The sequence below is a fragment of the Quercus robur genome, chromosome 3 (assembly GCF_932294415.1).
Source record: "Quercus robur chromosome 3, dhQueRobu3.1, whole genome shotgun sequence".
NCBI classification, from domain to species: domain Eukaryota; kingdom Viridiplantae; phylum Streptophyta; class Magnoliopsida; order Fagales; family Fagaceae; genus Quercus; species Quercus robur.
The window spans coordinates 26,047,304-26,327,867 of NC_065536.1; the positions used below are offsets into that span (position 1 = coordinate 26,047,304).

At 35.1% G+C, this 280,564-nt stretch overlaps 3 protein-coding genes, 1 long non-coding RNA gene and 1 pseudogene across 7 annotated transcripts; 1 reads left to right on the forward strand and 4 right to left on the reverse strand.

Annotated features, from left to right (window-relative positions):
• Positions 1-34,435: 34,435 nt before the first annotated feature.
• LOC126717618 (uncharacterized) lies at positions 34,436-174,318 on the reverse strand. 2 transcript variants are annotated; one of them, XM_050419450.1, is made up of 7 exons: positions 174,248-174,318; positions 171,397-174,157; positions 92,749-93,438; positions 78,231-78,929; positions 52,699-53,502; positions 35,409-35,657; positions 34,436-35,313 (listed from the first exon to the last, which is right to left on the reverse strand). In XM_050419450.1, the coding sequence occupies exons 2-7, from the start codon at positions 174,136-174,138 to the stop codon at positions 34,582-34,584; spliced, it is 5,916 nt and encodes a 1,971-aa protein (XP_050275407.1). In that variant the 5' UTR covers positions 174,139-174,157; positions 174,248-174,318; the 3' UTR covers positions 34,436-34,581. The 2 variants fall into 2 exon arrangements, with proteins under 2 accessions (XP_050275407.1, XP_050275408.1); XM_050419451.1 differs by having other exon boundaries at positions 35,168-35,313; positions 35,441-35,657.
• LOC126717621 (uncharacterized) lies at positions 106,750-127,030 on the reverse strand. 3 transcript variants are annotated; one of them, XR_007652673.1, is made up of 5 exons: positions 126,214-127,030; positions 125,920-125,990; positions 123,028-123,210; positions 122,742-122,819; positions 106,750-106,896 (listed from the first exon to the last, which is right to left on the reverse strand). It is a non-coding gene; the product is annotated as an uncharacterized LOC126717621 (long non-coding RNA). The 3 variants fall into 3 exon arrangements; XR_007652675.1 differs by lacking the exon at positions 106,750-106,896 and adding an exon at positions 120,440-120,601 and having other exon boundaries at positions 122,742-122,808; XR_007652674.1 differs by lacking the exon at positions 106,750-106,896 and adding an exon at positions 120,449-120,601.
• LOC126716477 (ammonium transporter 1 member 1-like) lies at positions 144,090-149,242 on the forward strand (annotated as a pseudogene).
• LOC126717620 (uncharacterized) lies at positions 153,778-155,814 on the reverse strand. The gene is made up of 2 exons (XM_050419452.1): positions 155,165-155,814; positions 153,778-154,033 (listed from the first exon to the last, which is right to left on the reverse strand). Exons 1-2 carry the CDS (start codon positions 155,780-155,782, stop codon positions 153,932-153,934), a joined length of 720 nt encoding a protein of 239 aa, XP_050275409.1. The 5' UTR covers positions 155,783-155,814; the 3' UTR covers positions 153,778-153,931.
• Positions 174,319-250,540: 76,222 nt separating the features above from the next.
• Positions 250,541-257,950, reverse strand: LOC126717622 (uncharacterized). Its single transcript, XM_050419454.1, has 7 exons — positions 257,277-257,950; positions 257,012-257,098; positions 256,616-256,882; positions 255,300-255,467; positions 254,942-254,995; positions 251,982-252,128; positions 250,541-251,259 (listed from the first exon to the last, which is right to left on the reverse strand). Exons 1-7 carry the CDS (start codon positions 257,466-257,468, stop codon positions 250,882-250,884), a joined length of 1,293 nt encoding a protein of 430 aa, XP_050275411.1. The 5' UTR covers positions 257,469-257,950; the 3' UTR covers positions 250,541-250,881.
• Between the last annotated feature and the right edge of the window lie 22,614 nt (positions 257,951-280,564).

Sequence of the window (280,564 nt, forward strand, 5' to 3'; positions counted from 1 at the left end):
AAAAGGCCAAAGGCCTGTTCTTCAAAAGAGAAATGTTACATATCCCTCTCACAATGAGAGATGATTGTCTCAAAAAGATCAAAAAGATCAAAAGTCATGATTGATAGTGGAGTCAAATGAAAAGCTCCAAGTTATGTTATCAAGTCATGTGGGAGGTCATATATTCATATTTCTATAATTGAGATTGGTCACATGATCTAGTGCTAATTGTGTATGCCTTGGTTGAATTGATCATTGAAGCTTCACATTAGACAAAGGACTATTTTATTGTTGATATCCACACACAACACACAAGTTTATGTTCGATAAATGCCATATTCATTTGTGTGTTTGTACTTGATAAAATGTGTTTTCACATGCTCAATCTTTGTTAAGTTAAGCACAAAAAGATTTTTGAGTGTTTTAGGTGTTTTTGGAAAGTGTTTTGCTGGAAAAATCTGAAAATTTCAAAAATACATTTTGCCCTGTTTTGGCGGCTCAGTCGCGAGTATGTCAAGTCGCGAGCCTCAGTCGCACCTTCGCTGGTCAGTTTTGGCGACTTGTTCGCGAGTGGAAGGTCCAGTCGCGAGATTCACTCAGAGATTTTCGCGGCTCAGCTCGCGACTCACTCGCGGGTAGACCTTCCAGTCGCGAAAAACACTTAGAAAAATTTTTCAAAATTTTCCTCTTGAGGGTTTTGGCGGCTTGAGCTGGCGACTGTATGGCGACTTGAACCAGTCGCGAAAATCGCGTGTTTTGCAGAAACAGGAGCAGTTTTTAAACTTTTTCAGTTTTTCCCTCGAATTTTTGTGACTGTTCATCTTCTCTCTAAACACTCTTCCTCCCAAACACTCCGTGCTCCCTTTTCCAATCTCTTGTGTTGCACTCTTGCAGCTCAAAATCGTCAAGTTACAAGTATGGGTTTTCTGATTTTCACTCTTTTCTACTTGATTTTGTGCTTTTACCCTTGATTTCTCGCATTTGATTGTGTTTTTGAAATGGGTTTGTGTTTCGGTCTCTGCTCCTTGTTCTTGCTTAGCGTGTGATTTCTGTTGCTATAGTATGTGTTAAATGATTGCCATATGCTTATTGCTCTTCATCTTGTGCTTAGCTAAGTGTTTATTTTATTTCAATCTGATCTTTGAGCTGTTGAGTGATTTCTATTGGTTTGTTCTGAGGTTGTGAGTTTTACTGTGCTAGATTTGCATGTTCTAGTGTGTCTTTCTGTGGGTAGCTTTTGTTTGGATCAATATATTGTTTGAGTGTCATATCATTTTTCCATTATCTGCCTCTATGTCATTTATCTGTCTTCAGGATAGTTTCACCATGTTGTTCATGTGTTTCCTATCCTAGGCTTGGTTTATCCATATGTTTGAACTAAATAGCTTGCTTTAAGTTTTTGAAGTTCATTTGTTTGGTTGATATCTCTCTCTGTTTACTACATGGTTCTGACTGGTTCTGCACATATATTGCTATATGTTGTTGTGGCTTTTTCTGATTGTTCACAGATGACACCTTCACCTCAGAAGAAGAAATCTACTGCGAAGAAGGCTGACAAAAGACTTAAGATGGATTCTAGATTGTTTAGGTCAGTCCACCACTTTGAGAGATACAAGGATAACTTCTTGAATGCAGGAATCATTCAAGAGAGATTTGTGGATTTGGAGGATTTAAGGCAAACTTTTATTCCCAGTTGTTTTGAAGGAAGAGGATGGGAAAAGCTTTTGGGTGGTTTCCCTGTTGTGTGTGAACCCTTAATTAGGGAATTCTACTCAAATGCTGTGATAAAGGACAATGAATTGAGTTGCTGGGTGAGGGGTAAAGAGTTTGTCTTAGATGCTCATGTCATAGATGATGCTTTAGGGCTTGAAGGATTAGATGATGAAGAATTCATCAATTACAAGGATAGGAGTGTGTCTATTGAAACAATTCAACAAAGGATAGGTGGGCAGAGAGAAGGGAAATGTTTGAATACCACTGCCTTTCCAGTGGACATGAGGTGCCTTACCATAATCATGATGTTTAACCTCTATCCCATTAGGAAATTGACTACAATCAACTGTGCTAGAGCAGTCTTTCTGATGGATCTCAAGGAAAAGAACTTCATAGACATAAGTTCCCACATTTATGACACCATTGTGGATGAGACCAGAACAACCTCTAGGCCTAAATTGATCTTTCCAAGTTTGCTTATGAGGATTTTTAGGAGTAAAGGAGTTCCAATCCCTCAAGACATCAGTCCCATGTCTACACCCTCTGCAATCAACAAGCTTACCTGCAAAAGGATAAGTGTTAGGCTTCCAGGAGAAGAAGATGAAGGTGATGAAGGAGAGGCTGCTCCAATGGAGACTGAAGCAGAAGCAGCTGGACTTGCATCAACTTCAACACCTAGGAGAAGTGGCAAAAGACACAGAGCTTCAACCTCTGCAGACACACCTCCAGATGCTTTCCAGATCATTCTGGAATGGCTTGATGGGATCAGGGCAGTCCAGACTGAGCATTCTGACAGGATGAGAGCCATGCAAGACCAGATTGATGTCTTGGCTGCTACACTTGACAGCTTCACAACTCAGCATGACAAGTGACCCTTTGGCCATTCCATGTCAAAAAGGGGGAGAAGTTCATTGATAATTGAGAAGCAGAAAAGTAGCTCTTAAGGGGGAGTAATTTGTTGAGGGGGAGTAATTAGTGTTTTTATGGTTTTTATGGTTTTAATAAACTGGGTTTTGGTGTATAATTGTTTCTAACTCTTTTCATATACTCTTGGTTTAATCTTTAATATATGTTGATGATGTTATTCAGGTATTTGATGGTTTGTACCCATATGCTTATGTAAGCTTTTAGGGTTATTGTTTTATGCATAGTTTGTAGGCCTTGTGGTATGTACCATGCTTAAGTGCAGCCTTTATGCTATGTTGAAATCAGTACTTAATCTAAATGTTCTGCATTTTGGTCTATGTACTGTCACTCTTGTGCCCTTGTAGGATTGTTCCTAGATGCATATGCCATGTGTGCTATGCATTGGTTGAGTGTTGAGCATACAAGTGTCTAGCCTTGTGCTTGTTAACTTGTATGTCCTTGTGTTCATTCCAAGTGTGAATGAACACTGTGATCACTACCTTGTGGTGTTCACTTGGTTGATCAAGCCATGGTTTGTTTATTAACTCCATCTTTGCTTGATCTCATATTGCCTGTTTCATATGCATTTATAATTTTCTGCTTACAATGATCATGGTGTATTGTTGTGTTTCAGGAGTTTATGTTCATATGATTCAAGTGCTTCACAGCTTCTAGAGTTAGGTGTGAGTGAGTTTTGATCAACTGTTCCCAACTCACATGTTAAGTCTAGAGTCTGTTTTAGGGTTTTGTCACGGAATAGCCAAAGGGGGAGATTGTAAGGTTGAATTTATTCAACCATCTAATTGGCTTTATTCCGTGCCAAATTTGCTTGTAATTCAGCATTTAGTAACCCTGTATTTAGGTGGGATTGTTGTAAGGGTAGTGAGTGAGATAGTGTGAAGATTGCTCAAGAGTGTGCAAGAAAACAGAGTGTCGCGGCTGGGACTCGCGGGTGGACTCGCGGCTTCAACCCGCCAGAAGATGCACACGTGCCAAGCATGCTGGAAGATGAACAGTCATGCTAGCTGGAGCATTACAGGACAAAACAGGACAACTGGCCATACGGTTAACTCGCGACTGGAACTCGCGACTTAGTCAAGCCGCGAGGTCAAGCCGTGAGCCACCCCTGTTTTGGAAAAACCTGACGTTTCGCATTCCTCTTCACTCCAGTATAAATACCCTTTTAACCCACGATTGAAAGAGAGCTTCCAGAGAGAATTTTAAGAGAGAAACCCTAAAGAAAAACCAGATTGTTTCACCCACAATCTCTACCTTAGAATCTCATCAAAATCCCTCACTCTCTTCCTCTCCATTGTCAAATCCTTGAGAGGCCTTATACCAAACCTGGTTCTCACCATTATCATCTCTGTGAGACAGACGTTTGGAGTTCTGGGAAGCAGTTAGGAAGGAGCCAATCTTCATTGGTTGATGCTACGGTGTAGTAGCGGAATCCGGAAAGCTAGAAAAGAAAAAGGTTCGGAGCAACCTCGTTGGAGCAAGAAGCTTGGAGGGCTTAGGTGCATTGGGTAGATTAGGCTTGGAGGGTCTATTGCTGTCCTTGTATCCCAACTGTATTTTCTAGTGGATTGATTACCGCTTGGAGGGCGGCGGAGAGGTTTTTCGCCGAGGTCTTCGATTTCCTCTTCGATAACATATCTGGTGTTATCGCTGTGTTTGCATCTTCCTTCCTCTCTATCTCTGCCTTTACATTATCTGCTGTGGTTTATTTTGTTGTGGCTTAGATAGTTGTTTAATCAATTCCTTATTATAGCATATGTTAAGTTTCCGCACACTAGTTGTTTAACATATTGCGTGTGTTGATTAAATTGGTTTTTGGGGGTCTAAACGTTCAAAAGTGTTTTTGTACACGTTTTTTGAACTTTCACCTTTACATCCCCCCTCAAACTGAGGGGAGGAACACCCATCAGTTTGGAAGCAAGATCAAGAAACCGGGGAGAGGAAAGAGCCTTGGTAAAAATATCAGCCAGCTGATCAAGAGTAGAAATGAAATTAAGCTTCAACTCCTTAGCAAGAACTTTCTCACGAATGTAATGGTAATCCACTTCAATATGCTTGGTACGAGCATGAAAGATGGGATTGGATGCCAAGGCCAAAGCAGAGACATTGTCACACCAAAGCATAGGAGGAAGGGACAAGAAGACACCCAAATCCTTAAGAATCATCCTAAGCCAACTCAACTCAGCAGCAGTAGTAGCTATAGCCCTGTATTCGGCCTCAGTAGAGGACCTAGCCACAGTCAGCTGCTTCTTAGCAGACCAAGTGATAGGGGAGTTACCCAAAAACACCACCAAACCAGTAATGGACTTCCGATCAAGGGGATCACCAGCCCAATCAGCATCACAGTAAGCTGAAAGGGCTAAAGGACCAGGCTGAAAATGAATACCATGATGTAAAGTACCCTTGATATACCTAAGAATCCTCTTGGCTGCCACAAGATGATGCTGAGTAGGCTTGCTCATAAATTGACACACTTGCTGGACAGAAAATGCCAAATCTGGCCTGGTGAAGGTCAAGTATTGCAGCCCACCAACCATACTTCTAAAAACAGTAGGATCATGAAGCAAAGGGCTGGACTGAGAGTTGACATGAACTGTGGGAGAGCAGGGAGTAACACAAGGCTTGCAGTCCAACATTTTAAACTTGGTCAGTAAATCCAATGCATACTTGGATTGATGCACAAACAACCCTTGAGAAGTAGGCTCAATTTGAAGACCAAGAAAATAAGTAAGAGGACCTAGATCTTTCAAGTCAAAAACTTTGGCAAGCCTTGAAACCAAATGATCAATAAAAGGAGGACTATTCCCAGTAACAATAATATCATCCACATATAGAAGTAGGTAGACCACAAAAGAATCATGATGCAAGATGAACAAATTGGAGTCTGCAGATGAGGAATGGAAACCAAGATGAAAAAGCTCAGAGGTAAAGCTATCAAACCAGGCCCTAGGAGCCTGTTTAAGACCATAAATTGCTTTGTGAAGCTTGCATACATAGTCAGGATGAACAGGATCCACATAACCTTGAGGCTGTGACATGAAAACCTCCTCTTGAAGCACACCATGCAGGAAGGCATTAGAAACATCTAGCTGCTTCAAGGACCAATGATTCTGAACTGCCAAAGCTAAGACAATCCTGACAGTTGCAGGCTTAACAACTGGACTAAAGGTTTCATCATAGTCCAAGCCATATTGTTGTAAGAATCCCTTAGCAACCAACCTTGCTTTATACCTAGCAATGGACCCATCACTGCCCCTTTTAATTTTGTACACCCACTTACAATGAACCACATTCTTATCAGTAGGAAGAGGAACTAAGGACCAAGTATTTTGCTTCAATAGGGAATTGTATTCAGAATCCATAGCTTCAATCCAGTGTGGAAATCTAGAAGCAATATGAAAGGTAGGAGGTTCCTCTTGAACATAATTTCTCACAACAGCAAAAGCTTTGGGCTTGAATATGTCATGTTTGGATCTGGTAAGCATAGGATGAGTATTGGGAAGGGAATGAGGAGCAGATGGGACAGCTGATGTAGAGGGCACCATAGAAGTGGAAATATCAGAAGAGGAAGACTCAATAGGACCCGAGGAAGGCATAATATCAGCAGGTGATGAAGTAACATTGGTAGGAGCAACAGTAGGTACAGTACAGCCCTCATTAGACTCAGATAAAGGTGAAAAGACAGTAGGTAAAGTGGCAAAAACAGCAGACAAGGGAGAAATAGAGGAACCGGGTAAAAGTGTAGATATCCAAAGGTCCAAAGAAGGCTTGACAGAAGAGATATGGACAGAAGAATCCGATGGAGATGTGGGGAGAATAGGAAAATCAGACTCATGGAAAAGGACATGTGGAGTGATATAGACCTTTTGAGTGTTGGGATCAAAACAAATATACCCTTTGGATAATGGAGGATACCCTAAGAAAATACATTTAGAAGACCTAGGCTGAAGTTTATGGGCAGTATAGGGTGTCAAAAGGGAAAAGCAAGCACAACCAAAAGTTTTGAGATTAGTTAAAGAAGGAGGAGAGTGAAATAACAGTTCCCAAGGAGACTTAAAGTCTAATATAGAGGAAGGAAGTCTATTTAACAGATAAATGGCAGTGCTAAAAGCATAACACCAATAGGAGGAAGGAAGATTGGACTGATACAGCATGGACAAACCACTTTCTACTATGTGTCTATGCTTCCTTTCAGCAACTCCATTTTGCTGAGGAGTATAAGGACAAGAAAGCTGATGGTGAATGCCATGATCTAAGCAAAAGGATTTAAAAGAATTATTAACATATTCACCCCCACCATCAGTCCTAAGAGTTTTGATTTTAACCCCAAATTGATTCTCCACAAGAGTTTTAAAATGCAAGAAAACAGTAAACACCTCAGACTTTTGTTTAAGAAGAAACATCCGGGTATATCTACTAAAGTCATCAACAAAAATGACATAGTATTTATATCCAAGAATAGAAGGAACAGGAGCAGGGCCCCAAACATCACTGTGTACAAGTTGTAAAGGACAAGAACTAGACTTAACATGCTTTGGAAAAGGAAGTTTGTGCATCTTAGCACTTATACAAGACTTACATTGAGAGCAAATATCACTATGAACAGAAATTGCAACATTATTATTGAAAGAAGATAAAGCAGAATGAAGAAGCTTGGAGCAAGGGTGACCAAGTCTTTTATGCCACAACATTGCCTCATTGGAAACAGGAGCATGGACAGATGACTTGAAAGCAAGGGATGAAGAAAAGGCTGAATCAACAGAGAGGTGTGAAGGAAAAGGAATGGGATATACACCATCCTTACTCAGGCCTTGATAAAGAACCTTCCCCGTAGCCAAATCCACAATTAAGAACTGGTTGGCATCAAAATAACAAAAGGCATTGTTTTGTAAACACAGTTTGTGAACAGATAAAAGATTGGAAGCCAAATCAGGAACCCTAAGAATATTGTCTAAACGAAAACAATGAGAAGAGGTTTGAAGCTTACCATTTCCAACATGAGTCACAGGCAATTCTTGCCCATTTCCAACAGTAACAGATTCTTGACCATTGGTAGCTTGTGATGTCAGAGAGAGCTGAGAAAGGTCAGGGGTAACATGATCAGAACACCCTGTATCAGTAAGCCAGCTTGAGGAATGTGATGAAGCAGAGTTAGCTGTTGCTGTCATAGCACTAGCAGCCATAGATGCCAATTTGGATGGAGCATGTCTGCCTTGATAGGCAAAATTCATGCGATGGTAACAATCCAAGGCAGTGTGACCATTCTTGCCACAAATTTGACAAGTAGGTCTTGAAGACTGAGATGAGCCTTGAGACTGAAAAGAGGGAAAACCAGAACCATTCTTGTGTTGGAAAGTAGGAAGTTGAAGAATACCATTTGCATTACCAGAGGACTTACCATGATTAAACCCAAAATTAGGGCCAAAATTATTAAATCCTCTGCCACGACCCCTCTGATTTCCATTTCTACCTCTTCCTCTAGTGGTATTCTGATTAAAACCACTCTGAAGAAACATAGCCATAGGTGTATTCCTAGTCTCAGACTTCTTCTTAATGGCTCTCTCTTCTGCATTCAACAATGTATTCAACTCTTCTATAGTAACTATATCATTACGGGTCCTTATAGCAGAACAAAATGCACTATATTCATTTGGTAAAGCTTCTAAAACCAAATGTATAAGCTCTTCCTCATCAACCAACACAGCAACAGAACTCAATCTATCCCTAGCTTCTTTGATTCTTTGAAAGAAATTATCCATACTTTCAGGACCTTTCTTAATGCTCAGTAATTCATTCCTTAAGCTTAAAACATGAGAACGAGATACAGAAGCAAACCTCTTTTCAAGCACAGTCCAGACTGCCTTCGCAGATCTCTGACCCACTGTGAAAGCTAGAACTGATGGAGATAACGTAGAATTGATAAAGGTGAAAAGTGCTTGCTCTCTGCTTCTCCAACTGATATACTCTGGATTAGATTCTCCAGTAAAATTTCCAGAGCTGTCCTTCAAGAAAGAATCAGGAGCTACACATGAACCGTCAAGAAAACCGATCATCGCATAGGCTTCAAGAATCACACCGATCTGATGCTTCCAGACGATATAATTGGTGAAATCGAGTTTTACGGTCATCATGCTCGACATACTTGATAAGAGAAGCAGCGAAGGATTTACCAAAGAACTTGTGGCTGAAGCGGTTGAAGAAGTTGTTGAAGGAGTAGTTGCAGAATTGGAGCTTGGAGCAGAAGCCATTAATGGTGGCTCTGATACCATGAAAAGCACAGCAAAGTAATATAGGAAATGAAGAAGAAAATAGAAGAAGTTTAGAGAAGAGAAATGATTCTAAAGGAAAATGAGAAATTCTGTTATTGCAATACTGATCTGATACAATGCCCAAATATTTATACCCTAACTGAATCCGTATAATGTGGAATGGAATAACAAATTCTAATCAACCCATTCTAGATCACTGACACGTGTACAGCCACTTTCCCTTCCTGAGCTAATCTTATGCTACCTGTAGTTCAGCCTATTATAACTATACTACAGGTCGTTTACCAGTTGCTTTATCATCTGCTTCAGTAGCTTCAGCCTTGCTGTCTTGTGCGTGAACCTTTTCCTCAACTTGTGTAAGTGCCTTTACACGTATCAGTTCTGAATCACTGTTTGGTCTTAGTTAAGGGGTTAACTCAAACTAAGATGATGTGGCAATAAATCTTGATGTGGTTCCCAGTGCTGCATGCTTCCATCACAAGAACACTACCACCAGTAGGTCGTTATCTCCTTATATTCAACTCGCTGCTATTACCGAAGGTCTCACTCGCCCTTACACGCTGCTCAATGATTGCATTGGATCTCTCACGTGCCTTTAGCCACCAAGCAAGCGACAGACGCCGGCACATTATAACAGGACACATGTCACACTTAAATACGTCACATCAGAGGCCGCGCCAATAACAAATGTCTGCCCAGTACGTGCTATAGCACTGCAATGTAAGTCCTAAGACTTTTGACGGCGGCGACAGTGGCAGCTAGGCCAGAGAATGTGAATGCAGTAAAAGAATACAATAGAAGACATGACTGCTCTTCAATACTGGAAGGTTAGAGCTATGGCTTTCAGCTATGGCTATGATACTAAAAATTATGAAAGAATTCCTTTTGTATTGATTTGTATAAAATTATATAACAGATTGCATTTATATAGATAGACATAAGAATGGGTTACCATGTGAGTGCGCAATACAAGTAACGTACAATGGGTTTGTACCCGTTGGGCTTGTACATTAACATCAAGAAATAAGCATTTATTTGTCACGGTGTCGCACAATGTCTAGTCAATCAAACTGCTCATTTATTACTCCTGTCCTCCTTTCTTCTTTTACTTACCTCCCTGCTCCGTTAGCTTTTCATCTGATGGTTTTAATTTTAGAATCTAATTTAGTAAAAATTTCCATCTTTATCTTCGTGGTTTTATTTCCGGTCATATCATATATATAAAGATATACTGACTCAAACTATGTATGATAATTGCAGGTCACGTTCCCTTTATTGGAGACACTAAACATCAACAAAATCGATCGCTTGAAGATGATCTGGCACGATCAACTCAGTTCCTTTTGCAAACTAAAAGAATTGTACATTACAGAGTGTCAAAGTCTAGAAAAAATTTGGAGTTTGGATCGCAGAGCAAATTTTACATTTAAATATCTATATGAAGTTAAAGTTGGCGATTGTTGTGGTCTGAAAAGTCTATTTCCAGCCTCCGTGGTGAATGACCTTGAGCAACTTACCCTGTTAGAAATATACCGGTGTGGAGTGGAGGAAGTTGTTGAGAACGAAAAATTAGAGATATCAGAGTCCAATTTTGAATTCCCACAGTTAACTTTCCTAAGACTTGAACAACTACCTGAACTAAGGAGTTTCTACCGAGGAAAATGCAAGTTAAGGTGTCCGCTGCTGAAAGAGTTGAAGATTTGTAATTGTGACAAATTGAAGAGTTTTAGTTCGGAAGACACAAGTCAACAAACCAGTTCGGAAGACACAAGTCAACAAACCCCCTTTTTCATTGATAAGGTAAGAGCTACTAATACTCTCTATCTTTGTTACTGTGGATGTTATAGCAGAGCATACTTATTTTAAAAAGAACAAAATTTTCCTTCAAATTATATTGGAGGAATCTCCTCCAACTAAAGGTAGCAGTTTATAATCATTTAAGTGCACAAAATCATGTAAATAGGTCACATATGATTAAGTAGTGTGATTAAAACTACACTTATATTAATTTTTTCCAATAAATAAAAAATTACACCTATATAGTTTGAATTGTCACGTAGTGAATGTAGTGAATGGGAAGAACATTTGATTTAGAAGAAAATTATGTCTTTAAAAAAAATACTATATTTTAGTATGTTATAATATAAGTTAAGTTCTTCATATTATGGTTTACACCAAATGGATGTATTTTTTTCCCTTCTGAAGGTCACACACACAATCCTGTTGTTCATTTGTTTTATTACACTTATGACTTTTTATCCCGACCAATAAATGAGTCCTCACTATAAGTACATAAAATTACTAAGCTAGTTCACACATATGTTGTTTTCAACAGAGACATTCATGGATCAAATCACCCTTCCCTAATTATTGAAATTATCAACAAATATATATATATATATATATATATATATATATATGAAGCCATTGATATTCTAAATGAAATTCTATTGACAATGGTAAATAAAAATTAAATCATTTTTTTGATTAAAATTCAAATACTGTAAGTTTGAAACAATTTAACACAATTAAGACTTTTAATCTAGACTAAAAATACCGTCATCACTGAAACTCTATTACCAGTGTTTTCTTTTATGAAAGTTCAAATAGTGTAAAAACAACCTTGAACGTTTAGACCTCCAATTTACAAATTAACCAATTTAAGCTTTATGTCAAATAACTAGTGTGCGGAAAATGAACAAAAACTATAAAACAGAATTGGTAAACAATCTAAGCCAAATTAAAATCACAACACACAGCAGATAATAAAAGGCAAAGATAAAAGGGAAGGAAGATGCAAACACAAAGACAACACGCGATGTGTTATCGAAGAGGAAACCGAAGCCCTCGGCGTAAAACCTCTTCGCCGCCCTCCAAGCGGTAAACAATCTACTAGAAAATATAGTTAGGATACATGGACAGCAATAGACCCTCCAAGCCTAATCTACCCAGTGCACCTAAGCCCTCCAAGCTTCTTGCTCCAACGAGGTTGCGCCGAACCTATTTCTTTTCTAGCTTCCCGGATTCCGCTACTTGACCATAGCATCAACCAATGTAAATTGGTTCCTGCCTAACTGTTTCCCAGACCACAAAATAGCCCTCTCACAGTAATGGAAATGGTAAGGAAAAGGTTGTGGTAAAAATGCCTCTAAAGGATTTGACAATGGAGTAGAAGAGAGTTGAGGAATTTGAAGAGACTCTTATGTCAAGATTGTAGATGAATCAATCTTGTTTTACTCTAGAGTTTCTCTCTTAAAATTCTCTCTGGAAGCTCTCTTTCATTTGTGGGTATGAAGGGTATTTATACTGGGGTGAGAAGAGAATGTGAAATGTCAGGTTTTACAAAACAGGGGTGGCTCGCGGCTTGGCCTCGCGTCTTCACTGAGTCGCGAGATCCAGTCGCGAGATAACCGTGTGGCCAGTTATCCTATTTTGTTCTGTAGTACTCCAGCTAGCATGACTGTTCATCTTTTGGCATGCTTGGCATGTGTGCTGCATCTGGCGGCTTGCAGCCGTGAGTCACCCACGAGATCCAGCCGCAAGTCTCTGTTTTCTTGCACACTCTTGAGCATTCAACACTTTATCTCACTCACTACCCTTACAACAAACCCACCTAAATACAGGGTTACTAAATGCTGAAATACAAGCAAATTTGGCATGGAATAAAGCCAACAAAATGGTTGATTAAATTCAACCTTACATTTTACTTTTAATAATTAAAAAAAAAAATTCAATTTTGGTCATATTTGTGAACTCTTTTCATTGCCTTATGTTAGAATGGCTTGAATTGTCAAACTTAGTGGCTTGTCAAGCCATTAAATGTTAGCATACCCATTTTACAAAAAGTTTGGCTTGATATTCAACCAAGCCAAGGAGTGCAATCCAACAAATATCATGCATGAATAGATACAACACTTGCATTAAAGGTTGCATGGATCCATGGCTGAATTTTTTGTCAATAAAAGTCTTGCATTATTTTCGTGTGCTGGAACTATTAATAATTCAGCTTCACCTTTAGCTATAAATAGAGGTGGAGCAAGAGAGTTCCTATGAGAGATAGCAAAGAGCTTCTTTTGTGTGTGCACACCAAAGATAGGAAGCTAGAGTGTCCTGTAACTTTTGTCTATATATAATAAAGTGTTCTCTATTTATTTGTGAGAAAACCAAGGGTGTATTTGGAGTTTGAGTTTGTGTGAGAGTGTTTTCAAGCTATTGTTGTAATCTCCAAAGTTATAGTGAAACTTTATTCTATCGTCTCCTATGAACGTAGGAATATTACCGAACCACGTAAATTCCTTATGTCATATTTTATCTTCTCTCTTCTTTAACCTTACGTAAATAGAGCACAACTAGTATCAAAGCTCCAGATTGATATATTCAATGGAGATCAACGATTCTATTGCTAAGGTAGACATAGTTAAGGTCGATGGAACTGGTAACTTCGGTTATGACAAAGAAGGGTGAAAGATTTGTTGGTACAACAAGGCTTGGTGAAGGCTTTATACGGGAAAGGAAAGAAGCTAGAGACGATGATAGATGACGAATTGCAAGAACTCAGTATGAAGGAGGTCAGTACAATTCGACTATGTCTGATAGACGAGCTTATGTATGATGTCATGGATGACATGTCAACTGCAGCTGTATGGTTGAAGCTAAAAAGTAAGTATATGTCTAAGTCCCTCACAAATAAACTAAATCTTAAGCGAAAACTATACAAGCTTAAGATGGTAGAGGGTGCAGATTTGGCTTAGCACATCCACACATTCAATCAAATTATCAGTGACTTGTTGCTGATTGATATAAAATTTGATGATGAAAACAAGGTGATGATGCTTCTGCCTCCCTTTCGGCTTCCTACGAACACTTGGTTATAACCTTGAATTGGGGGAAAGAGATTCTGGAATTTGAAAGAGATCTCAGGAGCCCTGATGGATCACTACCACGGAAACATAATTCAGGTGAAGGTTCTAGTGAAGGGCTTATGGTAAAGGATAATCAAGATCATGGAAGGAAGAAAGACAGAGATCATAGTGCTGCCAGTGGACATAGTAGATCCAAATCCAAAAGCAATATAGTGAAGTGCTATAAATGCCAAAAGAAGGGGCCATATTAAGCGAGACTGTCCAGAGTGGAAAAGAGGCAAGGACATAGACAAGGGTCCTCAAGATCTGCCAACATTGTGGTAGCAGATTCAGATTCAGACAGAGATATGCTTTCTATTTCATCCAATGCCAACTGGCTTATCGATTCTTGAATTTTGGATTCAACCTATTCTTTCCACGTGACTCCTCACAAAGATTGGTTCAACACTTACAAGTCGGTTAATTATGGTTCTGTTCTAATGGGCAACAATGATGCATGCAAAGTTGTTGGAATAGGAACGATTAAGATAAAGATGTTTGATAAAGTGGTGAGGATATTAGGAGTGGTACAACATGTTCCAGACATGAAAAAGAATTTAATATCATTGGAAACCCTAGACTCTAATGGCTATTGCTATAAGTCTGAGAATGGTTTAATGAATGTGTCAAGGGACGCTATGGTCGTGATGAAGGGGCAAAAAGTAGAAAGTAATATCTACAAGTTGTTCGGCAATACCATTGTAGGTGGAGCTGCTGCAGTAACTGAATTTGAGTAGGATGATACACTCCTGTGGCATATGTGACTAGGGCATATGAGTGAGCATGGTATGAGGGAATTGCAAAAAAGAAATCTATTGGCTGGAGCTAAGTCATGTAAGTTAGATTTCTGCTAATACTGTGTTATGGGAAAGCAATGTAGGATGTGATTCAAAATAGCCACATGCACAAGGCAGGGGGTATATTGGATTATACACTTTGATATCTGGGGACCAGTGAAAGTGGTCTCTAAGGGTGGAGCTCAGTATTTTATGAGTTTCATCGATGATTATTCCAGAAAGGTTTGGGTTTACTTCTTGAAGAACAAGTATGAGGCATTTGCAAAATTCAAAAAGTGGAAAGTTGAAGTGGAAAACCAGACTAGAAGGAAGATCAAGTGCCTAAGATCTAATAATGGCACTGCATTTAAGGATGGGGAATTCTTGAAGTTTTGTGAAGAGCATGGTATCAAGAGGCATTTTACAGTACGAAGAACACCTCAATAGAATGGGTTGGCTGAGAGACTTAATTGGACAATCAGTGAGATAGCTAGATGCATAAGTCTGAACGCTGGGCTTCCTAAAGTCCTCTAGGCTGAAGCAGTGAACAGGATTCATTCTTAACCGATCGCCTAGAACTGTGCTTGATGGGAAAGTTGTTGAAGAGGTATGGATTGGAAAAGAAGTTGATTACTCATTTATAAGGATATTCGGGTGTCCAGCCTATGTTCATATTCCCATCAAAGAAAGGTCAAAGCTTGATTCAAATCCAAGAAGTGTATTTTTATTGGGTTCGTGAAAGGAGTAAAAGGGTACAAGTTTTGGGATCCAGTGGCACAAAAGGTGGTGATTAGCAGGGATGTGGTGTTTGACAAGAAGCCCATGATAAAAGTGTTCAAAGAGGAAGAAGAGTCTCAAGAAAAGGGAAGTAGTAATGACAACAATAGATCAGTGGTGCAAGTGGAGCTAAATGAATTAGAGTCCTAGCTAGAGAAGGAAATTCACAATAGTGATAAAAAAAATCACAACATGATATCAGAATAGCCTAATCGCAACAAAAGACCATCGGTAAGGTATAGTTTCGAGGATCTTGCTTCTTATTGCTTAGTAATTAGTAGCAGGGATCCTTCCACTTTTCATGAAGCAATTAATAGCTCTAAAAGAGACAAGTGGATGGAATCTATGGTAGAGGAGATGGAGTCCATGAATAAGAACAAGACTTGGGAGTTGTGAGAACTTCCTAAGGGAAAGAAATTGATAGGTTTGCAAGTGGGTGTTCAGAAAGAAGGAAGCAGTATTAGAAAAGGAAGAAGAACAGTTCAAAGCAAGATTGGTAGCAAAGGGATATTCACCAAGACATGGGAATGACTACGATGAGGTTTTCTCACCTGTGGTCAGGCATACTTCTATCAGGGTAGTGTTGGTCTTGGTAGCACATTAGGATCTGGAATTGGAACAATTGGATGTGAAGACGATATTCCTTCATGGGAATTTGGAGGAAGGAATCTTCATGGAACAACCAAAGGGGTGCAAGAAACCTAGTACAGAGAGTCTTTTCTGTAGATTAAAGAAGTCACTTTATGGGCTTAAACAATCTCTCAGGTAATGGATTTCTATGATTTAGATTGGTTACGCCCGTTGTGAGTATGCTTGTTGCGTATATGTTAAGATGCTTGATGATGGTTCTTATATTTTTCTGCTACTGTATGTTGATGATATGTTAATTGCTGCTAAGAGCATGCCTGAGGTTGACAAGCTAAAGTCTTGTTACGCAAAGAGTTTGACATGAAAGACTTGGTTACTAAAAGCTCAAATATGTGTATAAACACCCTTGAACGTTTAGACCCCCAAATTACAACTTAACCAATTCAAGCAATATGTCAAACAACTAGTGTGCGGAAACTTAACATAAGCTATAAACAGAATTGGAAATCAATCTAAGCCAATTATAAAATACATCCACAGCAGAAAATAAGGCAAAGATAAAAGGGAAGGAAAATGCAAACACAAAGACAACACGCGATGTGTTATCGAAGAAGAAACCGAAGCCCTCGGCGTAAAACCTCTCCGCCGCCCTCCAAGCGGTAAACAATCCACTAGAAAATATAGTTGGGATACATGGACAGCAATAGACCCTCCAAACCTAATCTACCCAGTGCACCTAAGCCCTCCAAGCTTCTTGCTCCAACGAGGTTGCGCCGAACCTTTTTCTTTTCTAACTTCCCGGATTCCGCTACTAGACGGTAGCATCAACCAATAAAGATTGGTTCCTTCCTAACTGCTTCCCAGTAATCCAAACAGCTCTCTCACAGTAATGAAAATTGTGAGAACAAGGTTTGGTAAAATGCCTCTCAAGGATTTGACAATGGAGAGGAAGAGAGTTGAGGAATTTGAAGAGACTCTAATGTATAGATTGTTGGTGAATCAATCTTGTTTTTCTTTAGGGTTTCTCTCTTAAAATTCTCTCTGGAAGCTCTCTTACAATCGTGGGTAAAAGGGGTATTTATACTGGAGTGTGAAAGGAATGTGAAACGTTAAGTTTTACAAAACAGGGGTCGCTCGCGGCTTGACCTCGCGAGATAACCGTATGGTCAGTTGTCCTGTTTTGTCCTGTAGTGCTCCAGCTGGCATGACTGTTCACCTTCCGGCATGCGTGGCACGTGTGCTTCGTTTGGCGGCTTGCAGCCGCGAGTCACCCGCAAGGCCAAGCCACAAGTCTCTGTTTTCTTGCACACTCTTGAGCAAACTTCACTCTATTTCATTCACTACCCTTACAACAAGCCCACCTAAATACAGGGTTACTAAATGCTGAAATACAAGCAAATTTGGCACGGAATAAAGTCAATTAGATGGTTGAATAAATTCAACCTTACAATCTCCCCCTTTGGCTATTCCGTGACAAAACCCTAAAACAGACTCTAGACTTAACATGTGAGTTGGGAACAGTTGAACAAAACTTACTCACACCTAACTCTAGAAGCTGTAAAGCACTTGAATCATAAGAACATGAAACTCCTGAAACACAACAATACACCATGATCATTGTATGCAGAAAAACATGAAATGCATATGAAGCAAGCTTAAGGTGATCAAGCAAAGATGGAGTTAAGAAACAAACCATGGCTTGATTAACCAAGTGAACACCACAAGGTAGTGATCACAGTGCTCATTCACACTTGGAATGAACACATCAACATACAACTTAACAAGAACAAGGCAAGATACTTGTATACTCAACACTCAACCAATGCATAATACACTAAGTATATGCATTTAGGAACAATCCTACAAGAGCACAAGAGTGACAGTACATAAATCAAAATGCAATACATTTAGATATAGGTACTGATTTCAACATAGCATAAAAGGCTGCATTAAGCAAGGTACAAACCATAAAGCCTACATAATATGCATAAAAACATTAATCCTAAAAGCTTACAAAAGCACATGGGTACAAAACACAATATATCCTAAAAAACATCAACAATATATATAAAAGATTAAACCAAGATTGTAAGTTATGAGTTAGAAACAAGAATACACCAAAACCACAGTGTATCAAACCCATATAAACATTAAATACCCAAAACATAAGCATATATAAACCATGTCTCTGATTTTGACAACTCCCCCTCAACACATTACTCCCCCTTAAGAGCTGCTTTTCTGCTTCTCATCAATCAACAGAAAGAACATATCTCCCCCTTTTTTACCGGAATGGCCAAAGGGTCACTGTCCATGCTGAGTGGTGAAGCTGTCAAGTTTGGCAGACAAAATATCAATCTAGTCCTGCATGGCTCTCATCCTGTCTAAGTGCTCAGTCTGGACTCCTCTGATCCCATCAAGTCGATCCAGAATGATTTGAAAAGTATCTGGAGGTGTATCTGAAGAAGTTGATGCTCTAGTTCTTTTGCCACTCCTCCTGGGTGTTGAGGTTGATGCATGCCCTGCTGCCTCTGCCTCAGTCTCCATTGGGACACCCTCTCCTTCATCACCTTCATCTTCTTCACCTGGAATCCGAACACTTATCCTTTTGCAGGTAAGCTTGTTAATTGCAGAGGGTGTGGACATGAGACTGATGTCTTGAAGGATTGGAACACCCTTCTTTCTAAAGATCCTCATTAGCAAACTAGGAAAGATTAGTTTTGGCCTAGAAGTTGTTCTAGTCTCATCCACAATAGTGTCATATATGTGGGAACTGATGTCAATGAATGCCTTTTCTTTGAAATCCATCAGAAAGATTGCTCTTGCACAGTTGATTGTAGTCAACTTCTTTATGGGATATAGATTAAACATCATGATTATTGTTAGACACCTCATGTCCACTGGAAAAGCTGTGGTATTCAGACATTTCCCTTCTCTCTGTCCACCTATCCTTTGTTGAACAGTTTCAATGGATACAATCCTATCTTTGTAATTGACAAACTCCTGATCGTCTAATCCTTCAAGCCCTAGCACATCATCAATGACATGTGCATCCAAAATGAATTCTTTACCTCTAACCCAGCAACTTAAATCATTCTCCCTTATCACAGCATTTGAGTAAAACTCCCTAATCAGGGGTTCACACACTACTGGGAGATCACTCAGAAACTTTTCCCATCCTCTCCCTTCAAAACAGCTGGGGATAAAGGAGTTTCTTAAATCCTCCAAATCTACAAATCTTTCTTGAATAATTCCTACTTTCAAGAAGACGTCCTTGTATCTCTCAAAGTGTTGAACTGACCTAAACAGATTAGAATCCATTTTCAATCGTTTGTCAGCCTTCTTTGCAGGAGTTTTCTTCTTCGGAGGTGAGGGAGCCATCTGTGAACAATCAGAAGAGGCCACAACAGCATATAACAATACATGTGTAGAACTAGTTAGTACCATGTAATTAACAAAGAAATTTGCAGCCACACACAGATGAACTTGAACACTAAAACATTATGTTGCTCAAATTAACCACATGGATAAACAAGCCTAAAAGAGGAAACATAAGAACAACAGGGAGAATGCAGGGGATAAACAGCAGAGATATAAGACATCCTAAAGACAAATATATGTCAATGAGACATACAATGGAATGAAAATGACATGACTCATAATCAGCATAGGGAAACACATAAACGCTCCCAAAAGATTCACACAATAGAACACGCACATTCAGCACAGTAAACTACACATCCGTAAAAGGAACATTTTGAATCAACTCATCAGCACAAGATAAGATAAAATGAGTAACCAAAAAAAATTTAGCTAAGCACATGAAGTTGACCAAAAACAACAGCAAAAATAATTTCAAACTCAAGCAACAACATCCACAAACTAAGCATGAACAAAGAGCAATAGCCGAAACACAAACCCATCTCAAAAACATAAACAAATGCGAATAATCAAGGGAGAAAAACCCAAAATCAAGTAGAAAGTAGTTCAAGAATGAAAACTCATACCTGTTACTTGAAGATTTTGAGCAGAAAATACTCAACAATGGAGTTTGGAAATGGGAGCACGGAGTGTTTGGGAAGGAGACAGTTGAGAAAGAAGATGAACAGTCACAAAAGTTCGAGGGAAAACTGAAAAAGATTTAAAAACTGCCCCTATAATTGCCAAACACGCGTTTTTCGCGACTGAAGTGAGTCGCCACAGAGTCGCCAGTTCAAGCTGCCAAAACACTCAAAGACAAAAAAAATTGAAAATTTTTCTAAGTGTTTTTCGCGACTGGAAGGTCTACCCGCGAGAGAGTCGCGAGCTGAGCCGCCAAAATCTCTAAAGTAACCCTCGCAACTGGACCTTCTACCTGCGAACAAGTCGCCAAAAATGACCCGCGAAGACGCAACTGAGTCTCGCGACTTGACTTACCCGCGACTGAGTCGCCAAAACAGGGTAAAACTGGGTTTTTGAAAAATTTCAGATTTTTAACAAAATACTTTCCAAAAACACCTAAAACACTCAAAAATATTTTTGTGCTTGAATTAACAAAGATTGAGCATGTGAAAACACATTTCATCAAGTACAATCACACAAATGAATATGGCATTTATTGAACATAAACTTGTGTGTTGTGTGTGGATATCAACAATGAGATAGTCCTTAGACTAATGTGAAGTTTCAATGATCAATTCAACCAAGGCATACACAATTAACACTAGATCAAGTGATCCATCTCAATTATAGAAATATGTATATATGACCTCCCACAAAGACTTGATAACATATCTTAGAGTTTTACATTTTACTCTACTTTCAATCATAACATTTGATCTTTTGAGACAATCACCTCTCATTGTGAGAGTGATATTTTATATTTCACTTCAATGAATTAGCCTTTGGCTTTTTGAATAAACATTCACTTTAATATAAGGTCGCTTACCCTTTTTCCTAGTCGAATACTAGAATGTGCGACAGGCTTTTGCAGCTCTATATCTCTTTTCATTTAGAGATTTACATTTGGTGAGCTCTTTTTAGTAAAAACAAAAATAAAGAGTGGGAAGATATATAGACACAAGTCTATGCATGTCTCAAGATCATCATAACCATTCACTAATCATTCATGACAAGTTTGAAGATCTATTTACAACAATCACATAGATTTCAAGATTTCTCCCACAGTGATATGAGTGCAAAGGAACAAGTAATGCTCGAAAATGCACAAAGTCATTAGCACAAAGGTACAAGGCAAAACAGGTTTTGAGACAAAAGCTCAACCATGTCAATCAAACTTTTTGATTTTCTAATTTTTATGTGATTTTTGGATTTTTGACACTAGAAATTAAAGATTGATCAAAAACAAAAAATAAAAAATATGCACAAGTAGACAAGCAAACAACCATTGGCAAAAACAACAAGCAAACAAACAAACATCGTCGCAAAGCATAGGAAGTATTAATGCATGGACATGTTGTAATGCTTATGCATGAGTACCCTTTTTCACCCACACGTCACTTGCGTTTGGGGTGATTTCCTTAGAGGATTGGGTACGGGAGTTAGGGCTTTCAAACCTTCGTGAGAAGCTTTCCAAGCAGTTGGTGAAGACACCAATCATCTTCATCACGTTCATCATTCCGGGATCACCATTTTAATCTCTAGATTGTTCACCTGCCCAATTTCTTCTATCATTTCTAGGTCCTTGTGACCTTTGAGGAGTTGCACTATTCTTTGCTCTCAGCTTTTGACAATTTGGTCGAGTATGCCCTTGAAGTCCGCAATAATGACACACATAAGTTATTCTAGGACCTCTTTGTGGTCGTGGACGAGACTTGGCACGAGATTCAGATCTGCCCACATACTGATTGCGAGGATTCAATAACTGTTGGTTCTCCACATTCTTCTTCTCCTCCATCTTGAGCTTCTCAGCAGTAAGGTCAACTACAACTGGATCTTTAGCCTTTACAAACTTCACTTCTTTAGTGACATTTCTAGATGAGCTACTTCCTCCGGTATATCCCAACTCGGATTTGTCTAAAAAACTCTTTTGAGATGAAATAACATCATCTAGCTTCTTGGTGGTGACCCTCTCAATTTTAGCATTTGCTTGCACAATCTCTTGCTCAAGAAATCTCACTTTTGTGTAAGCTTCTGACAGCTCACCATTCAGTGTTTCTATCTCACATTTGGCCTCCCTATATCGGATTAGGAGACTTTTATAGTCCTCCTCTGCTTTCTTCATCTTTCTCACAACAGCCTTGGCCACCCTTGTGTACTCACCCGACTTCTCCAGAAGTGAGTTATAATTTTCTTGAAGATTGGTTGTGCTTTCATCTTCTTCAGCATCTGATTCTTCAACAATTCCCAGTGATTCTTCATCACTATGTTCTCCAAGGTCACGTACAAGCAGATTCAACTCGTCTGAAGACTCAACATGAGCAATAGTCATAAAAGCTGAGTAGTTCCCCTCTCCATCACAGCTTTCTTCAGATTCTGAGTCGGATGAATCTGAGTCACTCAATGTTGTGGCATACACTTTGCCTTTCGATTTCAAATAATTCGGACATTCCTTCTTAAAGTGTCCATACTCGTTACATTCGAAATAAGTGACACCTTGTGTAGGTTGGGATTCTTTTCCATCTTTCTTATTGAATTCCCTTTTCTCCCTTCCTGAACTTTGGAATTTTCTTTTATCCCCAAACTTGCCATTATTTTTGAATTTCAAGAACTTTCTGAAATTTTTAACAAGGTATGCAACATCTTTGTCAACCACATCTTCTCCCGATGAGTCTTGATCTTCCACCTTCTCATTAATGGTCTTAAGAGCAAGAGATTTACTCTTCCGTTGATTGGGCAGCGACATCTCATAAGTCTGAAGAGAACCAACCAGCTCCTGGACTTTGATGTCATCAAGGTCCTTGCTCTCTTCAATCGCTGTCACTTTAGCACGAAAACTTTCCGGCAAAGATCGAAGGATCTTCCTTACAATTTTAGAGTCCTCCGTTTTCTCTCCCAAATTGAACTTGCTGACAACCACCTCATTTAGCTTCCCATAGAAAGAGTCAAAGGACTCATTCTCACTCATTTTTAGCTCCTTAAACCGAGTGGTCAGCATTTGCAACTTGGTGTCTTTCACTTTCTTCGTGCCTTCGTAGGTGGTTTCCAATATCTCCCATGCTTCTTTGGCAATGGTAATGTGAGAGATCCTGTGAAATTCATCTGGAGACACACCACAGAAAATAGCATTGAGTGCTTTACTGTTAGCATTAGATGCAGCAAGTGCTACCTTATCCCATGTGGATTTGGCTGCCTCAGGTCTGGTCCAACCAATCTCAATAGCATTCCAAACAGATTCATCAATAGAACACAGAAAAGTTCTCATGCGAACCTTCCAAAAAGCATAATTACTACCATCAAAATATGGAGGTGCATTTAGGGATTGAGACCGATCCATCTCAATAGGGAGTCAAGGATCACACAATGGTATTGAAACCAATAAAAGTGTACCCGCTCGGATACCAAATGAAAGTTCAAATATGTGTATAAACACCTTTGAACGTTTAGACCCCCAAATTACAACTTAACCAATTCAAGCAATATGTCAAACAACTAGTGTGCGGAAACTTAACATAAACTATAAACAGAATTGGAAATCAATCTAAGCCAATTATAAAATACATCCACAGCAGAAAATAAGGCAAAGATAAAAGGGAAGGAAGATGCAAACACAAAGACAACACGCGATGTGTTATCGAAGAGGAAACCGAAGCCCTCGGCGTAAAACCTCTCCGCCGCCCTCCAAGCGGTAAACAATCCACTAGAAAATATAGTTGGGATACATGGACAGCAATAGACCCTCCAAGCCTAATCTACCCAGTGCACCTAAGCCCTCCAAGCTTCTTGCTCCAACGAGGTTGTGCCGAACTTTTTTCTTTTCTAACTTCCCAGATTCCGCTACTAGACCGTAGCATCAACCAATAAAGATTAGTTCCTTCCTAACTGCTTCCCAGTAATCCAAATAGCTCTCTCACAGTAATGAAAATGGTGAGAACAAGGTTTGGTAAAATGCCTCTCAAGGATTTGACAATGGAGAGGAAGAGAGTTGAGGAATTTGAAGAGACTCTAATGTATAGATTGTTGGTGAATCAATCTTGTTTTTCTTTATGGTTTCTCTTAAAATTCTCTCTGGAAGCTCTCTTACAATCGTGGGTAAAAGGGGTATTTATACTGAAGTGTGAGAGGAATGTGAAACGTCAGGTTTTACAAAACAGGGGTCGCTCGCGGCTTGACCTCGCGACTTGACTGAGTCGCGAGATTCAGTCGCGAGATGACCGTATGGCCAGTTGTCCTGTTTTGTCCTGTAGTGCTCCAGCTGGCATGACTGTTCACCTTCCGGCATGCGTGGCACGTGTGCTTCGTTTGGCGGCTTGCAGCCGCGAGTCTCTGTTTTCTTGCACACTCTTGAGCAAACTTCACTCTATCTCACTCACTACCCTTACAACAAGCCCACCTAAATACAGGATTACTAAATGCTGAAATACAAGCAAATTTGACACGGAATAAAGCCAATTAGATGGTTGAATAAATTCAACCTTACAATGTTAAGAAAATTCAACATGCAAGATGCTAAGCCAGTAAGCACCTCATTGGCTAATCACTTTAAATTATCTAGTAGTCAGTGCCCAAAGAATGGAAAAGAAATTGAAGACATGTCAAGGTTACATATGCAAGCGCAGTTAGGTGTTTAATGTACGCGATGTTTTGCATCTAGCGGGATTTGGCTCATGCAGTGAATACTATCAGTAAGTACATCGCAAACCCAAGTAGAGAGTATTGGTATGTAGTGAAGTGGATATTTAGATACCTAAATGGAACCGCAAGATATGGGATCTTGTTTGCGAGGCAACATGGGATAATTCAGTGGTAGGATATGTGGATTCAAACTATGCGGGCAATATAGATGACAAAAGGTCTACAACAGGTTATGTGTTCATTTTGTCAGAAGAGCCCATATTTTGGAGATCCACACTACAATCCCTAGTAGTCATGTCTACTACAGAAGCTGAGTACATGTCGGTAGCTGAAGCTGCAAAGGAATCACCATGGTTTAAGGGGCTAGTCAAAGAGCTTGGTTGGAACCAAGGAGGAGTTTAGTTGCATTGTGACAGTCAGAGTGCCATTTTCTTGGCAAAGCATCAGGTTATCATGCTATGAAAAAGCATATTGTTGTAAGATTCCACAAGATAAGGGAGTTGATTGTCACTGGAGAAATTGTTCTTGAGAAGATTAACACTTAAGAAAGTACAGCTGATATGTTGATGAAGCTGGTACCTACAAGCAAGTTCAAGCACTGCTTGGACTTGATCAATATTGTTGGCTTGTGATAGCTGGTAAGGGCTAAGGTGGAGGCAATCAAAGAGTTTCATTTGTGAAGCTTGATACAATTCAAGCCAAGGTGGAGATTTGTTGGAATGACTTGAATTGTCAAACTTAGTGGCTTGTCAAACAAGCTATTAAATGTTAGCATGCCTATCTGACAAAAAGTATGGCTTGATATTCAACCAAGCCAAAGTGTGCATTCCAACAAATATCATGTGAATAGGTACAACACTTGCATTAAATGTTGCATGGAGTTATGGCCGAATTTGTTGACTTCTTTTTCAATAGAAGTCCTACATTATTTTCATGTGCTGGAACTATTAATAATTTGGCTAGATGTGGAGCAAGAGAGCTCGTATGAGAGATAGCAAAGAGCTTCTTCTATGTGTGTGCACAAGAAATAAGAAGTTAAGAGTGTCCTCCAACTTTTGTCTAAATACAATAAGGTGTTCTCTATTTATTTGTGAGAAAACTAATGATGTGTTTGGGATTTGGGTTTGTGTGAAAGTGTTTTCAAGCTATTGTTGTAATCTCCAAAGTTATAGTGAAACTTTGTTTTGTCATCTTCCGTGGACATAGACATATTGCCTAATCACATAAATTCCTTATGTCATATTTTCTCTTTTCTCTTCTTTAATCTTACGTAAAGGGATTTGAACCTTGTACAACCCCATTGAAGCCCCATCAAGAGTCCGTTGAGCTATAAGGTTCTTGGCTCATTAATCATGTGTACAAACTTATCTACTTTTAGGAAAATATATCTCAAATACATTTTGATTTAATGAGCTATGAACGATATAAAAGTAATAGTGGGAAAAAACTGATGCATTAGTAATTTATGTGAATATGATGCAAATTAAAATTTAAAAAAAAAAAAAAAAAAAATCTAGGGTGTCAATAGTTATATTTCTATATATAATTTTATTTAATTTTTAATTTATATGTAGGATGTAAAATTTTAAACTACATTTTAGGGTCATAATCAATTTGGTCTCTACATTAAATATGCATATGATTAAGCTCATTTTGACATTGCTTAAAATTGTAGGAAACAACTGTACACTCTTGGCACAATTGTCACTCTACAATTATAAATACTAGTGGGGTGTGAGAGGCAAAGACTAAGGTTCAAGTCTCCAAGGAGAAACTTTACATACATATATACTTAAATTAGACTAGAGTAGAATAATAATAGTTGTAGGAATATTCTTATTAAAAGAAAAAATTGTAGTAATATTTTACTTTCTTTTGTTTAATACTTCATGTTTTCCAGCATACATTCCCAAAATTGGAGGAATTAACATTAAACGGTGCTCCTTTTGAAGAAATATGTCCAAATTGTAGTGAGGAAGAACAACATTCTGCGACATTCGAACATTTAGCAAAATTAAAGCTGCGTAAAATGCCCAGGCTTAAGCATATTTGGAAGGATAACTCCCAACCATTTATTAAACTCCAAAAGCTGGTAGTATCAGAATGTGACAGATTAGAGACTTTTGTGCCATCATCAACTTTCTTCGAAAATTTAAAAAAATTGAAAGTATCAAAATGTCAACAATTGATCAGTTTATTAACGCCCTCAACTGCCAAAAGTCTGTTGCAACTGAAAAAAATGGTAATATTCGAGTGCAAAAGAATGAAAGAAGTAGTTGCGAATGAGGGAAGTGAAAGAGACGAGATTACTTTCAGCCAATTGAAATCTTTGGAGCTCCGTTGTTTACACGATCTCACAAACTTCCATTCGGGGAATTGTAAAATAATATTCCCTTCCTTGGAAAAGTTAACTGTGATTGGATGCCCGCAATTGAAGATTTTCTCAGAAGAAGTAAGCGCACCAAAGCTAAGGGGAGTTAAGATGGCCAAGTGAAGATAAACATTTAGTGGGCTACCTTTTTCCCGACGCAACAGCGAGATGGTTTCGGGAGGACAATTCTGATACATGTGCAACACTCATTTACTAAAAAGGTATGATCGGTGATTCCACACATTCGTTTATTTTTTATTCTTTTATATATATATATATATATATATATATTCTTAAAAGCATTATCTAATGTTTATATAGTCTATCTATAAAATATTATTAAACGGAAGATATTTGTCCAGTAGTTGTCTTTTTAATATTGTACCACATAAGAGCAATTGCACTGCATCTAAAATACAAAAAGTGATAGAATTTACACAATTTGGCATGAAAAGCACTTATATCAGCCTGTCTACAGTAATCATGTAAACATATATGGTTACTGTAGCTTTGTCTCTATATGTTAAGAAGATTTAAGAAGTTATGATTTCAAAAAATGTAAAAAATACTCCTAATCTAATTAGATAATTCTTATTCCTAAAAAATAAAAAATAAAGGTTAAAATTGTAATTCAACAAAATTTAAAAACAAAAAACTACCAGAAAAACTTTTTCCTTAAAAATTAGTACAAACTCTATTTAAATATATTCTACATATGTTTAATACATTTTTTTTCTTTTAAAAACTAGCATACACTAAACCTAGCAGGTTATTCCTTTTCAAAATCCTAAATTTAAGCTTCTTAAAAATCCCTTCATGGATAATCTCACTAACAATAGACAAATTCAAATTGAAAAATTATATTAAACTCAAAATAAAAAAAGAGACTCGTCACACATGCGGAGCGCGTGTTATGAGGCTAGTATCAATTATTTTATTAATTTCCTTTCTTCTATCTCTTCTTATCATAGTCCTATCTCTTGCTCTCTTTCTTCTTCTCTCTCTACATACCAAACACCACCTCTTCTCTTGGGTTTCTTTAATTTTTTTTTTCTCTCTTCACACAAGATTCCTCTTCTCCTTTGATCTTTTTTCCCCCTCAATCTTCATTTTCCCTTCCTTGTTTCTTCATCTTCTCCTTCATTGCAAACCACCACCCTAAACCAACCACAAACCCACTACCTGACCTAGCCTTTTTTAGCGCCTGACTCAGCCAAAAAAAACACAAACAAATGGGTCACGTAGTTGATCAAGGGTGGGTTGATGATGGGTGTGGGGTTGAGGCATTGATGATGGCTAGTTGCTTGATGATGGTTGGTTACTTGATGATGGGTGGGCTAATTGTGGGTTGATGATGGTGGTTGATTTGTTAATGGGGCTGGCCTGTTGATGGTGGGTTGATGATGGTGGTTGATTTGTTAATGGGGCTGGCCTGTTGATGGTGGGTTGATGATGGTGGTTGATCCATTAGTGCGTTTGATTCGTTGATGGTGGCTAGGTGGGTTGATGGTGGTTGGTTGTTGGTGATTTTGGGTTGTGTTGGGTTTTGAGAGAGAGAGGGAGTGGGAGGGAATGAGACGGTTCTAGAGAGGAGAGAATGTGAATGAAATAATAAAAAATGTAGTAGAATGAATATTTTATTGAAATAAATGTTTAGCATAGATAAACTAACGTGGCTGCTTTGAAAAAGTGATTATATAAAATAGAAAAACTATGTTCTTTTTGTAAAATAGTCAAAAAAAAATTTAGAAGAGCTAATGTGAATGTTCTATTTTAGAATCTTCACAATTTTCTACATTAGAATTATTATTTATTAATTGGAAAAATTACAACTTACCCACTTGTGGTTTGGCTGAAATTTAAATTGCCTACCTGTGGTTTGAAATTTGACACTTTATCCACTTGAAGTTAGCTTAGTTATATTTTCGTAATCTACCTTTGTTAAAAATAGGGCTAAATATGTAATTTTGCTCTATTTTTATGTCTCTCTTCCAAAAATAAAAAATATATAAAAGTACAAGATCAAATAAAATAAAAAAGAATCCAATAGAACACTTGCATCATGAGATTTCAAATCACCAGTAGGCAACTTAAATTTCAGTCAAATCTGTGGAGATGGCAGAGGCCTTGGCAGCAAAGAGAGCAGTGGGTTTTGCTAAGGAATTGAGTCTATCCAATGTGCTTGTTGAGGGTGATTGTCTTCGGGTTGTGCAAGCTTTAGCTGGTTCGGGTCGCTGCAATACTTTATTTGGTCAAGTGATTGAAGATTCTAGAAGGCTTGGAGTCTTTGCGGCATTGTCAGTTCTTGCATGTTTCCCAGGATGGCAATAGGTTGGCTCATGCCTTAACTAGGAGAGCAGCTTCAACTACAGATATTGATGTATGGGTGGAAGAACTACCTAGTAATTTGGATGTTATATTCCAGTTTGAGTTTCCTTTATATTAATAAAATAACTTACCTTTTTATCAAAAAAAAATTTTGGTCAAATCTCTAGTGGATAAAGTATCAAAATTTAAACCACAGATAGGCAATTTAAATTTCAAAGTGAGTAAGTTGTAATTTGCCCTTATTAATTTATTTAAGTTTTACTTTTTTTTTTTTTTTTTTAATAAAAATAACCCAACTCTTTTATAGGATCTCTCCCGCTTTCAACAATCTGCCTCTCCCCCTTTCATTCTCTCATAGATCAAACGTGGAGCCCTTCACCTCCCACCTCTCTTGTCCAACCATTAGACTCTTTAAAACCAGTAAGACTTTTTCTGTCAGGCTTCTCCTCTCTGCAGTACACTCCAGCAGTGTTTCATCTCATGGTTCGATTTGCTCTTTACTACCACTTCATCTTCATAATCTATCTCCACAATTTTATTTTATCTTTTGTGTTTTGGGCTGCAGAGTTGGGTTTGGTGGCCCCAATTGAATCCTTCATGGAATTTAATTTAGAGGAAATGTGTAGACTTGGGTTGCAATTATGAGTAATGAGTTTTCTTTTATTCTTGAATTTGATTGGGTTTTCAAGGTTCATCATTCATGTTCTTGGATATGCTTGAGTCTCTTCCACTCATTGAATGCATCAACCTGAGGTTTGTTACGTTTTTTTTCGATTTTCTTTATTTTTTTGTGAATATATGATGGCCTGTGGGTGATCTACTTTTGGTGGTTGCATTTGGGAGTTTTGAACAGCATTTGATGATTTGTTCTAAAATTGCACACCATGTGTTTGATATTTTGTTCTAAGGCTTTGTAGAAGCCCAGTGGAGCTAGCGTGTCCACCTTATGCAATTTTAACTTACTAATTTACTTAATCATGGAGTAAAAGATTGATAAATTCTCATTTAAAACTTGATGCAAATAATAGATAGTAGATTGATAATGTTATTAGAATAATGTCTGGCTAAAGTAGTATAGCATCTTTCTTTCCCTTTTTCTCTCCTGCTCAAAGCTTACATTTAATATAAAGCTAAATCATTTTGCAGGAGTTGAATGGAGAATTGGCTCTTATTCCTGCAGTTTGTTCCAATTATTTGTGACTCTATCCGAAAATTGTTGTGGAATATGCAAGTTCATACATTGGTTTTTTTTTTTTTTTTTTCCCTCCCCTCGAAATTGCTGCAGTTAAAACAGTGGTTTGGAACTATTCTATAAGCAGTTTCTTCCTATGAGAAATTGTTTTTAGAAGCTACTGTATAATATTCTATATTGTGAAAACTCTAAAATGTAGCTCTTGATTATGAAAAAAAAAATGGAAGAATTGTTGTTTAAGCTAATGTTGAATATGGACGAAAGCTATAGATGAAAAAATTGTGGAATCAAAATTAAAATGGGAGAAAGTGATTTACCATTAAGTTTTTGTTAAATTTCTAGAAATCAGAAAGCGAACACCAATGTGATGCTTAATTGTAGTATGCTTCTGCAACCATTTTCAATGCCAGGTAATTTTGGGTTTGCAATACTAAGTGCTTATGATCTATTAATCTTCTTTGAATGGTTCCAATTTTAATGAATGTAAAGGGCTAGAGTTTTTGATGTGTTAGACCTAGGACTGCAGTAACAGCTTTAGTTCTCAAAACAAGCCACTCCATCTTAAGTAGTAGGGTTTGTGAAAAAGATCAAGCTACCTCTCAATATAACATGATTTATAATGTGCCATAAAGAAGGGAAAGTTTTACGTTTAATCCATGGGGGAAGGGATGGGAGGGTGTGAAGGAAACCCCGTAGTCAACTATTAAATTTGATGAGCATTTTTTAAAAAAGAGATTTGATGGTTAACTATTGTAAAGTTGTGATTTACAATTATGTTTATGCTGGCTTTATTTCATGACAAAAAGTGTTGTAATTGCTCTAATTTTGTTCCTTGTATTTTGTGGGATTTTATTATATTGAGTTTAGTATTAAGTTGGTGAAGACTCAAACTTAAATGAAGAATCAGTGGATTTCGCGAGAAGCTCGCGAGAAGCTAAGCCGCGAAAGAGCATGTGAGGAGCACATGACTGGAAGCTGAAGAGTCGTGCCAGACTGTCGTTTTCGCTAGTGTCTCGCGGGTGAGGCCTTCCCGCAAGACAGTAGTGAAACATTTTGCCTGAAGGATTTTTATGTGTAAATTCCTTACCCTTCACCTATACTATATATACCCTCATTACCCACAAATATAAGTGAGGCCATTCAGAGAGAAAACCTCTAGATAGGTTTTCTACAACACACACCCATCTTTTTGAGAGAGAGCTACTCATCCTTAGTAAGAATTAATTGTAGCATCTTCTCCTTCCCACTCCCATTATCATACCTTGAGAGGAGATTTGTACCCAAACACAATCCACACTTTTTCAGAGTGTAGTGTTTTTTGTGTTACTGGGAAGTATTGGAAGATGCCAAGGTTGGTGGATGCAACATGAAGCTTGTTGCGGGATCCGGAGAGCTAGATAAGATATGGTTCCGAGAAGCCTTGTTAGAGTAAGAGCTTGGAGGGTTTAGGTACAGAGAGTAGATTAGGCTTAGAGGGTCTCTTACTTACCCATGTATCCCAACTGATTATCTAGTGGATCAATTACCGCTTGGAGGGCGGGCGGAGAGGTTTTTCGCCGAGTTCTTCGATTTCCTCTTCGATAACACGTTTCGGTGTTATCTATGTTTGCATATCTCTTCTCTACTCTTGTTCATTTCATTTTACTGCTGTGTTGCTTTAAATATGGATTAGAGTGGCTCTCGTGTTTGTATGCTTGTGTTTACACTATTCCGCACTTAGTATTAAGTTAATGTATAATCAACCAAGTCGTAATTTGAATTGAGGGTCTAAATATGCTCTTGTGTTTTCACACATTTCGAGCTTTCAACTATTAAATTTGATAAATTTTTTTTTTTAATGAATTTTTTAAAGTGATTTGATTGTTGATTAACTGACTTTTATAAGGATTCTGAATTATTCAACACATACCGCATATCCAAAAACCAAAATTATTCCATGGGTTAATGACTAGCCTATAAATACTATAAAACTAAGAGTTCAAATCTTATGTTTCATTTTTTCTGCTCCATTCTATACTCCACTAATAAACACGTCACATGTCCACCTATTTTCTTAAATATGACTTTTCTTATTTTAATTACCTAAAATAAAATAACCCAACACCTCCCACTAGTCACCACCACCCCACCATCAACCTTCGTCGACACCGTCTTCCATCCTACTACCACGGTCTGCCCATCGTCGAACTCCAACGTCATTAGCATCGCCAGTCATTGCCAACCACCTATTTAATTAAATCCAACTCCATCCCCACTGCACGGGTTAGTGACTAGTCTATAAATACTTTAAAACTGAAGTCTTTGACTATTTGTTAAACTAATGAGAGTTTGTCATGTAATTTTATTTATTTATTTATTTATTTTAAAGAATAAACGGCAGAAGTTTGCCACGGAAACTTTGAAATAAAGAAATTAAGGCAATAAGAGAGAAATTTATCCAAATTAAACACAGAATCACAGCATCAACAAAGTCTTGACCAAGTAACAATTATGAGCAAACGTGGGTGGGTTTTTAAAGGAAAAGGATAAATAGTTGGAAATGATGAATGTGGGTGGGTATTTTAAGAAAAATTAGCTAATGTGGCAATTAATAACTCTATATTAATGACATGTTAAGTGATATATTTTTTACCCTTAGATCTTATGAAAACCAATAGCAATAGAAAGTTGTAATGTTTTTGAAACTACACCAAGCTTACAATAGCTACTGAATTACAAAACCTGACTTTCTATATATAAGAACTAAACATGGGAAAACGGACAAGTCAAGTCAGGTTCGGGTTGGGTCAATTAGGTTGCAGCTCAAAAATGGTTCATTTTAAGCAAATTAAAAACATATTTGGGTTAATCGGGTTGTGAGTCGGGTCGACCCGTATTTTCACATGAATTTTTTTTAAATAAAGAAAACAATATGTATTTTTGCCATTTGGAAAGTCATACAACAAATTACTTGATGTAAAATGCATTACTTTGAATTCACCATTTATATCAAGAATGAACTTAACTAAACTTATTAATATTTATTCAATAATTTTAAAATTATACAAATCCTAACATTGCTATCTATAACAAAATAACAAAAAAATAAGTTAAACAAATACACAAGTTTTATTTCTTTACAATATCAACATCCCAAAATATGAAACAAAATTACAAATGACTTATTGGATAACTCATTTGATAAAAAATAAAAACATATAAGAAATTTACAATCTTGAAAATTAAATTTATAATCTATTATCAATTGTGATTAGCAATCTATTTCAATTTGAGATATACATTAAATTTTGATTGTTTACTTATTTATATATGGTCTCTTTTATGAATATCATATCATTGTTAAACAACACAGTCTAAGAAATATCATAATTTATTATGAAAAAAGCTATTTATTTTGGACATAAATTGTTAAAAAAAAGATCTAAGCATTTATAATTTATGCTAATTTGATACTTTGACTTCACTATTTTCACACTTGTGAATGTTTCTCACACATATCTATAATTTTAAATCTATGTTTTTAACTTTACTATAATTAGATTATCTTGGTATGTACTTTGCTATTTAATATCTAAAAATCTTTTCTCATTACAGAATGCTTAATCATTCATTTTTCAATTAATTTGCATGTAAATGTCTCAATTGTTTCCTTAAAACTCACAACAAACAATTAAAACAATAGTCTTAATTTTATCATTTTTTTTACCCAAAAAAATTTTAAAAAAATGGTTCCAGTTCGAGTCGGGTCGCAGTTGGGTCGAGTTGACTTGAAAAAAACATGGGTCGGATCACAAGTCAACCTATTTTGTTTCGGGTCAAAAAAATCGGGTTCTGGTTGAGTATTTTTCGGGCCAGATTAGAAAATTCTGACCTGTTTTACCATGTTAAGAACCAACTTTCCTTCAATGAAATCGAAATGCACAAAGTAAACATTTTACAAAAATAGACTAGCAACGCAGTAAATGACTAAACAGCAAGGCCAGGATATCCACGATCCTAATCCCAGCAAGGCAAAGACAGCAAGAAAAGCTCAGAACAGTTCATGAGTCACAAGCTCATTATGCATTATGGTTTCAGGAACAGTGGCCCACAATTGCTCCGTTTCAGACTTCAATGCTGAAAGTTTTGCCCCTACTTTAGCAATTCTTTCGTCAAAAGATGCTAATTGAGCCTTCAACTCACGGGTAAACCAAATCTTTCCAATGTATCGCAGATATGTCAAAAGAAACTCAACAGGAAGACCAGCATGTGTCAACTCTTTCACCGCGTTCTTCCACTCAAACAATTTCCTCTCACTCAGCGAGTCTAGATGAGTATTATGCATTTCCATCACAATGGCAGCCAAAAGTCTCAATAGAAAATTTCCAATGCCAGCCCCAAGCTTGAATCTCGTTATGAAGTCTTCGTACTTTGCTAAAAGTCGTTCAAGCAATGGTATGCTATCAGAAGGAACAGAAAATCGAAGCCAATCAGCATTCGCCCCAGAGAAGATCCAGAAATGGGAAGCTGTATGTTCATTAGTCCCATCTTCATCAAATCTAGCCAAAAAGGCGTCAAGTCTCTCTTGAATAACTGTTGGAGCACCAAGCCCAAGAAGAGACGTAGATGCACCCTGCTGAATGTTGCTTGTAATGACAGGTTGATCAGCAGCCGGGCACACATTTACATTTTCTTTCATATCTGGCCCATCCTCATGAGTATCTTCTTCAACAATAATTTTGGGCAATTCAGAAGTATCAAGCTGACAGGAACTAATATTGTCCTGCACTCACCCAAAAAAAAAAAAAAAAACCCTCTTTTTACTACCTTGACATTTGTAAATATAGCAACATAGAAATGACTCATATTTATGCTTACCTCCATGCTAGTCTTTTCTGCTACCAAATTACCTGCCAGAGGAAGAGAAGCCAGGGGAATTGTTTTTTCCAGTGAGGTTCCATGTGCAGCAGACATCTCATTAACTGAGGATGGTATCCGATCTGAGAAATCCTCGGGAAATGAAGTGTTGTCTTGGCTTACTAAATCCTCCACGTCATCAAAATCATTATCTTCCATGGCTTCGGGGATGTACACTTTTTCCTCCGATACAGAAGGTATGAAAGGGACCTAACATGAAGAAGAACCAATCATGTAAGAAAAATGAGAAAAATAAATTTTAGACACCCTATTGCAAGTGGAAGAGCATTAATGTTGATACATAATTCTCATAGAAGTTTTCTGCAGACCTCGATTAGCAATAATTACAAGGATGGTGTCTGCCTTCATAAGAAGTCCAAACATAAAAGTTGGAAAGCAGGAAATCAAATATTTGATTGATTTCCATTTAATTATTTCCCTTATTAGTCTTTTAGTTGACTTAGGAGTCTTATTTGTAATGAATTTGAATTAGGATCTTTAGTTTATTTTTCTTGGAAAATGCAAATGGATGCCTTTCGGACAATGGTTAATAATTCATTTAAAGAAAGTTTTCATTAAAAAATAAAAAAAATAAAAACAATTAATGTTTTGACAGCTTTTTCCATTTCCCATAAAAGTGGTGTCAAAACTTTCCTAAAATAGATTATTAACCATTGTCCTAAGGTCACCCACTAGCATAACCCTATTTTCTTTCCTTGTTTATCATAACTATCATTATTATTATTCTTAGTTTTCATGTCTATGGTAGGTGAACTTGTGCTATGAAAGGTGGTAACGAGATTTTGGGAAAGATAGTTCATGTACTATCCAATCTATATCTAGATCAATATATATCTAAAAGCTGAGACGTAGTATTTAATATTGCTATGCTTCTGTTGAACCACCTCATCAACCACATCATACTCTTTTTCTTTTTAAATCCTTTTTTTCTTTATGATCTTTTAACTTTTTTTATATAAAATAATTAAATACAAATCATGGACAAACATTATTATTCATTAGATACAAATATTTGACTATTCAAATACCTAAATTGATTTGAACTTTTCATTTTCTTCTTTCTAATTTCAAGTAATTTTTAAAATTGAATAATTCATTATCTTTTTAATAGATAAAATTAACATTTCAAATGTCCCTTCATTTATCTACCGTTATAGTGTTTCCTCTTCCAAAATTTCAGTTTTTCACAACCTTATCTCTCTCTCACTTATACATTGATTATTTTTTTAAGTTTTATAATGTTATATATACCAATACACATTTTAGATACAATCACCCATCATCTACAACAAAAAATTTAGCACAATACTAATTATTTTCCATATTTTTCAATCAAGCTTTAGTTTTCACCATTTTGAGAAGACATCAATTATATTTGTTCAAAACTTCCAAAGTTAAGGTAACAATAGGAAGACCATTGAGGTAAACAATACTCAGAATAAAAAATGATCTCTTTTTCTTTTCTTTTTTTTCCATTTTCCTTTCTTTTTTGTATTCTTGCATTTTCTGAAGTGATTCTATTGTTTTCCTTTTCAAATTTTTCAATGATATTGACTTTTGTTATTTTTAATTGACTTAGAATTGTTAATGTAGTTTTATTTGGCCTATCATGTCGTGGAAATTCCTAATGTTGATATGAAACATATTGAAAATGAAAATTTTTTGTATTTATTTGTAGATCGTCAAAAAGTATTCAGTGTAGTAATTTTGTTATTGTTGCATCCCATGTGTTTGTTAAAATTTCTTTTAGAAATCTTATGCATCTTTCTCAAATCTGTTTGTGATTTTTATTTTGTTCATTCTACTACAAATAATAGGCATCTCCACCATTAAATTTTTAGCTAATTTAAGCTTTCTTGGTAAGCTTTTACTTTGTTTAGTTGATCAACTTTAAAGAAAAAGCCAAAAAGAGAATAAGACAAAATATAATTTACTCTAGAGCATCATTATGCTATTAATGTTTTTATGTATAGATACTTAAGGAACTTGATTAATTCTTTCTTAGAATTCCTATTATCCTTACGTCTAGCCTCTTAGATTAATTTTTAGGGGTTCAAGTAATAGCCTAGCAACATTTTTTATGGTGTCCCCTATTTGTGGTTCAAACCCCACCATCCCCCCTCCACCACCATCTACATATGTCTCTCTCTCTCTCTCTCTCTCTCTCTCTCTATATATATATATATATATATATATATAATCGGTTATTCAAATTAAGAATTCTCATGTGTTACTCTTTAATGATTTTATTAGATGTATAGATGACACTTTTGGTTTATGAAACATGATCAACAAAACGTGATTTTTATATAATTATATCTAGACTATACTACAATGTCATGATGGATGGATCAGTCTTATTTTACTATAAAATCCAAGTAATCATGTGGTTTATGAATTTGAAGAGTTATATATTGCAAGATTTGTTCATATGTTCATAAAGTCTGCTCTTTGCATTTTATTTTATTTTATTTTTCCATTTTATGATGTGATTTATTAAATATGATCTATTGCATAGTTATCTTTATATACTTTTTCACTTAATTAGAAATTGTATGTAAGAAAGAGACGTGGATCTGTGTTTTGGAGAAAAATATACCTATAAGTGTTGAATCGCATACATCTGTATAGTAATAAACAAAGTATATATGGTTAGAACTTAGTCTAATAGTTCTCACATTGTGATTTTTTTTTTTTTACATAAAAAAATTATTGCATTGTATTTTCATATGTATCTCACATATTGACTTTTAAAGATATACAATCTAATATATTAATTCTGAAATTATCCAATAAAACATATTCGTATCAAATTTTCCCGCGCATCGCGAGGGTCTGTGACTAGTAGGCCTGTTCGTTGATCTACCGGCACCGACTGAAACCGGTCTGACCGCACCGATCCGCCCCTCTCAGGGGTCCGTCGAAGGTTTCTGGCACGGTGGTCGGCGGCATTTCGTCAGGACCGATGTCGGACCGGTACGGCCATCGGCGCAGAGACGTGCACACCGCCGAGAACAGAACCGCACCAAGTATGTTTAATACCTATATAATTTTGTTTTTTAAATATATGGCGTGTTGAGCAGTGAGCACGCCGTGCTCTCAGTTTCTCAGTTTAAACAGAGCACGCTGGGCTATGTTCTATCAGTTTTTTTTTTTTTTTTTTTTTTTTTTTTTATGAGTACTCTTTAGTTTCTCACCTGCGTGCGAAGTAAAAAAAATTAATGTTAGTGTGCCTATCGTCAATAAATAAAAAGTGTTAGCGTTTGTCAGTCCTAAAGTCTGAATAGTTGTCTTGTCTAAATTGTCTAGCATTTAAAAAAAGAAAAACAATGCCATTTGGTTAGTGTTAAAGACTTAAAAGTCGCTGAGTGTAAGAATTTTTTTTTTTCTTATTTACTCTCAGCCATACACGTACCCGGTACCCTGAGACTGAGTTATCTAACTTGTCTCTTATTCTCTTTTTTAGACTCTTGCTCTCATACTCAACTCACTCAGTCACTTAGCTCAATCACATACTCACCTTCATTTTCTTCCAAACCCTAATCCCGCCAAACAAATATTAAAGTTTCCCTCTCAATCTCAGATTCTCAGGCTCCCACCTAACCATTTTTCTCTAATCTTTTGCCCTCAGTTAGTCTCCTTCCCATCTCCGTTCTCCACCGTGGCTCTGCCACTATGTAGTTGTCTTTGGTAACCCTAACCCCTAATTTTTTTGGTTTTATTTTGAGTTCACTGAATGTTTCTTGTTGATTCTAATTTTTGTTTTTTTGGGGTTATTTTCTTGTAATTTCAGGGGTAATTTAAGAGATTCAGTTTCAGCCTAGTAAAGGACTAAATCTCAAAGGCTTAAAGAGTTCCTGGGTATTTTCTCATACTATTTATAATATTTTTTTTGAGTTCACTAATGTTTGATTTTTTTTTTTCTATGCTGTTTGATTTTGTTTTAAGGGTTATTTTCTCTTGTTATGGTTGAGACTTGATACTTTATAATTGTGTGTTTGATTTGGAATGTTGTGAGAGGTTTAGATTTATTAATATGTGTTAATGTGTTTAATAAACACATGTTTAATTTGACAGGTTGAGAGTTAAGTCATATTATAGTTGAGACTATACTCTATAATTGTGTATTTGATTTGGAATGTTGTGAGTCTTGTGATAGGTTGAGATTTTGTGTTATTGTGGTTGAAACTTGATAAAGAAAGGCTCAGTTAAAAAGAAGTAAAAATGGGCTCAAAATGCTATTTTTTAAAGGCCCAAAACTTAGAATAGTAATTTTTAAAAGTCCAGCCCATATAACCGAACGAATCGCACCGAGCTGCTAAGATTAACCGCACCTTATGTAGGTCAGTTCTTACCTTCCAAAAGTGAGGTGTAGTCAAGTATAGGGTGAAACCGCACCCTATAGGTGTGGTGCAAAAAACCTCTCTAAAACCGATCGAACCGAACTGTGTACACCCCTATTGTGACAGGTTGAGATTTTGTGTTCTTGTGGTTGAAACTTGATAAAGAAAGGCTCAGTTAAAAAGAAGTAAAAATGGGCTCAAAATGCTATTTTTTAAAGGCCCAAAACTAAGAATAGTAATTTTAAAAAGTCCAGCCCATATAACCGAACGAACCTCACCGAGCCGGTAAGATTAACCGCACCTTGTGTAGGTCGGTTCTTACCTTCCAAAAGTGAGGTGCGGTCAAGCATAGGGTGAAACCGCACCCTATAGGTGTGGTGTAAAAAACCTCTCTAAAACCGATTGAACCAAACCGTGTACACCCCTAGTGACTAGTTGATTATAATAATGAAACCTATATGCTTTCATCAAGAGTTGTTGTAGCACTCTTCCATTCTGTAAGTGTCATATTTTTATGTAATTAGCACATCTGATGACAAAACGCACTCTACTTGCAGTTGGGTAGTTTCTAAGTGGTTTCAACATCAAAATAACAAGTAGTACTTTGAAGACATGAAGATTACTTAAGCTATAGTGTAGAAACGGAAAAACAGAAGATCTCGACACCTAGCTCGGCAGAAACTAGTTTTTATTCATTCTCAAAACCATTTTCAAAATATTTTGTTCTTTAGTTGTGGTGACCTAAGTTCTATTTTGTTCTTTAATTATCTTTGTTTTCTCAATATAATCTTTGTATTCTAGGAACTTCGGTAAAATAAGCTTTAATCAAAACTTTGTTTTCTCAATCCAATCTCTATGTTTTCTCAATCTAATATCTGTGTTGTAGGCACTATGTTCTAATTTGACCATGAGTTTATTTTAATAAGTTCTTATTGTACGTTTGTTGTTATTTCAATTCCTATATAGGACTGACATTTTTATTTATTCGATGTTAGTTTAGAATACTATTTGCATTGTTTAATGGTTTTTTTTTTTTAATTATTTATTTATGATAATGTTTTATTTTATTTTCTTTACGTTACTTCAGTATTTAGTTTCTCAAAAAAAATTGTTAGTTTAGTATTTAGGATTTCTAACATGCTTCTTTAATTTGTGTTAAAATCTTTGATTAATCAAATCTGAACATGTAAAATATCAAACTCTTTGCTAGAATGCGTACACATCATTGAGGCTGCATGCACAAGATTTCGATATGCATATACAAGGTCTAGTATGTGTACGCACCTTGAACATAGAATGTGCAGTAAACCATGTTTTGATTTAACTGATTATTTTCCATATGTTCTGTGATCTATTTGGCTTCGAACTCGTTGGATTAGAATATTTTCTTAATTTCCATGTTTTCCCCTTTAGTTATTTTGTATTTAATGTTATTTGAATATGTTTAGAATAAGATATTTTCTTATTAGTAATTGCTTATTTGGTTTTATTTAATTATTTGACTTCCCATGCATAATAACATTTGTTTGATTTGGTTTTAGTATGTTTCTTTTTCTTTATTATGTGATCTTTGACCTGTTGTATGTACTATTTTTAATTAAATACGCGGTGTTTAGACTTAGGATTAGGGATCTTTTAATAATATCTTTATTTAAACATTGTCTATCAACACATAATGGTGGTTTGACCATATTCCCAGCAGGTTTGGGAGCCTAGCACCTTTTCATTCCTACACCCTAACTCCGAACCCAACATATAACGCGTTGACCTTTGTAAAAGGTTCAAGAGAACCAATTTAGTTCCTAGACCTAAACCAAATGGCAACTCTAATCCCTTTGCCTCCAGTCCATTCGCTAAGGTGTAGTTTTAAGATGCAAAACTGTGTGTCCTACCATAAAATAGTGCGCTCACAACTACATGGGTGGCTAAAAAAATTCTCTCCGTTCTCCCACCAGTACCCACTCTCCCTCTTCTTTACCCTGACCTGATATTTCCTACACTCCCCACCTCTATCCTCACCATTCTCATCTGCTGCTCACCCACCTTACATCCGTCCCCTCACCACTACTCACCTACCCTCTCCACTATCCACACCACTGCTTTACTGCACCGTTCAACCCAAACATGGAGGTCTCTGACCTTGTAACCATAACTGAGAAGATAATCTGCCAAGGGCACAGACTAGAGCTCCCTCCAAGCCAAGATCCCAAAACACACCCTGCGCTCATCATACTTGCAAAGCTTATCACATACAAGCAGATAGGGCTCACGTATGTTAAAGATGTTGCTCTCAAAGCTTGAAAACCAGTCTTCCTGAAGGAGGTCAAGAGATTGGATAAAAACATTATCTTGTTCTCATTTCAACACGAAGTCGACTCACACAAAGCTTACATCAGAAGGCCTTGGTCATGCAAAGGAGGACACCTCATTCTAAAAAGATGGGAGTCCAGACCCAACTGGCAGGAAGTTGATTTCACCACATCCACTTTTTGGGTTCAAATCCATGAGATACCAGCGTTATGGAATACGAAGAGCAATATAAGGAAATAGGGGCACATATAGGTAATGTTCTCGAAATCGATCTAGTCGGAGAACCCGAGGGTAGTTGGCAAAAATTCATTCGAATTCGAGTGGACATCCCAATAGAGAAGCCCCTCAACCTTCCATCCCTGACCAAACAAAAGCGACTTTTGGATTGGGTTTAAATACGAGAAGCTCACAGATTGCTGCTACAGATAAGGAATCATAGGACACGAAGAAAAGTCTTGCGAGCTAAATCTGCTCCAACTCTGCAATCCAGGAGGAATTCAGTTTAAGGCTGCTGGACCTTGGCTCAGTCTCGGAAATGATGACTATCTACTGGATGTGTACGTTAGCAATGAAGATCCACTCAACACCACATGCAGCGTTGGTCCTCTGCCAGCTCAAAATCCAGTGACAGCAAAAAATCCATTACTCACAACCCCGCCTGGAATACACACCACATCGTACTGCACCACGCTAAAGGACAGTACCACGCAACTTCCCACTTAGGAACCGTGGCAACCTGGTGACAGCCCCATTACATCTGAGCCACCTGCAAAGGTACAACACTGAACGAGCCTATCCATGATGACCTAGAAATATATCCGGAGTCCGTAGGCCCCCCTCAAGCTAAGCCCATTGAGACAGACATACACGAGGGCTCCTCAGCAAGCACTCAAAACATGGGCCTTTGAAATCTCATTTGCCTAACTCCAGTGTAAGTAGGCCTAAAGCCCAAGTTCAATGCAAAATCCAGGAGATCAACCCGATACATGTCGAGCCCAGGCTACACTACTAAATCACCTAAAGCATATATTCCAAACCACTTCATAGATAACCTAAGCTCTCCATCGCCCCCAATCTCTTCATCTTAAAACGCCGCATCCTACCTGACAACAAACAACTGCTCAGACAAATTAGAGCTCAAGGAAGAACAACCCACTCAACCATCTACACTATCCCCCTCATCCAACTCCCTAAAGAGAAAAATCACGGACAAGGAACTCAAAGTCTTCTCCAAACGACTCAGAAAAGCAGTAAGCGGTCCAGAACCAGTCTTCTTTGATTCTGACACAATCACGCTCATTCCACAGTTAAGGTTGGAATTCTTCATCCTTAATGAAAGGCAAAAAGTTGAAGATGAGGAATACACCCGTAAGTTTTTCTCCTGGATTTACTCTTCCCATAGCAATACCAATTCTGACAACCCAGATACACCTACTTCTATGGCCGAGAAGGCGGGCCTTATCATGCTCCACCATCTCCATGAAGCTCCTCGGTTGGAATTGTCGAGGCATATGCAATGCCTTGACAGTTCGAGCCTTAAAGGCTCAAATAAAAAAGGCAAGGCTTGATTTATTTTTTTTGTCTAAAACCAAAGCTCTCACTAGTAGGATGGATTTTGTAAAAAGTTCTATTAATTACAATAACTTGTTAGTTGTTGAAGTAAGTGGAAAAGCAGGTGATCTTTGTGTTTTGTGGAAGAGTGGTATTTTGGTTAGAGAAGTGGAATTCAACAAAAATCTCATTACAGTTATGGTTTCCAATTCTGTATGTGAGTGGCTCATAGTTAGGTTCTACGAACCTCCTTATTTCTCAAAGAAGAAAAAGGCTTCGGAAAATCTCATGGCTCTTCTTGAGTCCCATTAAAGCCCGTGGATGTGTATTGGTGACTTCAACTTTGTTCTCAACGAGGATGAAATATCAGGGGAAAAAAGGCTTCTCATCAACCACCAATTACCTCACTGAGCTAACGTTTGAGTTTGGCGCTATCAATCTAGGGTACACGAGAAGTAAATATACCTGGGCCAAGGGCAGATGGGGAAAAGCCTCAATCAAAAGACGGTTGGACAGAGACATAGCAAATATATCATAGAGGTTAGCTTACCCAAGGGCTTTTGTCTCCCATTTAGGTGCCATCAGCTCATATCACACACCAATACTCCTTGATACCAATCAACAAACTAATTTTGCCGATTGCCCTTTTAGATTCGAAATATTTGGCTTAGGGATGATCGATGTTTCGCAGTCATTGAAGCCATGTGGAATAAGCATGTCAGAGGATCAGAGTTCATAAAATTAAGCAAGTAACAAGCCTCAACCAGGGATGCACTCCGGAAGTGGAACAAAGAAGTTTTCGGCAATTGTCAAAATGAGATAAACACTCTTCTCCAATCTATTAATGCAATCCAACAAGAGCCCCCATCTGAAAATACTGAAGCACTTAAGGCAGCTCTTCAAACTAAACTCTCGGAATGGCTTTTAAGGAACGAAACCCTATGGCGCCAAAAATCCAAAGAGCTCTGGCTCAAGCTCGGAGATAGAAACATCAAGTTCTTTCATTTATCCACGATTATTAGGCGCAAAAGAAACAATATCGAAGCAATCCGCGACGATAATGGATCCTGGATAATGGAAACCAACTCCATTAGAAAATTATTCTTGGATAGTTACAAGAACCTGTTCAAGCAAGAGGAAGTTAACTTCCTTCCCCATCTTAATCAACTTATTCTACCATGCATCACTGAAGATGAAAACTCTGAGCTTTGCAGGATCCCCACTCTAGATGAAATCAAGTCTACCCTTTACAAGCAGCTCTGGCCCACCATAGGAGATGATGTCATCAAGACAGTCACTTCTTTCTTCACCATTGGGTCCATGCCTAGGGTGGTAAATTGCTCTCTCATTGTGCTCATTCCTAAAATTGCTAATCCTTCCTCTACTCATCATTTCAGGCCCATAAGCCTTTGCAACATAGTGTACGAATCATCTCAAAACTTCGCAATCATCATTCATTCCCAACAGATAGATTGCAGAAAACCAAGTCATAGTCCAGGAGATTCTTCACAGTTTCAAGAGCAGCAAAACTAAACCAAGGTTAATGGCAATCAAGCTTGAGCTCCAAAAGGCTTACAATAGAGTCAGTTGGGAGTTTATATACGCTGTACTCCTCCACCTAGGGTTCAACGGGGTTTTCTCTAATTGGATCCTTTCCTGCATCTCTTTGGTCAATTTCCAAATCCTAGTATATGGTGGCAAATCCGAGAGTCTTAAGCCTAGTAGGGGCCTTAGATAGGGAGATCCACTCTCCTTGTATCTCTTCATTCTGGGGCAAGAAATTCTCTCAAGACTTCTAGACCAGGAGCTTAGGCAGAAGAATATTAACGGCATCAAGACGAGCAGAAGTGGACCAAGAGTCATTCATGTGATGTATGCCAATGACACCATCCTTTTCTCAAAAGCCACCAAAAAAGATACAAGAAATATTTCTCAGATCCTAGATAAATACACTCTCTGGTCTGGTCAGCTCATCAACAAAATTAAGTCCAAAATTTTGTTCTCAAGTTGTGTTTTCTGCAAACAAGAGATCGAAACTCTAAGTCATCTCTTTTTCAGATGCCTCGCCTTCTAAGCTATCTGGTTTTTAGCTTGTTGGGGCCTCAGAACTGAGTAGCTAGTGTTATCTCAACATGAAGACATTGTTAAACTTGTGTTGGATCCCCCTAGTGGCTTCGAAGCTACTCAACAACAATGGCAGACCTCTCTGCTTATGGCCTTAACAATTGAAGAAATTTGGAAGTCAAGGAACAATGCTCTCCAGCATAACTTATCCTGGGACGTGACCGCTTCCATTCAACACATACACCTCAGGTTCTATGAATTCTCCCTTGTCTCTCCTCACACTAACCCACCATAGTCTCTGCCAACTCCACAACATTGGTTCCCCCACCCAGCCCCCCCCCCCCCCCCCCCTCCCTGAGAACTGGATTAAGCTCAATAGGGATGCTGCCTTATCATAATATCACTCAGCTATAGCAATTATCGCTAGGGACCACCTCAGGGTGCCACTCAAAATCTGGGCAAGAGTCATCAAAAAAACTTCGTTGCTTCAAGCTGAAACTGAAGCTCTACTCTGGGCTGTCCAATTGGCCAAATCCGAGAATTGGCGTAACGTGATCCTCGAAGGAGATGCCAAAATCTGTTTTGACGCCATCAACAACCCTGACCTCCCCTACCCTTGGATTCTGCTCATGCCCTGCTGTAACATTCTCGCACTGGTGGAATGGTTTTCATCTTGTTCTTTTGTTTGGGTTAAGAGGTCCTGCAATGGTGTTGCTCACCAAGCAGCTAGATATGCTGTAATTTCTTGCTTATCTTTTTTCTTCCATAAAGATAATCTGCCACCTGCCTTGTCAGCTTGCTGTAAGGCAGATTATCCCAGTTGTACTTCGTTTCTCTAGTAATGAAATCGCAGATTATATAAAAAAATAGTGCGCTCACGACTATAATCGATCTTTCTCACTAGTCAGCTAGTCCTATGGTGACTTTAATAGCATTGTAAACGCGTGACTTTAATAGCAATATAAACGCTAAGGGAATCCCAACGCAAGTATAAAGACTTTGTGAGGAAAAATGCAAGCCGTCACATTCTTGCATATCCTCATACTTGCACTTCCAAGTTCCAACAGATTCAGCAAATATTATAGCAGGTGACCTAGTATATATTGGATCCACGGGTAGTGAATTTATTATTTCACTAATATGGGGAGCTCATATGTAAGGGAAGTCCCACATTATATAAAAATGACAATGGTGAGCGGTTAATGTAACATAGTTGGACCCAAACATATTGACTTAATTCTCTCGGATTAAATGGTGTCTTTATATATTATATTAATTACTCAATTGGAGGCTTCCTAATGTGTTATCTTCCCAAAAAATGGTATTAGAGCTCAGGGTGGCATGTGGTGAAGTGTTCAGGGTTCCTACCTTAGCAGGGACAGAGCAAGCCTAAAAGGGCCATATAAACGATTCTAAAAAAAATTGCCAAATAGAGTGTTGCCAATGGTACAAGATCACAGTATAGTGCATGGTCCCAATGGACGGGAATATGCGGTCCAATTCCAATGGATGAGCACATAGGATTGTCATGGATGATGTGCTAGTGATGGAAAAAGCCCAAAAGGCAAAGAGGAGCAAATAGGACTTGGTCAAAACCCATAAAGACAATGGCAGCTCTAGGATTTTTTTTAAGGATGGTCACCTAAGAAATTTGTTAGGACATATGTGATTCACTTATTAGAAACATATGTCACTATGTTATGTAATTGGCTAATCTTTTGACAAAACGCACTTTACTTATATTTGGGTAGATCTAGGATGTGTTTAATACTTCAAGAAATTTTGTTTCAAGATCAAGTGTTAAAGTCATGCAAGTCTGTCCAAGATTCAAATCTAAAAAGTTCCTGTCATTAAAGCTTGATAGCTGCTTGACAAATATGAAAAACAGAATTTCAGTTCTATTTTGACTTTAATTTGTGATTATGTATTTGAGTCTTTTCTCACAACCCTAGACATATAAAATGATTATTTTAAGGGCCGTCAAAGTGGACACAAGTTGCATAAGTGTTGAGCAAAGTTTGTTCAAGCAAATTGTGACCAGAGACAAAGTTTTGCCCTAGTTCATCTTTCTTGTGAAGAAATTGTTGTGTTTGTGCACCGTAGGGTTTTGTGACCAAGCATCTTCTGGATTTTCATCGTGTGATGAACTGAAGAACTTTGTAACTAACAATCTTCTCTAGTTGGTGATTGAAGTCGCGTATTGGGATCCGCGCAATTGGTTAATCATGTACTGGAGTTGTGCATTACAAGGAGAGATTGTCACTACAAAACAAGTCCAATTGGGTATTGGGATAAGGGTTCAATTGTAGGTTGGTATAAAGTATTGTGATTCCTTTACTTGTAACCGCTTGTTGTGATAATAGTAAATTCTCGGTAGTGGTGACCTTAAAATCACTCGGTGGGGTTTTTGCCGTGTTGGTTTTCCCCATTTGTAAACAAATTACCGTGTTAATTTATTTTCTGCTGCATACTTAGTTTAATTGGTGATTTGTTTGTGCTACCACGCGTTTGCATATTAATTTGATTAATTAATTAAACTTGGCTAATTAATTAATTAATTCAACACAATGAGTCAATACGTTTTTGGCCTATCAAGTGGTATTAGAGCGGGCACACTCTGATTAGGGTTAATCTTTGTTGTGTTAATCCATTGATCCCTGTTTGTCATGGATAGAGGACAGTTGTTAATTATACCTCCTTTACAGAGGTCTTATAAATAGGTTTCAGCGTGATCCGATCCTTATTTCCTCAATCTCTCTTGATCTGTCTGCACCTATTTACCTCCCAAACATTCTTTTCTCTCTCAAAACCTTCAACCCATGTGATTTTCGGCCTTTCCTTGCTTCAAATCACTTGGTATGATCTCTTTTTCTCACATTATCCATGCATTTCATGCATTTAGACCTAGGTTTTGGGGTTTTTGAAAAATTTTGAGGTTTTTCAAAATTGTTGAGTTTTTGTGAAATTTTTGGGATGGGTTTTGAAGAGTTGATCTTAAAAACTTTATGCATTGCATTCCATGTGCATTATAACTATATTTTCGTGCATTATAGATGTGTGTTATATATGTTAAACTGATTGTGTATTGGTAGGTTTGGATTTGGTTGAGCCCATGATGTTTTTTACTTTGCACATCACATGCTCATGCATTTTCATGCATATGTACCTTACATTCAATATATTTTTGTATATTTGAACTGTTTGGAACTTTTCTGAGTGTCTCTCTTCCCCCCTTCTTTATCTAGTTTACGTTAGTGCGTCAATGGCACCAAAACGTAAATTTGCTCCGTCCCGAAACCCTCTTCGTTCCAGGGCATCGTCTTCTTCTAATCCTACCCCCTCCTCTATTCGGTTCTGTGATGAGGAAGCCCGAAAGGACTTCTTGGAGAACTTTTCTTGACGAGGTGTTTATTCAGAACGCCGAGTTATTTTGTCAAACTTCTTCGATATTGACCTACCTATTGTCATTCACAGTCAAGGTTGGGAGTCACTGGGTGACGTCTCGGTCATATGTCCTTCTGTGCTGATCCAGGAGTTTTACTCCAACATGCATGGAATTGATTCTTTAGTACCTCTTTGCGAGCATCCCTAGGATTGGGGCGATTGTTAGTTTACACCATGTTCGACCTTTGCTAAAGGTCCTAAATTCATAAACATTGTGATGACTTTTGTTTTGCACTCATTATCTCACTATAACTCTATCATAGAGCCTCGTGCTCGATTTTTGCTTTCTCTTCTTGAGCATCTCATTATAGATTTTCCATCACATTTTATTCTTTCTATTATAGATGTGTATAGGGATACGGCTACCCATGATAAGCTCATTTTCCCTTCGGCTATCACGCGGATTTTATCGCGCAGATTTTATGCCATTTTTCTGTTCCTTTTCCCTTTTCCGACCACTTCCCTGTCATGTGTGCCATTGACTACGCTACCGTTAAACAAAGCGAGGCACAGTTTCAATCGAGGCGGTCCGGTACAGCAACTCCTCCCACTCCTTTAGCTCCATCCACATCTACTCCCTCCTCTTCTACGGGTGATGTGACTCTTGGAGACATCATGACGCAACTTCAACGCATGAATACTCGCCTTGATACACTCTCTACTGAGTTGTATCGGGTGAACATTTGTGTCAGCCATATAGCATAATGGCAGGCAGTCATGGGTGGCTTCATTCCTGAGACTTCTCCTCCACCTACTCCAGCAGCTTCTGAGGATGAGGATGATGGTGATGATGATGCTACTGCTTTTAAGGATAATGATGATGCAAATTGTAGCTCTTCTGGTATAGATGAGATGTCTACTTGAGACTCTTACCCTTTGTCACTGGTGATAAAAAGGGGAAGTAGTTTTGGTATATGAGAGTAGTCATTCTTAGGGAGAAAGTTAGTATAGGACCATTTTGTTAGGGGAAGTGTTGATATTTTGAGGGATATAGTGAGGATTATTTGTATCTTTTTCTTTTCTTTTTATTTGAGATACATTTATCTTGTACATGGGTCTTATGACCATTATTGACATACTTTCTACTTATTTTCTTTATATGTTGATGTATGTTTCTTTCACCTATCTTTATATGTGTTGTTTCTTTTCTCTTTTTATGCACATGCTTCTTATACTTGTATGCAATCTATTATTTCTGTTTCACACAAAGATGCCTTGATGAGTTTTGTTTAAAGTGTTTTAGAAATACAGATTGTCAAAGTCTTTTTTGCCATAGACTCTCTTCTTGCAAAGTTTTTCAAGAATTTGTGTTAGGATAGATTTTATTATATTCAACAAGTGAATATAAGTTGAGTGATTTATGACTTCTTTCATATGTTCATTTGTTTGTTGTGATTTTGTCACGGATTGTCAAAGGGGGAGATTGTTAGGACATATGTGATTCTTAGGACATATGTGATTTACTTGTTAGGAATATATGTCACTATTTTATGTAATTGGCTAATCCTTTGACACAACGCACTTTACTTGTATTTAGGTAGATCTAGGATGTGTTTAATACTTCAAGAAATTTTGTTTCAATATTAAGTGTTGAACCTATGCAAGTCTGTCCAAGATTCAAATCTGAAAAGTGCTTGTCATTAAAACTCGACAGCTAAGCCATCTATCGAGCTTTAAGAGCTGTTCCAATCCCGTGGCTCGACAACTACTCGACAGATGGCTATCTATCGAGGTTTATGAAAAACATAAACTTTAGTTCTGTTTTGAATCTAATCTGTGATTATGTGTTTGGGCTTTTTTTTCTCACAACCCTAGACATATAAAAAGATTATTTTAAGGGCTGTCAAAGTGGACACAAGTTGTACAAGTGTTGAGCAAAATTTGTTCAAGCAAATTGTGACCGGAGATAGAGTTTTGCCCTAATTCATCTTTCTTGCGATGAAGTTGTTGTGTTTGTGCACCGTAGGGTTTTGTGACCAAGCATCTTCTGGATCTTCGTCGTGTGAGGAACTGAAGAACTTTGTAGCCAACAACTTTCTCTAGTTGGTGATTGAAGTCGTGTTCTAGGATCTACACAATTTGTTAGTCACGTACTGGGAGCTGTGCATTACAAGGAGAGATTTTCACTACAAAACAAGTCCAATTGTGTATTGGGGTAAGGGTTCAACTGTAGGTTAATATAGGGTACTGTGATTCCTTTACTTATAATCGCTTGTTGTGATAATAGTGAATTCTCAAGAATGGTGACCTTAAAATCACCCGGTGGGGTTTTTGCCGTGTTAGTTTTCCTCATTTGTAAACAAATCACCGTGTCAATTTATTTTCCGCTGCATACTTAGTTTAACTAGTGCTTTGTTTGTGCTACCACGCATTTGCATGTTAATTTGATTAATTAATTAAATTTGGCTAATTAATCAATTAATTCAACACAAATGGTCAATATGTTTTTGGCCTATCAAAATTTAAATTATACAAAATCTAAGAAAGCGATAACTTTAATATTTAATAAAGCGATAACTTGAATATTTGCAACAATTGCGAGTTGAGTCGCTAAGGAGAGCAAAATTGTTGCGACTGCAGAGTCAAAAAGAGTATAACTGTTGTTACCATCAAGGAGAACTCATAATCACAATATTTTTCTTAGTACTATTTTTTAAGGAAAAATGAAACTAGAGATTATTTTTATTAAATAGGTTGAACGAGCTACAGATTTGAATGATAAGCAATTTTTATCTTTTTGTTTTGTATTAGGTTTTTTGTTGAATAATTTGTTCACTTGTTGTTTGGTCTTGTTTTGTTTTTGTTTGATTTATATTTGCTGTTATTTGGGCTAATAATTATTGTTTTCATTTTTGATATATTTTTTAAAAAATTTATAAAATGAATTAAGGATTATGTTTGGAGAACAAAATTAATTTTAGAGTAATGTTACATCCACAATATTTTTACTATAAATCTTAGGTAAAAAGCTATTATTATTGGATAAAAAAATAATATTAGTATTGAGTCCAAATTATAATCAGTAAAAACTTACCACATTGGATTTGTTGTGATATTATTGTGAAAATGTTATTAATGAAGCATTATTCTTATTTTTGTTAAACCCAAATTTTTGTAATTCTCAAGTCAGGATATTCAACCTTTTTATTAAGATAGTCACAATAGATTAGTTTAGCATATAACATTTTTTTGGCAAGTGTATATATACATTTTTTCGCAAGTCAAGGTGGTCTTGTGACCACCCTGGCTTGCATGGCTTGCACAAAGAGAGTAAACTAACATATGAAGAGGAAATTGTTGGGAACTCAAGTGTGAGTGAAATCTTATATTGAATAAGAATGACAATGATGAGTGGTTAATATAACATAATTGTGCTCAAACACATGGGCTTAAATCTTTTCATAGTGTCCCTATATGTTATGTTATATTAACTATTAAATTTGAGGATCTTCAAGGTGTTATCTCCCCAACATTTAGACCTATGAAAATGCTACAAGATAGAAAGCATGGGAACATACCTTTTCAGCGAATTTTTGCTGCTTGTGCATATCAAAGTTATCTTCCCAAAACCGATTGATGGTGCTAATAAGATCGCCGTCCCATAATTCTTTTGTTTGGGCAATATGGTTGCCCAACGCGGGTTCATCTTTTTCTGCTTGCTTAAGCTCTTTCCAATTTGGTATGCTAGAAGTCGAAAATTCTGGGCATTCAATAGTAATTAATTCTTTCAAAGATGGGAATTTAATGGTGCAATTCCCCGAATGGAAGCTTTCGAGACTCTGTAAAGAGAGAAGTACCAAAGATTTCAAGTCCTTGAAAATGATATCACCTCCTGCTTCACCGCCTTCTTTTGCAACTATTTCTTTCATTATTTTGCATTCATATATAACCATTTTGGTGAGTCGCACAAGACTTTTGGCTGTCCACGAAGTCACTAAACAATGCAAACCATGACATCTTGATACTACCAATTTTTGTAAATTTGGGAAAGACATTGAGGACGGCACCAAGTTCACTAATCGGTCACATTCTAGTTTCTGAAGAGCCATGCGTAGTTGGGAGTTTTCCTTCCCCAAGTGCTTAAGGTTGGGCATGTTAGACAGTTTTAACACTGTCAAACGTTCGAGTGTTCCTGCATGTTGTTCTTCTAGTGTCCCCGCATGTTCTTCTTCACTGGTAAGTCCACATAGTTCTTCAAAAGGAGCACCACTTAACTTGATAACTTTTAGTTTGGAAAAGAACTGTGCTGGAAATCGACATTTTGTCTGATTCATGGTCTCCTTCCAATCCAATTTCAATTGTTCCAAAGTAGGAAATGTATCCTGGGTAAGATTAAATTTGTTAAACAAAAGAAAGGAAATGCATCAAAGCCATCTACCCGTGTGATGAGGAAACCATGTGCACCAATGATCCAGATCCCTTACAATTCCAGTAGTAATTGCAAGGGATATGGTTCCCAACAGGATCATCAAGGCACAAAAGTATTAGAGCTTATATAAACAAGTTATTACTGATTTTATATTTAACAAAAAAAAAAAAAAAAAAAAAAAGGGTTCATTTTAGCTAGAGTTGGTCACCTTCCATTTACAGGTGAGACAGAAATCAAATGTTGAATTAGAAAAATGTAATACTTACAAGCAGAAATAAAATAATAAAATATGACTCGAGCATTATAAAAGATACAAAAAGGTTATTTTCCTCACTATAGAAGACAATGCATCATGGATCAACAACCATACCATAAATTCCTAACATGCCTTTTTCTTTTCCGGCCAAAATCCACATTACACCCTTTAATCTAGATGAATTGTTATTTTCATCTCAAAGTTTTATATTTTTTGTCACTTGAATACTTAAATTTTAAAACTTCTATAAACTTAGTCCGTTAGTTTATTGCCAAGTATAAAACTATCATGTCCAATAGAACGATGTCAATTCCCATATGTGAATACTGTCAATTTTTTATATAGTTGATGGAATGACCAACTTGAAAAAAAATAATAAAATTTAAGTATTAAAATGACTAAAAAATATTTTTGATATTCACTCAACTTAAATGATATAACAACAACAACAACAACAACAACAACAACAAATGGGGAAGAAAATTTCAAACCTGCCGATGGGGAGATTAGGCAGAGCCACTAAACCAAAATACTCATCCTATTTAATTTAGATTATAAACGCCCAAAATGAACTTGCAGAAATTAAATGACATCATTGTGTAAGGACTAAATTCATGAGAGTGATCATGATTAGTAATTGAAGGTCATTTCTAATGAGTTGTTATCATTTGCTATTGTAAAGTTGTGATTTATAACTATTTTGTGTTGGCTTTAATTCCATGCCAAATCTGATTGTAATTTTATTCAATCGTTTTTCCTTGTATTTATGTGGTTTTAATTGTAGGGGATGAGTATGAGAGACTATGAAGACTCAAGTGATGGCCCAAAAACTTACCACACTCAATTTGAGTGTCAAGTGAGGTTTTGGTGCTGCTGAGAAGTATTGGAAAGAGTCATTCATTGGTGGATGCAATCGGGCTGAATTGCGGGATGTAAGAAAGCTAGAGAAGACAAGGTTCCGAGAAGTCAGTTGATAGCAGGAGCTTAGAGGGCTCAAGTACATTAGGTAGACTAGGCTTGAAAGGTCTTTTGTTATTTGTGTACTCCAACTTTATTCTTTAGTAGATCAATTACCGCTTGGAGGACGGCAGAGAGGTTTTTTGTCGAGTTCTTCGGTTTTCTCTTCGATAACACATCTCGATGTTATCTTGTGTTTGCATCTCTCTTCTCTACTCTTAAGCTTTACTTTAAATTGTTGATAATTGATGAATATGGTTTAGGGTAGTGTTATCGGTTGTTTGCGCTCATTTACTCTTATTCCGCACTTAGTCTAAGTTAGAGTAAAAACAATCTAGCCGTAATTTTAATTTGGGGGTCTAACCAAGCTCTTGTGTTTTCACACAAATTCGAGCTTTCAGCTATAAGATAATTAGACCCACTTGTTAAACAGGTATGACAACAAAAAGCATACAAGCTTTGCTCTAATAATTATGGATATATTTGTCAAGAGTTTGTGACCTAAAATCCTATTTTATGACATGTTTTATATAATTAAAGTGTTTAGTTATATGGGATTATATATAAATGGACTAATTGTACATTATCGTATATTAGTTAAGGTGCATTGTATGTGATTTATATGATTTAGCTACAGAATATATAAATCATAAGTTACTTGTAAACTCAAAATCCTAGTTTGTATGAAATAGGGCTTTTCATTTGTAAAGACTATATAACGTGTGAACTAAGATGGTTTGTCTTAAGTATGTAAGATACATTGAACTGGCTGTAAATCGCACCCTCTAAGTTTGATTGAAATTCATTTCAATTCTCTAACTTTACTTTCGTTCAATTGAGTCCTCTAAATTTTCAATTTATTCAATTCAGGTTTTTCGTCCATTTCAGTTAAAAAAATTGCACTTTAAGTATGAAATTAAATAATAAAAAATATATTTTGAAAAATAATTCTCACATAAAAATCTATAAAATACTTTTATTAATTTTATAGATATTTTTTCATGTGAGAATATATTTATTTTAGTGGCAATTTTTTAAGAAATTGGAAGGAAGACCTAAATTGAATAAATTTGAAATAGAAGACTCAATTAAACAAAAATAAAGTTTAAGGATCAAAATTAATTTCAGTCCAACTTAGAGGATGCAATTTGCATTTTAGTGAAAAATTTAAAACTTGATTTTTCAATAAATTTAAACCATCAATATTAGAGTATGTGTATATTTTTTATGAAACATTTTTAGCAAAAAAAGTGTCCGTTTGAGAAATGCTTTTTTTAAAAAAACTTTTTAACTTAGCCTTTTACATAAAATTTTGTAACATTTGACATAAATTTACATTCAAAATCACCATTCAATGATAAAAATGAAAAGAGAAAATTAAGCACTAATTATCTTTATTGTTCACATCACTCTAAAATTGTACCAGCATTTACCTTGCTAATGTGATGTTATAAAAGTGGAAATGTAAAAAATGGAGCATTTTTCTATACATAAATTGTCTCACTCAGTTGAGTGTGATCAGTTTAGAAAGAGAAATATTTTTTAAAAAACTTAAAGACTTGATTGAATGACTAGTAATAAGAGGGGGGGAGTGGGTGACACCTTGACAGTCAGTGAAGCTACTGTTTCAATATGCGACTTCTATTTTGTGACTTCTACCACTACCATGATAAAAAAAATTTTACTAGCATATAAAGGAGAAAAAAAAAAAAAAAAAGAAGTGAGAGTTGTTAAGAATGTAAAGATAGAGATTGGGAGAAGAGAATAATTTGAATATTAATTTGTATATTCTATATATTGTGTGTGTATAAAATTGTACAATAAAGAGCCTTTATATAAGTACAGTATGTGTGAAGTACAATTAATATGAGTGTACTGCAAGTACACTACCCTAGGCCCAAGGCAATTGGGCTAGATCAACTAAAATATATACTAACATCCCCTCTCAAACTCAAGTTGGCATGGTCAAAACCAACTAGAGTTTGGATATAAGATCCCAAAGATGACCAATCGGGTGAGTTTGGTGAAGATATTAGCAAGTTGGTCGACAAAGGAGATGGAGTACAGCCAAATATTTCCTTTCTTGCGATGATGACGAGTGATTTGACAATCGATTTAAATGTGCTTCATGCGTTCGTGGCAGACATTGTTATGAGCAATGTGAATAGCATTGCAATTATCACAATAAAGAAGAGTGCTAGTGGGCTGTGGAGCATCCAAGTCAACCAAGAGCCATTGAAGCCATGCAAGATTGGTAGTGGTGTCAACAAGTGCGTGATACTTGGCCATGGTACTGTAACAAGAAAATACATCTTGCTTCTTGCTAAGCCATGAGACAAGAGAAGTACCAAACAAGAAATAAAAATAAGTGATGGAGCAATAGTCAATAGGATCACCTGCCCAATCAACATCTGAATAGGCATGAAGCTTGAGAAAAATTGGGAATAGTAGTGAGGAGCATAAAAAAATGAGCACTTGATGTATCAAAGAATTCAAAGAACGATGCCATAATGAACAAAGCGAGGGGCATCCATGAAGTTACTGACAATACTCATGGCATAAGTAATATCAGGGCAAGTGATTACGAGATAAATCAAATTGCCAACCAACTAACGATAGCGAATAACATTCGATAGAGGTTCACTCTACAAGAGAGCGAGCTTAGTGTTAACTTCCAAGGAAGGGGAGACGATCCTGTCATCTATGAGACCAGCCTTAGAAAGAATATCAGAAGCATATTTAGCTTGGGAAAGATAGTATCTAACGAAGGAGGAAGTAACCTTAAACCCATGAAAATAATTTAGAGTGTCAAGATTTTTCATCTCAAAATGCTGACTAAGAAAGTATTGAAGAGTGCAGATATCTCTAAAGTCATCTCTACTAATAATCATGTCATCAACATAAAGGAGGATAAGAGTGATACCAACATAGGATTCATGAATGAATAAAGCAGTGTCGTAAGGATTTGAGGTGAAATGTTGAGCAACAACTGAGCAAAACTATGCAAACCAAGCCCAAGGAGCTTGTTTTATGCCATAAAAAGCATGGTGAAGGCGACAAAATTGATGACCCGAGTGAGCATAGCTAAAGGATAGTTGCATGTAGACTTCTCCCTAAATGTCTTCATTTAGGAAGGCATTCTTCACGTCCATTTGATAGAGAGACCAATAGTGAATAGTGGCCACAACAATAAGACATTTGATAGAGGTAAGGCAAGCAACATGAGCAAATGTTTACTCATAATCGATGTCATATTCTTGAGTAAAACCTTTGGCAAATAAGCAAGTCTTGTATCGTTCAATAGATCTATCAACCTTGATCTTGATCTTATAGATACTGTTAGGTCCTAAATATTTAGGATTAAATGTTTAGATTCTTATTTTGTGTATGTTAGCAAACTGAGAACAAAAACATGTCTAGATTTGGTGTTGGACATTGCTTAAGATTGTACAAATCCTGATTCAAGAACATTCAAGCTGTAGAAAAGAGAGTTCAAGTTCTTTGAAGCTCGACCGATTGAAAATTAGACTCGACAAATCGAAAATCACTGAAAAATTATTTCTGCAGATTTTAAACCAGGCCCAAGCCTGCAAAAATGTTTAGGGTTTCAATCCAACACTTCTAAGTATAAAAGGAAAACCCTAACTACGTTTTGAAATCTCTTGGAAGACTTGTGAGTTACTTCTATGAGATCTGTGAGGTTTTAGTAACCTTCTAACTCTACAAGTGTCTACCGGAACAAGATCTACAATCAAGTGCTGGTGGAATCAAGTTGCTGCTACAAGATCAACAATGACTGGTGATCTAAACCTTTGAGTGCGATCTCAAAGTCATAAGTGTGGGAGCTTGTATTCAAAAAATCCAAGAGAGAAGAGTTTGTGGAGTTGGAACTACACATGGTCATGTTAGTAAGTTCTATTGGAGGTAGCATTAAATTTAGGAGTTAAATCTTTTGTAAACTTCAATTCTTTCTAGTGGATTTGTTTACCTTGAGGATAGTTAGGTCAAATTCTTCTCAGGTTTTTACCTTGAAACGTTTAATTTCATTGGTTTTCTTTCTTGGGTAATCATATCATTGTGTCTTTTACTTTTCAGCTGTGCATGATATGGTATACTATTGTTTAACCTAGATCTCATAATTAACCTAAGTAACTACTTAGCTAATTCACCAGGTGTAAAAAACCTATTTCAAAGGGGTCTAAACAAACATACAGATACACTTACAACCTATTGTAGACTGGCAAGGAAACAAATCAAATATAACCCAATTGTGGTTTTTGTGAAACACATCAAGTTCATTGAACATAACTTTCTTACAAAGATGGCCAGTGTGAGCCCCATGATAGGTGAAAGGCTTATGGAGAGTGAAAAGAGCAAAATAAGAGTAATAATCAATTAGATAAGGAGGAGTGCTTACTCGAGTAGAGCAATGAAAATCAAGACCAATAGAAGGATTAAGAGATGGTGGTACAAAGGGATCCAAGAAATGTAGGCTATATGTTGGAGACAAAACCAGAGATGAATCGTTTGGAAAGGCAGTAGTTATTGAAGAATCCTCCACAAGATCAAGGTAATGAGTAATGGAAGGATCAGTGAAAATGGGAGACACTGAGGAAGAGGAGGTAGAGAACTACCAAAGACTTGTGAAATGTCAATGTTGCTAGAACTCATCATTATAGGAGACATGAAGGCAACAAGTTATGGGATCATGGTAGCGGAAGCCCTTTTGTAATACACCATAACCAAGGAAACAACAACGATAAGCGTAAAGCTAAACCTTCATCCATTCATGAAAAGGAAGAGAGACAAAATAACCACAACAAAAAACCATAAGAGAATAGTAGTCAGGGGTTTAACCATGAAGTAGCTCGAAGGGTGATTTATTTTATTTGTTTAGTGAGGGAATATAATTAATAGTATAAACAGTAGTGAGTACAACCTCACCCTAGAAATGCTTAGGATTAAAGGTAGAAATGAGAAAGGTGTGAACAACATCAAGAATGTGATGATGTTTTCGCCTTGTGCGACTTCTTTGTTGAGAGGTGTAGGAACTAGACTGGTGAGAGAGGATACCATTGCTATCTAAAAATGAAAGGAATGCTTTATCATTATATTCTTTAGAATTATCTGACTAGAAGATCTTAATGGTACGATCGAACTGTGTTTCAATCATTTTGTGAAATTTTTGATTAATTAACACAAGTTTAGACCTGTGGTGGAAAAAAAAAATCCATTTATATCTATAAAAATCATCCAAAAATATAACAAAAATAACGAGATCTCCCTTTTTGGGAACCGGTGCAAGACCCCAAATATCATTATGTATAAAATCAAAAGGTGCAAAAAAAGAAAAAGAAAAAAAAATCACTATTATTGAAGGACAATTTTGTTTGTATGCCAAAATGACAAGAACTATAATAAAAAAACTTTGGAAATTAAACTAAACTAAACTTAAATGATCCCAAGAAGATAATAATTGAAGGCATGATAAGCATGCAAGACCTAGACGAAAATGCAACAAATCAGGCAAAAGGGTGGCAGTAGTAATAGCAATAAAAACAACTTGTGAAGGAATCTTTAAGTCATGCACCTTAAACATATATTCAACATTACAGCTTGTCCAAGGTACTTGACCCATCTGGGGATTCTATACATCCACAACATAATTAGTAAATAGAACATCTACTCCTAATTTACAAAGCTGAGCAACAGAAACCAAATTGAAGGAAAACTTTGGAATATGATTGTCAATAAGGGACAAACTAGGGGAAGAGATTGTTTATTTATGACTAACAGGCATAAGAGTAACATCAATTGTATAAATAGGAATGGGATGTGCTAAAAGTGCTTTATCAGAGAATTGAAATTCATCAGAGATCATGTGGTTACAACATGCAGTGTCAAAGAGTCAAGAATGATTACTTGAAGTGATAGAAATGGCAATGGAAGTTTGCGATAAAAATTGTTGAATTATTGCTTTAATATCAACTATAGTAAGTGAGGAAGTTAAAGATTGTAGAACATATGGATTTGAGGGGAAGACAGCTGCTACATGAGGAAGATGACATTTTTCCTGATCTTGCATGAATTTCTAAAGTTTAAAGCAAACAAAAATATAATTACCATTTGCATGGCAGAACTCACAGCAAGAATCCTTTGAAGACTAAGGTAAAGCACCTAGAGTTTGCCCATGGAGTAGTAGTGAATGGAGTAATAAGATGTTGTGAAGGAGTAGAGGATGTAGCCAATACACAGTCAAAGGATAACATGTGATAAGTAGGCCAGCGGTTCTCCTAGGAGATGAGCTCCTTAACTGAAGCATCAAGTGAATGAGTTGGAGAGCGATTGAGCTAGGACACCCTAGTGGGATCAAAGTCATCACGAAGACCCATCATAAAGTGTTGGGTGCAAGCACCGTGTGGGTCAAGCCCAAATGCTTGGGTCAAAGCTCATTAAATGAGCTTGCTTCCTCAAGCTTCCAAAGTCAGTATGCCATTCCTTGGGCAGTGACTGAAGCGTGTGGTACACGCTGAAACTGAAAAAGAAGAAAAGAAAGAAAACAGAGGCCATTCGGCCTTGAGTGAAGAGCTGAAGCAAAGAAAGCCATTCGGCCATTGTGAGAAAAATACAAGTGACAGCTTCAGGAGGTGCAGTCCTAAGAGATAGAGAGAAACACAGTGAGTGTGAGAGAGTGAAAAAGAAAAAGGAGACATTTTTTTTTTTTGCTCAAGTTACACACAAGAAAGATAAATTGGTGGAGTTCTCATGGAGTTTTTGAGTGCTACAATCATGGAGAGTTGGAGTATTCAGAGGAAGATTTTGCTACTGATTTTGTGCTGAGATTGTATTTGCTCCTTGAGATTTATTTGTTGTATATCCAATTTATTATAGACTTAAATTTAGTTCAAACTTGATAGTTGTAATCTCTATTTTATAGTGGATATTTTTCGGAGCTGCCTCGTGGCTTTTCCTTATATACCGGAGGGTTTTTCATGTAAGGTTTGGTGTTCTTGTATGGTTGTGTTAATGTGGTACTTACTGAAATTTTTGTTTCCATAATATTGCTATTGCTTGGTAGTTATATATTTTAATTCACACACATAGACATTGAAGGGATTAGGATTTTCCCCAACATAAAGTGCATAAACTGGTGTCAATCACGATACTGGACAAACAATTAACTGTCCTCAGTATAATTGAGAGGTGGAGCTACAATAGATAATTGTTCCCACATAGTAAAAGTTTGAGAGTGATAATCGGAAATGGTCGGACCTAATTCGTGGTGTATTTGATAAAGTTTAGATTCAAGTTGGAACTCAAGAGCAGAGTCATCAAAGCAACTATAGCGATTCGCCAAGAAATCTCAAGCAACTTTAGTTGTGCCCAAACTAGGAAAAACAGAGTTGAAGGGATGAAAGGGTTGATAAACCATGACAATATCTTGTTCTAAGCGCTCTCCCATTCTTCAAGCCGAGAATCAAATTCATCCTCAATTTTAGAATCAGAATCCATGGGTGGTTGAAGTTTGGGATGCTTGCCAGTAACGTATTTCCAAATTTTTTCTCTCTTTGAGATAGACTAACCGTTCTTGGACCAAGCATGATAAGTAGTGGGATCATCCAACAGGACCAACACAAGATTGATAGGATGAGTGACCTTGTGAAATCATGGAAGCTAAGAAAAGTTAAGACATGTAGGTGCCTTTTTTTTTTTTTTTTTTAACAAAAGAAAAACTCAAATGAAAATACGAACTGCAAAAATTAAATCAGAACGCTGAAAATTAGCTATGAATGACCTGAATGAAAAAAGTCAAGTCCAAAAGAGTAACAAATGTCGTCAAAGTCAACGGGCAAGGTTAAAGGCAGTGCAGTCCAAGTCAACGCGCTAACATGGCATGATGCGGTAATGCTGACATTAGATTAGGAATGATATGGCTAAGCCTTAGGATTACACATGGCAGTCGGAGAAGTGATGAACACGTGGCACGTGGCACAAGTGAAAGCCCATGGCGGCAGCTGGCTGGAGCATGACGGGGCGTGAGATTTGCAGCCGATGCATGGTGGCAAGTGAGGCACGAGGCTGACGCTAAAGGCTTCTCATGGCTCATGAAGGCGCGGATCTCCTTTGTTCTTGCGTGTATCAACCGATCTTTTTTCAGGTAACTGATCTGTGGGGTCAGTTTTGCGTAAACTACGATGGGTGATGTGAAGGCATGATGGAGAACCGTCTTAGCTACAGCTAGTGGTGCGCAGAAGTGAGTGGTGGTGGATCTAACTATGGAGGGCCATAAAAACATGGCTATGATAGCAAGTGAAGGGCATTCGCATCTGGATGGTTAAAAAAGTTCTATTTTACACTTTAAAAACCTACTTTATTTATTATACCAACTCATTTTACAACTTACCTTACATCCTAATTTTTATTATTACATACAACATAATAAAATAATATGTACTTAATAAAATAATATATAAAAAAACTAATTTCTCTCTTCTTCCATCTCACTCTTTCCTCTCTCCAGCAACCATCAAAAAGATTAGCTTAGCTACCCACCACCACACACACCCTACAGCAAACACCAACCAAAAAAAAAACCAACCCCTGTCCCCACCACCGATAAACACCACCACTGATACACACACTACCACTAGGGGTGTGTGTAGTTTGGTCGGCTTGGTTTTTTTCCAAATTTATTACCGAACTGATAGTGTTCAGTTTTCTCATAATTGGAACCAACGCACACCGCCTACGATCAGTTTTCTGAACTATAGCGGTGCGGTTTTTAGCGGTGCGGTTTATTCGGTTTGGTCAGTTTAATATTTTTCAACTTAATAGAGAGGCAGAAACACAAAACCAGAATGTAATGCAAGTAAAATTTATATTGATTTCTATGTAAAAAACAAACAAAGAAATTTTTTGACAAAGAAATGCTTTACAATGAATTTATCCCACAACAAATAAACAAAAGCCAATGCTTAATAGGTACTACGGTAGTACCACAGTAGATCTAAAGCCTTTACTAACTTAGTAGCTTAAAATCCCCAAGTCAAAAAACATAAAAATAAAAATACAAATACAAAAATCTAAAAATATACTAGGCAATATTTGGAATCATTAGTTATTGATTAGTGATTAGTGATTACCTCTTTCTCGGTGAATGATTCAAGAGTAAGAACTGTCTCAGTCTCCCTCAAAATCTCTTTGTTGGAAAAAAAAAAAAAAAAAAGGTTTCAGTACTTGTGGACTATGAAACAAACATTGAAACTTACCGACAGTGTTGCGGCGGATTGGTAGAGGAGTGACTCACTTGGAGATGGAGTGAGCAGCTTTAGGCAAGAGAGTTCTGAATTTAGAGTTTAGAAAAGAAGAATTTATACGGTTACTCAATTTTGTAACCCTAGCCTTCCATGACGTCATTTTACTTTTTTTTTTTTCCCCTTAAACAACCCAGTGAAACGGGCCATTTCACTTAGTTTTCGGGTAAAACTGTAATTTAAGTATATTAAAATATTATATATATATATACACACACATACATACATATAACGTATTGGTTTGGTTAGGATATTTTCGGTTTTTGGAAATCAATTCCGACTACATCACTGCACCGACGTCAAAAAAACCCATGACCTCTGATCACCAATCTCGGCTCTAACGGTTCGGCCCCAGGCGCAGTGCAGTTCCTCTGCTCCGGTCAATTGCAGCGGTTAATCAACACTGCTGCTCACCCCTAACCACCACCTCTAACACACAAAAACCCACGGCCGTCGATCTACCCAAAGCATACTCAGCCCCCGATCTACACAAAGCAAGGTCAGACCTCCACCACGCCGATCCACAAACTCAGACCCCCACCACATTGATCCACAAACCCAGACCTCCACCACGTCGATCCAAAAACCCACGTGCTCTACCTCACCACCACAGCAACACCCCACAACCACAACCACAACAACAACAACCCACCTCACCACCACAGCAACACCCCACCACCATGACAACACCATATGCACAGAAACCCACAAAAAAAATCAAAGGAAAATCCACACAAAACACACAAGCACCGAGCAAGCAGAGAGTTGAGAGGAGAGTTTCAGAGAGAAAAGAGTTAAAGAAAGTTGAGAGGGTCAGAGAAAAAGTGAGAGAGAGAGAGAGAGAGAGAAATGAATAAATTAATATTATTTCGGTATACAAACTCGTGAACAGTAGGTTCTAAATATAAGTACCTACTGTTCATGGGTTCTAAAATTTTTCGAATTTGCATACCGGGTTGGAGCATGTTTTTAGGTTCTCAATGGCTAAAATAGCAACTGAGGGTGCCTTAGAGCATCCGCAGCCGGAAATCTCATCCTATCCTATTTTACCATTCCAAAAAATAACTTTATCAATTATACCATACAATTTTATAACATACCCAACATCCCAACTTTTATTTTCCTATTCTACTCTTTAAAATAATATATCTACCCAATAAAATAATATATCCCAAATCCATATCTATTCTCTCCTTTCTCTCTCCTCTCTCTGATTTTTAACTCTCTTCCTCTGTCTCTCTTCCACTGAAACCACCACCACCTCCACCGTCCTACAAAACTCAAACAAACTACCCCTGCTTCACTGCCCATCACCCCACCACCGCCAAAACAAAACTCACAAATGACCAACAAAAACCCAGCAAAATCAGACCCATAAATGAACAATTCGCACCATAAATGAACAAAACCCATAAACCGATCTCTGCGCCGATCTCCACACCCAATACCCAATAGAATAATGGTGTCCAAGATCTGCAAGAGGACCCCACCAACAAAGTGCATCAAAGACTGCCAGATCCTTCCCCGGCGGCACCGCCGGAAAACCCCTGAGAATAAGAACGTAGCGGCGGCGTCTGCCACGGTTTTAGCATCCATCAACAAGTCCATATTCACGTGTCAGCGCCGCCTCATCAGGCTCTTCTCCAAGTTAGCCCGCATCGGCACCCCGAATCGCCACAAGGGCTTCAAGATCCTCAAGAAAATCCCACAAGACGAATCCGAATTCGAACCAGAAACCGAAAACACAGTCCAAAGAACCCTCATTTTCGACAGCAGCAACAACAGGAAAAACAGCATTCTCCCACCGATGATCTTGCCTAAGAGAACGGTGTTTCTTGATTTAGACGAGACATTGATCCATTCCAAGGCGGACCCACCACCGGAACGTTTCGATTTCGTGGTGAGGCCGAGTATTGAGGGAGAATTCATGAATTTCTACGTGCTGAAACGGCCGAGTATTCAGCTCTGGAGAGCTGAATGAGAGAGAAGGAAGATAGAGAAAAGAAAAGGAAATAATGAGAGAGAGAGAGGAGAGAGACAATTAAAAAATAATTTTTAGAAATAAGATTGTGCTACAGTAGCATCTTATTAGTAAGATACTACTATAGCACAATTGTAAAAATTTTTACAATTCTGAATGTTTACAAGTTCAAATGCTGGGTGTTTTTGGGGCTTTTATGCTAAACCCATCTTACATTTGGCATATCCATATCTAGCTGCGGATGCTCTTATACCCCCGGATGCAAATGCTCTAAGAATGTAAAGACAAAAAGACTGAGAGAAGAGAATCATTTGTATATTCTATATACTATGTGTATAACATTGTACAAGAAAGAGTCTTTATAACATTGTACAATACACTGGGCTCAAGTGTAGTGGGTTAGACTAACTAACATGTATACTAAAAAGAGCTTATTTATAGCCAAACCTAAGAAAGACCCAAATCATAATAAATTTCAAGCTGCTGTAGAGAATTTAAATGGAGAGAATTGCAAAGTTTCTAGTAATGAGTATAAAAAATCTAAGGTTTAAGATAGATTTGTTGGGGTCTTTTGATTTTAGTTTTTTGTTAAGACGTTGAGAAACAAAGAGGGATTTTTTTGTTTGTATAAGGGAAACTATGAGCACAGCTTACGAAGAGATTATTTTATATTTTTTCAATTAAAAAAAAAAAATTTACATTAATTAATATTTGGAGCTTAAGTATTACTCTTACACATAGAGAGATATCCTTATTGGTTCAAATTTAGGGGACTTGATCCACTTAAGGGCCTTAGCTAATTGCCTACCTGGCCAATAGGGTTGAGTTGGCCTTGTTGTTGAAGTAACACCAATTATATTCATTTTCACATTAGTTTGTAAATTTGTAATAATAAAATTTGTACTAGTTTTAACATTTTCCAAAAAGATTAGATATAAACAACTGTAAATTTTTTTTTAAAAAAATAGAAATAAAAACTAATTTTACCCTCCCTGCTATTAAAAGCATAGAGTCATAAAGGTTATATAATAACATATTAGTTAAATTTATTACTCACTTTTTTACAACAAGGTGTAGAGTCTTTGATCCCCAGTTTTTGTGCAATAGGAGGTTTAGACTTATTTCATCCACGGCTCTTCATAATATTCAAAATCGGCTATAATTCTTATTTTATTTACTTGATTCTGATTATTAACAAATTGATTGCACTTTTAGATTTGTTTGTTTGTTTAGACCCCTTTTTAAAACAAATTAGTTTATCTTAATAAATTAGCCAAGTAGTTACTTAGGTTAATTATGATATCTAGGTTAAATACATGCAACCATATTACTTAATGTGGAAAAGTAAAGAAGGCAAGCAATATAACGATAACCCGGTAAAACCAATGAAACCAACTATTTCAAAGTAAAATACCTGGGAGAATTTAACCTAGTTATCCTCAAAGTAAACAAATTCACTATAATAAAATGGAAGTTTACAATAGATTTTTCCTTAAATCTAAAACTACCTCAAGTAGAACTTATTAACACGATTTCGTGCAGCTTCAAATCCACAGACTCTTCTATCTTGAATCTGTTGCACACAAACACACTCGTTTGTTACTTTGAGATCCCACTCAAAGTTTTCAGATCACCATCAGTAGTTGATCTTTATGCAGTAACTTGTTTCCACTAGCTCTTGATTTTAGATCTCATTTCGGTAGATGCTTGTTGAGTTAGAAGGCTACAAAAACCTCCCAAATCTCATAAGAGTAACTCACAAGACTTCCAAGAACTTCTGAAATGTATTTAGGGTTTTCCTTTTATACCTAGTAATGTTGGACTAAAACCCTAAACGTTTTTGTGGGCTTTGTGCCTGATTTAAAATCTGCAGAATACGACTTTTGATCGATCGAACCTATCTTTCAATCGGTTGAGCTTCACAGAACCTAACTTCTTCTATCTGCAGCTTACATGTTCTTGAATCTTGACTTGTACAATCTTAACCAATGTCTAACACTTAATCTAGACATGTTTTTGTTCTCGATTTGCCAAAATACACAAATTTAGAATCTAAACATTTGATCCTAAATATTTAAAACCTAACAAGATTGTAAAGAACCACACAACCTATCTATTAGTTTGTGAATTTTGTTTTGCTGGTAATTTGTCACTGAAAGATAAAAGTGAGCATATTTTTTTGATAGTCTGAGTTACCAATTTGAATAATTTGGGATTTTTATATTCACTTTTGAATGGGCTTTTTTGTTGAATATTTTGTTCATTTATTATTGTTTGGGTTATTTTTGTTATTTGAGCTAATTTCTATTGTTATTATTTGAGGTTTTATTTTTTGTTTAAGGGGTTTTGAATTATGTTTGGGTGCCAAGATTATTTTTTTGAGTAATGTTAAAAGCACAACACAATATCTTAACATTCTAAATTAGCATATCACAAAATTTAAACTAGAGATTGTTGTTGGCCCATTTGTGAGTTGACATGCTAATTTAGGAATATATATATATATATATATATATATATATATATATATAAGCAAAGCTTAGAGAATGTTCCAATTTTGTGCCATGTGTCAAAATTCAATTATGTGGAGACCACACCATAATTATTCACTTAAGTTTGTGCCATGCGTTCCCTTAAGTTTTTTAACAATTGTGCCAAGTGAGTTAATAGGTGCAAAATACTAAGAATCTAATATTAATAAACTATAAAATAAATAAATAAATAAAAACCAATTACATATACTCAATAAAATCACCACACAACAAAGATCACCACACGTTCTATCTTATTATGAATTAGAAAAAAAAATGATCATAAGTAGTATTAAATTTATGTAAGAATTTTAATATGTGACTAATTACATTTACTTAAAAAAAAAATTTTGACTAATTATTTATATTTTTATAATAAAAATTGTGTTTAATTTTAAATACATCCATGCATGGGTTACGTGCTAGTGTTATATAACTATTATGCCTTTAGCATTATTCTTATTTTTGTTAAATCTGAAAAATTGGGATTCTCAAATCAGAGTGTTCACTTTTTATTATTATTTAAGAATAGACAACATAGGTTAATTTAAAAATACCATATATATATATATATATATATTTGCAAATATAAACTTTTTTTTTCTTTGGCAAGTCAAGGCGTTCATATGAACACCCTCACTACTATGTAGAATCGCCATTGTCCTTGGTGGATGCTAAGGTCCAAGCCATTTGTGAAGCTTGGCTAATGCACTAAAGGCAGAGAAGCTGAGGAAAGCCAAGTTAGTGGTGACAGAGCATTTGAAGAAGGGCAAGATGGTGTGGGTCGAGGGGTTCAGAGAATTTTTTAAGGTGGAGACATCCTTGCCACTGGTTATGACTGAGAGTGACGGGCCAATAGGGTCGTCATGTTTGTCAAATCTTACGTTCCTAGACTCCAAATCTCCAATGAGCCAGAGTAGGATATTGCTTTAAATAATTTGAAATTTCACGTTGATAAGTACCTTTCTGAGATTGAGCAAACAAATTTTTTGGTTGTAAGAAGTCTATTTTTTTTTTGTTGGTTTTATTTAGTGACAAATTTGTATGTATTTTGTTTTCCATTTTAATGTATTTTTCCGGGACATAACTGCAATTTGGGGTAGATTTACTTGAACCTCAACTTCTTCTTTAATTTGGAACAATGGCGGAGCCACGTTATGGCCCAAGGGGGACCACGGCCCCTCCAAATTTTTTTTTGAATTTTCAAGAATGTAACTTACGAGCTCTACAGTTTCTTGTCTCAAATCTGTGTTCTAGGAAAATATTAGGAGTAGGAAGCTATTTCTTCGTTTCTCTAACTTGTTTTCTAAAGCCTTTAAGTGCTTCATGGATTTCTAAGTCCATATTTGTTCTAATCCGTAGCTGCAATGGCTGGTGCTCTCGTGTCTTTGTGCACGTAGAAGCCGTTTTGTCTTGCAGCCCTTGCAAGAGTTAGTGTGACCTTCCGTGGGTGAGGTCGGGGTGGACGGTTGGATTTGGAAGGCAGGAACATCCTCTGGGGTGGTTAACTTAGTAGAAAGCGTAACAAAATGGCTGAAGAGTTGGAAGCAATGTGGAGTAAGTTATCTTTTACGGAGGAAGAGGGCGAAGGTATTGAGCTGAGCAGTGACAGTACTAGAGCTGCAAAGGAGGTTGGTAAAAATTGTGCTATTATGAAGATTATGACCCTTAGATGCATAAGCTTAGATTCTTTGAGAAAGAACCTGAGAATGTTATGGAAAACAAATAAATGGGTTAACATCTCTGAATTAGAAGCTGAGTTATTTCTGGTGGAGTTTGGAGATGAAAAAGACAAAAAGAAAGTTCTTGATATGAGCCCTTGGAGCTTTGAAAAACAATTGGTGATTATTCAAGAGTTTGAAGGTGAGCAAACTCCAAAGGAGATGGAGGTTAAATGGTCGCCGTTTTGGATTCAGATTTTTAATTTACCTCTGCTGAGTAGAACAAAAGAAACGGGCTGGGTGATTAGGTCCTCTTTGGGGGATGTCATGGAGGTTGATGTCCCTGATTCAGGAGTGCACTGGGGTAAGTGTCTTAGGGTGCGTGTCCGGATTGATGCTACAAGAAAACTCATCCGTGGCAAAAGAATCACCATTGAAGGAAGTGAGTCCAGGTGGGTCCAGTTCAAGTATGAACGACTCCCCAATTTTTGCTACCGCTGTGGTTTGCTAAACCATGCACTTAAAGACTACCCTGCATCTTCTGGTGTTGGCCGAATGGTGGAGGAAGGCCTTCAATATGGGGCATGGTTACGTGGTGATCCATATGGGAGGACGCAAAAAGAAGCAGTGAAATACGGTGGAGATGTAAAACAGGGAAGTAAGGGCAGGATTGCCGGCGTGAGGCTGGAACGGACACCAACTCAGTCCAATGTACCTGGGGAGAAGGTAGTGGAGAGTGGAAATCACGTGCCTATGTCTCTCTCCTTGGGTAGCAGTAGCTTGTCATGGGATGATGCTAGTCTGGAGGCGCAAAGACATTTGATAGTGACACCACATGAAGGAAAAGGTGAAGATACAGGAGTGAAGTCAGAAAATAGAATCTCCTCAAAACTTAATAACTTCTCTGTCACGAGCAACTCTCAGTCCGAAATTGCAGAGGAGATACAGTGGGAGAAAGTGCTTCATCAGGCTTTGAAGAAGACGCCTTTGGAGGTAAACCCCATATCCACACCTTTTCCTATCTCTTCTCCATCCGTATCTGATTTTTCAGGATTTGAGGAAGATATTCCTCCGGTTTTTGGGGGTCAACACATGGGGGAATCTGTTGTGACTAAAGTTGTTGATAAGTTTGAGGAGTTAAAAGGAAATTGCGAATGTGTGGACAAAAAAAAACCTGAAATATTTTCCTTCCCTTCTAAGAAGCCAACCGGGCCTTCTCTTGATGCAAAAGGGGCCAACCCCTTAATGGGCTCTACCGAATTGGGCCAAAATCAAGAAAAATTCTTGAATGTAAAATCTCACGTGACTCATGGCCTTCAACTTACTGATATCTCAAATCATCCAGTTATAAAACACTCTTCTCATACTTTGGGTCCAAAGTGGACTCATGTTCTCCATTCTTCACCAGGAAACAATGAAGTTCTACTTGCTCATGTTGGACAAAAAAGAGGTTCTATAGTGGACTCGGATTAGCTTGAATTACCAAAGAAGAAATTTCGGGTTTCTCAAGAGGATAAGGAAAATTCAGTTTTTATGGCGGAGGCTGGTTCCCAGCCCTGCCAAGGATTATGAGTATCATGTGCTGGAACTGTCGCGGGCTTGGGAACCGGCAGACAGTTCATAAGCTCGGGAGTTTAGTCCGGGCACAAGATCCCTCAGTGGTGTTTTTAGCCGAAACATGACTGGATGAAACAAGGCTATTAGTTATTCGAGATACTTTGAAGTTTGGTCATCACCATGGAGTGTCAAAAATTACTCATGGTGGTGGTCTGGCTTTATTTTGGAAGAAGGATTTCGACGTGAAAGTCGAATCATCATCCTTAAATCATATCGATGTTATAATCAATGGTGGTAAAGAAAATGCGTGGAGGTTTACAGGATTTTACGGAGCACCTGAAACTCAGCTTCGAATTGATTCTTGGAATTTATTGAGGAACTTAAATGGGCAGTCTTCACTTCCTTGGTTATGTGCAGGCGATTTTAATGAAATCCTCAAGTCTCATGAGAAATTGGGTGGCCATCTTCGACCCTATGGGCAAATGCAGCTTTTCCGTGAAGCCTTGGATGAATGTGGGCTATATGATCTCAGCTTCATTGGAAAAAAATTCACATGGTTCAAGCATTATCCGAATGGAGGGTCTATTTGGGAAAGATTGGACAGGGCAGTGTGCTCAGCGGTGTGGCTGTCTCTTTTTCCAGCAACAAAGGTCCGAACTCTTTCTTGTGTCTCTTCGGATCATAGTCCTATTTCTATTCTCCCTGATGGTATTGTTCCTAAGAGTCAAAAGCCTTGGAGATTTGAGCAATTATGGCTTGAGAATGAGGGCTGTCATGATACTGTTGCAGCAGCTTGGAATGAGGTCTCTTGGGGTCCACCCATGGTAGAAGTGGGGTCCACCCATGGTAGAAGTGATGAAAAAGATTGAGAATTGTCAAAACCAACTACGCAGATGGAGTAAAAATTCTGTTTGCAATATTTCAAGAACTTTGTTGGAGAAGAAAAAGTCCTTAGAATTGGCTGAAGCAGCAGCAGTGAGGGGGGGAAGTATGGATGTTTTCCTAAATTTAAAATCTGAAGTTAATGAACTCCTCAGAATGGAAGAGAAATTATGGCAGCAAAGAGCTCATGACCATTGGATTGTTTCGAGGGACAAAAATACAAGTTATTTCCACAACAGGGCTTCCCAAAAATTTAGGCGAAATACTATCACAGAGCTCAAAGGTCAAAATGGGGAGATGGTTTCGGGTGAAGATGAGATTGCAACACTGGTCGTAGGGTACTATAAAAATTTGTTTTCTTCTTCAACACCTGACAATATTGAAGATGTAGTGCAGCACACTCAGCAGGTTGTCAGTAAGGAGATGAACTCTGATTTGATTGCCAAATTTTCCAAGACCGAGGTGGAGACAGCTTTGAAACAGATGGCTCCTCCAAAGGCTTCGGGCCCGGATGGGATGCCTCCAATTTTTTTCCAACATTATTGGTCCAGTATTGGTGATGACGTGGTCAAGGCAGTTCTTTCTTGCCTCAACTCTAACCATATCTCTTCGGGTCTAAATCATACTTTCATTGCTCTCATTCCTAAGGTAAAGAGTCCTGAATCTATTACTGAATTCCGGCCTATTGCTTTATGTAATATTTTATATAAGCTGGTTTCTAAAGTCCTAGCTAATAGATTAAAAAGAATTTTGCCTCAGATTATTTCTGAATCACAAAGTGCTTTTCAATCTGACAAAGCAATTTCGGATAATATCTTGGTTGCTTTTGAGACTCTCCATCACATGAAGACTACGAAGTTTGGAAAAGTGGGTCACATGGCGCTGAAATTAGACATGAGCAAGGCCTATGACAGATTGGAGTGGATTTTTTTGCAAAGGATCATGGAAAAAATGGGATTTCACAGTATATGGATTGGTTGGATTCTAGAGTGTATAAAATCTGTTACTTATTCTGTCCTGGTGAATGGGGAAGCAAAGGGACACATTATTCCAACAAGAGGTATTCGCCAAGGTGACCCCTCTCCCCTTACCTTTTTCTCCTTTGCTCAGAAGGCCTTAATGGACTAATCCAACATGTAGTGGATATAGGGGAGGTTGAAGGTGTCTCTCTCTATCGCAATGGCCCAAAAATATCTCATTTGTTTTTTGCAGATGACAGTCTTCTTTTTTGTCGAGCTCGAACTGAGGATATCAATACCATCCAAGAAATTTTGAGAAAGTATGAAAGGGCTTCGGGACAAAAGATAAATTCAGAGAAGACAAATCTTTTTTTCAGCAAGGGTTTACCCGAATCCTCCAAAGATCTGATCAAAAATTTGCTTGGAGTTCCGGAGATCAAAGAATATGAAAAATACCTCGGGTTACCTGCAATGGTTGGTAGAAGGAAAAAGGCAAGTCTAAACTATATAAAAGATAGGGTGTGGAACAAATTGCAAGGTTGGAAGGAAAAATTATTGTCTCAGGCTGGAAAGGAAGTTCTTTTGAAGGCAGTGGTACAAGCCATCCCTACTTTTGCTATGAGTTGTTTCAGATTGCCTATAGGCCTTTGTCAAGACATTGAGATGCTCATTCGGAAATTTTGGTGGGGTCAAAGGGGTGATAGACGCAAGATTCACTGGAAGAAATGGGAAGATTTGTGTCAACCAAAGCCGGAGGGGGGTTTGGGCCTTAAGGACTTATGTAAGTTCAACGAAGCAATGTTGGCCAAACAAGTGTGGCGACTAATCCATGATACAGATTCCCTATTTTATAAAGTTTTTAAAGCTAAATATTTTCCCCACACTTCGATCTTTGAAGCAAAGCTAGCATCGGGATCCTTTGCCTGGAAAAGTATTTTGTTTGCCAGAAATCTTGTGGAGAGGGAAGCTCGGTGGAAGGTTGGAGATGGAAAATCTATAAGAATTTTTCATGATCCATGGTTACTAAATGCACCAGATGGTAAAGTGGTTTCCTCTCAAATTTCTTCAGCACCTGATTCCACAGTGGATACTCTTATTGATGCCCAAACAGGTTGGTGGAATACTCACCTCATTGATCTTTGTTTTTATCCGCTTGAAGCTACACTTATCAAGTCTCTTCCTCTATGTACCGTTCCTCAACCCGACATCCTCATCTGGCCTAAAGAAAACTCTGGTATGTATTCCGTGAAATCGGGGTACAAATGTCTCATGAAAATTGCTACCCTTGATACTATTAGACCAACAGTTTCTGCCCTCAGAAGTCTTTTTGGAAGAATATTTGGAAACTGAATATACCGGGGAAAATCAAGCACTTCTTATGGAGATCATGCACAAACTCTCTACCCTCAAAAGAAAATCTGAAGAAAAGAGCCATTCCTATCGATCCCATCTGCCATCTTTGCTCAAGGGAGAATGAATCTATTTTACATGCTTTGTGGGGCTGTACGAAGGTGCAAATGGTTTGGGCAACAGATTTTGGCTTGGTTGACAAAAACAAAGCTGACTCGGGTTCTTTCTCTAATCTTGTGCAGTTGATTCAGGAAAAACCTCACACAGTTCCATTGTTTAGCATCATAGCATGGTCTATATGGCACCACAGAAATAAATCTCGCCTCCAGGAACCTTCTTTGCCGCTGGCTAGAATTGCGGGTTTCGCACGGGAATATCTTTGTAGCTTCAAGACTCAGGGAGCTCATGCAAGTCTTTCTACGTGCAGTAGACTCCCCTCTCAAAAGCATTGGCGTCCCCCACCCCCAGATTGTTTCAAGACCAATTATGACGGGGCTATGTTTGATGAATCAGATGAAGCCGGCCTTGGTGTTGTCATCCGAAATTCTAAAGGTCAAGTTATGGTTGCCTTGTCTGAAAAAATCAAGAAACCACCATCAATTGTGGCTTTGGAGCCACTGGCAGCAAGAAGAGCAGCAGTCTTGGTTTCTGAAACAGGTTTCCAACAATCTTGTTTTGAGGGTGATTCGGAGGTTGTAGTAAAGTCTCTATGTGGTAGTGGTATGGAAAAATTTGCTGTTGGTCATATTTTAAAAGACACTTTGTCTTATGTTAGTTTGTTAAAAAGCTATTCTTTCTCTCATGTCAATAGGCAAGGCAATGCAGTCACACATGCCTTAGTTCAGAGAGCGAGACTTTCCTTTCCTGTACAAGTCTGGATGGAGTCTGTTCCACCAGATTTAGATGTTGTTATCTTGGCTGACTTTAAGCCCCCTGATTAATATTATGAATAGCTATTTCCTTCTCAAAAAAAAAAAAAATAATTGTTCTAATCCAAGAGGAGCACACGTGTATGGTTTTGAAACCATACACTTCAAAAGGAAAAGGTGATCTCAGTTACTCGCAGGTAGGTACGTGGCTTATTGGCTTTCGTTCTCTTGTTCTATTATTCTTAAAATGTTTTTTTTTTTTTGGGAAGTGCTACGTCACAATATTTTTATAATAAATTATAGTTAATAAGTTGATATTAGTTCTAATTTAAATTCATAATTGAAATTAATTTTTTGCTCACCAATAACAACCAATAATAACCCATCATTTAAGATTTATGGTGAAAATGTTGTGAAAATATTATAAACATAGCATTTTTTTTTAAATTAAAATGGTGAATGATAAATATACTATATTATATAGCATATAAATATAATATATTATTATAAATTTGACAAAAATATATGATTGGTTATTCACTTATTTGATTATATGTTTTTTTTTATGCATTCAATGACATAGAATTTTATTTATAATTCTATTTTAGATTATTGTACATAGAAAAATGTCATGTCCACAAAATTTTAACATAAATTTTAGGTAGTGGATTGTTATTTGTTGTTATTGGTGGGTAAAAAAAATAATTTTAGTGGTCTCATATTAAAATCAGTAATAACCTGCCACCTAAAATTTATGGTAAATATAGTACTTTTCATTGTACACAATATAAATCTATGTGACTTAAAGGTGACCAAGCTATCTCATGAGACACGTGGCATGATGTCTGAATCAGAGTGTTGACTGGGCAAGTCGCAACCACCTCGTAACCCCAAGGCGTGACAAGGTCGTGAATTGCACAATCTTTGTACTCTACTTCCCGGACATGTCTTGGCCAGTGTAACTCTACTAGCGCGCACACACACACAAAGGCTTTTGGTAAGGGTTTTAACAAACCCTAGAAAAATAGAGTGAACATACAAAGGAGGCCACATTCATTGTAAGAAAACAGTGAAATTTTATTTGGAGAAAAACAAATTCCATCATCTCTTCTCCATCTCTTTCAATCTTTGATTGTGATTTTGTATTCTTTTACCTCACCCATACACATAGACTTTGTGAGGGCGTGAAGGTTCATGAAAACTTGAGAAGCCACATTCAAATCCAATCTCTATTGGTGGTGTTTCCATTGGTGCTTCAATGGAGGTTCTTTGCTAAGCTAGATGAAGAAAAGACTTGGGGAAGTTGGTTGCTAGCTGGAGCTTAAGGGCTCAAGTATACAAAGAGATATAAGCTTGGAGGATTGATAGTCATCAATGTATTTAACTATTCATACTAGTGGAAATTTTTGACGGATGGTTGAGGGAGAGGTTTTTATGCCCAGTGCTCGGGTTTTCCTCTTCCTAAACATGTTTGGTTTTTAGTGTGATTCGCTTGCTTTTCTCTTTATTTCCTTGCACTGTTTTATTGCTATGCTTTGTTTAGTTTAGCTTGTGTGCCTGAAATTTGGTTAAATCACTTACACTTGAACTAATATCTTTAGTTTAGATTAAAAGTGATTAAGCTGTAAGAAGCTTGCTTTAGGGTTCCAAATACTTGCTAGGGTTAATATAGCATCTTTCATATTGGATTTAGTGAATATGTGTATTTGGTTGGGTTGAATGGGTTTTTTGGCTGTGTTTTATTTAAGTATGTGTATTTGGTTGAATTAAATTTGTATACAAAATTTTTGTAGTGATAAAAATTTTTAGTTGAATTTTTGTACTTGATATTGGAACAATCTGTATAGAATTTAAGTTGGAAATTATTTTTGGTTAAATTCTCAGTTCTCAACAAATTTTGCATTGATACAAATTTAAGGTTAAATCCTCAGTTCTTAGCAAATCTATACAAAATTTTGGTATACAGCAATTTTTTTTTCATAGTGTCGGATTTTTTTTTTTTTTAAATCTCGTCTTTTCTTCTTCTTCTTTTTTCCCTTTACTTTGGAAAAGAAAAAACCAGTCTCTATCTTTTTAAATTTTTCCTGAATTTTATTTTATTTTATTTTATTTTTTTAATTAAATTTTTTTTTAAAGTCGTTTTTGTGGCACTTAATGCAATCCCCTAGCGGGGTGGCCATTGAAATTAAAAAACTGAATTAAATTAAATTAAAATTACAAAATGGAATCAAATTTTAGTCAAAGTTAGAGAGTTCAATTTGTAATTTAGCCTACTTATAACATGTTGTGATGCAGGTAAAAAAATATTTGTGAAAAAAAAATGCTGTCTTAATAATGAAAAATAAAGTATTATAGAGCTCTTACCTTTTCAAGGAAAAAGACGGGAAAGAGGTGTTTTTTATTTTGATTCCACGGCGCATCCGAGCCAATACTCTTCAACCTGTCACAATTACTTATATTCAAATCTTTCAGCAACGGCCACTGAGATTTGTATTCCCCTCCATAGAAGCTCTTGAGCTGTGGTAGTCGTTTAAGTATTAGAGATCTCAATTGTGGGAATATAAACGTTGCCATTGTCTTTAATTCTTTTTCCATCCCAACAACTTCCTCCAACCCACAATCGCATATTTCTAGCAAGCCGAGTTGTGAAAGGTGTTTGGCCACGGAGACTGGGAAAAGACTTATCAAACTTTCACAATTAGAAACTCTAACTTCATGTAGATTTTTGAATGTAAATATTTCTTCCGGATCTAATCTCCATACGTGCAGCAGTCCTCGAAGATTGTATAAACACAAATATCTCAATTGAAAAGAAATTTCTTCAACATTTACCCCTTGGGATACATATACTCCTTTCGTGGAATCACAATTAAATATCTGCAACTCTTCTAGATTTTGGAGTCCTCTGAGCATATGCGGGGGAAAGATAATGGAGTCCTCACACCGTTCAACAATCAATGTTTTTAATTTGCTAAAAGAATTTGCAACAAGTTCTTTAGGCCAAATCATCTTCAAGTGATCCTTTCCGTGGATGCTCATTCTCCTCAGGTTAGGAAATCGAACCTGCATTTCTCAATAAATTTTTTTGAATATATTATAATTGACATAAAGTCGAACATTCCAAAAGAATCTAGATTCTGAAAGGCTAAAACCAAGCTAATGGAACAAGAAGAGAGTAAATAACAAGACAGATGACAGGAGAGTAACGTACTCACCTTTTCAGTACACAGATTTTTTTTTTTTTTAAACAAATGCACCAACATAAGGGAGAGTCGGGCCTATAGTAAAAGCAAAAGATGCGGTTGTCGAAAGCTCCTAAGTAGGAAAAAAACCCTAAAATTTTAACCAATAAGGTTATTTCTTTCATTATAATAGTATTAATTAAGTTTAAATATTAGCTAATAAATAAAATAATTTTTTTATTAAATAAAAAACAATAAGAGAAAAATATTACGTCCACAACAATTTTCGTAATAAATCTTAAGTGGTAGATTGTTACTGACTGTTACTGGTGTACAAAAAAAGTAATTTAAGTAATGGGTTTAAATTAGTAGTAACAATTTAGCACTTAGAATTTGTTGTGAAAATATTGCTAATATAGCATTTCTCCAAAAAAAAAAAAAAAAAACAATACACAAAATTTCACTACAGTTGAGTTGGCAAACTTTTACTAGTTTTCATCTAGGTTCACCACTAACATCACATTTTTACTTACCACTATCAATCTGCCATATCAATAAGTGTAAAAAATTCTGTCAAATTGTTTGTGTCTAGAGACTTTGTCAAACAAAATTTCTACAGGTTAATTAGTAATTTTGTATCTAAAACAAGATAATAGAGTTTTAAGTGATATTTAAATTTAAAAAAAAAAAAAATCATCTTTAAACATATAAAAGATCTATTTAGATTTCGCCTAAAATTCCCAAATGCATCAAGCCACCCCTTGAAGGAGAGAATGAGGTTTTAACACAAACAACTACCACAGATTTTTACCAGTAGTGTGAAAGTTTTTCTTTTCTTTTTTGGTAATTCACTTTTAAACTTTAAAGTTTTGCACATGTTTTCAACCTTAATCTTTCAAAACAGAGAATAGTGAATATATATATATATATATATATATATATATATATATATATTGTGAGAGTATTTTTGAGCCAACGTTATCTCCTATTTTGTAGTGAAACTTTCTCTATATCACTAGTCTATTCAATGGAGATAAACACTTCTATTACCAAGTTATATGTAATTAAGTTCAACAAAACTGGTAACTTAGAGTAATGAAAGAGGAGTGAAAAGTTTGTTGGTACAATCAAGTTTAGTAAAGGCCTTGTACAAGAAAACAAACAAACCCAGGGAAGTTGACGAATGACAAAAAGGAGGAACTTAATATGAAGGTGGTGAGTACAATTCGAATATGTCTTGCGGACAAGGTTATGTGTTATGTCATGAATGATGAGCCAACTGCAAATACATGGTTCAAACTAGAGAGCCTATACATGTCCAAATTTCTCACAAATAAATTAAGTCTTAAGAAGCAACTATATGGACTTAAGATGGCAGAGGGTGCAGATTTGACTCAGCACGTCAATACATTTAACTAGATTATTAGTGACCTATTGTATATCTACAATAAAACTTCTGGTAATAGTGCAATAAAACTAATAAAATAGAACAATAATTGAAAGGAAATTAATGTTGGAAATTATAAGAAATGTTGACTGGTTTGAGGGCTTGCCGTCCAAGAAATGTAGAGAAGGAAAACATAGAAGTAAAGGAACCAAACCAAGGGAAGCAATTTCATATCGTAATGTGCCTACGCTAGTACAAAAATGCTCTTACTTCGTGTCGATTTATATAACAGCTGTACTAGAGGCATTTCAATCATACCAGGATAAATCCGTTGATTTGAGATGCCATGTTTGCATGTTTAGATCTAGCCTTTTGCATCTTCAAGCATGCTTCCTATGCTATTTATGCCTTTATATGTTTGGCTACGCCTTTTGTGCTTTCTTTAGCATGTTTGTTTTCACCTTAAGTGTCTTTCTTATCTATGTTTGGTTGCATCCTTTTCTATGTTGCCTGTATGGGTGTAACCACATGTTAGAGTCATATGATGATGATATTGGCATGCTTGTACACACCTATTGCAAGATGCTGCCAGATTTCCATCTTAGAAATTTGGCAGTAATTCCAATGTTCTAGCAAAGCGTTGATAAAAGCCACACACCTTTTCCAAATCAAACCTCAAAAGCCCAAATTCTGTAAAGCCCCGAAAGCTTCTGCCAATAGCTTGATTTTATTTGCCAACGACCAAAATTTAAGATTTAACCAAAACAAATGACTGTCTCATGATAGGTGTTGTGGGGTGCCTAACACTTGCACCACACATAACTAAACTTTTGAATCCAAGAATCAATACTTTTTATCATCCATTTAGATTAGGGAAAAACCAACTTTTTATTAACCTAAGATTGGTAACAAAATCAAAATAGAGTTAGGTGATCAATCACGCTTAGAAAAACTCAATGATTAGTGGCAACCCCGGCACCTTAATTAAAATGACTCACTGTCATAGTTTACACCTACCGTGCACATCTTAAAAAGGGACTAGAAGGGGGACATGCATCCATCCTTTTCCCCCTATCCACACTAGTGGAGTGCACACGTCAACGTTTAGGGTGGTCATACCTGCAAGTCATTGACAGACTGGCGATTGCACATTACATTGCATGTCATCATCATCACTACATGTCTCCAAGGTAAGACTATAATTCTGGTTGTTTGATCTCTAAATACTTTTCATAAAGCAAATCTTGGGGTAATAATGATCAAAAAAAATAGTTCATGGGTCTCAGTCGGACAACCAGCTTATTTTTTGAGCCCAAAACGATAGATATTTTATTTCAAAATCAAGTGTACAGGGTAAAACTAGACCAAAACATCTAGCCTTTGGGTGGACCATCATCAAACAGCATAGACAAGTTGCGATGTCCCACAAGAGGTAATCTATACATTCTATCCATACTGGAAATAGAGAACCTGCACTAAGTCCTAATACCCGTTTTGCACCATTTAGACGTTGATATTCCTCAAGCCATTTCAGTGCACTCTCAAAAATGACCTTCGGATGGATCTGGACCCTCTCAAAGTAGACTTTATTTCGAGCCTGCCAAATCATTCACGCTGTGGTTGCCCACTTCTCCAGCTCCCCGAGACTGAGCTTCTACTGCATCATCTAGAAGAGGAGGAAATCAATAGGCTCGTTGCTGCATTTCTGGATACTACCTTTTAATAACGCCCATACGTTCCGCACCAATGGACACTCCCACAACACATGGCTGACTGTCTCAGTCTGGTGATCACACAATTCTCAGTGTTCTTCGATTCTGACTCATTTCTTGCGCAAGTTCTGCCTTGTTGGTAAACATCCTGAGCATGCCCTCCAAAGAAAAGTACGGATTTTAGGGGGCACATTCAACTTCCATATTCTCTTCCATATGTGACATTGACCTTGCACTAATGAATGTTCGGCACGATTTGGCTGCTGTAGGCGTAGAGCAACCTGCAACGCTATTCGAACCGTGAAGGTGTGAGCTTTATTCTCCATCCATACCAATCTGTCCTGTGTGGTTTGGTGATTAAGAGGCATGTTGAGTATGGTCTCGCAGGTGTGTCTATCAAATGTAGCAAAGAGCTTCCCCTTATCCCATTGCTTAGACTCCTCATTCATCAAGTCATGAACTGTCATATTCACTGGTGGTGCATTGATAAATACCGAGGGGTGAGGTAGATGTGGCCACATGTATTTTCCTACCGTCCCCAATCTCCCATTGAGAGCCAGCATATATGATATCTCTAGCAGCCAGTAGAGAGCGCCATACAAAAGATGGGTTATTCCCCAGCTCGGCATCCAAAAAGGCAGTGCTTGGAAAATACCTTGCCTTGTAAACTCTGTAAAATAGGGACCCGTTGTTGTGAATTAGGCGCCATGCTTATTTGGCTAGCATAGCAAGATTGAAAGCATGAATGTCCTTAAACCCCATACCTCCTCTCTTTTTTGGTGTACATAACTTGTTCCAACTTATCCAACTGATTTTCCTTTCCGCCCTAATTTGGCCCCACCAATATCTAGCCAAAAGAGAATTGATGTTGTCACAAATGGATTTAGGGAGCTTGAATAAACCCATGGAATAGGTTGGGATGGCTTGAGCCACCATTTTGATGAGGATTTCCCGACCTGCTTTTGAGATAAACTTTTCCTTCCATCCCATTATCCTCTTTGTGATCCTTTCTTGTAATTCTTTGAACGTTCCCACCTTTGACTTCCCATTAGGCATTGGAAGGCCCAAATACTTTTCACATTCCGTCATGACTCGTGCACCCAATTGCTGCTGAATTTCATTTCTCACCCCTTGCCTCGTATTTTTGCTAAAGAAGGATGTCTTTTGTCTGTTAATTGCTTGTCTAGATGCACCTTCATATTTGCCCAATAATTCCAGCAATCTATGGCATTCATCAATTGTTGGTTGGCAAAACAATATACTATCATCAGCAAACAAAAAGTGTGAAATGCGTACCCCATGTTTGCTAGACAAAACTCCCTTGAGAGATCGGTTTTCTTCAGCTCTTCTCAATAAAGCTGAAAGCCCTTCAGCACATAATAGGAGCAAATATGGCGAAAGCAGGTCCCCTTGTTTTATTCCCCTTGAAGGAGAGATAAAACCCTTAGGTTCCCTATTGATAATAATGGAATAAGAAGTTGTGGTGATCGTTTCCATTGCTAGATTCACCCATCTGCGATCAAAGCCCAATTTTAGCATTATGTTTCTTAAGAAACCCTACTCAACCCAATCATAAGCTTTTGCTAATGTCAAGTTTCACCGCCATTTGGCCCATCTTGCCCTTTCTCTTATTTCACATCTTGTGCAACAGTTCATATGCCACTGTGGTATAGTCAATGATCAAACGGTTTGGAACAAAGGCGCTTTGAGCCTCAGATATTATGGTGGGTAGGATAGTCTTCAACCTTTCGCCAAGACTTTAAAGAGAATTCTAGAGATCACACTACCCAAACTAATGGGCCTGTAATCAGACATCTGCTTAGGATCATTCTTTTTGATCAGTACAATGTGAGTATAATTCATTTTATGCAACATATGACCAGAATTTAAAACTGACAGAATAGCTTCAGTTACATCAGATCCAACTCTATTCCAATATTTTTGAAAGAAAAAAGGTGACATCCATCCGGTTCAGGAGATTTTGAAGGATGCATTTGAAATAGGGCCTGTCTAACCTCATCCGGTGTATACCTTTGTAATAATGCATTGTTCATGTTTGGGGTGACATGTCTATCCAGTGCATCCAGTACACTTCCCATATTCATGGGGTTCGCCGTGGTAAAGTGCTCTTTGAAGTATTGCTCAGCTATGTGGGCAATCTACTCATCCAATGTATGCCAACCTCCATCCATATCCTGAACACCCGATATATGGTTTTTCCAACACCATTGACTAGCCTGTTGGTGGAAAATTTTTGTATTCTTGTCACCCGTAGATAGCCAAATGGATCAAGACCTTTGTCTCCAAAATAGCTCATCATGGGGTAGGATTGTGTTTATCTCCGATTTCAAGGTGCTGATGCATTGGGCATTGTTGGCATTATTTTGAAATGAAAGATCTTCAAGTTCTACTTGCATCACTTCTAGTTTGGTTTTAGAATTCCCAAAGGTGGCTTTGCTCCACTCCACTAATGCAACCTAGCACTGTTTGATTTTCTCAAAAAGCTTAAACATTGGACTCCCATTTTGCGTATCTCTTCCCCAAACTTCACGAATCAAACCTTCATAATCTAGATGTGTGGACCATTTTTCTTCAAAATGCCTTCGCTGCCTCTTTCTTCTCCTAAGGCCGATGGGTGGCATGTAGATATAAGAATAGGCACATAGTCTGAATAAGTTGCCTGGAGATGAGTGACTTTCACATGTGGAAATAGGGCCCTCCACTCAATAGTTCCACAAGCCCTATCTAATCTTTCTTGGACAAAACCTTCGCCTACTCGTCCATTGCTCCAAGTGAATATGTTGCCCTGAAATCCCAAATTCACTAACCCACAATGTAAAAGTGCTTCTCTAAATTCTTGCATTGGTCTTAGAGGTTGTGTGAGTCCTCCTTGCTTTTCCTCCATTGTTAAAATCTCATTGAAGTCTCCACAGCATAGCCACCGTGCCATACTCCTGGAATGAAGATGTTTGAGTAAAGTCCATGACTTATTTTTCCTTTGCTTCTCAAGCCACCGCCCATAGAAGCCAGTGAATCTCCAAAATGAATTTTTAGACTTTATCAAGGAATCAATATGGTTGGGTGAGTAGGTTTGGACATGCAACTCCACCTCTTCCATCCATAAAAGAGCCAACCCACCACTTCTACGCACACTCGGGACATGTAACTCCACCTCTTCCTGTACTTTCCACATTTCAACTACTGATAGTTTTGTCTCCATCAGAAACAAAACTTTAGGAGCTTTCTCCCTCACTAAATGAGAGAGGACTTCAACTACAGTATGGTTCCCAAGCCCACAGCAGTTCTAGCTTAGGAGATTCATTGCGCTTGGTGGGGCTGCTCATCAGCCTCAGCCGTTTGGATAACGTTTACATTGTCTGCCACCACAAATCTTCCACGCTTCCCACCCCTACTCTGTCCGTTCACCTATTCCTCCTCAAGATCTGTTTCAAACCCTTAGAATTGCTGCTTTGAAACCACTGAGGTACGCGCCTCAGTTTGTGAATGTGTAGTAGGGTTTTGAGTACGTATTATTTTTTTCCATGTTTTGGCTATGTTGGGTATTAGTGACTCATGTGCCCTCCCACGTGATGGTTTAAGTGGTGTGTCTCGGTCCATTTCCTCAACAACGTAATTTACTGGGACATTAATCAAATGATCAATTGCATTCTGGTAATCCATTATCATCCCATTCGTTACATGGTTAATCGGTTTCATGCTCACAGCCAGCTCATCATGGATTAATTTAATTTCCGTGTGAGGAAGGATTGTGTACAAATTGAGGAGCATTGATTCCGTGTTTATTGTATCCATAAGTGCAGAGCTGGCATCATGATTTGCGACTTCCGTTACATTCGTACTCGGACTTTCCGTAACGTATGGCTATTTGGATCCGATGCCAGCTGAATTTCCATCACCCTTCCCTGCCGACGGAGTCTTGGTGGACGACGATCCATTCATGCACTGCTGCCCCCCAATATCTGGTCCTATGTTTCTTCCACTTACCTTGGACGTTGACCCTTCCAACCCGCCCTTAGCCATTCACCGTAGGGAAGCTCGCCGTGGTCATGTGTTCTTGGACCAGGGCATTCCTTTACTTCATGTCCGATTATACCGCACTGATAGCAGAAGCCCACCAATCTTTCATATTTGAACCCCACCCGAACCTTGTCTCCCTCCGGGTTGACTACTACGCCACTCTGACATAACGGTTTACTGAGAGGTATCTCGACTCAGACTCGGATGAAACAGGCTTGCTCAGATGAGAATACCTTATTGTCAATCTCCACCACTTTCCCCAATCCTCCACCAATGTCCTTGCTTGCTTCCTCGGATATGAGATCGAAAGGTAGTCCCCATATTTGCACCCATAATGGGATATGTTTGAATTCCACTATTCTAGCTATCATACCCCTCACCCACCTTCGAAGGGCCAAAGGGTAATTTTCAAAGCTCCATGGACCATTATTGAGAACCCAATTCAGCTAGCTTTCAAGTGTGAACTTGAATTGGAACAAACCTTCTCCCACATCCACAATCCTCAGATCAAAGCCCATCTTCCATATTGACCTTATAAGTGATTTCGCAGCTGTTTGGTTGTAATGGCAGGATGTGAGAAAACGACCCAGTAAACTGAGTGAGCATTCTTCAAGAGTTTTGTTCTTGTGTGTTGCTCCTACCTTGATCTCTTCCCCTTCTTCTTTTGTCAGAGCAATGTTGAATGTTCAATTAGTGTGTAAACACCTATGAAAGTTTAGACCCCCAAATTACAAATTATCAATTCAAGCTTATTATCAAACAATGTATGTGTGGAATATGAAGATAAGCTAAAATAGAATTGATAAAACAATCTAAACCATAATTAATCACAACCACAGTAGTAATTAAATGGCAAAAATTAAGGGAAGAGAGATGCAAACACAAAGACAACACAACGATGTGTTATCAAAGAGGAAACCGAAGTTCTAGGCGTAAAACCTTTCCACCACCCTCCAAGCGGTCAATAATCCACTAGAGAATAAAGTTGGGATACATGAACAGCAAAAGACCCTCTAAGCCTAATTTACCCAGTGTACCTAAGCCCTCCAAGCTTCTTGCTCCAACGAGGTTACACCGAACCTTTGTCTTTTCTAGCTTACTGGATCCCGCAATTAGCCCATTGCATCAACCAATATCAATTGGTCCCTTCCTAACTACTTCCCAAGCACCAAATAACCTTCTCACAGATATGGGTATGGTGAGATAAGGATTTGGCTAATGTACCTCTCAAGGATGTATCAATGGAGAAGGTGAGAGTAGAGAAATTTGAAGAATCAAAGGATGAAGATTGTGGATGAGTCAATCTTGTTTTTCTCTAGGATTTCTCTCTCAAAATTTTCTCTAGAAGCTCTCTACAATACGTAGGTATAAGAGTATTTTTACTAGTGTGTGTTTGGAATGCGAAAGATCAGGTTTGTAACAAATAGAGCTATTTGGAGACTCGGGCTCACGACTGGAATGAGTCGCGAGTTTGAGTTGCGAGCTAACTACTTGGCCAAGCTTGAAGTTTTGTCCTAAAATGCTCCAGCTGACGTGACTCTTCAGCTCCCTTACATGCTTCACACGTGTGCCTCTTTTGGCGACTCGCCAGTCACGAGGCCCTACTTGAGTGAACACTCTTGAACTTTTCTTCACTCTCTTATACACTACCCTTACATGATTCCCACCTAAATACAGGATTTTTAAATGCTAAATTACAAGCAAATTTGGCACGGAATAAAGCCAACTAAATGGTTGATTAAATTCAACCTTACAATAATGTTTTGTACCCTTTCTATGAAGTCTAAGTCCATGCTTCCCGACTTAGGAGATTGAATAATACAACATAAAGCAACAGCGTAATAACAGCACCAAGATTGTTATGAAAATGAGAAAAGAGAAAAAACAAGTCTCACCTAAAGTGAGAAGTAGTGACCTCACCGGAAACGTGAGAGAAAGAGCTCACCCTACGAGAGAGAGAGAGAGAGAGACCACGAAGAAATTTTGCCATGACAACCAGCTTATAAGATATCAAGAAAACAAGTTGTAACACGTCCACATCTATGAATTAAGTCCCGACCACGTGATTATGAACTCTTAATTCTAATTGGTCTACTTCTAGTCCAAATTAGATGAAGTGATGTGTCTCAATACTATTGGTTGAGAATATAGTTTATAGTAGGGTTCCATGCACATGATTTAATCCAAAGATAGCATTTATTGATTCCATGCAAAATTGGTAAGAATTGATTAATTAAATAATTTATTTATATTAAATTTGGAATTGATGCTGAGCTTAAGGACCAAGGAAGTCTAAAAAATAAGTCAAAATTCAGAAGTAATCAAATCTCAATTAAATCGAGAAAGGATAGAATCATAAAGAAGAGATTTGGAGATCTCCAGACCAAGTGCCGATTGGCACTTGGACCAAAATCCCCAAAAAGCTTCCCTTTTCAGCCCTTCTTTCTCCCCACTCAATTTGACCTTGCACCCAACGTTTTTCCTTCTGAAAATCTAAATTTCCTGAGTACCACATTGACTAGAGACTTAACCCTAGCCTCCCACTCCTAGTATAAATACTTCCCCTCACTAGGAAACACCCCAAAATCTCAGAGCTTCTAAGCGAACTGAGAATTCTCTCTATCCCTCTTGAGGTGCTGCCTTGCTTGGAGTGCTTGGAATGATGTGCATGTAGGTAAGGTTTCTAAACCTCCTCTTTATTTTTATGACCAAGAATTTAGATTCAAGCATGTTTAGTTTCTAGGTTTTTCACATGTTCTTGTCTATTAGCATGTTAGATCTACGATGTTTATAACCTTGCATGTATTAAAATTTTCAATTTTAATAACATTTTCACATGCTCTTAGAATTATAGTTTTTCAATTTCAATAACACATTCACATGCTCTAGGAATTAGGGTTTTTCAATTTCAATAATATGTTCACATACTCAAGAAATTAGTGTTTTTCGATTTCAATAACATGTTCACATGCTCTTAGAATTAGGTTTTTTCAATCTAAATAACATGTCCATATGCTCTTAGATTATGGTTTGTCACACATCACACAAATATTCAACATGCTTATCAATGTTTGTTTCAATCTTTGCAACCAATTGTTCTTGGATGATAAACTACTTGAATGATGTGATATGATATTGGCCATCAAAATCTAGAAGACCGATTTCACTAGGCAAGGTGGGTGTCAATCAATAATAGGATCCTCTCCATTTCTCTTGAGAAGTAATAACTCAACCCCACCCCATTCACGTGGGCCAAGTGCAAAAACCCTAATTCTTTTAGGTTTGAGCTAGGGGCGCGGTTTCTCACATTATGCTGACCATCCATTCACTTATGCTCCGACTTCCACCTCTGGCATTAAGGCCACGCTAGTAGCCCTTCTGGATGAGATGCATCTCATGCGAGGTGACCTTAGTCAGGTTAGGGATATGCAAGCCACGCATTAGTCAAGATTGGTGAATATTACTTATGAGTTTTACCAGATTAACACTCATGTTAGTTGTTTTGCCTACTGCCAAAGTCATCTTGGTGGGTTTTTCTCTTCATCACTCGAGCCACTTGCTGATGGATTCATATTCTTTAGAATTCTTAAGGTTCTCTACCAAATAAATTCCTTTAAATCTTAACCATTCTTTTATGATTTAAGGATCTAGATTCTGCCATGTCAGCTTCCACTAACAATACTCTTCATTGTTTTGTTTGCAACTTTATTTTATTATTTTAACAGCATTGTTATTGGAATGCTGACCTGATAGAAGCTAAACCCTTAAATCATAAAAGAGTGGTTAGGATTTAAAGAAATCTATTGGTAGCATACCTTAGAAAATCTAGAAAATTTGAATTCCCTGTCAATGATGATGGTGATGATGATGACTCTACCGCTGAAGAGTCTTTTGTTTCTAATTGATGATGATGGTGACGATGATGACTCTACCGCTGAAGAGTCTTTTGTTTCTAATTGATGATGATGGTGACGATGATGACTAACGATGATGACTACCGCTAAAGAGAATCTTCTCTTTCTAATTGATGTACCCTTTGACCATCGTGACAAAAAAGGAAGCAGTAGATAGATAGGCTAATTGTCAAGGGGAGAGTTGTTTTGAGAGTTCTTGCAGTAAGGATATCTTGTACTTTGTTGGTTTTTGTAACCATTTTGATACACTCTGCTTTATTGATATGTATTCATTTGTATTGTTTATCAATATACTTCTTTACTCTTCTTTATATCTTATGCATATGTTGATTTCATTAACTTGTCTTATTTTACACAAGATGCCTTGATGCACCTTATTTAGTGAATTTCAATGAAAGATGGGTTGCTAAGCTAGATCAAGACTAGAGCTATATTTTTGCAAAGTTCTTCAAGAGTTCAAGTTTTTAGATTAGGCTACTTTTGAGATAATATGAGTATAATATATTTTAGGATATTCAATGTATTCTTGTAGTTTTGGCCTAGATAGCCAAAAAGGGAAATTGTTAGGGTTGTATTTTTGTATATTGGCAAAAACATTTCAAAATAAACTTTATATTTACTTGAGTCTTAGTTAAGTATTTTCATGTTATTACAAAAGTGGTATATATTGAAACGACAAGAAACGACTCGAGAAAAGCTACTAGAAATAGGACTTTGACACCTCCTGATATTTGTTTATCTTTTGAGATTTAATGAAGTTTGATACCTAGTTTGACACTTCTTAATCTATCGAGCTGCAGGAAAAATTAACAATAATTTATGTTTTAGCCCACAATAACTTGGCCAATCTTGGAATTCATGCACTAGGGTTCGAAAACATATAAAAGCCATTTTTCAAAGCCTACATCATACAAAGAGAAACAAATGCATACTGTGAAGCTACTACGAGCGTACGACATTTGTGCTCCTAGGGTTCTATACCGAGGTACTATCAGTTCATCTAAGCTTGTTAGAAGGACTTTGCACCCAACTTCAACAATCAACGATTGTTGTGAATTTATTCACGAAAGGTGATTTGTGTAAAAAAGAAGTTTATTGTAAGAAGTAGTCCAATTGGATTGGAGTTCTACTTTCTTATAGACCAATCGGAACTATTTCAGGATAAGGTTAGATTCCTTATACTTGTAATCTCTATTCTTGTTAGTAGACTATTTGAGAGTGATGACGTAAATAATCACCCGGTGGGATGATTGCCTACAAGGGTTTGCTCCATTGTGATCAAATCACCGAGTCAAATTTATTTTCCATTGCACATAACTTTAAATTGGTGATTTGATTGTGTCTTAATTAATTTTGCATGTAATTAAACTAATTAATCAATTTAAGTAGCTGATTAATAAACTCGACCCTACAAAACCCATTTTGTAAATAAGACTTGATAGATGTTGGATGGGTTTAAGGGCCCAATCATTTTTTTTTTTTTTTTTGTTAAGATGATTAAAAATTATATATTTCAAGAAAAGAGAAAATTGACATTATAGTAGACACGGATCTCAATCCCCATAAAAAAGTTGAAGAATTTGCATAAACAATTTTTTTTTTTTTTAAACCTCTAAAAAAATAAGCTTAAGCAATTATGCAAAAAAATTTATAAATAACTCAAAAACAAGATATATTGTAGAAAGAAAACTCAAACAGAAAAGTTAAATAAAAAAACTAAAATTCTTAAATGAGTAAGCATGAACTTATTAACTCCTCAATTTCATAATTATTTTCTAACGAATAAAATTAACAGCACCTCTATGCCAAACACAAAAATAAAATCCTAATTATTTTATTTAAAAAAATCGTTTTATCAATTAAGAATTCTTATTTTATCAATTGAAGGGCGTTTCGAGACCCCCATGATTTCCTATTTCGGTCGAAATTCACATATAATTAATCTATCTGAGTGAGAGAATTCTTAAACAACTTAGTATCAATTGCAGCTTGAATGCAACGAATGGGGCAAGCCCACATCCTACACACCCATACATAATCCAGTATATATATTTGTATTAACAAATTACTGATTGTCTAAAAAGTTTAAACTATTAGGATATGATATATTTAATCATTTAACCACATACTTCTAACATTCACCCTCACGTATGGCCCCAAACTACCTTAAATAGGTGAGGTTTAATACGTGGGATTTTAAATGGGAGTTAAAGTGGCGGAGACAAAAATCAAACTCAGGATCATAACTCCAATACCATGTTAAATTACCAATCATCTCAAGAGTTTAATCTTTTGGGACAATCGGTAATTTAACATAGTAGCAGAGCAAGAAGTCCTAAATTTGATCCATTTCTCCGCCACTTTACCTCCTATTTAATATCTCATGTGTAGGGCCTCACCTTTTAGAATGTATTTTTGGTCCACAAGTGAGCGGTAGTGTTAGAATTGTGTATGGTTAAATAATTAAATTTACCATATTCCAATAGTTTAGGCTTTTGGAAGAATCTATAATTTAACAATATAATCCATTGAGTGTATGTGTGTGTGTATATATTATATAATTTTAATAATTTTATTATTTGAGATATATTAAGATAATTAAACCTAGGTACAAGAAATGCAAAAAGGGGAAGTTCTAAGAGCTTTTACCTCTGTTTCGGGGACGCTTAGCTCACTGGAACCAAAAATCTTCAGTTTGTCACATTGACGAATGTTCAAGTGTTTTAATGACGGCAACTCTATAACATGCTTTCCTGGATAAAAACTCTTGAGTTCGAGCAAATTTTGAAGTGTTAGAGTGGATAATTGTGGTAATACAAAGAGAACAGTGGTCGTTTCTATTACTTCTTCTTTTGCTACAATTTCTTCCACAGCACAATCCTCTATCGATAGCTCCTGAAGCTGCATAAGAGCCTTCGCCACAGATATTGGAAAAACACTTTTGAGACTAGAACAACCAAATATTCTGACAGTACGTAATTTCCCAAAGATAATTATTCCTTGAGGATCCATACTCCAAACGTGCTTCATTTTTTCCAGATTCCTTAATTCTAAAGATCTAAGTTCAGTGACTGCTATATCACATGTTTCATCAACATTATTTGTCCCTTGGATTTCAAACACCTCTTCTATGGAGCCACAACGAGATATCTTCAATTCCTTTAGATTTTGGAGCATTCTCAACATATTGGGCGGAACAATATTTGTAAGATTTGTACAACATGAAACAGTCATTGTTTCTAGTTTGCCAAAAAAATCTGAAATGCGTTGGTTGGGCCAAATCATCTTCATGCTATCCATGCCATATATATTCATTTTCTCCAAGTTAGGAAAGACGACCTACAATTCTCAGGTACACATTGTGTCAATAAACGAAAACTTCATTAAATAACAAAAACTTTATTAAATTACATTCTTAAGACCGCAATTAACAAAGAGGAAACTAACATAAGAAATGAGGAGGAAGACGGGCAATAATTTCTTTTCATTTAAGGGGTATTGTGTGGCAATACATAGTTTGATTTCTTCAGCCTTTTTCTCAATGGTCATGTCCATACTAAAAGAATTGGAGATGACATTTAGACAAGGATGAAAATTCAATTTAGTCAAAGTCACCTCAAAAAGAAAAAGCTAAACATTCAATTTAATATACACAATACAAGATATCGAATATATATATATATATATATATAGAGAGAGAGAGAGAGAGATAGGTTCAAATTACACTCAATGTAACTCTATAGAAGTTGAATTATTTTTAAATCGTTAATCTCTAAAAGATCTAATGGTTAAAAAACCATGGTTAACTATTTATTGCTTTCCAACTTACCTAATTGATAACAATTTTTTTCACTCTCCTTAATTTTTTCCTTGCTTTCCATTTCTTCTTTCTTCTTTTCATAGAACAACTCTACTGAATTAGAAGCAAGTTCACACTTTACCGTGTAAAAAACCAAAGATAGTCCAGTAATATTTTTGAACAAGCGAACAGCCTAAACTATCCCAAAAAAAAAAAAAAAAAAAATGGAAAGATCAGTTTATATCAAGGTTCTAAAGATAAGAAGGGAAAGAAGGATCAGAGCAGAAAGAAAGAAGATCAGAAGAGCTGTGAAGAAAACAAGCTAAACGACAAACAGAGTTTGTAAAACGACAGAGTTCAATTAGTTGCTGGTTATGCTACAAGTAGTTTAAGTAGTGTATTTTATTCCCACATGTAAATACACACGTGGCTTATCACCCGTGCTGTAACTAACTTAGCTTATAGTTTGGGGAGTTAGTTTGTAGTTAGTTTCTCTTCTAATTCTGGTATATATTCTCAGTCCTTGTACAGAATCATTCATTCAATTACAATAAAGAGAAAATTTTCCAAAAACTCTCTCCAGCTTTCTCTAGCTTTCTTTTCTTTCAGCTAAAATTTTACAATTTATGCCAGTGCAAATAATCAAGTTCATGAATAAATATCAGTAGACATTGTTGCCAAAGAGCAAATTAAAAAAATTGATCCATAATGCAATTGGGAGTGAGTGAACAACCATTGGTATCTCCTTGTTAGGAAAATGACATTGGTACCTATTAAATGCCACGGATTACTGAAGATGACATCTCTACAATGTTTTTTTTTTGCTAAGAAATAGTCAATAAGCAAACCTTTCAGTCATGGTCAGTACTTTAAAATTCAGAATATGGCGGGGTGACCTACAGAGCTGAAATTGGATTTGGAGGTTTTGGCTATGGCTGGCGGGTGACCTTTAAGGCTTGAAAATGGCAGAATGACATTGAATGAGGTGGAAAACAATAGTTTCCCCAAAAAAAAAAAAAAAAAAAAAGATGGAAAGTAATTAATAAGGAGAGAAAAAAGAATGTTATTAATTAGGTAAATGAGTTAGTAAGGAATTAATATTTAATAATGTTTTTTAAACTATTAGATCTCTTAGAGATCTATAATGTAAAAATGGTGTTACTTTTTTAAATATATATATATAAAAAAGTGTAACTTGAACACATATATATATATATATATATATAAATAAAAGGCCTACTTTCTTTTTTCTTGGTTGTCCAAGACTTATCAACATTAAAAAAGTAAAATTTAAAATTAAATCTTAGACATACCTTCCCGTTGAATAGTACAAGAGAATCAACAACAGAGAGGAAGCCCTTTAACTTGAATAAATTATTTAATTTCAGAGAATGGAGATTTGCAAACATAATGCTGTGGTCCCTATTGACCTCAATTTCTTCTCTTTCTATCGCAACTATTGCACTTATTATCTCGCAATCTTCTATATTCATTTCTTGCAGGTGTGAAAAGCATCCAACCATAGATGAGGAGAAGACAAATTCCAACTTACAACAGTTCCTCACTGTTACTACTCTCAAGTTACAAAAAATCTTTGTTGGAAGTCGCGTGTTGCATATCCGTTCCAAATTGTTCACATTCAATAGAGTAATTGACTCCAAACTAGGAAAGACAGAATCAAGAACCCCCATAGACTTGATAATATACTGAATCTCATCATTGCGTCGGACTATGAGATGCTTCAAACTTTGAAAACCTTCTGAATCTAATTCGTAAAGAGTATTTTTGACATCCTTCATTTCACCCAAAATGAGAGTTTCACATTTCCTCAATAATACTTTATACCCATAGTTCGATTGAAAGCTTATTTTGAGCTTTAAAATTCGTGAAGTTTCCGAAGTTCGATCCCAGTGCCAAGCACTGCCTATGGCTATTCTATAGCTTTCCAACCTTTCAAAAACCATGGCGTTTGGTAGAATCTTTGCATTCTCAATACATATATGTAACTTGGTCAAGTGAGACAAATGGTCCAACTCTGAGACCACTGCATTAATTCTTTCTGTGCTTTGTGCTTCAACCTCCCATTCAACATCATCTGGCAAATATAATTCTTCTAACCTCTTCAGATTAGATAACACATTGGGTGGAATAGATTTAAGTGCGGAACATTTTCCCAAATCTAGTAACTGAAGGTGAGTCAGCTGCCCTATCTCTTTTGGTAACCGTTTAGTACTATAGGACAACGAAAGGCTAAGAGCTTTCAAATTCTTCAGTTCTCCAATTATGAATGCATTCTGTACGTCACCGTCTAAACACAATGTTTGGAGGTTTTCAAGGGACGAAAGTGATGAAGGAAGCACTCCAGACCAGCTTCTAGATAACTTCAACACTTTGAGTTCCTTTAACCCTTCAAAAAATGAATCTGGAATACGGAAATCAACTTTTTGATTGAACAACAAAAGTAACTTGAGCTTTGAACATTCAAACTGATTAGGAAGCTCTAAATAATCATTAATGTAAGGCAATGAAATTACAGTTGAATTTTTCGATTTTGATCGTTCTTGCAACTCAACAGAACTTCTTATACTAAACATATGCCTTTCTTCAGCTGCAATATCAATGGCAACATCACGAATTATGTCATGCATTTTCACTGTCCCATTGTCATCTCCATCCAACAACAAGCTACAATCTTTGAGTTCCTTAACGAATGTGCGCACCCTACATCTTACTTGTTCTATTTTACCAAGGTCACGAAACAACTTCCAACCCACACAGAATCTTATCAAGTCTTCTACTTTTATGTCATAATCCTCTCCTTGTAGACTACAAAGCAACCATAATGATTTTGCTTCATTACTTTTCAAAAACTCGTAACTCCACTTTATACTCTTGTACACCTTTTCATCCATACCATCGATCTTTCTTGGGTTAGAAATTTTGAATCGGTCAAGTGCATCCATCCAAACACATATATCTTCCTCATTTTTCAAAGCATTTGCGACTGTTGTAATGGCAACTGGTAATCCAGAACATTCTTCGACAATTTGAAGCATAGTATGTTGAATTTCAGGGATTCTAGCTGGATGGCCAATTATATTCTCAAACAAGTTTCTCGCTTCATTTTCTGGTAAAATTCCAACTGGGAACTGCTTTTGGGTATACATATCCTTATATAGTACTTTATCAAATCTGGACGTTAACAATAATTTGCACCCCTTCTGATTATTATCAAAAGTATATCCAACTTCCTCCAACTTTAGGGGCGTCCAAATGTCATCCATAACTAAAAGGATTTTCCCTTGTTGCAATCGCTTGCGAAGTAGATCTGGTCTTCCAAACTCATCCTCCTTATCAAGATCTAGACGTAATTGCTTCGCCATTTTAGTTTGAATATCCATCAGGTCTGGTTCTTTTGATACTACTACAAAAACATAATTGTCGAACAATTTGTCTTTCTCAGCTTGATTTACAACTTCTTTGACTAGCAAGGTTTTCCCAACACCTCCCATACCGTGAACCCCAATCCTATTGATATTAGGATCTTTAAGTGCCTCTAGAACTCCAGTTATTGTAGATTTTCTTGATTCGAAGTCCTCATACCCGCTATTTAATTTCACAGTCCCTACCAATTGTGTAGGCTCACGATAGCCAACGCTGTCGAACTTGCACTTATTGCTTTCCTCGATTTCCAATCCCATCTTGTATGATCTCCTGCTCACTTGGTAACGGCACTTCAAGTTAGGACACCACCCATTGCAGCACGTCATATTTGCTCGTCCATTATCTTCAATGGTTTTGTATGCCTTTTTAATAACCCCTTCAGAATCGGTCAGCCATGTCACAACATCAGGTCTAAGTGTCATTACATTATTTAAAGCGTCGTCAACATCACGTTGCACTCCATCTCTGGCCACTTCCAGCTCCTTAACTTGGGTATTGAGCTTATCAACGTAACTTCTGTAGTTAGTCAGATAACCCAACTGACGTTGAAGTACTGCAAATACGCAATGGAAAATTTTCTCACCGATTTTGTCTAGACAATTCATTCTCACAACTGGCGGTTGTCTAGGAAGGCAAAGAAAAACCCAATAAGAAAATAATGATAACAAAAATAGTGCTATAAAATTGAAGGATATAAGAAATCAATAACGTACCTCTCTTCGGGTTTTCTACTACTGTCTTCACGTCACGTGGATGGTGAACCGTGATGCAATATGAGAAACCTGTAAAGGCAAAATTTTAAAATTTTAAAAAATATAATATATATATATAAAAAAAAAAAACTAATTTTATTTAAATCTATGATTCGTGTTTTATTTTATTTTATTTTAGCAATTCTTCTTGAATTTAAGGAAAACTACGAAACAATGGATTATTGATTATATCTATTACCTATATAAAAAGTGTGATTGAGCCTGTGAACATTGCTTTTATTGAGCACCTTGCTTGGTTATTTCGTGTTTAACAAATTTTTAGCCATGCAACAGACAAAGGAGAGCTCGGTTGGTTTGTTTGTTCTGTGTAGATGGTTTACACTTCTATCTTTAAAATTTTTTAATTTGAACAGTTAAAAAGAGCGTAGGTCTTTTTCCCCTATTTTATTTGATCTTATCTCTTTGTTAGCTTTTTTGGACAGCCAACTACTCTGTTGATGGACACGAACATAGGACAGTCGTTTGAGGGAGTAGAAGAACGCTGGAGAGGAGGACTCTGCTTTACCAACCACTCCACTGATTCTCAGAAAAAAAAAAAAAAAAAAAAAAAAAAAAAAAAAAAAGGAAAGAAACAAAGAAGAAGAAGAAGAAACTACTCCACTAATTGACAGAGAGCAGCTAATGAGTAAATCATAAAACAAATACGAGAGAGAAACAATTTATAATTTGAATAGTTAGAGTTATCTCTGTTGATAAACACAAACATAGGATCCAAGGGATTAAGATAAGGTTAGAGATAAGGTTAGAGAAAAAAAAAAAAAAAAAAAAAAAAAAAAAAAAAAAAAGCCCGGAGAGAAAGGTGCATGATGCTTAGGGCCCGTTTGGTACATGTGTTTAAAAACTGAAAATTGTTGTTTGAAAACATTTGTAGAAATACGTGTGGGTGAAAAAGTGCGTGAAGATGCGTGAAATGCTGTTTAAAAACTAAAAATGGTTGTTTGGGGTCCGTTTGGATACAACTGAAAACTGAAACTGAAAACTGAAAAACACTGTAGCGAAATAATTTTTAAATGTGTGAATAGTATCGTGGGACCCATTTTTAATGAAAAAGTTGCTGAAAAGTGAAATTTGTGGGTCCGTAAACAGTACACGATGTGCTGTGATTGGTCCAAAAAAATTTGAAAAGTCAAAGTTTGCGGCTACTGTTCATTGAACAGTGCATGAACAGTAGCCGCAACACCCAAAACGCGTGAAAAAAAAAAAAAAAAAAAAAAAAAACAGACAAAACGCAAACGCAGTTTTTTTCAGCCGAATCCAAACGCGCTCTTGGAAACACAAACCAAACACCCCCTTACCCATGTAAATGCATTTCATAAACTCTTTCATCTTTCATTTTTTCTTTCTTTGATTCCAAAACAAAAATCTTGTCTCTTTCTTAACAGTTCGTTGGATGCGTTACTCTTCAGATCATATCTTATGTTGTTTTATATATTCTGTCATTTATTTCTGAATTTTTGTGTAATAAAATATTTGAATTGAATTTTAAATGGGAGTGGCAATCCATCATGCATTGCAATATTCAAACACACTACAGAAGAAATTATGGATGTTCTTTGAAAATGAACTCATAGGCCATTTGGATTCATTGCTTCACAACCATGGTTTTGAAACCCAGACCGGACTATACGATTCAACCGGAAAAACCGTGAACCTCTCAGTTTTGTGGTTTTTTAACTTCAAGAATTGCTATATGAGAAAAAAGTAGGGACCCATGCGAACCGTGGTCGGACCGTACAATTCTGAGAACCGTGATCAATTTTTGAGGTTCGGACGACTTCTTTTTGTTTTAGCTTTTCCGGTGAATTTTGGCCAGTACACCGGTATGAAGTTACGATCAGATCTAGAAGAAATAAAAAAGAAATGAAAGAACACAAAGAAGAACGAAGATTGGAAGGAGATCTGATAATTTTTGGAGGTGCTTAAGCTTCACAGATTCAAATCTGCTGTAGAGAGAGACAGAGAGCTCAACATCGGACCATTTTGGCCCATTTCGGCCATTCCAGACTAAAAATGTATTTCGGTCCGAAATGGTTTCTTCTGCAATTTTTTCATTTAAACCAAAAAATAAAAAAACAAACAAACAAACCATGAACACTAGAGGTTAACAGAGGCGTGGTGGTGGACCTGAAGCTTTAGTTGGGCTGAGCGGAACTGAAGCTTGGTTGGATAGATAGTCATTTTATGGAAGAAAGAGAGAACAGTTGAAAAAGTGGAGAAAGAGATGAGGAGAAAAAGTAACAAAAAGAAAAAAACAATAAAAAATAAGAAATGGTTGAAAGTTAAAAGGTGTGGCTGAGGGATAAGGATTAAGGAGTAGAGTTATTGTCCATACAAACTCTCTTATATTTCCAAGGCAATCACGTGGGTTTTAAAATTTTCAATTTTTAAATTTTACTTTCAAAATTTTTTTGAAACTTTTTACTTTTTTCGTACTTATATTTAATTTATTTTATTTTTTTTAAGTCTTAGATAGATAATGTTAGACTGATATGATATATTGGACTTGGGCCATTTTTGTTGGGTATGTTGAGCTAAACATATAACTTGGATATAAATTTAATAACTATATACCCACTTTTAACTCAATGCATATATGGTATATATGTATTAGTAGTAATCTCGAAACGGTATATCAATATAAACTGGTATCAAAATATTTCATTTTTTTGAATAAATTGAAATACCTTCCAGTATGGTATTGACTCCCTTGGTAGTAGGTCGTGTAGTTAGGAGAATTTATTGGAGTTGCCACGTTTTGCTTTGCTAGTGGTTGAAGTTTTTAACTTTTTATATTTTGCTTTTTATTTTAAAGAAAATAATTGATTCTTATATTCCTAGTGGGCCACGTTGTAGACAACATATCATCCGTTCGTCACTTTAAAAAAATAATAATGCAATCATAATTTTATAAGTGCCACGTTGCAGACATGCAACACAATTACACAAATACCATTATATATATAAATAAATAAATAAATAAATAAATATATATATATATATATATATATTTATTCTAATTATTATATTATTAGATATTATCACAAGTTTAACTAATCAACATAAAAAATACTAGGATTCAATATTTCTTAAAGTTATGATATAGAAAAAACATTAGAAAGATAGATCTCTTTGTTTCTATAGAGGAATAATAGATCTCTATATTTGATTGCACTATTTTATTTAATTTTTTTAATGTTTGTACTAATTTAATATAATTATTTATATTTTAAATAATTATTAAATTAATTATGACATCATCACGGTTCGACTCCGTTCAACTTTGGTTCGACCTCAAAAATCTTGATCCTTTCCCTTTTATGATTCAATGAACTATTCGGGTTTCAAATATTTATCGGGTGGCGCACCTTTTCACGTGAGAATTTGTTATTGCCACGCTACCTACTTTTACATGTGAATTGTTCCTATTATGGACATACTCAAAGTTGTCAAAATGATTATCATACTCATAGGTTTATTTCAACCTGACACTTCGCTTGTCCCATGTTTGAGCCTCGCTCGAGCGAGATTGTCAAACTCTGTTTTCTTGTTCCTATTCGAACCAGGAATTCTACTGGGTCTTTTGCCCTATTTTTAAGCCTATGGAAATCATGGTTTGCACAATTTTTGCTCAAGGAAAAGGCTGCCACACCTTATGCAATTGTGTGAATACGTTACGCATTTTTTCCTTGTGCTCAAAAACTGAAAAACTTTTTTCTTTGTCCAATCATCTTATTAAACCAAAAAAACTTTTGTTAGGTTCATATTTGTTGAGGGAAATAATGAATATATTTTTTAGTCTTATTGTGTCTATGATGCGTATTTTAAAGTCCAAGATGAAGACCCAATATTAGTTGAAGAAATGAAAGTTTCTAGAATCTCGACACCAAAGTCGACACTCCCTCAATCGATTGAGACAAGCTCGATTGAAATCGATTGATTGAGAATCTAGAAATCAATTTGTGTTGTGATGCATTTTATTTTAAGTTGGTTATAAAAGTGCCTTTTTGTAACCCTAATTTGAGAGCCTATATAAGGGCTCACTATGCATGCATTTTCATAAGATTGTAGAGCAAATACCATAACGTTTTAGAGAGAAAACCCTAACTTCCACCTATCTAACCTGTGAGTTCAAAAGTAAATAGACAATCATCATCCATGGTGTTGTTATTGTTATAGTAAAGATTAAGATTGAAGTCATAGAACCATTTCAATTTTTTAGCGAAGATCAAACTTTCAAGGTTGTCCTTAGAGTTCGAAGCGGGAAGTTCATGAGAATGAATTCAGAATAGAAGAGTCTATTATAATTTAACATGGTATTAGTGCCAACGGGGAGATAAAGAGTTTTTTTTAGCACACAGTATGTCAAACTCTTCAAACTTCTCCTAGACCATGTCAAACTCTTCCAGCTCTTCTCAATTCTATCCAAATCAATGAATATCCTTACCCAGTGACCCAAAATGTTACTAATTTTGTGTCAATCCATTTGTCATCCACAAATTTCCTTCTTCAGAAAACACAAATGCTCAACATTCTTGAGAGATATGATCTTTAGGGATTCATTAATGGTGAAACGAAACCCCCACCTCAACTCATCACTAACAATGAGTCTGAATCTTAACCAAACCCTTTGTTCGTGAAGTAGTGTAGGTCTGATTGCCTTGTAAAAGGATGGATTACGACCACTCTTTCAGAAGAATTTCTTGGCATTGTTGCAGGCCTAAATACTACAGCCGAGACCTGGAATGCATTGGTACATGCTTTTACCCGAGTCTTTTCAATCGGAGTCTTGCACTCAAGCGACGACTCACCTCCATCACTCGAGGAACTGATACCTTTAGATTCAAAACTACTTGTGATGAGCTTGCAGCCATAGGCAAGTCAATACCACACCACAAGAAGGCATGGTAGCTTCTTAATGGTCTCAGCAAGGAATATGAGGTCTTCACTACCATTACTCTTAGACCTCCAGTTCCACCATATTCTAAGGTAGTCACACTCCTAGAAAGCTATGCTGAATGGCATAAACTTGACACTCAATAAGATCCTCCAATGGTGTTCTATGGTCGAAAAACCAACAAGCCTAAAAAGAATCAAAGGAATCAAACATCCTTCAATTCCAAAGGTCATGGTTTTGTCCAAGAAAATCTATCTTGAACTAAAGCTTCCACCCTTCCATCACGAAGTCAGCATGCAAATCCTCATTCTTCTTGTTATAAAAATGCCAATAAATATGAGGTCATCATCTGTCAGATTTGTAACAAAAGGAATCATACTGCCATAATTTTTTTTTTTTAAATCTTTTTAATCATTCATTCACTGCGGATAATATACCACAAGCATTACTTTGTAGCCATGACCATCGCTAACCCCAAGACCCGGCCTAGCACCCAAGCACTAGAGCCACAAACTATATGACTGGTAATCAGGTAATCTTCACTCTTTGGCTTCTTGTCTTGGCATTGATGGTGTAATGGTGAGAAATGGTGAAACTTTGATAATTACACATATTGGTCAAACGACAATTGGTACAGGTGATTCTTCTATCAAACTCAATGATTTCTTATTAGTTCTAGATATTAAAAAAGCCCTTCTCTCTATTTGCAAGTTAACCACTGATTACCCTCTCACTGTTGAGTTTGATGGCCTTGGTTTTGTGATAAAAGATAGGATCACACATTAGAGAGTGGCGAGAGGAAGGGAACGGAAAAAGGGTCTATATAATTTTGATGAAAAGATCAACAAGCGCTGCATTTGATGGAGATCCAACAACTTTTTTCTCAAATCAATTTTGACAAGTCAAAAAAGATTGTTGGCATCAGCGTTTAGGTCATCCACATCATCAAATCCTTAAATCTTTTGCACTCTAAAAAATTTACCTCTTTTCATTCTCATTTTAAATCTTTTGAAGTTAATTTGTACAAGTTGTCAAATGGAAAAAGTCAGATGGTCACTCCACAAATATAAGTGCTTGTGGGATATGAGGGGTAAGGGTCGGGGTTCAAGTCTCCAAGAAGGAGCTTTACACACATATACATTTATATTAGACTAGAATAGAATTTCTATCTTATATAATATATATATATATATATATATATATATATAATTATCCCTTTTTATAAGATTCATTGCAATTTATGGGTACCAACCTTAATCACATCTAGAGAAAAATTTTGGTATTATGCAATTTTTGTTGATGACTTCACCAACTTTACATGGTTCTTTCCAATGCAAAACAAGTCAGATCTACTTGTTTGCTTTGATCAATTTCACAAATATGTTAGTTTTTAATTCGTGTTTCAAAGTTATGAAGGGTATGAATTTGCAGCTCGAGAATTCATTGAATATTTGGAAAACAAAGGAATCCATCATCAATCTATTTGCCCTATGAAACCAGAACAGAATGGAAAAGCTGAAAGAAAACACTGAAGCATCACTGAATTGGGGTTAACCATGATGTTCCATACCAGACTACCACCATGTTTTTGGGTGGATTATTTTTCCACAACTGTCTTTTTGTTGAACCAGTGAGACAAGGGTCGAAATTAGGATTTTCTGCTTTGATATTACGCTAAAATGTTGAAAATCTCACATGTTGAGCCTCACTTATTAAAAGGAATTTTAGGCTCACACATGAGGGGGAGTATTAGAATTATTCACAATTTTCTAACAGCTTAAAATTTTAGGATAATCGGTAATTTAACAGAGTCCAACTATGTTAGAGCTACGTAGGGTCACATGACTCACATGACTAAGACACTACTAGATAGGGCTGTCCAACCCACCTGGCCACCAGCCCAACCCGCCCGTACCCGACCAGCGTTCACTCAATCTGATTGCTGCAGCGGTCGGCCGCGGGTCCCGAGCTCCAAAACCCGACCCCGGCAGGTCGGTTTCGAGTCCCCTCGTTCAAAACTCATGAAACCCGACCCGCCTGAAGACATCAAATTCTGACGAATTCTCCAACGATTCCAACGAGTTTTCAGCTTGATTTGGCAGATTTTGGCAACCAAAACAATCAGATCCGGCATAGATACACCAGATCCGGCGATTCTTGGCATGATTTGGGGGAAAAATCATCGGATTGGATGAAATCCTTACCGGATCTTAGCCGAATCGAGCGAGATCTCGCCGATTTCGGCCGTTTTTCTGTGTTTTCCGTCGGGTTTTGGCCTCACCCGAAACTAATGCCACCCACCGGCAAACCGATCCGTGAAACCCGACCCACTTAACGGGTCGGTGGCGGGTTGAGAATCTGCCCACCTGATCTCTTACGGGTTGTTTGCTGGTTGGGCACAAACCCAACCCGCCAGACCCATGGACAACCCTACTACTAGATATAGAAATTTGGAACATACTGATGTTTCAATTGTAAGCAAATTTGTTCTTTTGGTTTAAGATCCTCCAAGTAGTTTTCTCTTAGATTTTTTTCCTTGATTTTTTCACTTTGTCATCATATTGTTGTGTTCTTTATTTACTGCTTTAATTGTAGAATTATAAATTTTGTGGTAATAAAATGGTAAAAATTTAATTATATAGTTGGTTAAATTGATTAATTCTATTATAAAATCAACATTGGAATAAAAATTTTCTAAGACTTCCAAGTGAGGTTCACTACCGAAAAATTTTCAAGAAGGTTTCTTGGAGTGCCTAAGGTTTTGATTCATGTGGACGAAGAGTTAATGGAAAAAATCTGATTAGAGAGATTCGAGAGGTTTTGGGGCTATTGTAGTAAGAATGCTAGGGGGAAATTTGTAGAAACTATAGCAAAGAATCTAGTTGTTCAAAGATTTTGTTAAGTACTACTGTAACTACTTGTATTGTATTGATTTTTTTTCTATGGGATTGGGTCCTTGTATTGAGTTTTGCATGGAAGAAATTCTTCTTGTTGTCCACTTTCATACCACATCTTGTGTCTTTGGTTGTTTGCATTTAATATGTTGCTTTTAGAATTGGTCTTTGATTACTGTAATTGGTTTTTTTATCTGTATTGATTACTTTAAAACCAACGTAATTGATCAATAAATCTATAAGTCCACAATATTTTCACATTAATTTCACCAAAATCATAGGTAGTAAGCTACTATTGATAGATAAAAAAGTGATATCTAGGTTGTGGGTAATCATTTCAGAGTCTCTATCAATAAGCTAAGCTCATAAATTTTTTTTTTTTTTTTTTTTGGGATATTGCTGGAAAAGAAATGCCAGTTATTTGAGAGATATTTCTAGATAATTTTATAATGATCAAATTTAGATTCAATTTTGGTTCTATTATGAAAAATGTGTGATGATAATAATGAGATCTAATGGATTGGTCAAATCTGGATGACTATTGCTGGTAAAAGGAAGATACATAAGATGGAGTTCTAGGCACTTGGGAGGATAACACATTGATTTAGCAAAAAAAGAAAAAGAAAAAAAAAAGAGGATAACACAAATTGGATGAGGAAGGTCTAGTTACGAGGGCAAAAGGAAGATACATAAGATGGAGTTCTAGGCACTTGGGAGGATAACACATTGATTTGGCAAAAAAAGAAAAAAAAAAAAAAAAAAAAAAAAGAGAGGATAACACACATTGGATGAGGAAGGTCTAGTTACTAGGGCAAAAGTTGGTGGGTTGAGGAATATTTTCTTTTAGAAAATATTGTCTTTTACCCTACATTTTGCACCTATATAAACCATGCTTTGCACGATTTTCCTTCAAGAAAAAGGCTACCAGGCTCTATGCCATTTTGAGAATACCTAGCGCTTAAACTGAAAACCTTATTCTTTGTTCGTCTCGTGCTTAAACTGATATTTATAGAGTTTTGGCAATAATAAATAAAATTTTAAGTCTTGTTGAGTCTATGCTGTGTATTTTCAAGTCCAAGAAGAATACTCAATATCTGTTGATGAAATGGAAGTTTCTAGAATCTCAACAACAAACTCAACACTCCTCAATGAATCATGATAGGTTCAACAGAAGTCAATCGATAGAGAATCTAGAAATTAGTTTTTGCTATGACATAATTTTAAGGTGCCTTTTAGTAACCCTAATTTGAGAGCCCATATAAAAGTCTATTATGCATGAATCTTCATAAGATTGTAGAGGTAAGTACCCTAAAGCTTCAGTGATAAAACCCTAGCCTCTGCCTATCTAACTTGTGAGTTCAAAAGTAAATAGAGAATCGTCTTCCATTGTTTTGTTATTGTTACCATACAAATCAAGGTTGAAGTCATAGAGTCATCCCAATGTTACTGCTAGATCAAAATTTCAAGGTAATTTATTGGAGTCAAGAACGGGAAGTTCGTGAGAAGGAATTCAAAATAGAAGAGACCAACTGAATTTAATCTACGTATGGTCACATGAGTAAGTCACTAATAGAGGTAGCAATTTGGAACGTGTGTAGGTTTCAATTGTAAGAATTTTGATTCTATTAGTGAATTTGTTCTTGTGGTTTAGGAACCCGGTAGTGGTCTTCTGTTGGACTGTTTTTCCTTCAGTTTTTCACTTTGTCACCATACTGTTGCATTCTTTATTAACCACTCTACTACTTTAATTGGCAACTCATAAATTTATGGTAAGTAAATGGTAATAATTGAATTATGTAATTGGTTAAATTGTCAAGCTGATTAATCATGTTGTAAAATCAATAATGGGATCTAAATTTTCTAACACTTCCAAAGTGAGATTCACTATAGAAAAATTTTCAAGAAGGTTCCTTTGAATGCCGAAGTGTCTGATTCTTTTGAATGGAGAGTTCATGGAGAAAATTCAATTAGAGAGGTTTTGGGGCTATTGTGGTAAGAATGCAAGCGGGAAATTTATAGATATTATAGCAGAAAGTCTAGTTGCACAAAGATTTAGTAAGTATAATATTGTAACTAATTTTCCTATAGTATTTTTTCTACGGGATTGGGTCCTTGAAGGCTTGAAGTGAGTTTTCCATTGAAGAAATTCTTCTTAGGTTGTCCACTTTGTTACCAAATCTTGTGTCTTGGGTTGTTTTCTTTTAGTATATTGCTTTTAGATTAAGTACTTGAGTACTATGGTTGGTTTGTTTATTTGTATTGAATACTAGTACTTTAAAACCAGTTTGATTGATCAACAAATCTATAAATTCTAATGTAAAAACATAAGAGCATCAACAAGTTTTTTTAGTAGTATTAGCGCATGGGTACACTCTATAAGGGTTTAGTTTCTTGAGTTTGATCCTTGATCCCCGTTGGCATGAATATCCTTATGTTTTTACAAGAGTAGTCCTTAATTATTCCAATGCCTGTTGGAGGGTTTGTATAAGAGTATTCCTTAATTATCAAAATAATGAGAATATGGCATTTGTTGCAATGAAATATAGAGAATTTCTCAAAGTTAGGAAGGTTAAGTAGAAGAACAAACCCCTAGACCTACTAGACAACCCAATAATGAAGCAATTGTAGACACCTCATTTGGCACTAGCTAATAATCTTTAGTCGCCAGCCCCAATGAGGAGCTTGACATATGTCAACTAAGGATAATTAAAGTATTCAAAATAGTCCATAGGTAATCACAACAAACAAGAATGATGCTAAAAAGGACTTTTCCTCACACTTTTACCAATATTTGTTGCCCCAAAGCAAAATTTTTTAATGAGGACTTTCCCATTAGAAATTATACATTCAGGACTTCAAAATGAACACAAATGTTGCATAATTTGGATTTACAATGAGTAAGTATTGGCCGTTTCAAGTTGTGCAGATGTACTATTAGGATATTAGGGTTCTAGGTGAAGCTAAATATGTAAGCTCAAAGTTACGTATGCAAGATCAGAGCTGCGTTTGCAGCTACACCTCAGCAGTCTTAGAGTTCCATATATAGGCCCTAAAATGCTTAAATCTTGGTGGGGGTGCTCCCAAACCTCTAGGGAGCTCTACAACCCTTTAAATGGTCTTTAAAATCCTAGTTTTCACATATAAATATCCACCTTATGCCTTAATTACAAATCACTTAAATAGAGAATTTATTTTTGCAATCATAAACTAAAATTTTGTTGTATGCACTCAGATGTCAGTTAAAATCTTCAAATTAGATCCATAAGCAAGGTAATTTTCTATTTTGTGATTTTCTACTTTGCTAGGAACAATCTAAATGATTCAAATTTTGATGTTAGATTAAGTATTCTTATTTGATTTGGTTGATGTCATGATCTTAGTTTCCTAATGTTAATTTGACCATGATCTAGTTTTTGTTTATTTTTTAGTGTTATATTCATATTCTTTATGAAATTATGTATTTAAATTTTGGGGTGAGATAAATCTAGAAATCTAAAATTCTAGTTTTTGTGTAAGGATGCATAGGTATCATTAAGACTACGTACACAAGATTTCAATCCCAACACACAAGATCGAGTATGCGTACACAACTCAAATCCAAATTAGGTAGAATTTATAATAAAAAAAATTAGTTCAAAATTTTTTAAAAGCTTTTTCATTTTCCACTGTTTTATTAGGAAACAAACATAAAAATATGCACACTAAAACCTAGAAATTCAAACCCGCAAAAAGCAAAACAACAAAATTAAGAAAATTTCAATGGCCTGAATAAAATTACAAAACCTATTTGTTTGCCTTTTGTGCAAATGAGTTGGGCTTGAAATGAGTAGCAGTAGCTATTTGAGCAAATAAACGTTAGTTTATTACTTGCGTTAGTACTAGATAAACTCTCTCTAAGCCACAAAGATCAGCACAAGCAAGCATGTCACATAAACTCTCTCTCTCTCTCTCTCTCTCTCTCTCTCTCTCTTGGTAATTTTGCTTATGTTTGAGAAAATGGGAGGGGTATTGGTTTGTCTTTTCTGTAAGTATTTTGACCCGATCTTCATCAATGATTTATTCTCTCTCTCTCTCTCTCTCTCTCTCTCTCTCAGTTTGTCTTTTCTGTAAGTATTTTGACCTGATCTTCATCAATGATTTATTCTCTCTCTCTCTCTCTCTCTCTCAAACAATTCTACCAATTTGGGTTTTTTGTGTGTGTTTTTTTTCCAAGAAAATTTATAGGCTTCAAGGTTAAGGTTTGTTTTGCTAGAGATTGGTTTTGCAGGAGATCCAAGTTTGAGAAGTCGTAGCTGCAAGTGCAACCTCACCCATCTAGGTTTGAAACATTTTGCATGTTTTTGCTATTTATTTTTGCATGTTTGTTTTCCAAAAAAAAAAAGAATGAAACCGAAAAAAATATACTGATTTATAATTTTCAAGCCAACCAAACATCTTCTTTAGGCTTCATTGAGAGTTAAGGGAATGGAATGTATTTAAGTAAAGGAAACAAATGGAATGGAATGTATTTAATTTTATATAATTAGATTTTAATGTTTTTTTTTTCAAATGTTTTCTGACATCGCTTTTTTTTATTATTAAAATGTTGACATGGATTTTTTTGTTCTGCCAAATAATTTTATAATATTATTTTAATTGACATGTCAGTTTCATGCCTGCCAGTAGTGCAATTCCATTATCACGTAAACTATTTCTGTTTGTAAGATGACGGTAAGGACTAAATTGAAAACGATTTTGAATTTTAGGATAATAGGGACTCAAAAATTGTGGAGATCAATATGGAAAATTATCCAAAATATAGGAACCAAAAAATATATATATTTTTCCCTTAATTATAATATATTTCTTTTGTCAACATTGCTATGGTAGGGTTAGATTTAATTTATTTTTTGAATAAAATCTTATATATATATATATATAAAAGATAGAAATTTCACTCTAGTCTAATCTAAGTGTATATGTGTGTAAAACTTCTTTCTGTAAACTTGAACCTCAAGTGCGCGGTGGTCTAAAATCTTTCTTTTAATGTGCAACTTGATTTTGGCAATTCTATATTTAATGATTGATTTGAATTCATTCTATTTTTCTTTTATGAGTTTAAAGATAATTCTCTTTTTCATGATGTGTTGTTAATATGTTTACTTATGTGTTTTGTTTCGTGCAATACGTGTGATACTGTGATTAGGGTTAGTAATTATGGCTCTTATAATAATATTCTTAATTAAATATGGCCTATCATCACGATAAGTGTAGGCTGGCACATGGGCCAAGCGGTCTTAAGTGCCGAATATCTTCTCAAGTCGCATTCTAAATCCTGACCCAATTTTTGGAGCATATACCAATACAAAAGGGGCCCAATTTGGTTTCTGAAACTAAACCAAGTGATTATACTCAACCCTCTGCTTCTTAGGTCCACTCGACTTAGGGTTTACTCCTAAGGAAAAATTGTGGTCTTAGGATGGTGCACTCGCAGCAACGATAAAAGTTAGACTACGACGTGTTGTTATGCCATAATAAAATAGGTACTTTATAAACGGAGCCCAACCCATTTTATTTTCTTTTTCACACTAACATATTTTATACCCCATGTAATCTTGGATGGAGGTGAGTGAGTGACCTTAAACTCCACTAGAGCTTTAACTTTTTGTAACTCACCCCCACCAATTCACAACATGTGCCATTGCTCGTAATGGATTCTAAGTACGACAACGAGTTGACCTTTCAATCTGTTAAGAGTCCATTTAGGCTTAGGTTGGAGAATGAGCTCCCTAGTTGTGAATAACCATTTCAAGAAGGAAGAAAATGAGACTCAATTAGGTGTTAACCTTACCCACACGTCAATATGCTTAGAACCTACACATGTAGGACTAAATCAATTGTATGTCAGTTTGCATTTTTGCATTATTTGTTGGGCCCACAAGATAAGTCAACCTCTAAAAAATTCTTTTTAAGTTTCCAAATTTTTCCCAAAAAAAGAATAATTTTCCAAAATATTTTTTTTCTAATTTTTTTTTAAGTTTTCAAAATCTTAATTTTTCAAATAAAAATTTCAAAGAAGTTTTGAAAAAGGAAAAAAAAAAGTGTAGCTTTCAAAAAAATTTTAACCTTTGGCAAGGTTTTCAATTAAAAAATTTCAAGTCTTTTGAATAAATTCTCAAGAGTTTTTGAAACAGAAGAGAGAAAATAATGAGTATTTCTGCAAATAACTATTTCTAAAAATTCAAATAGAGTTTTTTCAAAAAAAGTCTCGTCCAAAATAAAATTACAAAGAAGATTTCCAAGTGGAATTTTCAAAAAGGAAAAAAAAAAAAAAAAAAAAAAAAAACTTTGAAGTTTTTTAATAAGTTATAAAGAATTTCTAGGGGTTGACTAATTCTATTGATCCAATTTGTTTGATGTTTTTAAGCATTTCCATTGTTGTGTCCTGGAGCCTTAGGCCCACCATTAGCTTGTCTAAGGGCATTATGTCCATCATTATCTTAGGGCCTTAGGCCCATAATTGTTCTCTAATCTCTATTTGAACATAAGACCCATCTTAGTCTGGTCTAAAGGCCTTCGGTTTATCATTATTGTTTGTTCTAGGGGAATTAATGCCTAATCCTTGTCTACCTAGGCCTATCCTTGTTCTCTGTTTGGGCCTTGGGCTCATCCTTAGCATTGTCTTGGGGAAGTAAGTTCATCCTTAACTTATCTAGGCTTTAAGCTTTCCTTGTTATTTGTTTGGGGCCTTAGACCCATGTCCATGTATTCTTGGGTTGTTAATTTGTCATGTTCTTTGTCTACACCCTAGGACCACTCTAGCTTGTCTAAGGGCATGAGGCCCGTATCTCTGCTAAGGTGTATTCATTATATTTCTATCTTATTAGAGGCATTTAGCCCAATTTCATCCTTCATGTATAAGTTGTAAACTTCTTCCTTCTTGGGTCTTAGGTCCATAGTATCTCTACTTAGAATTTAAGCCCACCAATTGTGGTGTCATCCAGTTTCATCCTTTAGGACCTCATCTTTCTTGAGTCTTGGCTAAACCGTGAATTCTCATTCTAGGGGACGTGGTTAAATGGGAACTAAATTTGAATTTATTGTTTATAATATAATGAATTGGCTCCCATAAGGATAAATTTCTCTTGTTCGTAACCCACCATCAAACCTAAAAATGCTATTTCACGACCCACTTGGTCCTGAACCTTAAATATTCTTAATGAACTTAATATACTTAGAGCGCGTTTGGATTCGGCTGAAAAAAACTGTGTTTGCGTTTTGTCTGTTTTTTTTTTTTTTTTTTTTTTCACGCGTTTTGGAGCGTTTTGGGTGTTGCGGCTACTGTTCATGCACTGTTCAATGAACAGTAGCCGCAAACTTTGACTTTTCAAATTTTTTTGGACCAATCACAGCACATCGTGTACTGTTCACAGACCCACAAATTTCACTTTTCAGCAACTTTTTCATTAAAAATGGGTCTCACGATACTATTCACACATTTAAAAATTATTTCGCTACAGTGTTTTTCAGTTTCAGTTTTCAGTTTTCAGCTGTATCCAAACGGACCCTTAAAAGAAACTCCTCTTTATTTTTCAAAACCCACCACATATCATATGCTTTCTCTAGATCAATGAAAATCATACGAAGGTCTTTGACCTCTATATTTTTCCATTTTGCTTCTAAGCAATCATTTAGGCTTACTATTTGATCCATAAACTTATTTTTATGCATAAGTTTAAACTAAAAAAACATCAATTTTAAATATTTGATTGATGAAAAACCTATTGAGTTTTGATCTTTTGGAAATTTTGCTAGCATGGATGATATAAAAAGAAAATATAATCTAATAGTGAACTAATCAAATTTACATCAAATAAAAAGATATTATGTAAAGTTCTAACCAAACTGTCATTTTTTTTAAAATCCCCCCCCCCTCGGGCGCCAATCCCTATAAATGACAAATCCAATGGTTCCAAAAGGTAGTTGTCCAAAAGTTTGCTCAAAAAAATTTTAACAATAACAGATTTTCCCAAGGTTTTTTTTTTTTTTTTTTTTTTTTTTTATCAAATTAGCATGATTTCGCCAAGAATTTTGTTATCTAGCAGGAAAACCAAACATAATAGTTTTGCAACATCTCAAGTTTCAAATACTTGATTTTGATCATTGAACTCAAACCATAAGGTTTTGAGAGAGAAAACCCAAATCTCCACCTATCTACTTGTAGTTTTGAAATAGAAGAAACAAATTTTGTCTCTAAGGATTACATACCAAGAATTGTCTCTAACATCAAATCTACATCAATCAAGTTGTTGTAGTATTAGACACAGATTGAGTATACATGCATTAAAGAGATTCACGAGTAGAAGATTCTAATTGGCTTTAAGTTGCGTGTGAGAGCTTCCACTGTGGATAGCAATACTAAGATTGAGTATATTCTTGTATTGTAATAACTTCCATTTTTTTTTTTTTTAATAAGTAATAAGGATTCGTTGAAAACGAAAAGAGAGAGACACCCAAGTACAAAAGAAGTATACAGGGGAGTACAAATCAATTACATAGATTACATAAAACAAGAAAATCCAAAAAAGAAGAAAAATAACGGTTTCTCCAAACTGAGAACCATTCCAGTAAGGTTCTGAAAACAAGAAGCTTAAGATCAGGCATAGAACGCTCATTGTCTTCAAAACACTTACTATTTCTTTCCTTCCAAATACACCACATCAAACAATAAGGGACAACCATCCATAAATCTCCATTGCGATGGCGACCAAAACAACCTTGCCAGCAAGCAAAAAGCTCAACAACAGACAAGGGCATAACCCAACAAACTCCCAATAAACCAAAAACCATATCCCACAACTCCAAAGCAACCGGACAATGAAGGAATAAATGGTCGATGGTTTCACTGTTACACTTGCACATATAACACCAATCCAAAATGCAAACCTTTCTTTTCCTTAAATTGTCAATTGTTAGACATTTCCCCAAGGCAGTGATCCAAACAAAGAAAGTCACTCTAGAGGGAATCTTCTGCTTCCAAATGCTTTTCCAAGGGAAAAATTGATCATTGTGGCTAACTAGGAGATGGTAGTACGCACTAACTAAAAACCCCTTACTCTTACAAGGAAGCCAACATCCCTCGTCCTCCCCAGTCCCCCTTACGGGAGTGCTATAAATGGTAATAATGAAGCTCCAGAAGGCTTCCAATTCCCGATTATGAACATCCCTACAAAAAAGAATCTCCCAATGAAGGACTCCATTGGAGTACCTCATTAGATCAGCCACACTCGAATCTTTGTTGCAACAAATCCTATATAAATCAGGATAGCAGTCAGCAAGAGGGGATGATCCACACCATCTATCTAGCCAAAACCGCACTTTTGATCCATCTCTAATTTCATACAGAAAAAACCGAGATAAAGAGGGCCACCCTCTTCTAATATTTTTCCACAAACTAACTTCATGAGGACCAGAGAAAGGGCTAGAACACCAACCACCCCAATCACAACCATACTTTGCCTCTATCGCTTGACGCCATAGAGCATCACTTTCTTGCCCAAATCTCCATAACCACTTCCCTAATAAAGCTACATTGAAGGTTCTCAGGTTCCTAATCCCCAGACCACCTGAGGAGAGAGGAGTACAAACTGTAGACCAATTAACAAGATGAAATTTGGGCTATCTCCTAGGCCTCCCCATAGAAAGTCCCTCTAAAGTCTTGCAATTCAGTTGGCCACTGAAGCAGGAATAGGGAATAAAGAAAGAAAATAAGTAGGAAGGTTAGAGAGAGTGCTTTTAATTAAAGTAACTCTATCTCCCTTGGATAAATATAACTTTTTCCAACTTGCTAATTTTCTTTCCATCTTCTCAAGAATTGGATTTCAAATTGTCTTGTCCTTGTATTTTGCCCCCAGAGGAAGACCCAAATATTTCATTGGAAGAGACCCTTGCTTACAGCCTAAAACAACCACCAAAAGATCAAAGTTTTGAACTGCCCCTACAGCCACCAATTCAGACTTACCCAAATTTACCTTCAAGCCGAACACAGTCTCAAACGAAATAAGCACCATACAGAGAATCAACAGTTGGTCAATATTAGCATCACAAAAAACTAGAGTATCTTCAGCGAAAAGGAGATGGGAAATCACTAAAGATCTTCCGGCAGAATCACCTACATGAAAACCTAACAAACGACCTTCATGGACGGCCTTATCCAACATTCTGCCAATGGCTTCCATAACCAACACAAATAACAAAGGTGACAAAGGATCACCTTGCCGCAACCTCCTTGAACTCCCAAAAAACCCATGGGGAGAAACATTAATAAGGATAGAATAACGAACCGTTGATAAACAAAATGAAATCCATCGCCTCCACTTATCCTAAAAACCACAACGTTCAAGCAAGAGGGAAAGAAACCCCCAATTCACATGATCAAATGCTTTCTCTATGTCCAATTTACATAACAACCCTGGATGACCAGATTTCAATCTATTATCAAGACATTCATTAGCAATAAGGACGAAATCAAGGATTTGACTATTTAGAACAAAGGCATTCTGAGGAGCTGAAATGATGTCTTCTAAAACCATACGAAGCCGCATAGCCAAAACTTTAGCAAGAATTTTATAAACCCCCCCAACAAGGCTGATAGGCCAAAAGTCCTTTACTTCCACTGAAGCGGATTTTTTAGGGATGAGAGCAATGAAAGTTGCATTCAAGCTTTTTTCAAACTAGCCTGTAACATGGAAATGGTGGAACATAGCCATGATATCTGATTTGAGAATCCCCCAGCAAGCTTGAAAGAAAGCTATCGGGAAACCATCTGGGCCAAGAGATTTATCCCCATTAAACTCCTTGATGACTTCATAAATCTCAACTTCCTCAAAAGGTCTCTCTAACCATTCCACATTATCATCGGAAATCCTTAGGAAATCCAACACATCGGGGAAAGGCCGCTGCTCTGAATATAAATTCATGTAGAATTGTTCAATATGGTCAGCAATCCTATCTTGGTTGGAAGACAAAGCCCCATCAATCATAAGATTTTCAATAGAATTATTTCTTCTATTAGAATTGGCCATCCTATGAAAAAACCTCGTATTGGAGTCTCCCTCCTTTAAGAACAACACTCTGGACTTTTGCCTCCAGCTAATCTCCTCTAACAAGGCTGACTTCTCAAGATCAGCACGAAGGGATGCTTTTTCCAATTTTTCCTCCTCAAAAAGAGGTTGATTGTCCTCTTTAACATCCAAAGCATTCAACTTACTCCATAAATGCTGCTTCTTGGCTGAGATGTTGCCAAAATCAGATTCCTTCCATTGCTTTAGATCCAAATTTAGAGCAGTCAACTTCTTAGCAAGAATGAAACTAGGAGTCCCTTGGAAGTGGTAATTCTCCCACCAAGACTTCACTTTGTCTAAAAACCCCTCCGCCTTCAACCACATATTCTCAAAACGAAAAGGAATGCGCCCTCTTCGATGACTCCCACTCTCCAAAAGAATTGGAAAGTGATCAGATAACACTCTAGTTTCTGGGAGAAATGTGTGAAATATTCTACCAAAAACCGGAGAGAAGAGAAATCGATCTAATCTAGAAGCTGAGGTAGAGTTAGACCATGTGTAAAGACCTCCCTCCAAAGGATTATCCATTAGCCCATGAAGAGAAATAAAATCTGAGAAATCATACATGCAACGAGTAAATCTCCCCGCTCCTAACCTCCCCGAAGGGAAGCGGATAACATTAAAATCACCTCCCAAACACCAAGGAAAATTCCACCAACTGTTCAAGCCTGCCAATTCCTTCCACATAAATTGACGCTTGCTGTTCAAATTTGGGTCATCGATACCTGTGAAAGCCCACTCAAATTGGTCACTGACATTTTTGAACCTACAAGAAATTGAAAAATGCCCCACTGCTTCCTTTGTCTTTTCAACCACTCTTCTGTCCCACATGAGCAGAATTCCACCAGAAGCACCCTCTAAATCCAAATATAACTAATCTATATAAGGACAACTACATATACTTCTAACAAGTCCTCTTGTAACCCATTCCAGTTTTGTCTCTTGCAAACAAACAATATCAGCCCTCCAGGTACGTAATAAATTACGAATCTCGAGCCATTTTCCCTTATCATTCAAATCTCTAACATTCCAGGATAAAATCTTCAAATTCATTGGGAAATAATAAAAGCACTTTCCTTACCATTACCAATGCGCCTTGTTGAAGTCGAACCATAATTGACAGAGCTAAATAAACCCCTCAATTCCCTTATTCCTTTCCTCGCTGAGCTCTTTACGGTTTGTTCAATTTTTTCCTTAAAAGCCCTCTGCTGTAACTCAGATTCAACAGCCAACAAAAAATTGGTTGCTGGCTCTTCCAAACCTTTGAGGGATGTCCCAAGAAAGTCACCGAACCCACTAAATTTTTCCTGAAACCATTCTGAGTAATTGTCCTTACCCAGCAAATTCTTCGCAACCGGAGTCACTTGCCCATCACCATTAACCATAGGCAAAGAGTAGGCCAGTGGTTCAACAGTTAAAGGAAGCGAAGGAACAGTACACTGAAAAGCATCCTCGGAGCAGATATCTGAAACCCAGTCCTCCACAACCACATCATCCCCATTTTCCTGTTCTGATATTATCTCCTTAGAATCCAATGACACCCCCGGTACCATTGCCAGCTGATTCGAAACATCCACTCCGCCAACTACCTCTCCCGATGGCAAAGAAATTTGAAACGGGACTTCCAACCTCCTCTCGACCCGTAGCTCAAGAACCCACTGCTCAGAATTCCCCCATTTCTTGATGACATTGTCTGAATGCTCATGGATGATCCGTTGGATGTCACGTTGCAAGGCCACATCACCTTCAAAACAAAGAGACTCATCCACGGAAGCATCGGAGCACAAAGACCCAGCCATGGAAGCATCAGAGACGTTGACCACTGAGAGAAGCTTCTCGGTGCATGTCGGAACCAAGTGTGCCGAAGTTAATTCAACCTCGGACTTATCGCTACCCATCAGAGAAGCACTTGTAGATGCCGAAGTGATTGGGTGAGAGGGAGGAACTTGCGAGGAATGCTTGGAATGAGGGTGGGTCAGATTATAATTGTTGAGAAGAATAGTAGGCTGGGAAGGTTTGGGCTGCCACTTAAAAAGAGATTTATGATTGGGGTTCTTAATGTTTGTTGGGCTTAGGGGGTGGGTTTGGAACCTGGCCTAATTCCTCCTCAAAAGCCTTGGGCCAGCTAATCCCCCCCTTACCTTTAGGCCCACTCTCTTTTCGGCCCTTTTCATTAACCTCAGACCACACAATATCCCAACTCCCATATTGCCTACGCTCTAAACGCATAAAAATATCCAAAGTCAACTCAGATGTTACATCGTTGCTTTCAATACCATTTTATAGTTGACAAAATCATCGCCTCTGGTTGCTCCCTCTGTCCCGGGATACAATCCTTGCAGGTATCACGGTTATTAAGGCTGCGATTTGACAAGAGCCTATCCTTGCAGGTATCACGATTTTTGAGGTTGAAATCTCTTGGTTTTGAATTTTGAACTAAGACAGATTTATTTTTTCCTACATCTCCTCCGCCTCCACTGTATTTCCGATTCCCCGCCACCGCCGACGCAAAGGATTTTGAGGCATCTCTACTGGAAAGACCTAAGATTGCTTGCTTGGGAGCTAGTGACTCCGGGTCAATCGCCTTTCTCAGGTGAAGAGCAAAACCTCTCCAGCCACTCCCCGACTTCCCTTCTGGCACCACAATAGAACCCTTGCGGCGACCATGAATGAGTTCAGAAATTACAAAGAAAGAGCCGTAAGAGTTGGAACCCAATTGAAGAATAAAACATTTGTCACCCTCACGGAAGGATTTCGCAAACTGACCATGAGAATATCCAGCGATCAGATCTTCCACAATGAACAGCAATCTCTTTGCACATCCTTTTCCCATAAAAATTGATTTTAAAGAATCTCTACCTCTCTCATAAATACGAAGCTGGTAAAACATACCACCTTCCTCAACTGAAAACTCAAAGGTTTTTGATTCAACAAAGAAGAACACAGAGCCTCCCATATTGAAAAAGAAAACAACAGAGGAAGCACACAAAAAAAACACACAAGAAAAAGAGAACAGAAGAAAAAAATTTATGGCTAATTCGAGGTAGCCAGGCCTCAAACCCTCTGATCTTCCGAGCTAAGAATCACTCAGTTTTTTGTCACAAAAACAGAGCATAACAGATACAAGGCAAAAGTCCACAATGCATGCAACATCAGTCTACCCAGCTAATGGTGAATTATATGATTTACAGTTAGATCTGTATGATTCAGTAGACGGCTTGAATACAAACCAAATAAGAGCAAGTGAGTTCACATAAAATGAGGATGGGGAGGATGAAAAAAAAAAAAATTCCTCACCACTGAAGTGCTCTCACTCTTTCTTGATTGCTCACTGCCACCAATAAATCCAGAAGCCCGCCTAGAATAATAATAATAATAATAATAATACTGTAATATAAAATTTTATTAAAAAAAAAGGACGGACCAGAAAATTGGTAATATACAACTATTATTCCAACTCCAGCCTGTTGCTTGGTATAAATATTTCAGTTATCATCTGATATTTTCTGCCTTCAAATAAAGAATTAGGCTACACAATGGCACAAGCGTCTAATAACTTCCATTCTACTCTGTCAATTCTTCAATTTGGTGGTGACCTATAAAAAAAACTCATGAGGTTTTTCCTGTCAAGGTTTGCCCCTCGTAACCAAATCCTTATTTCTAACTTTATTTTCCACTATAATTTATTTTTGTAATATGATTTTTATCATCACATGTTATATTGGATTATTGCATAACTCGATAAATAAACAATTTGAGTAATTGGTTAAAATCAACTGGGTTCTAAATTTATCAAAATTATCAATATATATATACACGCACAATTTGAATTTCTCTTGATTGTCATATTAATATCCTAAACCAGCCCTCCAAATGAAAATTCTCAATGGTGTCCCTTGTCATACAAATCGATTAAATCAAATTGTTGTAAGATCAAGACACTCAACAAAGCCCCACATACATTGGTGAAGTTGATGAATAAAATGAAGACGCTCTTCATAGTGGGTGGAGAGAAGAAAGCTCGAGGATTCCATACAGCTAGGGATGGCAAAACTTGGTTGACAATATGTACATAGTCTAACCTGACCCGAAGGGTACAAATTTTACCCAACCAATTAGGGAATTCGGGGATCAAGACAGGTTTTTCTTATGCCTCAAGCCTAATGAATAGGGAACAGGAATTACCTGAAGTTGATCTATATGCTTTTCTTTTTAAACAATTTTTCCCAAAAAAATATAAACGAAAAACCAAAAAACTTAGAAACTTAATTTATGTTTTGCTTGACTCTATCTCTCTTTCTCTCTCTCTTTTCCATAACATTGCCATGAAGCATGTCATCATCGCTGTCCACTACAACACTAAAATTCGTGAAGCCTAACGAATGTTTAACACTAAAAACACTACTCTTTGAGATTCACTCACTCTCACACCATTGGTTTACTACTCAATCTCAATCTAAAGGTATGATCTCTCAATCTCTCTGTTCGTTTTATTGCATTAAGATTTAACATTATCTTATAATTGAATGAAAAAAAAAAAATCACATAGATTGGGAGCTATTTGATGTGAAATATTGGGTTAAACAAGTGATCTAATTAAGAGAGAGAGAGAGAGAGAGAGAGAGAGAAGTGAATATAGGTTGGTTTAGTTGTTGTGTTACCTTTTTGGGTTTTTGGAATATGTGAGGTTTTTTTTTGTGAAGTGGGTTTGCTTCAATTCTCTCAAATTAAAAAAAAAAAAAAAAAAAAAATTAAACTAGAACGTGTCGGATCCGGGTACTCGCTGGGGCAGATTCAGTAGAAAGTCGAGTTGGGTGGTAGGAGAGGTAAGGAGTGGGTATCGGGATCGGGTTGTGTTTGAAACTACTCTACCCAAATCCACGCCATGACCACTCTTATGTGTAAGGCTGTCTGTCTCTCCTCTCTTGATCGCTCTACTTTCAATCTCTCCTCTCTTAATCTCTCTACTCTTTAGTGCAGATCCGTGATTACTATAGTCATTGCAACATTGCCAACTTGCTTTCATCATTAATTTGCCTCCATGGCGGACTAAATTTGCCCCCATCATTGACATCACCATTTCCAATTCTCTCTCTCTCTCTCTCTCTCTCTCGGGTTCGTTTTCTCTAGCTTTCGTCATTCAATCTCAGCGTCTTTGGATTGTGGTTGTGCTATTCATCTCTCTCTATTTATGTCTGTGTTCTTTGGATTTGTGGTTTATTGCTCTTTGGGTTATTAAAATATATGTTCTTCTAACTTTAGAGTTCATTGTCTGATCATTGTATTTCGGTCAAAATCGAAGTTGATTGTCATCCACCTAAGCTTGATCTAACTCAACCCATGGTTATATGTGGTTGGAGGTGGGTCTGGAACTTCTCCAACCAATCTAATTAATCAGTTGGTTGTAGGTTGTGCAAAAATCCAAACTTGTGGACACCCCTACCCACTTGATACAACCAATATCAAATTTTAAGAAAAGTGAGAGCATAAGAACAAGGAAACAATCTACACTTTTTAAAGATACAATTCACCGAATCATCGCTTATTAGTTAGTATTACCATTAATTCTGAGAGATGATTCTCATAATGCCTTAGAAACAAGGATCACAATTCTTGCTTCCATTCTTCTTTTTTCATCTCAAAGCCTTTTTCTTTATGGGTGGTATAAAGAAAAGTATAGCAAGAATCAAATCAAGCAACAAATGAGAAAAAGTAAATATAGAAGGTCGTACATACCTTCTCTTTAGGAGACCAAATTATCAATGAAGTAGGAACAGGTTGTTTTCCGCTACCTCCACTCGGACTGCTGAGCAACTGAACAAATGACAGTCAATATGGTGAATAAACATGAAGGACGGAAAATTTCTAATTCTTTGGAGACCACATTTTACAAGGCAGAAGCCATTTCCTGTTGGATTTTTTTTTCCAACTCCTTCCATCACACATAATAAATATAAATAAAAATCTCAAATCTAACAAAATTTTAAATAAATATAAATTTAGAAAAAACCAAACAAAGTACCTCTCTCCTTCGTGCCACAAGTTTGCAAGTTCTTTTTCACGTTTTCTGCACCCTCTTGTCTTAGCAATGTGAAGAATTTTAGCCTTCAAAGTGAACAGTTGGAAGTGTCCAGCTCTTTCTTTTCTTTTCTTTTTTTGAGAGAAATGGAGCAAAAGAAAAACCAAGCTGAAGAACAACTCTCAACTAAAATTAAGATGAAGCTTCTTTAAAATATATATATACTATATATATATATACAAGATGAAAAGGTTTTTTTCTTTTTGTGGGAATTATATAAGATGAAAAGTAGTAAGTACGAAGAATCTGACTTTTTAAATTTTTTTTTTTTTTTTTAAGAAGTAGAGAAAAATAAAATAAGAGGACGAAAACACAAAAACTGCAGCAAAATCTTAATTCGTAATGTTTTCTTTCAGCGGGGATCGCTTTTGTCAAATTTTGCCCTTGAATTATTTCACATTCTTCCAAAGTGGTAGGGGCCACATTTTGATTGATTGTTGTCTTCTTATGTCAGTCATAATTTCCCATGTGCTGTTGTCCGATAATGTTACTTACTTTTTGAATTATTTCACATTTTTCCAAAGTGGTAGGAGCCACGTTTTGATTGATTGAATTGATGACAGATTAAATGAACCAGAGGCACATTTCTGAAAAGCCTCATTAATTTAAGATCCATAGACAAGAACTTTTTGGATAGGGGCAAAAATAGTCCACCACTAAAAAAACTAATTAGGTAGAGGCGTATTTTAGGCATTCTCCTATCGAAATGGTAGAACCAAGAATGGCTCATTTCTATATTCTGAATATAAAACACTATGAACCATGCATCCTCCATTTTACTCCCAGAACTGTAAAATTGAGGATCAACTTTGCTTGAAAATCTTTTTCTTTTTGGTGTCTCCCTAGAGGGATGGACTGAGCATTGTTTTGATTGTACACTTACGTGGGATATTTGAGTCTGGTCACTAGTCTCTAGGTTGTGGGTAATGATTTCAGAGTCTATCAACTAAGCTAAGCTCATAATTTTTTTGTTGTTGTTGTTGTTGTTTTTTTTTTTTTTTTTTTTTAATGAAATCGCTGGGAAAGAAATGCCAATTATTTGAGAGATATTTTTGGACAATTTTCTAATGATCAAATTTAGATTAAATTTTGGTTCTATCACGAAAAATGGGCGATGATAATAATGAGATTTGATGGGCTAGTCAAATTTGGATAACTGTTGCTGGTAAAAGGAAGATACATAAGATGGAGTTCTAGGCACCTGGGAGGATAACACATTGATTAAGCAAAGAGAGAGAGAGAGAGAGGATAACACACATTGGATGAGGAAGGTCTAGTTACTAGGGCAAAAGTTGGTGGGTTGAGGAATATTTTCTGGCACTTGAAATCTATTTGAAAAGGCCGCATTAAGATGCATTGGACATGTCATAAATAAGATAGGTGTAATGAGTTTATTTAGTAAAAATATGTCAAGCCTATAAATGAATTTAGGCTTAACTTGTTGTATATCAAGCCTTATAACTCACGAGCTTGTTCAAGAACAATTTTTTTTTTCTTAAGCGTAATTGGTTTATTAAACAAGCATCAAACTTAGTCTCAAACTTGATTTATTTATAAACAAACAAACATAAACGAATTTTTTATTGAAACAAAAGTTGCTTATAAACAGGATCAATAATTTTTTTTTAATATCTCTCTCTCTCTCTCTCTCTCTCTCTCTCTCTCTCTCTCTCTCTCTCTCTCTCTCTCTCTCTCAAGTTAGATTTCTCTATTCTTTGTCATTCAATCATAGTTCTTTGTATTGTGGTTGTGCAATTTCATCTCCTCATTTCTATTTGTGTTCTTTGGATTTATGGTGTACTACTCTTTGGGCTTATAAATATGTTTTTCAGACTTCAGAGTTTAATGTTTGATCTCTATATTTCAGTTGAAATCGAAGCCAACTATTTTCTGCTCAAGCCTAATCCAACTCAACCCATGGTTATTTATAGTTCGCAGCAGGTCTAGAACTTCTCCACCCGATCTGATCGAGTTAGTTGCAGGTTGGACACAAGCCTAACCCGAACCAACCTGTGGACACACCTGCCTACGTGATATGACCAATATCTTATTTTAAGAAAAGTGAGAGTGAAAGAACAAGAGACAGTCTACACTTATTAAAGATTCAATTCATTAGAACATTGCTTATTACTTTTAATTTCGACATAGATGATTATAGTAATGCTTTTCGAATAAGGATCACGATTCTTGCTTCCATTCTCTTTTTTCGTCTTAAGCCTTTTTCTTTATGGGAAGTATAGGCAGAAGAAAACCAAACAAGGTACCAATCATTACAAGCAAAGTATAGCATGTTGGGAATATAGACGAATTCCCAGATCTGAGATATGCGAAAAATAAATAGAAAAATAACATACATACAAGGCAATAACATACATACATTCTCTTTTTTCGTCTTAAGCCTTTTTCTTTATGGGAAGTATAGGCAGAAGAAAACCAAACAAGGTACCAATCATTACAAGCAAAGTATAGCATGTTGGGAATATAGACGAATTCCCAGATCTGAGATATGCGAAAAATAAATAGAAAAATAACATACATACAAGGCAATCACACGAACACGAGAATTTACATGTTTTAGCGATTTGCTTACACTCACGGAATTGCAATATTTTCACTATTTTAAAGAAAAATACTAAATGTGGTAGTATAGTTTTTCTCTTTCAAAATAAGACAACCAACTCTAAAAAAATTTCTCCCATTAAAATCATAACACTTCTATATCAGAATTGGATCTAAATCCAGAGCAAACACAAATTAAACTCCACATAGACCAATATAGTAAGAATAGAATAAAGCTAAAAATGAGAAAAAGAAATTATAAAAGGTCGTACGTACCTCGGATTATAATTTATCAATGATGCAGGAACAGGTTGTTTTCCGCTACCTCCACTCGGACTGCAGAGCAACTGAACAAAGGACGGTCAATTTGGTGAATGAGAGTAAACGCGATGGGCAGAAAATATGTACTGTAACTTAGAGACTTTGTTAGGGTCCTAGCTCCTAGGAGACCACATTTCATTGCTTTTTTTTTTTTTTTTTTCCCTCTCTCCTTCCATCACTCACGTAATAAATAAAAATAAAAATCCCCAAATCAAAGAAACTTTTAAATAAAGAAACTAAACAAAGTACCTCTCTCCTTCTTGCCACAAGTTTGCGAGTTGTGTTTTCACTTTTTCTGCACCCTTTACTTACCAATGTGAATAAAACCTTCAAAGTGAAAAGTTGGAAGCGTCTAGATTTTTTTTTGGTTTTTTTTTTTTTTTTTTTTTTTTTTGAGAAATGGAGCAACAGTAACTGAGACGATGAGAGCACAAAAGCTGCGACGAAAAATATTTTTGAAAAAAGTAAATTGAGGAAATGACAAATCGCAGAGGAAGTAAGATGAAACCTTTTTTTTTTTTTTTTTTTGAAGAAATAAGATGCAAAGTAGGAACTAGGAAGTAAGAAACATATCACTCTTTCTTTTTTTCGTTGAAGTAGAGAAAAACAAAACGAGAGGACGACAACACACAAACTATAGCAAAAATTTGATTCAAAGGAAAACTGAAAACGAAGAGAGGATGCAATCTCTTTCAACTGGATTTCATTTCAATGATATTGAATTTCTTTTTTCTGATACTTCCGCCTTAAACTGCAAAAAAACGTTTACTCACACAGATCAAACTAATGCAATACTTATGGCCACATGCGAATGAAAACGGACAGACACTCGAAAGGATTCCGAAAATGACGAAGACACGATGTAAACTGATATGTGTTGTGAATTCAAGCATGCGAGGATGTATCTCTCATACAGTTATATGGAATAATGGAAACAAATTGCAACCACAGTGACAGATCAAAACCCATATACTCACAGATCGAAACCCACACTACAAAAAGAGAATATTTTCATCATCATTGTTTTTTGAACAGTATCTTCACTTTTGGCAAAGTTAAAAGTTGGTAGACAACAGCATCATTGTTTGATGGATGGCTCAAGAGCGAAAGCAATTTTACAATTCCCTTTACTATTTTTTTTTGCCGGATGACTCAAAAAGAGAGAGTAATTTTACAATCCCTTATACCATTTTTTATTATTATTGTATATTATATGTACCTATAATTTTTTTTTTTTTTATTACATACGTTTTGTCACATTACAATTGTGGTAAAATAAAGAGCAATACTACATAGAGTTATTCTAGCATCATAACATTTATCAAAGGTTGTGTTTAAAATTATTGTTGTTGTAGAACTTATTCTATGATCACAACCTTTACAACACCCTTTCCTATAATTATCTTATATGATAAATTGTGTATAATTGCCTTTTAATTTCAAATAGACTCACCATTTTTTCTCTATATCATCCACAATTAACCACATTGGATGTTTGTGAGAAATAGAGATAAAGGTTATGTTCATAGAATTATTGTTGTTGTAATAGTTATTATAGTCTTTAAATGAAAGCAATGGACTCACCAGTAAAGATAAATAAAATAAAATATTTATAATCACCACCCGTCATACCTTGTCAAATATGATAGCAGGTAAAGATTATGATAAGATTATTAAAAATAAATAAAAGAGATAAAGATAGCGATCAAAATACAATAGTTTATATAAAAGTAAATTCTCTTTAAAAAAGTTAAAAAGTTGGTAGACGAAATAACATCATTGTTTGATGGGTGACTTAGATAGTAGTGCTACTATATACACAATAATTTTCATAATAATTAAATTAGTAAAAAAAAAATAGTTCTTATTTGGATCCACCATGGATATCATGACTTTTTTTATATACCGCTAATAACTTGTCACATCAACATATGTTAAACTTCTTGTCATCTTTTTTGTTTTTATAGACTCTCTCTAACTCAAAATAGTATATGCCCCTTATCCACGACCATTTAACTAGTTTAATTTAATTATAGTTAAATATGGACACTCTCCATTTCACTTGGAAACAAAGAGGATCCTCATATACTAAGAAATTGGTAGGCAAAGGTTCAAGTATTGAATGATGAATGAGTGACTCAAAATATTAGTTAGCAGCACCCGAACATGTTAACTCAAAGAGAAAAATTTAGGATCACAAACTTTTTCACCACAACTTTGGCATGACAGATTGTGACTATTAAAGAAAATATTGTGGGCTTATGTAAAATAATATGCAGCCCAGTTGTAATTTGCCACATAAAAGTTGTGGCAAAAAAATATTTGTGGTAATAAAACTACTCTAACTCAATGCATGCTGGTTGTGAAAAATTGTTTAACATTTTTTAAAAATAAAAAATTGATCTTTCTCGCATGTTGTTGGAGTTAATTTAGGACTACTACTTTTATAGTATCATTTCTCACAATTATCTTATGTGATGAATTATAACTGTTTTTCACTTTGAGCAAGACTTAGGTATAGTACTTAAAGTGTTGTTCCTCAAGTTTCTTTTTTAAAATTCTGCCATGTAGATTTTTTCTCATAAAATGAAAGTATATTTTTTAATTAAGTAGTCACATGGCTGAATCTTAAGATGGGAACATAAGGAACAACATTTAATGCAATATACTTAAGTTTTGTCCTTTCACTTTTATATGTATCTACCATTTTTTCCTCTATCAATCATTCTCATCCACCTACAATAATGAGAGAGAGTGTACTAGAGGTATTGTTATTAGAATTATTGTTGTTTGTAGGCTTCGATAAAACCAAGAAAAGCAATCTTCTCAAAATGATATCCGATAAAAATTATGGTAAAATTATAAAAAATAAGTAAAAGATCTAGAGATATCATAGAAATATTATAACTTTATATAAAAGTAAAACATGGTAGTGCCTTAATGGGTCCGGCCTTATCAAAATGGTAGTACGTCCAGGTCCCTTTTAAAACAGCATAAATATATGAGTCATGTGAGCCATGCATTAGCATTATTAATTTATTATTAGAAAAAGCCTAATGACACCCAAATTGTTTTTTTATTTTTTTATTTTTTCATTGATAATATATACTGTTAGTCTTTTTGTTGCCATGGAAAGGATATATATATATATATATATATATATATATATATATATATTTTTTTTTTTTTTTATGTAACAGAACTCTATCTTTCCCTATCTAGGACTTCTGGAACAAACTTGACATTCACAAACAGCCCGAGTACAAAAATATATAAACCCATACTCAATTTTACAATTTTACAATATGCTTAGAGTTAACATGTAATTATTATTTTTAACAAGATATCAACTTGTAATTTGATTTCAGGATTTGAACATCTGACTAACACAAATACATACTAGAAAAAAATATATATATTCGTTGCTCCAATTACTAGGTGACACTTAGGGGCTGATCGGTTAGGAAGAAAAGTGGGGTGATTTGTGGGGAGAAGATAAAATAAGGGGGAAAAGTATGTTTGGTTGTGGAGGAGGGTGGGGGAGTGAGAATAGTGAGGCCTAGGAGTTTTTTGTTTGTTTGTTTTTTTTTTTTTTTTCCCTGGGCACAAAAAAATTATAGATGAAATGGCTTTCTCCTCTATTTGGGGAGAAAATTGGGGAAATTGAGTGGGTTTTGATGAAAAATTAAATTACTTATCTGTCCTTAGGTTGTGGGTAATGATTTTAGAGTCTCTGTCAACTAAGCTGAGCTCATAATTTTTTTATTTTTTATTTTTTTGAAATCACTTGGAAAGAAATGCCAATTTTTTAGGAGATATTTTTGGATAATTTTCTAATGATCAAATTTAGATTCAAATTCTGGTTCTATCATGAAAAATGGGCGATGTTAATAATGAGATTTGATGGGTTGGTCAAATCTAGATGACTATTTCTGGGTAAAGGTAGATACATAAGAGCATTAACATTCGGCGATGCAAAAAAAAAAAAAAAAAAAAAAAAAAACCATATTTTGCTTCTTCAAACACTACTTTATTTATTTTACCAATTTATTTTACAACTCACCCTATATCCTAGTTTTTGTTTTCACATACAACTCAATAAAATAATATAAACTATCTAATAAAATAATAAAAAATATTATTCTCTATCTTTTTTCCCACTCACTTTTTCTCTTCACACACAACCACATATTAAAATAATTTATATATATATATATATATATATTTACAACCTATGAACAGTAAGGTTGCATATATGCAACCTTTCTATTTATAAGTTGCAAATTTTTTTAAGTTCACAAACCCGGATGGAGTGGGTTTTGGGTGACTTAAGTTCTAAAATAGTAACCAGGAGTGTTTACAACCCCCAATGCTAGTGCTCTAAGATGGAGTTTTAGGCACTTGAGCGGATGACACATTGGATGAGGAAGGTCTAATTACTAGGGCAAAAGTTGGTGGTTTGAGGAATATTCTCTAGCACTTGAAATCTAGGGGGTGTTTGGTATTATTGTTTAAACAACAGTTTTTAGTGTTTAAACACCACAACACGTAATTTTATAACACTTTTTAACACATACATATTTTCACAATACTTAAACAACGTTACTAGAAATCTTTTACCAAACGAGCTCCTATTTGAAAATGTCACATTAAGACTTAAGATGCGTTGGGCATGTCATAATTAAGATAGGTGTAATGAGTTTATTTACTAAACATATATCAAACTTGAGTCTAAGCTCAACTTGTTGTGTATCAAGTCTTATAGCTCACAAGTTAGTTCAAGAACAAATTTTTTTTCTCAAGCTTAGTTGATTTATTAAACAAATTTAAAACTTAAACTCAAACTTGACTTATTTATAAACAAATAAGGCGAAAAGCACATTTTAGTCCCTACATTTTCAGGCGATTCTCATTTTAGTCCATACATTTTATTTTTACCGTTTTTAGTCCCTATCTTGAAAAACGCTTCCTGTTTTGGTCCCTGTCGTTACTCATTTAACAGAAATACTCTATGTGGCAAACGGTCCAACAGTAAATACTGACGTGTCTATTAAAAAAATATTTGCATTTTTTAAAATTCCACGTCAGCAATTTAATTTTTAAAAAAGTCCACATCATATAAAAATAATATAAAAATTTCTAACCTAATTATTTTAAAAAAAAAGAAAAGAAATTAGTTAAATTAATTTTTTTTCCTTTTTTTTGGAAGAACATGAAGAACTCAGAACTATGTGTTCTTCATTTTTGGAAGAACATCATCATGCTCTTTGTGTTCTTCCCCAAAAGATTGACGCATATTCTTAGCAAATTAATCCTTATTTCATCCCTTTTCTTTGTCTTCCTTTTCTTTTTCTTTTTTTTCATGTATTTTCTTGGCATCCAAACCCAAAAAATTCTCATTCACAAACCCAAAAAATTCTCACACACTCAAAAGAAAACCTTCAAACCCCAACACTACCTTATCAAACCGGTTCCCCTCACTTCTAAATCTCAAACCTTCCTCTCTCTTCCAAAACTCTCACAACTCTTTCAAACTCCATGGCCGGCCTCCTCTACTCATCGCCACTACTGCCACCAACACAACCAGCGGTGGTTCTCTTCTTTTCTTTCTCTGAACAACCTATGCTCTCTCTCACGATTCTCTCAAACTCATACCCAAATAGCTCAAACTCTCTCTAACTCACAGATCGTTGTCTTTCTATCCCAGATCGGTAAGTCTCTCTCTTTCATCTCTCTATCTCTCAGCTCAGTGGTGTAGATTGTGGTGGAAATATGTATTCCGACGGTGGGTTTGTGGGTTGTGACTTTTGTTGATCTAGGTTTGTGGTGTATGTTGATTTATGGGTTTGTGGGTTTGTGGTGTATGTTGTCTGAATCGAAATTGACTACTCATTTGGAGAAGATTTCAAATCCAGAGTGGATTCAGGTGTACGCTTTCTCTAAAGATCTTATTCAGGCTTCGCTGGGTTTGGTTGTGCATGGAGGCCGAAAATCTGGGTTTGAGTTTTGTGTTTGGTTTCAAAGTATAAGAAAATCTTGTTGAATGTTTGTGTTTTGTAAATTTTTATGGGCATATCTTTTTATTTTGTAAATCTGAATGATTTTATGGTTTTGGTTGCTAAGAAAATGCAAGAAAAGAAAAGTAAATTTTTAATTTTTAATTTTCTGGGCAAGCTTAGTTGGGGAAGAAAAATGAAGAACACAGTTCTGAGTTCTTCATGTTCTTCCAAAAAAAAGGAAAAAAAAATTAATTTAACTAATTTCTTTTCTTTTTAAAAAAAAAATAATTAGGTTAGAAATTTTTATATTATTTTTATTTGATGTGGCTTTTTTTTTAAGTTAAATTGCTGAAGTGGCATTTTTAAAAATGTAAATATTTTTTTAATATTATTTTAATAAACACGTCAGTATTTATTATTGGACCGTTTGCCACGTAGGATATTTCTATTAAATGAGTAACGACAGAGACCAAAACGGAAAGCGTTTTTGAAAATAGGGACTAAAAACGGTAAAAATAAAATGTAGGGACTAAAATGAAAATCGCCTGAAAATATAGGGACTAAAATATACTTTTCACCAACAAATAAACATAAACAAGTTTTTTATCATACAGAAGTTGCTTATCAACACATGAACAGAGTCAATAAATTTTTTTTAAAAAACCGATAGTCTATTGTGTAAGGGAGCATACTGTTTGTACTCCGAGTCACTTTTTGAAGAGTCGCTAACAATTCTGATTCACTTTCACACTGTAGAAATCTTAATGCAGCTTTTGCATGCATGCGATCTACTTTTTTGTGGAATGCAGCTGTGTAGCTTTATGCATTGCGATTCATTTTCAAACTCAGGAGGGACCACTCCCACTCGTTTAACTTTGAGACTGTGTTTGTCTTCTAGTGTCGGCGGAACATAACATCTACTGTTGCCTGGTCTTTTTTTTGGGTGAATGTTGCCTGGTCTGTTAGACTGTTACCAACTTTTGAATATTTCACATTCTTCCAAAGTAGCAGGGGCCACGGTTGATTGAATTGCTTACAGTCAAATGATTGGATCAAATTCCTCTGGATCTTGTGAATCCATGGCCTATCCTCTGAGCTGAGAGAGGTGTTGTGGGTCCAGCCCCATTCATTCAATGGGCTTTTTATCAAGAATCCTACTTCAACGAGAACTCCTAGCAAAGCAAAAGGAAATCATAATTCAATTGGAATTAGGCGACCGTATGTTAGAAAACAAAAGGCTTGTTTATATATAGATAAGGTTGTTTGTATGGTTTTGTGGTGGTGTCTAAGAAACAGGCAGCCAAGAGAAGAGAAGAAAATAGAGGGGAGAGAAGGAATATTAATGCACCAATCCAAACTTGACACGTGGACTAAGTCCGATGAGGGAAGACATGGAGAGCACACTAATCCAGACTGAACATGTAGACTAAGGTCCGAGGATGGGAAACGGACAGACCCACCGTCCGAGGAACCCGAGAAACAAATGCACCTCGGGAATGCCTCAGTTGGCCAATTGCACCAAAAAGTAGGGCACCATGGAAGACATTAGAGACGTGCAAATAAAGAAGAGAGAAAATATATGGGGAAGGTAGCCATCACCTCCACATTCAATGCACTGCACCAATTGAGCTGGTCGCATTTATAAAGAAAAGACAGTTGAACAGTAGTTCCACAGCTCATAACACTCTCTACCACCTCCAAAAGAGTTCTAATGGGACAAGCATCCCAATTTCTACCTTGAGACGTACAAGTGGAGGGCTTAGATGCATTAGGGGAGACTAAATAAAGGAAACGAACCCCACTAGGAAAGGGGTTGGAACAAGAGAACTTGAACAAAAGGGAGAGAGTATCAACTTATAGAAAGATTTGAGCAAATAATATATGAACATTGCATCCCGGGACAAGCCCAAGAAAGAATTTATTTTGTGTTTCTTTTCATCATATTAAGGATCACGACTTTATTGATTTCATATTGGGATCATATAGTGCATTGCAGTTGACTTAACAAGCCCACTCTCTTACAAATTAATTGTGCTAGGCCAGAAATACCTGGTACCACTATTCTAAGTGGGCTTGGGGCCATTTTTGAGCTCTTACAATTAATTTTATACTAAATTTTGCAACTATTTCCATTTTGATGTACAAAATTAAAGAGTTTTAGAATAGATCATATTTCATTTTATTGTGAAACTTAGTTTTTATAATATTCATGATTAAAAATACTCATTCCATAGTTAAAATAAAAATAAGAAGAATAAGTATAGCTACAATTACTTTATAACTTTATAAGCAAATTGGTAGCTAGGCTATTAAAATTGTAGTCCTTATTAGTCATTGACTCATTGGCATGATTCAAAAATAGTTACCAATTTTCTGAAGTCTAGATGTTGAACTATATTATGCCAATAATGGTGAAATTCCATTTTTAAGAGTATTTTTTTTTCTTGATTTATGAATTTTCGCAGCTAAAACTTGTAATAAACAAACAAATATCATCAATTCTAAAAAGATTAACATGTCTCTCAAAGATCCAAAGCTGAGTTAAAAAAAGCAACTCTAATATATATTCACTAAACCAATGATTTGATTTTTATAATTCAGAATTTATTGCAATATAAGAAATATTTATTATTATATTTTCTTCTTTTGTTATAACATTCCTAGCGCTTTTTTACATGCGCATTTCTTTATTTTCACAAAAGCATAATTCAACATTACTTTCACCATCAATTGAATCTTTTAATGGTGTGCTATCATTTTCTATTTGTAATAATTAATATGAACACTCACTATCAATCTATCATTATACACGTTTGATTCAATAAATACTTTTAAAAGTATATTTTAACTCGTCATTAACATTTTTTTTTTTTTTTTGAGAAATAAACACACACACATGGAAGAGGGAAAGGGGTTCTAATACAAAGGCACACTACAACTCCACTCAAAAGCCATGGTAACTCATCATTAACATCTAATTCATTAATTTCCATTCTAAGAGAAAATATAGACTGTTGAGAAGATCTAAAAGGAAGAGGAGAAAGAAGTGTGTGATGAAATTAGGCAAAGGAAAATGAATGATCGATTAAAAATAATAGGTTTTTCTGGATGGAATTTTTGAGAGAGAATGGGAATAGCAGAGTCAAGAAATTGGAATGTAATATTGTTGTGAGGCCAAGAAGACTAATATTCTACTGTGTAATAAATAGCATATTGTTTCTAGAATTTTGTTATGCCTCCAGAATTTTTGAAATCTCTGAAGTAAACGCTTGTTTTTGGAGTAGCTGTAGCTTTTGCTTTCTGATTCATTTCAAACTGAGGAGGACACAATTTCCTTTCTCAAATTTGATCGCTCCCACTCGTTTTATGTCTTTTATTTCTCTGTACTTTATTTCCTCATTTTCCAAATTTCCAATTTAAATTAGTACTACTCTGAGCATTTGATTTAGTTTACCCCTTTTGGAGTTTGAAAATTTGATCAATTATTTGATTTTGCTATCAAATCAAGGCACATTTTTATGTTTTTGTTGCACCTAGAGTTTAGCAATGGGTGTCAATCTATTTGTTGCATGTAGAGAAATTGATTTTTTTCAACTATGCAGATAGAGATTAGGATTTGAAATCAAAATGTGTCACACAAATTCACAAACTTTTTTAGAATATTAAAACCTTTTTCATTTTAATGTAAAAAAATTTATGTTTCTATATTGTATCGGTTGTTCTTTCTTTGTACAATTCTATCTTTATATACAAGTTCACAAATTTTGTTTGAATATTAAAAAAAAAAAAAAAAGGATAGAGATTAATATACTACTTTTTAAATATTAAGAAAAGGATATAAATTAAGATAGTTACCAAAATTGTTACCTGTAAATCAACAAAAAAATTTTGGACAAATGCTTAAACCTCAAATGGGAATGAATGGAAAATAATGATATTAAGGTTTTTTTTTTTTTTTTTTTTAAATAAAGATGTAATATACTAGCCTCATTGCACACACATCGCGCATGCTTAAGGCTTTTTTATTTTTTTGATTTAGTATCTTAGATTTTCACTTATTTCAATTTGAAGTTTACACTTTTGAAATGCGCGGTTTTGTGGAAAAAAAAAATGTAAACTTCAAATTGAAATAAATGAAAAATTATGATACTAACCAAAAAGGAATTAAAAAGCCTCATTGCACGCGCAAAGCGCGTGTGATGAGGTTAGTGTGTATGTGTGTGTGTGTTATATATATAGGAACGTGTTCCCTAATTATATGATCAAAGAAACTAAGCAAAACAGATGGTACAATTAATTTGTGTTATGAGTTGATATTGATCCACAATGGGCAATTTGGACAAGAACACGTAAATTGTCAAAAACTCTTTATTAATTCAAGTATAATATGTTACATGGATCTCTCTTGTGTGTTTTTCTTACTGTTTTCTCTCTTCTTATATTTTGTGTTATTCCTCTTCTCTTTCTTCTATATGAGTCATCCCCTTCTTCTTCTTCGTATTTTGTCATTGTCCACTTGGATAACTTCTAGCCTTATCGGGCTCTTCTTTCTTGATTTTCATCATGAATAGAGACTTCTGAGGTCTTCCTTACTGTTTAGGTGTCCACCTGGATAACTTCTGGTCTTATTGGGCTCTTCTTTCTTGGTTTTTCATCATCAATGGAGACTTCTAGGGGTTTTCTTACTGTTTAGGCTTATCATTTTGCATTAAATGTGGTGGTGCTAGGCAGGTGACCTATATATAATGTGGAGGCTGTTGTGGAATCATCAAGAGTTTTTAGAAAGCTGCCTCGGAAAAGTTTAGCTTCTTTGGGATTTACCTTAGTAGCTTGGACACGCCTTGGATATGACCTCGGTGTGCGGCCTGGAAGGGTATTGGGCCTAAATATCCGAGGTTTTGCATTCGCTATAAACAATGGGCTAGCCAATTATCTCCATCGTTTGGCTCGATACCTAAATTGGGACTAGTACTTATCTTATTATAATAAGTCCAAATATTCGCTTAGTATTCGCTCCACTACAGTATATATACATACACACACACACACACACACCCCGTTAGATTATTTTAACAATTCTACCATTAGATTAAATTTTCTTCTTACACTCTATATGTTTGAAAAATATCAAGATAATCTGAGATTAATTACTACGTCATCAATCAAATGTAAAAATTATAAGTTTTTGTATTTAAAATTATGCATAGAAAATGACTTTCTAAATCAAATAGAGAATAGTATCAGATCAATAAGAAACTTGGTATGCATGTTAAGAATATAGAGAATATGTAATTCAACGGTCGAGTTTTTAAAATATTAATCCAATAAAAAGTTATTAGGTGTTGTAACATTACATAGAGTTATACCATGTGTAATTTGAACTCAAATATATATATATATATATATTTAAAAAAAAAAAAAACAATCTCTCTCTCTCTCTCTCTCTCTCTCTCTCTCTCTCTCTCTCTCTCTCTCTCTCTCTCTCTCTCTCTCTCTCTCTCTCTCTCTCTCTCTCTCTCTCTCTCTCTCTCTCTCTCTCTCTCTCTCTCTCTCTCAAGAGCAACAACACCGTGGACGATCACCAATTTGAGTCAACAATGTTGGTGGGCATGAGTGATAGATTTGTGAAGGAGCTTAAAGGTTGCGATTTGGTTTTGACGATGATTAAAGCCTCAAGCTAGTAGTAGGGTAAATTAATTATCATTGATGATCTAACACTTTTACATCATTTTTTTCTCAAACAGTTTAGGTTTTCATTTGGTAGGTTTCTTGGTATAGTATTTTGGAGGCTTTGTTACTTGTTAGGGATGTGAAAAAAAAAAAAAAAAAAAAAAAAAAAAAAAAAAAAAAAACTAAAGCTAATACAAATTTTATTATAAAATATTTATAAATTGATGTGGCAATAAATGTGATTAGTAAACTTCAACAACCTAATTAATTAATTTAAATTAATTTTTTTTTGTGATTCTTGATCCATTAGTTTGTAAGTCTTATGTAATAAAATTTTTAGTCTCCCCAACATCACTAATGAGAAAAAATAATGCACTTTCCTCAACAAATAATAATAATAATAATAATGCACAACCATTTAAAAAAAATACTTATCATAAAATTTATCATTTTTTGTAATCAGGTGAGACATTTTTTTTACAAAAGAGTAGGGACTTTTTATAGTGGGGCCTTAGAGTATCAGCATCAGCTATTGCAAAAGTATGCCATTTTAACACATTATGGGCCTACTTTATTATTTTAGTACATCATTTTACAATACGCCCTACATCACATGTTATATTCTTCAATTTTATACATTAAAATAATATATTAACATAAAACTCAACCAACACAATACAGTAGCAGTGGCCACCAACCAAGAACCAACAACCACTGGTCCACCATCAAACAACGGCCAACGCCACAATCATCCCCAAACAACAGCCAGTGCCACAACCATCACACAACCACCAAATCCTCTACAGCCCAAAACACAACTCAAAGCAAACACTACCAAATATAGTATTCAAAAAATAAAAAAGAAGAAATTATATAAAAATATAGTTATTAGCCCCCAAAATTTTTAAAATTTAGGCCTTAGCACCCCAATCCTTTTGAATTAGTCTTGAACACAAGTTTTATACATTGTGTAATTGTTTGGGTTTTGAATAACTTCTAAATAATTTTTTTAATATTTAGCTTGGCCCCCTTGGAAATATTTTCTGGCTCCACTACTGCCCACAACCACTAATGGCAAGTCACTACCACAAACCCACAGAAGAAGAGAGAGAGAGAGAGAGAGAGAGAGACAAAAAAAAAAAAAAAAGAGTGAGGCGGTCTGAGTTAAAAAAAAAAAAAAAGAGGGAAAGAAAAAGGAAAAAAAGAGAGAAAGAAGAAACAAGAAAGGGAGCGTGATAGAGAAGAGAGGGATCGGAGAAGAAAGAAGAAAGGAAAAGAAGAAATAAAGGAAGAGAGGAGAGAGAAAAAAATAAAAATGATTTTTTTATTATAGCATTTGTGACAATACCATTCCAAATCCAAATTATTTGACATTTAGAATACTTCATGTGAGAGGTTTTTTGGTGTTTGGTGTGCCAATTTGGCATTTGACACACCTAATACTAGTGCTCTTCCAAAAATGATTGCCAAAGGAATAGTGGATTTTTTTTTTTGGGGGGAGAGTCAACCGCAGAAGATTTCTATTCCAGCTAATTAGCATAAAATGTATGAAATACTAATAAATAAGAGATGGCATTGATAATGCTATTATGTAAGATACTATTGCAAAATTATTAATATAAATTAAAAAAAAAAATGAAGAACAAAGGTAATAATTTGAAACACAAAATAGAATACTATTACTATCCAATGTCTATAATTAAAAAAAATAAAAATAAAAAGGAAAAAACGAGGTTGTCATATCTCCTCCAACCATGCAATGGATGATTGCACTCTTTCAGTGTTGTCTTATTTAATTTGGCTCCTGCTGTTCTCTTCTCATGGTCACTCGTTGCCTTGTCCTCTTTGGGAGGTTACTGACGAAGACAAAAATCAAAAGGGGGCTAAACAAAAGGGAGGTTACTCGTTGCACTCTTTCGTTTACGCATTCATTAAAGGACAGCAGCAATGACATGATGTCGTTTAGCATAAACAAAGAACTTATGAGTTTCATAAATACGGCACTGTTTTACAGTCAATTTAATAATTGATTTATGGAAACTGCGCCATATCACAGATTTAGTCTGGTTGGATACTTCTTATTGCTGAAAATTGAAAACATTATAGTGCTCTAGGACCTAGTTTTAAAGTTGTTTTTTCTTAAAAAATTACTTACGGGTTCTGTGAACAATGCACAGGCCCACTAAAAATGGCTGGACGCAGCTTTTCAGCTGTATCCAAACTTACTCCTTATCCCGGAGTTTACTGGTTCTTGGCTAACTAACACCATGCGTATATCTCTTATTGGTAGATGATAATAAAGTGGGTTAGCACCAATTGAGCTTCAGTGAGGTCAAGCATTTGGGCACAAAATAAAGATGGGTTTGAAAGGATCACTAGTATCACCGTGTTCCCTTGTTGTATTGGGATTTTGCTTGGGTGTTCGAAGTGGTATCCTCTTGGCTCCTAGTGTGGCTTCCAAAGTTTCTTGCATCATTCCCATGGGTTTGGGTTGGCCCAACTGGGAAAGCTTGGATTTCATGCGGTGTACAAGACTTTTGTGATATCAAGGTGCATATTCGACCCGAATTTGGGAGCTGAGTCTAACCATTTGGTCATGAATATTATAATTCCTACACATCTGCTAGGTCCATGTGACATTGGGTTCTCAAATTTCCTGTGACCACGTTATTAAAAGATAGAGAAATGGCCGACTGGAAAATGATAGAGAAAGATTCTAATGATAAACTTTGATGATGATATGGCTTAATTTAATTAGTTAGTTATGTTGTGCACATGTGCTTGATGACAATCTAATGAGGCACCAATCTTATTTATAATTGACCAATAATACTCTACAACAATCTAATGAAGCATCAATCTCAGTTTTTGTGAGGACTTGTTTAATTATTCAAGTTATTATTTGTCTTTTTTTTTATTACAATTATAATTTTTCTAAAAACTAAAAAACTCAATCACTATATTTTTAAGATCAGTGTTTATTCTTATTAAAAAAAGTGTTTATTGTTTGCATTGTGTGCAAACACACACTGTCTAGTATAATTGAAAATATGAGAATTTTAAATGAGTCAAACTTTTTATGTTGACATTTTTTTTTTTTTTTTTTTGTTGAGAATCATGTTGACTAAATATATATTTATATATATATATATATATATATATATTTTTTTTTTTTTCTGATGCTACTAAACATTAGAGCTTGATTGGTAGAAGGATTTTTGTTTTTGTTTACAAAATAATATAAAAACAATTTTAAAAAATTGAATTTAAAAATACTTTTTAGATAATAATTTTTATATTATATGGGTTTGGCTCTCATTTTTAAGAACAAAATTCAAAACGCTAAAAACAAAAAATAATTTTTTGGGAGACCATTTCTATTTTTGAGATTCTTTTAAAAAATATTTATAAAAGGTAATGTGAAAAATCCATAGATTACTTTTTATTTTTTGGGATAATGGTAAGGGAATAGAACTCATAATGTTTTTTATTTTATTTATTTATTTTTTTTAATGGTAAGTTTCAAATTTGAAATGTGTGAATTCTTTTTGTGATTATTATTATTTTTTTTTGGAGAGAGAGGTTTTGTAATAAAGATAAGCTTCTTAATTTAAGAGATAAAGAAGAGTTTGGATAAATATGTGGGGTCCACTATTTTCAATTTATTTGCAACTATGTCATTAAAAACATTTTCTGTATCCTGAAAACATACCCTTAGCCGTTTTCAAAATCCTGTTCTAAACTAGGAAAATAGGATACAGGTTTTTGAAAATTGTATTTAGAAAATATTAGCCAAACAATATATTCAAGTGTGAGACCTACCATTTTATGGATTGCAAAAACAAAAAATTATATTTAAATATTCTTACCAAATAGGCCATTAGAAAATACAAAAAACCTTTTTTACACAAGGTTTTCCATTGAAACAAACAAGGTGTAATAGATTATTAACAAAATCTTGTCTTCTTTCACATTTTAATAGGATAGGTTTAATACCTTTTTTTTTTTTTTTTTTTGGGAGATAACCGCCCTGAAGGCAAACTTCATTCAAAGAAACTGAAGAAATTACAAAACATCATGAACAACTAGAGGAGCTATATCTTCAGGAATGGTATCGAACCAGACCTGTAGCTCACAGCTAGACTTAAAACGTCTAGCTAAATGGTGGGCAACTTGATTGCCTGATCTTTTAACATGATTGAAAGAACTAAAATGAAAGTCCCTAGCTAATACTAGAATATCCTCAATGACATGACCATACTCGGGGTTGCTAACATTTTCCTTACAGATAGCTTTAATAAGAACCTCTGCATCACCTTCAAAGATGCAGTCCAGAACAGAAATTTCTTTTGCAAATTCCATAGCCCTTCGACAAGCCAAGGCTTCCACCGTAGCTGCAGAGAAAGGGAGGGGGACTTGTTGAGACAATGTAGCTCTGACTGAACCAGAAGTGTTACGAATTACAATGCCAATTCCTGCAGAACCCAACTCCTTGAAAAGTGTTGCATCAAAATTAATTTTGACCTGAGGCAAAAGAGGGGGACACCAACACTCTGATCTATTACTGGGCATATCAGCTCGGGATTGAGAGACTTGGGCAACTAGGACTCCAAGAGCAGGTCCTTTGCTTTGTCTCTGATCCGATGTAGCTCAACCCTCTGCTCTTTAAGCCTGACAGCGTTCCTATTTCTCCAAATCAACCAGAGCATCAATGCTAACAAGTCTAAATTAAGCCGATCCCTCATGGTGAACATCAGTCCCAGCAAAGCATCAAAATCACGAAATTCATACCATAACAGCTTCATCAGCATGGCATCATCCTTCCATATAACCAACAGAGAGCTACAGTACCATAGTGCGTAAATTGTGTCCTCATTCACACAATGACAGCCAGAGCAGGTGGAAAAAGAAATCACCTTACGCCTCCATAGATTACATAAGGTAGGTAAAGCATTATGAGATGCTCGCCAAAGAAAGTGTTTAACTCGATGAGGGACTTGAAGCTTCCATATACCAGTCCATAAAACATGGTTCTTGGCTTGCGATGAACAGCTAGGATGCAGATTCCTAGCCACCCTTACCACTAGTCTGTAGGTGCTACGAGTTGAATAACTACCATTCGTGGATGGGAGCCATACCAACTTGTCTGGGATAGTACGGTCACTTAGAGGAATTCCCAAAATTAGATTAGCCTTATGAGGAAGAAATTCATGCCTTCCATTTTCCATGAATGGGAATCAGTATCAATGAGAGCACTCACCGTTGATGTAGGGGGGAGCACAACAGGTGGGGAGATAGTTCTCGCATTAGGCAGAGAGGGAATCCATTTAGCTTCTCTAATCTGGACAGATTGGCCATCACCTATTCTCCAAACTGCTCCCACATCGATAAAATGACGAGATTGAAGAATGCTTTTCCAAGCATATGAGCCCTTATTCGAGGAGGTACACTCCATGATGGAGGAATTCGGGAAAAACTTAGCTTTGAACACTTTATAAAATAGAGAATTCTCACAAGTTTAAAGCCGCCAGACCTGCTTCGCTAAGAGAAAATGGATAAATCACGGAAACCCAAACCCCCTTCATTCTTGGGACGACACATCTTCTCCCAACTCACCCAATGAACTTTTCGCTGCTCCCCTCTATAACACCACCAGAATTTTCTAACTAGAGACTCAATTTCTTTAATCAAGCCTTTTGGGAGCTTGAAACAAGACATGGCGTAGGTGAGAATTGCTTGAATTATTGCCTTTATAAGAATCTCCCGACCAGCTTGGGATAGGAGCTTCTCCTTCCAACCTTTTAGCTTTTTCCAAATTCTCTCTTTTATGAGGCTAAACAATCTTCTCTTCTCTCTGCCTACCAGTGATGGAAGGCCCAAGTAATGCTCATAGCGATGTGACACTGGAACTCCTAAAAAGACAGATATGGCATTCCGAAGATTATGAGGAGTGTTTGAGTTGAAGAAAATACTGGTTTTACCTCTATTTATGCTCTGACCTGAGGCTTGTTCATACATAAACAGCAAGGATTGAATTTGGACACGCTCAGCTATAGTTGCTCTACAAAACACCAAACTATCATCTGCGAATAGAAGGTGAGACACACGAGGGCCAGCAGCACATAATGAGACTCCCTTAATATTTCCATTCTCTTCAGCCTTCTTAAGTAAAGCATGTAAACCTTCGGTGACCATTAAGAATAGATAAGGCGAGAGGGGATCACCTTGGCGAAGTCCCCTAGATGGTGTGATGAGATCGTGGGGCCATCCGTTGAGCAAGATTGAGTACGTGACTGATCTGATACAAGCCGAAACTAGAGCCACCCATTTTTGACAGAAACCCATTTTTAACATGATTTTCTCCAAGAACACCCACTCCACCCGATCATACACCTTACTCATATCGAGCTTCAATGCTGTATATCCTAGCTTGCCTGTTCTTTTATCTTTCAAATAATGCAGGTTCTCATGAGCAATCAAAATGTTATCAGTAATAATTCTTTCAGACAAGAAAGCACCCTAAGTCTCAGAAATCAGATGGGGAAGCAAAGGTTTTAAACGATTAGTCAGCACTTTTGCAATAATTTTATACAAAACATTGCTCAAACTAATTGGCCCAAATTTACTGTCTTCCCATTTAAGTTCAGCACTTGAAAAGAAACTTTTAGAAAATTTCTCTCATATCTTTTAAAGTAAGTTGTTGACATTGAGCAAAATACGGTAAGCAGAACTCAAATTCCTCGTCAACTATCTATCATTATCAAAAACATGTTTATTTTGCAAAAGTTTACAAATTCAGAAGCAATCCATTTTCCCAACTACAATTGGTGTTTAAAATCTCTGCCCCAAAACTAACAAGCAGTGTGTACTACTACCCACAAAACTAAAGAAATACCACAACATCAAATCTGTAAACAGAGCAAAAATTTATATCTAATCTATCATTATTCAACCTTTGCCCCTTTAACTTTTGTGTGGGAGCTTTGGACACTGCAAGAGCAGGGAAATTGAGGCTCAATCCTTTCACTCCATCTTGTATGAAGATTCTGATTAATTCCACAGTTTAGCTATCATACCCTACAAAGATTTGTATGAAAAATACTCACCTAAGTTTCAAAATAAACGAAATTGCAATTTCACTCTAACAGAAAATATAATAAATTTATAATTTAAGGGCAGTAGAATAGCAGAAAGGTAAAGACACAGTAGTATCAAAGAGAAAGGACAAAGATATGTTTGAAAAAACTTGTCTTTGCAGAGACAAAATTTACCATCAAAACAAAGCACAAAAAGCAGTTTAAAGCCAGATTGACCAAAACAGCTTTTGAAAGACCAAATTTGTTAAGAATGGATGTAAGACGAGCATATGGATGCAGCACATTATTTTTTTTTGGGGGAGGGAGTGGGGTCTCCTCAGAATTTGAAGCAAGAAAAAGAGTAGCAGTAGCAATCAACTGCAGCAGAGCCAGACTAGAATTAATAAACTGATATGCAACCATATTAAGAAATAACATTTCAAAAGCAAGTAGAAAATCACTTCCAGTGGTCTTTGGAAAATTTAATATAATATTCTCTAAGAGATACTGAATATCCAAAATTATTCCCAGTACAATATGAATTGAAAACTAAAGTAAGTACATTGAAAGCACACAATGACAATACACAACCAATATGAATCCAAAACTAAAGCAATCATTAATTGACCTTCTTGTTCCTAATAACAAATTTAAATTCAGTGTACAAAATATTCAATCTATAAGTCAGTAATTAAGATCCAAGAAAAAGAAACAACCGAATTTAAGAATTGAAAAACAAAGAAATACAAAGATTGAAAGTTAGGTTTTTAAGGAGAATGTGAAATTGGATTCATCAATGAACATACAGAAGATACCTAATCAGAGGGTTTGGGTAGGGAAAAGTGTGAATATATATGGAAGATAGTACCAGCTTGGTGAATCTGAAGAAAAACAAAGTCAACGGAAGTCAAGAACTCTGTTTGGTTGCCGAGAAAATAATAGAGAAATAGAAAGATTTTCTCAGCAACTAAATAAGGTAGAGAGAGAGAGAGAACCTGTGAGTGTGAGGAGCTGAGATTACCGCGTGGTTTCTGAATTTGCCGAGAGCGAGAGCGAGAGACTGCAACGTAGTTTTTGTATAATCTGATGGTTCCTGATTTTCAACGTTTACAACAATTGATAAAAAGTTTTATTTATTTTCTTTTTTTGGTAAATAGTTTTATTTATTTTCTTTTTTTATAGGGAAAAAAATGTAGAGAAAATAAATAACTGAAATTTTTTTATTTTATATATATTATTAAATTAAGGCTTTTATCAACATTAGTTTGTAACTCCATGTATATGTATAAATATATTTGAATATATACAGTAAGATGCATAATATAATTTATATATATATATAAAATTTAAATATTAGTGATAGTCATTTTTATATTTTATTAACTCTTTAAAAATTTTTGTAAGAATATTATTAGGTATAAAATATAAATTGTCAATTTTTTTTAAACTATTGTGAAGCACTTTTTTTTTTTGTTAATGATTCATTTATTCTAAACTCTTTAGTTTTTATACTTAATAACTCATTTAAATGAATATTTATGATGTAGTCCCACATTTTATTCTAAAATTAAGAAATAAAACTCTTTAAGAATAAATAATTTAGGACATATGGTGTAAAATTGAAATTCTAATTTGGAATTCTAATTTGAGTTTTTCTTAACTTCACTTATTATTATATATATAAATTTGTGATGTAGAAAAAAATATGTTGAAAAATGTCAATTCATTTGTAGCGTTAATAGGTTCCTTTCCAGTTTATTAGTCCAAGACTTAATTACTATATTATATAATATTAAAAAAAATCGTGCACACAATAGTGTAAGCAAAAGATTTTTCTTATTTCGGTGATCAAGTGTGTATTGGGCAAAAATTATTTTTACCCATTTATTTTACTATTCAGCTTATTTTTGTAACTATTCATGAGTTTCACTGCACTTTTTGATACTATTCATAAGTTTTACTGTACTATTTCAGTTAACTTTTACTTTTATCTATAATACTTTTAACAAAAAGTTTTCAGTTTCAACAAAATAAACGGATCTAAACGAACCCCAAATTTATCTTGGTGTAGTGTCTAAACTACCGATCCCTTTCTTTTATAACAGAAAATGAAAATGAGAATATAAGAAAACCATCTTTTCACCTTTTACTATAAGTAAGCTTTCTCTATCCCTTTTATAGGCGGCCACTTCTTTGGTCTAACATGCTGTCCTAAGCCCACTAGAGACTATAGCTTTTTTCTTCACCAATGGCCTTTGCAATAGTGGCTAGTGGAATTACTAGTGGGTCCATTGCTGAGAGAACCCAATTTGAGATTATCTTATCTAATCTTCTCTTTTAGTGTGCATTTAGCTCCAAATTAAAAAGGTAGTTTATTTAACTATTCAGTTTATATTTGCTACTATTCAAGAGTCTCACTGCACTTTTTGGTACTATTAATGGATTTCACTGTACTATTAATGGGTCTCCCTACAGTACTTTCGGCAAAAAGTTTTCAATTTCAACAAAATAAGCAGATTAACAAATCCTTAACCGATTTTGTTTACTCTCTAATTTCACATTGGTTTCAGTCTAGTGATAGTTGGGCCAACCTGACTCAGACCAGTGACCTTTTATTCGGTTCAGGTGTCGTTGACTTTGCCAATTTGAGAGTGGTTCACATGGTTGGTGGCATAGCAAGCTTGTGGGGTGCATTTATTGAAGGCCCAGGAGTTGGTTGGTTCGACCAAGTGGGTAGGTCCGTGACTTTACGTGGTTATAACGCGTCTATAGATGTGCTCGATTCATTCTTGATATGGTTTGGTTGGTATGGATTCAACTCCGGTTCATTTCTTATGATAGCAAGATCATATGGCGATGGTAGTCTTATTACAATGGAGTGCCATTAGGATGACATCTGTTAACACAACATTAGCCAGTTGCACAAGTGCCCTTACAACCTTGTTTAGCAAACGCTTATTGGTGGGTCATTGGAATAATGTGCTAGACGTTTGTAACGGTCTACTAGCGGGATTTGCTGCAATCACCTCAGAGGGTTTAGTGGTGGAACCTTGGGCAGCAATCATATGTGGCTTATGGCATCTTAGGTTTTAATTGGGTGCAATAAGCTTGCAGAGAAGTTAAAATATGATGACCCACTAGAGGCAGCACAATTACATAGTAGGTGTGGAGCATGGGGGGTTTTATTCACAGGATTGTTTGCAATGTCATATGTGAATGAGATGTTGTTGAAACCCCATTTTGCAACCCACATTTAACCTCACATGGAGAGTAAAAGGGTAATTTCACAATGGAAATAGGCATCTTAATTGTGGCCATTAGATCCTTGATTTCATTTTATCAAAATGACCTTGATATTGTAACGATCAAATTGACTAGTCATAAGCCCTAATCGGACCATTAAATTGAAAGTTATCATCAAATCAAGTTTTAATGGCCAAAATGCACTATCACAAATTGAGTCTAAGGCAGAGAGAGAGAGAGAGAGAGAGAGAGAGAGAGAGAGGAGAGAGAGAGAGAGAGAGAGGAGAGAGAGAGAGAGAGAGAGAGAGAGAGAGAGAGAGAGAGAGAGAGAGAGAGAGAGAGAGAGAGAGAGAGAGAGAGAGAGAGAGCCTGTGAGGAGCTGAGATTACCGCGTGGTTTCTGAACTCCATTTCGTACCATCTTGTCAAATTTTGACCCCTATATATATATATAATTTTTTTTATGAATTATTTTGCATACTTTCAATAATACCAAAATAATTCTTATATATTAACAAATGAGATGATACTAGAAAACTTATATTATTTAGAATAATACGAATGAGTTTTGATTGGAAAATAAAAGGAGTGTAAGTAAATGAGGGTGATCGCACCATAATATGTGTGTGTATATATATATATATATATATTATTTTTTATTTTTTATGAATTATTTTGCATACTTTCAATAATACCAAAACAATTCTTATATATTAACAAATGAGATGATACTAGAAAACTTTTATTATTTAGAATAATATGAATAAGTTTTAACTAGGAAATAAAAGGAGTGTAAGTAAATGAGGGTGATCACACCATAATATGGTGCATGAGCATTTTTGCTAAATAAAACATTGAAGGCATTTGCCAAAATAGTAATGTTTGAAAGTTCTTTGAAAAATAACATTTTTGATATCTCGTATCTTGTAGAGACAAGTTCCACATTTGTACTAGACATTATGTCCAAGTGAAAATTGTCTTCTAAAAAGACGAGTTACATTTTTCAAAGATTTTGCCAAATAGCTATCAAACATTGCTATTTTGACAAATATATTTTTTTAAAGTATTATTTAGTAAATATGGCCCATGGTGCATTCTCATGCAATTTGTCAAAATATAAAATATGGATTAAAAATGCAAACCACATGAAAACCCCAAATATGTTGTCAAAGACGAAAACCTAAGCACCTAGGCAGAACAACCTCTCTATGGCACCTCTATTGAAACTCCACAAGTGAATAATTGCAGTTCAAGATACACAAATAAGCCTTCTAGACTAAAGCTATATTAGTACTTGAGCCTTACAAGCTCCAGGTATCAACCGACTACACCAAGTTTGTTCACCTAGTTTCTAGAATCCACGCATTGAGTGGCCAACAATAAGTCACCATGTCCCCTTGGAAATGTGGTTTGCTCCAAAATATTTTTATCTCCAAGCCAACTCTTAACACTCAAGTATGGTGATGAAGATGATGGAAACAATCTCCTCTCAAAGATATGTCTATAATGAGAGATAAAGAGAAGAGAGAATGGTAGGGATTCAATTAATGAGCAGGGGTTCTCTTTCACACAAAGGGATGAGCAAAATAGTGCTCTAGACAAGCTCTCCAAATGCTACCTTTGTTTTTCTCATGTACACATATAAATGAAATGAGTTATATCTCTTTTGGACTTATAAGCTAGACAGGTGATAAGAATGACTTGTTGGACTCCGTCCTTAAGCAAGTTGCAATAGTGAATTGCTCATGAGCAGGTCGCAACTTGCTCAGTAAAAAGGTCTCTCCTTAATCTACCACATGTCCAGTTCACGGAGAAGGCAAGTATCTCATTGGTGCAACTAGTTCACGACTTCTTCTTCATTGCAACTGTTAGGACATATGTGGAACATGTTAAAAACATATGTCATATAGAATTATCTAATCCTTTGACAAAACGTACTTTACTTGTATTTAGGTAGATCTAGGATGTGTTTAATACTTCAAGGAACAAGAGTTTAAGCCCAAGTATTGAAGCCATGCAAATTTGTCCAAGAATCAAGTGAAGAAGTGTTGTATTTTAATGCTCGATAGATAGCTCGACAGATTGTATCTATCGAGGTTTAATAGGAAATTTTAGCCTGATACTCGATAGTTGCTTGACAGATACCCTATCTATTGAGAATTACGAAATTCAGATTTTCAGATCTGTTTTTCATGCATATCCAAGCTATGTGTTTAGGTTTTCTTTTCTCATAACCCTGGACATATATAAGAATTATTTTAAGGTCCGTCATAAGGTTGTTGCACTTATTGTTACATGCATACTGTGATCAGAAACAATCTGCCCTAGTTCATCTTTCTCCTGAAGAAGCTACTGCGTTTGTATGCCGTAGGGTTTTGTGATCAAGGAGCTTCTTAATCTTCATCGTGTAGATGAATTGAAGAACTTTGCAGTCAACATCTTTCTCAAGTTGGTGTGTTAGTCACGTACTGGGATCCATGCATCAATTGGTTAGTCACGTACTTGGTGCCATGCATTGAAAGGAGAGATTGTCACTACATTACAAGTCCAATTGTGTATTGGGGTAAGGGTTCAACTATAGGTTGGTATAGGTATTGGGATTCCTTTACTTGTAACCGCTTGTTTTGATAATAGTGGATTCTCAAGAGTGGTGACCTTAAATTCACCCAGTGGGGTTTTACCTTGGTGGTTTTCCCCATTAGTAAACAAATCACTTATGTCAAATTTAATTTCAGCTCCATTTAGTTATTTAGTGATTTTTTTGTGCTATCACGTGTATTGCATATTAAATTGACTTAATTAATTTACTTGGCTAATTAATTGGTTAATTTTCCTAAGGGGTCAATACATTCTTAGCCTATCAAGTGGTATCAGAGCAGGCACATTCCGATTAGAATTAATCTTTGCTGTGTGATCCATTGAACCCTGTTTGTCATGGATAGAGGACAGTCTATTATTATACCTCCTTTATTTGATGGCACTAATTATGCATACTGGAAAGTATGCATGAGAGCTTTCTTGCAGTCTTTAGATGAAAAAGTGTGGCAAGCTGTGGGACAAGTATTTTCACAGCTAATAACTCCATCTACCACCTCTAGAGGGGTTCTGATGGGACAAGTATCTTGAGATATGCCTTGGAACATATAGCTAGAGAGTTGAAATGTAAATGAAGGGACTATAAAAGGAAGGAGACCCTCCAGAAATGGGGGATGGACATTTTCTAAGTAAAAAGAGACCAATAAAGATAATACAAGATTACCCTGTAAAGAACAAGAACCTAACTTATATACAAGAGACTGATCCTCGAACTTTCTCGAGGAGGAGATTAACCTTAATTGTTTTTCTAGTTACACTTATTTGCTACTTTGGACTCTTCGATCTGAGACTTAGCCATAACCTTATCTTGCACTTGATTAATTTACCCATTCTCTTACAAATTCTGTTGTTTAGGCTGGATTTGAGGGGTAAGGTACCACTATTCTAAGTGGGCTTGGGCTCTTATTTTCTGAGGCCTTACATTCATCACAGTTCGACCCTATTTTAAAAGCCTTGAACTCCCCTTTTCAATTCTTTGAACGGTTTGTTTTTTAAAGCATTGCTTGTAGGTTCATTTCCTTGTACTCGTGTTATCATTTATTCAAGTAGATTGATGCAATATTTAGTTGTTTATTGAAGTTTTATATAATTTACTATTTACTTCAAATCAATTTATTGTTAGAATAATCATTTAGGTTTGAATCCTTTTCATTTCCTACAATTTACTTTACTTTGAGATGATTTTCTTTGGATTAATTTACTTTGCATTAGTTTACTTTGAGATAACTTAGGCAAATTAGGTTCATAACTTAGTCATTTAGGAACTTTGACAATTAGGATTTTCTCATTCTCATAATATCATGTGAACTCATGCATTTCTAAACAAGTCCTATTAAGTTAAACATTTCCAAACCCTATGTCTTAGTTTACGAAGTTAGATATTCACTTCAAATAACTTGAAAGCATAATCAAGGGACCAAGGTTAATTAAAAAATTGATTTTTACCCCATCAAAAAAAAAGAAAAAGAAAAAAAAAAGAAAGATTTTTACTCTAACACACTCACATTGTAAGTAATTTATGGTTATCAAGAGATTTCCTCCGTAACTTGGTCTACCTTCACAATTGAAATTTATTATTTTTATTTTTTAATGATCAAAACTTAGCTCAGCTCAATATTCCACAAATCTAAATTATATAAACACAAATCAATTTTCAATTTACAGTATCCTGAATTTGTGAAAGAATTAGAAAAAAAAAAAACTCAATAAAGACAAGGTCCCTAGCTGGCTTTCAATTTCATGATACAATCCTAGGAGGGAGGCCAAGTTAGAGGAAATCCCTGGTTTGAAATCATATCCACCACCGAGCCAAATACAGATGATCAATCTAGTGCACAATTACAACTCAAGGTCGATCCCTGATGTCACAAGATAGATCTCAATGCTAAGATAAACCTTATTACGGTGACCCATGTGGCTCTTTATAGGAAATGAATTTGATTTAAAATTTGTGGAATTTGAAATTTTAAGAAATCATATTTAGATTAAATTTCTAACCATTTTATTCAACTTTTTGCAAACATGGCTGTTTTGTAGGTGTCACTTGTTCATTGAATCGTAAAACCCGCAAGGGTGCTGATAAGGTAGAACTGCTGCGAGAGATACTTTCTTGTTTTGGACAATTTTTTTTCTCTCTCTCAAATTGGTTTTGAAGAATCAGCGGCAAAACATGACCATTTACAATCTCCACATGAGTTCCAATTGTGAGAACACTTTAAGGAGATTTGAATTGAGTAATTCATAGAACATATAGGGATCAAGAGAGTAAATTTCGTGTCATTTTGGTTTGGTTAAAGAAATGAAGTATTTTGATACCAGTGTATCATCTTGAGGTTAGATATATGAGTAGTGATATAAGTTTTTCGACATTGAGCTAACAAACAAGTGTGCCACCAACTCACCAATCACAAAGTAATAATTCAAATATTTATTTATAAGGTGGTTAAAGCCCACCAATCACATTCATTGCCATATAAGTTTGTAAGAATTATGTAGTAAAAAACTAAAACTTGTAGTACCTTTATCATTTTCCTATACAAAGATTCATTTATTTTTATATTTACCAAAATATAATCAAAATTGCACTTATTTTATAAGCCTATGTATTATCCTAAGTAAATTAACCCAATGTAATCATTTTATTATATTGGCTGAAACATCAATATTGCTCAAAATACCCAAAAAACTCCAATATGGTCGGTACAACATGGTACAATTCTATATTTTGTCTAGTACATTTAAAAAAAAATCGGTATTAGTTTAATGACTGATATGGTATATATCACTAGTATGGCTAGTATTGACTTTCTTGATAGGAACACCATTGAATCCAAAAGTTTTAAGTTTATGAGTTTGGGCCTAATTATGTTCTACTAACCACTTATTATCTTCGTCTTCTTTTTTTGGGAGATAAAACAACTCATTATCCAATGTGAAACTTCATTATTTAACCAACTACACCACTTACATGTAAATATTATAACACACCTTTAGCAGTAACACATCACATTAACATTAAATAAGGTCTATCATAAGTGAATAGTATACAAATTCATAAATAAGGTCTATCATGAACATTGAACAACCATACCACTTACATATGAATAAGACTCCAACTGTAACAGTGTAACAGTTATTGAAAATTAGTCCATCATTGGTTAATCGTTTACAAATTCCTGATTACAAATACGGAAGAAGTACTAAGTAGTCTAGAATTACAACAAAGTCATATAGTGTAACATTCACATAGGTTTCGAAAATAAATAATATATTGTAACAATCACATAGGTTTCAAAAATAAATAAATCACATAAAGATAACACTATGAAATAAAAACAATCAATAAAAGGGAAGATCCATATTATTTTGAGTTGCTCCCTAGTCATCATTCTCGATCATGTTGTGTATCCCCAACTTCACTAGTAGTATCTCTCCCCAAATTATCATTAGCGTCATGTTCACTCTCCCCACCTTCACTAGCATTAGTCTACAATAAAAAGTATTTAGGAATAAAAAAAGATAAAAGTAATCCAAAAACAATATGATATGAAAGAGCACTATGTTATTATGTTAGCATATTATGAACAATGTTCTGATCTCATCCACCAAATATGCAGATCAACTAAAACCAAAAGCGACATGATCCAATAATCACAAAAACCAATGTCAACTATATTCAAATTAAATTTCTCACATTCCACACCGTAGTAAGATACTACATTTCAAAAAACAACAATAATTACAACACCAATATGGGAATTTATCTTTTCTTTTTTTTTAATTACATAATTTAGAAGTAGTTGCGGTTCCATGATTATTTTCTAGTGGTTAAATAGAAATATAAATGATACAAAATCTAAAATAGAAGAGAACTTGAATATCATATAAAAAAAAAGGTTTTACAATTGCTTTTTATGAGGTTTCATATTTTGAAATCATTGTAGAATATTTTTATTATTAATCCTACGAGCAACATCTCTTTCAATGTACATAGTCATACAATCATTCATCCATTAATCTTTCATTTGATTGATTTATTTCAAAATTGCTAAGATCAAAATGGGCTTTTTCTAAGGTTTTTGATTAACAAGTTTCCATTTTTGTTTTTGAGCTTATTAATTTTTATTTTATTTTTTCAAAATTTAGCTCAAATTGGTTTGTTATTAAGTTTTGTTAGTTTATTTTTTAAAGGCCAAGATATTGATAACAGGATTGTGTTCAAACTTATTTTAGTTGGACATAAAAATATTTAAGGTCATGATGTTCAAAATTTTATTTTAGAGGGTCAAAAAAATTATATATAATAATTTTTTTTTTGCCAATTCAGGGAGTTCAAATCATTTTAACCCTTGGGCTTCAAGTGGAGCCTCCATTGTTTGAAAGAGATGAATAGATGAAACTTTTATAGGGCCATAGGGGTAAGCTTGATACCGATCTAAAATGAATACTCGGACTACTATTGTTAATGAATACAATACCCTATATTTTGGGTTCAGCTAGCTGAGATATGAGATATCAACATGATGACATATGGCAGTGGAAGTAAATTAATTTGCAGCTACTTACGATTTAAAATAATAATAATAAGGAACTACGGCATGAAAGCATGGCAACGTACCTTTTCAGCAAACTTTTGGTCGCAAGTCTCCAATTTAGCCTCCCAATACTCTTTTATTCTAGCGTTAAGATCAAGATCTCCACCCCCCTCCTCTTTGAGTATCTCCATCCAAATGCGTCTTAGCTTTGGCGTGCTTAAGACTCCACTACAGAAATTCTTCAATTTAGGACAGCTGTACATACTTACTCTAACCAACGATGGGAATTTGATGGTGCGACTCCCCAAATGGAAGGCTGTGAGACTTGGCAAGTTAATTAAGTCCAAAGATGTCAAATTATTGAAAGCGATCTCATCTCCTGCTTCTGCTTCACTTCCCTCATTTGCAACTATTTCTGTCATTCTTTCGCAGTCCCAAATTCTAATCAGTTGGAGTTGCACAAGAGTTTTGGCTGTTGAGGGAGTTAATAAACTAATCAATGCATTAGATCTGCATACTTTCAATTCCTTTAAGTAGTGGAAAGATGTGGATGAGAATGGTACAATATTCTTTAATCTGCGAAAATCTGGTACTCCTGCTTTTGGAGCCTCTACATTTGGAATTTCACCGTTTCCGTACAAATAAAGAGATTTTAGGCTGCAACAGAATTCTGCTGACGGTCCGCCACATGTCTCATTCATGGCATCATCCAATGACAAGTATTCCAAGTTTGGCGATTTATCCTGGGAAAACGCCAAAGTAATGAACAGATTAAGGAAATAATGAGTTTAATATCCCTCTAAAACAAGTTTGGGATTATATTATATTGCAACAAATTTGAACAGGGACTAGATGTATCTAAATCATCTAGACATCTAAATCCACGGCATGCACTAATTTAAATTCAAGGGATATAGTTCCTAACAAGCTCACTCAAGCACAGAAATGTATCAGCACATTAATTAAAAAATTAAAAAGAATGAAAAGCCCTAGCAACATGGATAAAAGTACCGATTCAAGGAAAATTATTTAATATTTTGGAGCTTCCGTTAACATGAATGAATTGAGTCCCACTAGGAGGTACCAACTCATGGTTTAAAATGTGATGCAAAATTGATGTCCAATTAGAAAATTGCAATATTGAAGCTGGAGATAAACAATAAAATATTAAATTACATACTAAACTAATTGAACCAAGTTTTGTTCAATTTAAATTAGGACAAGACAAATATGATCTAGCATATCAAAAATAATAACCAAGAAAAAAAAAGAAAAATATTTGAATAGCTAACTAATGCACATTGGTTCAATCATCATGTTATTCAGAACTAACCATGAAGAAATGGGGAAAACAAACCACTCACATCCTATTTGACTTAAGCAATTAAATCAATTGTATTATTGGAGTAAAGACCTAAACATGAATTTGCCAATACAATTACATTTTTTTGTTAAAATTTGTTATTTCTACAAATTTTACAAAATAACTGATTTTTTTTTATTAGAAAATAACTAATGTGTTAGTTTTTTTAACACAGCTAAAATATAATCAATAAATTTGTTTATTATATATATATATATATAAAATATTTTTTTATATTAATCATATTCATTACCACATTAGTTTATAAACCTTTTGTAGTTAAATTGGTTACTACTTTAACATTTTTCATAATTAAGCATAGTTCTTTCCATTCAGACAATGAAATACCTTATTTAATGTGCGTTTGGGAAAATCTAAAAATTTCAGCTTATTTTTGCTATTATTCATGTGTCCCACTGTACTATTCAGCTAACTTTTATCTTTATCTACAGTATTTTCAGCAAAAAGTTTTCAGTTTTAGCTAAATAAGCTGTTCCCAAACGGATACCTAGTAAATATCAATCTTTTATCTTTCTTCTACTAGATAGGGACTAGGGCCAAGGGGGCGGGTTTTTTGTTTTTGTTGTCCTTCTTTTTTGATGTATATATTAGGGACTAATTTGAATTGGACTTAAGGAATAAAACTTGACCTTCTTCCCTCCAAACCCCCCCACCCCCCCTTATGGATTAGTGCAAACAACTCCACAAATTAGCCCAAACAACATTACAATTTTGTCCAAAGAACCACATATTAGCCCTTACAACCATAGTACACAAATCATCAACCCAAAAAATTTAAACAAAAACTTATTACAAAAATTTATAGCTAATGACCAATTGAACCACCATTTTCTCTAAAATGTTAACCATTTCCTTTATTCATTTTATAAAGAAATGAAATTATGCTTAAATAAACACATTCTGTCATGTCATTGTTGCATGAGTCTATCCATCACACATGGGCTTAAAGGATACTAGATAATTTTTCCATTATGGTGGTGGAATGCAAAATTTTGCTTCAATGGTGTCTAGAATAGCAAATTAGAGGTCACCTAGGATAAAATTATTCTAATTTAAGAGAGGCAAATTTAAAGAAATTAGTGAGATGTTAAATAGCATATACTGATATAAAAAAGTTAAAATATTTGAAAGGAATCTAATGACCAATTATTGTTGATTGGCTTTTAGCCTGAATGACACCTTCCCCATTTCATTTATATTTCAATTCCCATGTTGCAGGTTCAAACCTGCCTCACCCTTTCCCTTCCCAACAAAATCAAAAATTAGAAAGAATGTTCATAAAGAACTAGAAATTTTAAATGGAAGAAGGAGACAGAAAATAATCAAAAAGAGAAAATTCTTATTGGAGCTAATATCTAACTGTCTTTGAAGAGTCTTTTAACAAACTCATAATTGCATATCCAATTAACTATTTTGTGTATTCAATATTTAACTATTCAACTAAAAACCAATTCCAATTATTTATACTTTCAGTTTTTTTTTTGGCCAAGTAATTACACTTTTGGTTAACATTAGTTAATTGTAGGGGAAAAAATATACTTGAGCTTTGAACTTTAACAAAGGAGTATTAGGTTGTGTTTGTTTTGGGTGAAAATCACTTTTGGAAATACTTTTCCGTAAATGCGGATGTTTGGTTGGTCCGAAAAATAGAATTTTCCGGAAATCAATTTCGTTCCTATTTTCACTTCAAATGATTTCCGGAGAGAGAGAGAGAGAGAGAGAGAGAGAGAGAGAGAGAGAGAGAGAGAGAGAGAGAGAGAGGAAGAAGAGGGCGAACCCCGAGCTCCAGTTCAGTCCGACAATCGCCGGCGAACCCTGAGCTCCAGTCCGACGATCGCTCGCACCAGTCGCACCGGTCTCGTCAATCGCACTGCGCCGCTCGATCTCGCGAGCTCCAATCTGACGATCGCATGCACCAGATCGCACTGCGTCAATCGCAGCTGCGATCGCGCCGATCGCACCGATTACACCGATCCGATCGCACTATGCTGCTCGAGCTCGCCTCCGCGCGATCTCGCCTTCGACCCACCGATCTCTCTCTCTCTCTGTGATTTTGATTTCTGTGTGATTTTGATTTTTGTTGTTGTTGTGGTGGTGTGGTGGTGGTGTTTTGGTGGTTGTTGGTTTTGATTGCCGGAGTTTGCTGCCATGGGTTGAATTGCCGTGTGAAATATTTCCGGAAAATAGCATTTTTAAAATAGAACCAAACACATGAAAATATTTTCTACAACAATTTTCATAATGCAATCAAACACTTGAAAATATTTTCCTTTCCGGAAAATAGCATTTTCGGAAAATATTTATTTTTAGGAAAGTATTTTACAGGAACCAAACACAGCTATAATTGATATTTGCTTACCATCATTCTTAATAACAAAAAAAGAGTGGGGTGATTTGAACCCTTATTGTCATTGTTAAAGACATCAACAAGTGACAATTGAATTGCAGCAAATTTGCAAGGCTCTTTTCCACTTATTATTTGATAGGCCAAGAATGTATTGACTCCTTTGGTAAAATCAATCAATTAATTAACCAAGTTAATTAATTAGATTCGATTACATGCAATAAGCGTGGTAGTACAAACAAATCACCAACTAAGTTAAATGCAGCAGAAAATAAATTTGACACAGGTGATTTGTTTATGAATAGGAAAAACCATCGAGGCAAAACCACACTGGCTGAATTTAAGGTTACCACTCCCGAGAATCCACTATTATCAAAACAAGCGGTTACAAGTAAAAGGAATCTCAGTACCTAATACCAACCTACAATTGAACCCTTACCCCAATACCCAATTGGACTTGTGATGTGGTGACAACTCTCCTTTCAACGCACGGCACCTAGTACGTGAATAACCAATCGATGGACGGATCCCAGTACATGACTAACACAACAACTTGAGGAAGATGTTAGCTACAAAGTTTTTCAATTCATCCAACGATGAAGATCAAGAAGCTCCTTGGCGCAAAGACCGAAAGACGCAGCAACTTCTTTAGGGAATATGATGAACTAGGGCAAATTTTGTCTTCGGTCACAATTTGTAGGCACAATCAAATTGCATTGAGTTGTATCAGTTTGCATCACTTTAGACGGCCCTTAAAATAATCCTTATATATGCTAGGGTTGTGAGAAAAGAAACCCTACACAAATACACTTGGATATGCATGAATTCATATTTGGAAATCTAAATTTCGTAATTCTTGATAGATACCGCTTCTATCGGGCTACTGTTGAGCATCAGCATTAAACCTCGATGGATATAGATCTGTCGAGCTATCTGTCGAGTTTTAATGAATAATACTTCTTCACTTGTTTCTTGGACAGTTTTGCATGGCTTCAATACTAGACTTGAAATCTTGTTCCTTGAAGTACTAAACCCATCCTAGATCTACCAAATTACAAGTAAAATGCATTTTGTCAGAGGATTTAGCCAATTTACATAACATATGTCTCTAACAATATCCACATATGTCCTAACATTATCATTCTAATCTTATTCATATTGAAATTTAGATGTGAAGAAGAACACGGGAAGGTTAACTATTCTAAGTTTTAACTTAATAGAAATAGTAGACATAATTTTGGATGTCAACATATAAAGAAAAAAAAGTGTACGGGTGGGAATGAGAAGAAGAACAGTCTAAATGTTTTAGTTCATTCGGCAAGCAACAAAAAGTCAGGGGATGTTTGGAACATGCACTTAAAAACTGAAAACATGTGTGGAAATATGTGAGTGAAAAAGTGTATGGAAATACGTGTAATGTTATGTATGTTTGAGTGGGTGTACCAAATAGGGCCTGAGTTTTCTGAAAATTTTGAACCTATTTTGATGGCCCACACATGTAAATAAAAATAAATAAACTTTTCCCATCATTTTTAATAGTACTTTTTTAAGTAAATAAGAAATCATCAAAATGCATCTAAATTCACTCATAACCAAATTATAAGGCTTGCATTATTAAATAGGAAAATTTCAAATTTTAAAATAAATTTGAAATTTGTATGGTTAGTTTTGTGATGATTTTTTTTTTTTATCATTACATCAAGACACTTGCGAATTTCCTTCTTGGTCTAAGCAAAATTGAAACCTAGTTTGTAAGTAAAACGTAAAGTTTTTTTTAGAAACAAATTGAACTTAATTGATGTTCAATATTTCCATAAGTCCAACGATTAAAAACCATATATTTCAAGAAAAGTGAGAGTTGACATTACTGTAGATATGATCCTTAATCCCCATAAAAATTTAAGCATATGAGTAAACAAATTTCAGGGAAAAAAAAATATTCTAACAAAAAATGTTTAATCTATTAGGCATAAAAAAAATTATAAATAACTGAAAATTTTCACAAAATATATAGTCAAAATAAAACTTTCTCATGAGTAAGCATTAGCTAACCAACTCATATTAATTTGGTAATTATTTTCTTACAAGTTAAATTTAATAGCTTCTCTATATCAAACATAAAAAAATAAATAAATAATCCAAATTAGTTTTTTTTTTTTAATTTTTTATTATAATAGAGAATCCTTATATATATATATATATATATATATATATATATATATATATATATATATATGTATATACATTGGTAAAGCTGAGTGAAAATCTAATTAAATTTCCAATTAGACTTCAATTAGAGTCTAATTTTACGCTCATGTCCTACCTAACTTAAATTTTTAAATTTTGGTGTCAAGTGGGTTAATTCAGTGTAAAAATTGGATTTTAATTAGAGTTTAATTTTGCGTCAAATGTTCCATCTAATCTAAGTTTTTTAATTTTTGTGCCAAATGAGTTAATTTAGTGTAAAAGTAAGGAGTCCAATATAAATAAACCATAAAAAACCCAAATCATATATTTAACTCTATATATAAAATTAGAGGAAGAGAGAGTTTGAATGATTTTATATTTATGAGCCATTTTTTTTTCTGTATAACTAAAAACAATTCAAATTTATAAGTCATTTATGTAATATACCATGACTATGTATGATTCATTACTAGCTAGGTAATGTGTGTATATATATATATATATATATATTATTATTAATGGGCATATTTTTAATACCATTTCTATTCGGATATTTTATATGTGAAGATATTGAACGTAACAAATTGTAATTGAACTGAAGGATCCCATGCACTCATCTCTATTCAATTTGCGAGATTCTATTTGACCATTTTATTATTTTACTTTGTGTTGTATCTAGTAGAATTTCACAAACAATAATTGTGAATTGATATTATTGTAGTATATGTAGTATCCAATAGTGATTTTCAAAATTATATATGTAATAGCAATGTAATGAGAAACTTTGCATAACTAATATCATAAAAATTATAAGGAAAAACTATTTTAGTAGCTCCAAATCTCTTGTCGAACTAAGTTTTATATGTTTAATAACCTAAACTAACATCAATAATACCATTACAATTCATCATTCCTATGCTTATTACATACTAGTTTTATTAATTGAAGGGCATCTCAATTTTCAAGACCACCAATTATTATTATTAATTTTTTTTTTATCACAATTCACATATAATAAATCTATTTGAGCGAGAATTCTTAAACAAGTATGTGCAGCTTGAATGCAACCACTAGGCCTGACCTCAGCCTACTCCACCCACATATAATCCAATGAGTAGATATATTATATATTAACAAAATGTAAAGACATGCAAGGGAAGTTGTTACCTTTTCGATGAAAAAGAGGGGTTGTTGAATAAGATTAGCATGATGGGCCAGCCCATTTGTTTCTTGATCACTTGACTTATTGGAACCAAATATTTTTAGTTTGTCACAATTGAAAATCCACAAGTGATTCAACAACGGCCACTTTGAAATGTGCTCTCCTTGATAAAAACTCTTGAGTTTAGGCAAATTTATAAGTGTTAGTGTGGTTAATTGTGGGAATACAAACAGAGTGGTTGTCTCTATTCCTTCTTCTTTTGCTACGATTTCCTCCATTGTTGCACAATGCATTATCTCTAGCTTTTCAAGTTGCACAAGAGCCTTTGCCACAGATGTTGGAAAGACACTTTTTAGACTGGAACAACCCTCAATTATTATGGTACATAATTTCGCAAAGGTGATTATTCCTTGAGGATCCATACTCTGCACGTGCTTCACTTTTTCCAAATTTCTTAATGTTAAGGATATAAGTTCAACGGCGGCTATATCACGTGATTCTTCAACATTATTTGTCCCTTGGATTTCAAATACCTCTTCTAAGGAGTCACAATCATATATCTTCAATTCTTTTAGATTCCGGAGCATATTGGGTGGAATAATATTTGTAAGATTTGTGCAACTTGAAACGGTCATTGTTTCTAGCTTGCCAAAGCAATCTGAAATGAGTTGATTGGGCCAAATCATCTTCATGCTATCCATGCCTTTTATTTCCAATTTCTCCAAGTTTGGAAAGACAACCTACAATTCTCACGTACACATTGAGTCAATAAATGAAAATTAAATTATATTCTAAAGACCACGATTAACAAAGAGGAAACTAATATAAGGAAGTATTAAGAAGGAAGAAGAGTAATAATTACTGGCATATAAACGGTGAGTTCTCATAGAAATAAATGTTATTTGTGAAATAACAAATTTCAACTCTCCCTAAAAACATGAACTCATTTAGCCACTCTCCTATCCACTCGCCTGCATTTTACTCATATAAAACTGCTTTACTCATATAGGAAAAAAAGAAAAAGAAAAAAAAAAATTAGAGTTTTTGAGCACGTGAATGAACACATGTTTTTTTTTTTTAGATAAAAATGAACACATGTTCAGAGGCTAGAATATATAAATGCCAATATCACGGAACTACATTTTGAATCCTATACTAAATAATAAATTCTTTTTTCATAGAAGAGGCATTGTGTTGCATTATAGGGGTTTATTTGTTCAAGTTCTTTCTCATTGATCCGTAATTAAAAATTGGAGATGAAATTTAGATGAGGATAATTTATCAATGAAAAAAGAGAAATTGAGATAATATGCAGCTTGATTCTTGAAAGCCTATTAAAGGCTTTGACTCTATGACGATATTATAACAATTTATATGTTTGACACTCTTTTTAGTAGTACTTTTTAAAATTCAACAAGAGATAAGATTTCTTCCCTTTTTGTTAAACTGTAAAAAAAAAAAAAAAATGGAAGGGTTTAAAGTTTTTAAAATTGGATCATCGGGATTCAAATTTTAATGACATCATATTTATTTTTAATAATTAATTAAAATAAATAAATAAAATAAATGTTTACAATTTAATTTTTTAACAATCTTAAGTAAAACCATATTTAATGATGTTCAAATATATCTTAGTCAAAAGATAAGATGATTTTCTTCAAAATTTACCACAAAGATTAAGTAAATATTCTCTTATTAGTTAAAAATTAAGATGACAGTTGTAAGAGCAATAATCTTTGTGCTCTTACGTTAAGCAAGCTAGTTTGCTACGCATATATAGTCATCCCAGTATACATATTTGTATTAACAAATTATCAATAATTTTATGTAAAAATAATTAAAACTAAATAAAATAAACACAGACAAAAAAAGTAGGACAATTATAACTTGTAATTAGATCTAACCTTTTCGACGAAAAAGGGAGGTTGTAGAATAAGATTAGCATGATGGGCCAGCCCATTTATTTCTTGAACGCTTGACTTATTGGAACCAAATATTTTCAGTTTGTCACATTTGAAAATCCCCAAGTACTTCAACAACGGCCACTCTAAAATGTGCTTTCCTGGATAAAAACTCTTGAGTACAGGCAAATTTCGAAGTTTTAGAGTGGTCAATTGTGGGAATACAAACAAAGTGGTTGTCTCTATTCCTTCTTCTCTTGCTACGATTTCCTCCACCGATGCACAATACTTTATCCCTAGCTTCTCAAGTTGCAAAAGAGCCTTCGCCACAGATGTTGGAAAAACACTTTTTAGATTGGAACAACCCTCAATTTCTATAGTATGTAATTTCGCAAAGGTGATTATTTCTTGAGGATCCATACTCCACACGTGCTTCACTTTTTCCAGATTTCTTAATTTTAAGGATATAAGATCAACGGCGGCTATATCACATGATTCTTCAACATTATTTGTCCCTTGGATTTCAAATACCTCTTCTAAGGAGTTGCAAGCATATATCTTCAATTCTTTTAGATTCTGGAGCATTCTCAACATATTGGGCGGAACAATATTTGTAAGATTTGTGCAACCTGAAACGGTCATTGTTTCTAGTTTACAAAAGCAATCTGAAATGAGTTGGTCAGGCCAAATCATCTTCATGCTATCCATGCCTTCTATTTCCAATTCCTCCAAGTTCGGAAAGACAACCTACAATTCTCAGGTACACATTGAGTCAATAAATGAAACTTAATTAAATTATATTCTAAAGACCACGATTAACAAAGAGGAAACTATTATAAGGAAGAATTAAGAAGGAAGAAGAGTAATAATTCCTTTTCATTTAAGAGGTATTGTGTGGCAATACTTCAAGCTTTTTCTCAATGGTCATGTACGTACTAAAAGAATTGGTGATGAAATTTAGATTAGGATAATGCTTATAAGGATGAAAATTCAATTTAATTTCCTAACTGGATTCTCTCTCTATATGCATAACAAATAGAAGTCAAATTCAATAACAGTATATTGAGAAATTGTTAAATTAATATGCAAAATTTTTGGAAAAATGTTTCATTCCAAGCTGTAGTAGAAAATCAAAAGACAATTCTAGTATTAGAATTGTAGGCACACGATTTGCGTTAAACCGCAGTTGAGCTGGGTTCGCACGTAAATGGGCCCATACAATATCATTTGTAGAGAGTGGGATCGAAAGGCTAAGTCATGTTTTCCCGGCTGTGGTTTAGTTAAGATATTTATGTGTGGTTCTAGTATGTAGGCCTCTGAAGCCCTTTCTCCTTTCCGTGGGACTGGACCAGCCCTCCCTTTAGGTTACATATTTTTTCTTTTATACTCGCATGCATTCAATTTCCTTCGTCCACGTGTAGGGTCGACCCTTTCAAGACTGATACTTGTCCCATCAGTTTTAAACCCGAGTTGTTGGGGAGTGGTTGAGTAGGCTAAAGAAACACGACTCTCTGAGAGGCAAAGCTCTGTCTAGGGCAGGTAGTATGGGCAGCCTTTTCTAGATATTTTAGATTTCTTCCAAGATTATCCCTATGCCACTTTTGCCCCTTTCCTTAGTGTAGTTCTGGGCCAGCCGAGGGCTGTACCCTCCTCGGCGGCTTCTCTGGCCCATTGATGCTTTGCGTTATTGGGCTTAGACTACTATCTTCTTCGGCTCGGGCCTTAAGTCTTCCTGTGAACAGGTGGACCTGGCCCATCTGTTGTCGGGCCCCACAATAGCCCCTCAAAACCATGCTGTCCGACCCCTTGGTTGGATAGGAAGGTTTTGATAATACCGAGCATTTATAGCGGCTCATTAAATTCGGCCCTTGATCAACGTCGGCGACTTTTCACCTCCCCAAGGAATGCGCCGGTCTACGAGATTTTTCCCTCGATTTGCGCGGGATGCGTTTATACCGTTTGGTTATTCGTAGTGTGCCTTTAATATCTTCCTTTCACGAGGCCTCCCAAATATTACGGTTACTGATAACGTGGGGGAATGAAATGAATGCGCATTTATTCACAGATTTCCTTAAGGATCAGAATGTGTTACGTGCCCCTGTTTTACTCCCTTATATAAAGAGAGAGATCCAGAGGTGATTCTTTCATATCTGAATCCCCTAGGCCCTTCTTATAGTTCACTTCTTCCATCCGGTTATTCCTAATCCAATAATACATCTACCATAGTAGTCGGCCATGAATGAATCCCTCCTTTTCCAGAAACGCCATGCCCTAGCAAAACTTGAAATGGCTCGGTCAGGGCAAGGATGGCGGAGACTCAAGATTTGTCTCCCCATTCTTTTAGCCAAAATCCGAAGCAGGGACCCGTCATACCCCATTTCTGGTGTGACTGAGTCGAAAACCTCCCTTGTCATCTCCATCTGCTCTCTCATGAGCATACCTAATATGGCTCCCCTTTTCCCTCTTTTGCTCCTTTTATTTTCTTTTCATTGCTTCCCTCTTCTTCTCCTCCTTCCCGCTCATGTCTTCCATCTTCTTTTTCCCTTGCATTCTTCAGTGACAAGAGCTTGCTGAAGTGCTTCCATGTCTTCTAATTCTTCTTCCTTCTCCTTCATTATTTTTGTATAAGGATCTTCCCCTGACAGGAACAATACTGAGGCATAGATTTCAGAGAGACTTTGAAGGCAAGTTCAGAAGACGCCTGATGGTTTACTTACTTGTATTATGGATGTTGTTACTGCTTTAGCAGTTCATTTTTTGTACAGGCTTGTTTAAGCCCTTCCTTGTACGTTGTAACAATTTTTCATATTAATAAAAGTTAGTGTTACTTTATTTCGTATGTCTTGTTTATATATTCTAACAAATGTGAAAGCGCTGCTCGGCATAATAGGATAGCACTTGAATCAATAACAACTAAGGCCAAAGTAACAGTTGATAAAAAGATGCCACGATAACTTTAACAAAATTATTATTCAACATAACAATCCGACCAGTGAGGAATGAGACTTACCTTAAAATTAACCGTGATGGGTGTTAAATGCTCGATAAAGCGTAGAAAGTAGTTATCCGAGGACATGTTACCCACCAGATGAATGGCCTCCTTAAGTTGTCGATCATTAGGTTGTTCTGCCATCCCCATGATATGCGAGTCTTAGCCTTCTCCAGTATTTAAGCCGAGCAACTTCTTCATTCGGGCAGTTGATTTCCCAGAAAGCCTGGGTCCGAGGACTTTGCAAAACCTAGGTTTTGCTCAGGACTTATGCGTTTTATCTTATGTACATGACCTTTCCCTTAGGCTTGAGTCCAAGACTTGTGTCTTTATCGGTACTTGATTGCCCTTTTAGCTTGAGTCCGAGGATCATGCAAGCCTTAGGTTCTGTCCGAGACCAATGTCCGCATCAGTGCTTGGTTTCACCTTTTAGCTTGAGTCCGAGGATCATGCAAGCCTTAGGTTCTGTCCAAGACTTTGAGTTCAGATTTTCCCTTTCTTTGAGCATTTCCCGAGGTGCTAAACAGGGGTTGTCCTCGGCCATGGCCACCGCTTGGCGTCGGCCACAGTACCTGGGCCCTTGCACAAAGCGGGTCCGGGGTCACGAACCCACCTAGCCCATGAATTAAGAGATATTTCTGCAACTTCTGGCCACGTGGTATTCTCTGATGTCATGGTGACCAGTGTGCGCCTTTACGAGGCTCTTTAATCCTGTGGTTGCAGTTGATGTTGAAAGTTGAGCCAGGACTGTTTTGTCTGTAGCATTTCTTGGGACGCCACGTGAGTTGACTGCCATCACCTTGTCTTTTCCAATAAATGGGAAGGAGAGAAAGTTGCTTTATATACGCACAAATCCTTCAGATTTTCTCCCACATCACAGCTTCCATATCCGGAGCTCTCCCTTCTTGGCATAACATGTTGAAAGTGAGGGTTGGGAAGAAAGAACTGTCTCCGCCGCAGAAGCGCCGTGTCTTCATGAGGCTTATAACAGTAAGGTATGGGCACAGGAAGCACAAGTTCAGGAGAGTAATCCATCTCCACCGAGGGATAACGGCGTCTCTCCCTCTTTTAGCCAAAATCCGAAGCAGGCTCTGTTCATATCGGCACTTTGGTATGGCAGAAGAAAGATTTTCCACCATCAGCACCTCTGCTTTGCGGCAGGCGTATATTTAGAGAAAGCCCCACCACCTTCAACTCCCTGCACCTTTTCTTCAACGGTGTCAGGTTCAAGTTGGGTCTCTTTGGCTGCCTGAGTTATGGGCATGTAAGGGTGCGGGGGAAGAATAAAGTCTCGGAGCTGTAGCCAACCTTTCCTCCGACATACCTCCTCGGCTTTCTCCAGCTTTCTTGTATTTTCTTTTCTTGCTTATGTAGTAAGCTTTGACGTAGGCTGATTCCAGCTTTTCATTTGTACACTGTACTATTTCTTCATCGTAATAAAAATGGAAATTGATTTACATGTTTTAAGCGTTGATCTAATGGGCAACACAACTTTGTGAACGAATGTGCTCTGTGTGTGTGTTGCTTTGAGAATATTTGTGATAAAACTACTTTGAAGCATGATCTAATCAAATCTCATCTGTCGGCACTATTAGGCATTATGCCGATAATTTGTAATAAATCAAACTTAAGAAACTAACCGAGATATCAGTTGGACATTCTGTGATAAGCGCGTGAATGTCGTCCAAGGCTGATGATTTATAAATAATCCATCCGAGCAGTCGACTGGGAGTTAGGGAGCTCCGATGGCGCTCTTGTGTACTTGGTTTCCCCATAGGTTTGGGTCCGAGGACCATGCAAGGCCTTGGTTCTGTCCAAAACTCGTATGCTTCTTTTTAAGTAGTTGGTTTCCCCAGAGGCTTGGGTCCGTGGACCATGCAAGGCCTTGGTTCTGTCCAAAACTTGTATGCTTCTTTTTAAGTAGTTGGTTTCCCCAGAGGCTTGGGTCCGAGGACCATGCAAGGCCTTGGTTCTGTCCAAAACTTGTATGCTTCTTTTTAAGTAGTTGGTTTCCCCAGAGGCTTGGGTCCGAGGACCATGCAAGGCCTTGGTTCTGTCCAAAACTTGTATGCTTCTTTTTAAGTAGTTGGTTTCCCCAGAGGCTTGGGTCCGAGGACCATGCAAGGCCTTGGTTCTGTCCAAAACTTGTATGCTTCTTTTTAAGTAGTTGGTTTCCCCAGAGGCTTGGGTCCGAGGACCATGCAAGGCCTTGGTTCTGTCCAAAACTTGTATGCTTCTTTTTAAGTAGTTGGTTTCCCCAGAGGCTTGGGTCCGAGGACCATGCAAGGCCTTGGTTCTGTCCAAAACTTGTATGCTTCTTTTTAAGTAGTTGGTTTCCCCAGAGGCTTGGGTCCGAGGACCATGCAAGGCCTTGGTTCTGTCCAAAACTTGTATGCTTCTTTTTAAGTAGTTGGTTTCCCCAGAGGCTTGGGTCCGAGGACCATACAAGGCCTTGGTTCTGTCCAAAACTTGTATGCTTCTTTACTTGCTTATTATTCCGAAGGTTTTGCTCCTCGAATAAGGTGGAGGAAGCCGGCCTGATGTTTGAAGCCCCTAGGCTTGCCCATGTCATTGACACTGTGGTACATAGCCCCTAGTGGGAGCCTATGTCGGAATAGCAACCATGTGTCGCCGGCGGTACATGCGTCCTCATAGTCCCTTGTTCGATAGAAACTCAACCTCGCCACCGCTCGAGCTAACACGCAAGCCTCCCCACAGACGGCGCCAATTGTAGGCACACGATTTGCGTTAAACCGCAGTTGAGCTGGGTTCGCACGTAAATGGGCCCATACAATATCATTTGTAGAGAGTGGGATCGAAAGGCTAAGTCATGTTTTCCCGGCTGTGGTTTAGTTAAGATATTTATGTGTGGTTCTAGTATGTAGGCCTCTGAAGCCCTTTCTCCTTTCCGTGGGACTGGACCAGCCCTCCCTTTAGGTTACATATTTTTTCTTTTATACTCGCATGCATTCAATTTCCTTCGTCCACGTGTAGGGTCGACCCTTTCAAGACTGATACTTGTCCCATCAGTTTTAAACCCGAGTTGTTGGGGAGTGGTTGAGTAGGCTAAAGAAACACGACTCTCTGAGAGGCAAAGCTCTGTCTAGGGCAGGTAGTATGGGCAGCCTTTTCTAGATATTTTAGATTTCTTCCAAGATTATCCCTATGCCACTTTTGCCCCTTTCCTTAGTGTAGTTCTGGGCCAGCCGAGGGCTGTACCCTCCTCGGCGGCTTCTCTGGCCCATTGATGCTTTGCGTTATTGGGCTTGGACTACTATCTTCTTCGGCTCGGGCCTTAAGTCTTCCTGTGAACAGGTGGACCTGGCCCATCTGTTGTCGGGCCCCACAAGAATTATACTAAATTTAAACTATTTTTTAGAGAATTTGGCAAGTGTAAAAAGTATATAAGGATGTATCAAAGTCACAGTATAATAGATAGATAATCAATTTAAAATACAGAATACATAAACTAATTATATAAGTATGTTCTTCTAAAAAAACATTTTATATAAGTATGTTCCATTTGTGTTTTATCTCGATTAGAGAATTTGGTTAATCTTCTGTAAAACTCTTGTTCATTGACCTTTTCTTGTAATATTTTACAATGCTGCCTAGGGTAGTTGCTAGATTTCTTATTGGACATTTTTTTTATGCTACTCATTAAATATTTAAAGTGACCACCAGTGTTGGTTCTCAAAAAAAAGTGGCCATCAGTGCTAAGTGGAAAAAATAAATAAATAAAAATAAATAAAACTAAAAAAATAAAAGAAAAGAATAAAACAGCAATGGCCATTAGATTATATTATTGGCATATATATTGTTAAGTATCAGTGAAAATACACACCACCGAAAAAAAAAAGTGTTGAACTCTGAATTTGACCAAAATCTAGGGATTAAAAGTGAGAAACTTCAAAAAAATACATGAATTTATAATATATCCAAATTACTTTGTATGTTTCTGTAACTACTTTTGTGTAAAAAAAACCCATTTAAAAAGCAGTTAATAGTAAGGTGCCAATCCACTAGGCAAACTCATTGCACTCTAATCTATAATAAGGCAATTTACTTCAGATGAACTAAAGTTTGGTGCAATATAAAAATCAAGTAATTAATGTTCATATTGGCGTCGAATCAAATGTGGTTCGGTCAAACACTATTATTTTTCATACAAAAAAAAAAAAAAAAAAAAGGAAAAAATAATACTTGTGATCATTTGGTGCAGTATTCAAAAAGAAAATGTGCCTTGATATCAACCATACATAATCTAATCTTTTTTATTTATTTTTTAGGTTGTGGAAGACTTATTAACATTTAAAGAGTAAAATTTAAAATTAAATCTTAAACATACCTTCCCGTTGAAAAGTACAAGAGAATCAACAACAGAAAAGAAGCCCTTTAACTTGAATAAATTCCTTAATTTCAGAGAATGTAGATTTGCAAACATAATGCTGTCGTCACTATTGACCTCAATTTCTTCTTCTCTTTCTATTGCAACTATTGCACTCATTATCTTGCAATCTCCTATATTCATTTCCTTGAGCTGTGTAAAGCATCCAACCATAGATGAGGAGAAGAGAAATTCCAACTTACAACACTGGCTCACTTTTACCACTCTCAAGTTACAAAAGGACTGCTTGGGAAGTCGCGTGTAGCATATCCGTTCCAAATTGTTCACATTCCATAGGTTAATTGACTCCAAACTAGGAAAGATAGAATCAAGAACCCCCATAGACTTGATAATATACTGAATCTCGTCATTGTCTTGGACTCTGAAATGCTTCAAACCTCGAAAACCTTCCAAATCTAATTCGTAAAGAATATTTTTGACATCCTTCATTTCACCCAAAATGAGAGTTTCACTTTTCCTCAATAATACTTTATACCCACAGTCTGATTGAAAGCTTATTTTGAGCTTTAAAATTCTTGAAGTTTCCGAAGTTTCACCCCAGGACCAAGCACTGCCTATGGCTATTCTATAGATTTCCAACCTTTCAAAAATCATGGCTTTTGGAAGAATCTTTGCATTCTTAATACATATATGTAACTTGGTCAAGTGAGACAAATGGTCCAACTCTGAGACCATTGCATTAATTTTTTCTGTGCTTTGTATTTCCACCTCCCATTCAACATCATCTGGCAAATATAATTCTTCTAACCTCTTCAGATTAGATAACACATTGGGTGGAAGAAATTTAAGTTTGGAACATTCTCTCAAATCTAGTAACTGAAGGTGAGTCAGCTGCCCTATCTCTTTTGGTAACCGTTCAGTATTGGACAATGAAAGGCTAAGAGCTTTCAAATTCTTCAGTTCTCCAATTATGATTGCATTCCGTACCTCACCGTCTAGACACAATGTTTGGAGGTTTTCAAGGGACGAAAGTGATGAAGGAAGTACTCCAGACCAGCTTCTAGATAACTTCAACACTTTGAGATCCTTTAACCCTTCAAAAAATGAATCTGGAAGACGGAAACCAAATTTTTGCCTGAACAACAAAAGTAGCTCAAGCTTTGAACATTCAAACTGAATAGGATGGTCTAAATCATCATTAATGTAAGGCAACGAAACTACAGTTGAATTTTTCGATTTTGATAGTTCTTGCAACTCAAAAGAACTTCTTATAGTAAACATATGCCTTTCTTCAGCTGCAATATCAATGGCAACATCACGAATTATGTCATGCATTTTCACTGTACCATTGGCATCTCCATCCAACAACAAGCTACAATCTTTGAGTTCCTTAACGAATGTGCGCACCCTACATCTAACTTGTTCTATTTTACCAAGGTTACCAAACAAGTTCCAACCCACACAGAATCTTATCAAGTCTTCTACTTTTATGTCGTAATCCTCTCCATGTAGACTACAAAGCAACCATAATGATTTTGCTTCATTACTTTTCAAAAACTCGTAACTCCACTTTATACTCCTGTACACCTTTTCATCCATACCATCGATCTTTTTTGGGTTAGAAATTTTGAATCGGTCAAGTGCATCCTTCCAAACAGATATATCTTCCTCATTTTTCAAAGCATTTGCGACTGTAGTAATGGCAACTGGTAATCCAGAACATTCTTCAACAATTTGAAGCATAGTATGTTGAATTTCAGGGATTCTAGCTGAATCGCCAATTATCTTCTCAAACAAGTTTCTCGCTTCTTTTTTTGATAAAATTTTAACTGGGAACTGCTTTTGGGTATCCGTATCATTACGTACTAGTACTTTATAAAATCTGGACGTTAACAATAATTTGCACCCGTTCTGATTATCTTCAAAAGTATATCCAACATCTTCCAACTTTAGGGGCGTCCAAATGTCATCCATAACTAAAAGGATTTTCCCTTGTTGCAATCGCTTGCGAAGTAGATCTGGTCTTCCAAACTCATCCTCCTTATCAAGTTCTAGACCTAATTGCTTCGCTATTTTAGTTTGAATATCCATCAGGTCTGGTTCTTTGGATACAACTACAAAAACGTAATTGTTGAACAAATTGTCTTTCTGAGCTTGATTTACAACTTCTTTGACTAGCATGGTTTTCCCAGCACCTCCCATACCGTGAACCCCAATCCTATTGATATTAGGATCTTTTAATGCCTCTAGAACTCCAGTTATTGTAGGCATTCTTGATTCAAAGTCCTCATACCCTTTATTTAATTTCACAGTCCCTAACAATTGTGGAGGCTCACGATAGCCAACGCTATCGAACTTGCCCTTATCCTTGTTTTCCTCGACTTCCAATCCCATCTTGTATGATCTCCTGCCCACTTGATAACGGGATTTCAAATTAGGACACCACCCATTGCAGCACGTCATATTTGCTTGTCCATTATCTTCAATGGTTTTGTATGCCTTTTTAATAACCCCTTCAGAATCGGTCAGCCATGTCACAACATCAGGTCCAAGTGTCATTACATTATTTAAAGCGTCGTCAACATCACGTTGCACTCCATCTCTGGCCATTCCCAGATCCTTAACTTGGGTATTGAGCTTATCAACGTAACTTCTGTAGTTAATCAGATAACCCAACTGACGTTGAAGTACTTCAAATACGCAATCGAAAATTTTCTCACCGATTTTGTCTAGATAATTCATTCTCACAACTGGCGGTTGTCTAGGGAAGGCAAAGAAAAACCCAATAAGAAAATAATGATAACAAAAATAGTGCTATAAAATTGAAGGATATAAGAAATCAATAACGTACCTCTCTTCGGGTTTTCTACTACTGTCTTCACGTCACGTGGATGGTGGACCGTGATGCAATATGAGAAACCTGTAAAGGGAAAATTTTTAAATTTAAAAAAAATATATAATAAAAAAAACAAAACAAAACAAAAACTAATTTTATTTCAATCTATGATTCGTGTTTTATTTTATTTTATTTTAGCAATTCTTTTAGAATTTATGGAATGTGGAAGGTTATGGTAAACTACAAAACAATGGATTATTGATTATATGGTGGAAAAATATATCTATCGAGTGGCGAACCTTTTCATGTGAGAATTTGTTATTGCCACGCTACCTACTTTTACATGTGAATTGTTCCTTTTATGGACATATTCAAAGTTGTCAAAATGATTATCATACTCATAGGTTTATTTCAACCCGAGATTTTGCTTGTCCCACGTTTGAGCCTCGCTCAAGCGAGATTGTCAAACTCTGCTTTCTTGTTCCTATTTGAACCAGGAATTCTACTAGGTCTTTTGCCCTACTTTTACACCTATGGAAATCATGGTTTGCTCAATTTTTGTTCCAAGGAAAAGGCTACCACACCTTATGCTATTGTGTGATACGTTACACATTTTTTCCTTGTGCTCAAAAACTAAAAAAAAAAAAAATTCTTTTTCTAATCATCTTATTAAACCAAAGAAACTTTTGTTAGGTTCATATTTATTGAGGGAAATAATGAATAAATTTTTTAGTCTTATTGTGTCTATGATGTGTATTTTAAAGTCCAAGATGAAGACCCAACATCAGTTAAAGAAATGAATGTTTCTAGAATCTCGACACCAAAGTCGACACTCCATCAATTGATTGAGACAAGCTCGATAGAAGTCGATTGATTGAGAATCTAGAAATCAATTTTTGTTGTGATGCATTTTATTTTAGGTTAATTATAAAAGTGCCTTTTTGTAACCCTAATTTGAGAGACTATATAAGGGCTCATTATGCATGCATTTTCATAAGATTGTAGAGCAAATACCATAATGTTTTAGAGAGAAAACCCTAACCTCTACCTATCTAACCTGTGAGTTCAAAAGTAAATAGAGAAGAGTAAACATTCGGTCAGGCTGTGGCATAAAACCAGTGTTTTACGCCAGCCAATAGGAGGCTGCCACGTCATCACAATCTCTTTTGTCTTCTCTGTCTTGTCTTCTCCGTCTCACAGGTCTCTCTCTTCTCTCTCTTCCTGCAACCACCCAAAAAAAAAACCCAGCAACCACACGGTCCCCACCACCGATACACACACCACCACCTCTAACACCCACCCACCACCCCACCACCAAACGCACCCCCTAGCAACCACCAAAAAAAAAAAAAACCAGCAACCCCAGTCCTCACCACCGATACACACACCACCACTACCACCTCTAACACCCACCTACCACCACAAACACACCCCCCGGCAACCATCCAAAAAAAAAAAAAAAAACCTAGCAACCCCAATCCCCACCACCAGCTCTAACACACAAAAACCCACGGCATACTCAGCCACCGATCAACACAAAGCAAGGTTAGACCTCCACTACGCTGATTTACCCCGCCCTCCACCACGCCGACCCACACCCTCCTCTACGTCGATCTAGAAACACAGGCCTCCACCACGCCGATCCACAAACCCAGACTTCCACCACGCTGATCCACAAACCCACGCCCTCCACCTCACCCCCACAACACGCCACCACCACGGCAACACCATATGCACAGAAACCCACAAAAAAAAAAATCAAAAAATCAAAGAAAATCCACACAAAACCCACAAACACCGAGCAAGCGAAAAGTTGAGAGAGGAGAGTTTCAGAGAGTTGAGAAGGGGAGGGGCTGATGGCCTTGAAGCTTTTAATTGGATTTGATTTTAGATGGAGAAGAAAGGTATGGGTGAGAGAGCTGGAGAGAGGAAGAGAACAAGTGAGAAAGAAAGAAAAAAAGAGGGAGAAGAGAGAGACCGGTGAAACGGAGAACACAAGAGAGAGAGAGAAAAAAGATATTTATTTAATGACGTGGCAGTTTTTTATTGGCTGGTGTAAAACATTGGTTTTACGCCACTGCCTGACCGAATGTTTACTCAATAGAGAATCATCATCCATGGTGTTGTTATTGTTACAGCAAATATTTAAAATTGAAGTCATGGAACCATTTCAAATTTTTTTGCGAAGATCAAATTTTTTCAAGGTTGTCCTTAGAGTTCGAAGCAGGAAGTTCATGAGAATGAATTTAGAATAGAAGAGTCTATTATAATTTAACATGATATCAGAGCAAACGAGGAAATAAGAGTTGTTTTTTTTTTTTTTAGCACACAGTATGTCAAACTCTTCAAACTTCTCCTAGAGCATGTCAAACTCTTCTAGCTCTTCTCATTTCTATCCAAATCGATGAATATCCTTACCTAGTGACCCAAAATGTTGCTAATTTTGTGTCAATCCATTTGTCATCCACGAATTTCCTTCTTGGGAAAACACAAATGCTCAACATTTTTGAGAGATATGATCTTTAGGGATTCATTAATGGTGAAACGAAACCCCCACCTCAACTCGTCACTAACAATGAGTCTGAATCTTAACCAAACCCTTTGTTCGTGAAGTAGCGTAGGTCTGATTGCCTTGTAAAAGGATGGATTACAGCCACTGTATCAGAAGAATTTCTTGGCATTATTGTAGGCCTAAATACTGTAGCAGAGGCCTAGAATGCATTGGAACATGCTTTTACCCGAGTCTCTTTAGATCGAAGTCTTGCACTCAAGCGATGACTCACCTCCATCACTCGAGGAACTGATACTCTCTGAGTGTGTATTTGAGAAGATTCAAAACTACTTGTGATGAGCTTGTAGCCATAGGCAAGTCAATACCGTACCACAAGAAGTCAAGAAGTCATGGTAGCTTCTTAATGGTCTCAGCAAGGAATATGAAGTCTTCATTGCCATTACTCTTAGACCTCTAGTTCCACCATATTCTAAGGTAATCACACTCCTAGAAAGCTATGCTGAATGGCATAAACTTGACACTCAATAAGATCCTCCAATGGTGTTCTATGGTCAGAAAACCAACAAGCCTAAAAAGAATCAAAGGAATCAAACATCCTTCAATTCCAAAGGTCATGGTTTTGTCCAAGAAAATCTATCTGGAACTAAAGCCTCCACCCATCTATCACGAAGTCAGCATGCAAATCCTTATTCTTCTTGTTATAAAAATGCTAATAAATATGAGGTCATCATCTATCAGATTTGTAACAAAAGGAATCATACTGCCATAATTTTCTTTTAATCTTTTTAATCATTTGTTCACTGCGGATAATATACCACAAGCATTAATTTGTAGCCATGACCATCGCTAACCCCAAGACCCTGCCTAGCACCCAGACACTGGAGCTATAAACTATATGACTAGTAATCAGGTAATCTTCACTCTTTGGCTCCTTATCTTGGCATTGATGGTGTAATGGTGAGAAATGGTGAAACTTTGATAATTACACATATTGGTCAAGCGACAGTTGGTACAAGTGATTCTTCTATCAAACTCAATGACTTTTTAATAGTTCCAGATATTAAAAAAGACCTCTTTATTTGCAAGTTAACCACTAATTACCCTCTCACTGTTGAGTTTGATGACCTTGGTTTTGTGATAAAAGATGGGATCACACATCAAAGAGTGGCGAGAGGAAGGAAACGGAAGAAGAGTCTATATAATTTTGATGAAAAGATCAACAAGCGCTGCATTTGATGGAGATCCAACAACTTTTTTCTCAAATCAATTTCGATAAGTCAAAAAAGATTGTTGGCATCAGCGTTTAGGTCATCCACATCATCAGATCCTTAAATCTTTTGCACTCTAAGAAATTTACCTCTTTTGATTCTCATTCTAAATGTTTTGAAGTTAATTTGTACAAGTTGTTAGATGGAAAAGTCAGATGGTTACTCCACAAATATAAGTGCTTGTTGGGTATGGGGAGTAAGAGCCGGGGTTCAATTCTCCAAGAGGGAGCTTCACACACATATACACTTAATTAGGCTAGAGTAGAATTTTTATCTTGTATAATATATATATATATATATAAAAGTATCCTTTTTATAAGATTCATTGTGATCTATGGGTACCAGCCTTAATTACAACTAGAGAAAAATTTGGTATTATGCAATTTTTGTTGATGACTTCACAAATTTTACATAGTTCTTTCCAATGCAAAACAAGTTAGATCTACTTGTTTGCTTTGATCAATTTCACAAATATGTTAGTTTTTCACTCGATGCTAAAAATTCGTGTTTCAAAGTGATAAAGGGGGTGAATTTGTAGCTCGAGAATTCATTGAATATTTGTAAACAAAGGAATCCATCATCAATCTGTCTGCCCTAAGAAACTAGAACAAAATGGAAAAGCTAAAAGAAAACACCGAAGCATCACTAAATTGGGGCTAACCATGATGTTCCATACCAAACTACCACCACGTTTTTGGGTGGATTGTTTTTCCACAACTACTTTTTTGTTGAACTAGTGAGACAAGGGTCAAAATTGGGATTTCCTGCTCTGATACCATGCTAAAATGTTGAAAATCTCATGTGTTGAGCCTCACTTATTAAGAGGGAGTTTAGGCTCACACATGAAGGGGAGTATTAGAATTATTCACAATTTTCTAACAACTTAAGATTTTAGGACAATCAGTAATTTAACAAAGTCCAACTGTGTTAGAGCTACATATGGTCACATGACTCACATGAGTAAGCCACTACTAGATATAGAAATTTGGAACATATTGATGTTTCAATTGTAAGCGAATTTGTTCTTTTGGTTTAGGATCCTCCAAGTAGTTTTCTCTTGGATTTTTTTCCTTGATTTTTTCACTTTGTTATCATATTGTTGTTGTGGCAGCCAGATACCCTTCGAGCAGTAGTATTTGGGCCTCAATTAATTTGTATGTGGACTATATCTTAATCCTACCGGTTTGGCCCCAAGCTTCGCTTGGTTTTTGTCTCAACAAGACCTTACCTGCAAGTTTTTCCCCTCTCGTTTCCCTCAGCTCCCCTATGTTTCCTTGTGTTTTTCTCTTTGCCTCTCACTCCCCAGTTTTTCCAACCTTTATCTGTTTACCCTCTTTCACCTTTTATAGTCTCATGTTAGTGGGGTGATCATCATTATTCTCCCACTTCACGTATATTCCCATGTTCTTTAGAATCCAAAGGAATCCTCACAACTTTAAAGGATTCCCTTGGAACATGTTCCAGATGCCAAATAGTGTTCGACAGCGAATTTCTCTAATGGCACTGCTAGTCCTTGGTTACCGACCTCGCTATGTTCGCGTTTTATCCCGACTTCCCTCGTCGCTGGTCAATGTTAAGCCAACCACTTAAAGACTTCCTCAAGTGGCTGTCCCTTTGACCCGTCACCTCGACCCTGGGATTGGGCCCATTGTCATAGGGCTCGAAGTTAACTCCCTCCATACGTACCATACTTAGCTCCTCTAATGGGCCTTAGGTCCCATTTTGGGTTCTAATTAGGTGGGCTAGCACGGGCCTTTTGGGCCCAACTCCCTACGGTTGTGTTCTTTATTTACTACTTTAAATGTAGAATTATAGATTTTGTGGTAATAAAATGGTAAAAAATTAATTATATAATTGGTTAATTGATTAATTCTAGGCGAAAAACACATTTTAGTCCCTACATTTTTAGGCGATTCCCATTTTAGTCCCTAAATTTTATTTTTACCGCTTTTAGTCCCTATCCTGAAAAACGCTTCTCATTTTTGTCCTTGCCGTTACATCAGAGACGGAAAATGCACATGTGGCAAACGGTAGAATTAAAAAATATTAAAAATATTTTATTTTATTTTAAAATAAAATAAAATTTTAGTTATTAATAATTTTTAAATAAAAATATTAAAAATTTTAGTTAAAAATATTTGTTCTTCATGTTCTTCCCCAAGAACATAATTGCCCAGAAATTCAAGATTTTTTTCCCTTTTATTTCATTTTCTTATCATCCAAACAAGCAAAAACATATACAAAACTATGATCAAACTTAGATCCTGACACAATCAACTAACAACTATCCAAAAAAAATATTTCAAACATTTGTCCTTAATTTATATTTTTGGAAAAATAAAATTTTAAACTAAATAATACTAACTTAATGAGAATATAAAAAGGGGTAGCTTTGTGAAAAACAAGGGGAGAAGTAGAAAAAAAATGGAGGCAACAGAGGCAGAGTACTTCTCCAAGGACTTCGAATGGGATGAACTCAGAGCAGAGGTCGAAAACGACCCATCGTTTCGCTACCACTTGCTCCCTTACGAATCTTCAACAATTCCCTCTTCACAAACAACAACAAGAGCAACGACGGCAAAAGAAGAAGATTCAATGGCATGGAAGAGATTTCATATCCATCACTACTCCGGCAAATTCTTCAAGGTTCTCAAGCTTTCATCAAATTCCCCTTCGAATTTTCTTTTGTGGGTCTTCTTTCATTTTTCTTTATGTTCATTATTGGGTGTTTGGTTGCCGAGAAAGCTCAGGAAATGTCAGTAAACCAAAAGGAAATTGGGTTTTTGAGTTTGGTGGGTGGGTGATATAGAAGGAGGCTTGTGTCATTCAAATGAATTGGGTTTCTGGAATTTTTTGTGTTCATGGTTTAGTGTGAAGTGATTTGGGGGTTTATGGTGTGGATTTTGGAAGCTAAATTTTTTTTTTCGTTGAGCAATATTGATATGCATTTGGTTGATGGCGTTGTCAGTTGTTCTTCCTTTTTTTCTTTTCTTTTTTTCAGATCGTTGTTAGTTGATTGTTAAATTATGTTCTTAAATTTCTGGGCAATTATGTTCTTGGGGAAGAACATGAAGAACAAATATTTTTAACTAAAATTTTTAATATTTTTATTTAAAAATTATTAATAACTAAAATTTTATTTTATTTTAAAATAAAATAAAATATTTTTAATATTTTTTAATTCTGCCGTTTGCCACATGTACATTTTCCGTTTCTGATGTAACGACAAGGACAAAAATGAGAAGCATTTTTCAGGATAGGGATTAAAAGCGGTAAAAATAAAATTTAGGGACTAAAATGGGAATCGCCTAAAAATGTAGGGACTAAAATGTGTTTTTCGCCTTAATTCTATTATAAAATCAACATTGGGATAAAAATTTTCTATGACTTCCAAGTGAGGTTCATTACAGAAAAATCTTCAAGAAGGTTTCCTGGAGTGCCAAAGGTTTTGATTCATGTGGATGAAGAGTTAATGGAAAAAATATGATTAGAGAGATTCTAGAGGTTTTGGGGCTATTGTAGTAAGAATGCTAGGGGGAAATTTGTAAAAATTATAGCAAAGAATCTAGTTGTTCAAAGATTTTGCAAGTATACTATTGCACCTACTTTACTTGTATTGATTTTTTTTTTTCTATGGGATTGGGTCCTTGAATTGAGTTTTCCATGGAAGAAATTCTTCTTTGGTTGTCCACTTTGATACCACATCTTGTGTCTTTGGTTGTTTGCATTAAATATGTTGCTTTTAGAATTGGTCTTTGATTACTGTAATTGGTTTGTTTATCTTTATTGATTATTTTAAAACCAACGTGATTGATCAATAAATCTATAAGTCCACAATATTTTTACATTAATTTCACTACAAATCATAGGTAGTAAGCTACTATTGATGGATAAAAAAGTGATATCAGTCGTTGGTCCATTTTAAAATTAGTAACAACTTCCCATTTAGAATTTGTTATGAAAATATTACGGAGACAGCACTTTAATAAAATAAATAATAATATATCAAACCGAAATTTACCATGGCTAAAAATAAAGGTATTTTGAAAATATTATAACATTTTGTTGTGTTCTTAGACTTCTTTTTTGGTTTAGTCAAATTTGGTGATAAAAAATTCACTGTTTGACGCACGATTTTTTTTTTTTGTTGGTTTTTTTTGTTGTTGTTGTAGGTTGTGCTATTCATCTCTCTCTATTTATGTCTATGTACTTTGGATTTGTGGTTTATTGCTCTTTGGATTTATTAAAATATATGTTCTTCTAACTTTAGAGTTCATTGTTTGATCATTGTATTTCGGTCGAAATTGAAGTTGATCATCGTCCACCTAAGCTTGCACTAACTCGATCCATGGTTATATGTGGTTGGAGGTGGGTCTGGAACTTCTCCAACCAATCTAATTAATCAGTTTGGTTACAGGTTGTGCGAAAACCCAAACCTGTGGACACCCCTACCAACTTGATGTTGGAGCATTTTAATATTAATTAATTAAAATAAATAAATATTACAACATAAATGTAAAGATGTGGGAGTGAATATAGAAGATGAGGAGTTAGTGTGAATGTTTAATCCCATATTGAAAAAGGAAAGAGACTATTTTATTCTTTTTAATTGTGATGATTAATGGGCTAATATGAATTGAATCAGATATTGGGCTAGATATGTGCGCAAGGGGGAGGTGAAGGGTGGAGGTATCAAAAATAGGAATGAATCAGCATCTTGGATCCTCTTACTTGACAGCCCATTCAAAATAATTACCATATCTGTTGGTGAGTAAATGGCCTGAATTAATACTCCATTTTTATTATGAAAAATGAAGAGCCATTAACCCACTCAATGGACTATCCATTTGAGCCTTTTCATTCTTCAGAAACTCTTTATCTCACCATTAATTGTGTAACTCCAACCCATCAGATTAATATTTCAGCAATTAATCTTGTAACACTCACTATATCAGAATAATGGACCTAATTAATCAGATTAATTTGGGTAATAATTTCATGAGGCCCATTGAGCCTATAAATAGACTCATTCAGACCCAGTCCAAACTACTGCAATATACACTACAAAAAAATAAATAAATAAATAAAGAGGTTCTTGGCAAGGAAGGGTGTTCTTTCTGGTGGAGCTTTAGGCTTGAACACTTTGTGCAGAGGTTGTTCTAGCCACACGACACTTGTTGGGCTATTGTATCCTGAGGGAGACAAGTCAAAGAAGGTTTACACTGATTACAAAGTTTAGCCAACTAAGGGCTTGAATCTCCTTAAAGAGAGTGAGTGTTGCGCCTCAGTCCAAATAGTGTTGTGTAATTTTTCTCTTTAAATTAATATTATTCAGACGTATTATTCAGTTTCTCGTTGTGTTATTTCTATTATTATTGTGTTTGCACCAACAATTTTAAGGAGATTCAAAACATGGAGCCTACACAAGAGAAACCAAATGAGCCTGTTGGAGATCTCAACAAGCCCTTTCACTTTAAGGGAGCCCATTTCAAGAGGTGGAAAGGAAATGTCCTTTTCTACTTGAGTCTTCTCAAAGTCACCTACATCCTCATTAATGAGAATCCATCAAAGGTTTCTACCGATGAAATAAGTGAGGAAGAATTTAGTCTCCATCAAGAAGAAATAGATAAGTATACAAAAGATGAATATAATTGTTGCTTTTATCTTTTGAATTGTCTTGTCGATCATTTCTATGATTATTATGATACAACTTATAATTCTGCCAAGAAAATTTGGAAAGCTTTACAAAGCAAGTATGATACCGAGGAGGTTGGTGTAAAGAAGTATGCTGCTAGTAGATTTTTCCGTTATCAAATGGTGGATGGGAAATCAGTGGTGGATCAAGCACAAGACTTCCAAATGATTGTGGCAGAATTGAGATCCGAAGGCATAAAGATTGGAGACAATTTGGTGGTAGCTGGCATAATTGATAAACTACCACAATCTTGGAGGGAGTTCCAAAAAACTTCGCGGCACAAACAAAAGGAGACATCCTTGGAGACTTTGATCACACGCATCCGTGTGGTGGAGGAGGCTAGAAGACAAGATGCACTCATGACACAAGAGAGCAATGGTAATTCCACCACAAAGGTAAACCTTATTTCAGCCAATAATAATATGCCCAAAAATCATTTTCCTAAAAATGGTCAATTGAAGCCTAAAAAAAGAGTTTTCAAAAATAATAATAGACCTCAAGGAAGGGGAAACCTAAATAAAAAATTAAAATAAGAACCAAGGACCCCCTTCACAAGATAAATTTAATAGATCCTGTTTTGTCTGTGGCAAGAGTGGGCATATTGCTCGATTTTGCAAATTTTGAAAACGTAAATCTATCCCGCAGGCTAACGTAACCGAAGAGCCTTTAGTGGCTATGATTACAGACATCAATATGGTGCAATATGTTGAAAGGTGGTAGGCAGATTCTGGTGCTAATAGGCATGTCTTCTATGACAAAAATTGGTTCAAGTTGTACACTCCTTTTGAAGAAGAAAAAACTGTTATGCTTGGTGACTCTAGCAAAACCAAGGTTCTTTGGAGTGGTGAGGTTGATTTGAAATTCACTTTTGGACATGTGATAACATTGAAAGATGTACTTTACACTCCATCCATGAGGAAGAATTTGATGTCAAGTTTTTTGCTTAATAAGGTTGACTTCAAGCAAACTATGGAATCTGAAAACTATGTAATCACTAAAAATGGATTATTTGTGGGCAAGGGTTATGCTTGTAATGGAATGTTTAAATTGAATGTTGAGAATAATAAAGCATCTACCAGTTCAATTTATCTGCTTTCTTCTATTAATTTTTGGCATTGCTCATTTGTGTCATATAAATAGTAGATATGTGGGAATCATGAGTAGTTTAGGATTAATTCCAAGATTGTCAAAAGATTTTGAAAATTTTGAAACTTGTAGTCAAGCTAAGATTACAAAAAGGCCTCATAAAAATGTTGTAAGAAATACCGAACTGCTTGAGTTAATTCACTCCGATTTATGTGAATTTGAGGGAATTTTAATTCATGGAGAAAATAGATATTGTTGGGACACGATTTTTAACGACCCAAGGATGACATTGGGTTCGTATGTAATGGGCCCGAACAATATAATTTGTAGAGAGTGGGCTTGAAAGGCTTGCCCTTGGTCGCTGGGCAGCGGTCTGGTCATGATTTTTATGGAAGCTCATACGGAGGTAGGTTTGGCCTGAATAGCTAAGCCTTACATCGATGTAGCTTAAAGGGTTTGAGTCCTCGGACTTAGTCCGAGGAGTATCACATTCTTCCCCTTCTTCTTTTTGTAGGATTTTTTATCCTCTCCCTTCTCCCCTGGCTCTCCTCCCCTTTTATACCAGTGTTTACTTCCCGTTTTTCGTCTACGTGTCAGTTTTGCCTTTTTGGGATATTGACTCGTCCTATCAATTCATACATCAAAGTGGTTGGGGGTGGTTGGAAAAAGTTAAATAGCATGGTCTGGAGTATGAGCTTGTCAGACGCAGGGCTCCACATTTCGATGTTGGCTGCTTTCTCCCTTGTACTGCTCTTGTACTGAATTTGTCCTTTTCTTCAAGCATTTTGTGAGGTGTAGAGAGTGAGATCGTCCTCGGCCACATCCTTGGGCCTTTGAGGGGCTTCCATCATACGTTCTCGGCAGTAGGGCTCCTCGGCCTGGGTTTTGGGCCCTGAATACAAAGTGGGCTGGGACCTCAGATTTCGGGCCCCATAATAGCCCCTCAAAATCCTACTGCCCTGCCTTGTTGTTGGGGAGGAGGGTTTTGATGATGTTAGGCCCAAACCATGACTTACCTAGCTCTATATTTCATTAATTGTCTGGGTTTCTTTGTTTGCATGGGGGGCGCGCCATTAATATGTTCCCTTCACGAGATCATTCAAACCTTACGGTCGCAGATGGTGTTGGGAAATTGTACCAAGACCGTCTTGTCTGTAGCACTTCTTGGAAACCTGCATGGATTAAATGTCACCGGTTTGCTCTCTATATAAATAGGATAGGGGGTTACTCCCCTTGCATATAAACCCTTCGGCTCCCTTCAAAATCATAATCCTTCATCCATAATCACAGTCTTCATATCCAGTGCTATCCACCCTTAGTGCAATATGTTTGAGGCACGGGTGGGGGTGAAGGAACTACACCCGCCACAGAGGCACCGGACCCTTCCGAGATTTAAGGTGGTGCGGTCTGGACAGGGGAGACACAGACTTAAGATAATCTTCCGTTTGGATAAGGTGGGGATGGTATCTCTACCTCTTTCAGTCAAAATCCGAAGCAGGTTCTGGTCGCATCAGATTCTTGGTGTGTCAGAAGTAAGGTTTTCCGCCATCAGCGCCGTCTGCTCTATCGCAGGCGTGGTTAACATGGAGGCTCATCAACTTCTGGCTCCCTGCACCTTTTCTTCAATGGTGCTAGCCTCAAGTTGGGCTCCCTGCACCTTTTCTTCAATGGTGCTAGCCCCAAGTTGGGCTCCCTGCACCTTTTCTTCAATGGTGCTAGCCCCAAGTTGGGTTCTTTTGCTGCCTGAGTTATAGACATGTAAAAGTATTGAGGAATGGTCTCCTTAGACAACATTTTGGAACGGCAGCATCTTTCTCCTCTGCACCTCTTCTTCGGCTTTTTCTTCACTCCCTTGTATCTTTTCCTTTCGCTTATGTAGTTAGTTTTCAGTATAAGCTTATTCAAGCTCTTTCATTGTACGTTGTACTATTTCTTTGTCCTAATAAAAGATGAATTTGTTTCCTTCTAAATATTTTTCTTTTCTGCGATAATTACTTTGTGAGTGGGTATGCTACATGTGTATTTTCCTTTAATAATACTTAGGACAGGAAGCCTTGTAACAAAAAGCTATTAATTTGAACCTATTGAAACTATCAAATATAATAATATCAATCAATAGCAGATTCAACTTATGAGACTAACCGAGAGAACAGCTGAGTGTACCGTGACGCGTGTGAGGCAGTTGCCCGAGAATGAGAAACCCCAAATAAACCATCCGAGAAGTTTGCCAAGTAATGTGGAACTTTGGCCGTATTTTTTATAACAGCCGGCCTCTAATCCGAGGACCGAGGTATGATTATACCGGGTTATATCTAGAACTTGTATTCTTTCTTTTAAGTAGTTGGTTTCCCCAGAGGCTTGAGTCCGAGGACCATACAAGGCCTTCGTTCTGTCCAAAACTTGTAGTTTTTTCTCTTAAGTAGTTGGTTTCCCCATAGACTTGAGTCCAAGGACCATACAAGGCCTTGGTTCTGTCCAAAACTTGTATTTTTTCTTTTAAGTAGTTGGTTTCCCCATAGGCTTGAGTCCGAGGACCATACAAGGCTTTGGTTCTGTCCAAAACTTGTAGTTTTCTTCTAAGTAGTTGGTTTCCCCATAGGCTTGAGTCCGAGGACCATACAAGGCCTTGGTTCTGTCCAAAACTTGTATTTTTTCTCTTTAAGTAGTTGGTTTCCCCATAGGTTTGAGTCCGAGGACCATACAAGGCCTTGGTTCAGTCCAAAACTTGTATTTTTTCTCTTAAGTAGTTGGTTTCCCCATAGGCTTGAGTCCGAGGACCATACAAGGCTTTGGTTCTGTCCAAAACTTGTAGTTTTCTTCTAAGTAGTTGGTTTCCCCATAGGCTTGAGTCCGAGGACCATACAAGGCCTTGGTTCTGTCAAAAACTTGTATTTTTTCTCTTTAAGTAGTTGGTTTCCCCATAGGCTTGAGTCCGAGGACCATACAAGGCCTTGGTTCTGTCCAAAACTTGTATTTTTTCTCTTAAGTAGTTGGTTTCCCCATACGCTTGAGTCCGAGGACCATACAAGGCCTTGGTTCTGTCAAAAACTTGTAGTTTTTCTCTTAAGTAGTTGGTTTCCCCATAGGCTTGAGTCCGAGGACCATACAAGGCCTTGGTTCTGTCCAAAACTTATATTTTTTCTCTTAAGTAGTTGGTTTCCCCATAGGCTTGAGTCCGAGGACCATACAAGGCCTTGGTTCTGTCAAAAACTTGTAGTTTTCTTCTAAGTAGTTGGTTTCCCCATAGACTTGAGTCCGAGGACCATACAAGGCCTTGGTTCTGTCCAAAACTTGTATTTTTTCTCTTAAGTAGTTGGTTTCCCTATAGGCTTGAGTCCGAGGACCATACAAGGCCTTGGTTCTGTCCAAAACTTGTAGTTTTCTTCTAAGTAGTTGGTTTCCCCATAGGCTTGAGTCCGAGGACCATACAAGGCCTTGGTTCTGTCCAAAACTTGTATTTTTCTTCTAAGTAGTTGGTTTCCCCATAGGCTTGAGTCCGAGGACCATACAAGGCCTTGGTTCTGTCCAAAACTTGTATTTTTTTCTCTTAAGTAGTTGGTTTCCCCATAGGCTTGAGTTCGAGGACCATACAAGGCCTTGGTTCTGTCCAAAACTTGTAGTTTTCTTCTAAGTAGTTGGTTTCCCCATAGGCTTGAGTCCGAGGACCATACAAGGCCTTGGTTCTGTCCAAAAGTTGTATTTTTCTTCTAAGTAGTTGGTTTCCCCATAGGCTTGAGTCCGAGGACCATACAAGGCCTCGGTTCTGTCCAAAACTTATATTTTTTCTCTTAAGTATTTGGTTTCCCCATAGACTTGAGTCCGAGGACCATACAAGGCCTTGATTCTGTCCAAAACTTGTAGTTTTCTTCTAAGTAGTTGGTTTCCCCATAGGCTTGAGTCCGAGGACCATACAAGGCCTTGGTTCTGTCCAAAACTTGTATTTTTCTTCTAAGTAGTTGGTTTCCCCATAGGCTTAAGTCCGAGGACCATACAAGGCCTTGGTTCTGTCCAAAACTTGTAGTTTTTCTCTTAAGTAGTTGGTTTCCCCATAGGCTTGAGTCCGAGGACCATACAAGGCCTTGGTTCTGTCCAAAACTTGTAGTTTTCTTCTAAGTAGTTGGTTCCCCATAGGCTTGAGTCCGAGGACCATACAAGGCCTTGGTTCTGTCCAAAACTTATATTTTTTCTCTTAAGTAGTTGGTTTCCCCCTAGGCTTGAGTCCGAGGACCATACAAGACCTTGGTTCTGTCCAAAACTTGTAGTTTTCTTCTAAGTAGTTGATTTCCCCATAGGCTTGAGTCCGAAGACCATACAAGGCCTTGGTTTTGTCCAAAACTTGTATTTTTTTTCTTTTAAGTAGTTGGTTTCCCCATAGGCTTGAGTCCGAGGACCATGCAAGGCCTTGGTTCTGTCCAAAACTTGTAGTTTTCTTCTAAGTAGTTGGTTTCCCCATAGGCTTGAGTCTGAGGACCATACAAGGCCTTGGTTCGGTCCAAAACTTGTATTTTTCTTCTAAGTAGTTGGTTTCCCCATAGGCTTGAGTCCGAGGACCATACAAGGCCTTGGTTCTGTCCAAAACTTGTATTTTTTCTCTTAAGTAGTTGGTTTCCCCATAGGCTTGAGTCCGAGGACCATACAAGATCTTGGTTCTGTCCAAAACTTATTTTTTTTCTCTTAAGTAGTTGGTTTCCCCATAGACTTGAGTCCGAGGACCATACAAGGCCTTGGTTCTGTCCAAAACTTGTAGTTTTCTTCTAAGTAGTTGGTTTCCCCATAGGCTTAAGTCCGAGGACCATACAAGGCCTTGGTTCTGTCCAAAACTTGTATTTTTTCTCTTAAGTAGTTGGTTTCCCCATAGGCTTGAGTCCGAGGACCATACAAGGCCTTGGTTCTGTCCAAAAGTTGTAGTTTTCTTCTAAGTAGTTGGTTTCTCCATAGGCTTGAGTCCGAGGACCATACAAGGCCTTGGTTCTGTCAAAAACTTGTAGTTTTCTTCTAAGTAGTTGGTTTCCCCATAGGCTTGAGTCCGAGGACCATACAAGGCCTTGGTTCTATCCAAAACTTGTATTTTCTCTTTTACTTTCGAAGATTAGCCCCTCGACCAAGGTGGGGGGCGTTAGCTTGATGTTGGAAGCCCCTAGAGCTGCCCGTGCCGTTGACACTGCGAGGTGTAGCCCCTAGCGGAAATTTATGTCAGAACAACAACAGCGTGCTGCTGGAAATGATGGAGCTCTTGCAGACCCTTGCTTGACAGAGACTTGACTCCATCGTCACCGGCGCCAGCGCGCAAGCCTTCCCACAGACGGCGCCAATTGTAGGGACACGATTTTTAACGACCCAAGGATGACATTGGGTTCGTATGTAATGGGCCCGAACAATATAATTTGTAAAGAGTGGGCTTGAAAGGCCTTCCCTTGGTCGCTAGGTAGCGGTCTGGTCATGATTTTTATGGAAGCTCATACGGAGGTAGGTTTGGCCTGAATAGTTAAGTCTTACATCGATGTAGCTTAAAGGGTTTGAGTCCTTGGACTTAGTCCGAGGTGTATCACATTCTTCCCCTTCTTCTTTTTGTAGGATTTTTTATCCTCTCCCTTCTCCCCTGGCTCTCCTCCCCTTTTATACCAGTGTTTACTTCCCGTTTTTCGTCTACGTGTCAGTTTTGCCTTTTTGGGATATTGACTCGTCCTATCAATTCATACGTCAGAGTGGTTGGGGGTGATTGGGAAAAGTTAAATAGCATGGTCTGGAATATGGGCTTGTCAGACGCAGGGCTCCACATTACGGTGTTGGCAGCTTTCTCCCTTGTACTGCTCTTGTACTGAGTTTGTCCTTTTCTTCAGGCGTTTTGTGAGGTGTAGAGAGTGAGATCGTCCTCGGCCACATCCTTGGGCCTTTGAGGGGCTTTCATCATACGTCCTCGGCAGTAGGGCTCCTCGGCCTGGGCTTTGGGCCCTGAATACAAAGTGGGCTGGGACCTCAGATTTTGGGCCCCACAGATATATTATCATTTTTATTGATGATTTCTCAAAATATACAACTATTTATTTGTTGAAAAATAAAAGTGATGCTTTTGAAAAATTTTAAGATTTTTTAAAAGAAGTTGAAAATCAATTTGGTAGAAAAATAAAAAGAATAAGAAGTGATAGAGGCCGTGAGTATGAACAGGTGCATTCAACTCATTTGTTTAATCTTTGGGAATTATCCATGAAACTACTACACCATATTCACCTGGTTCTAATGGTGTGGCTGAAAGAAAAAATAGAACTCTAATTGAATTAACAAATGCCATGTTAATTGAATCTAGTGTATCTTTACATTTTTTGGGTGAAGCTATTTTAATTGCATGTCATGTTTTGAATAGGATTCCACATAAAAAGTCACATACCACACCTTTTGAGATATAGAAAGGACATAAGTCAAATTTGGGATATTTGAGAGTATGGGGCTGTCTTGCTTATGTAAGGCTTACTAATCCTAAAATACCTAAATTAGGTATAAGAGCTACTACATGTGCTTTTCTTGGTTATGCGATTAATAGTGCAGCCTATAGATTTTTTGATCTTGAGAAAAAAAAAAAAATTGAATCTGGTGATACAATTTTTCATGAAGAAAATTTTCCTTTTAAATTGAAAAATATTGGGGGTGAAGAAAATATTTTGTCACAACCTAGTTCTTCTACTTCACATTTACAAAATCAAGAAAATTTTGAAATGGAACCTAGAAGGAGTAAAAGAGGTAGAGTTGAAAATGATTTTGGTCCTGATTATTATGTTTTTAACATTGAGGAAAATCCCCAAAATTTAAAAGAGGCTTTAACATCAACTGATGCTATATTTTGGAAAGAGGCTATAAATGATGAGATGGAATCTCTAATTTCTAATAGAACTTGGAAATTGGTAGATCTTCCACCAGGTTGTAAGACCATAGGTTGTAAATGGGTCCTTAGAAAAAAAGTTGAAACCAGATGGATCAATAGATAAGTTTAAAGCTAGACTTGTTGCAAAAGGCTTTAAACAAAAAGTTGATCTTGATTTCTTTGATACTTTTTCTCCAGTAACAAGAATTACATCTATTAGATTGTTAATTGCTATTGCTGCAATTTTTTATTTGAAAATTCATCAAATGGATGTAAAAATTGCTTTTCTAAATGAGGACCTAGAGGAAGAGATTTATATGAATCAATCCGAAGGCTTTGTAGAGCCTGGACAAGAAAGCAAAGTAAGTAAGCTAACTAAATCCCTATATGGTTTAAAACAAGCACCTAAGCAGTGGCATGAAAATTTTGATTCCTGCATGGTTGAGAATGGTTGTAAATCAAATGAATGTGATAAATGTATTTATTCTAAACCAAGGAATAATTTACAAGTTATTATTAGCCTCTATGTGGATGATATGTTGATTTTTGGCTCAAATATGCATGTTATTAATGAGACAAAAAATATGCTTAAAAGCCATTTGGATATGAAAGATCTTTGTGGGGCTAATTTTATTTTGGGCGTGAAAATTACAAAATCATGTGATGGAATATTTCTTGATCAATCACATTATGTTGAGAAAATATTGAGAAAATATAATTTTCATGATCACAAAAGTGTAGCAGCTTTTGATTCTAGTGTTCATTTATTTCCTATAAATAATGATGATGAGATTTATAATCAAAAGGATTGTGCTAGTACCATTGGTAGTTTGCGTTATGCTACTGATTATACTAGACCTGACATTGCATATGTAGTAGGGGTGCTTAGCAGATTTACTAGCAAACCTACTAGAGATCATTGGCTAGCTATTGAGCGAGTCATGAGATATTTAATTGGTACTAAGAGTTATGGCTTATTTTATAAAAAAAAAATACCCTGCTATGATTGAAACTTTTAGTGATGCCAATTGGAATACTTTGTCAGGTGATTCTCTCTCTACCACTAGTTATATTTTTACCTTAGGTAGTGGTGCTATTTGTTGGAAATCTAAAAAGCAAACAATAATTGCTAATTCAACAATGGAAGCTTAATAACATTAACTTCAACTAGTGAATAGGAAAATTGGCTTAGAGATTTGTTATATGAAATTCCACTTTGGGAAAAGCCAATTTCACCTATATTAATTCATTGTGATAGCACTGCTGCAATTGGTAGGGTTAAAAACTGTTACTACAACAGTAAATCCAGACTTATAAGAAGAAAGCACAGTACCGTGCAATCTTAATTGAGTAGTGGCATCATAACTATGAATTATATTAAATCTAATGATAATCTTGCAGATCCATTTACTAAGGCCTTGGCAAAAGATAGGGTCTGGAATACATCGAGGGGGATGGGACTAAAGTCCATAGATTCATGAGCCATGTATGAGGATACCCAACCCAAGAATCAGAGATCTTGAGAATTAGGTTCAATGGGAAAAACAAATCATACAATGGTTATAAGAAATGCACTATTTATTTATTTATTTATTTTGTAAATAATTTTTTAATTGTTCATCCCTATGATGTAAGTGCATTTATCTTGTAATGTGGAGAGGTTGAGTAAGAAACTCTTAATAAAATTTGTAGCTCATATGGGTGGGGTGTCAGAATTACAGGAGTGCCTTTGACAAAATTTCACCTATGTGAGTGTGGGGCTGGGGTTGCTCCCTATGAGATTTGGACTTAATCTCAAATACACTCATGAAACTGGGATCAGCACACGGCCGTAAAGTGCTAGCTATAAAAGCTCATGTAAACACCTGGGTTGTTATGTGTAAGCAGTGACGCTTAATTTCCCTAAAGCAGTTCTACTTCAAGTTAGAGACCACTACGACTCTAGAGTTGAGATTGCTATTTTACTAAGTGAAGGTTTAGTGCAGAGCACACCTTCATGATGCATAGTGACCCATCTTTGCCCGGTAATCGCTTTTTAACTAAAAATTTTAATATTAAAATGAGTGGGGGATTGTTGGAGTATTTTAATATTAATTAATTAAAATGAATAAATATTACAATATAAATGTAAAGATGTGAGAATGAATATTGAAGAAGAGTTAGTGAGAATGTTTAATCCTACATTAAAAAGAAGAGAGACTATTTTATTCTTTTTAATTGTGGTGATTAATGGGCTAATATGAATTGAATCAGATATTGGGCTAGATACGTGTGCAAAGGGAAGGTGAAGGGTGGAGGTCCTTTTCATTCTTCAGAAACTTCTTATCTCACCATTAATTATGTAACTTCAGCCCATCTGATTAATATTTCAGCAATTAATCTTGTAACACTCACTACATCAGAATAATTGACCTAATTAATCAGATTAGTTTAGGTAATAATTTTGTGAAGCCCATTGAGCCTATAAATAGCCTCATTCAAACCCAATCTAAACTACTGCAATATACACTACAAAAAAAACATATATATATATATATATATATATATATATATAGAGGTTCTTGACAAGGAAGGGTGTTCTTTCTGGTAGCTTTGGGCTTGAACACTTTGTGCAGAGGTTGTTCTAGCCATACGATACTTGTTGGGCTGTTATATCCTGGGAGAGACAAGTCAGAGAAGGTCTACACCGATTACAAAGTTTAGCCAACCAAGGGCTTGAGTCTCCTTAAAGAGAGGGAGTGCCGCGTCTCAATCCAAATAATGTTGTGTAATTTCAATTTCTTGTTGTGTTATTTCCATTATTATTGTGTTTGCACCAACACTTGATACAACCAACATCAAATTTCAAAAAAAGTGAGAGCACAAGAACATAGAAACAATCTACACTTTCTAAAGATACAATTCACCGAATCATCGCTTACTAATTAGTATTACTATTAAGTCTGATAGAGATGATTCTCATAATACCTTAGAAACAAGGATCACGATTCTTGCTTCCATTCTTCTTTTTTTTGTCTTAAAGCCTTTTTCTTTATGGGTGGTATAAAGAAAAGTATAGCAAGAATCAAATCAACCAACAAATGAGATAAAGTAAATATAAAAGGCCGTATGTACCTTCTCATTAGGATACCAAGTTATCAATGAAGTAGGAACAGGTTGTTTTCCGCTAACTCCACTCGGACTGCTGAGCAACTTTACAAATGACAGTCAATTTGGTGAATAAACCAAATCTAACAAAATTTTAAACAAATAAAAATTATAAAACAAAAGTAAAAAACTAAACAAAGTACCTCTCTCCTTCGTGCCACAAGTTTGCAAGTTCTTTATTCACAATTTCTGCACCCTCTTGACTTAGCAATGTGAAGAATTAGCCTTCAAAGTGAAAAGTTGGAAGTGTCCAGCTCTTTCTTTTCTTTTCTTTTCTTTTTTTGAGAGAAATGGAGCAAATGAAAAACCAAACTGAAGAACAACTCTTAACTGAAATTAAGATGAAGCCTCTTTTTTTTTTTTTTTTTTTATAATAAATATTGAAGATGAAAATGTTTTTTTTTTTTTTTCTTTGTGTGGGAATTATATAAGATGAAAAGTTGTAAGTACGAAGAACCTGACTTTTTTTAATATTTTTTTTTTAAGAAGTAAAGAAAAATAAAATGAGGATGAAAACACAAAAACTGCAACAATATCTTTATGCGTATTGTTTTCTTTCAACGGGGATTGCTTTTGTCAAATTTTGCTTCGATAAATTGCTTTTACTTGGAAACTATGTTTGTTTTCTTCTAATGTATGCCCTTGAATTGTTTCACATTCTTCCAAAGTGGTAGGGTCCTGATAGGCCAAGAATGTATTGACACATTTGGTAAATTAATCAATTAATTAGCTAAGTGAATTAATTAGATTCAATTACATGCAATAAGCTTCGTAGCACAAACAAATCACCAACTAAGTTAAATGCAGTGGAAAATAAAATTGACATAGGTGATTTGTTTACGAATGGGGAAAATCACCAAGGCAAAACCCCACCGGGTGAATTTAAGGTCATCACTCCTAAGAATCTACTATTATCAAAACAAGGAGTTACAAGTAAAAAGGAATCCCAATACCTAATACTAACCTACAGTTGAACCCTTACCCCAATACACAATTGGACTTGTAATATAGTGACAATCTCTCCTTTCAATGCACGGCTCCCAGTACGTGACTAACTAATCAATGCACAGATCCAAGTATGTGAATAATACACCAACTTGAGAAAGATGTTGACTGCAAAGTTCTTCCGTTCATCCAAACGATGAAAATCAAGAAGCTCCTTGGTTACAAAACTCTTGGCGCAAAGACGCAGTAGTTTCTTTAAAGAATATGATGAATTAGGGCAAATTGTCTTTGGTCACAATATGTGTGTAACAAAAATTGCAACAACCTTTGCATCAAGGTGCATCATTTGAGACGGCCCTTAAAATAATCCTTATATATGTCTAGGGTTGTGAGAAAAGAAACCCTACACAAATACACTTGAATATGCGTGAAAACAGATCTGAAAATCTGAATTTCGTAATTCTTGATAGATACTGTTTCTGCCAAGCAGCTGTTGAGCTCAAGCATTAAACCTCAATAGATATCTATCTGTCAAGATATCTGTCGAGCTTTAATGAACAACACTTCTTCACTTCTTTCTTGCACAGATTTGCATGGCTTCAATACTAAACTTGAACTCTTGTTCCTTAAAGTACTAAACCCATCCTAGATCTACTCAATTACAAGTAAAGTATGTTTTGTCAAAGGATTAACCAATTTACATAACATATGTTCTAACAAGTTCCACATATGTCCTAACAATCTCCCCTTTTGGCAATTCGTGACAAAACCACAACAAACAAATGAAGTATGAGAGAAGTCAGAAATCACTAAACTTATAATCACTTGTTACATACAATAAAATCCAATCCTAACATAAACTCTTGAAAATTTTTGCAAGAAGAGAGTTCATGGCATGATAGATTTTGACAACCTGTCTTTCTGAAAGACTTGAAACAAAACTCATCAAGGCATCTTAGTGTGAAACAGAAATAAAGGATTGCATTCATAAAGAAACATGTGTATAAAGAGAGAAAAGAAACAACACATGGAAAGATAGGTGAATAATAACATACATCATCATGTATATAAATGAGAAATAAGTACAATGTATGTTATCAATAAATGGTCACAAGACCATTGTACAAAAGGATAATGTAACTAAAAGGAAAGAAAAGAAAAATACATAAATCCTCACTAGATCCCTTAAAAAACAAAAGACACTTCCCCTATCAAAAATGTCATATGCTAACTCTCCCCCTAAAATACATGACTACTCTCATCCCAAAACTACTCCCCATTTTTGTCACGAATGACAAAGGTAAGTCACTGAAAGGTCATCATCTCTTCATCACTGGAAAAGCTAGCATCCTCATCCTTATCATCAACATCATCATCATCACTAGTACCATCATCAACATCCTCATCCTCAGAAGCCTCTAGAGAAGGAGAGGGAGAAGCAACAAAGCCACAAAGGCGAGCCTATCATCGTGCAATACAATCAACACGGGTGGTCACCGGACACATCTCATCACTGAGAGTGTCAAGCCGAGCATCCATGCGCTAAAGCTGCGCCATGATTGCCTCAAACGTCACACCACCACTCGAAGAAGAAGGAGCAGAGGCAGAAGGAATAAAGGGGGCTAGAGAATCCGTTGTTTCAATCCATGGCTGCTTCGGTCAAAGTTAGGCCTCCATCGAACAGACACCGTGCTAATGGCACCCATGACGGTAAAGATATGAGAATCAGGGATAGAGATAGAAGAATGAAAAATGATCCGCGTGATAGACGAAGGGAAAATAAGCTTATCACGGGACGTCGTATCTCTATAGACATCGATCAGAGAGAGAATGAAGTGAGAAGGAAAGTCTATAGAGAGGTCTTCTAAGAGGGATAGCAAAAAGTGAGCACGAGGCTTAGTAATGGAGTTACAGTGAGACAAAGGATGGAGAACAAAAGTCATCACCATGTTTAGGAACCTCGGATCTTTTGTAAAGCCCAAACATGAGGTGTTTTGGTGCTCACCCCATGAAGAAGGTGTCTCATAGAAAAGAAATAGAAGTTCGTCCTTGGACATAGTCCTCAGATGTGGGCATGCGGGATAATCAGGATGTGATACCCATGGAACATGTAGTATCTTGGAAACAATATCCAGAGTGACTACGATTCGTGTACCTCAAATCTGCATAGCAAACTAAGATATAGAGGTATCGAAACTGTGCATATTGGAGTAGAAATCCTGTATGATCACAGTGGGACATCTCATGGGTATCTCACATAGAGATTCTCATCCCCAACTGTGAATAATAATGGGTAGAGCAGTATCAGAAAAGTTTGATAGAACCACGTGGCTTTCTGAATGAATACCACGTTTAGAGAAGTTTTCCAGGAAGTCCTAATGGGCCTTCCCTTCACGGAACTGAACAAGAGTGGGGGTAGGATCAGAAGAAGATGTCCTGGAATGAAGAGGGTTCCGAGCCGGAGTGGATTTGCGTTTGGGTGCCATGTGCAGTCTATGAGAGAGAGAGAGAGAGAGAGAGAGAGAGAGAGAGAGAGAGAAAGAGAGAGAGAAACATAAAACACAATCACAATAAAGTACCAACAAAAGAAAAGAGAGGGTACATATGCATGAGCATGTGATGTGCTAAAAGAATTGCATCATGGGTTCAGCCCAATCCAAATCTAATAGCACACAATTTTCAACATTCAAGCACACATCTAAATGCATGAAACATTGTGAAAATGCAAATGGAATGCAATGCATAATCATATATCAACAAATAAGCAACACCCAACCCAAAAATTTCACAAAAATCTCAAAAGCTTTCAAAAACCCCAAAAATTTCACAAAATCCCCCAAAAACCTAGGTCTAATGTGTGAAATGCATGAAGAATGAGGGATTAGAGAAACATACCAAGTGATTTGAGACTAGATTAGGCCGAAAATCACATGGGTAGGAGGTTTTGAGTGAGAAGAGGGTGTTTGGATGGAGAGAAAAGAAAATCTATTGAGAGAGATATGAAAAAGTGAGATCAAATTTTGCGGTGGAGGTATTTAAACAAAATGCATCTCGATGGATCAAGGATCTGTTGATATCTAAATCTCAACAGATATGAATCTGTTGAGGTGCTATCGAGAATCTATCAATGGCAAAATCACCTCGATGGATCAAAAAGCTGTCGAGAAGCTATCGGCCAGACAGAAACTTTCTCGATGGATCAAGAATCTGTCGAGAAGCTATCAAGACAAATTCTAGATAGCTCGATGGATCGAAAATGCGATAAGATTTGTTGAAAAAAGAAGTCCAAGAGTCTCGATAAATAGCCATCTGTCGAGAATATGGCGAGAAGCTGTCAAGCTTGATAAAAAAACAGTTTTTCAAAGAGAGGAAAAACACACAGAAATGAATGTAATTAAGCAAGCTACTCAACCAAAGATCCAAACAACATGTTAAGCTCTCAAAAACATCTCTTAACAAGAAAAATTGCAAAGCATTCATGATCCAAAACACACACGCACACACACACTAAACAAGTCTAACCAATTTTATATTTCAAAAATAAGTCAAGACAGTTTAGTTAGTACACATTAACACATGTATCCCTTGTGATGGCCAAATCATATTGTACCTGCACATGTATCAAGAGTAGCATAGAATTTTGCATGTTGTGTGTAAAAACATAGCAAAAGTGCATAAGTGTCTCATGTTATGATGATTTGAGATATGAGAAAATTAATTTAACTCACACACAATCATAACTACTTGATGGGGACTATCACCTTCAAGGTACATTCTATAACTCCCACATCTCCTAGAAACATGTCTTGCAACCATGTTTAACAGCATTTTGATTCTTTTTGCTTTTTGATTTCTTTGCATATTTTTTTCTTTTAAGCATATCATGCATGGGCATATAAGAGAGAGAAGAAATACTCAATTATGTTAAGCCAAAACATCACAATTTTGCTATGCCAAAGCATAAAAATGTTATTCATGATTGGCGGGTTTTAGTGGTGAGATGGTTGTGGGGCCCAATAATTTGTGGCCCTGGCCCATTTATTCATTGGGGCCCAAGGCCCGAGCCGAGGAAGGTCATAGCCCAGGCTCGGTAATACGAATACAAAATAGTCTTGGGACACATCCTCGGCATGTCCGAGGTCTCACTGAAAGGAAGGGCAAAAACGGTATAGGAGCAGCTTGGAAAAAATCTAAAAATATCTAGGTCAATAGAAAAGGATGCGCTGGAAAGTATAACGACCAGGGAAAGCTGCCCTTACTGCCATTCAATATTCTGCACCTAACAGAGCCGCACTCTTCAGCTTTTACAACCATCCCCAACCACTCTAGGTACGGGCTGATGGGACAAGTATCAGTCTTGGAAAAGTCGATCCTACACGTGGACGAAGGATAAGGAACACATGCGGGTATAAAAGGAAAAGTGAGCAATCCAGAGAAGAGGCTGGGAAAAATGGCCAAAAACCAGAGCCTCACAGCCCGCCTTCAGGAGAAGGACTCCTAGGGTGAAAACGACTTAACCATGTATGAACACCACGAAAAACCCACCGTCCGGTGACCAAGGCCTAGTCTTTCAAACCCACGCTCTACAAATGATATTGTTTGGGCCTTTTTACATGCGAACCCAATATCGCTTTGGGTCGTTACAAATCGCGTCCTTACAATGGTTATTTATGCCTTTCTCTTAGAATTTTGTTCGTCCTTCCCGTCAAAAAGAGTGATATAAGTGTTAAGTACAAGAGATTACTTAATCATACTCATTACAAACACAAGCCACAAACCTCACTTACTTAGTTGTGCATTAAGATGCTCATCTAAGTTACAAAAAATACAAAGTTTAGAAAACTTTGTTTCAATGGCCATCCAAGGTACACAAGTACCAATGTACACAAAACAAACACTATTTTTTGTATTTTTCTGATTTTATAATTTTTTTATTTTTATGAAAAAAAAAATAAAGCAAAAAATTAAAACAAACAAACAAAAACATGTTAAACAAAGCATAGCATAAAACTAGACTAACTCAAAAAAAAAAAAAAAAAAAAAGAAGCAAAACACAAAGTGATGCATAAACAAAAAGAGGGAGAGAGAAAAAGTGACAAAATCACTTTGAGCCTTTTTCCTTCCACACCTTGGAAGAACCTTTCCTTTGAGCAAATCTTTGATCCGGTGGTGAGGGAGAAGAGTTGAAACCGTTCAAGTTTGAAAGGAACATGAGAGCCTTAAGAAGATCTCCAAGAGGAGCAAAAGAGGATGGAAATTGATTCTGGTTTCCGGTTGAGATCATAATGTTGATTTGTTGAGTGGCTAACCACTTGTAGCAATTTGGACGAGTATGCCCTAAAGCTCCACAATGATAACATAGATGTTGCTTCTTCTATTTAGACTTTTAGTTATTACCCTTTTTAGTCCAAGGGGTTCCAGACTCTTTCTTTTCAAGCTTAGGGGGTGCACCTAAAATTGATTTGCCTTTGTCTACGTTCTCACTAGCTACATCAGTTTTGTAATCATTGTTCTCAGAATTAGCATTATTAACAAGTGAGACAAACACAGTAGTGCTAGAAGAAGCAATATTAGGAGAAGAGAAATCATACCCCAAACCAGTTCTATCAAAAGCAGATTTCTGAAAGCTAAGCATCTCATCGAGCTTTGCACTGGAAGTCCTCTCCAATTGAGCTCTAACCTGTGACAGTTCTACTTCAAGCTTCTTTGTCCTTTCAGCCAGGAAGTTGTTCTAGAACCGCAAAGCTCCAATGGTTTGATTGGCTTCATCAACCTTTGTGGAGAGCTCTTCTCGATCAAGTTCCACTTCACTCAGCTTCTTGGTGGCCAGCCTATAAAGCTTCTTATACTTCTTGGAAACTTTGTACAACTTAGCATAGGTTGTATGCATGTCATCTTGTTCATCCATTTTCTCAAACTTAGATTCCACCATGTCCTCTTCTTCATCTACCTCTAAAACAATCCCCTCGGTAGGATTAACTGTGGCAGTGAAGGCATTCAAGATTCCTTCGTCATCATTGTCATTCGACTAATCCTCAGGATCGGTGTCACTCAAGGTAGCAGAAAAGGCCTTGCTTTTCCCAATGGTCTTGAGATATGTTGGACATTCTTGCTTCATGTGTCCAAAACCTTGACATCCGAAGCACTTTGGTCCGAGGGGAACAACGTATTGACTACCATCCTTAGCATCTTTCTTCCCTTTATCTTGGCTCTTGAATTATGAAGAACTGGATTGCTTTCGGTCTTTATCAAATCCTTTTGCATTGGCATTCTTCATAAATTTCTTGAACTGCCAAGTGATGTAAAATTTCATCTTAGAATCTTCATCATCGGAAGACTCATCAGTATCACTGCTTTTGGCCTTCAGTGCCATCCGCTTGCTCTTGCTTGATTTCCCTATCTTAGTCAAACCTAATTCATAGGTTTGCAAGTTGCCAACCAGCTCTATCAAAGGAATTTTGTCAATGTCCTTTGATTCCTCAATGGTAGTGATCTTGGCATGGAATTTCTCCGGTAGAGATCTGAGCACCTTTCTTATTACCTTGGGTTAGGGAATGATTTCCCCAAGATTAAAGGCATAGTTAACTATGTCCTTTAGCTTGGCATAGAACTCATCAAACAACTCATCCTCCTCCATCTTTATTTCTTCAAAGCTCGTGGTAAGCCTTTGAAGCTTTGAATCCTTAACAGCCTTAGTCCCTTCATAGGTTGTCTAGAGGATAGTCCATGCTTCCTTAGCAATTTCAGTAGAGGATATCTTCTTGAACTCCTTATTGGTGACCGCACTGAATAAGGCATTAATTGCTCTACTATTGAAGTTTGCCGCTTTGATCTTGGCATCATCCCAATCAACCAACGCTTCCTTTGGCTTGGTCCAGCCTATCTCCACAGCTTGCCACACTTTCTCATCTAAAGACTGCAAAAAATCTCTTATGCATACTTTCCAGCATGCATAGTTAGTGCCATCAAATAAAGGAGGTATAATTAAAGATTGTCCTCTATCCATGACAAACAGGGGCCAATGGATCATACAGCAAAGATTAACCCTAATCAAAGTGTGCCCGCTCTGATACTACTTGATAGGCCAAGAATGTATTGACCCTTTTGGTAAATTAATCAATTAATTAGCCAAGTGAATTAATTAGATTCAATTACATGCAATAAGCGTGGTAGCACAAACAAATCACCAACTAAGTTAAATGCAGCGGATAATAAATTTGACACAAGTAATTTGTTTACGAATAGGGAAAACCACCGAGGCAAAACCCCATCGGGTGAATTTAAGGTCACCACTCCCGAGAATCCACTATTATCAAAACAAACAGTTACAAGTAAAAAGAAATCCCAGTACCTAATACCAACCTACAGTTGAACCCTTGCCGTAATACACAATTGGACTAATAATGTAGTGACAATCTCTCCTTTCAATGCACGGCTCCTAATACGTGACTAACCAATCGATGCCCGGATCCAAGTTCGTGACTAACACACCAACTTGAGAAAGATGCTGGCTGCAAAGTTCTTCAGTTCATCCAAACGATGAAGATCAAGAAATTCCTTGGTTACAAAACCCTTGGCGCAAAGATGCAATAGCTTCTTCAAAGAATATGATGAATTAGGTCAAATTGTCTTCGGTCATGTGTGTAACAACAATTGCAACAACCTTTGCATTAAGGTGCATCACTTGAGGTGGCCCTTAAAATAATCCTTATATATGTCTAGGGTTGTGAGAAAAGAAACCCTACACAAATAAACTTGGATATGCGTGAAAACAAATCTGGAAATCTGAGTTTCATAATTCTCGATAGATACTGTTTCTGTCGAGCAGCTATCAAGCTCAAGCATTAAACCTATATAGATATCTATCTGTCGAGATATCTGTCAAGTTTTAATAAACAACACTTCTTCACTCGTTTCTTGGATAAATTTGCATGGCTTCAATACTAGACTTGAACTCTTGTTCCTTAAAGTACTAAACTCATCCTACATCTACCCAATTACAAGTAAAGTGCATTTTGTCAAAGGATTAGCCAATTTACATAACATATGTTCTAACAAGTTCCACATATGTCCTAACAGGGCCACATTTTGATTGATTGTTGTCTTCTTGTGTCAGACATGTGCTATTGTCTGATAATGTTACTTCCTTTCTGAATTATTTCACATTTTTCCAAAGTGGTAGGGGCCACATTTTGATTGATTGAATTGCTCATAGTCAGTCAGTCAGCAATAGTAAATTGGATCTTGTGAATGTGAATCTATAGCCTAGTCGGGGGTTCAGTTTCTAGGTGTTGCACTTGAACTTTCTTGGTTATTTTTTTGTCATTTTCTCCACTGAGTTGAGAGAGGGCATCCTTCAGTTTTTACTTTACCACTTTCTTAGAGAATGTTTGGTAAAATTCTGATTGAATATTTGATCTTGCAATTAAAATTTGAGATTGTTCGCTTGGGAAGTTGTTAGCTGTTGAATAAAATTGACTATTCTATCAATTTCGAATGTATCCCACCATTTTACCATGAATTTCTCTTGAGACTAATATTTAATGGTGAATTTGGAATGATTACATAATTCCAATGGGGAATTCGTGGGAGAGTAAAGTTCAAATAAAATTTGAAAAGAGATTGGAGATTTTTGTAAATTGATGATAGAGTAAATAAACCAGAGGCCCATTTCTAAAAAGCCTCATTAATTTAAGATCCATGGACATGGTCAAGATTTTTTTGGATAGGGGCAAAAATAGTCCACCAATCAAGAAACTAATTAGGAAGATGCATATTTTAGGGATTCTTGTATCGAAATGGTAGAACCAAGAATGGCTCATTTCTTTATTCTGAATATAAAACACTTTGAACCATGCACCCATGTACTCCCAGTAACCGTAAAATTGAGGATCAAATTTTCTTGAAAATCTTTTTCTTTCTGGTGTCTCCCTAGAGGGATGGATTGAGTATTGATTTGATTGTACACTTACATGGGACATTTAAGTTTGGGCACTAGTCTCTAGGTTATGGGAAATGATTTCAGAGTCTTTGTCAACTAAATTGAGCTCATCATTTTTTTTTTTTTTTTTTGAAATCGTTGGGAAAGAAATGCCAATTATTTGAGAGATATTTTTGGATAATTTTCTAATGATCAAATTTAGATTCAATTCTGGTTCTATCATGAAAAGTGGGTGATGATAATCATGAGATCTAATGGGCTGGTCAAATCTGGATGACTGTCGCTGGTAAAAGGAAGATACATAAGATGGAGTTCTAGGCACTTCGGAGGATAAGACATTGATTCAACAAGAGAGAGAGAGAGAGAGAGGATAACACACATTGGATGAGGAAGGTCTACTAGGGCAAAAGTTGGTGGGTTGAGGAATATTATCCAGCACTTGAAATCTATTTGAAAAGGCCACGTTAAGATCTGTTGGACATGTCATAATTAAGATAGGCGTAATAAGTTTATTTAGTAAACACATGTCAAGCTTATAAATGAGTTTAGGCTTAACTTGTTGTATATCAAGCCTTATAATTCATGAGCTTGTTCAAGAACAAATTATTTTTTCTTAAGCTTAGTTGGTTTATTAAAAAAGCTTAAAACTTAGACTCAAACTTGATTTATTTATAAACAAACTTTTTATTGAACCAGAAGTTGCTTATGAACACGTTCATTTACAATCTAAACAGAATCAATAATTTTTTTTTAAACCAATTCAGATTTACGACTCTCTCTCTCTCTCTCTCTCTCTCTCTCTCTCTCTCTCTCTCTCTCTCTCTCTCTCTCTCTCTCTCTCAAGTTAGATTTCTCTATTTTTCGTCATTCAGTCATAGTTCTTTGGATTGTGGTTATGCTATTTCATCTCCTTATTTCTATTTGTGTTCTTTCGATTTATGGTGTACTACTCTTTGGGCTTATAAATATGTTTTTCAGACTTTAGAGTTCAATGTTTGATCTCTATATTTCAGTTGAAATTGAAGCCAACTGTTGTCTACTCGAGTCTAATCCAACTCAACCCGTGGTTATTTATAGTTGGGGGTAGGTCTAGAACTTCTCCACCCGATCTAATCGAGTTAGTTGCAGGTTAGGCACAAGCCTAAACCGAACCAACCTGTGGACACACCTACCTACGTGATATGACCAATATCTTATTTTAAGAAAAGTGGAGTGAAAGAATAAGAGACAGTCTACACTTATTAAAGATACAATTCATTAGAACATTGCTTATTACTTTTAATTCCGACATAGATGATTGTAGTAATGCTTTTCAAATAAGGATCATGATTCTTGCTTCCATTCTCTTTTTTGGTCTTAAGCCTTTTTCTTTATGGGAAGTATAAACAGAAGAAAACCAAACAAGATACCAATCATTACAAGCAAAGTATACCATGTTGGGATACACGAATTCCCAAATTTGAGATATGTGAAAAATAAATAGAAAAATAACACACATACAAGGCAATCACACAAACACGGGAATTTATGTGTTTTAACTATTTACTTACGCCCACAAAATTGCAATATTTTCACTATTTTGAAGTAAAATACAAAATGCGGTAGAATAGTTTTTCTCTGTCAAAATAACACAGCCAACTCTAAAAAAATCTCTCCCATTAAAATCGTAACACTTTCATATCAGAATTGGATCTAAATCCGGAGCAAACACAAATTAAACTCCACATAGACCAATATAGGAAGAAAAGAATAAAGCTAAAAAAGAGAAAAGGGAATTATAAAAGGTCGTACGTACCTCAGATTATAATTTATCAATGAAGCAAGAACGGGTTGTTTTTCGCTACCTTCTCTCAGACTGCAGAGCAATTGAACAAAGGACGGTAAATTTGGTGAATGAGAATAAACGCGAAGGGTAGAAAATAAGTACTGTAACTTAGAGACTTTGTTGGGGTCCTAGGAGACCACATTCCATTGCTTAATCTGTTTTTTTTTTTTTTTTTCATCATCATCACTCACATAAAAAATAAAAATTAAAACCCCTAAATCAAAGAAAATTTTAAAAAAAGAAACCAAACAAAGTACCTCTCTCCTTCTCGCCACAAGTTTGCGAGTTGCTTTTTTACTTTTTCTGCACCCTTGACTTACCAATGTGAATAAACCTTCAAAGTGAAAAGTTGGAAGCGTCTAGATTTTTTTTCTTTTTCTTTTTCGTTGAGAAATGGAGCAACAGTAACTGAGAGGATGAGAGCACGAAAGCTGCGACGAAAAATATTTTTGAAAAAAGTAAATTGAGGAAATGACAAATCGCAGAGGAAGTAAGATGAAAACTTTTTTTTTTTTTTTTTTTTAAGAAATAAGATGCAGGTAGGAACGAGAGGAAGTAAGAAATATATCACACTTTCTTCTTTTCGTTGAAGTAGAGAAAAACAAAATGAGAGGACAACACAGAAACTACAGCTAAAATTGATTCAAAGGAAAACTGAAAACGAAGAGAGGATGCAATCTCTTTCAACTGGATTTCATTTCGATGATATTGAATTTCTTTTTTCTGATACTTCAGCCTTAAACTGCAAAACAACGATTACTAACACAGGTCAAACTAATGCAATACTTATGGCCACATGCGAATGAAAACGGACAGACACTCAAAAGGATTCCGAAAATGACGAAGACACGATGTAAGCAGATATGCGTTGTGAATTCAAGCATGCGAGGATGTGTGTATCTCTCATACAGTTATATGGAAACAATATTGAAAATGCAAAATGGGTTTATTCTTCAAGGGGCATTTGCGTCGTTTTACTGTATGTTACAAATAATTGCTTAAACTATGTATTTTATTATTAAAACCTGTAAACAGTATCTTCACTTTCGGTAAAGTTACAAGTTGTTGGACAAAAGCATCATTGCTTGATGGAGTAATTTTACAATTCCCTTTACTTTTTTTTTTTTTGAGGGATGACTCAAAAGAGCGAGAGTAATTTTACAATTCCCTTTACTTTTTTTTTTTTTTTTTTTTTTTTTTTTTTGAGGGATGACTCAAAAGAGCGAGAGTAATTTTACAATTCCCTTTACCTTTTTTTGTTTTTTTTGTTTTTTGAGGGATGACTCAAAAGAGCGAGAGTAATTTTACAATTCCCTTTACCTTTTTTTTTTTTTTTTTTTTTTTTTTTTTTTTTTTTTTTTTTTTTTTTTTTTTTTTTTTTTTTTTTTTTTTTTTTTTTTTTTTTTTTTTTTTTGAGGGATGACTCAAAAGAGCGAGAGTAATTTTACAATTCCCTTTATGGTAAAATAAAGAGCAATGCTACATAGAGTTATTCTAGAATCATAACATTTATCATACTTTATATCAAAACTATACAATCTATGATTGGTTAGCTTTTACTTTCATACGTGAGTTTCAGTTAATTTAACTGATAAAGTCTCTGATAGTTACAAAAAATAGTTACAAAAAATGATAATTAAATGTTGTGTTCCTAGAATTATTGTTGTTGTAGAACTTATTTTATGACCACAATCTTTTCAACACCCTTTCCTATAACTATCTTATGTGAAAAATTGTTTATGATCCTTTTTTTTTCTATATCATCCACAGTTAACCACATTGAATATTTGTGAGAAATAGAGATAAAGGTTATGTTCATAGAATTATTGTTGTTTTAATAGTTATTCTAGTCTTTAAATAAAAGCAATGGACTCACCAGTAAAGATAAATAAAATAAAATATTTATAGTCACCACCAATCATACCTAGTCAAATATGATGGCCGGTAAAGATTATGATAAGATTATTAAAAATAAATAAAAGAGATAAAGATAGCTATCAAAATACAATAGTTTATATAAAAGAAAATTCTCTTTGAAAAAGTTAAAAAGTTGGTAGACAAAATAACATTGTCTGACGGTGACTCAAAAAGCAATGCTTCTGCATACATAAAAATTTTTATAATAATTATATTAGTAAAAAAAAATTTAGTTTTTATTTGGACCTACCATGGATAACATCACTTTTTTACATATCACTAATAATCTGTCACATCAACGTATGTTAAACTTTTTGTCATTTTTTTTGTTTCGATAGACTCTCTCTAACTCAAAATAGTAAATACCCCTTATCCACAACCTTTTAACTAGTTTAATTTAATTATAGTTAAATACGGACACTCTACATTTCACTTTGAAACAAAGAGGATCCTCATATACTAAGAAGTTGGTAGACAAAGGTTCAGAATTGAATGATGAATGAGTGCCTCAAAATATTAGTTAGCAACACCCGAATATGTTAACTCAAAGAGAAAAATTTAGGATCACAAACTTTTTTGCCACAACTATGACGTGACAGATTCTGAGTAGTAGAGCATCATTTCTCACAATTATCTTATGTGATGAATTGTAACCATTTTTCACTTTTATATGTATGTACAATGTTTTCCTCTATCATTCATTCTCATCCACCTAGAATAATGAGAGAGTCTGCTAGAGGTTGTGTTATTTGAATTATTGTTGTTTGTAGTCTTCGATAAAAGTAAGGGTGTCAAATGAGTGGGTTTCGAGTGGGTATAATTGGGTTAGGTACATAAAACTGATTTACCCATCTATTACCCATTTAACTAATTACTTCTAACTCAAACCCAACCCAACTCAATTATTATGGGTAAACCAAAAAAAGCAATCTTCTCAAAATGATATCTGATAAAAATTATGATAAGATTATCAAATTTTAAAAATAAATAAATAAAAGAGAGATATATAGCATAGAAATACCAAAACTTTATATAAAAGTAAAACATGATAATGACCTAGGGGGTCTAGTCTTATCAAAATGAGAGTGCGTCTAGTCCCTTCTCAAATAGCATAAATATATGAGTCATGTGAGTCATGCGTTAGCATTATTAGAAAAATTCTAATTAATGACACCAAAATTGTATTTGATTTTCACTGATACTAGTATATACTATTAGACTTTTTATTGCTGTGGAAAGGATACGTTTTTTTTTTTTTTTTTTTTTTTTTCTTTTTTTTTAACAGAACTCTATTTCTCACTATCTAGGACTTCTGGAACAAACTTTACATTCACAAACAGTCTGAGTACAAAAACATCTAAACCCGTACTCAATTTTACAATATGCTTAGAGAGTTAACTTGTAATTATTATTTTTAACAGGTCATCAACTTGTAATTTGATTTCAGGATTTGCACATCTGACTAACACAAATACATACTAGAAAGAAAAAAAAAAAAATATATATATATATATATATATATAAATTCATTGCTCCAATTACCAGGTGACACGTTGGGGGCTAATTGGTTAGGAAGAAAAGTGGGGTGATTTGTGGGGAGAAGAAAAAATAAGGAGGAAAAATGTGTTTGGTTGTGGAGGAGAGTGGGGGAGTGAGAAAAGTGAGGCTTAGGATTTTTTTTTTTTTTTTTTTCCTTGGGCACACAAGAAATTATAGGTGAAATGGCTTTCTCCCCTATTTGGGGAGAAAATTGGGAAAATTGAGTGGGTTTGATGAAAAATTAAATTACTTATCTATCCTCACCCCTCTAATTAAGGTTGCTTTTTCTTTTTCAAAGATTATCATGATTTATTTTTTCCTCTAAACTTTAGTTTTTCCCCCTTATGTACTATTATTTTTTTTTTCTTAGTACTAGGAGCATAGGAATAGATTTATACAATCTACAATTCAATCCTCTTATTTATTTATTTTTTTTCTCACTCAAATACAATAGTTTTTTGTACCCTCACTTTTTATAATCCCCAACCAAACACCACGAGGAAAAACCGGAAAAACAAAAATCTCTTTTATCCCCCTACTTTCCATCCCCTCCTCATTTTCTATCCCTTTGCTTTTCCACTCCATAACCAAATGAATCCTTAAGCATGTTGTGGATCAAAGGTTTGTAGTTGGATGTATTCCTATCATTATTCATTCATATAACATGCTTCATTTATAGGAATTTGCAAAGTAAGAGTGAGAAGCTACTTTTATCTTTATATTTTCTTCCTTTGTTCATTTAAAAAAGAGCATTACAAATAGACTGATCTCTAAAATAGGAGGTTGTATATCCTGTTTCCGTTGCAAGCATCCCTTCCCTCGCATGTGGAGTCCACCCTCATGTGAGGGAAAGGATGCATGCAATGGAAACATAATAAATTTTCTCCTAAAATAGAGTAAAGGAACAAAATAGGAAAGGAAGTCCAAAAGGCACTAGGAAAACACCTCACGTCAACTTACTTATATCTCTTCCCTAATTTGGGATTTTGCTACAATTACTCCCTATCTTTAGGGAGCATTGTTCATTCCCTATTTCATTTGTTTATTGCTTTTTTCTTAATAACTGTAATAATTGTGATAAAGAAAAATGAGGGCCATATTGTGCAAATCTGCTTCTAATTCACTAATGTATTTGCTAATATTCATTTCTAAATCTATATTTGATTCTTAAGCCTTATTTAACGTCTGAATGTTCTTAGAATTCTCTGCAGAAAATCCAAAAGAAATAATAATTAGTTTTTCTAATCTTCTTAGAAATTTCTTCTAGTAACTCATTATTGATTGCGTTTCATTCTAGCCAAAACTGCCAAAACTTCCATTTTGGTAAGCAATTTAGAATGACTGATTGAGAAACCCCCTGTAATACCATGGAAAAAAATTTGGGTTGTTTTGGGTCATTTCAACCATTATTCTAGGGCATTTAGCTTATACTGGACGATATTTGAGTTTCAAGAGATATAGAATTGCCTTTTGTGTGTGTGTCTATATATATATATATATATATATATATATATATATATATATGGGTTTAAGTTACACCTAGTGTTAACTCCATAAAATTTACACACTTTTTAAATCATTGATTTCCATTAGATCTAATGGTTAAAAAAAGACTAGTGTCAAGTCATTAAGTCATTGAATTATCTTTCTTAAAATAAACAACATTAAACTCTCTCTCTCTCTCTCTCATATATATGCCTAGACCTCCATGAACTCCACCAATGGACGCACATAACTTACAGTCCCAAAAAGAAGCTCTTCCTCCCATAACCCAAAAAAAAAAAAAGAAGAAGAGGTGTTCCAAGTAGGGATGGTCATACTACCCAAAATATTTGGATCTGGTAGGGTTGGATATCCATTACCCAATGGATATCCAACCCTACCCGATCCAAATATTTTGGGTAATACCCAGTTTTTAATGGGTAGAAGGCACTTGGGTAGGGTTTGAATATTATCCAAAATTTTCGGGTAGGGTTTGGATATTACCCATTATTACTCATTTAACTAATTAAATATAACCCAAACCTAACTTAACCAAATTATTATGGGCAAACCCTAACCCACCCAATTACCCAATAATTAAAATTACCAAATTTCTCCTAACGCTCTGTTTGTTTCAATATTAACGTTTTCTGGAAAATTGTTCATTTTTCATAGAGAATTTTCTAGAAAACTGTCTCATTTTCTAATGTTTGGTAACGACCTTAAAAATGTGTTTGAGAATGTTTTCTGGTGTTTGGTATGCAATTTTTTTTTAAAAAATATTTCTTGTATAATTTAAAACATGTATATTATGTAAACTAACTAATGTAATCATTATAAATTTAAAAAAAAAAAAAAAAAAAAAAAAAAAAAAAAAAACCCCATAATGAATTTGGCTTTCATACTAAAATTTTGACAATAGATACAATCAAAATTAATTAGTTGTCAAATTTTCATGATCTCTACCACTCATCTTGCTCATATATATAGACAGTAACGTACACACACACACACACACACACACACACACACATATATATATATATATATCAACCATTTTTCTTTATATATATATATATAACTTGACAGGGGAATACATTTTCAATAAGTATAAATAACAATAACTTTTAATTGTCTACTCTTTTTGTTAGTATACTAATTGTCTACTATGGTCAACCACGAGTCTTCAATATCACTCTAAATTATGTATTTACATAATGTGAGAAAGGGCACTAAAAAATTATGTTTCCCACGATTACAGACGAAGATAATATTTATAGGAGATACAATTCGTGAGAGATAAATTGTTTTCCAAAAAAAAAAAAAAATTGGAAAACAACTTATAGAAAATAAGCCTTATTTTTATTAGGGTTTTCCGTTGACCAAATATAGTTTTTTATTGACCAGCTTTTTTTTGTGCTACCAAATACTGAAAAATATGGAAAACTATCTTTACAGAAGGTTTTCCAGCGAAACAAACAAAGCGATAAACTTGAAAATGACCAAAATATTCCTAGAATCCTCTAAAATTGCCAAAATGCATCCAAAACCTAGAAAATGACCGAAATAAGCTCGAAACCTAAAAATTACCAAAATACCCCTGAAACTTTAAAAATGACCAAATATCTCAAAAATTGAAAATTACCAGAATACTCCCTATACCTAAAAAATCCAAAATACCCTGAGACCAAAAAAATGACCGAAATACCCCAGAAATAGAAAAACTACCAAAATACCCCTGAAAGTTAAAAAATGACCAAAATATCCCCGAAAACTAAAAATTACCAAAATACCCCCTAAACCTAAAAATTAGCAAAATACCCCTTAAACCTAAAAAATGACCGAAATAAAACCTTAAAATGATCAAAATACCACTGAAACCTAAAAATGACCAAAATACCCCTGGAAAATAAAATTACCAAGATACCCCTAAAACCTTAAAAAGATCAAAACACCCCCTAAAACCTATAAAATGAAAAAAAAAAAAAAAATCCCCTAAAACCTATAAGATGATCATAAAAATACACCATAAACCTAAAAAAATTACCAAAATAGGCTCGAAACCTAAAGAATGACCAAAAGACTCTGAAACCTAAAGCAAATGACTAAAATACCCCCAAAGCTTAAAAATAACTGAAATTCCCCTGTGTAAACATAATATATGAGTAAATAAATTATAGCTATTTGCAATAAAATCAAATCAAGATCGGGGCGAATGCCTTAAATATAAAGTGAATATATCTATATGTATGCGGATATCTATAGGAAATCATACGAAATGGTTATTATTTTTTTATATCTAACCAATCCAATGAATAACTCCTAAAATAAAAATTCACGTCAGAATAGTGCTAGTTAATGAGAGTTGTTTCAGAAACACACAAAAAGTCAAATTAATTTGGGTTATTCTCTCAATTTCAATAAAATGCAACTAGATCTAGTATGAACTGGCGATCAGAACATATATAGATAGAACTTATAGTAAGGTCCCGAAAAACAAGTAATTCCTGCTGGGGCTTTATCCTTTTTTTAGGTAGAAATTTGATATCTTTATTTTTTTTCCTACGCAAATCATTTTTTTTCCACAGGGGATCGTGATGTCTTTCTACAGAATTGCAGGTCTCTTTATTAGCTCTTATTTGTGGTGCACAATTTCGTGGAATGTAGGTAGTGGTTATGATCGGTTAGATAAAAAAGAAGGAATAGTGTGTATTTTTCATTGGGGATTTCATGGACAGCCCGACGACTCCTTTACTTAAAAGGACCCTCCCTACAATGTTCCCTTCCTTAAATTATTCACTCAAAACCTAAAAAATGACCAATATACTCTGAAACCTAAAAATTTCCAAAATATGCCCAAAACCTTTAAAATTACCAAAATAGCCCCAAAATATAAAAAATACTGAAATACATCGAAAACCTTAAAATGACAAAAATCCCCATAACCTAAAAAATGACAAAAATACCCTTAGAATCTAAAAATGACCAAAATAACCAATTTTGGTCGTTTTATAGGTTTCATAGTATTTTTGGTAATTTTAGAGGTTTGCGATTATTTTTGGTCATTTTAGAGGTTTGGGGTATATTTTGTCATTTTATAGGTTTGAGGGTATTTCTATCATTTTTTTTTTTTTTAAGGTTTAGGATGTATTTTTTTCATCATATAGGTTTTATGGGCATTTTTGTCATTTTATAGGTCTCGGGGGTATTTTGGTAATTTTCAAGTTTCTAAGGTATTTTTGTCATTTTTTAGGATTCGAGGGTATTTCAATCATTTTTTAGGTTTAGGGGGTATTTTGGTAATTTTCAAGTTTCAAGGGTATTTTGGTTAGTTTTTAGGTTTCGAAGGTATTTCGATCATTTTTTAGGTTTTAGGGATATTTTGGTAATTTTCATGTTTCAAGGGTATTTCGGTCAAATTTTAGGTTTCAGGGTATTTTGGACATCTTTTAGATTTCGTGAGTACTTTGGTCATTTTTTAGGTTTTGGGGGTATTTCGGTCATTTTTAGGTTTATAAGAGTATTTTGGTAATTTTTTGTGGTTTTTGAGTATATTTGGTGATTTTGAGGGGTATTTTGGTCATTTTAGAGGTTTTATGAGTACTTTGCTCATTTTAGAGATTTTGAAATATTTTGGTCATTTTAGTGGTATTTTAGCATAATTAGTAATTTTAAAGATATCAGAGATATTTTGGTCATTTTTGAGGTTTCATTGATATTTCACTCATTTTAGAGATTTTGAGGATATTTTTGTCATTTTAGTGGTTTTTGAGCATATTTGGCAATTTTGTAGAAATCAGGTTTGCGTAGGGTATGGATATCCATGGATCAACAAACTTTATAACAATTGGGTATAGGTACTAATTAGGTAAAATAATCGGATAAATTAATTGGGTCTGGTATGGGTATACCTTACCCATGCCCTACTCATAGCCATCCCTACAGTTCCAAGCTTCCACATATACATCGTAATGGTGTTCCTGTGAGAACTAGATAACACCTTAACATTTTCAGTCTAAAAACCTGAACACCAGTATCTAATTCCTTGTTCATAAAATTTACTCTAATTTTCCTATAAAGTGGCGTTTATTGGAGACCCAAAAGAGCATGTAAAGGAACAGTCAATTTCTTAAAGGCAGTCGGTCTGGAAATATGAAAGAAGGAATTTAGACAAAGAAGACGGTCCACAATAGTTATAACCATCATGATGAAGAGGCTAATTACGTTCTAACTGATTGCATATACAATGATTATTCAGAATCATTTGGCAAAATATATTTGAAGGCCAATTGTTTATTTGGCGAACCACCTGATGGATGACAAGATTGAAAAAGGTTAGGAGAATTAGAGTAAATTTAAGAAATTAAAAAAAAGCCAAATTGATGGCTTTTTTTTTTCTTTTTTTATTTGGGTTACGATAGGAGCTTCTAGTTGGGACTAAGTCATGCATGTCCATTGGAGGAGTTCATGGGGTTCAGGTAGATGAGAGGGAGAGAAAAGACAATGGTGGAGCTTCTATTTATCTATCTATATATATATATATATATATATATATTTATATTTATATCTTTTTTCTGTTTTCTTTTTTCTTTTTCCCTTTTCCCACGACAGGTGGCAGACCTTTTTTTTTTTTTTTTTTTAGTTTGTGCTAATGTGGCTATACATGTGCCGCTCTATGTGGTATAAAAATTATATTTTATTCTTACAATTAGTCACGTTAGCATTTTTCATTCATCACTTAACTACAATGACCATTTTGACACAATACCAAAATGTTAAGGACTAAACCACCACATTTGAAATGTTATGGGCCAAATTGACAATTAGCGTAAAGGTTATGGACAAAATATGTAGTTTACCCTTAATAATTTTTACGGCATTTTATATTTTCCATAAAAGTTGTGTCAAAATTTTGCTAAAATTTTTTATTAACAATTGCTCTAAGGACACACATTAATATGACTTGTTAGGTTCTAAATATTTAGCATTAAATGTTTAGGTTCAAAGTTTGTTGTTTGTTGGCAAACCAAGTACAAAAACATGTCTAGTATAAGATAGTTAGAAGTGTTTTAGATATTGCTCAAGTTTATACAAGTCAAGATTCAAGAACATAAAAGTTGCAAAAAGAAGAATTCAAATTCTGAAGAGCTTGACCGATCGAGAGAAACCTTCAACTAATCAAACTATGATTCTGCAGAATTTTAATGACAAAAGCCCGCAAAACGTTTAGGGTTTGAATCCAACACTTCTAGGTATAAAAGGGAAACCCTAATACATGTTTTTCAAGACTTGTGAGTTACTCTTGTGAAATCTGTAAGGTTTTGTAACCTTTTAACTCAACAAACATCTACCGAAGATCTAATCAATACTTCTAGTGCTGGTGGAATAAGTTGCTACAAATCAAGTCAACCATAGTTTTTGATCAAAATCTTTGAGTGGAGCTCTCAAAGTCACAAACGTGAGTGTTTTTGTGCAACAGATTCATAATAGAAGAGTCCGTGGATTCAAAGCTGCGCGTGGTAGATTTAGGATTAAGTATATTGTAAAAACTTCCATTCTATTAGTGAATTGTTTAAGTTAAATCCTCACCAAGTTTTTTACCTTGAAATAGGACTGTTTCATTGGTTTTCCTAGGTCATCATATTGTTTGTGTTCTTTACTTTTCCACTTTGTGATATGATTTATACTTGTTTAACCTAGATATGTTTAATTGAACTAAGTAATAACTTGGCTTTAAATTAGGTTAAACAAACTGTGTTTACAAGGGTCTAAAATCTAACAAATAGTATTAGAGTGGGTTAGCTCTTGATTAGGTAGTGTTACAAAGCACAAAAACCAAGGACAGATTGCTTTAGAGAGATAAACTGAATATATGTATGCAATCTTGAAAATATACATGATGCATGAAGTACTGACTCCAGTGATGCATGAAACTAAAGCATTGAGGTTTGCAAAAACACAGAATTTTGAAAATTGATCAAGAAAATCAAGTTTTATGAAAACTCCCCGATTTACGAAGAACATAAACCCTAATTTTTTAAAAACACACAAACTGAGCAATTGATCATTACAATTGGTGTAAAACATGTTATAATCAATTAATCAATCAATAACAAGAATCAATTTTACTCAATTTAGCCCAATTGAACAAAATCCCCAATTTTCTCATGAACCCTAATTTTGAAAATTTTCAAGAAGTATGAAAATTTTGAAATTAAAGCATAGGAATCACATTAATATTATGCATACACAAAAACCCATTGATCATTTTAACACCAAACACACAAAATCATCAAAATCCCCAAATTTTCTAATGTACGAAATTTTCAGTATTTTGAATGATTAATGGATGAATGCATGTAATGTGATAAAAAAGAGAGGGGAAAAGAGTCTTACTTGATGTGTAGAAGAAAGCCTTTGAAGTTTTGACTCAGAAAAGACCCAAAAAAAAAAAAAAGAACAAGACAAAACTGATCTATCAAACCCTTAAGAATTTGAAATTTTCGAATTTCGAGCAGTTGAGAGGAATTGAGTAGCAATTGCAAGGGAAAGTTTAAAATTTTCGATCAATCAAGAATCAATCGAATAAGAATCGAACCAGGCAGAGAGTTTTCTCCTAAAAACTGAGCAATTTCGATCAGTCGAGGATTAGCTTCAATTGATCGAATCAATAAAAAATTTGAATTTTGAAAAATATGGAAATTTTGCTGAAAAACAACTAAAAAGCAATTTTTGTTATTTTATGATATGAGATGCACATTTAAACTCCCAGAAGATTTCATAAACATTTTGCTCTCAGTTATTTCAAACTCAAACACAAACTAGAAGTACAAATCACTAAATTTAAAACTTCTAAACCATTTTTCTTCAAATTCCACCCAAATCAAGAAAAGTGTATTAAACATCACTTCTTATGCAATCAAAGATGGTCAGATTTGACAACTCACACAGTCACACGTACAACATTTTCGCATTGATTTATGTGTAATGTGTGTAACTAGTACGTGTACAAAACACAAAATAGGTGAGATGTAGATAGAAATTAAGCAAATTTTCTACATTATCAATCATATTGGTTTGAAAGTAACTACCACCTAAAGAGTTACATCATATAACTCCCATGTCTCCTAGAAAATGTACTTGCAATCATGTGAAAACATTTTGATTCTTTTTGCTTTTTGCTTTTTCTTTTTTAAATTTTCTTTTTGAGCACAATTAGAGATATCATGCATAGGCATTAGGAGATAGAAGAGAAAATACCTTCATTTTTTTAAACACCTCGTTTTATCTTGTTTTGCAAGTGCTACATCTTACCGAGTACAGCTTTTATTATTTGCACACAAGTGTTTATAATTGGTAAGTAATAGTTGTGAGATGGTTATATATGCCTTTCTCCTAAGATTTTCTAGTCCTTACAATCAAAATATGTGGCATCATAGTCAAGATTGTTTAATTAGAGACTATAAACAAATCACACAATAAAGCGTAGAGTAGCACAAACTAGTGAAGTGCAAAAATAAAGCTTATCAAAGCTAAATAAGGTACATAGTCATGAACACAAAGTTTCATAGGCCAACCTTAATCACACACTAAATGTTGTGCAATACAAATTTTTTTTTTTTAACTTAAAAACATCCTAATAAACCCTAGAATTAAATGCATAAAATATAATTCTAAACAAAACATTTTGTCTAAAAGGTCAAGAGATTAAGCACGAGGAATGTGTCAAGCAAACACATTTATGTTGAGTCTTTTGCATCCACATCTTCTTAGATGCAGGCTTGGAGTTGGAGTTTCTAGACATATGAGATTAATGATCAACTTCAAAATTGGCATAAAGGCTAAGAGATTTATCAACTCATGAATAAGTGTCATAGGATCTTAAGCTTTTGGCACTGGCACTTTTTGTTTAGTTGCTTGCTTACTAGCATGCAACTTGAAGCAGTTTGGGCAAGTATGCTCAGCTCCACCACAAAAGTGACAAAACCACTAAGACTTGTCTTGTTTCTTGCCTACAAGATGAGTAGGCTACTTGGGTTTGGTGTCACTTAGATCTACCCTTATTCTCCTAGTGGCTAAGACACCTCATTTTGTACCCGGTTAATAAACTTTAGTCTCTAGTCCCAATGACGAGCTTGACATGTCTACAAAAGGTAATTAAAGTCATTTTGATAGTTTGGAAGTAATTACAACTCAAAGGTGCTCAAATCGCTTTAAAAACAATGTTGAAAAATGATCATTGCTCATTTTTTTTACCATAACATTTTATCCACAACGAATTTTTGAGTGAGGTTTATTTCATTGGAAAGTAGACATAATGGGATTCAATTTGAACATAAATTTTGCCTAAATTTGGATATTGAGTAAGTTATGAACATTTGAAGTTGGGCCAACTAAGTAGTCGAAATTAGGGTTTTTAGGGACGTATGCGTACGTATGAATCATGTATTCGCATTGAATAGTTTGAGTTGTGATTACCTATAATCTATTGAATCCTTTGATTTCCTTGATATCTCATTGAATCTTGTTGTGTAGGCACTAAGGGGCCAGTTAAATATCAACCAAGTTTTGTTCCATAAGCAATGTGAGTCTCTTTTCATAGCTCTTCCTTAATTTGAATATTTATAACTTGTGTTCTTGTTGTTTCTTAATTGATTTATATGTTATACATGTTTAGAAAAATGATTTATTTTATTTGGTTTTGCATAGTTGTGTCTCACCATGTTTTGAATGAAAAGTTGGATTAGTTTATTAGAAGCATGCTAGGTTTGTTAATTGTTGTTTATTACTTGCTTTAAAACTGTGTTTCTGGGCGTGTATGCATGCACATGCTTTATGTATGCGTATGCATACTTGAGGCATGCATACGCATACTTCATGTATGTGCACGCACACTCATGCTCAAAAACACAAATTTAGGGTTCTTGCTATTTTGTTTGTTTTATTTAGTTTTAATCATATATTTAGGTCTTGTTGAGTCTACTTCTCACACGTTTAGCATTAGGGTTAGTAGAATAACTTGTTTCACATGCTTGGATTGATGGAGTGATGATTAGGGTTTATGCTTTGATGAATCACATGAACATTCATGAGAACTTGAACATGCATTGAATCATAGGTGCTGAGGTGTTATGGTGCAAGTCATACATAATTACATGAACATGCATTTGATTTGGTTGATGAACATGGTGAACTTTTTTGATTGATGAATATGATGAATATGCTTGATTAATTTTCTTGATTGGCGATAATGTTTTGTGATGTGCTTACTGCCCTTGGATATATTTTGCTAGATGAATGGTAAGGTTTTAATGCTATGGCTAAGTGTGGGACATATGCCATGTTTGGATGTTAGATGCATGTTAGTGTGTGTGAGTTTAGAATAACATATTAGAGAATTCTTTGATGTTGGGATTAGGATTTGGAACACAATGAGTGGAGTCCTACCTATGAGTTAGGTGGGGTTGGGTTCCTAACACCTTCCCATCCCCATACCTAAACTTCGGACACATGCTCTGACAAAGATCAATTCTTCCATAAAGGTGCTACATTTATGGTTCCAAGACCTAATCTAAATTGTGACTCCATTTATACCCTCTACCATGGTCCACCCTAGGCCAAGGTGTACTTCCCATAGATTTAGGGAAACCCAAAGCCCGTCGCGAGCGCTTGCGCCCACAATAGACACAGGAGGAACAAACTTAGTATAAGTCACTAAGGAGGAAAAACCACTCTCAACATAACCTAACCCAATCTTGTCAGATGAAGATTTTTGAACACTTAACATGCCATCAAGCATAGTACTAGAAATCCTATCAAGTTGTTCTCTAACAACATGCAATTCAATTTCCAAACTCTAAACTTTTTCAATCAAAGACATGTTCTCAATCTTAACAACATTGATTAATTCATTAGGATCAAACAATTTGACTAAAAGGTTTTTCATTTCATGTCCAAGAGTGCCTATCTTTTTCAAACCTAGGTCAACATTCATGGCATTTTTTGCTGCAATCTTGCATAGCTTGTTGTAAGCCTCTTGAAAGTCAGCATTCTTAGAGAGTTCCCTATCAGAATGGCTCTCATCAACAACCACAAAATCATCTACTATAGCAATAGTAGTGAAGGCCATGAAATTTCCTTCTTGATCACTATCAGACTCCTTATTATCACTAAGAATGACAGCCATAGTCTTATCCTTACACTTCAAGTATGTGGTGCATTCAAATATAATGTGTCCATAATCTTGACATCCAAAACATTTTTGGCCTAAAGAGTTTCTAGAAGATTGAACAACCTTATCTTTGTTTAAATTAGGTCTTTTAGATGAATTACCTTTAGGTTGTTCACACTTCTTCACATTCTTAGGGTTAGCAAAGATTTTGTTTCTCGCCCTTCTATTATTATTCTTTAAAAAGTTTCTAAGTTGTTTGGCAAGATACGCAATCTTAGCATATGAAAATCTCATCATGAAACACACCTTTATCAACATCATCTACAAATTTCAAGGCCATAGACTTGGACTTGTTAGTCTTAGGTAGGTCAGACTCATAAGATTGAAGGAATCCTACAAGTTCATCTACAGGGATTGTGTTCACATCCTTGCTCTTGGTTATGCTAGTGACTTTGGGCTTAAAGTCTTCGGTCGAGGGTCTTAAGATTTTCCTAACAATCTTAAGTTCCTCATAAACTTCACCCAAGTTAAAATCAAAGTTTACTACGTCATTCAGTTTAGCATAAAACTCATCAAAGGTCACATCATCTGCCATTCTGATGCTCTCAAACCTAGAAGTTAACTATTGTAGTTTATTAATTTTCATAGCTTTGGTTCCTTCATGCATAGTTTGTAGGATATTTCATGCAGTGTGTGCTACCTCTACATTAAATAACCTCTTAAATTCTTCTATTGAAACAAAATTGAATATTGCATTCATAACCTTGCTATTAAAGCTTACTGCTTCCTTTTGGTCATCAATCCATTGACCCACAAGAGTGGTAGGTCTTTCCCAGCCAACTTCTACAAACATCCAAACTCTCTCATCCAAAGATTTCAAGAAGGCTTTCATCCTCACCTTCCATTAGACATAGTTATTCACATCAAAGTGGGGTGGGATCACTAGTGAGTGACCACGATCCATGACAATAGGGGTCAAGGATCAACTCTAGGTAAGACTACCTAATCAAGAGCTAACCCACTTTGATACTACTTGCTAGATTTTAGACCCTTGTAAACACATTTTGTCTAACTTAATTTAAAGCCAAGTTATTACTTATTTCAATTAAACATATCTAGGTTAAACAAGTATCAATCATATCACAAATAGTGAAAAAGTAAAGAACACAAGCAATATGATGACCTAAGAAAACTAATGAAACAGTCCTGTTTCAAGGTAAAAATCTTGGTGAGGATTTAACCTAAACAATCCACAAGGCAACAATTCACTAATAGAATAGAAGTTTTTACAATAGACTTAACCCTAAATCTAGTGCTATCTCGTGTAGTACTTACGTGACCACACACAGTTCCGAATCCACAGACTCTTCTATTATGAATCTGTTGCACACAAACGCTTTTGTTTGTGACTTTGAGAGCTCTACTGAAAGCTTTAGATCAACAACTTTGGTTGACTTGATTTGCAACTGTTGGTAAAATTAGACCCTAGTTAATAGAATTAACAAGTTTTAAACCCAAGTTGTTAATTAGATTTATTATGAATAAATCTTGTTAAAACAAACAAACATCAATATCATGTCAAAATCATGCAGCGGAAAAATAAATAAGACAAGATATGATGACCCAGGAAAACTAATGAAACAAACTAGTTTCACAGTAAAAAAATCTGGGGGGAAACCTTCCTGAAAAGCAATCCACTATAGTAAAGAGAAGTTTCAGATCTAGTACAAAACCTTTGTCCCTAGACTCTACAATTCCAGTAGATGAACTCACAGTAGAAACCTTTTAACGCTTCAGAACCTCTGAACTCTTCAATATATGAACGCCACCCTTTTGATGCACGAATCCTAGTACGTGACTAACTCCTTTCCATGAATACCAATACGTGACTCACTTACCAACTTGAGTAGGAAGAATGTTGGCTGCAAAGTTCTTCACTTCATCAACAATTAAGATCAAGAAGCACTTGGTTACAAAACCTTAAGGCACAAAGATGCAGTAGCTTCTTTCAGAGAGAATAAGGCATTGGTCACCTTTTTCATATGTTCTCCTTGTATTCTCTTATGTGACGGCCTCTAAAATAAGTCTTATATAGGTCTAGGGTTGTGAGAAAAGAAACCCTACACAAATACAAAAACATTGGCTGAAAATTAGATCTGAAAATATGAATTCCCATAACCTCAATAGATACCTCGATCAACCGAGAATCTGTCGAGTTTCATTCATTAAATCTCGATAGATAGCTATCTATCGAGCAGCTGTCGAACTATCTGTCTAGCTTTAATGAATAGCCCTTCTTTACTTGTTTCTTAGTCCAATCTTCATGGCTTTAATACTAGACTTGAACAACATGTTTCTTGAAGTATTAAACACATCCTAGATCTACCTAATTACAAGTAAAGTACGTTTTGTCAAAAGATTAGCCAACTACATAAATATTGACATATGTTCCTAACATGAATCATATATGTCCTAACAATCTCCCCCTTTGACAATCTATGACAAAACCACAACAAACAAATGAGATATGAGAGAAGTCATAAATCACTCAACTCATATTCACTTGTTGAATATAATAAAATCTATCCTAACATAAACTCTTGAAAAACTTTGCAAGAAGAGAGTTTATGGCAAGTAGACTTTGACAACCTGTATTTCTGAAACACTTTAAACAAAAATCATCAAGGCATCTTTGTGTGAAACAAAAATAATAGATTGAATGCAAGTAAAGAAACATGTGTATAAAGAGAGAAAAGAAATAACACATGTAGAGGTAGGTGAAGAAAACATACATCATCATATATATATCAAAGATAAGCACAGTGTATGTAAACATGGTCACAAGACCGGTGTACAAGAAGAAGGAGGTAAGCACTCCCCTTAACAAGATGAAACACATCTCCCCCTTTCAGAGGTATGTATTTCTCCCCTTAACATATAGAATCGTAAAAAAGAAACCACATATTCTCCACAATTTCTCTCCCTTTTTGTCATGATTGACAAAGGGTACAAGAAGCTAGAAAGCTTCTCCCGAGAAACATAAAGATGATCAAGGATGATCAAGGGGGCACAAGAAATCCATATAAATGCATGAATGTAATGAAACAAGATGCTATGAATGACAAGATAAAAGAAAGATGCAAAACATGTGAAAAACAATGCATGCAAGAGGATCTCGATCAATCGAGAGGTGTCAAGAAGCTATCGAGCAGATAGGAGAGTTCTCGATCGATCCACCTAGCTGTCGAGAGGTGTCGAGATTGTGATAAAAATCAGCTGAAGATCTCGATAGAAAAGCCAGGTGTCGAGAGGTGTCGAGGAGGTGTCGAGGTTGCTTAAAAATAGTTTTTCAAGAAGAGAAAAACACAGATATGAATGTAATCAAGCATGCAACTCAACCAAAAATCTAATAAACATTTTAAGCTCTCAAAATCATTTCTCAACAACAATTTTAAGCACATTAAACCCAAAAATACACACACACACACACACTAAACAAGTCTAACCAATTTTATATTTTAAAAATAAGTCAAGACAGTTTAGTGAGCATACATTAAAACATGTAAACCTTGTTGTAAAGTCGTGTTTTACAAATATGTTTTTTGTTAGCTTTCATTCCGTGCTAAATTTGATTGTAATATATATATATATATATATATAAAACCGAAGCTTTTGAAGCTCTCACAATTTTCTACGTCAGTATTTATTTATTTATTTTTCTATTTTTAAAATTTAATTTTTTAAATTTTTTTCTATTTTTTAAATTTCGATTTTTTTAAATTTTTTTTTAAAAAAAAAATTTCAGTCTTTTATGCGACTCACTCATTCACTCTCTCTAACCTATACGCATTCTTAAAACCTGAAACCCTAACTTTTGAGCTCTCTCTCTCTCTCCACTTTGTCTTAGGTCCTGTCGTTTCCCCTTTCTCTCTTTATTCCTCAAACCTCTCCCTTACAAGCCATCCCCATTCGCTCATTCGCTCAGTTTAAAGCTTTATCTCAGCTTGCTTTGCTCGCTCTTCGTCGATTTCGGCACATTTTCATGTAATCTATACGATTTCACAATGGATATGAAATTTTCTGCATTTTTTCATTAAAAAATATACAGATTGCATCAGATGGTTGAATTAGAACTTTGTTTCAAAAAATTAGGGTTCGTTTTCTTCTTCTTCTTCTATTTCTTATTTTTTGAGATTTTCGATCAAAATCACATAAAGTTGATTTTTTTTTCTTTATCAAACCTAGGGTTCAGTTCGATTAATTAGCAATCGATTAATACTGAGTACTTCGACTTTTTGTGTGTGTGTGTGTGTGTTTGGATCTGTAAAACTTTTTGTTGATTTGAGTAAAATCTCTATGGATTTTCAAGGGATTAGAAATTTAACTAGGGTTTTGTAAATTTTGTTCCGTTATTGATCTGCTTGATTCTAATTTGATCATTTTTTTTTTGTTGGATTTTTTTCAATGAACTGTTTGGTCTTCACTACTCATTTGATCTGTTGAGTTGATTTTGCTTTTGGGTCTGTTTGATCTGTATGTATATTTATGTTCTGTTTGTGTGTATGTGTACATACTATTTGTGATTTTTTTGGTATAAATAGTTATGTTATTCCTCAAACCTCTCCTTTACAAGCAACCCCATTCGCTCATTCGCTCAGTTTAAAGCTTTATCTCAGCTTCCTTTGCTCGCTCTTTGCTGATTTCGGCATATTTTCAGGTAATCTATGCGATTTCACATTGGATCTGAAATTTTCTGCATTTTTTCATTAAAAAATATACAGATTGCATCAAATGGTTGAATTAGAACTTTGTTTCAGAAAATTAGGGTTCGTTTTCTTCTTCTTCTTCTATTTCTTATTTTTTGAGATTTTCGATCAAAATCGCATAAAGTTGATTTTTTTTTTCTTTATCAAACCTAGGGTTCGATTCGATTAATTAGCAATCGATTAATACTGAGTACTTCAACTTTTGTGTGTGTGTGTGTGTTTGGATCTATAAAACTTTTTGTTGATTTGAGTAAAATCTCTTTGGATTTTCAAGGGACTAGAAATTTAACTAGGGTTTTATAAAATTTGTTTTGTTATTGATCTGCTTGATTCTGATTTGATCATTTTTTTTTTTTGTTGGATTTTTTTCAATGAACCGTTTGGTCTTCACTACTCATTTGATTTGTTGAGTTGATTTTGCTTTTGAGTCCGTTTGATCTGTATGTATATTTATATTCTGTTTGTGTGTATGTGTACATACTATTTGTGATTTTTTTGGTATAAATAGTTATGTTATTCCTCAAACCTCTCCATTACAAGCCATCGCCATTCGCTCATTCGCTTAGTTTAAAGCTTTATCTCAGCGTCCTTTGCTCGCTCTTTGCCGATTTCGGCATATTTTCAGGTAATCTATACGATTTCACATTGGATCTGAAATTTTCTGCATTTTTTCATTAAAAAATATACTGATTCCATTAGATGGTTGAATTAGAACTTTGTTTCAGAAAAATAGTGTTCGTTTTCTTCTTCTTCTTCTATTTCTTATTTTTTGAGATTTTCGATCAAAATCGCATAAAGTTGATTTTTTTTTTCTTTATCAAACCTAGGGTTCAATTCGATTAATTAGCAATCGATTAATACTGAGTACTTCGACTTTGTGTGTGTGTGTTTGGATCTGTAAAACTTTTTGTTGATTTGAGTAAAATCTCTATGGATTTTCAAGGGACTAGAAATTTAACTAGGGTTTTGTAAATTTTGTTCTGTTATTGATCTGCTTGATTCTGATTTGATCATTTTTTTTTTTGTTGGATTTTTTTCAATGAACCGTTTGGTCTTCACTACTCATTTGATCTGTTGAGTTGATTTTGCTTTTGAGTCCGTTTGATCTGTATGTATATTTATGTTCTGTTTGTGTGTATGTGTACATACTATTTGTCATTTTTTTGGTATAAATAGTTATGTTATTCCTCAAACCTCTCCCTTACAAGCTATCCCCATTCGCTCATTCGCTCAGTTTAAAGCTTTATCTCAGCTTGCTTTGCTCGCTCTTTGCCGATTTCGGCATATTTTCAGGTAATCTATACGATTTCACATTGGATCTGAAATTTTCTGCATTTTTTCATTAAAAAATATATTGATTGCATCAGATGCTTGAATTAGAACTTTGTTTCAGAAAATTGGGGTTTGTTTTCTTCTTCTTCTTCTATTTCTTATTTTTTGAGATTTTTGATCAAAATAGCATAAAGTTGATTTTTTTTTTCTTTATCAAACCTAGGGTTCAATTCGATTAATTAGCAATCGATTAATACTGAGTACTTCGACTTTGTGTGTGTGTGTGTGTGTGTGTTTGGATCTGTAAAAATTTTTGTTGATTTGAGTAAAATCTCTATGGATTTTCAAGGGACTAGAAATTTAACTAGGGTTTTGTAAATTTTGTTCCATTATTGATCTGCTTGATTCTGATTTGATCATTTTTTTTTGTTGGATTTTATTCAATGAACCGTTTGGTCTTCACTACTCATTTGATATGTTGAGTTGATTTTGCTTTTGAGTTCGTTTGATCTGTATGTATATTTATGTTCTGTTTGTGTGTATGTGTACATACTATTTGTGATTTTTTTGGTATAAATAGTTTGTTATTCCTCAAACCTCTCCCTTACAAGCCATCCCCATTCACTCATTCGCTCAGTTAAAGCTTTATCTTAGCTTGCTTTGCTCGCTCTTTGCCAATTTCGGCATATTTTCAGATAATCTATACGATTTCACATTGGATCTGAAATTTTCTGCATTTTTTCATTAAAAAATATTCAGATTGCATCAGATGGTTGAATTAGAACTTTGTTTCAGAAAATTAGTGTTCGTTTTCTTCTTCTTCTTCTATTTCTTATTTTTTGAGATTTTTGATCAAAATCACATAAAGTTGATTTTTTTTTCTTTATCAAACCTAGGGTTCATTTCGATTAATTAGCAATCGATTAATACTGAGTACTTCGACTTTGTGTGTGTGTGTGTGTGTGTGTGTGTGTTTGGATCTGTAAAACTTTTTGTTGATTTGAGTAAAATCTCTATGGATTTTCAAGGGACTAGAAATTTAACTAGGGTTTTGTAAATTTTGTTCTGTTATTGATCTGCTTGATTCTGATTTGATCATTTTTTTTTTGTTGGATTTTTTTCATTGAACCGTTTGGTCTTCACTACTCATTTGATCTGTTGAGTTGATTTTGCTTTTGAGTCCATTTGATCTGTATGTATATTTATGTTCTGTTTGTGTGTATGTGTACATACTATTTGTGATTTTTTTGGTATAAACAGTTATGTGGTTTGGTATTTGCTTTTTCATATTTTGCAACAAAGTGAAAAAAAAAATCAAGTTAATGCTTCTATGTCATTGTAAGATATTTATTTATTTATTTTTTGGTAGATTACTTCATGCTTCCTAAATCTCATTTGAAGTAATTTGTTGACTGATTGATATTTTTTGGCAACATGTAAAACCCAAAAATATGGAATCATTGATTCAATGAAAATTATTAATGCAGAAAGACTGATTACACAATTTTTATGAACATTTTCTATCAAATGTAAAATAGCATATATAGCCACCAAACACTCTACAGCTGACATGAAAAACAAACCAACATAAGACAATATACAAAGGCTGAAATTCAGTGCCACCAAAATTAAGCCTTTAATAGAATGGAATGGAAAGCTCTGTTTGTATAGAGGATATAATGAAGGAAATGAAGGTCATATTACTTGAAATTGATTTACTTAATATTGGGTTTCTTCCTTTTAAGACTTGTATGAGCTTTATTTTAGAATTGCTTGAATTAGTGTAGGATATCTGTGGCTGTCAATACATGAGGTGAAATTAGCCTAATAGGTAGTTTGCTTAGCTACAGGCTATTTGATTAGCATGGGCTTTAGGAGATGATGACTAAAAGAAATTGACCATTAACCCAGATTTTTGGGTGCAAATTGGTTACATATGCATAGCAAAAACAAAACTAACGAATGTGTGTTAAAAAGGTGACCGTCATAGTAAAACAAGCATATATGTGTGTTAAATGCAAATCATATTCATTTTAAAATATAATGTTATAGTGGCAATATAAGCCATGCATTACAAGGTTTGTCACATTTTACACTTAGAAAAAGTAATGCAGCAAAATGGTTGAAATCATGACGAGTCCAATCAGATTTTAAATTTACTAAGAGATTAGTAAGGACTCTACAGATGTTCACAAATTCAATGGCCCACCACTACAACCAATGGATCAAATAGATAATTAGATTGCTAGGATAATATTGATGCTACATCTTGTGCTACACTATCTATAGAGGTTTGCTTTGGTATTTCAGGTTCTGCAGCTGAATCTAGGCATGTACATTCATTCGTTTTACAAGTTTTCGAAAATAACTATTAGTATGTGTAAGTACAAGTATGGTGGAAGATATGAAGCATTCATTTTTAACAATTTTTTTTTCTTTCTATTTCTTCTATATTATTTTTGTGAATAAAAGGCAGTAGAACAAATTAAGTTTATATATGCTACACAAATCTGTTTGAGAAATTTTGGCTCTTTCTTTGTATTCAATATTTGAAGTTAGGGTATGTAGATTAGTAGATATATAGTTTAGTGATCTAGAGAGGTGGATGAAAATTGTGACTAAGATACTTGGAAGATTCTTCCAAACATTGTGCTTTCAACCGGGGTTAGTAATTGGTTGCCATACATAGAGTTGAACTTGGAAATTGGTGCTGAAATATGTTCGAAGAACTTCATCTTTGAGACTTATTTAAGTTTTTATGTCGCTCCTCTTTCAGATAATGATTCAAAGTAGTTGATTCTTCAAGTGATTTTTATTTGAAACTGATGTAAATTACTTATAGTTTTTGATAACATTTTAGAGAAAAAGAATGATTGAACTTTTACTTTTAGTTTTAATATAGAGCTATATTCCATTTGCAACGAGATGCTGACTCAAATTCCATTGATGACTTACATTAGTCCCCTTTCTATACCTATCATCAATAAGTTATTTATAGAATGTTTTCCATATTATCATTTGACCCTTTTCAAGTTTTATACAAGTAATTTCCATTATTAGCAAGTATGCAGCCATGAAATGCAACAATGACTTTTGTTCATGAGCTACAATGCCACTCGGGTTGATTACTTGATGGACAAAGTAGTCTCTTAATAGTTCTTTTAGCCTTTTCTTTTAATATGAGGTTGATTAATTATCTTTTTATTTAACTATCCCGTGCATCGCACGGGTTAGCAACTAGTTATATTCAATCTTGTGTACCTTGTATTTATTGTGGGATTTAATTGTAAGGGTTGTGTGCTAGAGAGAGAGAGAGTGTGAAGACTCAAGCAAGTGAAGACAGAAGACTTCTCGCAGGTGTCTCGCGACTAAGCTTCCTGCGAAGTGAAGCATGTGTCTTGCACATGACTGGAATGCAAATAGTCTGTACAGATGGAGACAGCTGTGTCTTGCGAGTATCTCGCGGGTAAGGCCTTCTCGTGAGACACCCGCGAGACATTCTGCTCTGCCAGTCTGTACTATCTGATACACACTTTCTGTACCCTCACTATTTATACCCATATTACCCACAAATGTGAAAGAGAGCTTCTAAGAGAAAACCCTAGCTAAAACACTTGAGAGTTAGAAATTGTTTTACCAACAATTCTCTACACATTTGTTTGTGGAATTTCCTCATCTCCTACCTCTCCATTTCCATATCATTAAGAGGTCAATAGCCCAAACACTTACCACGCCTTTTTGAGAGTGTCCAGTGAGGTTTTGGTGCTGCTGGGAAATATTGGAAGAAGCCAAAGATGGCAAATGCAACATGGAGCTTGTTGCGGGATCCGGAGAGCTAGACAAGACACGGTTCCGAGAAGCCTTGTTGGAGTAGGAGCTTGGAAGGCTTAAGTACAGAGGGTAGATTAGGCTTGGAGGGTCTCTTGCTTACCCATGTATCACAACTGATTGTCTAGTGGATCGATTACTGCTTGGAGGGCGGAGAGAGGTTTTTCGCCGAGTTCTTCGGTTTCCTCTTCGATAACACGTCTCGGTGTTATCTTTGTTTGCATCTCTCTTCCCTACTCTTGTTCATTTCATTTTACTGCTATGTTGCTTTAAATGTGGATTAGAGTAGCTCCCTTGCTTGTATGCTTACTTTTACACTATTCCGCACTTAGTATTAAGTTAGTGTAAAATCAACCAAGCCGCAATTTGAATTGGGGGTCTAAACAAGCTTTTGTGTTTTTACACATTTCGAGCTTTCACTTGTAATGGCCAAATCACATTGTAACTGCACATGTATCAAGAGTAGCAAAGAATATTGCGTGTTGTGTGTGAAAAACATCGCAAGATTGCATAAGTGTATACATGTTATGATGATTTGAGATATGAGAAAATCACTTTAACTCACACACAATCGTAATTGTTTGATGGAGACTATCACCTTTGAGGTACATCCTATAACTCCCACATCTCCTAGAATACATGCTTGCAATCATATTTAAAAACATTTTTATTCTTTTTGCTTTTTATTTTTCTTTGCATTTTTTTTTTAATAAGCATATCATGCATGGGCATATAAGAGAGAGAAAAGAAATACCCAATGATATTAAGCATTTGACATTCCAATTTTGCTATGCTTAAGCACACAAATGTCATTGACATCACACTTTTGCCATGCCGAAGCATACAGATGTCATTTCATGATTGGTGGGAAACAGTGGTGATATGGTTATTTATGTCTTTCTCTTAGGATTTTCTAGTCCTTCCCGTCAAAAAGAGTTATACGAGTGTTAAGTAGAAGAGATTACTTAATCTTACTCATCACAAACAAAGTTATACGAGTGTTAAGTACAAGAGATTACTTAATCTTACTCATCACAAACAAGAGCCACAAAGCTCACTTGTTTAGTTGTGCATAGAGATGCTCATCTAGACTACAAGAGATAGAAAGTTTAGAAAATTTTGTTTCAATGGCCATCCAAGGTACACAAGTACCAATGTACACAAACACACACTATTTTTATATTTTTCTGATTTTTCTCTTTTTATTTTGAAAAACAAACAAAATAAAGACTAAACAACCAAACAAAAACAGACAAATAATATGAAAGCATGAAAAAAATATGCATATGCATGAAGGCATGATAAAAGGGTGTAAATGCATGAAAGCATGATTCCAAAAGCAGATAAGAAATCAAGCAAAGAGAGTCCTACTTTAGATAGAAAGAATTAAAGCAGAGGACAAACAGAAAAGACAATTAAGTCTTAGGCTCCTTTCTCACCCACATAGCATGAGTCTTTGGCCGTTAAGATGAAAAGGCATGTGTCCTAGTACGTCTATTAAAGGACATAAAAGAATTAGAATTCTCCTGAAATTGAGTAAAAAAGCTCAAAGCTTTTAATAACTCTCCAAACAAAGGTATAAGTCCTTAAGAGGAAACCTGTGACCATTTGGACAATTGCTTATAAGAATACAACTTAAAACAATTAGGACGAATGTGTCCAAAAACACCACAATGGTGACAACACATGAGGTCTAACAAAGGATTTAGAATTAGTCAAATCAGTTTTGGATTTCATACATTTATCACCTTTCTCAGATTAGGGCACAAAGGCAGTCCTTGATCCAGAAGCCATGGAAGAGGAGGGGCCAGAGGAAACAGCATATCCTAAGCCAATCTTATCAAAACTAGGCTTTTGAGTACTCAATACCTCATCAAGCTTTGCACTAGACATCCTCTCTATTTGAGTTCTAGCTTGACTAAGCTCAACCTCAAGATTCTTGACATTCTCTTCTAATGAGGTGTTCTCCACAATAAGAGTCTCAACTAACCTTGTAGTCTTATCTAGTTTGACTAACAGATCAACTTTTCAGTTTTTACCTCATTAAGCTCTTTTCTACAAAGCTGAGAAGTCTTTTCAGATTTTATAAATTCAGTGCATAGCTTATCATAGGCTTCCTGAAGGGTCATCTTCTTGGGTACTTCATCATCAGAAGAATCCTCATTGTCACTAGCACTCTCCACAATCACCTTATCGGTTGAGGCAGCAAAGGCCATAACATGACTACATTCATCCGCATACTCATCAGAAGAGTCATTCTTAGTATCACTCCAAGTAGCAACCAACCCTTTATCTTTTGACTCCTTAGTCTTTTCCTTCATGAGGTAGTTTGGGCACTCTATCCTCATATGACCAAAACCTTTGCACTCATGGCATTGGATGAGGGGTTTCTCATTCTTACCCTTCCTTGAGGATTTAGATTTCCTAGGAGGTTTGCCCTTATCCTTTTTCCTAAATTGAAGAAGTTTAAGAATCTCATTAGTTATGAAGGTTAGATCCTCAACCTCATCATCTTCTTCATCTTCATCTTCAGAGTCCTCAATCTCTTTCTCTATACCCTTAAGAGCCAAGTTGCTACTCTTTCCACCTTTTCCCATTAAACCTAATCCCATTTCATAGGTTTGAAGGTTCCCTACAAGCTCAGTCAAAGGAATTTGATCAATGTCCTTTGCTTTTTCAATGGCAGTGATCTTGGCATGGAATCTTTCAAGTAAAGGCCTAAGGATTTTCCTAACAATTTTGGATTCTGCTATAGATTCTCCAAGGTTGAAGGCAGAATTCACAATATCCTTGAGTTTGGCATAGAATTCATCAAAGGTCTCATCCTCGTCCATCCTTATTTCTTCAAAACTACTAGTGAGTCGTTGAAGCTTCACAGTCTTTACTATCTTAGTACCTTCATAGGTGGTCTCAAGAATGGTCCATGCTTCCTTGGCAACTTTCGTGGATGATATTTTCTTGAATTCCTCATTGGTCACCCCACAAAACAAAGCATTCAAGGCCCTACTGTTGAAATCTGCTTCTATGATTGTTGCATCATCCCAATCCACTGGCACTTCCATTGGCTTAATCCAGCCAACTTCAACAGTTTGCCATACCTGTTCACCTAGAGTCTGCAAAAAAACTTTCATACGAACTTTCCAGTACACATAATTAGTGCCTTCAAATAAAGGAGGAATCAAAAGAGATTGTCCACGATCCATGACAATAGGGGTCAAGGATCACACTCAGGAAATTAATCCAATCAGAGTGTACCCACTCTGATACCACTTGGTGGGAAATTTAGACACCGGTTGATAGAATTAACAAGTTTTAAACCCAAGTTGTTAATTAAATTTATTATGAATAAATCTTGTTAAAACAAACAAATATCAATATCATGTCAAAATCATGCAGTGGAAAAATAAATAAGACAAGATATGATGACCCAGGAAAACTAATGAAACAAACTAGTTTCATAGTAAAAAACTTGGAGGGAAACCTTCTCGAAAAGCAATCCATTATAGTAAAGAGAAGTTTCAGATCTAGTACAAAACCTTTGTCCCTAGACTCTACAATCCCAGTAGATGAACTCACAGTAGAAACCTTCTACCGCTTCAGAACCTCTGAACTCTTCAATATATAAACGCCACCCTTTTGATGCATGGATCGAGTACGTGACTAATTCCTTTGCACGAATCCCAGTACGTGACTCACTCACCAACTTGAGGAAGAAGAATGTTGGCTGCAAAGTTCTTCACTTCATCAACAATTAAGATCAAGAAGCACTTGGTTACAAAACCCTAAGGCGCAAAGATGCAGTAGCTTCTTTTAGAGAGAATAAGGCATCGGTCACCTTTTTCATATGTTCTCCTTGTATTCTCTTATGTGACAGCCTCTAAAATAAGTATTATATAAGTCTAGGGTTGTGAGAAAAGAAACCCTACACAAATACAAAAACATGGGCCGAAAATCAGATCTGAAAATTTGAATTTTCGTAACCTCGATAGATACCTCGATCGATCGAGAATCTGTCGAGCTTCATTCATTAAAGGCAAAAAACACATTTTGGTCCCTACATTTTGACCCGATTCCCGTTTTAGTCCCTAAGTTTTTTTTTTACCGCTTTTAGTCCCTCTCCAGAAAAACGGTTCCATTTTAGTCCCTACCGTTACATCAAAAACGGATATTGCTGACGTGACAAACGGCAAAGTCAAAAAATAATAAACTAATGTCCACGTGGCCTAAATTAATAATAAAAAATATTTTTTAATGCCACGTCAACATCTAAATTTAAAAAAAAAATTTAAAAACTCTCATAAAAAAAATCCTTAAATAAAAAAATTAATTTATTAATTCTAACTAAATAAAAAAATTAAAAACTCTCATCAAAAAAAAAATCAAAAACAAATTTAAAACTAAACCCAGCAAGAACAACAAAACCCAGAAAGAACTAAACCCAGCAAGAACAACAAATTTAAAACCCAGCAAAAACAAGATTAACAAAACACAAACACGGCAAATTTAAAACTCAAAAAATTAAATTCAAACCCATATTTGCAGAGAGCCACATTCCTCGTCGGTCATCCTAAAAAACTCGACCTTTTTCATTTGTTTTGTTTCACACAACAACCCAGGCCAAGAAAATCAACCCACAGCCACAAACCCAAAAAAAAAAAATGTCAACAGCTCAAATCTAAACCAAAAGACAGCAAAAAATAATAATAAAAGACAAGAAAAACAATTTCTTAGGAGCTGATGGATACTGTTAGCAAATTTGGGTTCATGGATATTGTTATGGATTTTTGTTGTTTTTTTATTTTTCTTTGTCTTGGCTGGTTTTGGTTGAAAAAGAGAGAGCAAATCTGGGTTCGTGAGAGAGAAAGTGTGAAGGGAAAAATGGGTAGGGGGTTAGAGTGCTGGGTTGAGCGGCGGCGGTGGCGGAGCAACAGCAGCCGCTGCCCCCGCCCGTGTCGGCGAGGAAGCTGGCGGCGACGCTTTGGGAGATGAATGAGATTCCGTCGCCAAGTCCGAGCGTCAAAGAGAGCTCCGACGAGCGGCGGATGAGAAAGAAGGAAGCGATCAGAGGTAGAGAGAGAATCGCTCGGTCCATGCACTCCGGCTCTCTACCGCCGCATTTGTCCGATCCGTCTCACAGTCCCGTTTCTGAGGTTCACGATCTTCTTCTCCTGTAGATTCTTTTGCTTCTTTTATGAAATTTTTTTTTTTCTGGCTTTGGTTAGTTTTTTTTTTTTTTTTAAATAATTTCTGGGTTTGTGTTCTTGGATCTGGGTTTGTGTTCTTGTTGTTCTTGTTCAAGGCACACTTAGATCTCAATACATAAGATTTTTAGTTTTTAATTCTGTTTTTAATTTTTTTTATTTAGTTAAAATTAATAAATTAATTTTTTTAATTTAGATGCTGACGTGGCATTAAAAAATATTTTTTATTATTAATTTAGGCCACGTGGACATTAGTTTATTATTTTTTGACTTTGCCGTTTGCCACGTCAGCAATATCCGTTTCTGATATAACGGCAGGGACTAAAATGGAACCGTTTTTCTGGAGAGGGACTAAAAGCGGTAAAAAAAAAACTTAGGGACTAAAACGGGAATCGGGTCAAAATGTAGGGACCAAAATGTGTTTTTCACCTTCATTAAATCTCGATAGATAGCTATCCATCCAGCTTTAATGAATAGCTCTTCTTCACTTGTTTCTTGGTCCAATCTTTATGGCTTTAATACTAGACTTGAATGACATGTTTCTTGAAGTATTAAACACATCCTAGATCTACTCAATTACAAGTAAAGTGCGTTTTGTCAAAGAATTAGCCAACTAAATAAATATTGACATATGTTCCTAACATGAATCACATATGTCCTAACAGCAACAACTTATTCCACCAGTACTAGAAGTGTTGATTAGATCTTCGGTAGATGCTTGTTGAGTTAGAAGGTTACAAAACCTCACAAATCTCACAAGAGTAACTCACAATTCTTGAAAAATGTGCATTAGGGTTTCCCTTATATACCTAGCAATGTTGGATTCAAACCCTAAACATTTCGTGGGCTTTTGGGCCTTCATTAAAATTCTACAGAATCGCAGTTTGATTAGTCGAAGGTTTCTCTCAATCGGTCGAGCTCTTCATAATTTGAATTCTTTTTTCTACAACTTGTATATTCTTGAATCTTGACTTGTATCAACTTGAGCAATGTCTGAAACACTTGTAAGACATAACTATCTTATACTAGACATGTTTTTGTACTCGGTTTGCCAACTTACAACAAACTTAGAACCTAAACATTTAATTGCTAAATATTTAGAACCTAACAAGCCATGTTAACGGGTGTCCTTAAAGCAATTGTTAATAAAACATTTTTGAAAATTTTTGATAACATTTTTATGAAAAATATAAAAAGCCATCAAAAAAATTAAGGATAAACTACATATTTTGTCCATAAACTTTACGCTAATAGTCAATTTGGCCCTTAGTATTTCCAATGTCGTGGTTTAGTCCCTAACATTTTGGTATTGTGTCAAAATTTTCATTGTCGTTAAGTGATAAATGGAATATGCTAATGTGACTAATTGTAAAAATAAAATATAATTTTCATACCACATAGACCAGCACATGTATTGCCACATTAGCACAAACTAAAAAAAAAAAAAAAATTAGGGTCTAAACCTTATACTGCCACCTGTCCTTAGTATATTTTTATGTTTAAAATTTTCTTTCATTTACTTTTCCTTTGCTTTCTTAGGAATCAAATGGGCTTAAAAAAATCTAGAATTGAAAACTCAATTTCCTTCATTTTCCCATATTTTTCCAGCAATTAATCAAGGAAAAAAAATAGGGGTAAGATCCCCTCCCTTTTAAAACCCTCCATTTTTCTCCTGTTTTTGTCTAGATGAGTGACATGTGCAAACCACACATCCAAAGGTTAAAAAACACCCACTTCAACTATGAATTTCTCTTTGTTTTTGGGTCTTTCTTTCTCTTTTTCTTTCCGTCTCTCTATACACTGTCTTTTGAACAACGCTTGCACCTTAAGAGCACCTTCACCATAAACCCATTTCAGTTTTTGTTTTTGTTTTGATGAATACCCATTATATATTTTCCAAAACCAAACAAAACCCACAAAGTAAAACATAACGATTAACATCAAACACTACAAAATCAAAGAAAAACTAATAGCAAAATATCGAATGAGAAAGATTGGAACCGACGGGCACCAAGTTTTGGAATTAACAACTGGGTTCTTAGCCTCTTTCTTCTTCATGCCCTCTTCAAGGCAAGACCCAAAGGAGGAAGCCATGGCTTGTACCAAAAAGGGTTTGAGTTCTTGAGCTTTTTAAGTTAATTCTAAGGCCACGAGAGTCATCGAAAGGAATAGAGCAAAAAGACTTGGTGATGGCCTGATGGGATTTCCTCATCTATTGTTTGCTTTTTCCCTTTTTCTCTGGCAAGTTATGATTTTTGTGCTTTTGATTCTCATGCAATTGTGACGATGTTGGAGAGAGAGGGGCAAAAACTTAGAGAAAGGGGCAGAGAGAGACAGAAAGAAATAGAGAAAGAAAGATCAAAAAACAAAGAGAAAATTCGTGGGTGTTTTTTAACCTTTGGATGTGTTGTTGGCCACATATCACTCATCTAGAGGAGAAAAATGGAGGATTTTAAACGGGAGGGGATCTTACCCCAAAAAAATAAAACAAATTCCAAAACCAAGAGAGAGAAGTGGAGAAGAATCACAATGATAAAAAAAGAAAATTTAAAACCACCTAATTAACTCGTTTTGGGCTTCCAAGTTCACCAAGGTCCACATACCACTTCAAAATTATCAAACCAATCACAACAACAAATCTATAGTTAGACCCAGACTATTACCTAACTCTAATCTTAACTCCAACCATTTAGAGGGTGTTTGATATGTGTGTTTTCATCACTCAATACTCAATTTTCATAACTCATTTTCCAAATTTTGTGGGCCCCACCCGAAGTTGTTTTGTTTGGATTAGATTTCTAACTCAATTTTCATAACTCAAAACTCAAAATAAAAAAATAAAAAAAAAATTCAAAGATCCTTCCCTCTATACCTCTTTACATTCTTGAAACTCCAATCCCATTTCCTTCAAATGATAGATCCAATATTCCAAAAATAAAAAATAAATAAAAAAAAACCCCTTAGTCTTAAACAAAATGAGTTCCAATGAATCTTGTTAGGTTCTAAGAGTTTAGAACAATTAGCAAACTATGAGCACAAACTTGTCTAGGTATAGATCTTAGAGTCTATGGAGTTTATTAGACAATGCTCAAGGTGTTACAAATCAGAACATAAGAACATACAAGTTGCAGAAAGAAGAATTCATATTCTGTGAAATGCAACCGATCGAAAATCGCAGACATGAAATTTTTGCAGAATTCTATTTCAACCCAAACTCTACTTAAACGTTTTGGGTTTTAAGTGAAACACTTCTAGTATATAAAGGAAAACCCTAACTACGTTTTCAAAGCTCTTATAGACTTTCTAGGTGCTCTTGTGAGATCGAAAGGTATTGTGCCTTCCACTTTCAAAGTCACTACTGGAAATCATTCTCATATCATTAGATTTGGTAGATCTGAAGTTGTTGCAACAAGATCAACAATAGCTGATGATCTAAACCTTCAAGGGTGATCTTGGAGTCACAAACTGGAGAGTTTGTATTGCTAAACCTTTGAGTGGGATCTCAAAATCACAAGCAAGGGTGCTTGTGTTGCAGTAAGTCCAAGAAGAGAAAGAGTCCGTGGATTCAGAGTTTGCACGTAGTCGTGTCAGTAAGTTACTACTGGAGGTAATAATAGATTTAGGGTTAAATCTGATTATAAAAACTTCAATTATCTTATAGTGGATTTACTTTACCTTGAGGATAGCTAGGTGAAATCCTCCCCAGTTTTTTACCTTGAAACGGTTAGTTTTATTGGTTTTCCTAGGTCATCATATTGTGGTGTTATTTACTTTTCTGCTTTTGTGCATGATATGATATATGCTTGTTTAACCTAGATCATAATAATTAATCTAAGTAATCACTTGGTTAATATATTAGGTTAAACAATCTGATTTAAGGGGTCTAAACAAACAAACAAGTGGTATCAGAGTAGGTTCACTTTGATTGGATTAATGTCCTGAGTGAGATCCTTGATCCCTGCTATCATGGATAATTTTAAGTGTCTGTCTACTCATATTTTTGATGATTTGAATGAAAAGGACACTAATGTTTTTGTTGATCTTATTGATGCCTGTGAAACTCTTCGTAAGGAATTAACTAAATCTGTGAAAATTGCTAAGAAATTCAATGAAGCGTTAAAATTGGCTAATCTTGAAAAAGAGGAAATGATTGTGAGATTAGATGAATCAAATAAAAAGAGTGAATTTTTTAGAAATGAAGTTTCCTCTCAAGATGAAAAGATGAAAAGTTTAGAACAAAAGTTAGCTGAGTCTAAAGCTAAACTTGAAAATTTGTCTAATTCCAAACTTGCTGTTGATGACAGATTTGTTTTTGTTTCTCTTAAGCCTAAAGCTGAAAATGTTTATATTCCTTCTTTCAAGAGGAATCATAAAGAAAAGAATTATTTTGCTAGATTAGACAAAGGTAAAAGTTCTGATGTAGACACTGAAGTTTCTAAACCTGTGTCTAAACCAATTGTTAAAGTGCATAAGAAATTTGTTTCTATGCCTACCTGTCACCTTTGTGGTGTTGTTGGTCATATCAGACCAAATTGTTCTTTGCTAAGGCAAAAACCAAAATTTTAAATTAGATATGTTGTTAGGAATACTGATGTTCCTAAATTTGTACTTATTTTTCACTTTTGTAGTGTCTCCGGTCACATTCATCCTAACTGTTATAAATTGAAAATTAAGCATTTTGTGTTTTAGTCTAGGATATGTGATGATTTATCTCTTGCTAAAAGTCCTAATAAATTTTTTTATATGCATTTGAAAAATTTAAGGTTGTTGGTGTACCCTTTAGCTTCGTTGAGCACTGCCATGCATTACTTTTGCATTTGTACATTTAGCATAATGTGTGATTTTTGTTTCTGGTCATAAAAATTTTGAAAATCCAAAAAGAATTTTATTTTTTGTATTATACATCTTCAAAATTTGGAATTAAGATTGGCCTATGAAATTTACATTTCACGATTGTGTACCTTGTTTAGCTTTGATGAGCTTTATTTTTTTGCATTTTGTTAGTTTGTGCTATATAGTGCTTATATTGTGTGAGTTGTTTATGGTTTTTAAACACATACTCTTGATTTTGAAGTCACATTCTTTTGATTGTAAGGACTAAAAAATCCTAAGAGAAAGACATAAATAACCATCTCACCACTGTTACTCACCAATCATGAACACCTGTGTGCAAATCATAAAAGCGGTGCTTGATAAGATGTAGCACTTGCACAGAAAAATACTTAAGGTGTTACTATACAATAGATAAAAGAAACAAAAAGCAAAATGAAAAACAAATAAAAATATGCTTCAAAAGAAAAAGAAAAAGCAAAATTTTTTTAAAAAAAAATGCATAGTTGTAGCGTGTTTTCTAGAAGATGTGAGAGTTATATGATATAACTCTTTAGATGATAGTCACTTTCAAACTTATATGATTGATGATGTAGAAATTGTGTTTAATTTCTATCTACATATCACCTTTTATGTATCTCATACACTTACTAATTGCACACACTACAAGCAAGTCTTTGTTAAACTCTGTACATGTGATTGTGTGTTAAGTTTTGTGGCCATCCTAAATTTAACTTCTTGATGTGTTTAATGCATTTTGGGGGTGTGAGGAAAGAAAAGTTTGATGAAATTTGCTATGAATTGAAATTTACTTAGAAAAGATTGGTTTTGTACAACATTTGAAATCATGAACATGCATCTCATATCATAAAAATTGATGTTTTTGCATAAAATTTCCAGATTTCAAAGTTTTAAAAATTTGAACTGTTTTGACCGATCAAAGATCTCCCTCGACTGATCGAAAATTTGAGCTTTTATGTTCGAAACTCTCTGCCTCTCTTGATTCCTCTCAATCAGTCGAATTTGTTTTTAAGTGTTTTTCGATTCCTGGCTCGATTCCTTTCAACCGATCGAAATTGGAAAGTTTTTTGGTTTTTTATTTCTTGATCAATCTGTCTTTTCATGCATCATTTTTGTTAGGATTCACATGCATTATATTGTTTTCTTTGTCCATCTTGCATTCTTGTAGTCACATCTCTCACTGTTTTCACGCATATACTTTGCTAAATTGGGTACTCAACTTGATTTAAAAATTGATTGATTAATTTTTGAGTTCTGTACATGTTAGTATATGATGTCTTTCTCGATGTGTGAACTGGTAAAAATTGGAAATATTTTTTTTGAGATATGGTGGATAATAAATGTGCAAATATTTTCTCTACTATTGAGATTGGTTTATGGGTCACATAGTGTCAAGTTTGCATATATTGAAAAAGAGAATATTTGCATCCATATTTATCCTCAAATTTTTTTTTTTTTTTTTTTTTTTTTAAAGTTTGGTTTGTGTGTTTTTAGTTTTCCCCTGCCTCCTAAATGTTCCCCAAAATTGTTTTTCCCAAAACCTATTTTGTTTTTCCTATTTTTATAGAGGGAGAAAGTTGTTTTTAAAATCTATGTTGTTCATAGGGGGAGTTGTTGCTCTTCATATGGGGAGTTGCCTCTATTTTCTATAAAGCTGGATTCTTTTATGTTTCCTTGTTTCTCTATTTTCTCTTCTCCTTTGTTGTATATGTTTACTGTCTACCTTCTGTTTGGGTTGTCTTTGTCAATACGTGACAAAAAGAGGGAGAAAAAAATGAAATTTGGAAAAGATTTTTAAATTGTTTTTATTTAGGGGGAGATGAACTTGTTTTTGAAAAGGGGAGAAAATAAAAGTTTTTGATGTATCTACCTTAGGGGGAGAGTTAGTTTGCTTTTGATTTTACATTTGTTATTCATATTGTTTATCTGTCTTTATTTCCACACATGCGGTAATGTGCTCTTTTGAGTGTTTCAGGAAAGACATGCACATTTTGATCAAGACCTTCTGCCTCTTCTTGCAACTTTTAGGTTTGAAGTCTTAGATTGGGATTTGTGATGTAATTAGGCATTTTATTGTAATTGGGTTGTTCTTGTATTTGAGCATTTCAAAATGTATGTAAGTTTTGTCACGGATTGCCAAAGGGGAAGATTGTTAGGTTCTAAGAGTTTAGAACAATTGGCAAACCGTGAGCACAAACTTGTCTAAGTATAAATCTTAGAGTCTATAGAGTTTATTAGGCAATGCTCAAGGTGTTGCAAATTAAAACATAAGAACATACAAGCTCTAGAAAGAAAAATTCATATTCTGTGAAATCCGACCAATCGAAAATTAGTTCCTAACTGATCAAAAATCGCAGACATGAAATTTCTGCAGAATTCTATTTTAGCCCAAACTCTGCTTAAACATTTTGGGTTTCAAGTGAAACAATTCTAGTATATAAAGGAAAACTCTAACTATGTTTTCAAAGCTCTTAGAGACTTTGGAGGTGCTCTTGTGAGATCTAAAAGGTATTGTGCCTTCCTCTTTCAAAGTCATTATTAGAAATCATTTTCATATCATTAGATCTGGTAGATCTAAAGTTGTTGCAACAAGATCAATAATAGCTGATGATCTAAACACTCAAGGGTGGTCTTGGAGTCATAAATTGGAGAGTTTGTGTTGCTAAACCTTTGAGTGGGATTTCAAAGTCACAAGTAATGGTGCTTGTGTTGCAGTATGTCTAAGAAGAGAAGGTGTCTGTAGATTTGGAGCTTGCACGCAGTCATGTTAGTAAATTACTACTGGAGGCAACAATAGATTTAGGGTTAAATCTGATTGTAAAAACTTCAATTCTCTTATAATAGATTTACTTTACCTTAAGAATAGCTAGGTCAAATCCTCGTCAAGTTTTTACCTTGAAACAATTAGTTTCATCGGTTTTCCTAGGTCATCATATCATGGTGTTATTCACTTTTCCGCTTTTGTGCATGATATGATATATTCTTGTCTAACCTAAATCTAAATAATTAATCTAAGTAATCACTTGGTTAATATATTAGGTTAAACAATTTGGTCTAAGGGGTCTAAATGAACAAACAAATTTAATCAAACACACTCAGCAAAACCTACAAAGTCCGATTATGATTATGATTGTGATTATAATTCTCTTTGCATATCTCTCTTTGGGTTTGGAATTTTTTTTTCTTGTTCGGTTGATGGGAAAATATGGGATGATGAAGAAAATTGAGTTTTCAATTTTTGGTGTTTTAACCCCCATATGGTTCTTAGGAAAGTAAAGGAAAAGTAAATGAAAGAAAATTATAAATCTGAAAATATACTAAGGACAAGTGGTCGTACAAGGTTTAGTCCCTAACTTTTTTTTTTTTTTTTTATAAATAAATTGTGCTGACATGGCAATATATGTAGCAGTTTATTTGGCATGAAAATTATATTTATTTTTACCATTAGCCACGTTAGCATTTTTCATTGATCCATCACTTAACAGTAGCAAATATTTTGGCACAATACCAAAAGGTTAAGGACTAAATGACACATTTGAAACCTTAGTGACTAAATTGATAAACAATGTAAAGGTTAAAGACAAAATGCATAGTTTACCTAAATATTAATTGCTTTATTATTTTCTAATAAAACGTTTTTAAAAGTAGTTCATAAACTAATATCGTTAAGGAATCTGTTAATTTCTCTCTTTCTCAATTATCTCCCTCTCTCACTCTCTATGGAACAGATGTCATATCATTAATTTCTCAATCTTTATTTTGTCTTTACTCTCTCTCTCTCTCTCTCTCTCTCTCTCTCTCTCTCTCTCTCTCTCTCTCTCTCTCTCTCTCTCTCTCTCAATATAACATCACTCTCCACTCTCCCTTCTCTCTCTCTCCATCACAATATAATATCACTCTCCACTCTCCCTTTTCTCCAGCCAATATAAAATATACACTAACTATTTTTTTTCCTCCACTTCTCATTATTTATTATCTCAATTTATTTTATATTTTAAACAAATTTTAAGCGTGATATATATATATATATATATATTTCATCCCATCAATGTGAAAGATGAGAGATATTTAGAATATTTCATTCCAATTTCCAATGAACAAACCAAATCGAAGTAAAAAAATGCATTCAGAACATTCGAAAAACAATATCTCTCATGAATTAAGACTTGAACAATGGCATTTGTTCCCAGTGGTGTTTGCTACAAGAACAAAACATGTAATATCCATAGCATAAATACTTTGATGAAATATCATTGATGAGAAAGATGGGAGATATTTATTTGTATGTTGTTCTCTACAACACTACATGATAGTGAAAAATTCTATCACTTGCACAAACGAGCCATTGGCCCCTTCATGTAGACAACATGAAAGACAAAGCCAAGAAATGCAATTCTTTGGCAATGGGAACCTCTATCATAAGTCGTAACGAACTTTAGTCCTCACGGTTGCAACTTTTTTTTTTTTAATACTAAGTTGCGGCTCACCTGCTCTTAGCTAATTGTAATAGGCAAGCACCTCTACTTAAGGGAACATGCCTCAGGAAGAAGCCATATATTACCTCTACTCGATACTCATATGCTATTCTTCCCTACTCACTGCCCTGCTTGTCGTGTTAAGCTTGCTGCAGAACTAGCTGTCGACCACCACAACCTACTAGACATAAGACCTGGCCCCTCCTGGAAAATATTCCTATCTCCACTGATGTGTTTTTTTTTTTTTTTTTGGTTTTGTTTTTGATGGTGTTGGCCGATAGTAGGTGTCAAATTTTTTTTTTTTTGTTAAAATAATTTAAAATAGATAAAATGATTTTTTTTTTTTTTTAATAAATGAGATAGATAAATGACTTTTTAAATTGTTAAAAATTAGGATGTTTGATAGAATAGTTTGAAAATTGTTATTTTAAGTTTTTTAAAATACGTATGGGTGAAAAAACGTAAAAATATGTATAAATTATTTAAAATGTGAAAATGTGTAATGTTATTTTTTAACACCATTGGGTTTACTTATTTGTGTATTCAAGACAGAGGATCTCAAAACCAAAAAAAATTATTAACATACAATAAGCAACTGTGAGGGCATCTGGTTCTTTGCTGCTACAACCAGATCTGATTACAGAGATGCTACTACATTGTGTAATGAGAACCAGACCACTGATGCAGGTAGATGGGAAGCTCCACCATCAGATATGTGCAAGGTTAATGTGGATGGAGCTGTTTCTGGAGATAGCAGATCGTCTAGTGTCGGGGTAATTATAAGGAACAGCAAAGGTGAGCCCATAGCAGCATTTTGTAAGCTCTTACCAGGCCAATACTTAAGCCTGGAAACAGAAATCATTGCTCTTGAGAATGGAATCCTTTTAGCCATAGAAATGTGGCTCACTTAGGTTATCTTTGAATCAGATGCCCTCACAGTTGTCCAAGATCTTCAAACAAAGGAAACAAATGGCAGCTCAGGCCATCTATACCAAGGCATTATTTCTCTTCTTGAGTCATTTTGTAGTTGGAAGGTTTGTCACCTGAAAAGGGAATACAACAAAGCAGCGCATGCCCTTGCCCTATATGCAAAATGTAATGGAAGAAAAGTGTGGAAAGAGTGTGTTCCTTGGATGGTGCAGCACATCATCCAGTCTGACTGCTCATAGGGCGTTGTTAATCCTTGTTTTGCTTTATTGTACTCCAATTTCAGTTTCAATGAGTTTATTTTCTCATTAAAAAAAAAAAAAATTTCCCAAAACAAAAAAGTAAATTATAAAATTTAAAAAGTAACGAAATTGACAGCCACGTATTTTATTATTTATTTTTTTAATGAAAGTTGCAGACAACCACAAATTGAAACTCGTCAGCCATGTTTTAAATTACTTTACAGCAATACAGCTGTACAGGACTACCTTAAAAAAAAAGAAAAAACAACAAAAGCAAAAACACTACACATCTTTATCAGTAAAGTAGTTCTATCTAGTAATAACGTTCACAGGTTAAAGAGAGAGAGAGTTACCAGTGGTCAGTCGCTAGGCGAAGGAGCCTGTAGCCTCGAGAAGACCACGGACTCACTACTCACGTCGAGGCAACTGACGGAGCAGGTGCACTGCGCAGCGCACCCACACAGTAAATTGGAAAGAATTTTTTGTTTTTAGTTTTTGAGTATATTATGATTTGGAATATCAAAGAAGAATTTGGGTTTTCTTTTTTAGCCTCTTGAGGGCCACGGGTGAGAAATGGGCCGGTAAATTTTTTTGGGATGTAAATTTTTTTGGGAGGTAAATATGCTTTTCGTCCCTATATTTTGATCCGATTCTATTTTGGTCCCTACTTTTTATTTTTATCATATTTAATTTCTATTTAAAAAAACGTAATCTATTTTAATCCTTTCTGTCAGTGTATTGATCCTACGTGGCCAACGGCACTATTAAAATAATAATAAAAAATCTTATTTTGGTATTAAAAAATACTTCATCAGCATATAAATTTAAAAATTAATTTTAACTAAATAAAAAATAAATACAAAATTAAAAATCAAAATTCACAAGAATGAAGATCTAAAAGTATCTTGAACAAAATTAAAAATATAGATTCAGATTTGAACATGAAGATCACAAGAACTCAAGAACTTGAACCCAGATCAAAAAACTCAAGAACACAAAAAATATCTAGGCATTCAACATCTTTCCCAAAAAATTTCTTTCAAACCAAACACTAAAAAAATTCACATCTAAAAAGCCGATGCATCATAACATTTTCTTTCCACCCAAAACCATAAATTTTCTTATAAAATAACACACGCACACAAACCCAGCCAATTCGACTCACAATAACAACAAACCCAACCAAACTCATAAATTTTCCTTAAACAATCATTAACATTTTCCTAGAAAATCAAGATTTTCTTTCAAACTAAACACTAAAATAACTCACATTTAACAAACAAACATAAACACAAACCCAGCCAACAAACTTAAACACAAACCCAGAAATTTTCTTTCCACTTGAACCCAAACCTAGAAATTTTCTCTCTACCCAAACACAGAAAAATCCAACCACCACCTCCACCGATCAAACCCAGCCAACAAACATAAACACAAACCCAGAAATTTTCTTTCCACCCGAACCCAAACCTAGAAATTTTCTCCCTACCCAAACACAGAAAAATCCAACCACCACCTCCACCAATCAAATCCAGCCAATAAACATAAACACAAACCTAGCTAACAAACTTAAACACAAACCCAGAAATTTTCTTCCCGCCTAAGCCCAAACCTAGAAATTTTCTCTCTACCCAAACACAGAAAAATCCAGCCACCACCTCCACCGATCAAACCCAGCCAACAAACATAAATACAAACCCAGCCAACAAACTTAAACATAAACCCAGAAATTTTCTCTCTACCCAAACACAAAAAAATCTAGCCACCACCTCTACCGATCAAACCCAGCCAACAAACATAAACACAAACCCAGCCAACAAACTTAAACACAAACCCATAAATTTTCTTTCCACCCGAACCCAGACCTAGAAATTTTCTCTCTACCCAAACACAGAAAAATCCAACCACCACCTCCACCGATCAAACCCAACCAACAAACATAAACACAAACCTAACCAACAAACTTAAACACAAACCTATAAATTTTCTTTCCACCCAAACCCAAACCCAAAAATTTTCTTTCTACCCAAACACAGAAAAATCCAGCCACCACCTCCACCGATCAAACCCACCACCACAACACTTATCAAACAATCAAGAGAGAGAGAATCAGGTTTAGATAAAGAGAAAGTTAGAGATTAAGAGAAAAACAACCCACCACCACCAATTGAACTCAGACCCATCAAACTTGCTGGAAGAGTTGTCTGATCCCCAAACGGTTGCCTCACTTTGACTCGATCTTAACTCACACCCAACAAAGTCGTGTTCAAGCCTGGGAGTCAAGCCACAATGTCAACTCGAGAACGGTCTTATCATGGAAAAGCTCAAGGTTGTCATCACCCTTGCCGAGAGAGTGAGATCGAGAGGTAGAGATAAAGGTTTGGAGAAATTTAATGGGGATTGTGGAATAGCTCAAAGAAAGGAGAAGATAATTTTTTTTTTTTTTTTGATAAGTGGAGAAGAGAAATTGGTTTATAAGGATTTGTTTGGTTTTAGTTAGGAATTGTAATTGGAATTGGAATTGGAAGAAAGAGATGATCTGAACATGTTTCCAACCACAGATTGGGGAAAAAACATGTTTTTCTGAATATTCTAATGAAAAAGAATATTTTTTGAATATTTTTTTTTAAACTTTGTTCAAGATACTTTTTAGATCTTAATTTTTGTGATTTTTGGGTTTTAATTCTGTTTTTTTTTAGTTAAAATTAATAAATTAATTTTTAAAATTTTTATGCTAATGTGGCATTTTTTAATACCAAAATAAAATTTTTTTATTATTATTTTAATATTTTTAATTCTCTCTGTCAACCACCTCAGCTATCTCTGTTAGTTGGTTGACGGTAAGGACTTAAATGTCACGCATTAATTGGTTTATGAACTAAAAGTGGTAAAAATAAAATGTAGGGACTAAAATAGAAATCGGGTCAAAATGTAGGAACCAAAAGTGTATTTACGCCTTTTTTTTGTCTTTTTTTATTTTATGAATTCAGTTGCAATTTTTTTGGGTTTTTTGTACCAATTATAATTTTGGGTTCTCTCTGGACTCTTCAAAAGTTTGAGAGGCCCATTTTTAAGGGGTTTTTTCTTTCTTTTCTTTTTTTTTTTTTTTTTCTTTTTATGCGCCCATTTTTAAGGTTCAAAGTTTAGATTTTGAGGGACTCAATTCTGAAATTTATTCTTCCAACAAAAGATTTCTGAAATTTGGGAGGGGCCAGTAAGTTTTGTATAAATAATGATCAAATTAACCACTCTTGAAGGGAAATTGGAAAAGCTAGGGGCCATGATTATAACCAGTAACCACAATTTATAAAAAAAAAAAAACCATAGCACAGATTACAGAAATCAGCCTTTCTTTTCGCCAATTGAAACTAAAAGAGCAGCAAACTTGTGCTATAACAATCAACCGATTAAACGTTGAAATAAAATATAACTATCCAAAATACTGCTATTTCCACGCCTGTTTATACAATGCTTAATTTTTTCTTATTCAATTAATACAAACCCTCACATCCAAAAAAATGTGGTAGTAGCATAAACAAAGGTGGAAATAGCATACAATCTATAATTACACATAAAAGAATTTAGCGATGGAGATTTTACTTGGACCTACAAGTTATATATTGTGATGATTAAGATATATGATAATATCAATAATGATGATGATAATATTTCGAACTTGATGGTGATTATATAATATATATGATCATGGGCACTGTGGATTGTTCCCAGGGCCCCCATAATAGAAGTAAGTGCCCCATTGATTGTTGGAGGAGCTCTTGATGCTGTAACAATTGGTGTTTTCAGCTAGGGTTGAGATATATTCCACTGAGCTGAGACTATTATCAGCATCAACGATCTCTAGGTTCCGAAAGTAGCTTGCTTTTCCGAACCCATCATTGGCAAAGTGACCTGAGCCCATTTGGGTTGAGGTGTGCTCTCCATTGGCCCGTGTGTTCACCACCTCACCACCCCATTCCACCATGGTGGCATGGTCAGCTAAGTGTGTAAATAACTCCGCTGGCCAATATCCTACTAATGTATTGTCACCAAAGCTCATCCACCAATTTCCTAGTTTTGGATCCTATTTAAATTAAAGAAGAATACAATTAGGTGTACATGTCATGTCATGTCATGTGAAGTAATGTAACCCGGGGGGAGCTACATGAAAAATTTTAAAAATATTTTAATAGTATATATAAATATTTAACATTTTATTTATTAGTCTAAAAAAATTGAGACTTCTCCCTCCACATATTTGAGCTAGTCTAATGATGCTCTTAAAAAAATTGTCCAATTGATCTAGTAGTTATACATTTTTTTTTCCTCACATTCATTTTTTTATTGTAAAATGCGTTCTTGTGTCTGTTAAAGTTTTGGATTATTTAAATCTTTGAATATTTCATTAGTTCAATTGAAATTTTTTTACTCACTTTGGTATGCAATTTGTAACTTATATTAAAAATGAAAATTTTAAGGATTCACTATGAAGGATAGTAAATTATATGTGTGCATAGATGTACATGTTTGTGCATGTTTATGAAAGTTTGTATAAGCTAATAAATTAGTATCATAAGTTAGCCCCCCAAACAAAACTTTCTGGTTATGCCCCTAAATGTAACAGAGAAATTTTAGTACACAATTTTTTGTCACCAACTCTAATATGGTGAGTGGGAGATTATAAAAGTAGTAAGTACATGTGTAAATAATTATCTACCATTTATGGTCAACCAGTACAACAGGTTGTAGCATACAATGTAGTTTTAGAAAAACTGAAAAAAAAAATTTGAAATGATGTATGTGTACCTTCCAAATGAGTATGGTGATGTCGTATTGATTGGATAAAACTGATGATACTGGAGAAATGGCAGCTCCGATGGCAATCCTACTGTTGGTTTGCACAAATCCTGCACAAAGAAGGTTGTAGCACCCTGTTGCCTGATACGAATCAGTCTGTAATATAGAACAAAAAGGATTAAATTTCTCATTATCAATATAAAAAAAGGGGATTAGTTGTATTGCTTCGCTAAATTGAGTTATATATTCTTTTACAAGCATAGGTAAAAGCATATCTACACCTGTTTGAATATACATATGTTAACTAACAATATATTTGGGAGAATATGAAAGTATAGAATAAAATACGTATATTATTATAAAGGAATAGAATGAAATAAATAAAATAGTGCATTTTCTTTTGTGTTTGGGAGTTCATAATAAGAATAAAGAAAAAATATGTAATTTGGCTATTGCGTCCATTATTAGAAAAATGCCATGTTCACAACAATTTTATAACATTTTCTCAATAAATCTTAAATGACAGGTTGTTATTATTAGGGCAAAAAAGTATTCTCAGTAGTAAATTCAAATTTAAACCAATAACAACTAATCACTTATAATTTGTTGTGAAAATATTATGTATATGTCACTTCTCCAATTATTAATTAAGAGATTGGATGACTTAAGGAAAATTCATTAATTAGTTGTTAGACACCGCATGTAAGGTGTCAACTTTTTTTCAACGAGCATGTGAGCTATGTCCTATTTATTAAAATGGGTTCCATATGTGGGATTCGGAATCCATTCATCATTTATGAAGGGGTAGAATGATAAGGCCAATATTAAATATTTTCACCTAGAATCTGTCACATATAAATGCTAAGAAGCCCATATGACATTTTCCTGGAAGCCAAGGCACTAAAATTTAATACACACCTCGATTATATGTTTTGACAAATGTCAAAATCCCAATGACAAGTATGCCCTCAGCTAGTGAATTCTAATAAAGACGTGGGTCAATGTGCATAGTTTTCCGAGTCTCGAATCTCAGTTGTAAATGGCTTTAGAATCCACCAAAATAATGAAGCGATGTGGCTGACTATTTCATCTCAATACTAACTGGCCTCAAATGATTGTTAGCTAAACACTACTGCACATTTGAATTGGTACAGCCATGACTCAATAACCTGTAATGAGGATTCATTCATTACTAGGCTCGATTCAGAATGTGCAAAAGGGAAGGGTAAGAAATTCAATAGAACTTGCAATACGGCAAATTTTGAAATCTTACATGTGCACTAAAAGGATAAGAGTTTGTAGCTCATTAATATAGCACGTTGCCCTGTATTATAAAAAATATGCACTAAAAGATATGTATACTAAAGAGGTCATGTCTATCCTTTTCAATTTTAAATTCATGTCTTTGGTTTCTATGTTTTTTAAATTTAAACAAGATTCAAGTCAAGCACAGTCCTGTCGCATTTATCGAAATAGTCGAAATTATGATATTCATAAATTTTTATTTTATTGGTCTTAGTGCAAGTATAGGTGAAAGTCTTGTAATTAGCATGGAAATCAAATATAGAAATCACGTCAAGAAGGAAAAAAGGAAAATGAATGGAAGGGCTAACATTATCACTTGTGTCGTATTTAATATCTATAGATAGTTAGACACCTTTTTATAGAAGGTTACAAGTCTTATATCCCTTCCAACAAATGTGACCCTTGCGAAGGACTATAATATTCATTCAGTAGACAATAAGTCTACAAAATTTATAAGTACCTACCATCATTTAAAAATAAATAAATATCCACAATGTGTGAAAGGGTCAAAGGGTACACTATTATTCGGGTGTAATTAATCATCCTACAAATGCCTTCATATATGTCAAAAGCAATGACTTTAAAATAAGATATAAAAGTTTAAGTTCTTATTCCAGCATGGATATCTCTAATGGAAGTGGTAAGGTTCCAATGTTTCCAAACCCAAGTTTGCCTAATGTTTTGTTCTTGCACTTAGAGGTCTAAGAATATGAATATCTTTTAATTCTCTTCCCACACTAGCTAGTTTGGGGCCTCTAGGCAGCAGCGAAGTCATTTTAGCATGGTTTATTTCCTGCCAAACACAAAGTTAGCATTAATTTGGACTTGGGTCACACCAGAGAGGAGCAACATTGTCTACAATTCAGTTGATCAAGTGTGTGTTTGACAAAAATTATTTTTGCCAATTTATTTTACTATTCAGCTTATATTTACTACTATTCATGAGCCCACTGCACTTTTTGTATTATTCATAGGTCTCGCTGTATTATTTCAGTTAACTTTTACCTTTATTTATAGTACTTTTAACAAAAAGTTTTTAGTTTCAACTAAATAAGCAGAATTCAAACAGACCCCAAGTGTGGGTTTGGATCTGCATTTCCAAACCCACGTTTGCGCTTTCTGCTAATTTTTTTTTTCCAACGCGTGAACAGTAACATCACATGTGAGCACTGTGCAGGAGACAAAAGGCATTGTTCATGCACTGTTCACAGGTCCCACGACACTATTTACCCATTTAAAAATTATTTTGCTACAGTGTTTTTAGTTTTCAATTTCAGCAAAAATAAGTTGTATCCAAACGGATCATAAGTGGGAAAAGAGGTACACTTGACCAGCTAATACTACGACTTTTGGTGCACGTGTTTACAGATCAATAGGTCTTATAGAGCTATGAAAAATTCCCAAATAAATTCTAATAGATTCACTACCCTAGAAGATGAAGTTGACTTTGACATAATGTAATCTTAGTAAGAGGGAATCTTTATGTCTCTAACCACATGAAAGTAATCCACATGATCATCTGCTCAAAATGATTCCATTATTTGCATATCCAAAACAAGACGTAAATTATAATAGTAATAATAATGAATGATTATTGTGATAATTATAACAACAACTGCAATAATAATAACTGATGGTTGTGTTATGGAAGAGAGAGATCTGACCGTCCAGTAAGTGAACAATCTTGGCCTGCTGTCACCATAAAGCTCCGGACTGACCTGACTAGTAGAATGATCAAAACTTAAGAAAAATTCAAAGTTTTATAATCGATTAACCTATTTATTACTTTAATTAAGTTACTTCGACCAAAAAAAATAAAATAAAGACACTACCATTAATGTTCAAAGAGAATCTTCTAACTTGCATTGCATTAATCGACAACTCTCAGAATTCTATAAATGAACTACTCCATGTTTTCATATTTTCTAGAAACAATTACTAATAAAATACAATGAATTATAGAATATTTTAATTAAGATTGTTGGGTAGTGTGTTTGGCTAGACAGAAAATGGAAGAAGTACCTGCCATCCAGCTTCTATGCTGTTGAGATCTGAGCCGTCGAATGAACCGGAAAGAATCCAAATCTGGGAGAGACTAAACTCGTTCACCACTTGGATTGCTGGGTCCCATACGTTTATTGTTGCTCTTGCCCCATACACTTCTTGCGCTCCAGTGTAGGCTATTGCGTGCTATAAATGTGTATACCAACAAATCAAATAGAATTTAAAATTGAATCCATTTAACAACCCAGAAGATAAACTCATAAAAGTATTGACTTCATTAAATATTACAAAACCAGAAGAGCTATTAAAGGGCAACAACAAGAAACACAAATCCCAACATTGAACCGAATATTAAAAAATTTTGAATGAAAGTCTAGAGGTTAATCTGGTGGAGGAGGTCATGGAAATGGAAAATAATCAAATGGTTAAAATTCAGTATTATTCAAGGAGTGAAAATTTTCAATTTTTCTTTTTTGCTGTTGTGGGAGATTTTTTTTTTTTTTTTTTTTTTTTTTTTTTTTTGTGTAGAGAAAATAAAAGCAAAAACATTTTCTTCCAACTTTATTTTTTACACCATTTCATGTAAGAACCCAAATAATTTAACTGAAAAGAGGTAACAAGCTATTTATTGCCTCAAAATTGAGGTGGTAGACCGTAGATCTCATTTAATGCATATTGTGTGGGGGAAAAAAAGAAAGAGTGATATCAACCATTACATATATTCATGGATTTCTTTCAAACTTCAACGAATTAAAATAATTTTATATTTTGGAATGCTTCCTTTAATGGGATATACATCACATGAAATGCATTAAAAAAAGTCTTTCAAACTTGGATGCCGTGATTTTTTTTCAATAAATTGACAATGCAAGGGGGAGTTTCGAACATAAGGATATAAATAAAAGACCTAAGGTCAATATTCTCTTTCCTTTATTTATTATTATTTTTTTGAGTTTTCTTTCCCATTTCATTTAATTAAGTTCATCATCAAATCCAAAAGAAAAAGATTTAAGTGTACCATCCTTTTAAAAAACTTTTTAACTGTATTTACTTTTGGTCCAGTAAGGTTCTTCTTATGCCTCTTACTATGTTGAAAGGAGAAGAAGAATTGATTTTTGTTTTTCTTACTAGGTAAATAGGGGAATGGGGTTGGTGGGCTTTAAGACCCAGCGTCCATATACCAAAAGAGGTACTAGAATCATTAGGTATTGCTCGAATGTCAATAAGAAGATGATGATGATGATTATGATGGTACAGTCAGGAAATGATGTAGAAGACGATAATCAAAACCAAGTCGTGCATACAAGGATTTATAGAGATAAGATATAGCATACCTCATGGCCATTGCCACTGACTACATCGGGTGCATCAGTGCGCCTAGTAAGAGAAACCCTACGTTGCTTCTTCCCAAAGTCAAACAAAGACTTGGCTCTTAACACATCATGCATTGTGCTTCGCCGTATGGGAACCGTTCCTCTTGGACATCGTGTACCATTTTGATGCCACATTTGCCATGCACCTTTCACTACTTCATTACTCTTCTCATCTCTCGCCCCATCTTCTTTCATCATTCTCACTTTGGGCATCTCTTGAGGATGTCTCTGTAACATTAACACAATGATAATCCTCACTATAACAAATAATTATGTATTTGAGAGAAAAGAAAAAGGAAAAGTTAAAAAGAGAGAAAAGCAAGGTTGGCATATATCTTTATGCTATAGCTTTTGTACCTGGATCTTGTGATTCTTTAAGAGAGGATGATCTAAAGCAGGTTGTTTTCTTTTATGGACACAATCAATGATATCTCCATCTGGGCTCTGAGAAGATTGAAAGATAATATCACAAATAATTAAAGGAAACCATCATGAAATCTAATCAAAATATATGACAGAAAGAGGAAAAAAAATTTAATAATGAGAAGGAATTTAAATTTTGAACGTCTTTGTCGAAAACACACGTAGTATCAGTTGAATTACAAAGAAATGAAACACATACCTCTATGGTCATGACGGCAGGCTTGTTAATCTGGTCCAAATGCGTCTTTATCCTTTCAAGTCTCAATCTGCTCACTTGCCTATATTCTGTGTAATTTAGACCCAAAACCGTAGGAAATCTCCCAAGCAAGATAGCAAAACAGATAGGCAGAAGAAGAGCTAGAAACCCTCTCTTCCTTCCAACAATACCCATATCTCATTCAGTGCCAAGAAACTGGGGAAAACTAGAACAACATTACTAGCAAAACCAAGAGCACAAAACAAACCCTGACTTTTTTCTTGATATTACTAAACCCAAACACCAATACAAACAAAGAAAGGAACAAAGAAAAGGAGTTGCATTAATGGTGAGGATGGGTGGTGGGTGGAGGCTAATTAAATCTTGCACAGACCCCCTTGGACTTTCAGCATCAAGGTCATCATTGCCTGCATTGGATTCAATATTTGATATACTGTTTTAAATATTTTGTTCTTTGGAACAGCACAACTTGAAGCAAAAGAAATTAAGAGCTGGAGGGCAGGCTTCAAAGCATTATAAAAACACAGACCTACCCAACTGAAACAACCCCCTTTTATTGCACTCCTTCAATGTGTATCTGCCACCATACACTTTGCCATTAATATTTCTTTGAAACCGCACACACTTGCTTGCTTCTACGACTCTCTTTATCTTCCTTTCCTTCACAGTCTCCATTCCTTGGTTTCACCTTTTTATATATAGTAAAATTGTAAGTACCACTCAACATGGTGAGCTTTCTATCCTTTGGTACTGCCACGTGGCATTTGTCCCACTTCTCTTTTACCTAATAATGTAGGTATATCCGAATGTGAATATGATATGTTACCACCTTCAACATACATTTAGAATTACTTAGCATTAGGTATTGATAATTATAATTAACTTTTTAAATGTATGTTTTAGTTTTGTTTACGGGGAAAAGTTTTTAAAAGAAGTTACCTATAAGAGTTGTTTTCTACTCTTCCTAAGTCATTTGCAAATCGTATTATTTTCAACATAATTCAAATTCTGTACTTCTTCATAACAATACATAATTTTAATATTATAATATACATGTAATTTTTTTGGAGCAAAGAAAAGTTTAGTTTCGTCTTTGAGAGCATCAGCACATTTAACTTTAAGAGTTGTACCTTTTTTTTCTCTCTCTCTCTCACTCTTACTAGGCCGACCAAATTAGACAATAAATTTGTTTCTACATTTGTTCCAAATGTCCTCTAGTAGTAATGTGGTCTTTTAAACGATTCTATAAGCAATATCAACTTGTAAATACAATTAACATATCTATAAAAATAGAGAACAGTAGCTAGTAAATACTTAATCAAATTGACCATTTAAATTATGAGAATCTAGGGTTTGGAATTTGAGGTAATGAAACCCGAGGAAGAAAATAGTTATTGTTGAAATTTCAACGTATTGGGGAGACATCTATGGAGGTGGTTGTTTTTCATATTCAGAGAGTATTGGATTGCAAGCAATCCCTTGATCGGTGCTACAAAGCGCTCTTCTCCATATGGTTTACACATTAGAAACACTTAAAATAAGAGATGAAAAAAATAATAAAGTAATAAATGAAGAATACGAAAGTAATAAATGTGGGATTAAATTAAATGGGTAAGCTTCTATTCTCGAATCTTGAATGCTTCTCTCATTTAAGATAAATTTTTGGTTGTCAGAGTCATGGAAGTTTGGAATTGACTTGAATTTAATCAAATGACCTAAATACCCTCCACTTTGACCGTTGATATTTTAGGTTAAATGTGCCTGCATAAAAATGATTCATCAAGCCTTTGGCCGGCGGTATGATAATATGCGTTAAAGTGCTGCAATAATATTAATTGCACGATTCATCAAACCTTGGCCGGCGGTAAGCATTAATACGGGGGTTTTGTTTTCACTTTCACTTTTGTTTTTGGGTTTTTCAAAAGTTTTGCCGTTAATAAGAGTTTCTTTATTTTTCCCCATAAATTTCGACTACTCATATTATTATCAAGTGATGATGAATTCATTTCATTTTTTAATAAGTATTACAATCATAACCTTTTTTTTTTTTTTTTTTTAAGAATAATGCTAAAGTCACAGACTATTTTATAATATTTTTATAAACTATTAATGTAGCCAAATTATTATTGGTTTTTATTTAAACCCACCATTAACATCACTTTTTCATTTACCAATAATTACTCATCACACATCAATAGTTTGTAAATTTTTTTATAAAAAATCTGTATCTCTAGCATTACTTTTTTTTTTTTTTTAATCTTTTCTTTCAACATAAAAATTATGATAAACCATGAAACAAGTTTTGCATTCCAGCCATTCTAGATGATATTTAATTCAACAAATCTAGACTTACAAAAGTTTTTAACTATTTACATTAAGTTAATTTATCTTGATTTATAAATAATAATAGTAGACAGTATCAGTAATGGGTTTATATGAAAGTATTGTTACTCCAATTACAAATTGATACTTTAGCAAGTTGCAAAAAAAAAAAAGAGAGGCTCCTCTAGCATTTCTCTCTATAATTAGGTTCCTCATGTGTAGATAATGCATAAAAAAAACAAAATTCCAAACAAGATCTTATCTAAGTTAGTTAATCCAATTTAATAACCTATTTCTTCTATACGATACTGTTTGAGTACTAGTATAATTTCAACATAATTTATAAACTAATAGAAGAGATGCTATTACTTTTGATTTATAAATTAGCAACTAATAGAAGAGATGCTATTACTTTAGATTTATAAATTAGTAATGTATGGTTATTATGTGTATAGCAATTTTTTTTTTCTCACAACCTTCATATGCGTCATAAGAGTTAGTGACTAAATATAATATGTAACAAATGACTTGGATTACTCTCTGGTGCTTATGTGCACTAGAAGAGACATGAGCAAAATATGTGTTTTAAAATGATCACATGTCAACCCAATATCCCTGCCAGTTTAATGAAAATGGAAACTCCAAGTCATGTAGCTGCCCAAAGTGTTTTTTACATGTAACAATGTCACTTCTCTTTATTAAGCTACTCTTTTTTGAAGTTTTTTTTCTCATAAAATTATTAAATCAAAATCTTATTTGTTCCTATTTTAAGAGATTATTTTTAGGAAAATTAAGTTTTTTTCCCCCCTTTTTGGGAGAAAGTAATGAAAATTAAGTTGGTAAGTGGGCTTTATATATATATATATATATATATATATATATATTACATATTTATATACTATAATGTGATAGATTGTGAGTAGTTGTTTATCACTTATATATGGACCTACAATTTTTTCTCCACCACTCAATATTCTACCACATAGTAGTTGTAACAAAAAAGGTGTGAAACCAGATTTTTTTTAGATAAGACATACTATAACGTTTTTAAGCCACAACAATTGTACTTTTATATGTCATATATTTAAATTAAACTAAGAGCAAATTACACTTTCCTCCCTTGAAGTTTGAGGAAAAATAGTTTTTCCCCCCATTGACATTCATTGACCAAACTATGTTAAATTAAAGTTAAAAATTTTGTTTTAATCTGCCCTTTGGTTAATGGAAAATTTTCAAAATTACTGTCCAGCTGTTCTTAAAAAGAATTATAATATCAGTTGGTAAGATGCAACAAAAAGCAACTAAAAAAATCCACTTTAGCAACATGTTTTACAAAATGCTATTTTCAGCTTCTTTTTTTTAATGTGAATGCACTTGTTACTAACCATAGTTAACTTTTAGTAAAATGAATTTGTTAAAAATTTGAAATATTTTCATTACAAATATTAATGGAAGAGATGGGGAAGTGTCATTTTCTTCAAACCTTAAGGGAGGTTAGTGTTATTTTCTCTTAGGTTTGGGAGTGATTGTAATTCCTCTAAATCTTAAAGGAGGAAGTCCAATTTGCCTTTAAACTAATCATTGTCTCTATTGTTGGAAAGGACTTGAGCACCATATATACCAGCCGTTTAAAAAATACGTTTCTTGCCACCGAACTATTTGTATTTTCTCTTTGGACAAGATAAATATATATTTGTAGCAAATATTTTGTTAATTTTATAAATCAATTTCATCAATATATATTTGAGTCAACAACCAGTAGGCCACAAACAATCAATTTTACTTTTTACTTGCCAGTTTTTGTAACCACGTCATGTCTCTCTTATATTAAAAGACAAGTTCAAGATCCCTTGTAAGAAAAGGAGGCTATCAACTTATTCCCCCATTGTGACTTGTGAGACATCCAAACACACATGGACTCATAAAAGTTTAGTATCTAATATTCGCTCGCCATATAGGTTCACTCCTCCATCTCAGCTGTTAGGACCCATTTGATTGAATGGACGGAAAAATGAGATAATAGAAAATAAGAATGATATAAGAAAAATTAAAGGATAGAAGAAATTTTAGTTTTCTCTTATGGTGTTTGGTTGGGGAAATGGAAAAGGTAAAGAATGCAAAACTCTTTTGTTAGATTGAGAGAAGATACATGAGAGGATAGAAAATAAAATTTCTAAATATTTACTATCATGTCTCTATTAGATATTAAAAATAAATAAATAAGCATGTTAAATTATTATTTAAAAAGTATGTATAAATGAGCACTTTATTTATTAAAAAAAAAAAAGAAAGAGCACAGGAAGGTTAAAAAATGGTTAATAAAAGAAAGGATAAGTACAAAAAAATAAGGGTCAAATACTAATTTGATCAAAACTTTACCAAAAGTTTGTTTTTCATCCCTAAACTTTTAAAAAAAAAATAAATAAATAAAAATCATCCCTAAACTTTGTAAAGAATTTTTTCAATAGTTTAGAGATAAAAATAGGGATGAAAAATGCACTTTTTTTTCAATAGTTTAGGAATGAAAAACAAACTTTTGATAAAGTTTAAGTGCAAAAATAAAAAAATAAAAATTCAATAGTTTAAGGACGAAAAATGAAAGAAAATGGGGAAGGAAAGAAATTTATTGCGGTGTTTAGTTGGGTGGATTTGTGGAAGGAAAACTGATGGAGTTTAGGTGTTTTCTTTCTAGACCTACCAAAATATTTTCTCCCTAAACTTGATAGTAATAGGAAGGAAAATATGGAGCTTTGCTTCTTTTATGTTCAGACAAAAGTAACCCCCAGCACCACCATGCCAATTTTTAATTTCATCTTCTTTTTTTTGGTAAGAATTTTTAATTTTATCTTCACTTTCATATATTTGGTCTTTTGTCTTTTTCAATGTTATCTCACTTTCTTTTTTTTTCTCAATGTCGTCTAGGTTAATCTTAGGGTCTGATTGGGATCCGCTTATTTTACTGAAACTGAAAATTTTTTGCTGAAAATACTGTAGATAAAGGTAAAAGTTAATTAAAATAGTACAGTATAACTCAAAAATAGTACCAAAAAGTGAAGTGGGGCCCATGAATAGTAGTAAAAATAAACTAAGTAGTAAAATAAATTGACAAAAATAATTTTTGCCAAACACACACTTAGACGTTTCTTTTTTTTTTCTTTTTTGTTTTGGGTGCTCATCTGTTTCTTTCTTCTCCAGTTTTGGTTTTTTTTTTTTTTTTGGTTACAACTTAGGGTTCTTGAATTTTTTGTGTTATTTTTCTTTTAGAAAAATAAAGTGTTTGTTCATACAAATTTTTTTTTTAAAAATATAATGTGCTTCCTTTTTATTTTTTATCTAATAAAGATATGATGGTAAATTTATACTAACTTTATTTTCTATCCTCCCATTTTTCTTCTCAACCAAAAAAAAAAAAAAAAAAAAAAAAATTTCATCCCTTTACTTTGCCACCCCTCCAACCAAACACAAATAAAAGAAATTAAAATCTATTCTATCCTCCAATTTTTCCATCATCTCCCCATTTTTTATCATCTTGCTTTTCCATTCTCTAAACCAAACAGACCCTAAGTGTTTATTCTTATAATACTTCTTTCGGATAAGGAAAAGAACTTCGGCTGCATTTGTTTTGCCTGAAAAGAATTTCAGGAAAATATTTTACACCAGTCTGTGTGTTTGGTACCTATAGAAAATTGGGTCAAACGGAAATCATTTTACGCGTTGACTGTAAAATAAGCCTCCTCACCCGTAAAACCATTTCCGTTCTTATTTTACGTTCAAATGATTTACACTTCTCACACTCTCTCTCGAAGTTTCTCACACGCACTCCTTACAGACATCACTAGTGCTCTCTAAGCTGAGTTGTGACTGAGCTCCACCCTCTCTCTCATGCCAAACACAGCTCCACCCTCACCATCATGCCAGTCTGAGCTCCACCCACAGTCCGACGAGTGCCGCCAATCCACCCATGAAAAGCTCTCCACCCCACGCACCAATGAGAGAGAGACGCAGCTCCACCCCACATGCAGACGCCAGTCTGAGGTCCCCCCTCACGCCGGCAAAGCCCATCTCACCTCCAACATCTCCGATCCGTCGCTCCCACGTCGCCGGCGAAACACTTCTCTCAAACCCACCCTCTACAATACCTGATCCACCCAAAACCGATCTCGTTCTTGACCCACTCAAGACCGATCTCGTTGCTGTCGTTGAAGATCGTTGCCACTGCTAAAGATCGATCTCGTTGACCTGATCTCCATCTCTTTCCCGATCTATCTCTCTTTCCCTCATTCTCTCACTCTTTCTTCCTCCTCTCACCGAGTTTGTGAATAAAAAATGTTTTTATTTTGATTTTTGGTTAAGTGTATATTTTGAAATTTTCTGTTATAAAATTTGTTTGGGAGCTGAGAAAATATGAAAAATTTGTAGGAAAATATTATTTTCAAAATGTTACCAAATATCAAAAATCATTTTCTGGACTATTTTCCATTGCAGAACCAACACCCGGATTTTATTTTCCTTACGGAAATTCACTTTCCCATGCATTCATTTTACACTCGGAATTCGATTTTCATAGAACCAAACGCAGCCTTCATGTTCTTTCTTTTCTTGGGAATTTAATGCCTGTGTAATGGACCATTGGTGTAGGAATCTCTAGCAAGATGAGTTGCCTCATCCATTAAAATCAAATGAGTTTGGTGGTTTTTTCCAAAGCATTAGTTACCAGGTGTTCTTAAAAGAAGTTCTCTCCTTAAATCGATAGCCATATTGTTTCATTTAATAAACTACTTCATTTAAGAAGGGAAAAAAACTGAATTTAGCCAAAGGTTTATGAATACGATAAAACATGGCTCTAGTGATACCCCATTTAATGTTTCAATGTCACATAAAACTCTGACCTAATGCTTTTAATCTCCACATATTTTTTTTGATGAACTTAATCTCCACATATTTATTCATTATTTCACACCTCTGTTTCACCTGACATAATGACATATTCATTTAATGTGCATTTTATTTTTTGAAGGCACGTGCATTTCAAATTTAATTTCCAATTACTAATTCTTTTTGTTCCTTTCTGAAGTCTGAACAATCATCAATATTATATTACTCAGGATGTAACTAAGAGGTACAAATACAAAATGACTTCTTCTTAAATTATTTTAATAAAATAAATATAAATAAAAGTTACATCACAAAGAAATAAAAAAAAGAAAAGAAATCATGCTCATAATGCGCGCATGCAATACTCGAGTCACGAGAACAAAATAGCTTAAATATTCCTTAGAATAATCATTGTTTCATTTTAGTTTTTATGGTATTTACAAACAAGTTTTAGTTTGCACGATTAAGCACAAGAGTTTTGTTATACTCAGTAGCATTGCCGATTATTTCCTTGCGGAGAACTTAAGTTTGAATTTCCTTATTATTGTTTTTGGTTTGATTTTCGTCTTTTTGGTTGGAAGGTCTAATTTGGTACGATTTGAAAATTTTAGGATTACATTGATCTTAACTTCAAGGATTAAATTGAAACTTTTGAAGCAATAAGGTTTAATTTGAAAACATACACTTAAAAAATTTATTGATCTTAAATTATTAAGTTTAACTTGAAAATATTGAAAATTTAGGGGTTTACTTTCAAAATAAATTTAAAGTATTAGGGTCTGTTTGATAATAGTTCTCAAGTATTGTAGTTCAAAATGATGTGAAAACTATAAATTAAAAAATGTTGTAAAAATACGTGTTTAAAGTACTTATAATGTAAAAAATATGTTTGATATTATGTTTCAAACAACATGTTTTAAAATATGAAAAAACATAATTATGTATTTAGTATGTGTGTATATATATATATATATATTTTAAGTGGTAATTTTCTGACATTACAATTATTTTATTAATATTTATTAGAGGAGAGAGATGGTTGTTGGTCAGAGAGAGAGAGAGAGTCAGAGAGATATAGTTAATGTTAGGTTTTATCAAGTAGGTCCTATACTTTTCTAAAAATTTACAAAAATGACATTGAACAATGTTAATTGAAAACTAAAAACTGGTATTGAGAGTTCTCTAGATACAATATTTAAATACTCTAACACTTCTACCAAACATGTTTTTTTTTTTGGCCCACAATTTTCAATATTTAAATATTGAAACTGTTGTTTGGAATCACTTACCACACATGACCTTAGTGTTTTAAAATTCAGATATAGTTGCCCATGGCCCCCATATTAATACTATTAATTTATATATTTCCTTTTCCTCAATTTAAAAACAATGAGATATTAATATTATCACATGTACATTACACTCTCTTCTGTATAGTGTAAAATTAATTGGTGGAACCCCGTATTAAAAAAAAATAATAATAAAATAAAATAAAAAAACCCAAAGGTTGTTTGCAGTATATGTTAAACTAAATAATGGTTAAATATTACTACGTTGTTGTGAATTTATTTTTGTTTTCGGTAAAGGATCGGAAGCCCTTTTTTGTTTAAGAAATTACCACCTCAAGCACCAAAAAGAGCCCAACATCAATGGTGCCAAAGTCTTTTACTTTTTGGCAGCTTACTACACTAGCAGTTCACTGTAGTAAAAGAGGATTAAGAAAAATTATTTTATGCCATTTGTTAGGTTTTTATGGAATAGGGATAAAAGTTTTAACTTCACCAACGTGGATGAACCAAACTAAACTGAAAACACAAAAGAATTTTAATAAGGGTTTTCCTCATTTTCTGTGTGAGTCAGTGTGTCACAGAGAGATACATGATGATGCCCTTTTCAAAATAATATTCATGTACGTAATTCATTGTGCGTACCATATATGAAAGCATTCCATAAAAATCCAGCTGGTGACAATTACAGCAACAAGCATCAACATATTATCAAGAACTCTAGTCAGGGACAAAAACCGATGACATTCAATGCTAATGTTCATTGAAAATAATTTTCCATAGTGCCAATTTTAAAAACTACTAACACAAATTAATTTCAAGAAAAACAATCAGATTATTGTGCTAAGAAAACAAATATATATTTTGGTAAGTAAGATAGTTTTGTATTTTCAGTTTTTGTTTTTTAATCATTTCTAAAAAAAAGTAGTTGTTATTATATACAAATAATTTTACACACTTTTATACTCACCCCAAAAACAATTGAAGTTGAACTTAATAATTGTTAAATAATATTATTAGCAATGCGATGTGTTGTATCATGTTGTATATGCTAGAGTGAATGAGGAATAGAAAGTATAGAATAGGAACACTGAGAACACAAGGGTTACGTGGTTCAGCCTTGTTAGTCTACATCCATGGAGAAATCCCTTAAAGGTTACATCTTTATTATGTATAAAAGTGTAGTACAATAACCTGTGTTACAATGAACCTAACATGAGTATATATAGGCGACTAAACCCTAGACCACTAATACAAGCATGAGTGGACTTGGGCTTGTTACATTGGATTAATATGTTTAATATATATCTCTAATAATAATCATGACTTCAAGTCATGATTTGAGTTACTTTTGGGGCATGTGTATAAAAATGTGTGTAACAAAGTTTAACTCATTCATATAAATGTTCCCAAAAGTTTTTATTTTTCTCACCCAAAAAAAAAAAAAAAAAAAAAACCCATATGTTTGCCATTGTTTTCTCACGCAATATTTTCCCTTTTCTCTCTCTTTTTTCCCCCAATTCTCATTTTCTTTTCCAATAATTAAAAAATAAAAATAAATAAATAACACCACCCACAACAGTCCAACATCACCCCCAAAAACCCAACACCAACATCGATGACATCGCTGCCGCGTCTTGCAACCCCACCGTTAGACGAAAAGCAGCTTAATAAACACAAAACTAAAACACAACCACCAAACCATACCCAACAACTAGTGCGCTGCTATCATTAAACTTGTCCCACTCCCAACCCGTCATCTTCGCTTAGAGAGAGAGGTCAAAAATGGAAATGGCGTGGCTTTAGGATCATGAGTGATGATAGAGATTAGTTAGAGAGAGAAAATGTTAATAAATTGATAACAGTACTGGAATATTACTAAAATGCCATCAACTTATTTACAAAATTGCAATCCAAAACCAAAAACTAGTTGTGAAACCAATTCTGATTTGCTCTCAAAAAACTACTCTTCGCACTAAAAATAGAACAATTATGAAAACTTTGTTTTTTCAAAAATTGATAAGTTGTAATTTTTTTTTTTTTTTTTTGATTGTTGTTGTTTTTGTTCCATGCCAATTTTTTTACATCTTCCCCATGTTTTTTTTTCTTCTTTATTACGTATTTGGGTTGGGTTATTATCACCTGAAGAAGTTGCTACCAGTGGAACTCAAGAGTGAACTAGGAGACCAAGCAACCTGCAAGTAGAGCAAGTGGCCTGCATGGAAGAGAAGTAGTTCAGTTGGAGAGCATGGACTTTGTAATGCTTTTTCTCTATATTGTAGATCATTTTATCTTAGGAGGCAGACACATGTAAGTCTTTAAACACCACAAATTATATAAAGAGTGAAATCTACTCTAAAATGATTGTATCAAACACAAGATTTGTTTAGTATCATTCATCATTTACACATTTAGTCTATGAGATAGTTATTTTGAAAATTTCTTCTTATATATACAGTATTTATTTATTGTTTTTTCCTATCACATATATTTGTGTTATTCCTTATAATTTGATTTGTATGTTGTTCCAATTTCAAACATGGAGGTTTGCTGGTGTAATCAGGAAGTATTGCAGGATTTAGAAGCTAGTGAAGACAAGACTCCAAGAAGTCTGTTGATAATTAAAACTTGGAGGGCTCTAGTACATTTGATAGTCTAGGCTTGGAGGGTTTTTGTGTTTTTAGGCCGAGGAGAGGTTTTTCCACCAAATTCTCTAGTGTTCCTCCTTTTTTTTTTTTTTTTTTTTTTGATAGATCTAGTGTTCCTCTTTGATAATACATTGGGTTTTATCTTTCATTTGTTCTCTCTTTATCAACTAACCTTTTACATTAATTGCTTTGCTCAATTTTGTTTATCCATGCAATTGTTGATTTCCATGCTTGGTTAATTGGGTTTGGTTTTCCTCTAGTAGTTTTTCAACTGTATATTTCATTAGTTTTTCCTTGAAATAGAATGATGTGGTAATAGATTTTAATTTTCACTAAAAGTTAGCCATACCCTAATTAATTGGTTAATTACACAAATTTCTCATTAATCTTGCGAGTGATGTGGCTCATTAAAATAAAAGGAAATGTCTAATTAAAAAAGTACGAAAGATAAGCTATACCCTAATTAATTGGTTAATCACACAAATTTCACATTAATTTTTAGTTAGCCTTAGTTAACTCAGCACTGATTAAAATTTAGGGATCTCAATCAACAACTAGTTAATTTAGTTTGAACTTTCAAAAATAGATGCCAAAGAAATTAGTTTTGGTGCGTCCCACAAATCAATTTTTTTTTTTTTTAATTTTCAAATACAGAAAACCAAATAGGCTCTCCAACCCTTCGATCAGATGACCAAATATCACATCAAGTTTACAAATGGGGCTGTGAACTTTCATTGTTTTGTGGGTCCTTCACCCTTTATGAGATGGTCATGACTCATGATAATAAATCGCCATAATATGGGGTTTAGTACTAAAATCAACCCTCACTGCAGCCTTTTTTGAATCAAAGCAGAAGATAAGGCCTAAAAGGTCAACACTCAACACTCAACCCTCAACTATCAACAATGGGCATTCTTTTCGCTATAGACAATGCTCGCTTTGAAGGCAAGGATCTAGTTGGCATGAAACTTGACTTTTGTCCGCAATAGTAATTATGATATCACCAAACAATACAGCTCACTCTTGGGCAAAACTTAGAATATGATAATGTAAAATAAATATATAAAAAAAAAAATTTAATACGTCAATATAAAACAATATGACTCTCTCTCTCTCTCTCTCCAACGAAATAAAAAAAAAATTAAAAATTAAAAACAAAAAAAACAAATGATCCCTGTCTTGTTATTCCTTACTCATGTACTGTAACGGCCAATGAAAGGTAACCATGAGCGTAAGCCTTTTTACCTAAGCAACACCCATTATAGGTACCGACCAGAAATTCATGAAATTGTGGGTTCCATTAATTGTGCACTTATATGGGAAATTCATCTCAGTGTAATGTTTTTTTGTTCTCCAAAACAATGTGCACAATTGAAAAAATAAAACAACTTTGAGGTGTTTTTTGTTTTTCAGTTTATGTTATCAGTGACATTTTAAAAACAACTTGAACTTTTTTTAATTTTATTTTTAAGATCGATGCTCTCTCCCTCCTCTGCGGGCCAAGATGATTGCCAATCCACAGCAGTAGTGTGATGAGCCTCTACCATTTGTTTTCATGATCTTCGCACACATAGAGGTCTCGTCCACCATGTTGAACCACCTCAAAGCCCTATATATAGATTCGATCTGGATTCGGATTTGAATTTGGCAAATCGATACAATAAGAAATCCAGAAAAATTCAAATTTGGCTTTTTTTTTTTTCTTTGGGTAAATGGTAATTGTAAATTTGTGTTCTGCAATTGGTGGTTTGGGTGTGGTAAAGGGTTATGCCGATAGGAGGATTGTCTGGGTCTTGAAGTGGTGGTGGTTTGTGTAATTATTAACTTGTGTTGTGCATTTATTTATTTATTTATTTTGTTTACAAGAAATAGAAAACAAGTGCCAAAAAAGTTTTTTGAGTGACAAACACTTTAACTATTTTTGAGAAAAATATCTCAAAATACCTAAAAACCATATCTTGAAAACATAAAATTGACATTCTCAAAAAAAAAAAAAAAAAAAAAAAAAAAAAAACATAAAATTGAAAACAAAAACCAAACCGGAGCTAAGATTTAAAGAGATAGAAAGGCCAAGGCCCAAGGTGGACGTACCAGCCAAGACAAATGCAGAAAGAGGTAAACTTGAGTTAAATGGAATTTTTTAAAGCAAAGACTATATACTTCAAGAACTTTATAACTCAATTGACACCTTTTAGTATTTATAACGATGTTCAAGATTTAAATCTTCCAGCCGTGGTAACAATCGAATTATCAACCAAAAAAAACTACAAATTACAAAGAAAGTTAATAAGCCTAACCTGTCATTGTCAACTATCCTAAAAGAAAAATTCAATTAGTTGTAGAAGAACATAAAATTCTCATTCCCCCCTAACCCGCCTTTGAGAAAAAAAGTAATGCTCATGTTTATACTAATTTTACCATGTCATTTAATTTTTTAAATGATTTTCATATAGAGTATTCTTCTTATTTTGTGCATGTCTTATGTACTTGACTACTTTAGTCTATTAGTTTGAAAATTAAATCGAGGAAAGAGTACAAATATTGAAAATGTTTATTTTGTTGGGCTCTCCAATATTAGACTAAGAAGTCAATAGATGATGCAAGAGTTGAATGGTAGAGAAGACACGTGCTCATGTGTTAAAAAAAGTATTATGATTATTTTTTAGGAGAAAATAAATAGTTGGATTTTTTTTTTGGTGGTCTATCACTCTCCAATTTTATTGATAGCTTTTTATTAAAAAAATTATTATTGTAAACTATATATGTTTTGGGCAATTACTAATTTTGTTTTTTTATCAATATTGTTGGATATAGATAAGGAAAATATGAAAAGCTTATTCTAAAATATACATTTTGATATTTTGACTCTAAAATTTTGGAGGCGATGTAATTATATTCTAAAATATACACTCTTAAACATTTGTAATTATATGATGTCCCTCTGTGGCTTATAAAAAGAAAAAAAAAATTAATCCCTTTATAAAAGGTGTTCCTTACAATTTTACTCCTTTTTTTTTTCTAATTCAAAAAAAGTAAATGTTATACTCTTTTTGTTTTCAGTTGTAACGAATAACAGAAACGTAAAAGGTTTCTACACTATTGAAATAATTAAACAAATATTTTAGTTTACAATTTGTAACTTTTAACTTAATCATAGAAGGAATTTTGGTGAGCACCACAATTGTTCCACTAAGTGAGAGCTTGCTCTATTCCCTGTATGTCTTTTTGGCTCTTGTGCGAATCATGATCAAGTAGTCCACTGAGATTCCAATCATCATCAAATTTTATGTCACTTCATATTTCAATTGATGGATTGTTCTTAATAAATGTATTGTCTATAAAGGTTTATACAATGTCCTACAAAAGAAATTAAATTCAGAGAAAAACCAACGTCCAACCGAATTACTATGGACTATAATTGGTGACAACATATGCCCTCACCAAAAAATGCTTTCAACTCTTCAAAACACCAGAGACAGTCGATAGACAAAGCCTCTCGTAACTACTTTCTTTGTTATTATTATTATTATTATTTTTTTTTTTTCAGAAACTTTCTTTGTTATTATTGAATACTGATAATAGCTTAATTTTACATAATTATATCATTATTAGAAAGTATTATCATACTTATTTTGAGTTAATTTGTGCATTTTATAGTTGGTTTTGGAATAATGCTAAATAATCAATTTTGTGCTTAATTGAATTTTAATGCGTGAATTTTTTTCTTTTTTTTTTATAGGATGATGAAATTATAAGTGGATTTGTGCAAAAAAAAAAAAATAAATAAATAAATAAAAAACCTAATAGACATATCATTATTAAAAAGTGTTGAGGGTAATTTTTGAGAATCCAAGTAGAAAGAAGAAAGCCCAACGACAAGGGTAGCAAAGAATTGACAAACAGATGGCAAAATCATTAGGCCCAAGCGGAAAGAATAATGGATTACAGACCCATAAAATAAACAAATGCTTTCAACTCTTCAAAACACCAGAGACAGTCGATAGACAAAACCTCTCGTAACTACTTTCTTTGTTATTATTATTATTATTTTTTTTTAGAAACTTTCTTTGTTATTATTGAATACTGATAGTAGCTTAATTTTACATAATTATATCATTATTAGAAAGCATTATCATACTTATTTTGAGTTAATTCATGCATTTTATAGTTGGCTTTGGAATAATGCTAAATAATCAATTTTGTACTTAATTGAATTTTAATGCATGATTTTTTTTTTATAGGATGATGAAATTATATAAGTGGATTTGTGCAAAAAAAAATCTAATAGACATATCATTATTAGAAAGTGTTGAGGGTCATTTTTGAGAATCCAAGTAGAAAGAAGAAAGCCCAACGACAAGGGCAGCAAAGAATTGGTAAACAGATGGCAAAATCATTAGGCCCAAGCGGCAGGAATAATGGATCACAGACCCATGAAATAAACAAATGCTTTCAACTCTTCAAAACACCAGAGACAGTCGATTAACAAAGCCTCTCGTAACTACTTTCTTTGTTATTATTATTTTTTTTTTTTTTGAGAAACTTTCTTTGTTATTATTGAATACTGATAATAGCTTAATTTTACATAATTATATCATTATTAGAAAGTATTATCATACTTATTTTGAGTTAATTCGTGCATTTTATAGTTGGTTTTGGAATAATGCTAAATAATCAATTTTGTGCTTAATTGAATTTTAATGCGTGAATTTTTTTTTTTTTTAATAGGATGATGAAATTATATAAGTGGATTTGTGCAAAAAAAAAAAAAATCTAATAGACATATCATTATTAGAAAGTGTTGAGGGTCATTTTTGAGAATCCAAGTAGAAAAAAGAAAGCCCAACGACAAGGGCAGTAAAGAATTGACAAACAGATGGTAAAACCATTAGGTCCAAGCAGCAGGAATAATGGATCACAGGCCCATGAAATAAACAAATGGGCCTTGAAGAGGCAAATGGGGCTTAAAGGAGCCCGGAAATAGAGAAATAGCATACCCATGGGCAATATATGATGTAGAAAAGTGAGAAAGGGTCATCGCAGGCCCAAAGTAACGCACACAAAGAAAGTAAGGAGTTAATGGCAGGCCCATGAACCCCAAGGATGAGAATAAGGTAATTGGATCAGGGAAGCCCAATGAAATTAGTAAAAGCCCATGGGAATGCAGAGTTAGTAAAAGGGTCAAGGAAGCCTAAGAGGAAGACAAAAGGGACACAGGAGCCCATAAGTGGAAAAACCAATGGTCATGCCAAGCCACTGGGGGAAAGAGTAAACGACTGGTCTAAAGAGGCCCGGCAGGAATGATAGAGTAATATGGCAGGAAATGAGGGTAATCAAGAAATGGGCCGAAAGAAATGTAAGGCCCAGTATCAAATAAAGCCCAACTCCTAAGGGGAGCGGGAAATCGAAAAGCAACTCACATAAAAGGTTAAAAAGAATAGACGGCAGACTATGCAAGCAAGCCTCCAGACCACGGCAGGCGAATGACCAATAGACAGATTTTGGACACATATGGAAAGGAGGCACACGCAAGGCCCAGGCTCCACTAGCCTGTACCCAGCCAATACAGGGTATGGTGAGGTTGTGGGTCAAAGGTAAGAGGGCATGGTTTGGTAGTGGGGAGAGGGGAAAAATCTATTTTGAGGTTTCGACTCAGGCTCTTTTGGGGGAAGTATCCTACTGGGATGACATACTACCTAAAAGAAGCAAGTTGAGTTAGAACCACTAGGTACATGCCATGAGGGATAAGGAGAGAGAAAGAACCCAAACCGTAGCAGGAAAGGGTGCCACGGCAGACAAATAAACAAAATACCCTTTTTTGTCTAGTGATGGGGGATGGCACACAAACGGACCAGTGGTGGTCGGCCAGTACACCTAGACCAGACAAAGGAGGTTAAGGGCTAAAACAGTAAAATCCGGTCACGGCAAGCACTATAAAAAGAGAACCTTGCCGTGAACAAAAAACAAAACAACAACGGGAACCATAACTAAGGAATAGGAATTCGAAAAGAGATACCAGGAAATAGAAAAGAAAGAAAAGAAAAACAACCAGAAAGAAAATAGATGAACGGCAGGCATGCACCAATAGATTGATTCCCTCTCTCCCTTACAAAGTCCTGCTCTCTATCAAAATCAAAGGGAGTCCTTTGTGCATCAACCATTCAGGTCTGTTTCCCTCAAGGTAGTTAATTTTCGCGGCAAGACTTTCCTGGGAGATTAATTGCGTTGAGAATGAACGTTCTTTCCTCTCTGGTTTTTGCTCCTGCGGACTAGATTCAATCTGGCCCCTTTTTCTTTTGATTCACCCATATATATATTACCATTTGTTCCCTTTGTTCTTTTCTAAAAGTAACTATTATTACTGTGATTATGATTCTTGAATAAGGATCATTTGGTCATTTTTCTATTAAGTAGCCAGGATATTTTTATTTTGTTATTATTATATCTGTCTGCCACAACTTATCTGAAACAACTCTGTCTATCGCAAGCATGTTCCTGGCAAAGAAGATATAGTTTGCGAGCAAGCTAGACCAAATTGAGTTGCAGTTGGACCGGTCCCAACTCCCGTATCCAGAAAACTTGGGCCTAGTGCAGCAGGAAGTAGCCCAACACTATTAACAAAACCCACCACATTACAGAAAACACTATCATACTTATTTTGAGTTAATTCATGCAATTTATAATTGGTTTTTGAATAATGCTAAATAATCAATTTTGTGCTTAATTGAATTTTAATGCATGAATTTGTTTTTTGTAGAATAATGAAATTATATAAGTGGATTTGTGTAAGAAGAAATCTAATAGACTTTAATTTTACAAGGGCCATGATGAAGTCAAAGAAGGCCAACCCAATTAAATTCGAGTCCAATTGGAGCAAGGAATCAAAGAAAATTTGCACCAAATCCAAGTCCAATTCGGATTAGAATTCCATCCTGCACACCAGTTAGTATTGGGAGCATAACTTTCGGCTCAGATATCCAATTGAGATGATTCAAGTTGGGCTGGAAATTTAACTTAAAGGGATACAACTTTGTAATCTACCAAAAGTCCGAATTCTGAAGTTAAATGGGCCGAAAATGTTGGTTAAATGAAGCCTAAAAATCTGGGATTTTCTCCAAACAGGAATTCAACTTGTAATAGGATTTCTTGACCTATTTAAAGGCTTTTTAGGGCAAAATTCAGGGGAGAGCTGCCATAGAACATAATTTAGGTTTTCTTAAAGTTTCTTTACGGTTTTTAAAGTTTTATTTGTTTTATAGCTTGCTAGAAGCCTTGCTAAGGCAAAGGGCAAAACCCAACCGTTTATTAGTATGTTCTTAACAATTATTTATTGGTTTTAATGCTTATTTTTTTTGTGTTTTTGATTGTTTTACTCATCTAGAAAAGTGTTTAGTTCTGTATAATTCTTTGATTTAGACTCCGGGCACGTTAAATGTTTAGTATTCCTTGCAAACTAATTCACTAGTTTTGTTTTCCTAAAACCAATCAATTTCATGAAACTACCTTAGACAATTAATTCTTGAGTTTATATTGTTAAATCTTTCGACTAAGATCATCCTTCGTATAAATTTTAGTTGAGTTATAAAATAAATATTGTTAAAACTACCAATAGATGTGTTATGTGTGGATCTCTAAACCTTAGCGCATTAATACATTGTTATTTTCTCTCAATTTAAATTACCTTTACTAAACCATCAAAAATCTCTTCAATTAAACTTTATTATTTTAGTTTTATTCTCTTGTGATTTGCTAATCAATTCCCATTTCCTTGTAAATTTGACCTCAGACTTACTAAGTTATTACTTCACGACAATCCTACACTTGGGAGCATTATTTAAGTCACAGCAAATACCTTTCTAATTATCTTATTTGTAGTACGTACCTTCCCAAATATTCTATTTGTTATGATTGAATTCACTTGAAAAAAATATGATATATGATAAGTGAAGACTCTCACAAATAGTTTATCTGTTACAGAGCCTTAACTGCTTTTAAAGCTCTTAGGTACTCTTGGAGTACAAAGAAATGATACTCTTGGAGTACAAAGAAATTGTACTCCCTCCTCTCATATTCATAATGGACCCTACTATAAATTTAATAAGTAGACCCCATCATGAATGTGAGAGGAAGAAGTATCATTCTCAGTGTTCTCTTCAAATGTCAGAGTTATGAAGGTTGTCCTATAGGGTGATTCGGAGTTGATCATTAAGTACTCTTTGAAGAATGAGGAAGAATCTCTAACTCCTTATTGTCATTTGATTTATGATAAAAAGATTTTTGCAGGATCTTTTCAATCTATTAGATTTTCACATACTCGTAGACAAAGTACAAAGTAACTCTGTAGTTCATAGTCTCACTAAACATACTAATCATATCAAGGGTTTCACAGTGTGAATGGAAGATGTTTCTCCACATCTCTTTACTGTTTTTTAGTCTAATTTGACTATTGATTAATGGATTTACAATTCTATTCTAAAAAATAAATGTAATAAGTAAAGACCATAAAAATTACTTATTTGTTACAATCGAATTTCCTGGCAAATAAATTAATTGCAATAGGTAAATACCTCACTAATATTTGATTTGTGAGGGTTTGTTCAAATATGTCATTATTGTAACTAGTTGTTAGCTCACGTGATGCACCATAAAATTTTAAATAAATGTGCAAGATTTTTCATGCTCTATATCATTGATGAAAAAAATTTCCATTGTCCTTTAGAAGAACCAGGAAAAAATTCTAAGCCTAAATAACATGTGCTTAAAAGATTTATTGCACCACAAAAATTATACAATAAATTGATAGTAATTTCTATGATAAGATATTGTATTTCTCAGGTATGAATGGTCTAAATCATGGTGTTACACAATTATAAAGAGAAAATGTCGTAGGTGATCTATTCCATTTTTCCTTTGCTTTTGCTCTATAAAATCTAACTCAAAATTTTTTTTTGGTAGTTGTTGTTCCAAAAATTAGATCGGTTACTATAATATATAACGTGATTAAGAAAATTTGAAATTTACAAATTGGGAAGAAATAATATGGGAACATTTTAATCCCTAGGGTTAAATTTTTTTAGGTTAAAATTATATATTTTATGATAATCTCTATGATTTTTTTTAATGTCTTGATACTTCAATTAATTACCAAACCATTTATGTGTAAGTATTAGTTTTTTTAAAAGAAAATTTTCTAAAATACCATTTTTCATCATTTCCCTACTAATTCTAGTATTGTATTACTTATCAAAAAAAAAAAAAATTCTAGTATTGTATCACCAATACGCATTTGTCTATGGAATCGCCATTCACATGTATTTGAATATTTTATATAAATACCATAAGGACTTGGATGTAAAGAAAGAATGTCTCAATTATATATATGAAAACATCAATATTGGACTTAAGTTGACAGACTATGAATTTCCCTAACAACTTAAAAAGGCTCCTCTATTTGTCTCTCTTCTTGATTTTATGTCTATATCAATTACAAAAGTTCACTTATGTAAATTACAAAAGGTGTTTTTACATGTTCCATCTTAATACATAAACACCAAATTAAGATTGAACTTGAATGAATTAGCAGACTAAAAATATAGATAAAAAACATAATAAAATTGCACAGCAATTGAAAAAAACAAAGTACAAATTTGAGGTCTATAGAAACGCAATTAAAAAGGGTTTTTGTGGTGCGGCATAACCGCATAAATCATTGTAGATCCCTAAAATTTCTTGGATTGAATCATCAATAAAAGTGTTTGGAATCCATAAGTTATAAACTGCAAATATTGACGCCTTTGTTGCCATCGATGACTTTCAATGGCAAAACATAGAGCCAAGGAAGGCATTGCACTTGGGTGCCGTAGTGGAAACACAAAATCTACCTCGTATATCACATCAATTTCCAAACTCAAACTCATGGAATCGAACAATATATAATAAAAAAAAATAAAAAAAATTAAGGTGAAAACTTAGCAGAGCAAAAACAATGATGATATTATCTATAAATTAAGCAATAGTATAATCAAGATAGTAAAATCTCTTTCTTTTTCTTTTTTTCCCAGGTTATTTATCTAAATGTTGAATAAACATTTTTTTTACTGATTGATAAACATTTTTCATTAATTCAAATCCCATAATTTCCAAATATGATTGATAATTTTGATATTTATATTCACTGATAACTTCCATATTTGATGAACTATTCAACTTATGGTGAAAGAGAAATTGGAATTATATTTAAGATTTATTTGAATTAATATTATTTAAAAAGTTGTTCTTCAAATCAATTGATAATTTCAGGTGAACGGTTCATTAATAATAATAATAATGTTATGATCCTAGTATTCCATATAAATTAATTAGAAGTTTATCTATGTGTTTATAAGCTCTTTGGTACCCTCTCCTTACAAGCCAGCTTTCATGGGTGAGTTCTATCCATAGGTTCCTAACATTTGGTATCAGAGTTAACCACTATGTTGAGTAGTTAGACATAACTTATTGAGTATGAGATCAAATGAGTTGCAGCTTTGTTATCGGGTCTCGGAGGAGGCGACTTAGAGGCTAGATTAAAATGACTTACTAAATCATTAAATAATTGATAGGGCAATGGAGCTGCAAGGCAAGGAAAAAAAAAGGGGGGGGGGGGGGGGGGCGCTACCGGACGAACAGCATATCTCAACTATTCGAGATTTGTGTAGATTGGATATTTGGCAGATTTTTGTCACTAACATGCCTAATTTCTTTTAATAAAAAAAAAAAAATGATTGGCACTATTCGTGTAGATTGAATATTGGCAGATTTTCATCTCATACTCTAGCACTATTACGCTAATCAGTTTGAGAAAATTGAAGCATAAATAACGAATGTGAAACTTGCATTCTTCACATGTCTCTCTATCTGCATCACAACCTTTTTTACAAACTATTAGCCCTACAAAAACCCATGTTGGACCAAATTCAATAATTACAGATTTTAAAAGAGCAATAAAACTTATTAAAATGGTTTTGCCTATTTGTACAAACTCAAAAGTGAACCACACATGTTATAACCAAAGCAAGGTAAACTTGCATGCTTATGCGATCCTGCAGATTGGATTTCTAATAAGATATCAGTTATAAGATGGTGTTGCATTACTGTGGATAATATCAATCGCTAATAGGACAAAAACATCCAAAACAATGAGAAATGGGTAAACAATGAGAACAGAAAATAGATCAATCACCTTGTAGAGAGTTCTAAATGCTAGCCTGCAGACTCACGAACCTCAGGCATGCTGTTCAAAGGTAGGAATAATTACAAAGTTCATATACAACTATATATTCAACTTTATCATTTAGAAGATCACAAAGAGGTGAAACATACCTATCACAAAGGGCAGTCCGAATAGTAGGGATCAGCTCATCCATGAAACTCAATAACTGACTCTTACCAACGCTGGCCATCACTTCACTTAGGCCAATGCATACACCCTGCCAGTCATGTAAATATTAGAAATGAATAAGACACTTTAATAATAATAAAAAATGCATGGCCCATGTACACTGTAAACTCTCTAGTTTTTTCTTCACAAAGTCCCATAACATCTAGTTTATAAAAAAATCACTTAACTTCCTTTACATCTCACCAAGTTTTTTCATTTTATTAGAAGGAAGAGAATGGTCACAGTAAACTGGCTAAAGAATTAGTCCAGTTAAATAAAGACATGAACGACAGAAATTTAATCACAATGAGAGAAAGTCCGACTTCAAAAGTCCAACAATTATACCATTCCAAATTTTCCACATAAAGCACAATGTAACAGCCCTCAAAATTTTACTACTCTCAGACCAACCAAACTTTTCCTGCCAGCATCAAAGCAATTTGCCTACTGTCCTTGGCATCACCCTTTTAACTACGCTTCTATTTAAAATAAATATTTCACTATTCAAAAATATGAAGGGGATACAATTACATAGAGACATTTGTGGGAGGCTAGAAAGATTAGTCCCATTGGGCCTGATCCAAGGAGTCTAAAGGCCCAACTATCAACCCACCGAATCCAAGTGGGCCCAAGAAGGCCCAAAAAGATATTTGGCCGAAAAAGCAATTAGCTCGAGGAAGGTGCTCAAACAAGGATAGCTCGAGGAAAGTGAGAAGGAAT

Bases quoted from the DNA above. Each gene is read 5' to 3' on its own strand.
- LOC126717618 (XM_050419450.1), bottom strand. From the start codon at position 174,138: ATGAATTATCTAGACAAAATCGGTGAGAAAATTTTCGATTGCGTATTT. The intron at 93,439-171,396 runs GTATGTTTAAGA...TGAGAATTGTAG, and splicing joins TTGTACTTTTCAACGGGAAG to GTCGTCTTTCCTAACTTGGA. The intron at 35,658-52,698 runs GTATGTTCCCAT...TCTTCATGTTAG, and splicing joins AGCAAAAATTCGCTGAAAAG to GTCCCTTTCATACCTTCTGT.
- LOC126717620 (XM_050419452.1), bottom strand. From the start codon at position 155,782: ATGAATGAGACATGTGGCGGACCGTCAGCAGAATTCTGTTGCAGCCTA. The intron at 154,034-155,164 runs GTACGTTGCCAT...TTTTTATTGTAG, and splicing joins ACCAAAAGTTTGCTGAAAAG to ACTAATGCTAGTGAAGGTGG.
- LOC126717622 (XM_050419454.1), bottom strand. From the start codon at position 257,468: ATGGGTATTGTTGGAAGGAAGAGAGGGTTTCTAGCTCTTCTTCTGCCT. The intron at 255,468-256,615 runs GTATGCTATATC...ACACATTTATAG, and splicing joins TCAGTGGCAATGGCCATGAG to CACGCAATAGCCTACACTGG. The intron at 251,260-251,981 runs GTACACATACAT...TAATTTAAATAG, and splicing joins TCACCATACTCATTTGGAAG to GATCCAAAACTAGGAAATTG.